The 282,675-nt window shown below is 41.4% G+C and overlaps 10 protein-coding genes across 13 annotated transcripts; 5 read left to right on the top strand and 5 right to left on the bottom strand.

Annotated features, from left to right (window-relative positions):
* The first annotated feature begins 8,802 nt into the window (after positions 1-8,802).
* Positions 8,803-23,088, top strand: LOC138610563 (LHFPL tetraspan subfamily member 2a protein-like). Its single transcript, XM_069683337.1, has 3 exons — positions 8,803-8,972; positions 19,466-20,208; positions 21,582-23,088. Exons 2-3 carry the CDS (start codon positions 19,797-19,799, stop codon positions 21,836-21,838), a joined length of 669 nt encoding a protein of 222 aa, XP_069539438.1. The 5' UTR covers positions 8,803-8,972; positions 19,466-19,796; the 3' UTR covers positions 21,839-23,088.
* A 951-nt stretch (positions 23,089-24,039) lies between these two features.
* Positions 24,040-31,056, bottom strand: LOC138610752 (secretory carrier-associated membrane protein 1-like). Its single transcript, XM_069683563.1, has 9 exons — positions 30,896-31,056; positions 29,640-29,720; positions 29,319-29,429; positions 28,716-28,827; positions 28,093-28,221; positions 27,820-27,979; positions 27,429-27,530; positions 27,225-27,342; positions 24,040-26,897 (listed from the first exon to the last, which is right to left on the bottom strand). Exons 1-9 carry the CDS (start codon positions 30,950-30,952, stop codon positions 26,736-26,738), a joined length of 1,032 nt encoding a protein of 343 aa, XP_069539664.1. The 5' UTR covers positions 30,953-31,056; the 3' UTR covers positions 24,040-26,735.
* A 55,307-nt stretch (positions 31,057-86,363) lies between these two features.
* Positions 86,364-90,892, top strand: LOC138610739 (homeobox protein orthopedia B-like). 2 transcript variants are annotated; one of them, XM_069683546.1, is made up of 3 exons: positions 86,364-86,400; positions 86,734-87,131; positions 89,634-90,892. In XM_069683546.1, the coding sequence occupies exons 1-3, from the start codon at positions 86,364-86,366 to the stop codon at positions 90,135-90,137; spliced, it is 939 nt and encodes a 312-aa protein (XP_069539647.1). In that variant the 3' UTR covers positions 90,138-90,892. The 2 variants fall into 2 exon arrangements, with proteins under 2 accessions (XP_069539647.1, XP_069539646.1); XM_069683545.1 differs by having other exon boundaries at positions 86,364-86,439.
* Positions 90,893-105,102: 14,210 nt separating this feature from the next.
* LOC138610382 (corticotropin-releasing factor-binding protein-like) lies at positions 105,103-118,126 on the top strand. Its single transcript, XM_069683121.1, has 7 exons — positions 105,103-105,208; positions 105,348-105,435; positions 106,318-106,475; positions 108,608-108,818; positions 109,740-109,894; positions 114,990-115,110; positions 117,592-118,126. The coding sequence occupies exons 1-7, from the start codon at positions 105,128-105,130 to the stop codon at positions 117,744-117,746; spliced, it is 969 nt and encodes a 322-aa protein (XP_069539222.1). The 5' UTR covers positions 105,103-105,127; the 3' UTR covers positions 117,747-118,126.
* Positions 118,127-126,962: 8,836 nt separating this feature from the next.
* On the bottom strand, positions 126,963-148,146 carry LOC138609718 (creatine kinase U-type, mitochondrial-like). The gene is made up of 9 exons (XM_069682362.1): positions 147,998-148,146; positions 147,371-147,569; positions 147,184-147,279; positions 129,365-129,586; positions 129,166-129,251; positions 128,304-128,427; positions 128,007-128,141; positions 127,793-127,918; positions 126,963-127,079 (listed from the first exon to the last, which is right to left on the bottom strand). Exons 1-9 carry the CDS (start codon positions 148,144-148,146, stop codon positions 126,963-126,965), a joined length of 1,254 nt encoding a protein of 417 aa, XP_069538463.1.
* A 5,407-nt stretch (positions 148,147-153,553) lies between these two features.
* rasgrf2b (Ras protein-specific guanine nucleotide-releasing factor 2b) lies at positions 153,554-203,177 on the bottom strand. Of its 3 annotated transcripts, XM_069682554.1 has the most exons (29): positions 202,585-203,177; positions 188,291-188,397; positions 186,667-186,814; positions 181,891-181,980; positions 181,616-181,752; positions 180,740-180,856; positions 180,516-180,595; positions 178,678-178,871; positions 178,466-178,575; positions 178,265-178,383; positions 176,374-176,534; positions 176,105-176,171; positions 175,482-175,618; positions 174,181-174,263; positions 173,642-173,890; positions 171,583-171,675; positions 168,646-169,139; positions 164,577-164,702; positions 163,559-163,648; positions 162,275-162,381; positions 160,473-160,585; positions 159,988-160,048; positions 159,289-159,392; positions 157,978-158,062; positions 157,689-157,886; positions 157,153-157,232; positions 156,920-157,037; positions 156,752-156,820; positions 153,554-155,699 (listed from the first exon to the last, which is right to left on the bottom strand). In XM_069682554.1, the coding sequence occupies exons 1-29, from the start codon at positions 202,858-202,860 to the stop codon at positions 155,607-155,609; spliced, it is 3,906 nt and encodes a 1,301-aa protein (XP_069538655.1). In that variant the 5' UTR covers positions 202,861-203,177; the 3' UTR covers positions 153,554-155,606. The 3 variants fall into 3 exon arrangements, with proteins under 3 accessions (XP_069538655.1, XP_069538653.1, XP_069538654.1); XM_069682552.1 differs by lacking the exon at positions 171,583-171,675 and having other exon boundaries at positions 202,585-203,175; XM_069682553.1 differs by lacking the exons at positions 164,577-164,702; positions 171,583-171,675 and having other exon boundaries at positions 202,585-203,175.
* An 830-nt stretch (positions 203,178-204,007) lies between these two features.
* Positions 204,008-252,755, bottom strand: msh3 (mutS homolog 3 (E. coli)). The gene is made up of 24 exons (XM_069683263.1): positions 252,627-252,755; positions 252,400-252,523; positions 251,848-252,131; positions 251,266-251,502; positions 250,978-251,094; positions 250,778-250,895; positions 250,554-250,693; positions 249,373-249,539; positions 243,651-243,760; positions 243,378-243,492; positions 242,884-242,968; positions 241,064-241,173; positions 238,258-238,390; positions 234,612-234,799; positions 233,078-233,246; positions 232,828-232,892; positions 228,805-228,921; positions 228,428-228,535; positions 226,947-227,061; positions 226,246-226,403; positions 216,969-217,155; positions 207,388-207,520; positions 207,085-207,253; positions 204,008-204,302 (listed from the first exon to the last, which is right to left on the bottom strand). Exons 1-24 carry the CDS (start codon positions 252,753-252,755, stop codon positions 204,221-204,223), a joined length of 3,360 nt encoding a protein of 1,119 aa, XP_069539364.1. The 3' UTR covers positions 204,008-204,220.
* A 1,891-nt stretch (positions 252,756-254,646) lies between these two features.
* Positions 254,647-256,889, top strand: LOC138610696 (lymphocyte antigen 6S-like). Its single transcript, XM_069683496.1, has 3 exons — positions 254,647-254,781; positions 255,372-255,479; positions 255,627-256,889. The coding sequence occupies exons 1-3, from the start codon at positions 254,736-254,738 to the stop codon at positions 255,779-255,781; spliced, it is 309 nt and encodes a 102-aa protein (XP_069539597.1). The 5' UTR covers positions 254,647-254,735; the 3' UTR covers positions 255,782-256,889.
* Positions 256,890-268,882: 11,993 nt separating this feature from the next.
* Positions 268,883-274,958, bottom strand: LOC138610368 (myogenesis-regulating glycosidase-like). Its single transcript, XM_069683107.1, has 5 exons — positions 274,684-274,958; positions 273,473-274,004; positions 271,545-272,349; positions 271,335-271,444; positions 268,883-270,730 (listed from the first exon to the last, which is right to left on the bottom strand). The coding sequence occupies exons 1-5, from the start codon at positions 274,956-274,958 to the stop codon at positions 270,383-270,385; spliced, it is 2,070 nt and encodes a 689-aa protein (XP_069539208.1). The 3' UTR covers positions 268,883-270,382.
* Positions 274,959-278,991: 4,033 nt separating this feature from the next.
* Positions 278,992-282,443, top strand: LOC138609703 (izumo sperm-egg fusion protein 1). The gene is made up of 9 exons (XM_069682345.1): positions 278,992-279,193; positions 279,416-279,490; positions 279,664-279,747; positions 279,865-279,885; positions 279,996-280,085; positions 280,364-280,491; positions 280,729-280,879; positions 281,834-282,012; positions 282,402-282,443. The coding sequence occupies exons 1-8, from the start codon at positions 278,992-278,994 to the stop codon at positions 282,004-282,006; spliced, it is 924 nt and encodes a 307-aa protein (XP_069538446.1). The 3' UTR covers positions 282,007-282,012; positions 282,402-282,443.
* The last annotated feature ends 232 nt before the right edge of the window (positions 282,444-282,675 follow it).

Here is a 282,675-nt window from a genome sequence, read left to right as displayed (position 1 = left end):
CCAAGGTTAACACTGCTCCATGTGCACACTGCCCACATTACATCAGATTGACTGACCCTAAAGGCTTATGCATCATGCCGTACAGTGATGTTTTTCTTCCAGGGATCACCTTCTTTTAGATACAAGATCACAGCAGCTACATCAAGAGTTATAACATGTTGGGCCTTATGAAGTTACACCACATTCAATTCTATGAAATCTATTTGCATGGTGTATTTCTTCCATATCCCATTTCTCCTGAGTTATTTCAGCTATTCCAGTTGGAGTATCAGACGTTGACCAACAGCTGTACATACTCGCTTTGCAGCTACAACTAGTTCTCGCAGGCTGAGGCTGGAACTGAGGCCGTCTGTGCAGTTGCAAAGGGACCAAAGGCTGAGGGTGAAAGGACGAGAGCGGGAACTGATGGTTGATTGGGGAGGGGGACTCTTTACTGTGGGCAGGAGCTGGAACAGTTGAACAGCAAAGGGTTGGAGCTGACGCTGGCTGGGAAAAAGGCCAGATTTGATGCATAAGAGTGGAGGAAGAGGGTGCGCGAAATTCCAAGCTGCAAGCCCCTGGTGTTTTTGTGGTGAAACACATTTTGATTGTGAATGACCTGGGCTGACACTGATAAAGTTGTGGTTAACTATTGACACCTCACACACTGATAATATGCTGGACCTGTTACATGCTCTGTTGGCCAGGTGGCAAATGACATAAAACCAAGGAAAATTGTTCTTTTTTTCACATGAGACAATGTTTTTGCTTTGTAATCAACATAATAGGTTAGTACAAATACTGGTTATTAACCTTACATGTGTCCATTTTCTGTGTTGCCTTACTCTACTTTGCTCTCTCGTTTAGAGGGACTCTCTGTGCCACTGAAGCCCCCTGTTTACCTCCACCCCTTACTCTGGTCCAATCACAGCTCAAGCTGAAGAAGACATTCTGCTGAAACTGTCCATTCTTTGTGGATTTGTATACCACAGAAAGATAAATAGGGTGAGAGACATTGAGTGAGTGAGAGAGGAGGGAGAGAGAGAGAGAGAGAGAGAGAGAGAGAGAGATAAAGTGCACTCAGTGACCCAATATACTGCCTATAGTCATTGTCGGCTTGTTTCTTATCTCTCTTATCTTGAATAAAGATGCTGGACGTAAGAATAAGCATCTGCCTGTCATAAACTATCATGATCCACTTCTTTGGTTTAAAAAAAGAAAGAAAAGAAAAGATTGCAGTCACAACCATACAATGTAGTACATATTTTAGACACAAGAGGGCATGATCGTACACTTTCTCTAGTAACTTCAGTGGCATTTCTCTCTGAGGAACACAGAATAAACCTGAATAAATAAGTGTACATACATAAACACAAATCTATGAAGGACTCACATACGGGGCACAAGAGGTCACTGAATGGTTTAATTACTATGGTTTAATTATTACTTGAAAGATGTTAATGGTAGGTAAAAGTCTTTGCAGAAACCAAAGCTGTTCTGCAGGCTCACATTGGCCCAACATCTTATTCTACAACACTTTGTTTTTTGTTTCAAAAGGTTTTGAAAATAATTGGGGGAGGCATTGGGGCGCTAGTTTGGCTCGGTTGGTGGGGAGGGCGCCCCATGTGCAAGGGCTGCGGTCCTCTAACCGCACTGATCGCAAGTTCAACCCCCCGTCTGCCGATCATTTGGTGCATTTCATCCCCCACTTGCTACTCCCCACATTTCCTGTCTCTCTTCTGATGTCCTATCAGTAAAAAAGCCCCCCCCCCAAAAATAAATAAATGGGGGAGCCATTCAACGCAGAGAGGTAAAGAAAAAATGAAACCAATGTGGAAGTGCCAAAAACGGCACTTCCTCAAATGACCACTTGAGGCTGGAACCAAAAACGAGCCACTCACCGTCGAGGCTCGTAATAAAATGCAGAACTTTACAACAGGCCTAATAATTACATTAATCTATTTGTGGCAACCAGTGCATGTGACTGTGATTGTTGTTGGCTTTTCCCTGCAGAGAGGATGGTGGTCTGTAGTGATGAGAGGAGCAATTATTTAAAGTAACCCGCTTTGTTTTGTTTATCTGTCATTGAGATTGAGATTTGCGCTACCAAGCTGCTACGGTCCACAAGCTCGCTCAGCTTTTTCGGTCTAACAAATAAACAACTCTGGCTAACATCAGAAATAGAATCTCATTTTGTGGGAAATGCAGCAGTAAACTATCTAATTAACCAGCTAATAATTTAGCCATGGGCTTAGACTGTTTAGCTATGAAAACGTTTTGCCAACCCCTCGCTACTCTCCACATCTTCCCTCTCAGCCACACATGGTCACTTATGGCTCCGTAAACCCACATGGCGTGGTCTCAAAGCCAAACGACAGTCTTCAAATTAGCAGTCCACAAACAAATGGATGACGTCACAGTGGCTACATCCACTATTCCATAGTGGTTTTGGTTTTTGTGTGTTTATGTCTTCCCTGTAACTCTTTACTGTCTGCTTTTGTGCAATAGTAAGAGCTGGATTTGTGCAACTCCACTTTCTTCAACTCAGGTAGACATAAATGTTCTGACACATTAAAGAAAAAAGATGTATGGTTTGAACCAACACACTTGCAGTTCACTGTAATAAAGCAGCTGCACGCCTTTTCATTACCTTCTTCTTTTCATTAGCTCTTGCCAAGAAGTCACGGTAAATATGTACACCTATATCTTTCAAGAGCTCCTTTTAATCTCACAGCAAAGTTTCACAGCTAGACTGTATGAAACTGAACAGCTACATCCTGCTAAAATTGGAATGTACATAAAAAGACAATCAGTGCAAGAGAGAACTATACAGATGTGTCCAATACAATCCTGGATTTGTATACATTACATGAAGATTAAGTTCATGTAATCAGAAGATCCCTGATGCGAAACAAAGCTGTCTGTATTTCCTTGAGTACATTTTTCATGTTTAAAATCACAAATTAAACAGAGGCATGCCTGAGGAATGAACCTCTTCAAATATCACACTGATTTAGCTGGTGTATGTTGTTTCTCTTTTATTTGTTAGCAACCACAGATGTGTTGTCCAAACATAATTCTTGAGTCACCTGCATCCAAGAGTTATGTTTGTTTTGGCGAAACAGAAAAGCAGTGAAACCCTGTTGATGCTAGTTCAGTGTTATTGCTTAATGTGATTTGATGCTGCAGCGTATTAAGTTCATTCCTCGCGCCTGAAGGTTGATTAATATGTTGAGATTAGTGGAAGGAGGTTGGTCAGATAAATAAAATTTGGATAAGCAAAAAGTCCAAATATTTATAAAGCTAATGCTGAGCCAAAGTACGCTTGCTTCAAAATCCCCATATAAGAAGATTTCTAGATCAGGTGTTTGTGTGAGTCAGAGTAGCCCTTGCTGTTTCTGTTATTTCAAAGGAAATTAGATACAACTTAATTATCCATCATGGCATAAATGCTTCTTTGGCCACAGCGGTGACATCAAAGCATTTCTTGTAATACAGACAGGACTGTACTCACGCTTGGCTTGTCCCAGCAGGGTCTGTGTGCTCTCTTTCAGTGACCTAACCCATCTGTTATGTTCTTCTTTGCTGTGTTTTTGTGGTCCAAAGAGTTGTGTCACCTCTATGTACTACCTTATTTCCATCACATGTGTGTGACCTCAGTTCCAACAGCAAATTGCATACTGCTGGAAATGATGGATTCTCCTTTTCTATCTGACCACACTGCTGCCAACTGTGTGTTTATGTTTACTTCACTGGACCGAAGCCTTTTAACCCTGATTTAACCAGGTTCTTTCATCAGTATGATTGTTAAGGATCATCACAAGCTCAAGGAAGATACACTTATATTTAAGGATGCAAAGAATAAAAATGAATCTGTTTGGTCATTACGGCTATTTGGTATAACTTTGTTAATATACAGTAAAAGCTTCACCCAATGTAAAGGCATTAAAGTGAGGGAAAGTCATAAGGGAACTAATGAAGGTGTGTTTCCTAAGTCTTACTTCTATAGGTAGCTGCAGGTCTGACATGTTGTGGCAAAAAGGGCAGGCTAGAATGTAAAACATTAGCATTCATATGGAGCCATTTGATAAGTCATATGCTGACTCCCCCTTAATCACTGTTTTGGTCAGGAAAATATCTAGCAGTTAAGGCCACTGTGTTCATAAGTCAAGAATGGTTGCTAGGGTTGGTCATCAACCACCGAGCCCTGCATTGTAACTTTAGCATTCCCAGAATGACGGTCAAACTTTCCAACTGATTGTTCACAATGTTTAAAGTATAATTGTGTTTTTACACATTTTTAAGATTGCGTATTTTAAAAAAAAAAAATAGTACTATCGTGCATTTCACTATTTATTTTTTTGCAAAAGCCTTAAATAGAGTGTTGCATGTAAGCATAATCAATTTTTTCAAAATAAATTGAACCAAATCAACATAAAATACCCTTTAAGCATTATTTATTGAAACACACTTGATAACAGCATTCCTAAATTCAGTCTAGGTGTTGCAAACTCAGCTAATTGCTTGTTAACATGGCCAGGTTTACGGTTCATTGTGCTAATGCAGCATCCTTGCTAGCTTACACACACTCACCCTCAAACTTAACAAAACTACAAAAGGAGGCTTGAAAGTCAGTCCATATTAATCTGAATTAGAAACGAAATATATACAAACCTTATCAGCCAGGTGCTTAACCAACAAAAAAGTACCAAAATAGTTATCGTTTTGGAAAACACATATGCCCTTCTCCCGTGTCCCTACTTTTCAACTACCGGCAATCACCCTTTCAAAGTAAAAGCATCGCTCTTAGTAATGTAACCAACGTGAAATACTGTATGCCCACAGCCTTAAGAACATAACCATTAAATTAATAAACAAACACAAACAATAGATTATTTAGGTCATCATTTCAAATGACATTGATTTCCATGCATGCCAAGTCATCCATGCATGCTGGCATGACAGGCCTGACCTGTGATAAACAACCTTTTGTTTTCTGATAATAACAGGTTCATTATCTTACTTAGTGACAAGAGAGATACTAGAGACATTAACAGCGTTTTTTTTTAAAAAGAAAGCACAGATATTCTCAGCTTTCCTAGCAGTTTTATGAGAGCTTCTTTGCTGAAAACATCTGCCTGCTGTGTCTGAAAACAAAGCTCATGAGAACAGTGAGACTGAACCACAACAACAAAGGTGTGGGGTACAAAACCAAGAAACACTATTTAACTGAGGGGAAGCTGCAGAATCAGAAGGAGACAAACCTTACTACTATCTCATCAATAAACCCTGAGATACCTTAAATAGATAGATTTGTCCTTGTTCCCAACCTTATTTAGATTATGACTCCTTAAAAAACAAAGCAGATTATACCTGGTGTCCTGGGTCATAGATCAAGATATCTATGACCCATAGTAGTTTCACAAATGAGCTTTCAAAACATTTGATTTGAATTTTTGGTGAAAGTTTAAAAAGGTAAAAGACCACTAACACTGACCAAATATCTTTGGCATTTTATATTTATCCATATATCCAAAACCCCACTGCAATTAACACAATTATGCCAACCGTTGTTTTCACACACATTTTGAACACACATGCCGCAGTAATGACAGCATGGCATCAGTTCTGCACAGTCTAACTTCCTCCCCGCAGCCACTAACCATTAAACCCAATCATCTCTCACAGTGTCTCTTAGCTTCTGCCTGCTTTTCCCATGGGGTTATCCAGCAGCTATAAGAACATCCTCCTGCCTCTGAGACTGGAGCGTTGTCTTGACCACACTTATCTATTTACAGACTTCTCTGCCTCCCACTGTGTTCTCACCAGGATGACACACGCAGTCTGAACTGGTGTGGAAAGAGGAAGTCCTGAAGGCAGGGCTCAACCAAATGACACAGTGGAGAAGCAAGGCGCCTTGTGAGCGAGGAGACAAACTGCAGAGTCTGAAGTCAGAGGCTGTGAAGAATGTCAGGAGGGCGGCGTGAAGGCCTGCACTTAACAAACTCCCACTGCAGCATCCCAGGGAGGAAATGAGAGCTGGTGTTAACAAGCTGGGAAGATAAAGTGATGTTTTTTTTAGTTACGTTTGGATAGAAAATAACAGAAACGGGATGCAGCGAGAATGCAGCAGTAAATAGTTGAGTTGCATAGTCACAAAAACCACCAAACATGCGGGGAAAGCCTATAAAATGGCGATGACGCATGTCAAACACAGAAAAAATTAATTGGATTAGTGGTCACCAAGTAGACCACCAATCCTGATGCTTTATGGGATCCATCAGAGTCTCAAGTATTTATGCAATTTTGTCTGTGCACATACATCACGTGTTTAATAAACAGATCCTAGTGAAGAAATCTGCTTAGAAAAGAGAGACATCCAATGAGCAGCTGAACTTTCGACAAGGAGACAACATTTAGACAGTAAGGAAATATGTTTGTCTGGCACTGAGAGGTTTTTGCTCACCGTACAGTTTGCTTTCTCAGCATCACACTTTCTCCATTGGCTGAGGCACTTTTATTGGATTTGGATGTTGGAAAATCTAAATAAAGACAGTGAAGATATGAGGCTGAACATTCGCAAGACCTAATAAAGATGAGGGTTGGGGATCGCTCCACCAGGCTACTTTCTTCTCTCATAAAAATTCCAACAGAGGCAACGTCATAAAGAGCTGAACTAAAAAATATGACTGAAAACAGCAAGTGAAACGATAATTAGTCTTCATAGGTCTTGTGTGTAACATTCAAGGTGTCACCATCATATCTGTAGCCTAGTTTGATATCAAGGCAAGGCAGGACAGTTCATAAAAACAGTTGGTTCACTGGGGTTTTCATGAGAAATAATAAATGACAAGTACAGCACAGGGAATTTAAAAGACAATTTTAAATTATGAAATTTTAAATCAGACTGATTGACAAACATGACACACAGGAAACCAGTGCAGGCCTTGGAAATAAAAAACAAATGATTGCCATCTTCCATGAATTAAAGCATGGACATGTTTTTCCCAACATGTCTGTAACCTCTGATACTTTCTCGACTCTAAACTAAGGTATGCAAGCCATACATTACTCTTTACGGACTTCCTCCAGCAATTTATCACCCTCACCATTTCACATTGCTTACAAACCACAAAATCCTTCAAAACATGCAGTCGGGCTCTGGTATCGCTCACTGTTCCCTGCTGCAGTGTATTTGCCCTCCCTAAAATGTTCATACAGTACCAGTGTGACAGTCCTCTCTGAGTTGTCACAGTGCCACAGACCACAGTGTAATAAGTGTGGTTTGTGTTTCTAGCTTTGCTCCCTGACTAAGAAGAAAGAAAAGCACAGTGTGGAAAGGAAAGCTTATGATCTGAAATCTTAGTTGGAGCCTTCAATGACAAAAACAACTGTATGACTCCACAACCAATAATCAGAGCTGTCAAATTAAAGTTAAGTCTCAGTTGTTATTAAAGTAGTTAACCCCATGTCTGTACAGTAAATATTGAATTAGCCTAACAGAAAGACTGGAAACAGAAACACTTAGCCTGGCTCTGTCCACAGCTAACTAAATCCATCCTCCAGCACTTCTCTACTCTCTGATCAACATGTTTTTTTTCTTTTTGTTTAATGTGCACAAAAGTCAAAGTGTAAAAGTGGCAGGTTGTTGTTTATTTTATGTGGAGTTATGTCCCAGAATGTTTCTGAGCAGATTCTGTTGGCTTTAAACCCAGCAGGCCTCTTACACCCTTGTTTCCAGGCTTTGTGCTAATCTAAGCTAAGTGGCTTCTTTCTGTAGCTTCACAGTTTTAGGTGGAGGATGTGATTCTTGGGTTGATATTGTGTACATTGTTGATATAATAATGGCTATAAAACACTTAGTAAACGTTTTACTGACATTGAACTTGATATAATGCTAGCATGAACAATGACACAGCATGTAATGTAACTGATGTTAGCTGGGTTGCGGGGTAGCAAAATGGCGCTACAGTTTTGGCTTCAAAGCTAACATTAAAAAAAGGATGAGGGTCCTTTGGACCTTCAGAGGGCCTATTTCAAGGAATCTGCCATAAACCTCCGTGTTTCTACTGTAGCCCAGAATGGACAAACAGATACTATCTTAGAGAGTACCTTTAGCATTTTTTACGAATTTTGTGGGGTCTGTAGGCTCCCCTACATGCTAAAAAGGGGAGTTAGCTTCAATCTCCAACCTTGATGCTAGATGCCCCCATATTGCACATGGCAATTTAAATATAGCTACACCACCAAGTCAATTCTTAATTTCTATACTTAATGCCAGTCAGTTTCAGGAAAATATTGACTATATTTAAAGAGAAAAAACTTCCACTTTGATGTAATTTTATTAATATTTTGTGTTGTAGCCTACAAGCTATTACTAACATCTTGGCAAGCAAAAATTCAAATCTCACAGTTGTTATTTAAAACATACATCTTTATATAAATGTTTGCTAATTTAAATAAATAGGTTATCTGTATTGTTGCCTACTTATCCTAAGGTATCACAAGGTATGTGAAAATGCATCAATATAAGTTGCGGTAACTCATTCAGAAGAAAACGGGAGAACATAAAATATCTCACTGACAAAAAAAAAGCTGAACAGAAAACGCGTGAATAAATATTTCACAATGCGTTTATTTAAGGAGTTTATGGGAAGAGAAGTGGCTGAATCCAGAAACTCGTCATCACGGTTCTCATCATCTCTGCAACTTTTCTTCTACTTCTTCCTCTTCTTCTTCTTCGACAAACGGAGTGGGGGAAGGGAAAGGAGGAGGGAGGGGAGAAAAGAGGAGAAAGCACGACGTCAGATGTTGGTGGGATGGCTTAAAGTGTGAGGGAGAGTGGAGGAGAATAACGTCCTGAAGAAAGGAGAGTTAGTGAATGAGTTTTTAGAAAGCAAAGCTCAGCTGCCCCGGGAAAAGAAGCAGCGTTTCAAACACAAAGGACAGCTTCTTCACAGTGCGCGTGCGAGACCTCGACACTTTGACTTCCCGTAAGTAGACACAATGCAACGAAGACACTTTATGTAGCTGTCTTTATGCACTGACTTTACACGTTACTGTTGCTGACACATAGCAATCCTGTTGTCAAACTCTTTTACCTGTTCACCTAGCTTAATGTTCATTTAGCTATCAGTTACAGCTCTTTTGGGCTCCTTTCTCATAGCTTTCAATTGAGATCAGTGGTTATTGGCGGCTGTTATGGATATAAAGTTTGCTTTCTTCATCCATAGAGATGATTTTGAGATAGCCACGTTAAAAGTATCTGAATTATAATATATATATATACATTTAACATATTTTGAGGGATATGAATTGGTTGAAGGAGCTGTATTTCTGCAAAGTATAGGCTAACTGAAATATCTAGTGGCAGATACTCTGACCTGTGTTCAGGTAAAACACCTGTATCAGAATCAGCTTTATTGCCTGGTATGTGTGTACATACAAGGAACTTGACTCCATTCTTTTGCACCTTTCAATGTAGCCTACATAAATAGACATACATAAAACTAGGACAACACACTTGACTTTGTCAACATAAATATAAAACTACTCCAGTAATGATTATAATATACATTTAAAGTATATTATTCAGTGTATATATAATGACATCATCTGGTAGCAGTTGGACATCACAGCTCAGCCTCACCTCCATGAGAGAACGACCTTCTTATTATACTTCACTTCTATATTGTTTTTATTTCTAAATCTGATGTTCACACATGTCCACACATCAGCCCTTGCTCTCCCCTCCTCTCTCCACCACAACCTCATGTCCTTGAAGTGCCGGGAGGAGGAGGAGGCGGAGGTCCATCTGTGTGTGAGAGCCACCCATGGAGCTCAGTGCCTGATACACTCTGCTCAGAGAGAGGGGGAAGTGGTACTACATCATAAACTAAACAAAACCAGGAAAACGTTCAGTGTTTATTCTTGCTGAGTTCAAGGACAAGCCGTAGTGCAGTGAAGAGAGGAGGGATCAACTTTATCTTTCAGAAAATGCCTCTGAAAAAGGCCTTTTACAGTTTTCCAAATCAGCAGTTTTAAATGTTCAACAGATTCCAGGACTTAATTTATGAAGCAGTCATGCTGTGATTGACTTTGATGTGATTGCCCTAACCTGCCTACTTTTCTAAGATTTGACAAGCTTCAGTTAACAAGTGCTAACTTGCTACGTGTCAGAGGATGGAGCAATGTGAAGGTGATACTACAGGCAGATTTTTGGGAGAGTAGTGTGCACAGCTTTCTGGCTGTCAAATGTATCCATTAAGTTTTATCCCAGATGGTAGAGAAATTTGTAACTCAGTGTCTTCTGTGAGTCATGAACATCTGCAGAAAGTGGTGAGTCTAGTGATTTATGTGTAGAAGTAGTAGAAAAAACACAAAAAAGGTAAATGTTATCCTGTAATGTATTCATAATTAGCTCTTTAACTACCAATACAATCTCGGATCTCATCGGCTATAGTCTGACAACGATATAGCCTCTGGGGACAACAGTGAACATGCAGGGGCGTGTAGCCAGCGGTTAACGATAAACGACTTCCAGTCAAGACTTTCTTTTTCGTGTGCTGCATCATTTACAGAAAAAGAAAAATGAAAAATAGAAATTTAAAAATGAAAGTAAAAATGAAGCCTTGTCAGGTCTGGGAAAGAAAACTACTTTTAAAATGCTCATTTGTTGAAAGGAAGTCGGATTGGTCATTTCTGATGCATTCATGGAAGTTGGGAAATCTGAATACTGAGCCGCTTTCCTGACAATGCGTCAGAGAATTCACCTCAAGTTGAATTTTAGATCTAGAGCGGATTGTTAGCTGTTAGCATGCAGATGTCTGTTTATAGAGATTAACAAGACGCTAAATCATCATCAGATGACCTTACGGTGGATTACGTTCCGCCTGCTTTTGCTCTCCACAAAGACTGTTTTTCCTGCATAGGCCGCAGCCTGCTGATACATGATTGGTCCATATTACTCGGACTACAAGCGTAGTACAAACAGAAACCACAACACTTGCTGTACTACATTTCTATGTAGAATCTTCCTTACAGGAGACCACAGAATTCACCGGGTTGAAATAATCTACTTGCAAATTGTAAAATATCCTTTATGAATACTCTAATATGTAAAAGCAGCACCCACACAGCTGGAACCTAACATTTTTTTGCTCATGTAGTGCTTTCCATGTAAACTAATCTTCTGATGTAATCAATTCCCTTTCATTGCAAGAAATGTCACATATTTCTTATTGTTTGTTTAACTTATGATTTTCCTTATAAAGTGCACACTGATAACTGACTCCCTTCCATTTATTAGTACATAGGATAACACTGTGATAACATAACGTTGACAGAATGTTTTGCGTGAGGGATTACCTATGTTACCAACATGTTTATGCAAGACTTCATGTTGAAGGAGAACTCATAAAAACCAGTAGCTGCCTGGAAGGTAGAAATCCTGACAAGGCAAAAAACTTAAGTAACATATCCAGTGAATTAAAGTACTGTGAGGTCCTTAAACCTCACTGTAGAGGAGGCAGTGTAGAGTTGTTTAGAAAAAAAGAAGGCAGGAAAAGTTTGTTTGTGCATCCATCATCTTTCTAGAAACAAACGAGACAGCTGAAGGAGTGAGGAGGGAGCAGAGCGGGGCCGTGTCATTCCTGTCTTTGTGCAAGTGAAATGTGAGGGTCACTGAGGGGCTTTGTGCGTCAGAAAATGAGGGGCCACCACAGAGTCAGCGTGGGGAGTGAGGGGCCGGGGTGCTGCACAGATTGAATAGGTTAGGGGCCACGGCGGCCTGTCTTGGAGAATAAGGCGGTGCATTCCGGGCCAACAGTGGCATGTCTTTGAGAGCTAAAGAGTGAGTGAAGGGGGCCGCTGTCAGCGCGTCTTTGTGGTGCCTTTGTTGAGTCGAGTCGCGTCAGATGAAGAAGGCCGATTTCTTTATTCAGGCTTTTTTGGCGCACGCACAAACACATACACAAGCTTGGCTGATACTTTTCTCTGGGGAAGTCATGCGTTTTGATGCAATTATACTGCGGACGAGTGAGCGCAGGCCGGCACCTTTCAAGGTTTATGGCTGTATTTATTGTTGTGTTTGTGCATCAGTAAAGTATTGTTTCTGCACACTGTTGGAGGGCGTCTGACTGTTGACTTCTTGTTTACATTTTTGGGGCCTCTTATTGTCAGCGAAACCTCAGCCCCCCCCGGTTGTATTTGAAAGCTAGACCTTGCTGGCATTTCTCCCCTTTTATTCTTAGCTGGGGAATAACATCTAATGCCTTTATACAGCTTGATTTGTTTTATAGTGTTTAATCTGGGTCTGTAAAGTAGATCCAAACTATCTCTGGAGCACTAAACCTGCATTTGATGGCCGCACTCTCTCTCCGCCTGGAGTTACGACACACAAGTTGTGGTAAATGCAGATCCATGGGAAACTTCTCCTCACTTTGCAACTCTTTCATTCGCCGTTTATGGAGGGCTACAAAAGCGGCGGCTCACATGGTTATGGTTAGTGAGAAAGCGTTCCTGAAGACAGAAGCTTGGGTTGTTTCATAATATCTGCGAGGGTTGAGAAAGCTGTGTAAACCAAAGCAACTGAACTCATCTTTGTGCTTGTTCTCTTTGGTGCTTTTGTGTGTTCTGCATGACTCACTCTTTTGCTATCTCGACAGTCAGAGGCATGAAGCGTGCTGTGAAGGCAGGTGGAAGTTTGCCTCTCTTTGGCTGCAGGTTTAGGTGTGACAGTGAAAAGGAGCCATTACGTACAGCTCATTAGCGTTCTGTCATACCTTTTCTGTTTGAAAAGCTTTGTTCTTTTCAACATCTGAGGGAAGACATTGTCTGGGTCGCCTTCCTCACTGCCTGGGGCGAACAGAGCTCGGTGCTGATCTGTAGCTGTTGTTCAGTTGATAGAAGATTTACGAGTCATTGCTGCAGGGCCATGGGTGTCTCTTTCTCTGAATAATGTTATGGCTTGCCCGCTGTTCTTGCATCACTCACTCTGCCATGCCACAGGCGTCTTAACAAAGCCTGGAGAATTTAGTATTTCATTGAAAACCTTTATATAAATGATTGGGAATTCAAGAGCTGGGGGTGTGATCGGTTCACAAAGTTTGGGTGGTGTATGTTCAGTATCCAAGCGACATTGCTTCATTCTCCCTCACTTCCCAAAGAGCTCTGCTGCTTGCATTCTTTTATGAATGAGGGATATGTTTGGTCCTGCCCAGCTCCCACTGCTATCACACTAGTTTCATATCTCTCGGGGGTTCTTATTTCCTGATTCTTGTAAATACAGAGGGAAGTCAGAGCGTCATCAGTGGCCTGTGATTGTCCACATGTTGTTTGGGTAGCTGTGCAGGCAGCCCTGAAGATGGTGCCTCTTTTGTGGTTTTTGGTTTGAGGGCTTTCTTCCCGGCTGGTCCGGATTCATGGCCAGACCAGGCCAGACCAGGCTTAGGGAACAGATTCCCTCGGTTTGAGGTTTCTAGTTCAGGATGTGTGAGCTAAGAAAAATGATCTAATGGAGTCCTCCCAGCCCAGATCAACTGGGGGATCATCTTAACCGGGTGGGTGATCCACCAGCTCAAATACGCTCTTCTAAACAGAAGAAACAGAAGCATTTCCTTCATCTTTCACAATATTTAAATGTCCATGAATGGATTTGTTTCTTGCAAACTCTACCGGCTGTGTCTAACCTCCCCTTTTGTAGAACAATCTGGGTCAACTGTGCTTTGGCTCTCTAAACCACCCACCTTCAGTCCTCTTTCACTTTGACCCTCCACAACAGACTACAGTGGTCAGGACTCATTACCTCAACACCTTGGCATGCTCCCAGAGCCCTTTGCTGATATCTCAGAGCGATTACTCCAGATTTACTACCCAGCCGCCTCCCCTAACTAACAGCCAGCTGACTGACCCACATTCGCCTCATATACACCGCTTTGTCTGAGGCAGTGAAAGGCCTCGGCTCACACTGATGTTCCGCTTTATTAGTAGAAATTTTATTGAGCTTAGAGTTCGCTTGGCCAACAGGTTTTCACAGCCAAACATGCAGTCCACATGGCTGGCTCTCGGCCATCGGGTTGTATTTTCTGTAAATTCCATTAGCGAAAGTTTGTCTCGTAGCAGCGAGGAGGCTGTTCATGTTGGCTCGCTGAATGAAGGGTTGGAAAAGCGTGCATACGTTGGCTTCAGGCCTTCACTGCATGCATATAATCCTGTGTGGCAGGCTTGGTTTCTATCAGGACAGAAGAGCAGTGTGGGAATGAGCAGGTCCACATCAGATGCAAGAATAACCGCTTTCATCTTGTAGCATATCTAATGTATCATCAGTCAAACTCAGCGTCATGGTGGACTCATGAAAGAAGCATCAGACCCCGTGATCTGTCAGTGTCGGTGATGATGCGTATCTCTGACAGTCACTCTACAGGGAGAGCTGCAGTAACAGAGATCTGACAGTTTGAAGAAGATGCATATCTATCAAAAGCAACAGGGGAGTCAGAGACCTCTCACCTCGATCGCTCCGGTTATGAATAAGTCATAATCCTGAGTGTCTCATGTGCCGTGAAGTGTAAAATACTCCTCCTGCAGCACTCACATAAACACACAGAAACAGTTGACCTTGCAGATGAAGTGCTGTTTAAGCACTTTCCCAGAAGTCTGTTCAAAAGCAGCAAACAAGCGGAAAGTATTCATCAGTTTCAGGATGTAGTGACCTTTGTGCACTGAAACACACTCTCACATGCATACACGCATAGACAGTATTTACTAGGGCTGCCCCCGAGCAAAGATTTGTACTAGTCAACTAGTAGTAGTTTGTTTAAATGAATAGTCTAAGTCTTAGTCTAAGTAGAATAGTCTAAAAAACACATTATTAACAAAAAGTATAGCACTGTCCCTCCCCAACTTTTGTCCTCTTGTTGTTGTTAATAGAGGTGTGTTCTAATCATGTATACATCTTTAAACCCTCTACATATCGTTGTCAAAAAATAAAGACAGAAAGAGTCCCACTGCACACTTCCTCTAAATACTCTGCTCTTTACCCCACTAGAAAAAGTCCCTTCAGATTTTCACCTCCTTCAGAGTGCAGTCCTTAGTGCGACTACAGAGGGCCCTGATGAGGTATGAGTGTAGTGATTTCCAGTAAGAACTGGGGGAGATCACACGAGGTGCCTGCCGACTGCCTCGACAAGGTATGTTTAGACTCCATCCCTGTAGTTTAAAGAGGCAGAGCTGCTAATTTGAGGGTATTGTAGTCTTAGCTGACAGCAGCGTGCCCGGCCTGGGTGGACTATAATCAGCTGCCAACAGAAGACTTCTAAATCACCAGACAAACCAGGGCTGTAGCCTGAGTGGCTGTAACAAAGATGCAGACACAAAGATACACGCTTAACAGATCTACATTTACACACATGTATTTATTCAGGATGCACACACATTTCTGTACAGTAATTGTTTGTATAAATAGTGATGTAACACTGCCTGTGTGGTGAGCCAGGCTATGTGAACCATTGTTAGTACTGCAGAATGGAAACTTTGATAACAATGAGGGAGTTGTGGTTATTAAGGAGGCCTGGAATAAACTCGAGGACTATAACGGAATAGGCTGCACCCCTCCTCAAACACATAAACACACACACACAAAATACCTGATTATATTCTTCTCTTACGCTTTCTCACAGTTTCTCCCTCGAAGTAGAATCACAAATATAAACATGTTGGTGCTTTTTGCAGAATCCTGTGTGAGGGACGACGGTTTAGATTGAGAGGAGATAGTTCATCCTCCATGCCTGGCTGTGCTTTAGAGGCGTCTTGACAGACACGGATGCTTCCTGTTTATTTCTGCCATTTCCTTTTTGGCTGATTATGAACAGCAACGTTTTGTAGCGTCTTTATCCTGTTGGTATATTTTCTCTCAGCTCAGCTATAACTGAAACGCTCCCACAGTTTATCTTGAAGCTGGGTAATTATATGTAGACAGTGTATTTTGGCCGAGGGTTCATGTAATCTGTAATTAGGATGCGAAATTGTAAAAAGAGATTATGACATATTTTGAGCAGAAAGTTGCTCCTGAAATTCTCCTTAAAGGGGAGGTATTATGCTAATTTCAAGCTTCATATTTCACTCTGTGATACTTGTGGTGTAGCTTAGCATAATTTACAGATAAAAAAAACATGTTTTTCACACACTGGTGCTCTGTGCAGGCCCTCATACAGCCTCTGCCTGAAACGACTCAGTCAGCTCTGTCCCTTTAAGAAAGCCGCCCCTAGAAGCCCACTTTCTTCTGATTGGCCGGCTCTCCGAAGCCTGCTGTAGAAAAAACTGTGTGAAACCTGGCGCTCACAGCAGCCTGCAGACTGAGCTGAGAAGCCTGGAGATTACTCCAACTTACTTTTACTTACAGATTTGAAACTTCACCCACGTTTAGTCTGAACATCCAACATTGTAACATTATATATATGTCTTAAAATGTGTAACAGCATAATACCTCCTCTTTAAGTAAAGTTGATGGAATGTGATGAACTTGACGGGGAATGTGACAGATAGGCATCACTGTCAAACTGAAGACAAAGCAAACTAAAGCACAATCCTCCTCCACAATGAGATGAAATACTTGAGACTGAAGCGTGAACTGCAAACACGACTGAACCGCGCTGAACTGAGTCACACCTGCATCTTAAGTGTTTCAAATCACATACCTGCTCCTCAGATGTTGTCATGCTTGTGACTTTGTTTTTTTGACCCAGTTCTACCCAGGCCTCATATGAATCACTCAGCCTTCTTAGCTGCATGCGATAATACTCCTATTCTGTAGCCCGGGAAATGTTGTGTGTTTTGCTTTGAACTGATTCAAATCATATCAGACAACATCCAAGATCAGTGCTCATTCCCTGCAGATGTGGTGGGATGATTTAGCATCCCAAACGGAGTCTGGTGGGGAGGTTATGACCTAATACCACATGTATTCCCCTCAGGACATCAGAGTGACTTACGGCTCTGTGTTAATGTTTGTGAGCTGAACTTTTCAGCACCAATGAAGTGACACATTCAGCAAGAATTAGAGCGATTACGTTATCAACAGCCTTCCTGTCCTTGTATGTGAATGTTCTGGATCTCTTAGACTGAGCTAAAGCCTGATTTATAGTTCATCTAATAACTTGTACAGTCTGGGGATACTTTTAAAAAGCAGCCTCACCCAGATTACCTCTTACTCAGCTCCAGTGGTATCGAGCCATGCTATGAAATGTCACCAGAGGTCTCTGAGGTCACTGCTGTCATTTGATGATGTTCACAGAATAAGAGAATAACGTTTAAAACATTCAATGATGATCCGGTTATTCTGTATAATCCATAAACCTGTCAACAGTTCAAAGGGACAGTTCAGTATAAAGTGATTATAAAGAATAAAAAAATACTGGAATAACATTACTTGTGTCCAAAATCCTTCACTACATCCTACTCACTATCTCGATGTTTTATATATTTAAATAAAATATCCTCCACGCTCCACCAGAAGGCCTCTGGAGAGTGCTACACAATGGCAAAAAATCACGATGTAGTGAACATTTTAGTGAGTAGGGACAGTCACAGGAAATATATTCTTACAAAATACATGACTAAGGGCTGTACGGTGGTGCAGTGGTTAGCGCTGTCACCTCACAGCTAGAAGAATCCCGGTTCGGATGTAGGGGGCCTTTCTGTGTGGAGTTTGCATGTTCTCCCTGCACATGCGTTGGTTCCCTCCGGGTACTCCAGCTTCGTCCCACAGTCCAAAGACATGCTCGTTAGGTTCATTGGTGACCCTTAAACTGGCCATATGTGTGAATGTGAGTGTGAAAGGTGGTCTGCCTCTATAGCTGTGTCCCGATCCTTCAAAGGAGGTGGTCTACAGAGGATGCTCCATTCATAGCCTGCGTAGACTATTAAAGCCGGACTGAAATGAGACGGCCTGGTCTACCCTTGCGTCACCAAACACAGCTCCTGACGCCTAGCAACAGGTAGCTAGCGGGCTAACTAGCTAGCATAACTAACGTCGATTAAGTTAACCTATTATTTTAAAAATAAGTTGTTTCAAGGGCCCTTTCGTTTTCTTAAACATGTATAAAGCTATTTTTTTGAAGTGTATTCCTCAGCCACGTAAAAGTCTGCCTTTTCGTTTGAATCGGCGCGCAATGCATCTCGAGATACGGTGGGCTGCGAAGCATGCACCCAATCTTTCGCGGCCCGGGAAACGGAGGACGCATTTGTCGGCGGCATCTGAAGGAGCCTATGAATTGGGACAGCCTTCGACGCGATGCAATCGGCCTTCAAATACGGCCTTCGAAGGCTGCAGCCCCTGGATTGGGACACAGCTTATGTGTTAGCCCTGTGATTGACTGGCGATCAGTCCGGGGTGTACCCTGCTTCTCGTCCAACGACAGCTGGCATAGGCTCCAACCCTGACCCCAAACAGGATAAGCAGTATAGATAATGGATGGATGGATATTTACTAAAAGAGAGCAGCTTAAAGGGTTAGCGAATCAGACTGACTCTCTAAATCTGGATACCGCTAGAAATGAGCTAAAATCTTTTTATGTTTTTATACACCTCAAAAACATTTTGGGCGGGACAGACATACTTAGAAAGCCAACCGTACAGTATTTAAACCAGATCCTGGATATTTTTCTGTATGTATCATAATTCTGGATGATGACATCAGAGGGCTTCTCAGAAACCTCAGTGTCCCATGAGACCACGGCTGTGTGGAGGCCAGTGTGGTAACAGCAACTAAATCATAACATAGCAACAGGATCACAATGGCTCTGATTTGGTCCCGAACACGCTCACTGAAACAGACACTTGAACAGTGACTCACATGCGCGAACACTCGTACGCAGTCACAAGAGATTTAGAGGAAAATGTCATCTGTTGCAGGTTAAAACTTCTTTGCTGCTGATTGCTGAATTCTGATTTTCCTTTGCTGCAGCATCAAACACAACATAATAAAAAGCTACAATAAAGCCAATAACTCGCTGTAACCTATAAAACGCATTTATTCGACTGTGATTTAAAGAGGGAGGTGAGTTGATGTCATGAGTGTGCTTGCCGCTGCAGTGAGGATCCGGCATGTTATTCTGTGTGTTACTGTCAGTGTTGCATGCAGGAACAGAGCTCCTCACTCATCTGTGTTGACAGCTGCGCAGCGGTGATACACACAAGGCTCCAGTCATTTTGCAGATAAAATCAAACACACAATGGTCTAGTAAAATGACGACAGTATAGTCGTGAGTGTGTGTGATTCATCCTGACTTATCCAGCAGACATCTGGAAGTGTTGCTCATGGTACACACACAGCTGGCTGATAGAGAATTTGAAGTAGCGCTCTGTGGGAGGCTTAGCTGTGGATGATTCATAGTGGATGGGAAATCAGTTTTTTCTTCCCTCTTCCACTAATACATGTCATTTACTCCCACTTCATACACATTCTGACCCTCTTGTGTCTCTGTGTCTGTAGGACTCTTCAGTCGCACCATGGCGGAGGGAAGCTGCTTCGGTGCGTTGTAGCTGTCAGTTTTGGATGACCAGAGTTGGACCTTTCCTCAAAGAAGAAGAAATACGAAGAAGAAGGAGTCGTGAGAGGAGGGGAAACATCTGCTAAGAGAGGATAAGATCAGCAGCACATCTGGATCCGCACAGGGAACCTACTGGACCTTTCTCTTTGTAAGGAAAGGAATTTGAACTCCCCAGCATCAGTGCTCTGTCTCTTGGAGGAGCTTTAAAGGGCTTCAAGCATTTTTATTCTGTTTGTATCGTAGCTTGTGGCTATCTCTGAAACATTTAACGCCATGTGCCATGTCATTGTAACATGCCGCTCTATGCTCTGGACGCTGCTCAGCATCCTGGTGGCCTTCGCTGAGCTCATCGCCTTCATGAGCCCTGATTGGTTGCTGGGATTCCCTCGCTCGGACCCCGGTGGGAGCGGAGCGGGAGTAGACTCCGAGGAGTACAGGCCGTCTCTGGGTCTCTACAGCCGCTGCCTTCGTATCGGGAGCCGGGGTGTAGGGGTGAGCTGCGGGCCATACGCCGGGACATTTGGAGAAGTGGCCAGTGGCTTCTGGCAGGCTGCCATGTTGTTTCTGGCAGCGGGGACGGTAGTGCTCGGAGTGGTGGCCTGTATATCCATCTTCAGCCTGTGCTTCCAGAGCATCCTGAAGAAGAGCTTGTTCAACATCTGTGGACTGCTGCAGGCTATCGCAGGTGAGACATCTGACTCTGTGTGTGTGTGTGTGTGTGGTTTTAGTGTCAGTTTAACCAACTGAAATGTTTTCTTTTTGCTTTTATTCACTAGTGTACATTTGACAGAGACACTGGAAGAAAGTCAACTTAACCATAAAGCTTACACATTTTCTTATTCTTCAGTTCCTATTTTCTGATCTAAACATGTAATAACTGCCTCCTTCTTAAGGGTGAAAACACTAAAAACAACAATGGCAACAAATTTAGGACTGCATTACTATAACATAATACTGCCACTATACTATAACATAATACTGCCACTTAAAGTCCCCCTCAAGTGTTTAACCTTGGTTGTGTTTAACCTCCATGTGGTGTTTCTCATGTGCTACAAGACATATCAGGGACAACATCTGCCTGTCTGCTTTCAAACTGCAGTGTACCAAGGACAGGCTGAACAACACGTTTTCAGATTGGCAGGTTTGAGACGTCACGAACCTAAGGAGCCAATCCCGTTAATGGACGGGGTGACACTATGCATATCATTATCTACAAAACTATGGCAACCACTTTGGCGATGCGCGAGCCAGCTGTAACCGTCACAGGAAATTTTAACATACTACTATCTTAAAACATGACTGGAGCTGGTCTTTAATCAAACTAAACAAAAGAACTTCCCTGCTTATTTCTATTAATTTCTCTTATAAAAATAGAGGTCTGAAGAAAACTGAACTTTTTTGTTCGTGAGTTTCTTAAGTACAAAGTACTCACAATAATTTTATCTTAAAAAACCTTAAACATTCTATCCTTGGTTTCACACATCAAAACACCCCAGTTAAAAAGGAAGGAAGTAGCAAGTTACCACAAAATTTGCATCCTTAAGTGTTTGTGAAAAACTTGCAAGTGAGCTCAGAAGCAGCAGGGCAGAGCTATTGGTATCACTCAAGAAGTTAAACAGCAACATCTCACCTGCTACTGAAGCGAATGCTGATCATCTTGGATCTGTGACAGAAAGTCAAAGTGGTAACACGTCTATGCAAGCGATTTACTGCATCTTATATAATCATGCCGAGAACTTGAGGGAATTTATTTTTTTCTTTCGAGTTAACAAGTTGAAACATCAGAGTTTACAAGTTGGCAACAACTACTTGCATTCACAATCAGAGGTTCAGGTCTTTATGCATGTGTCTTTCAACAATGGGCTGCCACAGGTGTGTTTGGCAGAACAGATCAGTCAAAGGGGGTCTAAAGACTTGTCAGCTGAAGAACAAATGCATTCTCTCCAGAGTTGAGTCACCACGTTCCCAGCTGCACTTGGATCTGTTTGTCCTCTCAGCCCTGATGTTTACATGTGAGTGACTCAGCCCTCCGTCACATCGTCTCCTCTCTCCCTCCAGGCCTGTTGCTGATGGTGGGTCTCATGCTGTACCCTGCCGGTTGGGGTTCGGATAAGGTGAAGAGCTACTGCGGCCCCGATGCCAAGCCCTTCAGACCGGCTGAGTGTTCCATCGGCTGGGCGTTCTACGCAGCGATTGGAGGGACGCTGGCATGCTTCCTGTGTGCTGTCCTGTCTGCACAGGCTGAGATCGCCACCTCGAGCGATAAGGTGCAGGAGGAGATCGAGGAGGGGAAGAGTCTGATCTGCCTTCTCTGAGCCTTCGGGAAATGCTCTTATATGGACACCTGAAAATCTCCGTTAAGGGAGACGAGAGACATTTCTCTGAGTGATTCTTTCATGAGAGCCTGGATAAATCAGCTGATTATTGAAAAGATAGAAGCCTTGGTAACAGCTTTTTAATCATTAGGATGGTGTTCTATTCTGAAACTTGCTCTTCCCTATAAAGGGAGATGGTAGAGCAGCAGGCTAAGTAAAGTAATCTAGTATTTTTGACCAAGATACTGTAATAATTATTGCCTTAAACAAACCACTGTATTATAATAGTAGGAGAAAAGTCACACAATGGTAGTGCAGGTAGTGCAACAGTCTGCAGGTTTGTAACATCATTATAATGTTCATTCACACGGTTCACCTGCAAACCTCAACAAACCTCTGAATACTAACAGATGTGTGCACTAAAACACCCAACGACAGCTAGTGCATGTTGCCTGTGTGTGTGAAAGACATTAACTGGTGGTTTCTTAATGTCCATCTGCTCTGAATCTGCAGCACCGCAGGACAGTAAGACTCTCTACCTACCTTTTTAAATGTGCCATTCAAGTGATTGTTCACTTTAAAGGGAGTTCCTCCTGTTAAACGGATTGATTGTGGGTCTGTTGCAGCTTATTAACCAGCAGAAAAGTGTGTGCAGGAAAAAAACAGAGACCGGCCAGATGTTTAAAGGAGGCGAGCTTTCATGTTGGGATGTTTGCTCACAGCGAGATAAAGCATGCTGTAGCTTATCACGAGTTACCTTCTGGCACACAGGAGGGATCTGGCTTTGTAAAGATGCTCGAGACTCAAATAGTGGGTAAATATTCAGAAAGCCTTTTTAAGCAGTCCTCTTGGTGCTTTGGTACTTTCATCAGTATAACCTGATTCTGTGTTTTGCACTTGGTCCTTCATTCATTTCACATTGCTTCATATTTTGTTCACGTTTTCAATTTTCCCTAACAATGCTACATTAGGGCCGCTGTACAGTAACATGTGATTGCTTCATTGTAGATGAGATGTGCAATAATTCAACTCTGGTGTGTTTGCAGTGAGAGTGAGTGGGCTGAGAGGATGAAGAGCGATGTCATAAAATGAAAACGCATTTCTAGACTGTCCGTGCTTTAAATTAATATGTTTACTGTCCGCTGTTTTTGTTACATTAACAAAAGAGTAACAGCATCTGTGGCACATTGTTTGATGCTGCATGAATGAGAGGTTGATGCGCGAGAGGAGATACAGCCTGTACTCAAATAAATTAGGCTTTCTTTAGTAAATCTGTGATTGTTTTTTTACTCAGATGTGTATGAACTCTTACTTTCATGCTTGTTTCCTGTTGAACTCAAACTCTCTGAGGAAACGCTGACACCTAGTGTTGGAAGTAGACAACACAGAAGGGTGGCTTTTACCACTGCTTCCTAAACTGGGTTGCAAGACAAAACGGTGGTCCTTTTTTGAATATATTCAGGAGTTTTGCATCGAAATCCTTTTAAAATGTTAAAATGTTGGGCGCTGGTTTAGCTCAGTTGGTGGAGCAGGCGCCCCACATACAGAGGCTGCAGTCCTCGATGCACTGATCGCAGGTTTGAGTCTCGGTCCACCGAGCATTTGGTGCATTTGGTCTAGCAGGGTTATTATAATTAACAAAAACTAAAACTAAGACTAAAACTAGCAGTGAAAAAATAATTTGGTTAACTTAAATAAAAATAAAACTGGCAGTTTTTTCCAAAAAACGAAAACTAAATAAAAACTACAATGAACAGTGCAACACGAACTAAACCTAAATGGAATTGCAGGTAAAATCAGCTTCGTTTTCGTTGCGAAACCACTTTGTCCTATTGTTTGACGAGAGACACAGTAACACAGACACATGCATTCTTTCATCCTACCTTTTTCAGCTTCTTTAAATCAAGGCTTCCCTCATACTACCTGAAAAACTAAAACTAAATAAAAAGTGAAGTAAAGCTAGTCAATTTCTCAAAATAAAATTACGTATGCACTCGTAAAACTAACTAAAACTAAACTGAAATCACAAACCAAACAGAAAGACTAAATAAAAACAAAAACTAATGGAAATTTCAAAACCATAATAACTCTGTCAAGCCCACTCTGTACTCCCCACACGTCCTGTCTCTCTTCAGTTGTCCTATATAAAAAGGCAAAAGCCAAAAAAATAATGTTAAATAAATTTAAGACATCTGTCCACAAATGTTTCTTTCAAATTTTATTTCATGTTAATACCATAAATATACAAAACTCAAACTATTTCACATGCAACAAAGGCCAGACAAGAGTGCATTACAGTTTCTTTTTACACGTGATTGATAATGGGGATCAAATTTTCAACTTTACAAAATATACAAGTGTCCCTTTTTGAATGAGTTTCTCATCTGATTCAGTGATTTAACATGATCACAGGTCGAAATAACACCGTATTGTGTCAGCAAACTTCAGACACATTTCTCTGTACTGTACAGACCAGCTCGCCAAATACATCAAGAAATGACCCACTGTGGCATGGCTTCAGATAGCGACTGTTTGAAACTATAGATACATGGGAATCGTGTGGGTGTTTGCAGCAAAGAAATGTAGTGTATTATCTTTCAGTTAAAGATGGCCAGGGAACACATCACAAACCGAGATTTAAAAACAAATCTATATGGACATTTGGTAGATTTCTCACAGCTTTTCAGGACATAGAATAACACTTGAGGGATATTTTTCTTTTCCTTTCATACCAATCATACACACGTCCTCGTCCACACACCCCTCGCAGGGTCAAGTCGCAAGAGTCATTTTACACTTAAATCTAGCTGATGCTATGATCATGTCATTACAAAACCACAAACATAATACATGACGTCAAATCAAACCAAACAAAAACTGAAATGCAAACAACTTAAATTAAACCATAAATAAAAACATGTTTGTCTTTTGCTCTAAGTTCAACGTAAAACAAGACATGTGCAATGAATTTCAAACAAAACAAAACAAATACTGCGAAGATTAACTATCGACCTTCAAATATGTAACACTCTCAGGAGTATTTTGTCCACTATAATGTTCAGACCATACATTTGTATTACAAGCAGTACCAGTCATCTTTCATGCACATCTTCAGACACTCACCACCACTATGAGAGGTGCTAAAGCACGACACAAATGTAACCCACGTCCATAACTCACTTCAGTGACAGTAGTCTGTACAACGTAGTGCTGAATAACACTGTTATTACTGTATATAAATTAATATATAAGTCCAACCCTCTGTTATTCTTTATGTTCATTTTGGCTGCCAAACTTCTGATTCCAGTAATGCATCACTGACAGAGGAGACTGGCGTTTCTGTCTTCATAAAAAAGCTGTTAGTCTTTGTAGTGAACAAATACACAGTATCAATGTTTTTACTAGAGCATGTATGCAGGTTTATCTCAAGAAAAAACGGAGCTTTATCACTGCTCAGGTCTTCATCTGTGTGAAAAGTCGAGTTACTCCTCTCCCCAGTTTGGTGCTGTATGTGTCCTTTTCAACAGGAAACATGACAGCAGGAGGTCACGACTAAGCAGCTCCAGAATCATAGCAGCGTTAGTTTTGAACCAAGTGTGAGGGGCAACAAAGACAACAGTAGTCTGTTAGTGTCACACGAACATAAAAGGATAACGTGAATAGTGTTTAAATTTGTCTCCCCTTTTAGTGCACCAAGCCACGAAAGCACCTGCCTGAACCTCCTTCAGAACCTCTAATCTGGGTGGTTTCAGTGCGTCTTCACAAATATCAATCAGCCACTGGGACATGCAGTATCTTTAACAGCTCACTCCTCACAGAAACCGCAGGAAAATAAGTTGGGAGATTTCCCCTTAAAATCAGCCACCGTCTGTAGCCAGAGAAAAGGCTAACACCGAACAGAACGACTTCGCCAAAGAAACAGCTACCTGGAGTGTGCTAAACATGCATGTTACTATCATGCTGTCAAATCTTAGGAAGCCATAGAGATGCTGACCCAGCCCACGTTGCCAATAAAAGTAGCACACAGATCGGGAGTAAATGTTAAACCGACAGGTGTACCAGGAGCACTGCTAGGGGCCGCAGACGGGTTCTTACATAAGAACGTATTCCTATTTATATGAATGACCAGGATGATAATTTGACTGACAATAGTAGCACAGATATAGGACAAGGTATAATTTACCTTTCAGTTCTCAGTGACCAAGCACTGGGTTATAAAAAAACAAGTCAGAGCCACAATGTTCTTAAAGTGAAGTCCACATTCACACACAGGCCCAGCCATTCAAACAAACATGGTACTTTAAGTGTGACCAAGAAAAAATATGTGCAAAAACACCATGGTCAGATTATCACTTGTCATGACTGTTTATATTATAACCAGACAGGAGGCTGTTCGGAGGTCATCCATGACAAAAATAAAGTATGATAGAAATGCGACCTCAGCTTGACCTAGGATCACCTCAAGGTGACAGAAGACAGAAGAACAGGGAAAGCGAGGAGCAGAGCAACACAGTTTGAGATGAAAAACCACTCATTCAGAGCAGACCACCAGGCCAAACATCCATTAAGTCACTTAGTGGATGTTTCAAGGGATGTGAGAGACAGTCATCTGACTGAAAAGCAGACAGGAAGGATGTAGGAGAGTTTTTACTGAAACTTGTTTTGTAGTGAAGGAGGACAACTCTGGTCACGTATCTGATTATATTTTTCTTACGTCTTGCCTCTGAGTTTTAGCACTTTTAAAGTGAGCAGAGCAATCTTAGTGTAACAACATTCATAATTGAATCAAATTTATCTGATTGCCTGCAGGGCCAGAGATGTGCACCTCCAACTTAGTGTGTGTATATGCTTGTATATGTTACAGAGCATGTGTGTGTGTGTGTGTGTGTGTGTCAGTTTATGGCTGAGGTTTGAAGGCTCCTCGAGCAGCGTTGGTTGCAGCGTTAGCAGCAGCGTTGGCGGCTGCAGTCTGAACGGTCTTGTTGGACATGACCCCAGTGGCAAACTCCTGCTGAGCCTTCTCAAAACTGGCTCCGGTGGTGCGATACAGTGCGTGCACCTGGAAAGAGCAGAGGAGGAAATGAGTTGGATGCAAGTTCAGTGATTGAAATCTACTAAAGGGCCTGTAGCGCAAGACGGCAAGTTTCCCGTCTTTGCTAACCACAACATTAATGCTTGGATGCTATTGGTGAAGAATGATGGCACACAGCTTCCTGTTTATTTTTTTAAAACATGCCTGCTCAGACTCTCAAGTTAATGTCAGTATGTAAGAATATATCTCTCTGCTATCCCATATTCAAACAATATCAACATATGTAAGATGGCTAGCTGCTGCCATTCGTTTAAACATCTCAAATAGAGTTGGACTAACCGGTGATTTACTTACCTTTTTAAACATGATGAGCGAGCCCACAGACAGTGCAGTGAACAGAGCTGCAATCAGTAACATGATGATGCCTACTGGGATACTGGTGTTCAGACCAGTCAAAGCTGCAATCCAACCACTGGTGAAACAAAATAAAGACAATCAGAGTGAACTTCAGGACACACCAACAGAGGTACGGATTTACCAAAAGCATAAAATACTCACCATGTTCCCCAGCCAGTGATGCCAATGCTTTGTAGGACATGAACTCCAAACTGACAGATATAGACGAAGAAGAAGACAAAGAAGCGGAATGAACTGTCACTCCTGTGGTGGAGAAAGAAAGGATGAAGGTAGTGAGAAAGCAATGTGGGTTATTGGAACAATAGCAAAAAAGACATTTCTTTAACTATGTCCTTTATTCCTTCTCAATAGCAGTGAAGGCTAAAGAAAAAGCTTCTTCAACCACAAGAAATCTTGTCATTTTTAAGGCCACCTGTTGTTTACTACTTTCATAAGCTTTTTGCTGTATTAGCACTTAATGGTTGTCCACAGAGACATATTACTTTTTCTACTGCTGCAGAAGGCGGTCAAATTTTTTCATCTATCTTCCTACCTGAAAGCCCCGTAAAGCGGTCTGTACCAGCAGACAAAAGAACAGGGGGTAAACAGCAGGAACCAGAGCATTGCCAGGCCGAAGTCTACACCACGAGATGCGTCCACACAGAACCAGGCCAGGCAGCCAAACATGTTCACAAAGAGCGTGCCTGCATGAACTGGTAAGAAATAACAAAATGTATGTTCAAAGAAGTGCTTTAAAGAATCAGAATGATAATATTTACCGGTATGGGAGGAAGTACAGCCTGTTTGTGTCAGATGATCTACTTACACATCCAAAGATTGTACATGATCTTGACGGTCTTTTGAAACTCTACAGGAATGTCCACTGCAATATCGTGGTAGAAACATGGGCCAACAGGGAACTTCTCTGGCAGTGGAGGCCAGTTGTTCTTACGCCCTGTGTGGACAAAAGACAGTTTGGATAAGTAGTTAGACATTATATAATAGTGTTTACTCTAAGTTAATAAACAGTGCTAAAAAGCATATTCACATAAAGTTTTTGAGTAAAAATCGAGACAAAAGGATGAAGCAGATTGTCAATAGCCTGTGTTCTTGCTTATTTGGTTAAACCTAAAAGAGTGTTTTCACTGCATATCACAAAATAAGTAAATTTTTGCAAGGGATGGGTGCCAAGCAAGCTTTGAAAACGGCCAAAACATTTGTAACCTTTTGGCAGAAAACTCTTCCCAGTTTCATAAAAGTCAAAAGAAACTTTCTCAAGGTACAACTTTTCTCAGAGTATTACTTGGCTTTTTCTCTGTTGAGGCCTTGCATTTGTCAAGCTCTAAGCCTCATCAAGACTGTCATGAACCCTTGATTAGCGATGACCATTAAGACTTCGGTTAATGAGTTAAGTAAGTGAGGTGTAAACAGAGTGGCTAACTGACTCACCTCCTGCACCTCCGTGGGACTGTAACTCTCTCTCCCGACGATCGAGCTCTGCTGCTTTCTTCTCCAACTCCTCCTGCCTTCTCAACAACTCAGCCTGGGCACGCGCTTGGTCCTAAGACAGACACAGAAAAGTTTTCAGAATTCACCACCCAGCATTAAACAGGAGTTATAATATTCAATCAGGTGAGAAATTAATGATGTTTTCCACTCTGGTGAGCTTGGGTGTGTTAGTTTAAGAGGGGGGAAAGGGATTAGGATGGAGAAGCAATAAGCTACTGTTATTGACTCAGTTGTCTTCTTGAGTTAGTATTTAACTAGCTCTAAAGTTCTACTGCAAGAGGAAAGCTTCAAGTGGGGGAAGCGCATTAAATGAATTCACACGAATCAAGAAATGAAGATGTTCATCAAACATCAGATTAAAGACAGTACCTCATTACGCCGCTGTGAGGCCATCAGAAAACAGATGATGTATAGGAAGGACAAGAGGAAATGTGAACCAGACAGAGAGTCTTTATAGTGTTTTAGAGTTGTGAATAAAGCTGATGAGAGTGTCTGGCTCATAAACTACATGTGATTCAACAAACATGTTTCTGTATGTAGTACCTGAGTCTGTTGCTGCGAGTAAGCCGGTGGCTCTTCTGTGGGCTTCATGATGGCCGGTTGTGTGTTCTGAGCAGGGGCAGGAGCAGATTTGGGGGCATTTCCAGGTGCTGCCTGTAAGCAGGCAAAGATGCTATGTTAATATTTGTGCAATCAAAAGACAGACCTGAAACTTTAATTAGGCCACAGTCACATTTTGAAATCCTCAGTGACTTGAGAGGTGGAGGAAGAGAGAATGAAAGAATTGGATAAAATGAGGTCAGAAGCAGACAAACAAACGCAGCCATCCACACACTAATCAAGAGCAATGCTAGTTAAGCTGACCGTTCTGGCGTCTGTGAAGGGGTTATACTCCTCCAGACCACCAGGAGGGGCAGACTGTGTCACCTGCGTCACCGAAGGATCCTATGGGACAGAGAGGACCAGAAAGGGTTTCAAGGGGTAAAAACTACAACCACAAAATCAGAAGCGTATAATTAATTTTAAAACCACAGCTGGCCACACATTCACTGCGTCTACTGAGCCCAATGGTATTACAGATAGAGTGGCAGCAGAAAGCAGGATGTACATGCAACACCAAAAATTTGCTAACTACACTCTATTTGAAATGGCCTTTCTTGATCTTGTGGACATTTGAAACAATATGTAAAGGTTCAGGTGCAGAGGGAACTGGACGAGGCCACCGATTACATACTTGTATGACAGGACAGTAGTAGTATAGATGGGCCACCAGGTGCCATGAAGAGCCAGGTTTTCATTCCAACTAAGCTCCACCCACTGTTTAACACACCTTCAAGGGGAGGGGACTCAACATTTAAATCTGCACCTGCGAAGGTGCTCAGTTTGGATGAAAACCACCGGAGTGGCAGACCTGCTCTGTGGTAAAAGGTAGGTTTGTTTACGTGGGCAAATAAGTTCGACTGCACACAACTGAAGCACAAAACAACAGCTGGTTGCTTGTATGTGAAACAATGAAAGTTGGAAAACCATCGAACATTATCTAAACTATGTTACATGTGAACGTTTAGTCAGGATAATCAGTCTTCTGTCGTGCGTGTTCTCAGCGACGTTGAGTCATATTACCGCAAACTTAAGTTGTTATGTTGGAGCACCGCTGATACAATACATGACTCAAATAAGACGTTTAAATCTCCTTAGCCTGCGTCCCAACATAATTTGTAAATTAATGTTGGCACACAATGTCCCCAACTTAATTGATGCTAACCAGCCGGTTAGCTGTTCATCAAGCTAGCAGGTGCCAGCCAATGTTTACTAACGGTAGTCAGAGCTAGCCCGCTAACATCATGTGTCTTTGTTCTTAGTTGGCTCAACCGTTACTGCAATGTTTAACACCAACAAACACAGTAACACCGTGCATGAAAATCCTTTATAGCTTGATATACAAAGTGTAAAGCCATCATCATAATGTGGCTGATGATGAGCTTGGTCTTCCTCGGTTCTACCTAACCTGGCTAAACCCTCCAGCTAGCTGTCAAGCTCCTAGCTAAGACAGTTAGCATGGATACAACAGAGAGACTGGCCTAGCGTACGTTAGCTAGCTAGCTAGCTAAGTAAGCTACCTGAAAGGGGTTGCTGAAGTCCGGGTCTGCAAACGGGTTGCTATCAAAGTCGGACATTGTTCAGCCTTTCTAATAACTGTTTCTTCTGAGGAAGAGCTCCCCGGTTCTCCAGGGAAGGTTCAGTCTCGTGATTTGACTCCCTCTCTCTGCTGCCTGCAGACTTCTCCGCCTCCTTCTGATGGAGACCCCTTGCTTAGCAAGTTAGCCTGTAGCACAAAAATGGTAGGAGAGGATGCGTGATGAACGGCACCGTCCTACGTCACTGATCAGCACCGCGGAGAGCATGACGTCTGGACAGGTACAAAACATTTCAACACACTTGTGTGCTGGCGTAAAGTACATCTGCCATTTGTGCCTCTGAAACGATTATTTTGTGTATCTCGCATGTAAAATCAAATTTTTCTATTTGACACTTCTGTAATATCACATTTAAATCATAGAAACAACCCTCACTTACTTACTCATCCTTTGTTGTTGTTGGAGACATGGCCAGGCTTTGACCCTTAGCTCCCATCGCCTACCTTCTTGTCAATCAAGTACAGCACTACAGCTCCAGCTGCCCAGTATGAGAAATTTGCCAGTACTCATATGCTGGAATATTCCTAAATGGCCTCACTACTAGTGTTGGTTAGTATAATTACCAGACCTTTATCCAAGGATATGTGCAATATTTGCACAACACATGACCCTTCTTTAGCACAGAGCAACAAGAATAGGTTATTACACATGATGCGGTTAATATTGTTTGATATTCCTTTTTTAGTGGTACAAGTCATCCAAAAAATATGCAGTTTCACAAATGGCCAAAAACAAACCCTGAAACTCAATCTCAGGGGCTTTTAGGATCCCTGGTAGTTTCCTAGTTTGCCTGGTTGGCTCCACCCTTGATATTAGGAACAATTTAGCATTCAGTGTCTTTGAAGACATGTAATTTCCTCAAATACACCCTTAACCCTATTGACAGAGTTGGGTACAGTTACTTATTTACTTGCCTATGTAAAACTTTTGTATTTGAATCATTCTCAAGTTTTTCTATTTTTATGCTACTGCTTGTACTCCAGCTACCTTTGTAGGTCATTTTAGGTGGAGAATTTTATATAATACACTTACAACATAGTTTTTTCTTAAATTGAAATGTAAAAAATACAAAGTAAAATTATTCTACGAGCTCCAACATTTCTTGCATTGCATTTCTTACACATTCATTTAACATTAATACATTTAAAAAATACAGTAAAAGTGGCTGATTTGTCGCCTCAGTACTTTCAGATATTTGACATTTACTTCAAAACATTTCCATACTACTTCTATAGAAGCTCACATTTTTAGAGTCTTTGCAATTAAGCTCTTGCTTCCTTCTCTATGGTGTGCCAGTTCTCAATGTACTGTACTCGACTGAACTCTGTATTTCAATTTCAATGTTATCCACATTATTAATTCTAAGAAATATTGTAAAGGAAAACATATCCCTGTGTTTATATACTGTATACACACTATAGAGTATTGGAATTTCTGTAGGTCAGACACCACAGTAATCTTCTCCACTTGATTATGAGGATGTATGGTAATGTACGCTGCTCAGTTGGTCTCTGATGCCCTTTAAGAAAGAGCTGAACTCATACAGGCCATTTCATGATGTGTAGCTGCGACCTCTTCCTCTGCAGCAATCCCAGACAATTTACTGGAAATCACATTATTTCACTCTTCCTTATGAGCAGCATCAGACCCCATGAGAGCTCCTGTTGTCTCTGCTTTTCCACACAGTTGCCCAAAGCGGCCACTTGGGGGAGCTATGATCTAATATGTCCTCTCAACCGGGCTTTGCAGAATCCTTTCTCATTTGCCATCAATTTATTTTCATTCAAACAAAGGGTGACCATGTGAAGAACATCACATCAGTTGACAGCCTGTAAATGTGATTTAAACATTTAAGCACCATTTACTCAGATTAAGTTTCAATTGAAGAACAAATGCTATTAGGTGGAAATCTTACAGTATGCGGTGAGTGATGGAGGTTAAAATGTTCCCTTTTATTGTTGAATCCTACTGATGATTTTTAAACCACAGCAGCGTGTTACTTTAGCTTTATTGTAGCCTAACATTGATTAGCTTTAACTTATATTTAAGCACTTTTGTTAACCACTATTTAAACACCTTCATAGCCTTTAAATGTGCTCCTTCTCCCTTACAGTATATATACTTTACCTATGTGATGTTTTGCATTGATAGACTGCAGATAAACACAAACTGTGTATTCATTGCAATTCAGCTCCTGTCCACAAACACTCATACATGCACAAACAAACACACCCACATAAAATGAGCATCGGTTCCTTCCCTAATCTTGTATTAATGGACCCAATCACAGACTCTATGAATAATCAATGGCCAGTGGTCTGCAACCACAGAGCTGAGACCTTGAGTGAAACTGAATTTTCCTAATAAGATACACACACACACACGCACTCACACACACCTTGAGGCCCTAATAAGCACTAATGCACTGTGGGTTGAGAATACGTCGCATGGTTTGTTTGCTGCAGAATGTGAAAGATAAACATGCGGTGCGATGTGTGTATGTACTGTATACGTATGCGTGTGTGTGTGGAGAGGAAGAGTGTGAAAACCTGTCTGTCCTTGTCCTCTCTCTCTCTCTCTCCTGCCTCTCTTATTCTGCTTTCAGAACAGCAGATGACTCTGTGTGGAAACAACCGCTTTGTCTAATAGCTGCTACATTAGTCTCTTAACCAGCTGGTCATCGCCATTTAGAAATGTTCATTAGGTCGCGGACCGGAGTGGATAGGTGTAATAGTTCACTCCCCACTGTTGACTGCAGGAAGACGGGAACAGAGCGAGAGAGCGAGACGGACAGACAGACAGATGGAGAGGGAGAGAGAAGCAATTTACCGGCCAATATGACGACCAAGTGTTAAAAGCCGCAGATGCAATTATCCTCATATTGCCCTGAATAAGAACCTTGTGCATAATTAGATCTCATTAAGGTCTATGAGTGTTATTTTAGGGCGCTGAAAGGGTTGGATAAGCAGGACTTGATATTATGGGTTATTAATGCTGCAACATCTGGTGCCATTCTGGCAATAGTCTCATAGTCTTCAGAGTGGGCTGGAACATTCAGTATGAACAGATGTTGTGACCATATAGTAAAATACAGTGTGGTAAATATTATTCTTCTCCACTTTTATGGAAGGGCAAACTGTATAATATGCGGTAATATAGCTTTATATAAGGTGTGTGTATGCATGCGAGTTTGTTTGTGCCATTGACCAGTCAGAGCACATTACACACCGCGCAGGGAAACAGTGCTCTGTCGCCGGAAAAGCGATTGATTCTCCATTTCCATATTAATGAGCAGATTTGTTAAGAGCCTGCAGGAGAGGGAGAAAATAACAGGGTCTTCATAGGGCACGACATTTATAAATAAAGCTGATGCAGAGAAAAATGGAAATTAAACCTTTTAGTTTAATAAATTTGAGGCGTCCGCAGCAAAGCGAGCGATTTGCATTTCCATTTGTGGCCAAATAATGAGAGTGCGGGTCCATGATGAGGCTGCTGCCGCTGCTTTTGGGTCTCAAACAGTCAGACAATCACTCCAGCGTGCAGCCCTCCACGTCAATGTCATTAGCTCGGGCCTGTTAACTCTGCTACTTGGCTTTCTGAGATTATTTGGTGAACTAGAGAGATTCCTATTGTCACTTTACATGAGGAATAGCTCAAAGTAAAAATATATTCACTTCTGCATTTCCCAACCTGCATGTGTCTGCATCTTTACATTGCATATTCAACCTCCTGTACGCGTGCAGGTGTCACTTTAAAATGATCCTTTTGTTGCTCTAAAACAACTCTGTCAGAAAGAGTCTGTGTCTTTCTTTCTGCCTCGCTCATAAACACTCACACTTTAGACACACTCGACACACAACTCACACACGCACACAAAGCATCACTGATTGAATTTATTGGGGAATGGATGTTGACTAGACCACTCCAAGTAGGCTAGATTGTTGTTGTTCCCAGATTGACAGACAGACCCAGAGCGGCTGATTGAAAGTGCCTTTTAGCTTGCTCTCACTGTATATTTGATTTGGCAAAATGGAAGGGGAGTCCAGTCTTTTCCCAGGATGCAAACACAAGCCCCCGTGTTTGTGTGGGAGTTGTGCGTGTGCGTGTTTGTGTGTGCCATAGGTACATTGACGAGTGAATGCTTTAGCAAATTCTGCATAAAATGTGCCCCCTTTCAGGTATTAATTGAATAATGCAAGCACTCCTCTTGTCAGCCATCAAGTGGGCCACTTTCTCAGTGGCCTGCGCCGCTCTCCTTGCCTGTGAATTGACGAGATTTATCTGTGTTGTTCCAGCCAATGGATGCCATTTGTTCCAAATGTTTGACATAAACATGCAAAGAGCAGAGGCGTGCACTCATAAAATAAGCTTCCAGACTGTTGTTTTACAGCCCAAAGGGACCGATAGAAGGGAGGGGGGGCGGGGGCTTTCATCTTATCAAATCATGTGGAGCTCTTGCTGAGCCAACGGCGTGTTAAAGTTCCCTTTCAAGCAATGATGTGATGAAAAGGAACAATTGCTGCTATAAAGAAAGAGAGAGGAGAGAGGGAGAGAAAGAAAAGGAGCATGGAGGAGAGGCAGAGATGTGCAGCGTTCTGCTAAATATGCACACTTATTTTCCATGCCTTTAATGGGACACATCTCATTTGGCGCCTTATGTCTGCTTCCAAACTATAAAAGATATTTAGCTTTATACCTGCAGAAAGATTCCCCATAATAGAGACAATATTGGCGTATGGACTCTTTGCTGCATGCTCTCGAGTGCTGTCAGGACACCTATAGTATTAATGCAGCATGCAAAGAATAAAACATTAGTGTGGAGGTTATATTTGACTTTTACTTTTGCACTGAAGTTATAAGACTATAAGATTAATCAACATATCCTTTTAATAAATATGCTACAGTTTTTGTAGGGTAGAAATTCCACTCAGGTGTTGTCTGTATTGTGTGTATGGATTATAGTCAGGTATGTGTGCAGAGATGTGTGTGTGTGTGTGCACATTGAGGTTCGATTTGCTGATTTAGCACCCCTCTAATTTTCCACAGGGTAATATTTGCCTCACCTGCTGCCATCTGTTTATATTATCCGGGTGAATATGTTTGTCTAAGGATATCAATAATCATAAACAAAGCCATGACTCTTTCACCTCTCCCTCTGCACACCCCCGGCTGTCTCTCACACAACGCTGCTCTCAGCTCGCGCTCTGATTGCACACAGTCTACATATTTCAGTGTGTAATTGGTGAAAAGCAAACATTATCAACCCTAGTTTCAGTCAAACTAACACACAGTACATAACCGCACACACAGATAAATTCACACACTCTGCGCCGTGGCTCATGCCTTGACTGAGCGTGTGCTCTCCTATTACAGACAGTAATTACCGTCAGTCACCCTGTGTGTCCATAACAAGCCAGCATAATGCCCTAATCAGGCCTGGATTAATCTAACCCTCTCTCTAATCACTCTAAAAGTGATTTATATTGTTTTTCCTGTTCGGAACAAATGAAATCTGTAGCCTAAATTAATACTGGCTTTTCATCACTGGGAAGTTAAAAAGCCAGTAACCGTCACATTCTTGTCATTAAGGCTGCGTCTGAGGAGACGGGAGCGTGCACGCACGCACGCACAGGAACACACACCCACGCTCGCATATGTATTTAAGTTGTAAGGAGAAAATATGTAATATAATATTCCATTAACTTGGCAAACTAATAACATTAGTCTTCTGCTGAGAAAGGCTTTCAGAGGCAGCAAATGGGGTCATCAGAGGAACAACTAAAATTTTATTGCTCTTTTTTTTTTTATTACATCTCCTGCTTTGATTTAATAATTACAAACTGAAAGCGGTCGCTGATGAATTACTTTTACTTTTACAATTGTTGGAGCTTTTTTTCAAGAACTTTCTGAGCTGTAAATGAAGTGCGCTTTGACTTTATTGGCCAGCCTTACGTGTATGTCGGCTCAGGAATACTTTTGCTCTGTAATGGACATGAAATCTTTTTTTTTTTTATCCATCTACCAATTATTGTGATGAAAAATGCTCCGTATCATTCTCTACAAGTCATTTGTCAAATTGTATCAGGCACAATCTTGCAATTTCTTGGTCCCGAGCTTTCATTTAAGATAGCATGCCTCCTATTTTGGTCCATGCCTCCTACTTTGTTTCATTTCCATTGTTAAACAAATCAATTCCAACCCTGGCTCACTTCCCATTGTTTTTCATTATGAAGAACGGAGGCCGGACACGAATCATAACAGAACCCTGAAATTTCCTGCTCACTACTCAGTTTGTGCTCGGAATACAAACCGACTCACAAGACGCACATTTAACAAATGCAAATTGTGAGCCAATCTGGTGGAGCTATCTGGGCTCCCGGCTCCATATTCATTTCCTCCACCCCGCTGTTCACAAACTCCAAAAAACAATCCCGGGGTTAACCTCGGAGGGATCGGAAGCGGAGGCCTGACAGTGTCCACTATGTCGCTCTCTCCTCTCCTCCTTTATTTCTTTCCCTTCCACACGCTCTCTCACCTTTTGCTCCCCTCTCCTTCCTCCCCTTTCGCCCCCTCTTCTCCCCTCTTTGGTCCCCTCTCCCCTGTTCTCTTCATGCTGTGTAATTCTCATCTTACACACTCTGTTGCTCCGGACTATGAATAATGCATGGTGTGTGAGAAATCCTCAATCTCATGCTTGGCTCCCAGCGAGCATTACGGAGCTTGCATCTCTATTACTGAGATGAATAGGAGAGAGGGGGAATATCGCATAGGATACGCTCTAACTTCATTGTTTGTTTTCTGCATTAAAGCACCAATCTGGATTTTTTAAATCTAAGTGCATATGAATTATGTATATAAATATACAAGCAGAAGCCTGCTGATGAGAAATATGAAAACTTTTATAATCCACCGCATCGTCGGCGTAGCTCAATTTTGTGTCCCAATACAACAAGAGCAAACTATTGACAGCTTCAGAGTCCATTTAAAATGCATGCACTTTTACGCTGCAGGCCCTTGAAAAATAATTTATATTCAGTTAATCAATTTTTATAGAGACCTGCTTTAAATTCAATCAAATCACGCTTAAAAAAAAAGCAGCACTATAACATTTCTTTTTTGTCGCTGTGGTCTGTTTAAATTCTGCAGGCTGTTTTCTTCTTAACCTGCTCTGTTATTTGATTTTCAGGAAATGATAAGATGGAAACTGCAGGGTGGACGCGTTTATACACGCCAGCGCCTGTGCATGAATCTCAGACTGTGCGAGTGCCACTGTTGGAGATTGTTTACAGCTCAAATATTAAAAAATGCAGGTAACAAAGCAGAATCAGGAAGCTGCACAAAGCAAGAAAAACACTTTGAGAAAGGGCAGGTAAAAGTCTTATGTTCTCTCTCTTCACACAGGGAATAAATGCTGCTTTAATGTTTCTTTCTGAACTTTTCTGACAACCTTTCCAGTCTGTAGTCGACCTCTGAGGCCACATCAGGGAGGAAAGACTTTGCTTTCCTCTGACAGCCTTCCTCCTCCTGAGAGAACGTTATGTATGTATTATGTGTGTGTTACTGTACTCGTGCTACGACACAGAGCCATGTTTTATGGAGTGTGTACCCGCGATAAAAGCACTGAAGAGTTAAAGTGCTTTTCTACCACGCTCAAAGCCATGTGTCAGCACTAGACCACTAAATCCACACAATTCCCCTTCGAAACAGTTCCCCTTCCTCTGATAGTCTATCATGCCTCTGTTTCAGGTGGCTGGCCACTGTGGCTGACGGGGCCGAGTCCTTGAGGAGATCATGTGTCTGTGGAAAGTACAGGACGAGCGCCGATGTTTGAGGTTTCAACGCTGTGTTGTTGGCCCTTTCAGTCAGGGTTTTATTCCCAATGTCTCTATGTGAGAGGTCCATGGGTTTGCACATACGGCGATGTGTGATTGTTGGAGCGCTTTAAAATGTTGTGTAGGGGATTAAATACCATCACTGATATGTTCTCTGGAATATGCTCCGGATATTTCAGCAATCTTTTCATTTCCGGTCTTAATTTTAGCTTCCTGCGTCATGGTCAGGCCCACATTTGTTCCTTATTTTATATATAACGCATGCATAGAGGATATTATGTATAAAAAACCTCCCCATTAGTCCATGCTGCAGAAGTCTAACAGAAATAAGCCTCCCAGTTTGGTAGACATGGCTTACTCTTTCAGTCTCTTTCATGACGCCCAGATGAATCACACTAACGACCTGGGCCCTGTGCTGCAGCACTGCTCTGAAATTAATATCTAAGGAATGGAGATATAGGGCAAATAGATGAGAATAGGAACCCGATATTCACTCTTGGGTACGACGTGCTCAGGCACAGAAACACACACGCACACACACACATGCATGCACCCGCATATACTGCACACAGAGGCTGACAGGCAGGCTATTATCCCCCAGCCCGGGCTGCCGTAATTGGCTATCGCTTTTTACAAATGTGGCTCCGTCTGACTCGCATATCAGCTCCCGTCTCATCAACCGTGTAGGGGTCACCATGTCCGTGTGTGTGTGTGTGTGTGTGTCTGTGTGTGTGGTGCTGTATGTGTCTGTATACGTAGGGGTCACTGGTGTGCCCATCCCTCTCATGTCTCCATCTCACATGTTCATCTCTGTCCATGCTAAACGAGCCGGCGGATGCTAAGTGTGTCACCGGCTGGCTCCTCTTTAGCAGAGCCGGAGTATTTAGCCATTAGTCTGCTAATAGCATCAAGATCATTCCAACAGCAGCTAGCTGATGATGAAATATTAGCTTAGCTCAGGACGTCATTAGTTAGTCTGGGATTGCCTTGGAGGTCAGGTCCCTCTTATTTCTCACACACGGAGATCAAACCCAGTTATTAACTGAATGTGAGGAGTAGTTTCTTTCTTTCACTTTGTTAAAAAGCACATGTTTGCTTTCATTTGATAGTTGATGGAGATGTTGGAGGACAGGGCGACATGACATGCAATAAAGCCCTTCTGTAGTCAGAGGACCTAACATGTAGTATGTGCATCCCTTGGATATAAATCTCAAGCCTTAACAACCATAGTAACTTTAATACAGGCGTACTGGCTTATTATGTGAAGTTCTGTTCACCTTTTTCATATTTATATATTTCAGGGATGCAAACAAACATTGTATCATGTTGAAGTTTATTTATAGAGCACCATTCATACGTAAAGCATTTCAAAGTGCTTTACACAGTTAAAACAGAGCATTAAGAACATTAAAAGAAATGTGACACTAAGCAACAAAAAGATACAAAAAACAAAATACATACAAGATATACTTTAAGTTCAGGTAGAGTTAGAACACTACAACAGTATATGCTTACTTACTGAAGGACGCTTTCTAACACGTAAAGTAAGAAACGGCTTTTTAAGTTTTAACTGGCCAGTTAAACTTATTATTCGTGTTCGCCGGAACACTTTCTATCTGCAGGTTCCAAACCCTGAAAAGGTGTCCCATAACTACCTTTTCTAAGGGTTCCAAACCTTTGGTGTTGTTACAATCACACAAAATAGTCTGTTGTTTATTTGACCTTTTGTGTTAATTGTGGTTTTAATTCTACTTGTTTCTGGTTGTATTTTATGTATTTAAATTTTAAATCCTTGTAGAATAAGTACAATTTGAAACTTTGTCAAGATCGTCGTTGTCATGAAAAAAATGCAACTGACACCTAATTTCATACATTATTAAAAATAATGAACTAGTAATAGTATTTTTAATTTCCAGAGTCTAACTTGCTCCAAAAGTATGTATTGCTTTCTTGATTTAAATTTAGCCTCGTTTAAAACCTCACTTACGCAATTTTCAAATGTCACACTGCAAATAAATGATATCACTGACAGATCATCAGCGTAATGTGGACAAATAAAGAAATTACACACTGATGATCTGTATCAATTACAGTAAAATGAATCAATTTATATTTAAAGCTCCTGTGAGGAACTTTGGGTTTGTGTTGATTTTGGCGCCCCCTGTGGACAAAACCGTACCTCTTATCTCTTTGCTGATTGTGTCCTGTACATGCTGAAGTGGTGCAAAAAATCTCATCCTGCTTTCTTTAACAGTCATATGTCTCACTCACTTTAAATATTTGCCCTGGAAAATGTAGCAGCAGTTTCAGGCATTAAAAATAACTATACAGAAATAATCAATCTTGTCGCTGATGGTCTGGTTTGCTTTTGCAGGTCATATAGAGTCATCAGAATTAATTTCAGTCTGTTTCATAACCATTGAAAAAATCCTCACAGGAGCTTTAAGTTAACAAAGAACTAATTCTCTTAATATCAGACCGAGAGCTGAAAAAACACAACACTGCAGTTTAAAGGACACTAATTATACATTGCAATAATCATGTTATAACCTGTAGATATCCTGTGTGTCATCATGGATATTCAACACCCAACTGTACCTGTCGAATTTTTATGTATAGAGCGGTTTAGTGGAAACTAGCAATATCTTCATAATGCAAATTACAGACGTGTGTGTGTGTGTGTGTGTGTGTGTGTGTGTGTGTGTGTGTGTGTGTGTGTGTGTGTGTGTGTGTGTGTGTGTGTGTGTGTGTGTGTGTGTGTGTGTGTGTGTGTGTGTGTGTGTGTGTGTGTGTGTGTGTGGCCTTCACAGTACGATTAGTGTGTTTTCTCCCTTGTTGCTCTTTAATCTGACAACTTAAAAAGGTTAAACATTTTTCACACTGATTAAATTGCTCAATGTAAGATGTCGTGTGACTTATGAAGGGAGAGATTGTCTTAAAGGAGGAGACTGAGTGACAAATGTACCGCCTCTCATTTGTGTTTTTGCGCATTAGGTTTGTAGGTTTACTTTAAGAGTCCCTGAAGTCGTGGCATAATTACTTTCCCTCCAGGCGGGGCTCTGAGCCGAAATTACATCATCCATAATGGGGTTGATTTAAACTTATATTCAAGAAGGCAACTGCTTGCCTATCATACTCTTGCACCTTGTTAATCTTTAACCAGTGAATTAACCTTCATTACCTGTGTTGGAATAAAGATGAGTGCTCTGAATCCTCTCCCCTCTGCCCTGGTCTTACCCTCCATCTCGCTCTGTGTGATAGGGGACGCCTGGGGTCAGTGATTCTGTCCTGTATCGGCCCTCATAGTTCCTCCTGCATTCAGATTATCCTGACCTAAGATCAGCCCTATCAGCTGACCAACTAAAGCACATTAAACCCACAACCTATCCGCCCGCCAGCTGCTCCCCTGCAGGGTAAAGATTGCCTCATATCTCTCAGCTTGTTTGTCTATCCGTCTCTGTCTCGCTTTGAGCAGAGGGAACAGTGCGACTAAAAAGGAAAGCACGAGCAAATGCTTCAATTTCAAATGACAAAGTAGAGACAGAGAGCTGAGCACTGGTGTGAGATGAGCTTTATCCTCAGGTGTCATTTAAACCCGGCCTGCTCTGCTCTGTAAATAACATGCCTTTGCTCCCACTTTGCACACGAGAGTCAAGTGCTCTCAGACGAGATTGGAGCACAGGAGTGTGTGTGTGTGATTGTTTTTGTTTTACCCAATGAGACACCAGTGCATCCAGTATTCTGGCTTTTTTTTTTATAAATCATATGAATCAGTCCGGCTCCAAGAGTTTGCTGCTGCCTTCAGTGCATGTTTGATTCCTTTGACTCAAAATCCAGATATGTTTTAAAACAGAATCTATTGGACCTATTGCCCTCGGTTGTGTTTGATTGACACCTGGCTCTCAGTTATTCTTCCGCTGAAGCTAAACACTAAAAAGAAAGGATGTGGAGATCATTTCTTTCACACATTTAGAGATAAAAACTAAAATTTAAACCCTGAATTTTAGTTTCTACGCAGAATTGTACTGCACTTTTTGCCGGCGCATCCCTCGCTCATGCATCCAGATGAACGTCCGGCCTTATTGTGTGTGACCTCCGTCTCTCTGGCTGTTTGCTGTCTCAGATAACATTTTGACATTCCAGTCTCCTCTCTCAGACGCCGCCATACCTCGGGCCGAGGGTGGATGGGGGGCCCAATGATAAGGCTTCACTCACAATTAGCAGGCGGGGAGCAGGGAGGCGAGAGGGGGAAATTGAACTGTCAGAGAGAGAAGAGAAGAGGGGAGGAGTGGAGGAGAGAGAGAGAGAGGAGGGAGGGTGGGAGGGATGGAGGATGGAGGAGGGGGGAGTGACCCCATCCTGCAAAATGGAGCCCGTCATAATTTGTTCATTTGGTGCCCATCAGGCCCTACCTTCCCTCTCTAACGCCGCTCTGCTGACCTTCCTCCCTCTCTCTCACCCTCTCCCATCCCTCCTCTCTCCTCCATCTCTCATCCTCCATTTCACCTTCCTGCTTACCTCCACTCATCACAGCATCCCCCCTTTTTTTTTATACTCCATTTTCCCCTCACATGTAATATGATTTTGCTCTTTCCTTTGCCACACTTGCACTGTGGCTATTAGCAACATAATTCTTATTAAATGCATCAATTGGTGTTTTAAGAAAAATTGACCCGGAGGCTTCAGGAGCTGGGAGCGAGAGGAAAAGGAGCTAACAGGACCGAGGCCCGGGCCTGGCCTGCCTCTCTGGAGGATGTGATGGATGGTAATGTTAATATTAAGTAAGCAGAGAGGCTTTTAGCAGCTCTGTATTTAAATGTCACATGCTGATGGGCCCTAATGAGATAATACAGCTGAGAGCAATTAGCCTGCTACACACGGAGAGGAGCACAGAAGTAGAATCAGACGCATACAGTAGGTGCTAACATTTGTACACTCATCTGAACTGTATATTAGCTGAAAACAACCGTCTTTAAGGGACTATAAAGAACATAAATATATTAAAATAATTAATTAGATATCAATTTAATTAATTAATGGCTTATTTTTTTACAGTTTTTCCTGCATTAACAATATATTTAGCTCACTGACAGCTGATGTTAGAGTTTTCCAATGTTTTAAGCAGGACATGCAGGACACGTCACACTGACATATAAACCTGCGACATGCTGCTGCATGCTGCTGTTGGGATTCCTCCCTACACCACCACAGAAACTAGAACAAACCTGTTCCACTTTATTTATTGTACTTTTGCATATATAATAGAGAGTGTATGTGACCAACTTTGCGCTTTTCTTTTAAAAATGTCCCCTGATATTGGATCGTTTCTATCCAAGGAAGGCCCTAAATAACAAGTTAGATCCAAAGACATGACAGCTGATAGTTACATTTTAACATATTTGTATGCTTGTGTGTGTTTTAAACCGAAGAAGAATGAATAAAGATTTTAACATTCAGATTGATTGATCAGTACCAAAAGAACAGATAAGCTTAATGGACAAAAGGTGCTCCTGTCGATATTTAACGTTAACATTCTGTCTTTTTTAAAGAGGGGGTATTATGCTGTTTCACATTTTAACACATATATATAATGTTACAATGTTGGATGTCCAGACTAAACGTGGGTGAAGTTTCAAATCTGTAGGTAAAAGTATGTTGGAGCAGGCTTCTCAGCTCAGTCCGCAGGCTGCTGTGAACGCCAGGTTTCACACAATTTTTTCTACATGCTGCACTTCGGAGAGCTGGCCAATCAGAAGAAAGCAGGCTTGTAGGGGCGGGGTTTCTTAAAGGGACAGAGCTGACTGAGTCATTTCCGGCAGAGGCTGAATGAGGGCCTGCACAGAGCAATAGTGTGAGAAATATGAGTTTTTTTTAAACTGTAAATTATGCTAAGCTACTCCACAGTTATCACAGAGTGAAATATGAAGCTTGAAATTAGCATAATGCCCCCCCTTTAATGTCATTATCATTCATTTGTTTCATTCTAATGTAGCTGGCATCCGTCCCCTAGTGATGACGAAGCTGCCGCAGGAAGTGACGTTGCTTTGCTGTGGTCTCGTGCTGGAGAAAGTCTTGTCGGTTTATATGGTGGACAGAACAAAGCGTTCAATAGTTATTTAACTCTGGTGCATCTTCGTGCAATTTAAGTAAAAATGTAGCTGCATCTAAAGAGGGAAACACCAGCATCCTCATGAAACACAAGTTCAACATTCTGAATCTGAAGCCATGCAGTGTGTTCGACTGCTTTAGCAAAGCGGCTAACGCTATTGGTAAGCAGTATCGGTATCAAAACCGGTATCGATAAAATCTTTACGGTACCCATCCGTACTTTTCAGTTTATTCTGAAATTGTAAACTACGCTAATAATTGTTTAATCCTGATAAATGTATTGAGGCATTAAGTGCCTTTGTTGGCAGGTGCAGAGTCTTCAGGGCATCTGTAAGTCACTTACGTGTGAAGCTAGCATTGGATATGTCATCTCAGTGTCCATATTTGGCCATGTCTGTGAAATATGATATGGTTTAGTAGCAGAGAGATTCCCTAAAGCTCTTAAATATTATTTTTGTTATCTTGTTTATGTTGTTAAATGTAATAATTAAGAGCATCTGTTTAGCTCAGTTAAATCAGTGGCCCATGGTCAGAGGCTACAGTCCTCGATGCGGCAGCCCTGGGTACGACTCCCACGCTTGGCCCCTTGCCACGTTTCATCCTCCATTCCCTCTTCCCTTGTTTCGGCTGTCTTCTCTATAAATAAAGGCATAAAAGGCCCCCCAAAAATACTTAAAATGTAATCGTAAAAGTATTCTTCTGTTGTGTCTCTGAAATGGGAATCAGGCTTTGACTAGAAGACGTTCTGCTCCTTTGTTTTCCAAGCGTAGCTCCACCAGTTAGAAGTTTTGTCTACAGGTTGAACTGAGAAGTCACTGCTGATAAGACGGTATAGATTTTCATCTTTTAAATCCCTCTCTATCGCTCTACACAATACAGTATGTGTGAATTGTTATATGTCAGCAATAGTGTGTGTGTGTGTGTGTGACAGAGAGGATACAGGTGTTGTTAGCAAGCTCTGAAGGTGACTGCTGGTCTCATCCATCAAACAGGCTTTCCTCAGGCTGATCCCTAATGGATCCCCTCAATCAGAGCCGCTCACTGTCAGTCGCACTGCAACAAAATGAGAAATCAGGCAACTGGTCGCGCAGCCAAGGTTGGGAGTCATATAAAGGGGACAAAGTGATAAAGACCAGCTCGTGTCCAGCCTGTTGATTAGTATTGAGTGATCCCAGCCTTCCAGCCGCTCATGACGGAAACAGGACATCAATCTGGACAAAGCTACTTCTTCAACAACTCTAATTCAGCCGCCCATGCATTGTTATATCCAAACCTGCGTACAGTCCATACCTTTTAAATATGCACTCTCAAACGAGCTAGTTTTAATAAATCAGTGTAATTTGATAAGAGGGTGCAAACTGAGTGTGCAGGAGCTTTTGATATCTCTCTGTGCAATTCACAGCAGTAATGCAAATAGTTAATGAGATGGTAAATGTGCCTTCTCTAAAATAGTCCCAGGCTAATGTAGTTATCAAGTGTTAACGCACTTCACTTTACCATAGGCCATTAAAACCTATGAAGGGAGGACAGATTCAAACAGCATTCACTTTATCCGTCCGTGTCCGGGCCTCCTTGCACGTTAAAGGCTGTTCTGTCCTCTCTATGCGCTGATTTGATTTGAGAGGCTAATATACTGAAAGCCTCTTCCTCCTGTTTGTCTCCAGCTCCTTATTCTCTCCGCTTTAAAAGCCCAAAGCCTTCATTATTGAAAAGACCTCTATTTGGTTTTAGGGTCTAACAAAATTGTGCTCCACGTTTTTGTCGGTGAACGCAGAATGAAAAGGGTTTGAGTGCCGCCGGCGCCTAGAGTATGTTCATTATACAGCGAGTCTGTGTTCGGCTCCGAAATAGAAAGTGAAGACGGGAGGTGAATCATAGAAATGTGAAGTAATCACACTAAGAGCTCTCTGTCGTGCTGCAGGATGTGTTTCGCTGTCATACCCATCATTTCCTGTCTCAGTTTTCTTCACGTCTGTGCGGATGTGTCTGCGAACGTGGCGATAGTTCAAGGCTAGAGTTCACTGTGCATCACTTGTCTCAGTGGTAGAGATTTATCACACGGTTAAGACTGAGTCATTGACTCATCCTGAAGCCCTGAGTCATACTCAAGTTTTTAACATCCTTCGTTATCCAATAAAAAGTATTTTAAAACTAAACTCAGCGACCTCAAGGTAGGTACTTGTTGGTGGTTGGTGGATCTCTGTGGCTAAAATACAATTTTGTGTTTGTCGTCTTCAATATGCACTCAACAGTGTGGGCTTCAGTAAAGACACAAGCTCTAATTTTCATTTAATCCTCAGAGAATCATGTTGTCCACAGTAACTGTGGGTGTCAAATGATGTCAGTGTCTTCAGACTTGAAAGACAAAGTCACTGCCCTTTAAAACAGTCCATGTGACTTTTTTTTCAGCTTACATCTCTGGTATGGTTTGGTCACATTTAGGCAACTAAAGACAATTTATTAAAGGGCCAGTTCGCCGATTTTTAACCTCAGTCCTATCATGCTATTGTGGGGAGCTAATGCCATTATGGTAGGAAAAAAAAGCTCTGTGCCTTTGGAGGATGCTATCTGCTTCTCCAGTGGACCCTGGAAAACCTCCACCAGACTATGTAAAACACGTCATCTGGCGGAGGCCAGGGAGCTTGCTAAACTACACTCCCTTAATCTAGGACGCCCGCCTCCGATGTCTGCCGTGTAACACATAATGTAAAATGTAATGATTTGTCCCATGAGGTGCCTTGAAATGCTTCCTGCTCTCCGGTTTTCCCTCCCAGACAATCCACATTAATAACTGAGTCATGTCTCGTTCAAAATTTCAAGTTTGAAATGTAGACTAAAGACATGAAGATTTTTTAGACAACCCATTGCCTGCAGTGAAACGGTAGTATTTCACTCCAGCGTCTCTCACTGGGACGTTCCTTTCAGAGGGAGGGGCGCAATGCATGCTGGGTGTTGTAGGAATGTAGGATGTGTGAAACCACGAGCTGTATGTACAACTTTCTCCACAGCTATGACGCCAGTTTCAGATATTATTGCTTCTATGGATTAGAGAGAACACCAGCTTTGACTGACAGCGGCTTTTTCCAGGGGAGAATTTCTCCTTTAAGTTTTGAAATACTTTGATTTTTGTTATTTTTATTTCATTTATTTGATATACTGTTAAATTTCACCTGTTAAGTTAATTTTATAACACAAGTCTAAATGTTCCAAACCTTCTTGAGGGACGACATTTCAGTTTCATTTCAAGTTTGAAATTGCTGAAATTCCTTTTTAATAAACATATAATACATATCATCTAAATTATAAATTGCATCATGAAGCTCACTCCGTTTAAAGTGTTTTAACCAATAGTTCGTGCTTTAATCTTTCTGGTGTTACTGTCTGTTGCCATTCCTTCTTTGTCCTTGTTGCAGGCTGATAGTCTCCTGTTGACGTATGTGGTCGTATTAATATTGGTGGCCATATTGATTTGGGGGCCTGCACACAGTCGTACATACAGCTGTCTGTTGGTGGGCTTAACAATCACCATGCGTCAGTGTCTGTATAGGAACACCAGGGTCGGTGAGTACTCCCATCAGCAGAGACTTAATGCAGCCTTTGTTTCCAACATTAAAGAGTCGGTGCTGTTCTTAAATTGTTCATACAGGCATCAGAGTATTTGGTTGCAGCGTGACTGTAGAGAAAAGTAATAAATGAAAGCGTTATGGGGCCCAGATTTGGTCCAAAGCGTCTCTAGGTAGTCTTGACTACATAATTTTTGAGACCATTTCATGACCAAGCCCGGCATATTGAGGCCGATACAAGAGCGATAGAGTTCGAGGCATTGAAATCAACCAAGACTGTGTGTGTCCAGCACACTTATAATAATATTCGGAACATGTGACCCATGGGCACGACACAAACTGATCTGAAATAAGCAGTTTTTTTTACAGTGGCAATGTATAGATGAACTCTAAGAAATGTCTTTATATTATAATGAAGTGGTATTGCACGCGTGAATTCTATGCAGAGCAAATATGTCTCTAAGGAACAACCATTTTTGCCCTGTCCCCTCAACATCACCTCAATTTGCCTTAGCTGCATCCCTCAATATTAGCTAAATTAGGTAGCTTACTGTGGACATCAATTAATGGTAACAAAACTGTACTGATGTTAAAGAGATGTTATAGAGAGGGAGTTTAGTGACATCGCTGCAGTCGTGGTCCTGATCGGTTCGATTTAAAAGGCTCGATTCCAAGATGAGACCAACCTTAAAAACGACACTAACGCTTTATAAATGTCATGTACAATGAATGCAGCATTGACTGTAAAGCTAAGACCGGGCTGTCATCCTGATTTCTCCAACACAGACCAGACTCATGAAGAGGACAGCTGCCTTTACATCTGGCTGAAGTCGGGCCCGTCTCTTTGTCTCACCCTCCACGTTCCTCTCTCTCTCTGAGGCTAATGAAGGCTCCTTGGTTACAGTCCATGATTATCATACAGATAGGATCATATCCCATTGATTTTATGCAGATGATCACCTTTCTGTGTACGCAGGCCTGATGGTGGTAGTAATTTACAGAAGAAAATCAATTACCCTCCTCGTCTGCAGGAGTAATTGTTTATTATTTTCCTATTAGACAAACTGTGTTGATCAATGTTATGGAAAGATTGCCCATGAATACTATCAACATAAATAGATTTGCCTTCGACATTAGTGCTAGTTTTCCTTTAATGACCTGGACAATGTCAAAGCAATGGCACAGGCTGAGATTTAAGCACTAACGGTGTGTGAGGGGCATTGTGTGTGCACTTCTGTGTGTGTTTTGTAAGGGCTGTATAACATGGATGTAGTGCTTTATCTCTCTGTTCAAACTTGGGGAGGAAAAATCTTTAAATTCTTTCTGTAATGCAAACATAAAAACACCTTTAGGCCTTGAATCTCCTGAAAATCCAGATGTTAACTCTGTAAAGGTTTGATGGCCCGATTAAACAATCAAATATAAGATACAATAAGCGCACAGATCTTAAACGACACTGTTGTTGCTTCACAAATGTGCCGTTGATGTGAATAGTCAGTGGTTCCCTCGGCCCCGTCCGCAGCCTCTCTGCCTGTATCAGCGTCGATTGATCTAGACACAAACTAATCACTATTACTCACTGAAGTAATTGGCCCGGCCCAGATCACAGAGAAGCAACCGATCGACTGGTTCAGGGATCGATACTCTGATCAGAAGAGGTGGGAGCGGGAAGAAGGGGTGCAGAGGAAGGAGGGAGGGATGTTTTGTAATGTGGCAGATCAATCTGGCTGAGCGGCCCCGTCTCTGGGTGTGTTCGAGTCCACACATCACTCTCGCTGTGCCGGCCGGGTTCGCTCTCTCAGGTGCCTTTCTTCTCTGCAGGCCGCAGATGCAGCAACATGGTCATTAGAGATTCTCACACGCTTCTTCTCGTCCTTCAGTCGCACAAGAGACGAACACGTACCAGAAGGCACAGTGAAACCCTCCACAAGTTAACAATCTACTAAAGGTTGAACTCATAAACTGACACAAACTTTATGGCTTGGAAAAAATGAAATCTGCCCTGAGCCGGCTTTGGACAGCTCAGACAATATCTAGAAACCAGGAGGCCCCCTGATATTTAGTAGTTGCTGCATGTGAGTAGTTATATTTGAAATTTGGTACATAATTGAATAATTTTTCAAAGCAGTCCTTATTTACTTGATACTGTCATTATATTCCTCCATATTGTAAGTAATGTTGCAACCATCTAAACCATCCCCTCCTCTGAGATTGGTCCTCAGGCTGTAAGGGTTCAGTGTGTTTTGTTGCTTTAGTTTAGTTTATCAGTTTATTTGACACAACAGTTGGGCCAGAGTTAGCTATAATGCTAATTTACATCTGTGGTCCCTGGGTGGGAACATCTAAAAAACACATTACAATACGAACAATTAGAAACAATACAAATGAACACATTTCACAAGCAGTATATTACATAAAAGCAACATATGCTGCAAATATACCTTTCCTTCTCTCCATGTTGGAGGACGGTTCTATACAAAGGTTAAAACCAGTTTTTTAAGTGTTTAACCTTGTAAACGTCTCCATGTGGTGTTCTTCATGTGCTACAAGACATATCAGGGACAACATCAGCAGTCATCTCCATGGCTGGGCCTGTCTGCTTTTAAACTGCAGTGTACCAAGGACAGGCTGAACAACACGTTTTCAGATTGGCAGGTTTGTGACGTCACAAACCTAAGAAGCCAATCCCGTTAATGAACAGGATGGGCCTATCATTATGTGTAACCTATGGCAACCACTCCGGTGATGTGCGAGCCAGCTGTAACCGTCATTGTAATTTTTGCAAACTCACGACTGACTACTAACGTTAACGTTACTACTACTGATTACTACATTTCAAGCTAGCTAAGTTTCAACAAGTTGCCGCTAAACAATGACAGAGGCGTGTTTTGTTTTCACGACGGAGGGGGCGGCTGGAAATGTGCATAGTGTGCGGGGCCTATGCAGATGAGGGAGAAGGAGGAGATGCTTTGGGAGGATTTTTACAAGGTCATTAAACATATTTTGCAGAAAAAAACATATCAGAAACAATTCATTATTTCAAGTAGAGCATTTTATGTGTCTTGATGGCTGGACATGACTGGAGCTGCTCTTTCAGACATGTCTTCAGCTTGTGCAGTCTCTAATATGGGAGGGAATTGAGTTCCACCTTTCTTATTGAAAATGCTGATTGTCCCAAAGCAGTTCTTAAATTTAGCCGAGCGTTCCTCTCTCTGCTGATGCTCTGGTCTCCCCAGTATTATTCCTGCAGAGTGACACACATTGTTTGATGTATAAATTAAGTCATGATCATACACCCCCATCACTTAGACACAAAACTATCAAAGGTCAATAAATGATACTTTTGAGTGATGTTACAGTGGTGGCAGCTCCTTGGTTTTCTATCAGTGGTACAAACGGTTAAAGATTATATACGGTAAGAAACACTTTATTTTGGCCTATAGAAATAAAGATGACCTCAGTATTTATTTGTCATGCATAAACGACAATTTTCCGCCTCCTGCTTCTCAGATGTGATCTCACAAATATGCTTTGATTTTGAACTGTTGGTTGAAGTACACAGCCTGGGTGAAGCCGGTTTGATCACTTTACAGTTTGTACAGCACCCTGTAGCAGCTCCTGGTTTAGTCTCTCTGTGACAGTACTGTTTAGCTTGTTTGCTAACAGAGAGAGTTGTAATATTCAATAATTAAAGCTGAGCACTATAACACTGATTGTAACTGAATTGTCAAAAGAAACCAGAGCACCTGGAGCCAAAGAAATGAATATGTAAAGATGCACATGCAAGAAAGGTGCACAAGGGTGACGACTGAGCCTCTGCTCCCGATCCCTCCGATTACACAAAACACCTCCTAACATTCAGCCGCTGTGTTCTCCTGCTCAGCCTGTTTCATGGAAAGAGCAGGTGGTCCTAATATTTCATGCGTTCAATGTGTTTGCAACCCTTAGCCCCCCGCCCCTGCCCTCGCCTATGCCTCATCCCACTAGAGCCCATTTCTCTTTCATCCATGCTGCTCGTCGTCGTCCGGCTCTTAGGAGGTTCCTGCTCGGCCAGACAGAACGCTGAGCGCAGTTTCAGAGCGCCGGCCCTCATCTCGGCATCTCCCCCGACGCTGCTCCTCCTGTCTCGCTTTCTCCTCTCCTCCATCTCCCTCTGCTCCCCCTCCGTCTCACCCCATTTTTTTCCTCTTTCTTCCCCTTCTCCCTTTTCCCGTTTCCCTCTCTCTCTCTCTCCTCTGTGGTTGTTGATTGGGTGTCTGAGTGCTTGTGGCAGCTGTGTGTTGTGTGTAATAGAGCAGAGAGGCTAGTCTGAATACAGCGATGGGAGAATTTGTTTATGTGAGAGATGCATAGATGGAGACAGGTCTCCAGACGCTGCGGGCCCTCTCTCGCTGTCATCCCGCATTCAGGCCCTGACAGGAGATCTGAGATGGCCAAATATGCCAGACGCTCGGCCCAAATCCCCAAGCTGCACCCCGCAATCCAACCTGTGTGTGTTTGTGTTTATTCAGATTTGACAGACTGATTCTGTGTGTGTGTGTGTCTGCAGGATGCTTGATCAGATTCCCCTGCTGAGGCTCGGTCCAGGGTCCATTACCACTGAGCGATAGAGGGGAGAAACTCCACCAGCCATTCTTTTTATCCCATCCCAGTGATCTCTCTCTTTCTCTCTGATATGTTAAGTCTGTTCAGTGGGGCAGGGATGCATCTTCCATCGCTTTCTCTGAGTGGATGTGTGTCCGGCTCAAACAGCTCATTTAGCGTTTTCATTCCACCTCTCCTCGGTGCAATGGTCGCCGCATTTTGTGTCTGAATGTTTGCGGCGGTTTGTCCGAGTTAGCCTTGTCACTTCAACCTCGCGTCTTCTGGGACTTTTTTGCTTTGTCTTTGTGTCACCGTGATGCGCGGCGATGTTTTATTTAAATCAAGTGTTGCAATTGAATAAGCTCTGACTTTCCTCGCCTCTTCCGAGTGCCGAGTCTTGTTTTTTGCGTGGCACTCTTTTCCCCTAAATGAAAACAAACTAATGTATCGGAATAACACGCTTAGAGGAGAGACACTAAAGCAAAATTAATGAAGACTGGATCCAGAGCGGGCGCGTCTACACCTCCATCGATGCAGCTTTGCTTAAAACGCGGAGCCTGCATTCTGCGAGCGACCACAGTCGGCATGTTGTGGCCTTTTAACCGCCGTCGGCAATCGCATTTGATGCATCCTTAATTACCCGACACGTTCCCCCTCCTCCTGCCCTGCTTGCTGCCTTCTTTCCCGCTCAGCCTGCAGAGACGGTGCGTTTGCTTACCGCTCTGCCTTTTGCCTAAGTGTTCGCCTGCATGTAAATTAATCTTGATTCACTTCCCCCTGCCCTGCTGAGTGCTACAAATTACCCTATAGCAACGAAACAGCGCCGGTGAAAAAAGCCAAATTGCTGCACTTGATAGGCTGTTGCTCCCCGTGCTTTATGCCATTACATTAGGGCCACATAATGAACGCTCTCTTGTGAAAAGTAGTGTGTTGTGGCTTTTTAATTCATCCTGAATAGGGAATGTTTGTGTCTGCCTGTACGTGTTTCTCTAGAAGGCGCTTTAATGAAGGAGGCCTTGCTGAGTAACCACGCAGCGTACATCCACTCACAGTAACCCCCCCTCCCTCCTCCTCTTTCCCAAACGTCAGCATCCATCATTCCATTTACAGGAGCTTGACAAAATTAGCTGCCTTTTGTGCCGGAGTCCCTCTAATTGGCCGGGGAAGAAAAACCAGGCTTTTGACACAAACACAGGCAACACATTCACTTACCGCAGCACTTGTCTCTGTGTGGATGTTTATGCCAGAGAGGTTTAGGTTTTAATTCAGCAGAGCAGGACTTGGCTCTGGCTTGAGTGCTGCGTTTTCTCCCCTGACTGCTCCTCACAGACGTCCCCCGCCGTCTTTTATTGCTTTTAAACCACAGTTTTATGCTCTTTCTTCGCTGATGGTTGTTCACTCTGTACTCACTCGCCCGCCTGTTGAGATTACAACCCCCGAGAAGTCGCTGACCAAAAGTTTTTTTATTTTAGTCGCTTTAGTCAAATATTCCACTGCATATAAAATAACCTTGACTATTGACAAAGGAAGGACACTCACTGTGGGTATGTTCTCCAGTGAGTGTGTGTGTTTGTGTGTAAATCAATGACAGTGAATGGGAGGAACCCCTCTACAAACCCTCATCTTTCATCTTGAATAACCGATATCATAAACAGACGCTGCTCATCAATCTCACCTGTGTTCCCGATACAAAGATGGGGGGCAGGCCTATTTCCCTCTCTTTCTGCAGACCTGATGACATTTACTAAATTGCCCTATGCGCGTGTGTGTGTGTGTGTGTGTGTATATAGAATATTTGTGAGTGTGTGTCTCTGCGTGTTTGTTCTTGGCAACATTTGTGCAAACTTGACGCTGTCTGTTTGTATCCAAGTAATATTGTAGATCAATTTGACTTGAGTGGACTGTTTGGTGGCCTTGGCATTTTATTTCTTTATTTATTATTATTCTTCTTTTGCACTTATCTGTGTTTGCAAACCTGCAGCTCCACTAGTGTCCACAGAGGGGCAGTGCAGCAGTTTGCAGCCGCCGCGGATGTGGACAGAAAATGAAATAAAAGTGGGGATAAATCAGGAAAAGCGGCACACATGAAGAAGAGGTAAAGATTGAATTATGTTTAATGATGTCATTTGGAGAGGAGTGTGCTATATTATAACAAATGATAAAAGTGCGTTTTAATGAGAAGTCATAAAGATTGTAGACAATCTTATTCAAGAGGCCTCGGGATCCGGCTCGCTAAGGTTGAAAGAGAACAAAGTGACTTTGGGACAATTATTGCACGCCTGTTTATTATCACTCACCAATTCACTGCCAAATTGAGTGTTCTGTTAGAGTGTGTGTGTGTGTGTGTGTGTGTGTGTGCCTGTGTGTGTCCCAAGGTCATGGTAAACATTGTACATCACTACCTTCAGGCTACAGTGATAATCCTTGGATAAATAATAGATGGAGTATATAAATCTATTAGCCCAAACAAGCCTGATAAAGACATTTATCCCTCTGAAAGGGGGGATTACCACACTAAGCTCGCCCCCTGTGTGTGTGTGTGTGTGTGTGTGCGTGTGTGTTTGTTTTACCCAATAAAGGGGACAGCAGAGATATCAGACGCTCTAAATCCAACAAATAAAAGGACACATTTCCTTCGACTTACCTTCCAACCGTCCGTCTTTAATATCTCTCCTGAAACGTTACGCGCTGTTTATTCACAAGAGAAGAAGAACGCACGATTGTGATTAAAAGCTCCTTTTTTTTTTTTTTTACGTTTCAAGCAACTTGTGCTCAATGGGCTGTTTTCCAGCCAACTGTTCCTCTCTGAACTAAAACTAAAGAAAGTTCCCGCCGACAGAGAGTGCCACAACAATTAGACGCTAACAATTAAATATCATTATGTTGTAATTAATCTGCACACTATTCATTAAATACTAATTCCATATGAAAATAAGGCAGAGGAGAAAGGCATCAATACTGCAGCTAGCTTTAATTAGCATGTGATTGACAGCAGCACTTTTTGTATAGGATGACTCGGCCTGTGTGCGTGTGTGTGTGTGTGTGTGTGTGCAAAGTGGATCATCTTAAGTGTGTAAAGATAAACTCCCCTCTGTCTGTTGATGGTAATTACGTTGGCTCCCTGTGGGGCTGCTGGTATGGCCGGGTGGTGGGGGGGCATGATCTGTGCTAATTGTTGTACATGAGAGCCTGTTCTGGCTCCTGCGGGGGCCCCTGCGAGTGTGTGTGTGTGCGTGTGTTCAAGAGGTGTGACACTGAATGGAGCCATATGACTACAGGTCACACCCAGAGTGCCGTTGCTAGGATACAGCATCTGAAGCATCATGGAGGGGTGGTGCCGGGGTACTCCATCTTCAGCCCCCTCAACAACCCTGCTCCTGCTTCCTCCCCTCTGTCCTCCCCCCCTCTTCCTCCCCCCTGGGGTTAGTCTGAATGGGCCGGGCTGACAGGGGCTGAATGGTTCGGGGGTGACAGGGGGGTGGTGTCCTATTTATCCCTAAATGCTTCTCTATAGACCCCTGATAATAGACTGGCTGCCTGTTCCCCTTCCCCACCAGCTCCACCGAGCCTCCGCCGCCACCTTCACCCACTCTGTCTCTGTCTCCTTGTCTCATTGTCTCCCTCCTCACCCCCTCTGTCTCGCTTTCCTCCCTATCATGTCTCCTTCTCTTCCTATCTCTTTCTCTGTCTCTCTCTTTCTTATTTCTTCTTCCTGCAGCTATGGCCTCTGAAGTATACGCGTTCCTTGCTGCTTGTTATATCATCCGCGTGCCGCGTTCAAGTGTCCATAGCGTGCATGTAAAAGCAGAAGGTCACTGCTTATTACTCACCTCTCCAGCTCCTCAGTATTGTCCAGCAGCTCCGGCTCTGCAGTGTTAATAGGAAGCTGTGTTTGATGTTTTTCTTTTATGCTTTTGTCTGCAGACATAGCTGAGGATACCTTTGAAGGCTGCAGGCCTGTGTGATAAATGAGAGGAAGTAAAGAAGAAGTCTTTTTTTAATGACAGATCTGTGATCAAATACAAAATAATAAAGCCATGAAGCCAATACCGGCTTTGATGCAGCCTCTCTGTATTCACTCGAAGAGAAGGCGCACAGAGAGGTCACCAACCTGCATCTGGATCTCCATCTGCTTAGTGGATTCACTGCACACACAAAAAACTGTTTACCAACTTGAATGTGCATGAGTGCATGCGTTATTGTGTGTGTTCTGTGTGTGAGCATGCACGGCTGTGTGTGTTAGGGGTCAGGAGTGAAGATGTTACCCTCTGGTCATTCATCACACGCGTGACACGCTCTCCCCGGCGCTCCGGTACGCAGAGGCAATGTTTTATAAAAGAATAACACGTCAGCGGGCACCCGCCGGCCATCCATTACCCCCCTGTGCAACCTGCGAACATCTCCTATACACTCACAGGTTTCACTGCGCAGCACACTTACCGTCTGCATAAACAGAAGCACTTATTCTCCTTCATATTTTTTGTTTTGGAGGACTTTCTGTTTGACCTTTCTGAAAAATTCTACATAGTGTGTTTGTGTTTTCCTGCAGAGGTTGAATGAGGCAGATATTGGGTAAACTGAAGACACAGGAGGGCCAGGATCCCGGAGCAGAGTTGGCTTATGGGAGCTGAGAAGAGCTTGAGTGTTGGGTGCTGGAGGGAAAATGTCTTCATCCCCTCTCTCCCTTACTACACACAGACACACACTCGCATACTCACACATACACACAGTTAAGGCTGCCCTCACCTGCCCCATCACTCTTCCAGCTGACAGCAGATACTACTACTACTACCACTGCGACTACACACACACATTCACACACATTTTTCAACAGGAAAAATACAAAAAACTTATAATGCATGACTGTAGATATGCAATATGCCTTCCTATAATAGAGTAGTATAATAGAATATAGTGACACAGTCCAGCAGCTTATTAAAGGACTAATCTTTGCAGTGTGTGAATTTAAAATCAAATACTTGTTTGACAAAAATAAATAGTTTTAAGAAATAAACTTGTTCACCCTCCGGTAGAAAGTTCCAAACAAATGAAGCTACAAGCACGAGACGCTTAGCTTAGCTTAGCACAAAGACTGAGTTACAACATGTATCTGCAAATGTATCTATAATTATCACGTTATGTCTATTCTATTTAATTTGTTAAAAAAACAAAGACTTAAAAACGATAATTTGGTGTTTTATGGGGCGGTATATTGTAGCATTGCAGGGTAGTTGGACGGATGGAGGAAGAACGAGGAAGAGGCGATGTGCGTTGGCTCAAAAGAGCCCACATTTATTTCCTTGCAGCAACGGCTAACCCGAGGTTGACGTGTCCACAGAAAACAACAAACAAGTTGGCTTACTGCTTTTCTCCCTAAGCTCTCGCTCACTTAACATGCGAACTCCCGCCCACTCAAAAGTAGCTTTTATCAATAACTCCCTCTTCCCTCCCCCGAAACAACTCCTCAGCCAATCACCCACTACGGTGGACGCCTCCCTCAGTATACAACCTCAAAACAACAGCAGACATAAACCAGTGTTACAATATATAAAATAGTGCAGCATACATTGCATACAGAAAGCTGGTTAGTTAGCGGTTTTACACTAATGATTTAAAGTGATCATCTCAAAGATCTCAGTTTCGTTGTCTTTGGCGGCACCTATGGTGATAAACGGTAATTGCCGGAGCACACTTCCCAGATATCCAGACAGTGTTGCATGTGTGACGTCCACGGTTGGCTTAGGTTGTAACTCTTGATTTTCCTCGCTGACGGTCGCTTTCCTTTTTAGACTGTTTGCCTTCATCTGAGCGTCGAATTTGTTTCTTTTTACTTTGGATTTTCACCTATTTTTGAAGTTGTATCTGTAGTCATCGATCTTTTCTTTGTTTGTTCAGCCATAGTAGATTACTGTTTACTCGCAACACTTGCAGAGACCAGAAAAGCAGCCACTTAGCTCCGTCTACCCTCTCTGGCAGACCAACCACTGCTGGCTGATGGAAAAATAATTTAATTTAATAATAAATAATTTCCGTGAAAGTCGCCAGACATCCAATCTGTAATAATACTTTATACTCCAAATGCAAAGGCTTTCATCAGTGGGCCATAGGCTCAATCACCATTGTGTTACCTCATTCGGCGACAGATAGTGACTTAAAAGACATTTATTTACATGAAAATCTTCAAGCTTATTACTTTAAACAAACAATAGTGTCATGGTTGGTTAGCTTTAGAGATGCTAGCATTCTTATTTTGTTTCTTTAGACAATTGGACAAGTTGTTGTCTCCATGCTTCACAGGTCATTACTTCTTATCTAAATCTCAGACGTGGATTTTAAGGTTTGAGTTCTAAGTAGGTTTTGTTTGTGTTTCTCGAACAATTTTACCTCTCCTGTAAAAAAACAATCAGCAGCGTCAAACCATTTTTTATATTAAGTTATTACCTTGTATTTTTGTGCTTTAAATACCATTTAGATTTGGGGCTAATAGCAGGTCCCATCTTTGTTTTCTCCGATGCTTCTCCCTTTGTTTGCGTTCTCATTGCCGCTTGTGCCTGCGGGCCATCAGTATTTTGGATGCGACAGCCTGTGCTGTGTAAGACAGAACAAGTTGAGGACGCCGTGAGTTATAGAGCTCTTAGACCAGTTTACGAGGACTATTATCTCTCAGTTAGTCTCAGTTTTATGTGCATTTTCTCTGGGCTGGTCTGGAACCATCAATTTAATGCTTTCATAAAGCAAGGTTAGATAGCACTGAATCAAAGCGGGCGCTCGCTGACACTCTCCTCTGCTTTAGAGCTAAAGTCACAAAGAGGAGACGGAAGGAGAAGACGAGGAGAGGCGGTGAAAGATGGACAGACGTTTTTATGATCTCTTTTTAAAGCCAATTTAGAGCAAAAGTTTTGTTTCCAGCTGCAATAACACTTGGAAATGTAGTCGCACAGTGAAACTCAAACAAATATATTTCCCGCTGAGTGTCTGTTGCACACTTTATTGTCTGACGTGACGGCGTGTTCATGTATCAAACAGACTTATGTGTTTTGCGAGCTGCTCGTTTTCATGCTGCTTATTGCTGGTTTTATAGCAAGTGATGATGTTGCTCCATCGCCTGCTGTTTCCTGTCAGCAGCCCGACACACAAAGACTCAAACATGTATGTTCTCTTCACTTTAAAACAAACAACCAGCACAGATCGATACAGTTGGAACAGAGCGCAGTGCTTACGGGCAAAAACCCACTTTTTCAAGCAGGCATTCAATAAGAGTCTGATTCCATTTCACCTCATTTATGACTCCTGTGTGTGTTTGTGTGTAATCCATCTGCTCTAGTGTGACACCTTCATTTTGAATGCTGGCGGAGGCACAGCAGGCAGGAGAGAACGAATGAACGAGAGCGAGCGAGCGAGGGAAGGAAGGAAAGGAGAAGAAACGCTGAAGTGACCCAAGTAGAGATTTAGTTTGGCTTTGTTTGTGCGAGTCGTCGCACTTCTCTGACGAGGAAGAGGAGATTTATCACCTCTCAGCGCTGCCTCGCGCCCTGACAGAGCGGCAGTGTGAGAATCCCCCTGACACACACACACACACACACACACGCACAGATGTACTCTGTTGTGTTGACTGTGTGTGTGTGTTGTGACAGGCATGCTGGAGCAGGCTGCAGGTTCTTGTGTCTGGCGGTGACGAGCATGTCATTAGCAGAGGAGAGGAGAGACAGAGGGCCTCATCAGTATTTAAATAGCCTGACATCTCGGCCGCCATTATTCTGCAGAGGCCACCTTCTCTCCTTTCCTACTTTAACCCCCTTCTTACCTTCTATGCATCCTTCTCCTTCTTCTCGTGCCGTGTCTCTTTTGTTGTTATGTCAATGTCTGTGTAATTTATTCCCTTTTTCTTTTCTTTTGTCCCAGTGTGTGTTGAGATTTGTCACAGAGCGTTACCTGCTGAGCCTGACTATCATGTGTAAAGTATTAGATTGTCTTTACTTTGGCTGCGCTGAGTGAGTTTTTGGCAGCTTGGAGACGGACCAAAACACTGAATGTGAGTTCAGAATGATTCTTAATCTGTCTGGCAATATCCCACGGACATTATTACAGCTCTGTCTTTGTAAAGATCTTGCTCATATCTAAAAAAAAACCCAGAAGGAAAAGATAATTGAGCAAAGTTGTCCCGCCAAAATAAAATAGCACCTAGTTGTCTTTGTTCAGTGACATCCAGCACTAACCATGCAGAGAACATCCTCTAACTTCACAAAATCTAACTTTTACAGCACGCCAGGTGTGCCATCATAAAAATCTGTTCCTAATTTTATTGAGTAGCGGACTTTGAAGCAGCAGGAGCAGCTCTAGTTGCAGCAGCCGAACGCCCCCGGCAGCAGCCTCTCTCAGGCGGCAGCGACTCACTTTGTGCAAAAAGCATCAAATCAGGAGAACGGGGAAGAAGAAGAAAAAAACACAAGTCAGGACGGTCTTAATTGTGATTCTGATTTGAATGAGAAAGCAGCTTAATAAAAGGTCCATAAGAGGCAGAGAGGTAAAAGGTTTTACCTTTAACAAGCGCTGCGCTAAAACAACTCTGAGCCTGAAGAGCAGCGCTCTGAAAGGCATGTATAAAGCTCTTTGTAAATGTCTGCTTATGAGTGTGTGTATGTGTTAGCAGTTGTACACACACACACACACATATAGAGGGGTGATTTATTCCAAGCACAGGGCAGGTAAATTGAAGCAGGCCTTTCAGGTTGGTTTTCAGCTCCAGGTCTAATGAGAGCAGCGTTTCCCGTCTCTCCAAACAATGCGCTGCTGTCTCTTAAGAGCCCTTCCACCCGCCTGCAGCCGAGCCACTCTACATTAGATCTGTGGCCTGCAGCAGCCACTACACTGAAAGGCCTCAGGCTCCGAAATGGCTGTTTGATTCTCTCCCTGCTTTGCCTCTAAATGAATGATTTATTGGCTGTCAATGAGGAGGCCAAGCGTAATGGACAAAAGCAGCACTGCAGAGCCCCAGTCAAGAGGATGTTGTTGTGGATGTTCTCTTTGAGGATCTCCCTGCCTCTGCCTCAAACTGTAATGAAGAGTAAACAACCTGGCCGGTGCCAGACCAAGGCTAGCTGGGCTGCATTAGGAATGGTATGACTTCTGGTTGAATGTTGACATCTCGCCCCTTTTAGCTCCTAATAGAGACATTTTTTAAATCTAATCCACAGCTTTTGAGAAACTGTTGAGGAAATGATACGATATAGAGGAAGTGTGGCTTTTATATTGGCATCAATCATAAGGATTAAAAACTCATTGTTTGCTTTGACCACAATTTAAGTCAACACTTCACCCTTTACTCCTCATAAATGCTCCCTGAGCCACAGATGCAGGATGATGTAGGCTATCAGACACACTGATTCCTCCTGCTAGCATGCTACTTCAATCAATTAACACCGCTGCTCGTCCTACCACACACTCACTGCGAATGGAGTGGACGCAGGCGGCACTGGAGACGTGTTATTTAAAATCCCCTCTGCTTTTGTCCCTGTAAAAGGGGACATTAACGCCCGCTCGTCCTTTGGCCTCTGCTTGTCATCCAAACGGCTAATTTCTCCAGATCCCCTCTAATCCCCCAGGAGAGACAGCGGGGCCCCGGGGCCCGCGGGGACCGGGGGCCTCAGAGGCCGGCAGCCAGAATAGAGAGTCGATGGGTGCTTTTAGAAATTGACGTTCTAAAACGTGCCTTTGTTTGCATCGTGCTCCCCGGCGTCCCGCCTTTCAGCGGCTCTAATGATAAGTGACAGGCCATTAATTGAAGCTCTTTAGGAAGCCATCATCAGACACACGTTTGATGCTCCTCCTCTGAGAGCAGCAAGCAGGGCTGCAGGACGAGAAAACTGTTGGGTTAGGAGGCTTAATCGCTTTGATTTTATTGGTTCTTGGAAATCATGGTTTGAAAAATGACTAAAAAAACATTTTTAATTCTCTTTAGTCAAGAAACAAACTGCTTCTGGTGCTTATTCGAGTGGACAAATATGGCTCTATTTTTAAATGCTGCATGAGGATGTTCAGTTCTCTTTTTTACGCCTTTGTGAATGTCGACTTTCTCTGCTTTCTTTGTAAAACAAAGAATACACAATGCAGATAGTGTTAATTTAAAAGCCGATTATTGCTCCTATTTTACAAAACTAAATAACAAAGGGTATAATGAATGGATAGTCCATCTAAATAAACTCTTGTTTTATAGTCTTTACTCCAAACACAGTATATTGCATTTATAAAGCACAGTGTGGCGCCATCATCTGCTTTTACTTTGTTGTTAATGTGAGCTTCAGTGTGAGCTCCGCTCTGCACGACAAACACCAGGACTGCTTCACGCTGCAGAACATCTTTTGAAAATTGCTTTCACTGCAAATGTTGTGAGGATAAAAAAATCATCATGTGGGCTCACTGAGCTCCTGATAAGAAGATAAGTAGAAGAGTATTACAATGCAATTGTCCTGATGTTGGATAAAAACAGATTTCAGCGCACACCAGGCGCCACAAAGGAGAATTGTGCCAAGACTGGGAAGAACACAAGTGATTCATGTCAACTGCCTGTTTGAACATTTAGAAATACAATTGAATATTTGTTTGTTTTTATTTATTTATATTGTGCATCAATGAACATAATTTAAATAGGCGGAAAAGTTGTGGAAAGTGCTGAAATTACCAAACATGTCGTCATCAGTTGTTAACAGTAAAACTACAACAAACTACAAACAAACATAATAAAAATAGGAGATGTTTTACTTTTAGCATTTGACCTTTATAAACAACAACAGTCTTTTAAAGACACACAATCCCCTCCCCTGTGATCATGTCACAACCTGCAAGGTCAAAACCGTCACTGGCCCCCGACAAATAGTCCAGATAATCTCGACTCCAGAGCTGAAACCTGCACTGAATTTCCTCCACATCCGCAAGTCCAGTCATCCAGCTCCAGTTCATTCCCCTCCAACCAATTTACCATCTGTGCATCTCTCCATCTTCTGCCTGAAACAGGGAAGGAAACAGTTGTCGCTGTTTGGGTTTTAGGGGCTAAATGATGTCGCTAATCACCAGCTTTTAGTGGGGCTGATTTATGGAAGGGACATGAATTGTTATAGGCTGACTTATATGTGTGTGTGTGTGTGTGTTTGGGTAGGTGTCAGAGAGGCAGCCTGTGCGATAGGCTAAATAGTCCTATTATTTATCGTCTCAGAGCGGCCTCTCTGAACGGAAGAGCGGCTCTCCAAATTGAAATATAGCTGAGTTTACCCTTCTGATTACCGCAGTAGTTTACTCCCAGAGCCCAAGGAGATCATTAAACAATGGCCGCCACCAGCAACTCAGCACCCCATTATGGCCCAGGATAAATGCTCTGACTGAGACATAGCTAACCCCGCTGACGGACAATAAGTGTGCCTCACAGGCATCACACCCCCCACCCCCACACCCGCCACACACTAAAAACTACATCAGTTGTTTCCACAGCCCGGCCTGGCATCAAAACAGCAATTGTGTGTTGACTGATATGGATTTCCAGCAGAGAGATTCATTGTTTTCCAGATGAGGAAAGGCACTCAGAATCCCAGCTAATGGCTGAAGCTGTTTTCAGAGCAAACTGGCCAGCTAATGTTGTGACAGTTGTTGTAATTAGATACACGATGATTAAAATATGGTAATGAGTTATGAACAAACCTGGGAAACGCATGAGGGCCTTACTATCCTTATTATTGATCAGCTGAATACACTTAATCATTGATGTTGCACCAAAAGCCACGAGACAAAATGCTAAAAGTTGAGATTAAATTAGGTTTTTTTTTCATTTTATTTTCCCTTTTCTGCCTTTATTTATAGAAGGAGTGCACGGTTGATCGTGTGGGAAACAAGGGAATAGAGAGTGGGGACGACACGCGGCAAAGGGCCGAGGTTGGGAGTCAAACCCAGAGCCTACATGGGATGCAAGATTTAACCGCTGAGCTAAACCGGGGACCCAAAAAAGCCCTTTCAACCCTTTTACATCACATCCACAGTCCTACTGAGTACAACTGAAACATTATTGTCCCCCAAACTTACAGATGTCCATTACTTTGTATTTTTTATATCTAAATGCCATCATGTTTTCTTCCTGCAAGACAAAATATGTGTTTATGTAAGCTCAAAGTAATAATCTGGAAGATTTTCATTTAAATGTTAAGTCACTGTCTATCACTGAATGAGGTAACACAATGGTGACTGAGCCTGTGGCCCACTGATGAAAGCCTTTGCATTTGCAGTATATAGTAGTATTATGGACTGGGTGTCTGGTGCGACTTTCACGGACAGTCTAAAAAGGAAAGCGACCGTTAGCGAGGAAAATCAAGAGTTACAACCGGAGCCAACCGTGGACGTCACACATGCAGCACTGTCTGGATATCTGGGAAGTGTGCTCCTGTAATTGCTGTTTATCACCATAGGTGCCGCCATAGAGAACGAACGAGATTAGCACTTTAAACTAATTTCAACCAATTAAACATCAGCCTTTCAATCAAGCTAGGATTCTCGTTACCAACAGCATGGTAAATTGGTGATCTTTGGGCTGATCTCAAACCTTTTTCTATTTGCCTAAAATGTAGTGGTTACAGCATGCTGGATAGAATTTGTTCACTATGAGAAATGTGGTGTTTGTTACAGCTCCAGATTAGATATTTTTTTCGTGCACTACCTAAGCAACAATAGCATATGATAGGTTTTGTTTCTTTCCCCCTGATAGATACTACTAACCTGTCATTGTACACCATCAGGGCCTTGACTACGTCTCAACAATCATATCAAGCTCGTCCAAACTTTCTGTCCAGCCTGTCGATCCTGCTTCACTTGGAGGTATGCCACGATACAGACAATGCATGCAACACAATAGATACACTGTAAATGTAATTTCATCTGGACTTTAATGTTGACGCAGCTTGTGAAGGTTTAGTTATTGTCAAGCCTTGTTGTGGTTTTATAGCTGTAGTAGAGTTAAGAGAGCCTGTTATGGCAGCAGTATGGATGTGAGAATGTTTTTTTTCCATCTCAGTGGAACCACGTCTCCTTACATCCCAGCCATCACCATCAGCCAGCTTTTCCACAGTGACCTTTGCAGGCGTGCTGCTGGTCCGGGCTGCAGGCTGAGTCCTTCACACGCTGCTGCTCTGATTACTGCAACATCTGTAACATAAACAGCAGAGCAGGACATCAGCACAGCAGACCTAACAGCCATGACAATGAAGTGACAGTGTCAGCTCAAGACAAGATGACAATGATGTTTCTGTCTCACTGTGTTGATTATGCAGCGGACACAGTGTCTCATGGAGCTAGACTCTGTTCTGGATAAATGTGGGATGATGCTGTGGCGTGCATCATCGCAGCTTTTTATGTCACAAGATTAAACTCTGACCTGTGATTACTTCTGTGATTAATGCCAACTGCACAAATACACTGATCGGAGCGAGGTACAGCCCGGCTTTGTGCTGCAACATGTCACCCCCTAGAGATGTCTGAGGCTTTATTAGGAATTAGTATGTATGTGGGTACACAAGTCAGGCAGGAGCGGCTGCAGAATCATCACCACTAATAATCAGCCTTATTCGATAATAGCAGGATAAGAGAAAAATAGGCATGCATACAGCTGAAACTGGAGCTAATATGATGAGCTGGCTCTGGAGAGGCATTTTATTGAACTGCTGAATGGAAGAGTGAAGCTTTGTAAAATTAGGAAAGCAGTCTTAAAGGTGCTGTAAAGACACTGCTCGTGAAGTTTATAGCCATCAAAGTTAGTCTGAAGGATTTATAATGAGATTCATGTTTTTGTTTAACATGCACAGTAAAGAAAAGGAGCCTGTTTCTGCTGCTGAGCGGCTCCACGTCTCTCCCATGTAGCAGGCTGTTTTTGTGGCTGTTGTTGCTGTCTGTCCTAACACATTTACCTTAAGCCATCAGCGCTCATTAAATGCCTGCTGGTGCAGGGAAACAAAAGGCTGCCTGGCGAGCCAATATGCGCCTCTGACACGTCAGCCAATCCCCAGACGGTCCGCAGAGCCTGGCTGCGCCGCCGAATTCTCAAACATATTTTTCTAATTTATGGATGGATAATAAATCAACATTAAGGCTTGGACAACGAGTTATACATCAGAGGGAGATGGCTGCAAACTGGGCCACAATGCAGCAGAGGAGACCAGGCGCACATCTGCACTAAAGTCACACTGTGTGTGCGTGTGTGTGTGTGTGTGTGTGTGTGTGTGTGTGTGTGTGTGTGTGTGTGAGACTGTGTGTAAATATGTGTAAATATGTATGTGTCTGCACTGCCAAACTCAGTTTAATTTCACCCTCTAAGTTGGTGGAGATGCAAACATTTTTAATGTCACTGCTTAGAGGTGGCGAGTGTGAGTATTATGAATAGGAAATAAGATCATTAGGATTTACTACTGGAGGGACGGTGCTTTAAATGCTTCATAAAATTTAACACTTTGAAATATGCGCGCGTTTGCATTTTAATGCCCATGATTTGGCCTTTCACTGAGGCAGGAGGTCACTGGTTCTACACTGAGCCTTTGTGCTGTAGACCACGTGTAGTAGCCAGAGCTACACATCACAGTGCTGCTTGATTTACTGTCTTGCTTTTGTTATTGTTCTGAGTGACACAGGTACACATTTCAGCAAACTGATTTATTTATTACTTATTGGTCCGTAAACACGTTATTCCGTGTCTTGTATGGTAGAGATTTTAAAGATAATTTTTTGGGCCTTCTATGCCAGAGAGGACAGTGGATAGTGTCGGAAACAAGGGACGAGAGAGTAGGAGCAAGGGGCCGAGGGTGGGAGTCGAACCCGGGGCCGCAGCATCGAGGACTGAGCCTCTGTACATGGGATGCATGATTTAACCACTGAGCTAACGGCACCTCGCATCAGTGTATGTTTTAGTGTCAGATGTGTTTTTTTATAATGTCAGACATGATTCACATTTCTAACAACAATACAGCAGTTAGAATACAATAATCCACCTGGATTATTATGAAGAGATTCTTTAATTTAGTTAAATTACTTTTATTCATCTTGTTTTGTAACGTTATCAGACTTTTTACATTTATTTTTCACAATTGGATTCTGATTTTTTTTAAAGTCAAACCCTCATGTTGTCATTCGGAGTAATAAGTGACAGAAAATTTAACTTAGATTAAAAAGTATTTTATTTTACCCCAAAAGAGAGAAGTTAAAAATGTGTAGGATTAACCCTTTAAATGCATAATAACATATAAGCTCTCTCCAGCTAACATATGGGTTTATTTATTTAATTATTTTTATTTATAGAGCGAAAAACAGTTTGAAAATGTAATAAATATTCTCATTTAATTAGTTTTACAAGCAGAATGTTTTCTTTTTCTTTCAATTTTGAGTATAAACGTTTCAGCACCATGGACAGCACATGCAGTTAAGGACCTATAGTAAACCCCTTCTTAAATGAGATGTTTAACCTGCACATTTACACATTATCTCCTCTCCTTCATGTCACCATCACAGCTATGATGAGTCTGTTTCTCTCTCTGTGTGTTGTTGCTCTCACTCTGTTAAGCGTTTGATGCATCGTGTGGCTAAGCTAGAGCTCCACTCTAAAATTATTAGACCTAATCATTCATTAACCTCCATTAGACTGATAGGAGGGTAAACCTAACGCCTGATTACATCCTCAGTGTGTGCGGGTTCCGCTTTGTGTGTCTGCCTGCATGGTAAACGTATGTGGGAGTGAAAGATGCTCCTTATATACGCATTTCTCCACACGCTGCACATGTCTTTATTGTATTGATACACACCTAAACAGTGTGTGTGTGTGTGCATGCATGTGCAGTGGAGAAGGTTTGTCATTCATTAGCGTGGAGCACAATCAGAGCTAAACTAGCCATGGCGGCCTGACTCATTATAAGCTGAAGGTTTATTTAAAACCTCACACTGCCTCATTCCCAATCCACTCACCGCCATATGCATACAGTAATTACACAAGTGAGGAGGAGGAGAAGGTTAGCGAGCTGCTGCTGTGTGTGTGTGTGTGTGTGTGTGTGTGTGTGTGTGTGTGTGTGTGTGTGTGTGTGTGTGTGTGTGTGTGTGTGTGTGTGTGTGTGTGTGTGTGTGTGTGTGTGTGTGTGTGTGTGTGTGTGTGTGTGTGTGTGTGAGTTAGAGAGAGAGAGAGAGAGAGAGAGTGAGCATGCAGGCCTGTGTGTATGATTATTTTTCATTCCGTGTTTCGCCTGAGTTCTGCCCCTATAACTGAGGATCTAATCAATCTGCCGGCTATTAAGTTTGTTAATTGATAATGCATACTAATTAGGCCTGGCTCCGTTACCACAGCGACGACGAGAAGGTGATTGTAGGCAGGAGTCCAAATGGACTTTTAAAGCAGGGAGCGTGAGGTGGAGAGGCCATCAAGCCTCCACACGCACACGCGCGGGCTCACAGCGCACACGCACACACACACACAAATACACACATGAAAGCAAAAACACAATCATAATTTAAAGTGTTGTCGCTCTGACCTCACCAGGATGTGCTGACCTGTTTTTTGGGCTTTTTATATGTAAACAAGAAGATTAAAAATGTAAGTCAAATCTTACAATGAAAAATACTTATTAATAGATCTTCAATAAATCACTGCAATGTAGTTCCACACAGATATTATGATGTATTTATTATTGTATAGTATTTATCAACACTTACAGCTGCTCTTATGAAGGCACATTTGACATTATGACAGCGATGTTTTACTATATTGTTATTTCTAATGAGCCAGTTTAGCTCGGGTTATTGTTACTAACTGCTTTATCAATGTTAAGCCATATTTGCTAATCTAACATGTTATAGATCAATAATAAGAACAACTTTAGGTTCAGGATTGCCAATTTGGGAAAACAATTTAGCAGCTTATTAATTTGTAAAATGAGTCAGTATGATGGCTTTTTGTAAAAGCCCTCTGTGTTGTAAATTACTACATGTACTTATGCTTACGAGTTCCTCGTTCTTTGATTTATTTAAAACTAAAAGTATAAAGAGGCATGAAAATGAGATCAAGTAGATATAAATATGTAGTTGTTACTCCACTAAGCTTATATGACATCTTACAGTTACTTTAAATATTTACAATTTTACTAAGTTTAACTGACGAGTTCAAACTTAAAAGGCGTTTCTAACTCTTAACGTGTTAGACAGCGTCCTTAGGGGAGAATACTGTTGTAGTGTTCTAACCGACCTGAACTTATATTTTAATATATTTAGTTTTTTGTATCTGTTTGTTGCTTTGTGTCACATTTCTTTTATTGTTCTTAATAATGTTTTTAACTGTGTAAAACACTTTGAAATGCTTTATGTATGAATGGTGCTCTATAAGTAAACTTGCCTTACAAAACATAATAAGCTTATTTTTCATAATGAGCTTATGGAATATTATTATGATGTGATATGTGATGTTGGGGCGTCTTTCAATTGGAGGGTTGATGGTTCGATCCCCAGCTCCCTCAGTCTACATGTTGAAGTGTCCTTGGGCAAGACACTGAACCCCCACATTGCTCCTGGTAGCATAGCTATCAGTGTGTGAATGTGATGACTGACTGACTGACAGTTGGGCACTTTACAAGGCAGCCTCTGCATCAGTGTATGACTGTGTGTGTGAATGGGTGAATGTGACATGTAGTGTAAAAGCAGCATTGAGAAAAGCTCTATGTAAGTGCAGTCCATTTCAAGTAAAGACAACTCTTGTCGTCATTCATCCACAAACACTTTACAGCTGAACTAAATGTGGTTTCTCACAGACAAGGTGCTCAAAATAGTGCAAATAAGACAACAGACTAAACGACATACTTCAGACAAACAAGACTGTGAGGGCTGGTGCGTTGTGTATGTCGATTTTAGTTATGGAAAAATATATAACTACAGAATGTAATACATGAATTGTCCTTGCAAGTATGTCTGTATGTAGTTTATGTAAAAGATTAAACAGCATATAAAGAAGCTCAAACACCAGCAACAGTAAAATGTAAATTATAATTAAAAACAGATATTTTTCAACCTTGCATCACACAGTTGTTATCATGGCTTGTGACTGATCTCTTAAGCATTTGTACCTTATTACCTGACCATTAGACTCTAGTTACTTCTTATTTACCCTTTATAAAAGGTGGCTTTATAAGAAAGTGGTATCTATTTAACTAAGTAAGCCACCATTGTAAGCTGCACAGCTGCACCAACAGTCGGATCACAATATTGTAAAAGTTGAACACAACATGAACGAACGCTGAATGAGGCCACAGACCAAAAACAGATTCTATTATTCTGCAGCCGAGTGGAACAAAGTTGATCTTAATTGAAAAACAGCAATTTCTGTAACAATCTAGTGAATTACACAACACGGATTAGTGCGAGCAGGCGTGTGTGTGTGTGTGTGTGTGTGTTATTATGTGTGCGTGCATGCTTTCCTCTGTTTGTCTAGCTCACTGCCTCTCCATTTGTTTCTCCTCTGTGAATTAGATATATATGGACACACACACAGACACATGCACGTGCACACATGCACACAAACCATTCATCACCTGCCTGAGACCCTGAATTATTATCTGTGTGAGTCAAGGTCAAGGAGATGCAGCAGGTAAATTGAAGTCTGTGAGGTCAGCGCGCTTTGATCGCTCTGTTTCTGCCTTTGGAGAAAAAATACTCATGTTTTTTTTTCTCTTATGACAGTGAGGACAGAGACATCTCTCCTCCACCTCAATCCCTCTGACCCGTGTCACTTCCTGCCGTCCGACAGGAAGTAGTCCTCTTGGCTCACCTCAGAATAAGCCTGTCACAGCTACTCAAACATCACCCTCTCTGTGTTTCCAGTGTGTGGATACATACAGCAGAGACAGTACAGGTAGCCCGGGCTCGTCTGTTTGTCTATTTGCTTGGATGTTAGTGTGCAGAGGAGGATATTACCCTCATTACCTCATGATGAAGAGCTCAGTGGATGGTCATATCACTGATTTATCCTGCCCGCTTTGGCTGTGTGACTGATGGCGTCGTACACACGAGCCAATCGCTCATCAAAGTCTTTGACAGCTCGGAATTTATAAATGAACCAAACACTTTCAGGAAGATTGAATCGCCTCGGAAAACACTTTTTAATTGAGTCATCTGTGTGTGTGTTTCCTTACATGTTTTTGGATGTAGATTTTCAGCTGATCCAAAAGGCTTTGTTACACCAAAAACACCTTCTTACTTTCTTTGCCTCCTCTCATCACCTTCCCTTCCTTTGTGTATCTCCAAATGTGCATGTGTTGCATGTTTTTATGTGCATGTATCCCCTGAGCACGTGGCTGCGTGCATGTTTGTTCCTCTGCGAGTCATGCATGTGCGCGTGCTTGTGTGTGTGTGTAGGTTGGGGAGAGAGAGGGGGAGGAGGGGAGGGAGGGGGGGTTCAGAGCAGCCAGCTGGGTTGGAGGGGTAATAAAGAAGGAGAATCAATAGGCCATGCAGTAGAGCCAAGGTGCTGCCATTTATCACACCGCCTCCCTGACTTCCATCATTCATCATGCCCAATGAGGCAGCAAATAGGAAAATGACTATTTGTATCAAACACATCTGCACTCATCCACTGAGGTATTTTATTCCCATTAACTCAAAGAGTAGAATACGCCGGTTTCAGCTGCTGCTGCTGCTGCTGCTGTGTTTGTGTGTGTGTGTGTGTGATTCTATTTGTTCAGGCTTGTAGTTGTAGATTCATTGGGAACACATTCATGGCTGCTGTTGTTTTTTCCCTGGAAAAAAAAAAGAAAAGCCGAATGTGTGCTGTGAGGCCTCCAATCCCTGAGTTGATGTGTTTAGTCTCCACACTCCCCTCCCTCCCTCCCTCTCTCCCTCTCTTTCTTTTTTCATCTTGACCTGCTCTCTTCTTCCTCCTTGTTTCCAAATCTTCCTCTTTCCGAGCCCATGGAGTGATGGTGCGAATAATATCTCCTGGCTGTAAGGAGCTATTACATTAAGCTTGCCTTTCATTTTCACCTATAAATTAGCCCCGACACCGCTCTGCCCAGGGGTTGAGGTGTATATCTGTCTGTGTGTGTAGCCTGTGGAGGGGTGGACTGTGGTCATTATGCTCTAATATCCCATGAAATGGTGAAATTATTATGCAGCCTATTTTACGAGCTGCCTGTGAATATTAAAGAAGGATATTTTGTGTGATATCCCTGCCATAAATCAGTGATTGTGTTTGTTTTTGGCTTGCTTTCTTCCCTCTTAATAAAACGGCGGTCGCAGTAATTCAGCGTCTCTACTGACGGACTCAAATCCAAACGTTCCTCTCAGAGCAAAATGTTCTGCGATTGTTTGTTAACAACCTAATATAGCTTAAATCAACCTCTTATTTTGAAAGTGTTTTTCTTGTTATGCTGCATTTAAGGTTAAGATCAAGTTAATGCAAACAGATGCAACAAATCATTTTGGTTGAACTATTTTGGTTATCAATTTAATTGTTTGAGGCATTTATGGAGCCACATTTTCAATCACACAATTTAACAACGCTGTTTTTTTTCTTTCATATCAGATTGAATATATTTGGATTTTGGGGAAAGCACATTTTGAAGATGCCACCTTTGACTCTGAGAAGTTTCCATCCATCCATCCATCCATCCATCCATCCATCCGGGGCCGGGTCACGGTGGCAGCAGGCTCAGCAAGGTGACCCAGACGTCCCTCTCCATAGCAACGTGTTCCAGCTCCCCCTGGGGGATTCCAAGGCATTCCCAGGCGGGTCAGGATATACAGTCCCTCCAGTGAGCTCCAAGAAGTAGTTGTGAGTCATTTTTTTTCTTTGAAATGTTCTTAATTAGGAACTAATCAACCAACTAATTCAGACAAAAATATCATCAGAAAAAAAGATAATAAGGCTTATCTTATTGACTCATGACAAGGCAGTCATGTGCTCACCTTTAATGTTCTTATATCTTATCGATAAATATAAAATTGTTACTAATTTATACACATTTTCATCATTTACATGCATATAAAAGAAGACAAATATAATATGCTGAAAGGCAAAAAGGACTCTTGACACATTTGTGATACAATTCCTGTAAAAAAAAAATCCAGACATTGGAAAAGTGGTCAAAACACAGCCAGACTACACACACACACACACACACACACACACACACACGCACACACGCACACACGCACACACGCACACACACACACACGCACACACACGTGCAGCATGGCGACACAAGACTGTACTAATCTTCATTGCTCTCTTTGAAGGAGAGTGTAATGTACCAAGGTCACTTAACACATCTATCTCTCAGACATTCATCAGTGCTCTTAGCGCCTCTTTTACTGCTCTCTGATATACGGCTCTCTGCGGGCTGGAGCCCTCACATGAGGGCGACACACACTCCACACACACACTCCACACACACACTCCACCTGCAGCATTAGCAGGTGGAGCCATCATGTAATATTGTATCTGAGAAACACCTCAAAGGTGACATTTCTTGCTACATCAGGTGTGGCCTTTTTGAACTTATTCTGTAAGTTGACAAGAAATTTTTCTACTAATGTGAATGTGACTGAATATTTCCCCTTTTTCTGTCTTCTTATATTAAATGTTTCATATGCTAAAGGTGGACTGTGTAAGAGGAACGTAGGGTTAACATCATTACCTACTCCCAGCCTCATAATCATTACTGATTGGACAAATTTCTAAAATTACCTTCTTTATTACCAATTACATAGAACACTTAGCTTTCTCAATATCAATCAGCACACTGTGATAATGCATAATTAAGTCTCACAGAGCAATCTGGATGAATTATCTAATATAAACCTAATGACAAAATCAAAGACTTCTTAATAAAAGCCATACAGCCATATTGTTTGTTAACTGACGGAGAGTGAAAAGGATAACCAGGCCCTCTCGTGCTTAATAAATCAGTGAGCACAGGTAAAAAGCAAATTCCAGTACAGGCTTCATCACTAATGTGTTCATTCTTATACATCCCGCCGCATTTATATTCTGCTTTTATGGGATTGACTGGATATAAATGAACTAATAATATTTATTCTAACATTTCTGCAACATTTCCTGCACAGAGTCCTCTAAAGCCTCTCGCGTTCACCCTGAGTGCGTCTGAAGCGCACGTGGAGACGTGACCGTGCAGCCCCGCGCGAGCCCCCCCATCCCTGTTTCCTGTGGGAGCTGAGGCAAAGTCACCGAGCGCGCGAGGGGCCGGCTTTCAGATTCATAAAATTCATAGAATTTTTCACAAATGGATGAACACAATTTCCTCCCAATTTCCTCATTATGCAAATATGCAAAATATCAAATCTAGACCAATTAGGGGCAGCCACAGCCTCAAATTTACCGCTTTAAGCCGTAATTGCAGAAACCCTCAAATAATTACGCAGCTAATTGAGAATATTTGTGACAGATACAACAAATTCTCCTCACAAATTACATTTCATCCGAGGGAGCACCGCGCCCCACTGAAACCCTACCGAGCTCTAATTCCTCTTACATAATGAAAGGAACTGAAAACTTGTTATCACATTTGAGCACTACGCAGCTTTGTAATGCGGAATGATCAAATAAATTAAGCAGAAATTCATACATATTTCTCTAATCTCTTTCAAAGGCACTTTATTTGTGTAGGAAATAACTGCGGGTCGTTCCAATATGAGCTATAATAAGCTGTTAGAGCGCGAGGGGGGGGAGCCCAGCAGCGAGAGCACACAGGACGCTGGTGTTTCCAGAGGCATTATGGGAAAATCAAACAGTCACCTTCAAAACTTCTGCGGCTTCTTCGCTGGTTTGTCTTCTTTCGCTCCGGATATATCACCCCCCCCTCCTCTTCCTCCTCCTCCTCACAGGTGACCCTCCCCAAGGTCACCAGGCCATCTGTGAACCTCACACACACACACACACACACACACACACACACACATAGGCTCACGCACGCCAATATACACACGCACATACACGGTCCATAAACGCCTCGCGCTGGAATGAAACTGCTCTATGTAAACAGGCAGTGCGCCGGCGGAGCGTAACTGCGCCTATTTGTCAGAAAGCCTCATAAATACGATCGCTCCTGATATCTCCATTTCTCCCTGCAGACGGCATTTTACAAATGGGGAGCTGAGATACAGAAAGGAAAAAATACCTCTGTTTGTTTTTCCAATTTATTTCGTCAAAATAGTGAAATATAATTAGCAGGAAAACAGGCTACAACGTATTTAAAGTATGCGTAATTAATTTCAAATATATCTGGAATAATTCATAATAATAAAAAATAAATACTGGCTATTTTAAAGGTAATTAAAGAGTTGTTTTAATTTATAAATTGTCGGCTTATTTTTACGCAGATTAAATACACAGAGTGTATTTTGACATTTAGCCCCAGATGAGTTTCCAACGTCTAATTTCAAATTTCCCAGCAGCCCCTTCAAACGATTGCAGTTAAATAAGACGACTGAGGAGTTTCCAAACACAGTATCATTTATAACAACAACGGCAGCCAAGGTTCATCAGTCATATCGCTTAAATTTACAACATCCACTTTGCGCAGGTGTAATCATTTTGTCATCCAGTGATTCCAGGCGCCTCCTAACCTTTAAAAAGTGCCATGATTTCTCTCCAGTTTGTGCTATCAATCACTTTGTTAGAGAAGTTGTCACTCTGGAGGACTGATGGATATCTCATTTTGTTTGGGGGGGAAATCCCTGCTAATAAAAGTCCCTGAAATAAAGGCAGTTTGTTTACATATCAACAGCTGTATTTTTACAAAAAGATAACATATAAACTCATGCAGGTGTGATTGATGGTAGGACAAAGTGTCAGCACCGGGACCGGAAGTGGACCCGGCCTGGGAAGACTGAGGTGTGCTCTGTGTCTGTCACATGGAAACCCAATCCATCCCTCCATCCCTCCCCTCCCCACATTCCCACAGCAGCGCGGTCTATTTTAGTCTGTTTGTATGAGGAATCATTTGACCCCCCCCCCCCTCTCTCTCTACCTTTCACACTCTCTCCCTCTCTCTCTCTCACTCCTCAGTCAGGCCCGTTTATGCTGTGATTTTCTGGACACGACCGTCACTGACACCGGATAGATGAGGCTAATCTCAGCGGCAGGCAGACTGTCAGACAGCTTTGCTCTGAGGCTGTGCGTAAAATGGCGCTCGGCTGCCCTGCACTCCTTTTACTCTCTCTCTTTTCTATCTATCTCTCCCTCCCTCTCGCTCTCTAGAAAAATAGAAACACCTGATGGCATCTAAAGGAAACCTAACTATTTTATTGTTTAAAATACTGTCGTTTGTTATCAGTTATTTTTCTTTTTAAAATATTTCATTTTTGACGTTGGGGAAATGTCAAAGATTGCGGTTGTTTTCTGACTGCATTGTGCTGCATCTTCTACTGCCCTATTTGGGGAGCAAACCAATTACAAACATACACAAAACACTTCAAATAACCAGCTGAATCAACAACTCGAGCACAGCAAGTGTCAGTAATAAATCAGATAATTTACAAGTGTTGTAAATTCGTTGTAAATAACATGACCGTTTACAGGGTTTTCCTTGTTACATAGTATGTTAGCAATGTATGTGTAGCCTACATGCAACTATAACTCTGTGTGTGTATAGCTAGGATGTGTCATGTGTGTGTGAGTGAGTGTGTGCTTCATCTCTAATGCCCTGTTAATTGCCTGACAGTGTTCCCACACACACCTCTACTAATGTTCCGCTTGCTATTCAGTCTGCGGCCTGCCTTCCTCCTGCCTCCCCTCCTCCTCCTCCTCCTCTCCCCTCGGTACGGATTGTTCCGTTACAATAGCAGCCTCTTTCACTAATTAGCTTACCTCACCTGAATTGTGATAAGGATTTTGTAAGCTGTTGGCACGATAATTGCGAGAATCATTATTTGAAGACGTACATTTTCACATGTGGCAGCTACAGTAGCCTATAAGGTCCCCGTTTCTGTTACCTGCCTCAGCTTCTACATCGTCAGCACCGTGGACAGCGCCCACTCCTTCTCTCTCTTCCTCTAAACCAGCCCTAAAGTCTTCTAGTTTTCTTTAATCACGACAATTAGACCCAATATTTTCCCCCGGACCCTGACAGACGTTGCTTGTAAGTCTCTTTTCTCTGCGCGCGTGCCGCCACTCTCATTACACGCGCTGATTAAAGCATAGATTAGCCAGCAGTGGCCCCGCGCGCTCCTCACCAGCAGCTCGCTCAATATCAATTAGAGGCTGCGCCAAAAGCAGCGTGTCCACCGGCGGCCTCCGTCTCCTGCTTCCAGCTTTCTCACAGCGCTGCCAGCCTGCTGCTTTAAAAAAAAAATACAACCCGTATAATACTAAAAAAAAATGAAGGGAGTGAAAAATAGAGCAGAGTGGAGGGTTGGGATTTGGGGTTACAATCATCAACCGTGAGGGAGAAATGAGAAAGGACAGTTAAGGCAATGTTCATCAGATGCTGCCTCAGCTCCTCCAAATAACACGCAGGCCAGTTTTCTGCAGCCACATCTGGCTGATATTTTTTATGCTCGTGCACCTTCAAATTAAGAGCCGATATAAAGGAAAAGTCACTTAGGCGTATTAGTCAAGCCTACCTCTGCGGAGTTCATTTTGGTAATAATGAATAGTACGTGGACACGGAATGAAAAGCCTTTCAACCCAGCGTCAGTGGGTCGTTCCGGCTTAGAGAGAATTAATTCACATTTCTCCTCTTCCCTGACCTGCTAGCCTCGGTAGAAATTAGGCTAATAGCAGCTGGTTTTATTCAGTGAAGATATTTCTGTCTATTCTCACTGAGTCGATAACTTTAAACGAAATATACTTTTATTTTGGAGGAGTGAAAATGAGTTGTGTTGGGATATAAATGATGCGCTCAGTTCCATTAGGCTTCAATTACACTTGCGTACATAAGTAGTTAGTTTGTAGCTCTGGAAATAAATATGTAGTTTAGTTAAATTATCTGATAGAAGAGTTAATATAATGTCCAATTTTCTTTTAAAATAAACAGTCTGTTAAAAAAAAAATCATTATTGCATTTAGATTGGTGACGAAACTATAGCATGTCATGTCTGTCACGTGCAGCGTTTATGGCTTCTATTGTTAAATACCTGAGGGTCACCGTGTGAAATATTCCAATCTACTTGACTGTCATGCTACAGCAGAAGGCCTGATTGGCTTTTTAGATAGAAAACCTCCAGCTTATTCCTCCACAGTGCGCATGTGCAAAATCCATTGCTGCTCTCGCCTGTCCACTAACAGACAGCCTGTCCAATTAAAAGTGGCCATCGATTATAGATAGCTGCCTGCTGGCATATGAGGGAGACAATGTTGGATGCTATGCCACTGCCAATACAGGCCGCAGCTAGCCATGAGCTAACCAGAGCTGACACCAGCATATTAGATGTGGACCGGGTTAATTCACCTGCACTTGGCCCCTGTGTTAGCTCTGCAGCGCGGAGGTTTACCTGCCCGGTCTAAACGCTGATCATTAAGTTGCTTCCAGCCGCCATGATTGGTGCAGAGGGGCTCATATCATTGATTAAAAAGGAAAGGCTGATATCGCAGTTATTTCAGCTCCTTCCTTTTCTCCCATGTGGTCAGGCCGAGAGGGCAGATGTAAGACACATTTCAGATCAAATCACTGAGGGACTATTTTTCATGCCGCCGTTTTCACGGTTTATATTTAATAGCATTTTAGATTCCAGAACGAGAAAATAAATATGATTTAAAAAATATCGTGAATCAAAATAGGGTTGTGATTAAAAATGATAGCACTCATTTGTATGTGCGTTTACGGAAAAATAGTCCCTCCGCTCATAGTTATCCCCTGTTATTGCGTGTGAAAGCCTCTGAACCTAATTCCAATTTTTCCCTCTCCTATTTTCCACCAAGCTGCTTTTCCATTAACTTTGGGAAAACACGGTGGCAGGTCCATTTAAAAAAAAAAAAAAAGCTCGAGCTCCACCCTTCCTATAAACGCGTCAGCTGAGGAAAATAAGAAATTAAGAGCCTGCAGGGCCCCGTGTCATCACCAGCCTGTCTGTCTGTCTGTCTGTCTCCCCAAAACAGAGGCGGCTTCTTCTAATGGGCGGGACAGGGGAGCTTTGCCTTAGCATATGCTAACTATTACAACATGTCTTGATGGAAACACAACGCAATGACTGGTAATTGACATAAAATATGACAAAGTGTTTGAGTCTGTGTGAGGAAAGCGTCGCGTATTACGGCGGATCAGCTCCGTAATGTGACTGATTAATGAAAGATCGGCCTCGCGCGCACTCAGCTGATTCTGTGAAAAATGAGTTTTGTGTTGTCATTCCGACAAGCCGGCAGCCACGGCCGGAAAAGACTATTAGCCGGAATCATTATCAATAGCCATATTTTCAAACTCTATTATGGCAATCAGGCTGGAATTTATTCAATAGATTTAGTTCATTTGGTTGTAATTGATAAATAATCAAAATTTATCAATGTACTTGCACACATTTCACTAACAATCAGGGAAAACTGCCCCATTTACCAGCTGACTTGGTCCAAATTAGAGCTAAATTGATGATCAATTAATCTTGGGAGGGGTAGAGCGCCGTGTTTAGCAGAGGAGCAGCAGAAATGTGGCGGAGAGAAGGAAGAGAGGGAGAGGGAGGAGACGAGGAGAGGAGGAGAAAGAGAGAGGATGGATGGGGAAGTGAGGGAGTTGTGAAGTGAGAGACGAGCTGGACTGGGTGAGTAACGCACTGAGGACGCGAGGATGCTGCAGGTGTCGGCCGACAAAAACAGACGTGTGTAGTTAGCGCTTTTATTTTGAAGGTTCTCCTGCGTTGCTTCACATATTTCCTCTTTATACGATCAGCTAAAACTCATTTTTAGTATATGTTTATGTGCACGTGTATATTCATAATTTTGGCCTTCCTACCTGTGTGCGTGCGCGCGCGTCTCAGAGTGAGGCAGTCACACACTTGAAGTATCAGGTAGATCAAGTTCGGCAGAGTCAGAGTGAGCAAGGTCAAAGAGACTGATCCCATTTATTCTTTAATTTGCTGAGGCATTAAATTGCATGATGTGACTTTGCTGCAGTTTGATAATTACCAGCACATGTTTCTAATTTCAAGCCACTCAGAGACACTAGTGACCCAAGTCCTCCCCTTTAGCTGCTGTTTTAGGAGCGCCGGTGTGTGCAGGAGGTGTATAGATGTGTGTGTGAGAGGAAATAGAAATGTCTGAATATTATAGGATGCTTTAAAGTAATAAATCACAAATAATCCTCCTTCCTCATTCTTACAGAGTATCTATAAAATCTTACTAAAACATAAAATAAGATCACTGGTAAGCCGTCGTCATGGAAAAATCCCCTCACTTTGACAATTTTGTGCTTAAAACAAATAAAAACCTGGAGTTATTTCCAGGCTGCATAGTCTGGCTCAGTGTGTCTTCAGCTCTCTGGCACCTGTAATGTAAGGCACTCATTACCTTCAATGATGCATTACAGCTTCCTAATGATGGAGCCACAGTAATGGACCTGACTAATGACCGGACTTAAGAAAGAACATATTCTAATAGCTGGAGCAGAACTGGAGGGAAAGTCAAGGTGTCAGGGAGGAGAAGGAATTAGATCTGCAGGCGGCTGGAGGAGCACAAATGACTGAGGTCAGGCTGCCAATGCAAGAGATTAAAAGCTATATGCATAATACTGTAATATTTAGCTTCTGTTGAATTAAGGATTAATTAAATAATTGAGATTATATATGCATGAAAATTAAATTACAGAAAAAGCACATTGAAGTACACCACCTTTACACTGCTGCCATGCAGTGAGGAATAATGAAAACACGCAGGGCTCATGATCCTGAGGAATCAGGCTTTTATCAGAAGTGTACTGCAGCCTTCTCAGACAATAAGCTGTCAGAACACATCTCACAGAAGATTTGTTTTGCTGTTGGCCTTAAAGCCCTCCATTTCCAAAATGTCCACTTTCAGACGGAGAGGAAAACAGCTCTGATTCCAAAGTGATCGCCTTGCTTTTATGGACTGTCAGCGTTTTATTCATTTCAGTGCAAACATGTACAAATGTGTCGATCTGTAAATCCTGTAAATTAACAGGGAAACTGCAAAAAAATGTTTGTTGCACAATCCAGTGGCAGGTCCAGCTCCTTTGATTTCCTCCTGACAATATTACATCTGACTACATGCATGTATGATTTGGATGCATGTCGTGTTTGCACATGCATATTGTGATTCTCAGCCACCAGCACATGCACGCCCACAAAGCTACTGTTGTCAGTGTGTGTGTGTGTGTGTGTGTGTGTGTGTGTGTGTGTGATGTTTAGGGCCGCCACCTTTTAGTCAATTAGGTGACTAATCAGACGTTCAAATCACTTGGATGACTAAGAGTAAATTTGGCCAAACAGTCAATATTTATGGCCTCTTTGTGGAGGGGAGAAGCTTTTATTGGGCCGTTAAATCATCGCCACATCACAAATATGCTCCACGTTTATTTTAGGTTTAAAGAGCCTCCTCTGCATTCACCTGCAGGGGAACACTGAAGACACAGTTTGATGGTTTTTGAAAGTTAAATTGACTAATTGAACATTTGAAGAAATAATAAGAACCAGGAAAGCAAGCCTTTTGTCTCCAGAGTCCATGATATAAAGTTTAAAAAGTTATAAGCCCATAAAAATGATGCATTCACATGCACTTCTCCTTAAATCCATAAACAATGTTTTGCACAATTTTGACTGTCACTGTGACTTTGAGGTACAGATATATGCCTTTACCTTTAAGCAGAGCTCGTTCCCACGTGCTGCTTCTCTTGATCACACCTGAAACGAGCATCCTAAACACAGAGCACCTGAGCATGGGGTCAATATTATCAGCACAACTAATGAGACAGTTTTAAAGCTGCTGAGACTCTGAGCACCCCTCTGTTAATGACACCTAGTGTGACTTTCATTGCTATTTTAATAACCTCCCAACCACCACCGAGCACACACACACCCTCACCACACACACCCTCCGTGACACACGCCTCTTCCTCCTCATTAAGGAAATCGCTCTTCTTCGCTGATTATTTTATTTGAAAGCCGTGATTACCGCTCCGTGCAGCAGATCACGCGGTAACGGAGAGCAGGCGGAGAGCAGGCGGAGGGCAGCGGGTGTAATTGGGGCATGAGATGCGGCGGGTGGTGCAGCAGGGCCGGATGGCCGGAGAGGGGAGCCTGTAATGGGTTTGCCTGCCTGTGGCTCTCCTCCCTGCATCCCTCCTGCTCGGATACAGCGCGCTTATAGGTCTGCTCCTTATTCCTGCGACTGTCATCAAATCAGCTGCGTAAAATACTGTGTGATTCTGTTAGAGAGACGCTGGTGCACATGGGGAAATCGATTTTCCTTTTAGATTTCTATAACTGACTGAATGCAGATGCTACCAGGCCTGACACATCAGAAACACTTCTCCTATGGTCCCTGTTAGCGTGCGTTTGTGCTGTAAAGGATCTTCTCCCTGCACGTGCCTGTTGTCTCTTGTGTTATTTTAACCTGCTCTGCAAAGGCCCCCGTATATGAGCAATGGATTTAACGCACTTTGATTGCTAAAAAAGCGCGGAGAGGGCGGACACGGGATTCTTGATCTTTGAAATTGCTCTACAAAATTGCATTTGTTTTTGGTGCGCTTCCATTAAAAGTGTCTCCTCGCGTGTAAACAGCCGTTCCGCACTCAGATGCGCCGCATTAACCCGCGAGGATTGTGTGCGAGTGTGTTTTCACTGCGGGAAGATTGATGCGGTCCAGTTAGGGAGGCTGAGTGAGACATAGACCCATTTCATGTGGGTTCCTCTTATTACAGCGATAAGTTAGAGCAGGAGGAGCGGACAGCTGAAGGAGATCTGCTATCAGACTGTTTTTACTGCAGCACAGCGCAATATCAATATTTATCATGGAGGGCTGTGGAGGAGCAGGCTGTCAGGAACAACTGATTTCCACACGTGCCTTTTCTGATGTAAACAGGAAGTCCATATGTGTTCATTTAAATTAGACTTTGGCTAATTTCCTTTTAAAGATGTGGCTACATGAAATAATAATCCACATAAAGCCATAAACAGAACAGATTGTTGTTGTTGTTGTTGAATCAACATCTGTATGATAAATATCTTAAGTATTTTTTGTTATCTTAAGTATATTTTATTTTCCTATAGAACAAATATGTATTTTGGATTTTATAGAAAAAGAAATAGCAATAGAAAATAACATAAATAAAAATATATATTTTTAAAAACTTTTACGATTTATATTATAAAGAACAATTCATAAACAATTTTGATAATTATTAAAAATATAAATAGTAATAAAATTGTACGGTATTATGCACATTTATTTTTTATTTTGAAAAGGAAAAAATATAAATTCATCAAATAATAATCAGACAATAAAATGAATAATTAGCTTTAAATAAAACTGGATTGAAATGTTATTAAAAACATTAACTTATTTGTAGTTTTAGTACAATTTCTTATAATATAATAAATAATCGTGTTTATTATTAGCCTCATATTTTAGCAAAAACTTAAATAATCTCAACAATCTAGTTTTCTGTGTTTCCTTTATTTCACATCACATCTTGTTGTCATTCTTACACAAACATCTTCTGCAGCATACAGACCGTGATGTCTCTGCAGGCTCACACCTTCACAAACGCATGCCTGGCCTTACACCTCCCAACACTCCCTCCTCCTCTCTGCTGGTTTCACTTCAGAATCACACAAGTCCAGACTCTGCTGCTGCTGCTGCTGCTGCTGATTCCTCCCTCTGAACCTCCGGGATCTGCTCCCAGCTTCCCTCCTCTCAGTGGACAACATGCACCGGTCCATTTCCTTAACTTTTCACGCTGTGCCACATGTAGGCTAGACTTCCCCGCGTCCCGGCAGATTGCGGCTGAGGCGCATAAAAGATGAGCTGCAGGAGGAGGAGGAGGAGGAGGAGAGAGAGGAGTCCTCGCTCGGACGCCTCCTTTGTGCGGCTGCAGAGAAACCCATTTAGTCCCAGGCGGTGGTCTATTCAGCGGACTCACCCTGACATCTGCCAAAAGCCCCCTCTAACCAGCACTGTCTGGAGGAGTAGATCAATGGCTGTCCTGTTAATTGTATAATAGACCTACTTATGGACCTCTGCTAGAGGGGCACAATCGTTTAGGGTCCACACGTCTGATTCTGTGTGAGCCAAACAGGCCTAAATACCTTTAATTGCGCGCGCCTTGATGAAAAGTCGATGGGAGTTAAAGCGGCCGATCACTAACAGAGCTTAAATCCATCTGTACTCGTTTATTTATTTATTTCCTCCATTTGTCTCCACAAATCACCTGCCAGGGGGGAATGGGAGCGATATTCGTTTTGTTTGTGATCCAAGGACGGGAGGGAAGAGGGGCTCTGGGGTGCTGGATGGAGGCCTGCTGTTTTAAGGCTCCTCATGTCCTACATTTTATTTCTTTTAGGACTTAAACTCACACTCTGATCTGTGCAAAATACACTCAATCTGCTACTTGTCTCAATACCAAAAAGTCACGATTTATTTCAGTATTTATTTTAGGTATCAGCTTGAAAATCCTTTACTTTTTTGTTGATTTGTGAGATGAATCCTCCCTCTCTGGTTCATCTCTGTAAACATGCTCATTGATACAGTCCACTGATTTGAAAATGAAGATTTTCATATGGCTAATTACTTTAATGGCAAAACATTTTCAGGCTCAGATAGCTGTAAGCTCCTATATCTCCTCCAGCAAAATAAAACAAGCCTGCGCGCGAGCTCACCGACAGTATTTTACACATATATCCATCTACAAACACGAGTCCTGTCATGGCGCCGAATATATGAGATTAAACAAACACATTAAGATGTTTAACGTGGAATAATTTAAGCATGAAAAGCTAATAAATCAGAGGACGGAATGGCAGAGGATTGAATTGAATTGTTGTGTTTTCGTGCGCGTTTTGGGTCTGTGTGCGCGCGCTTAGGTGCGTGCGTAAAAGTCTAGAGAAAAAAAAGAGGGGGGAGTCACGTCGCTGACATTTCCAGGCTCCCGCTCTGATTGGCTCTTATTTGAGGAAGCTCACGGGTTCTTTCAACTAATAAGCGCCTCCCCGTCGCTCTAAAGGACATTATAATGCAAGGGACCTCCTTTTTTAACCACAAACCGAATTTTCGTTCATTTAGACGATATATACTTTTTAAATTGCCCCAAAGTTGTGGGATTTTTGGGAGCGCGGTTCGCCCTGGAGCGGTACGCCATGCTCTCTCACGCCGACCTCCTGGATGCTCGGCTCGGTGAGTTATCATCACTAAACTCCGGCCCTAAACTCCAGTGTAAGACTTCAACTTCTTATTTCAACTTGTGAAGTGATAGATAGACTGTGTAGTTAATTGTGTTAACGGCTAAATGTTTTATGGTTTCTGGAAGCTATTCTTTAATAATCTGTATTTATGTGTGCTGATCTGAAAGTAAACATTACGGTACAAAAGCTACATTGATCTTATTTGCTGTATTCTTTAAATGAATCTGTTTGATATTAAGAAGCAAAGCTATTTCATGTAACTGTCATTTAAGGATGCTGTGCGTTGAGATTCTCCATGTATTCACTTCGCTCCTCATCCTCTCAGGGATGAAGGATGCTGCAGAGTTACTCGGACACCGAGAGGCTCTGAAGTGCCGGCTGGGTGGTGGGGTGCAGGACCAGGGGCATCCGGGAGACATGGCCCCTGGTTCAGACTCCGTAGAGGGAACCACTCTGCTGCCGGGAGAAGACATCTCCTCTGTGGGATCGAACTCTGGCGGCATGCCGGTGAATGGGAAGGAGCCGGAGAAGCAGCAGCAGCAGCAGCCGCAGCAGAGCTCCAGTCAGACCTCCAACCAGCAGAAACAGAAGCGGCACAGGACGCGCTTCACTCCGGCGCAGCTCAACGAGCTTGAGCGCAGTTTCGCCAAAACGCACTACCCCGATATCTTCATGAGGGAGGAACTGGCGCTGAGGATCGGCCTCACCGAGTCCAGAGTTCAGGTAAACACTGTGCAGTGTGGATGGTTATACAGGAGGAAAACACCGGCATGATGTGGCAGGGTGTGGCTCTGGGTCCAGATTTGATCTTCTCGGGGTTTTCTGTGTGATAGAAATGTCATCATTCGTTAAATCCACTTTCCAACTTGTAGAGATAATTCAGGAGCATGTCCCCTCTGTGCGTTAAGATCGTTTGGTCTCCTAACTTCTCAAAATATTTACAAAATTTTATTATCAGTTATTTGTCACTGATCCTCTTGTCCTCAGAAATATTTGTCCATTTGGTGTTCACCTTTGGGTGCAAAGGCTTGGAATGTAAATTGGACGTGACTGTAGTTCAAGTTACAAGAAACCATAACTTTTCTTCTTTGTAAATTCAGTAACAGAAACTTTTCATCATATTTCTTATATTTATTGTAGGCGTGTATACTGAACGAAATCCTTCACTGTAATAAAATAAAATAAAAATCCGTCTCGGAATTCTGATAGCATTTTTACATAACAGTTGTGTTGGAAAATATAATAACTCGAGAGCATTAAAATACAATTGTATGATTAAAATATCCCATAATCTGTTTTCGATAAGTCCAGCCCGGTTTTAAGCAGGATTTAGTTTTAAGGAGCAGTGCAAAGGGATCTGTCCAAGGTGCTGAAACACTTTTCACCTGCGCATAACGAGCAGGAAACAAGTGCTGATGAAGTCCAACACATTCAGGTGGCTTTTAAAATGTTATAAAATATTATGCCACCTGTAGGGACTGTCCCCGGAAATACTGCTCTAATTTCTGTACATGTTTATTTTCATTTGTTACTGGAAAAATTGAAGACTTGCAATTGCAATAAATTACAGGTGGTGTTAAGCCTTTCATAATTATTTGTCAATATATTTTTAATCCACAAATATTGAGGGAATTACCCTGACAGAATATAATGCCCAAGAAGTTACAGAGTGCATTTTAAAGAGTTTTCCCATCATTCTTAGGATGGGAATATGTGAAACATGTTTTTTTAAAGGGTGACATTTAAAAATAAAAATAATTTAAGATTCAAACCACATTTACCACATTTAATTCAAACTAGCTAAAACCTGCCGTGCTAATTTTGGAACACGCATTCAGGAACATGCCAGGCTCCAATAAACCAAACACATTATCAACCAATTTCAGTCTTATTTATAACAGTGAACGGGTTATTAAGCAGTGATGTGAGATTCATGCAAATGATCCCAGTGAAAGCAATAAAAGCAGTATCATCATTAGTCACCGTAATAATCAATCCTTTATTCTATCTGCTGCAGGAAGCTAACCGCTCAGCGCAGCTCGGCTTGCGCTCCTGTTTGTAAACATTAGTGCAGGCCGTGCAGGTGCAGCCTTCAGTGGGCGTGTTGGCCCGCGTGCGTGCCTCCACAGCCTCTCTGTTTTTAAAATGCTCCATCAGCGACGTCTTAATAGGACTCAAGAATATATTGTACTTTTTTAATGGAATGAGAAATTGCATTTTCTTTCCCCCCGAGTGTAATGGGTTTGGGCGACGTTTCACGGATGGCTGAGCGGAATGAGAGCGAGATTTCACTTTTAATACGGAGGCATCGACTCACGGCCTCGCGCGCGCATTAATCACGCCCGGAGACGATGAAATCTTTATAAAGCCCAACAGGGACAGACGCGCGTGCGTTTTCTATTGTGGACGTGCAGCAAGTTTGTTTGTGGTTCTCGCGCGTGCGTGTTTTATTTTTACGTAGATTTGGAACAATAAGGTGTATTATATTTGTATTAAGCCCACATAATAATATGTCAATTTTCGGTTAATCTTTCGTTTTACAAAGATAAATTGTTGGACTCAATGCTGCAAGAAATAACCCCCGTGATGGTTTCTATTCTTTCCAAAGTGCCCTTACTATTTAGTATTTTATTTATAACGAAATTCCTTATCCTTGCAATGAATGCTTCCTGTGTTAAAAAAAAAACAGTTGAATATTTGGACGCATATTTACAAAGTCTTCCTTTAAGGAGATTAGAGAGGCTACAGTGAATTTACACCTTTTAGACAGTTCCCCCTCAAAGCTCCTCATTATCAGGCTAGTGCTCGTGAGTAGGCTGTGTTTCATGAGGTCCTCGTGCCAATAGCAAAAGGTCTACAATTATGTCTTGTTAATTTATTTTTGCCCTATTCAAACAGTGGTCACAGTGGAAAGGGTCAGGTTCAACCCAGAGCTGTTAGAGAAACTGCAGCAGTATGGAGCACAGTGCAGTGTGTGTTTCTGTCCATCCTGGACACCTACATTTGTACGTGTGTGCGTTTGGGCTTTGTTGTAATATTTTTCTATGGACTTGAATGCCCCACAGCTTGTCTGAGTGTGACGGGATTGTGTTGGAATTATCGTGCGTATTAGTATTTTTTGTCATGGTTGCCAACCGAGGGGATTTGTGTCCAACACAACCTTTCTGCCCTCATCACAGTGCCGTGTAAACACAAACGCTCACGGTCTCCTCTCTCTGCTCGCAGGTTTGGTTCCAGAATAGACGCGCTAAGTGGAAGAAGAGGAAGAAGACCACCAATGTTTTCCGCGCCCCGGGGACGCTGCTCCCCACCCCGGGCTTGCCTCAGTTCTCTGCCGCGGCTGCCATGGAGAACAGCCTGTGCTCCTTCCACGCCAACGACTCTCGCTGGGCCACGGGGATGCCGGGCGTGTCCCAGCTGCAGCTACCGCCCTCCCTGGGCCGCCAGCCGGGCATGCCACAGTCACTGTCACAGTGCAGCCTGGGTCCGGGCCCCTCGCCAAACTCCATGGGTCTCTCCAACGGCCTGTCGTCCAACGGCTCCGGGCTACAGTCCCACCTCTACCAGTCGCATTTCCCCGGAATGTCGGCCTCTCTCTCCGGCCCCACGAACGTATCGGGCTCCCCGCAGCTGTGTAGCTCCCCGGACAGTGACATGTGGAGAGGGACAAGCATCGCGTCACTGCGGCGCAAAGCGCTGGAGCACACAGTGTCCATGAGTTTCACTTAGTGACTTTTTTCTGTTTTTATTCCTGATATTTAGATCCAAACGAGCGCGCCAATCAGGCCTGAAATGTGAGAAAATGGAGACTGTGTGTGACTTCATCTAGACATAAAAAAGGACAGCACTGATGGACAAATGGGGGGAAAACTTGGGTTTGGGGTTATTTATCTTGTTAATTCAAAAGGATTTTATCAAGTATTGATTATGAATACTATTGTAATGATCTCTAGACTATAGGCCCTAATTACTGAGAGCCAAACAATCGTCGTATTTACGTTTCCACTCAGTGCGTCTTTACGCACACGTGTTATTGTGTTCAGGTGAAGTTGTGTTACGTCAAACGGTTATTTATAAGATGGGGTATAAACTTTGGTACAAACACATGCGCATAATACTGTAGTGGGCCTATTGAAGCGGGTCTCAGGCATGCACTGTGCACGTGGATTCAAACGCTTGGATGATTGAAGGAGGAAATGGTGCCCGCTCAGATTGAAGAGGTCCTCTCGTCTGCATGAGACGGGAGCGTCGATCTAAAGAGGAGTAAAAAAACACAATGACCTCTCAGTAGGCCTACTCTGTTTTAGGATGTTTTGTGTAGATCAAACATTCTTGCTATGTACCCACTGGTCTTTTTTGTGACATGTTTTAACTTATTGTATGTGCTATTACTTGACACATTTCTTAAATGTTTGATCTTACATCGAAATGCACCACATTGACGGGTTTGTACCGATTTAAAATGAACAAACAAATAAAAGTAATTTTCAAGAATGTCAAAACAATAGTGACTCATGTCTCCATTAAACTTAATGATGACTTTTCTGTACAATGTACTTAAAAAAAAAATACAAGAGGATCAGGGCAACACCTAAAAAAACTCAAAACTCATGTGTGGCCCTAATCCTCATCCATAGACCTACCCTTGTTGTAGGCTGTTGTATTTTATCATTTATTTAGTAGGGATTCCTATATCTGCGTTCTATTCATTACATACAAGAATTATTATTCCATCTTTTTATCGAGCTTACAGGGTATGAAAGGCTGCTAAGGAAGTCTAAGATGTATTGTTTCCCCCTAAACTGATACAGTAGATTGGTTGCTTGTGTTTCTCAGTGACCTTTATATAGATATGTATTTATCTCCACAGTGTGTGAGGTGTCGGGGTTAAAGGGCCTCTGCATGGTGACTGGTCCCTCAGTGGCAGACAGCAGCGGTAAAGATGTCAGAGCTGTGATGTGACGGTCATTGCCCCTTAAACCATGACGGTCATCATCCCGCTGAGAGACGGGATGGACTGTAACTAAACAGGAGGCATCACCGGCCTTTGTGAGTCCATGTCTGCAGAATATAGCAGCTGTTATTTTAGGGCGAAAGACGGCTGATATTAAGGCAAAAATGACATAATCGATTAGTCGACTTGGGAGAAGAAAACACAAGGCGGAGCAGATCTCATAGGAAAGTTTAGCCTATAATATCAATAGACTGCACCAACCTGCATCTAGGCCATGTGTGAGTCAGATTAGCCTATCAGGTTACTCCTGTATACATTGCATCAGGAGCAACATTTGCTGTTAGCTAGTTGCCAAATGGCTTAGCTATATCTGCAGTATCAGTAAGTGTTTTAATAAGGCTGTCTTTATTGATGCTTTTGTGTCCCATCTATAGACTCAAGTCCTGATTTTGTCATGTACCACTCTTACATGGACTCGCACACAGACTGACTTATAAGTAAATGTAGCTGCAGCACCAAACGTCAGCCAAATCTATAACAGAGAGATGACCCAGAGTCTTCTTTTACAGCTGTTCAAAAATCAACAAGCAATTAGCAAAATTAGTTGAATTAATAAATGATGAGACATGTTGACCTGGGTGTGTCCTCCACTATGTCTGGAGGATGCAAGTATTTGTATTTCTGTATTGGAAACCAGGTTGGCTACAGCGTCTATAACGTTAAAGCATTAATATCAATCCCAAAGGGTTCTCTGGGACAATAATGAATCCAAACAGACACATTATCATCCTGAAGTTGGCAGAATTACTTGTGTACTGTTTACACGTTACATGCATGTCATAATAAAGGTAAAAACAACAATCAGCTCTAAGCAGTTTATACTTCTTCACCTTTTGATCGTCTGACATTCATTTAAACCTCCTCATTACTCCTCCGTCAGCCCCTTAATAAGAAAAACCTTGTTTGCGTTACTTTAATTTGAAACGATGCTGATGTGAGAATTATGAAAAGCGAGCGGACCTCGCTGTGTGTGTGTGTCAAAGATTATAAGTATCAACTGTAGCCTGAAATCACAGCAGCTCGGATTAATCAGAGAGTTAACCTCGTCTCGTTGTCAGCGCGGAGGCCAATTTACGGTCACGGGATGCTAATTGATGAGATATGGCATTACCATAAGCAGTCCCACTGCCTGTAAACTTCTAATTGGACTTTCTGTAACAATGCAGGGGGGTTAAACAAAGGATTAATCATAATTAACAAAAGTATATTACTTTCCCATATTAAACAGTTGGTTCCCACCTTTTCTATTAACATGGATTTGTTTGCAGTAATTTAGTGAATTATTGAAAATACCAACCCAAGTCAAGACCCCGAAAAAATCATTTATTCCTCACAGTGTGTGTGAGTGTGTGTGTGCGACCCTATGTTTCCCTTATACACAATTAGCTCCAAAGGAAATAAAGGCATAACGTTTTCTAACACACACTAAGACACAAATGTTACAATATTTCCTATTAACAAGTTTAACCTGCACAAGCAGAACACAGGGTCACACTCTGATACAATGTGTTATTCTACAGACTGGAGACGCCTGATTACAGCAACCAAGGAAGGAAACCCTTAAGACAATTAAGAAACAACCTTTTTATTGATTCACTTTATAGTCGAGTCACCGTGAATGTACGGTGCCTCTCACACACATGTTCCACTGTTTAAACTGGTTGCACCTGGTCTTAGTTTGGTGGAGTTTTACAGCAAAGATCTCAAAGCTTTGCATGTTTTTTTTTTTGTGTAAAATACATTTTAAATCATGCAGCCCCTCCTCAACACGACTATTTTGTGTTGTTCCATACAACCTCAATTACATCCTTTTTAATTAACAGTTGTAATATGACAGCATATGGGAAAGTTCATGGGGTGTGAATGCACATAGGGTAAAAACAAGGTTATCAGATTGTTTTCAATTATTTTTACTTCATTGGTACAGTCAGTGTGAGCCATTATCAGTGTAAATGTCGGGTGTGAATGATGTTTAACCCATTTAATTGTGGAAATGAGTATCAATCTGACAGAAGATTTCAAAATAAGAGCATCTTTTGTTCATTTAAAGCTCCTGTGAGGAACGTTTGGTTTGTGTTGATTTTGGCGCCCCCTGTGGACAAAGACGTACCTCTTATCTCTTTGCTGATTTTGTCCTGTTCTTGCTTAAGTGGTGTTTTAACAAAAATCTCATCCTGCTTTCTTTAACAGTCATACGTTTTTATATGTACTTTAACCTTTGCCCTGGAAAATGTAAACAAAGGCAGCGTGCAGTTAATCGCTCCGTCTGACATCTACCCCCCGCCAGTAGTTTCAGGCATTAAAAATAACTACATATAAATAATAGCCTGTGTCGCTGATGGTCTGGTTTGCATTTGTAGGTCATAAAGAGTCATCAGAATTAATTTCAGTCTGTTTTGTAACAAGCGAAAAACTCCTCACAGGAGCTTTAATGACTATTTGCTACATGATGGTCACTAATTTGTCTTATAGTGTGCATTTACAACTACATGACCCACCCCAGCTCTGACCTATAGCCCATCATTTTGCACAATGAATGCATGCTGCCCGCCTCTCTGCAGAGGCATGTCATCACACGGTATTGCACGACAACAGCTGATCAAATGTGATAACCACCTCCGACCTGACTGCAGCTCCACCCATCCAGGCTGGAGCTGCAGCGGTGGCTTCCCCTGAGTGTGTGTGTGTGTGTGTGTGTGTGTGTGTGTGTATGTGTGTGTGTTGTTCCAGTAAATCTTAGCTCTACGTGAGGCTCAGCCCAGCACATTCGGGCCCTGTGCTGACTATACTGTGTCCTGGGCTGCAGTAACAGATGTGAAATCACATTACCCAAACGCTGCAATTAGTCTCACTCGCTCGCGGGTTAATGAGTTTGTGGAAATGTGCGACCCATTCCTCATTAGGTAATTTCTCATGCACTGATGAGAGAGGGAGAGAGATGTGGGGACGGCAACTTAGTGGAGATGGCACATAGTCTGCTGCTACACGTACTGTACAGCAGGATGCAGCTGGACACTTAGAGGGGGGATTTATCACCTCATCATGAATCATGATATTAGACTTAATGCTCCTTTTATGTCTGAGAATGAATTAAGTGAATGGAACAAATACTTGTGTATTTACCTGCAAATATATACGGCCCACCATTTACTACAAGGTTAAAGTTCAAGAACAGAACAAGTGGTTAGTGCTGTCGCCTCACAGCTAGAAGGTTCCTAGTTTGAACCCCGCCTCTCGCCCAATGACAGCTGGGATAGGCTCCAGCCCGCGACCCTGAACAGGATAAGCGGTATAGATAATGGACATTTTTGTTTATCACCTTAATTTTATTTATTTTAATACAGAAAATGAACAACACATTCCTAATTCTTTGTCACAGCTACTCCACAAGTTTACCGTTTTTGCCATTATTTTAAAACACATGTTCCTGATCAATGTATTAAATGTGGCCTAGAAGAAGCCACATCATCCCACTGTCTTTGGAGCTGCCTGAAAATGAAACACTTAATTAGACACTGAAATTAGACTTTCAGGTGCAAATAAAATGATGGTTGCTTCATGCTCACTTCAGGCTGAACACTGTATTGCACCAGCCTGGAAAAGCACTGACATACCGACAGTTGGACACTGGTTTAAAAGTCTTTCCAGATGTTTAGCCATGGAAAAACTGACTTATGACACGAAAGGGAAAATACAGAAAATACAGAATATAGGGAAATTGTATTAAATGTCCTGAAAGTCACTGACCAAGATGTTTGAATACTTGAGAACATTAAGATGATTATTATATAACATGTTTTATTCCTTACTTTGTTTTGGTTTTAAGAAGAAGACGACATACTTTATTTATTTAATGTTTTCACTCCGTTATTACAAACATGCTACACACATAGGCCCAAAATACACACATGCACAAACAGGGCTCTCTGGACATGCATTAATGGATTAATGTCAGAGTGAGGGGGCTGCACGTGGACATGCGCCCCGAGCAGTAGGGTATTTGGTGCCTTGCTCAAGGAAACCTCGACAGTGCCGAGGAAAGGAACCGGCACCTCTCAAGCTACCAGCCCCAATACCACACTTGGGACTTAAACCAGCCACCCTCTGGGGGAGGTACTCAACATGTGCTTCTTTACTTATCTTATTACTGTAGTCTGTACATATTTTGTACTTATCTTGTTAGTTCTTTACATATTTTTTTACGATACACTTATTTACATATTTCTATATGAACTTTATTGTAATGCTGCACTATCCACTGCTGTTGTAACACTGTCAATGTCCCCGTTGTGGGATGAATCTGTTGTGTTGTCATTCCTGAAAAAAGCACAATAAATCTAATTTTGAAAACAAAAAAAACCCCTGCATATTGTCCACAGTTTATAGTGGTGCTCTTTAATTTCAAACAGCCTCTGAATACTGTTAGAACATGGTGCTCTGAACATCATCTGTGCACGTTTAAGATCAACTGGATCTCAGAGTTTTACATGTAAATGAATAAAAGCAGCTTGTTTTTTTTGCCTGCTGAGGTTACTTGAGTCTGTCTCAATATGGACATGCTTTGCTTATTTCTTCAGTGCAAGGCCTCCAATTGTGTGTGTGTGTGTGTGTGTGAATAGACAGCCTGGGGCAAAGCTCTGTCAGGACACAATGGACGACAACAAAAGAACTAATTAGCAATCAATTACCGACGTGTTTCTGTCCTGCACCTTTTATCTGGTTAGAGTGGAGAGCAGGTTACCACTCAGCATGCAGCATTCACACACACACACACACACACACACACACACACACACACACACACACACCACCACCACCACCACCACCTGCTGCCTCTGAGTTTGGATGATTGCAGGGATGTATGTGGTCGCCCAGTGATACGTGGTTAAATGCATGGAAATGCAGCCTCTCCTGTGACAGTTAAAGGTGAGAGATCTTCAAATTACCTTAAACCTTTCGAGGGAAGCTGCTTTTCACCGTGTCTGCATCTAAGAGTTTAAAAGATGCTCGTTCATTAGCTTCATCTGTGCCAATCAGTCTCCTAACCCTCCTTTTTTTTGTGCGTCTTACTGCTTCTTCTCATTGCTGTGATGTCTTCCAGTGCATCTATGTTTACATTAAGGAGGCCACATTTCTTGCATTAAAGAATTTTCACTCTACAACTTCATAAAAAAGCAACAGAGACTAAGTAGATTTAGCTCATTTGGGCATGTGGCTCGCTCATTTAAGCATCTCCCTCTGTACTGCTGTGTAACACACACGCACACACACACGCACACAGTGACATCTGGGGGGAAAGTGTGCTGTGAGGAGGCTGCGAGTGCCTCTCATGATAACAACTCTGCATCTCAACAACCTGCATCCATCATCATCAACACTAACATCTGCTCTGAGCCTCAGCCTTAAATCTCTTTCTACCTCCCCCCCTTACTCTTTGCCTCTCTCTACCTTCCCCCCTTTCTCTCCTTCTTTTTCTTTCTCTTCCTCTCTTCTGTTCTGTCCATCTTTCTCTCCGGAGGAAGCCACCTCATCTGCCGGCTTTCACTCCGCTCATCCTGCTTTGACTCTCATCCAAATCCCCTCATCTGCAGGCCGTGTGTGGATGTGTTTCTGTGTTCCAACCATCCTTAAAATCAATATTTAATGATGATGTTATCAGTGCTTTTATGTTTAATTTAGCCCGAGTGTCAGTATGAATGAGACACTGTCAGCTTTATGGCGTCAGGCATTTATTTTCTGTTAATGGCTGCTCCTGGTGGTACACAAACCAAAACCCAGAGGATTTTCTGATGGATTTGTCTGTTTCACTTCTGTTCATGCATGCTTTCACAGCCATGCCTGCATACATACATTACATGTCTACCTATAGACACACACACACACACAAAGTAGATTCTTATATAGACATCTGAAAATGTATAAGAATGTTGCAAATAAATGCCATAAATCCCAGATGTATTTTGACATTTCTCGACCAGATGAGAGGCCTGTGAATGTGCCTGCATGTTCTCACATGAGTTTGATCATAAAACACAATCAATCAAAGCTCCTGCCTGCTACAAAAACAAACCACATCGCCTCATTTTGACATTCTCCAGAACCTCCTCAGCTCCGGGAGCCAACATTGTTGAGAGGCAATAATCATGCTAGTTTTCTCAGTCATTTTTCTCCCAATAACAAGCCATTTTTAATCCAATTAGGAGTGCTAACGTGAGAGGCATAATACGGCGGCCCCTGGGACACATGAGAGAATATGCAGGACATTTATCCCGACAGTCAATATTGGATTTCTCACTAAGCAGCTGTGCCTGCTCTCGCTGACATTCTCCACCTCTGCACAGTGATCCGTCCTGATTAAACGCGCTTTTCTACTTTATCAACATTCATTACATGACCCGGTCATGCATGGCCGCAGAAACAAGGAGCAGCAAAGTTACACGCTTCACGTTGGGGTTTTCCTCCTGCACGGTTTTACTGAGTTTAACTGTTTAGTGAAAGATGATACATCACGAGGCTGTGCTCTTGGATCTAAGGTGGAGTTTAATGGGCAGATAGGTGTGTGACGGTATTCCCCAAAAACTTTCCTCACCCCGGCGGACAGGTTAGGTGTCTTTTTAAGTGTTCAACCTGAAGGCAGGTGGCTGATCTTGTTTTGTATTGTTCTGTGGTTACATTTCCTGATTCGGATCCCCTAATTTGAATTTAATTTTAAGCAAGGCAAAGTTTGTTTTGTGCTCATATTTCTTATTGACTTCTCTCGCCTCTGCTCAGATGCAGAAAATAGAATTTCTTTTGCACTTCACTTCAGGATTAGAAAGCAGCACAGAGCTGCCAGCAGCAGCTAAACACTGCCACCTGCTGGTCACTGTCTAAAAGAGCACAACGCTGTGCAAAATGTTTCTATTCATTCCTACAATCATTTATTTATTTAAAAAAAAATAGACAGATGGTCAATAGATTTTTCTCTCATCTCGCGATCACTTAATGAAATATGTTAACTCTGCAGAGAGTCGCACAATTATTGTTCCATCACAACGCGGCTAATAAAAGGCAGAAAATGCATGAAAAACAGGGCTGCTGTTTATAGCTGATTGCAGTCGATACATTTATGCAGCGCACTGAATCATTGTCATTGAGTGCATTGATTATGTGGACTAATCAATGTTTATTATGCTGGATGAGAGCGGCCAGACCACAGTGGAGGCTGAATGATGAAGGAACACATCTACAGAGTGTCACAGGCCCACCCACCGACCTGAGCACACATGCGGGAGAGTTTAGGAAACTTCAAGCAGGGAACTTCAAACTGTGTGTTCAGGGGACAAGATGCAGTTTATATATATATAATCAAATTGGGGTTGTGAGATCAGTCTGAACAGAGTTATAGGAAGCTGAATTAGCTGGACATACAGTTTGTCGCTCCTCTACAAGAGTGCAGAGACGATTTAGGCATTAGGCAATTTGAGTATCTGCAACAGGCCGAGAGTGAGACTATTAGCCAAATGGATTAAAAAAGACCAATCAATCCTTTCAAAAGCTTCTTCTTTCTTTTGGCACAGGTGACCCATTGTTCCTTATGATAACAGCTCCAGAGGCCTCCTGGCTCCTCCTGCGCCTGGCCTGAGGTCGTCATGCAAACCTGGGCGCAACGTGTGGAGGAATCTCTATAACAACAGATACTGTATGTGGCAACAAGACGTCTTTATGGTGAGTTTTATTCAAGCATGTACAAATGCACCATGCACAGAGCAAGACTGACATGGTGAGAGCCCTGAACACACAGAACAGACATCCTTTAGATAAATGATGTTAGACAGTCACATTCTGTCCGGCCCTTACTTTGAGTCACACCATGTGGTAGGAGTGATTATATAATGTGAGTTAAATGAGGACAGCTACAAAAGTGATCACACAATTAGCCTACATTGCGCAAGCAAGTTGTACATATTCCATTAAACACTGTGTAGCATCGTCCACGCTGGCAAATAGATGCTTCAGGAAGCCACGGACACAATTGTATGCAAAGAGGCTGTTTATGCAGGTATATGAGGACGGTCACTGCCTACACCTGAAAGAATGATGTCAAACACACCACCTGAGAGGCTGCTGATGGATACAGGAGCATGTGAGCCTGCAGAAAAACCAAAGTGCTCCTCAAAGTTCTAAACATTCAACCCCAGCAGCAGGCACATTATCGTCCTGAAGCTCTCATTAAAATCATCTCTTTTCTTTTTCTTCTGACCTGCTAACCTGTGTATGCACCAGATCGTAGGTGAATCACTGATGAAATGTTTGTTTAAAGGAATCTTTTGTCTCCTATTTTGTTGCAAGGTTGCAGGCTTCAGTGAGTCAGTGATGAGTGAGCTATGACAACAAAACGTCTGTCATGATAGGCGCTATAGTTGGATCTCAGCTGTTAGATTTCGGGCGGCTGCATTCTGATTGTGTCACTCTCTCTGACTGTGCTTCCTTGAGGTAAAGGCGTCCCCTGCTGCTCCAGGACTATTATTCCACAGTGCGATCTGTAATTATACAATTATGTTGAATTATACTCATCATCTGCAAGCTCCGTCAGTCATCTCTGCACACTTTGTCCATGGGTTTTTGCTTATTTGGACAGGAATAAAAGAGTTCAGTGGCTCTGTCTGGTATGTAAAATACCTTAGCGTAATCAACTTACATGTTTTAAGCACATAATTGTGTTCTTAATTATTCAGAGAAACCAAGTTATGTCTAATAACCTTGTGAGCCATTTGTTGACACTCAAAAGTGTGTCATAGACATCAAACCATAATAACACTCTGGATGTTTAGTGAATCAAAGCCAAACCAAGAGAATTTTAAAGTTTTTTTGCACATTTTGTTATTTGCTACTTTAATATACAGTATCTTTATGTCTGACCCACAAAAGCGTCATTATTATTCATCCTGACAGCCAAATGTTTAAGATAAAAGACTTTAGCCGTTGAAAGCAAACCAAACAAACAGTCCGCCATCAGATGGGAGTCACCAGGCCTCCCCTGAAGAACTCCACTGGAAGGTAATTAAAAGAAGAGTGTGTTATCCATCGCTCCTCATTAATGCTCTCTGAATTAACCACTTTCAGGGGAGAGGAATGGGGAGGAGGGGACGAGGGAGAAAATCTATGCAGGCTTTAAAGTCATCTCTCTCTGTCAGGTCGGTCCAAACGGGGAGGGTCGGCTCATTACGGCCCCCGCAGGAGATGAATGGGTCAGTCAGGCAGTGAGGAGAGCCGGGCTGGACCGCTGCGTTGACGGACAGATCCACACAAGAAGTGTGTGTGTGTGTGTGTGTGTGTGTGTGTGTGTGTGTGTGTGTGTGAGGGAGAAAACACACAATGAACAACAAAGCAGAAACACTTAGCCGTTTGTGCTGTCTGTGCCGGGGAGCAGGTGTGCAGAGGGAGGTTGCATGCTGGGATACAAGGCAGGGTTAAGACGGTGGCGCCTGGACTAAACGATTATTGTGATTAAACTTTGACCACGTGGAGGTGAGGCTGCAACATTTGGCCTGCTGAGGCCAGCAGCACACACAGCTCACACCCAGAGGGCACACACACAGTTTAGCTGAACTACGTCTATTTTAAAGAAAGTTCTGATGAGCAGAATAGATTTTGTCTTTAAAAGATTCAACTCATTTTAATTCATACATATCTCTCATTGTAATAAGACTAAGAGACCCAACATAACTGTTCCCACCTGTTCCTAGATCTGCCACTAGATGGTGCTGTAGTCTTTGTCTTGTTGAGACACAGAGAGAGCAAGCGTTTAAACTTGGATTGATTTACATCATGCTTTACCAACTCACTACATTACATTTCTACCATCATGAATGCACCATCCTTTTCCAGCTGTTTTACACCAATCAAAACCCTCTGATTCTAACAGCTGATTTAATAGCTTTGTTTGTGTTGTTACATCAAACATACTGTTTACATAAAGTGATAATCTGGAGTTTTTAATGTAAATAAATGTCTGTTAAGTCATAATCTGTCGCTGAATGAGGTAACACAATGGTGATTGAGCCTATGGCCCACTAATGAAAGTCTTTACATTTGCAGTATTACAGTCTGGGTGTCTGTGACAACATTCGTGGAAAACATCACAAGCGGCGCCCAGTTAGTGACGCGTTTTCCATCACCCAGCAGTGGTTGGTCTGCCAGAGAGGGTAGGCGGAGCTAAGCGGCTGCTTTTCCGGTCTCTGCAAGTGTTGTGAGTAAACAGTAATCTACTATGGCTGAACAAACAAAGAAAAGATCGATGACTACAGATACAACTTCAACAATAAGTGAAAGTCCAAAGAAAAAGAAACAAACTCGATGCTCAGATGAAGGCAAACAGTCTGAAAAGGAAAGCGACCGTTAGCGAGGAAAATCAAGAGTTACACCCGGAGCCAACCGTGGACGTCACACATGCAACACTGTCTGGATATCAATCTCCCGCAATTACCGTTTATCGCCATGGGTGGCGCCAAAGAGAACGGAACAGAGATCTTCGAGATTACCACTTTAAAGTATATCATATCGTATCGTACCCCGCTGCCTCTTCCTGCCTGTATTTCCTCGATCACCAGCTTGCTTCTCTTTAAAGAACTTGGCCTCGTGACCCAGTTCTTTCCCTTTTTCGTGTTACCCCTGCCCAACCATTTCTTTTTGCCTGAGTGCCAGTCTACCTGTTGAACTGCTTTGATTTGGAAAAAGGGCAGCTTTGCACTTCAGCTACATCTTCCGTCACTTAGTGTACTCCCGCAATTACAGTTTATCGCCACAGGTGCCGCCAAAGACAACAAAACACATCTTTGAGATTATCACTTTAATGTAGTTTTTACTGATTAATTCTGGCCTCTGCTGCATTTTTAATCCAAAGTGTGCAGAAAGTTAATTTCTGTGCAGCTGCAGGATCTTAACTCATTCAGGATTTTCAGTGAAAGGATGGGGGGGATTCTGGAGAGGTAATATGGGGTTAAATATGATTATAATAGATCAGATTAGATGACTAACTCTGTGAAGAGGCCAGCATAATGTGAATTGATATATCTGCTCATCATTCAGAGCTGTGTAACAAGGCCGCGGGGCTACTTGTTCATTAAAAGCTGTCGATTCATTTAATAAATTGGATTTAAACGATTACAGTATGAATCACAGCTCCGCGTCACACACATGGCAGCATCTGTGTGGAAACCAGGGACAAGCACTTGTAGCACTTGAACACACAAACACACACACACACACACACACACACACACACACACATTTTCCAAACATTTCCCTTCTCCTCCTGCTGTTACTCACATTAGCAAAACACTCATGCTAATATGTTGAGGCATCTTCTCAACACAAGCACTTTGTAGGACGGCTGATTACGGCGCTGACCGCTCGCTTTAAATGAAAGTAACACACCTTGAATAGGTCATCAGCATGAGAGGCTGTTAATCCAAATGTTATTCATTATGTTCATTATGTTTGCTGTTTTTGGGATTGTAGTTCCATGAGTGGCGTCACAGACCTTCATCAGTGAAAGAAGAAAATGTCAGCTATTATTAGTTGATGATAATTGCAGGGCAGATTTTCAGAATAAAGGCTGACAGGATGATCATCTTCTCTTACACTCGGCTCATCTCCGTTTGACCTTTTAACAGTGGCAGCAGGAAACTCACATTTAATTTTCTGTCACTATAAACCAGATTACATCACAGCCTCAGAGTCTTTTCTTCTCTCACTTTCTCATTTCCTGTTTTATAATGTGCGTCTGTTTCCTCTTTATGTTCTCTCAGAGTTTATCTCTGTTTATCAGCATTAATGCTGTGCCTTTGAATACAGCCAGACAGTTCAATGCTTTGGTTATCATGTGGTTGGTAGCAAAGAATCCCAACACTATTGCCTTATTGCGAGCAGTCATACAGCCCTCTGGTAATGAGACACGTGCCCGCCAAAGTAAAGGAAACACCAGTATGTCATCATTTCATCAGTTTAAGAATAATGATCCTGTGATTTTCTTTGTGTGCTAAAGTTTAACATAAGTGTTTTACCAACTCACAGATCACACTCTGTTTTTTCCACCTTGAGTTCAAAGATTTGCATCAGAATTATTGTATGAAGTTGTTGATCAAAGTTGTTTATTGGCTTTTGCAGCCACAGAAGCCCATTCTCTCTCAACTGTTAAAGTTGAAAAACAAATCACAAAAACCTTTCATTGATTTTTCTAATAATGTCAGGGAGATGGAGAAGGTCCTTTTAAATTAAGTAAGGTCTTGTTTCAGCACAGAGAATTGGTGAAGTTGAGTCACTGAGCCCAGAGCCGAGTGAAGGGAGAGAGAGGAGATCATTGGCAAACCAAGGTCCAGCCTGCATCTCAGAGGAGATGGATGATGGTCCAGACCCCATCAGGCCATCTCTGTCACAAGAAGTCCTGTTGATACAAGAGAAAGGAGAGAAAACAAAGAATATATGACGCACTATTATTAATGGTATTTGCTTTGAGGACCTACAGACATCAGACCTGTACCTCACAGTGGATTGATGCAGTAACCTTTAAAGCTCCTGCGAGGAACTTTGGGTTTGTGTTGATTTTGGCGCCCCCTGTGGACAAAGCCGTACCTCTTATCTCTTTGCTGATTTTGTCCTTTACATGCTTAAGTGGTGGTTTTTAACAAAAAATCTCATCCTGCTTTCTCTAACAGTCATATGTATCACTCACTTTCACAACTCACAATTTCTGCCCTGTAAAATGTAAACAAAGGCAGCATGCAGTTAATCGCTTTGTCTGACACCTACCCCCCGCCAGCAGGTTCAGGCATTAAAAATAACAATATAGAAATAATCTTGTCACTGATGGTCTGGTTTGCTTTTGTAGCTCATATAGCGTCATCAGAATTAATTTCAGTCTGTTTCATAACCAGTGAAAAACTCCTCACAGGAGCTTTAAATATTGGGCCACCATCTTTCCTTTCCTTCTTTCCATAAGTATTTTACCCATTACAAAGTAAACACAAAGTAAACACAATCAGTGTTTTAATTTTTCAGAAACTGATTCCTTTATGAAATCTCCACAAAACACTTTATGTGTGTCTTGTATGCAAATGTATATTTCATCAAATTTGGGTTCAATTTGGGTGAAACGTGACATTCTCTCCGTACCATCCACAGAGAAAATGTCAAGTTTCCTGCAAAGCTTCATTTGCAACTGGAAATATGTTCAAAAGCACCCTAACGCTATAAATATAAGATGACATGATGGCGTAAATACGTAAAATTCATTGGATTTCAAATATGATGCACATATGATAAATATACACGCGTTTACTTTAGGGATACATGATTGGTTTGTTTCAACCTTTTCCATATTAAGTGCCAAAAAAAGAACCGCTGCATAATGTTTTAGCCTAAAATGCAATATTATGTTACAATTTAATGCAATATGCCACGTTTTTATAATGACTTTGAAGATGTTTTTAACTAGGCTACTTATACGCTGTGATTAGTTGTCACACAGCCAGGCATATTTAAGCGTCTGAATGACACACATGATTAAAATGAGTGTAAGTCCGCACGGCTCAGTGTTCTTGCAGTGACCCTCTGCTGTAGGCCTGCCTGTGTGTCTGTGCTGCTATAAAAGCTGGCAGCTCTCAGGCAGCGGCAGTTCTTCTCCTCTCTATCAGGAAACATTCACTCAGAGACGCTCCTCAGCATGTCTGTGTCTCCGCGCGCGCACATCCTCCTCTTCCTCATTTCCCTCTCAGCACGGATCGGGCTCAGCCGCTACATAGAGGTCAGAGTTATCATTGTTAATCAATAATTCTACGCTGTTTCACTTTTAAGCAGGCAGGTTAAACTGATGTCTGAAAAGTTGAAGGTAGCACGACCGGAAGCTAAAATGTGACGTTTATTTCTCTCCTGTTTTCATTCAGGACATCGAGGCTTCAGATGGATTATTTTCTCTGCTCAGTTTGGACCAGAAGAGAGAATCAGAGGATTTTATTTTCCGCCGACCTCTCAGTAAGTGCAGCTCTAAACAATGGCTTTATTCAGCAGCTGATTAAGCAGAACAACGTTACAGACTCAACAAACAAGCAAACACTTGATGAGAGTGATTCAGTTTTAACAGTAGGTGCAGAGTTTTAATTACAGCTTAACTGACCATCATGAATATATTGATTGATCAATTAATTACTGAATCACCCATACCTACATGTCTACTTTACACATCACTGTGTCATATAGAGTTTGTTCCACCTGTATCAGAATGGACACTCAGCTCTGCTGAGCAGCAAAAACAACTCTCCAGTCAACACATGTCAACACTTTTGACTTAGAAACACTGGAAATGTTTTGTTGTGTCTGACCAACAAGCTGATTACCATCACACTTTTAACCCTAGAGTTTATTATAAACTCTTAAAATTGAAGCTTGATTGAATTTAGTACCAATTAAGTATTTTGTATGAAGAAAAAAATCAGTAATGTATTACAAACGTTGTGAATATCTGCCGTCTTCACTGTGCAGAAACACTGAATTCATCAGTATAAACCCCTCGCTTTTATCACAACACACCTGTTATAATTGTGTGTTTTTTTGTGGTGTAAATTTGATGATATAACTGCAGAGTTAAAAAGACCCTAAGGTAATCTTTCTACCCTGATGGTGTCGGACTTTGGAGGAAATATGAACAAACTTCCTCTAATGTTAATGCTACATTAACACAAAGTGTTTGAAATGTGAATAAAGATCATTTTCTTTGCTGTTATTTAGAAAAAGATTTATTTTGACCCTTCACATAACACAAGGACTAAGGTCAAACTAACTTCTTGATGTTTACTTGTGCTCAAAAGAGTGAAAGCTTTCTGTAAATCCCTCTCACATGTTTGTGTTGTTTTGTAGGATGTTTGGACATGCTGGCCACTGACGGCTACTTCACCTTTGTGGCGTCTCAGCCTCAGCTGGCCTGCGCTGCTTTCATCATCGCCGAGCCCAGTGAGGTCATCAGCCTGGAGCTGTCTGACGTCAACATCGACTGCAGCGCCGGAGACTTTATCAAGGTTGGCTCCTCTCCTCTAAAAAAAACAACACCCACACATCCCCCAACCGCTCCGCAAGTGGGAGACAGGAAGTTGAACCCTGAATTCCATTTCATCTTCTTGTGTTTGATTAAAATGGTGCCAAGCAGGGTTAAGGCAGCGTTTAAGGGCCAAACACCACACTGGATCCTCTCTGCATTGGTCACATTTCCCAGAGCAAGTGTGGGAAGAGGAGGCTTTGGTTCTGAAGCCAAGCCTCCCAGTTACTTCTACGTCTCAGTCCGTGTGGGCCAAAGTGGTAAAAGGCATGTTAGAGACAAAGAAAGACAGGTTGTTCGGGGTACATGCAACCTGCACAGATCAGTCCCTTCTAAAGATGCTCAACACAACCCTCAGCAAACCCCCATGTTGTTCAAACACGCTATTTGTATAAATGAGATTTACAGAATATTTATAGAAATTCATATTGGATTATGGTTTTAATTAAAAATGATTCACAACACAGCAGTGTACATGGTGCTATAAATCATATTGAACTAACAGCCTGAGAGAAGACACTTAAAGTCCCCAGTAAATCAAAATAGATTTTCATGAACATCTTGCACCGAATGTCACCTATACACCGGTATCTGGCACAACAATAACCAAAAAGTTGCTCTGTAAGTATTCCTAATGCTATTTCAAAGTCTGTTGTTGATGACTCATCCTCCACTAGGGGGCGTCTGCTAATTTTGTGTCCACTGAAACCCTTTTATGACCCTCCCTCATCACACACAAGACCTACAAGCTAGCTAGCGGTTCGGGGTTCTAACTAATGACTCCTCCATCTACTCTCATTTTATAAAAGTGAAGCCAAAATACCCCAGAAGCAGGCGCTGCCATCTTGCGATGGTGATGTCTTTTGGAGCCAGAGTAGACATCGGCTCTCGCCGTTCCTCCTCTGCTCTGCTAATCCGCAACAGATCGGCTGCAGGAGCTGTATTTGTCATCAGAGCTGTCAATCCTCCTTTTTACAGCATCAAATAACTAATCAAAACTAAACTTGTCAGAAAAATGAACACTTGGACGTAAATCAGCATGATAAGAACTAACTATAATGACAAACGTGTATTTTGATTTTCTAGTTTGACTCATGTCCCATCTGTTAACATGGAGGAGGCGGGCTTTATGACCTATACTGCAGCCAGTCAGCAGGGGGCGATAGAGAGGTTTTGGCTTCACTTTTAGGGAGTTGTCATTTCGTCCATCTTTTTTTACAGTCTATGGTTATGCCTGTGTTTAAATGTTCACAAATTCAGTGCTATAAGCTACTGTAAATCATTTTCAACATTAAAGCTCCTGTGAGGAGTTTTTCACTGGTTATGAAACAGACTGAAATTAATTCTGATGACTCTATATGACTTACAAAAGCAAACCAGACCATCAGCGACAAGATTGATTATTTCTATATAGTTATTTTTAATGCCTGAAACCGCTGGCAAGGGGTTGGTGTCAGACAAAGCAATTAAGTGCACTCTGCCTTTGTTTACATTTTCCAGGGCAGAAATTTAAAGTGAGTGATACATATGACTGTTAGAGAAAGCAGGATGAGATTTTTGATTACAAACCACCACTTAAGCAAGAACAGGACAAAATCATCAAAGAGATAAAAGGTACGGCTTTGTCCACAGGGGGCGCCAAAATCAACACAAACACAAAGTTCCTCACAGGAGCTTTAAGCATGGTAACAGAAGGATCTCTGCTAGCAGTTTCATGGGAACTATAATGTAAAGTAATGTTGGGCTATGTTGACTTTATCTCAACAAGCTAATGTTTTTATGTTGTTTTTGTTGTTGTTTTATTTGTCTCCTTTCAGGTCTTTTTTACATAAAACTAAGAAAGAGCCCTAATAAGTTAGCGACCATTTAGCTTATCAAAGTTCATATTCTAACGTTTGAGTGATTCTTATCTACTATATTTTTCTGGCTCTTTTTTGTGCTCAACACTGTCCTGATGCTTCCTCTCCTTTCAAGAGAAATATTTTGCTTAGTAGTAAATATTATGCGAGGGAAATCATGAATTAAAACATGAGGACACTCTGACTTTGTTTTTATTGAATATTTTATGGTAAAAACCTGGAATACTTTACACGGTCTCATGTTTTCGTTCTCCAGATGTTTGATGGCTGGGTTCTGAAGGGGGAGAAGTTCCCCAGCAGGCAGGACCACCCGCTCCCTCTGCACCAGCGCTACACAGACTACTGTTCGTCCTCAGGACCCGGAGCCTCCAGCCGCTCCTCGCAGAACGTCGCCATGATCTTCTTCCGCATACACAGCCCCGAGAGCGGCTTCACCCTCTCTGTCAAAAAGTTACACAACCCTTTCCGTAAGTCTTTCTGCACGTCCTTCATGTCGCTCGAGCTCTAAAAAGCCTTAAAGCAAAGTAAACATCCACACGAATAAAAAAAGAATGAAAACAAGCACCAGAGGCTGGTTGCATCTGAATCAGATTAGTGTGTGAGTGCTACCTTAGTGTACCTGCTCATGTGCATGCATGTGTGTTCTTCCTGGTCCTCTTGCGCCTGGTCGAGCATTAATCAAGGCCGAGAGCGACAGGTTGAGATTGAAAAAGAGGGATGCACCTGTTTTCCAGCTGCTTGACAAACACGGTGTTAACACTGTGTCAAGCAACATAACAATCACAGTGTGCCTGTAAGACAAAGACGGACAAAGAAAGGGCACCGACACACAGAAAAGGGGGAGTTTGAAGGGATTATCTGCAGGGAAACGGCATAAATCTCAGGCCTGTGTGTGAGGTGGTATTCAAATATTGACTGTTAGCTGCAGCTGCTTGACATTTATTCAAAACTGGAAAAACAACAGAATATATGGTCTTCAGATCTTACGCTCACAAAACAAATAAGACTCCATAACATTTATTCTCTCCCCATCTTTGTTCGGCACGCTCCTTCACCATGAAAAATGTCTCTAAATGAACAACATGCCCTCAGGAGTAAACTGTTCCGGCTCCTGTTGGTGCCTGTCTACTCTACCACACTGTTATCAATTCAAATTTCATTATTTTCTGATCTCTGTCATCAGAGCTGGGATTGGATTTCCATGCTCAGCCCTAATTGTGTCCCCTCCCCGCAGTCAGCCTTGATTATGTCCAATTTGTGACATGAGGTGTCAGTAATGAGTTTCTCTGCTGATGGGGAACTGTTAATTCCAAAGCTCTCTTCCTCTGTCTGTGTGTGTGTTGTGTTTGTGTGTGTGTGTGTGTGTGCGTGTGTGTGTGTGTGTAAAGCCTGTAACATCATGTCCCAGAGTCCAGAGGGCAGCTTCACCATGGTGATGCCACACCAGCGCAGGAACTGCAGCTTCTCCATCATCTACCCCGTGGAGATCAGACTGATGGAGCTGAGCCTCGGGCAGGCCAAGAGCAATGAGCTTAGCCCACAGGTGAGACACATTAACCCCCAACCTCGTACCCTCACTTAAATTTAATTCATCTTAAATTAACAAATGTATTTTTACCTGAGAGAGAATCGAGCTATTTAAAGAGGCAGTAGCCCCCAGTTTGACCGTGGAAGTACCAGATGTAATGTGTCTTCGACAGACTAAGCCACATACGTGAGAGGAGATATTAGTCATACTAATTATATAAAGCTTTATGTTATTACAGCTTTACATAATCTTATTTACAGTCAGTAAATCTTCAATTCACCATTAAGATTTATCAGCCTTCTTTCAAAACGATTACATTTCCGTGAGCATGAACCCTTATTAGAGCGAAACTGTTCCAGACCTCTGAACGGCAGCCAACATCCAAGAGTGTTTCAACTCTTCACAAAGAGCTGGTTCTGTGTTCACTTACTGCTGCTTCCCCCTGTTAGAGAAATAAATGGCCAAATACAGGTTGAAGGGAATGATTAGAAGTTGTGTTGTTTTTCTTTGTACATATAAGGCAGCTTAACCAAAGTCATGAAAATAGCTACAGAAAGACAAACATGTAAGATCGCTGCAGCTGTGCAGGTTGTTGTAGGTCAACTGAACAAAATTGCATTATCAGGTTCCTCTATCATCTGGATCATCATCATCATATCATCACAGGCTTTTGGAGAGTTGTGATTTTTATATATTTATATTTTATCTATTTACAAATAAAAAGTACTTTTATAACTGGCTCAGTTTGTGTGCTGTGAGAAATATGCAGGAGGAAACAACACTGACCATGATTTCAGTTCATAAAAATAACTGTTTCTGCAAAACTGTGTTCACTTTATTAAAGGGGCCATATCTTAACAGTATTACTGTTCACAGTGAAAAAGTGAAAGCTGCATATTTCTGTGTTTTTAGCCTCTGAAATGGGCCGTTCAGAACAGTTGTAGGTTTCTACGTAGAACCTTGCTTTCACTGAAATTGGCCAATCGTCATTCACTGTCATTCACCTCAGGCTGCCTTCTCGCACGAGCTTGTTGTCAAGTTGTTGTCAAGATTTCAACTTACTATTCCGTCACCTCCTGGCGATTCTTGCTCGTACATATAAGGCCGAATAACCATTCCTAGAGCAGCCATGTTTTCTTCAACTTTGGAGTGACAGTGCAGTGCGGCTGCACACGTGGGGGAGGGGCCACGCGGTCACTCCAAATACTGTCAGCCAATCGTGGCTAAGGTCTGACCTTTGAATGGCAAAACAGTTTGTTCATTTCAGGAGGAAGGAGAGGCTCCAGATAATAATAATAATAATAATAGTAAAATTAAAATATGTATAAAATTTTTAAAATGAAACAAACTTTACCAACGTGATTCAAAAATAGAAAATTACATAGCTAAAATATGTCCGTTAAATATGATGTTACAGCTGTTAGACAGTTAGCAGAGCAGCCTCTGTCGGACATAACTAAATCTGCTTTCCAGCACCTTTAAAGATGAAAGATGTACATCTAGTAAAAGAAATAGAGGTTGACATACTGAGTGAAGATTTGCACAAATGAAATACATTAATCATGCAGCGTCAGACAAAGCGACTCTATGGACCTCAGATTTGAACAGGCAGAGGGAGAGGATACAGAGGAGTCAGGAGATTGAGGCAGACTCCCATAGTCGTCTTGTTTAGCATCAGCCTGTAGTTTACTGAAGTGTAAAAAAGATGATCTGTACGTGAGCCAGGCAAGCTGTTTTGTATCATTGTACGGACATCTTAATCCTCATAACTCTTGGCAAGAGAGTGAATAGATACATTTTCCAAAATACAAAACTTTGGCTGATAAAATAATCCAGTATTTTTACTTCCCTTATTATATTTCCCATTGCTTGGATACTGGAGAAATAGTTTATTTTAAAACTCTTGCAATGAATTCCTGAAAATATTGTCATGGAACATAATCCAGGGTTGTGGAGAGTTCAAAATCAATGTTCGGTTTGGCAAACAGGTTGCAGACCCTCGCTGGTGTTTGAGTGATTCTGCTCCGCGGTGCCGAGCTCTGACAGGTGCAACACAGTCTGGTTAGACTTACTGGAAAAGGTCTCATTAGGCAAAGTGAAAACACCTGTGCGGCTGAACAGAGGCTATGTCGGGCCTATAATTAGCAGCAACACTGAGCAGTAGACGCTACAGTTTACAAGCAATATAACACAAGAGGGAATGCTGTTGTACTGAATATCGGCACTGCGCCCTCTTGCCGATGGCTGTGCTGATATTTAGTACAATGGCACGACCTTGAGTGTGTTATTGCTTTTATCATACATTTCTAGTTACAAGAAATAAGCAACAACAAATTAGGTATGTTTTTATTTGATCATTTATTAAGCTTTATCAACACAGCTAGTTCTGCAACTTGACTGGAACTGGACTGTTCAAAGCAAGACACACTACTCTCTATAATGTACATGCTTGTTTCCATTTATCATGCAACGAGTAAGAGTGTGTTGACAGTTAGTTTAGTGTGTGACCCTGAGGTGGCAGTTTGATCCATCTCGACTAATAAAGTTTGCTTTAATGTTAATTAAAGTTATTCAGAAAACCCTTTGTTGAGTAATGTATATAGTTCAAAGTTCCAGTGCTGTTATACTCTATATCAGCACCCATAGATTGCCGCTTGTCCAATCAAATTACTTGGCTTGTACTTGCTGTTTTATGTTCGATAAAGTGATGTGTCTCTGATTTTATAAATATGTCTAAATTGTAGAGAAGAAAAATACTCGGGTCAGAAGATTTTAAAGGAGGATAAAACCAATGTTTTATAACAACCATGTCAAATGGAGACTTGAAATTAGTAGAGGTAAAGGGGTCATTCGTAGTGATGAACATACAGAATTATCACGTGAATGAGCTTCATAATGAGTTTCAGCTCATTGTTGAGCTGTCTGACCTGAAGCTTTACTGTTGCGCTTCACTGTCATCGCTTCCATGGTACCATTTCATCTTGCCGCTGCATTTCTGAGAACCCACAGTACCCTGCCTGCTGCGAACCAAACAGAAAACAGACACAGTTAGCGAGCATGTGGTGAACATAGTGGAGCATTTAGCGGCTAAAGAGCCAGATATTTTCTTCAGGAGTTGGAATTACATCCATCGCGTTGACACAGCTTCAGATCAAAGATCTTGTGCTGTGTAACTGTTGGATGCGTAAAAAAGCAACAAATTGGCAACTCAAACAGTGATGTTGTGTTTGTGCTGTCCTAGAGTGGCCCAGAAATATATTACAGGTTTAAGTAAAGTTACCAATCTCATCACAATCTCAAATAATGCATATTGTATAAAGTTAATTGTCTACAACCATCAGCAACTAAAAGTTGAACTCATAGCAGAGAACAATTTAAACCTGATTTATCATGTGTCATTGCTCAGCGTGTGACGAAGATAAAATAGATTAAAAACCAAACAGAACACAATTATTTCAAATATGGAAATGCAATCAAAATATTCTTAACAGCTCAAAGGCAGTTATTAACTTTAAATGAAAAACATCACATGAAACCCAAGTCTCTGCTAGTTAGAGAAAAACAAAAACAGTGGAGATCACGCTGATAAAAGACAGAACAAAACAAAGTGACTCCTGAAGGTGTTGGCAGCGGCTCTGACGCCGGCTGCCAGACGCTGACACTATGTAAATCTGCAAGGGGGCCAAATATAACAACCTGACATTTTCGACTCAAATGTTGTGGAAACTTGAAAGTCTTCCAAAGTCAATTGATAGAATTTCAAAGACGATTTGAACATTTTTCAAACCCAAATACAGCTGCGTATAATCTTATTTTATGTATGCGATAAAAGAGAGAATGGAAAACAGGATGGACAGAGAATCGAATGTTGACGTACCCTTTGGCCTATTTGCTGTACAGTGTTTTTCTGAAAACAAAATATCAAATTAAAGGATTGTAATGGTGGATTGACCTCTATTATTATTATTGATGAATACATTATAACAGAAAACTATACAGTAGCTAATGATGAGTCACTAGAGAACAGACTTGGAGATCCTATATTATGAATCATAGCATAGTGATTACTTCCTGAATAAATTTGATCATACTGACCACTTTCTTTATGTTCCTCTTTGTGTCAGATCTGATTTGTTACTCACCACTTATATATATAGGGGACACAAAAGGAGTAAGTAATGGTAAGATAATTAAACAATAACGAGGTATTAGTTAGTATTCACTACTTGAAGTGCACAAAAATATTAACTCATGTTTGAGTAGTTAGTATAGAAACAGTTGTTACTATTTTTGTACAGTTCATTGGCTAATCAGGAAGAAGAATTCATGAAGGAAGTGGTCAGTAAGATAAAAAAAACTTTCATTTTTCATTCATGAACTCATCACTACCCTATGAAATACAATGATCTCCTGATCTGTTGTCTTTCTCACCAACACAGCGAGAGCTGACAAATGTGTTCAAAGCATTATCTAAGTCGATTTTTTTTGAAGGGGCAATTTCATTTAAATGGATATTCTCATATTTTCATGGGTTTCACATGTTTGGTTGTTTATTGTTCACAGTTCAGACTGTGTTTTTCCAGAATTACATTTTTAAAAAGGTTGCCTCTGAAATGGGCCGTTCAGAACAGCTGCAGATTTCTACGTCAAACCTTGCTTTCGCTGAAATCGACCAATCGTCTTTCACCTCAGGCTGCCTTCTTGCACGAGCTTGTAGTCAAGTGGTTGTCAAGATTTCAACTTACCATTCCGATACCTCCTGGTGATTCTGGCTCGTGCATATAAGGCTGAATAACCGATCCTCGAGCAGCCATGTTTTCTACAACTTTGGAGTGACGGTGCAGTGCAGCTGCTCCCCCACGTGTGATCACACACTTCCTTGTTTTATTGCTTGCATACTCTACACACAGACGTTACAAACTTCTCCAGCAAGCAGGATTATGCATCAGTTCACATTTGTGCCCCAGTGCATGTCCAAGATTCAAACAAAACAGGAACCTGCTCATCAACATATTTCTTCATAGCATAGTGTTTAAACCTCTACATGCTACCTTCATATTATCTAGCTTAAGCTGCACCTCAGCATCATGTTATTGTTCATCTTTCACAGAGGCAGGCGTGGTCGGGCTGCTCTGGATCAGGTGACTATGTGGAGCTGCTGGGGGGGAATGGGGTGGACACCTCTAAGATGTTTCCCGTCGCCGACCTCTGTTTCTCCCTCAATGGGCTCGGTGAGTCTCAACCCTTCTTTTGTTTACCTACATTGTAAATCTGTAAACAGGGAACTATTTTGGAAATTACTTAATTTGGACTTATTTTACTGAACACCACCTAAACTGTACTTTACTGTGCAATACGGCACGAGAGGGAGTGCTGTTAAACTGAATATTAGCACGGCCTTATTTCAACGATAAAGACAGCCGTGCTGATATTCAGTTCAGCACGGCTTTTATACAACATTTATATAAACATATATTAGTAAGAAGTAATGTACAAAAATAGGTCATTATTTCCTGTTTAATTAGCCATTTGGCTCCTTCAACACGACTAGTTCTGTTACAGTTCATAGTTTAATTCAAATGTTATTTTGAGACAGTTACTTGTTACAATCTAGATAACGTTAAGGTTAATTACGTGACGTTTGTTAGCTACATTCAGAACACCTGAGGCGTAGTGATACGTATAGTTAAAATTCCCAGTGCTGTTGTACTCTATATCAGTGCTCATGGTGTGCCTCTTGTCCAATCAATTTGCTCGGTTGAAACTAACTGTTACACTGCTACACTGTGCTATCACTAAGCCTACAATAATATGCCTGTGTCCGCCATTCACCATCTGCGACTGATTCTTCCTGAAAGTTATGCTGACACAGTTTCACACTTTTTGTTGTGTGTTGACAAAAACATTTAAGCTAAATCCCTGCTGGCTATTATGATCCAAACACTGTTTATAACTGTGTGAAAGCAGCAGGCCTCCCATCCCATCCCAGGTCAGAATATGCTTCCAATAAAAGAAATTCCGATTGCAGATGTATCCTGGGATCCAGAAGATTCTGTGCGGTCATGTTTTATTTGCTCTGGCAGAGTCTTCCCCCCCCCCCCCCCCGTTCAGACGGATTTCCATGTAGGTCAAGTCAATTATAACTGTTTACTTAACAAGATAACTGCAGCACTTATGTGGCCTTTTAAAATACAATCCAAGATGGCCGCCGCTGATGTGGAATGTTGTGAATCCACTGTCAAGTCAGTTTTACAGAAATTAAAGTGTAGTTTAAGTTATATATAAAATGGTAACTCTAAATCATGTTATGTTAGGCTTCTGTGTATTATGTTGAACTGAAAGCCATACTAATTAGATATAAGAACTAGCTATCTAGCCTAGCATCTTTTTGCTACATCAAACTACATTGCTCTGATTGGCTGAGGTGTCGGGGGAGCAGTTTGGTCGTTTTTTTAGCTACCCATGAAAATCAATAATGAACCTTTGCGAATAGACCTGGTAACTCCAGAATACTGCAGAGGAGTCCTTCAAAATAAAACAACATCCCACATGTGGATATTTTAAAATGCAAAATGTATTTTATAATGAAATATTTACCTGATTCTAATAGTAAAAAGAATGAACACAAATAGATTTCCATATTTTCAGTAAAAAACAATCCACAAAAACCAATATAAGGGTATCATGAAGGATCTTTCGCGTACATTGAAGTGAGCAATTACTACGAGAAATGCATGATATTGGATTTTTTGCCCCTGATATTTTCTAACACTTTTTGCCGACTGCCGATTTCGATACTGATATATTAGGCACATGTTTTTTTCCACCTTATTGTAGAGAACATCAAGTGTCCCCTGTAGTGGAATTGATATCATGCCTACTCTTATTCTAGTGGCCCAGCGGCACATGCAATAACATAATACAGTGCTTTTTAAAATGTACACATTCACTGGGCAATATAAGAAAACTACTTAAACATTTTGGTGATGTACAAAATGCCGTATTTATTTGTATGTAACATTTTCTTTCATATAAAACTGTAATATTCATACAACTTAGACAGACTTGGATGATGCTCTCTCTGAGACAGTCCTGACAATAGCCACAGCTGGGGCAACTTTTACCGATTGCACGGAACAAATACATAAAATGAAATCAACCTTGTGTCCGTTTCAGAAACTTTGAAAAACTGCCATACCGCAGACATCTTGCACCCTTCTTCACGCTTGATGGAAGAGGTGTGGTGCAGTCAATGCATGCACACTTGCACTGAGTTAATGTTGTAGCATTACGTCAAGCTGTTTTACGGCATAATCGAGCATTTAGGCAAAATTAAAGCGTGGTTTTATCGGCGGAAAGTATCTTCCGATGCCGTCATTTTCAAGCCATAAACTGCAGATAATGTGCCGATAATATCGTGCATCCCTAATTACTGCATACTAAATTGAAACATGCTGCACCATATATGTGTCTTATATTATATTATCCTGTCTTTATTGATTTAGCACTATCTGGGTTGACTTGTTTAATACAAAACAGACACAGAACAAAGACATGTATACTTATCATAGCCAGGCTGCTTGCGTAGGCTCCGCATAGATTCAGCGCAGAGGTCTAAATCAGGCTAAAGAGGAGCTGGCCCGAGAACAGTAATGCTGTTTATGTGCTCCACTATAAGCATCTGGTTTTTTTTTCTCTCTTTGGCCCTGCAGCTCAGATGAAGATTGGTTGTGATAACTCAGTGGTCAGGCTGGTGTCCAGTGGGAACTATATCAACCGTGTGTCCTTCCAGTATCGACTACTGGAGAACCACGAGCTGCCCAAGACCCGAGAGAACAGTGTGAATAACTTCTGCACTGTGGAATAAGATCACACACACACACACACACACACACACACACATGATTCATCACTCTGTAAATAAACCAGTTTGACGAATACCATCATTAAATATTTTGTATTGTTTTTGCCAAATATTTTAGTTTTAGTGTTCTGATGATGTTGGCTTTGATCATAGCTTATTTATGTGACCTCGTCTTAAATGTAACGATGAGGACAGATTTAAATGTTTTCTTTTTATTATGTTGTCAAGACAATCTATGATACATTATTTTTCTCAGCACAAGCATTAATTTCAAGCCTTCCTTCTGCTGCTCTTGGTTAATATCAAAAGGTTTGACATGTCTGCTGTTTCTTCTGTTTATATGGCCCTGACAGTTTAAAAATAAATATACCTTGCATGATAAACGACCTGTTTAATAGTCTCTGTTTTTATGAGCTTCTTTCCCTTTCATTATGTTCACTCTGTGTTTGTATTCTCCTGCAGGGCCCATCCATTTCCCCCTAACAATTACATCTCTTCAATCTTCAGATCTGGAAAAGTGGGAGTGTTTTTTTGTCCAGTCCAGTGCTTAATACAAAACATGATGTCCTTGGGCTTTTTGGTAAAACTGCATCACATTAACATACGTATCAGATGCCTTGAGCAAAAACTGTCGATTTTAAAGGATGCAGGAGCAGAGATATATAAGTTAAGATTCACATCTAGCTTTTTAAGCCCAGGCTAGTGAAAGCACTTTGGACGTGACAAAACGGTAATTGCGGGAGCACACTTCCCAGATATCCGGACAGTGTTGCATGTGTGACGTTCACGGTTGGCTCCGGTTGTAACTCTTGATTTTCCTCGCTGTTGGTCTCTTTCCTTTTTAGACTGTTTGCTTCATCTGAGCGTCAAATTTGTTTCTTTTTCTTTGGATTTTCACTTATTTTTGAAGTTGTATCTGTAGTCATCGATCTTTTCTTTGTTTGTTCAGCCATAGTAGATTACTGTTTACTCGCAACACTTGCAGAGACCTGAAAAGCATCCGCTTAGCTCCGCCTACCCTCTCTGGCAGACCAACCACTGCTGGCTGATGGAAAACGCTTCACTAACTGGGCGCTGCTTGTGAATTTTTCTGTGAAAGTCGCCACAGACACCCAGTCTGTAATACTGCAAATGCAAAGGCTTTCATCAGTGGGCCATAGGCTCAATCACCATTGTGTTACCTCATTCGGCGATGGATAGTGACTTAAGAGACATTTATTTAAATGACAGTCTTTGAGATTATTACTTTAAATATCTCAGCAACTATTGGATGGAAAAGCAGGAAATATTGCACAGACGTTCATGGTTTCCAGATGATGAATCTAAACGTCTTCTCTGGTCTCTCTATTTTTTCTCTAGTGTCACAATGAAGTTGTATTTATGACAATAAGAGAAGTATCTGTACCACTGTGAGGGGGTTTGTCATTAAACTTGGTACACATTTTCTTGTCCCCCTGAGGATGAATTTTTATAACTTTGGTGATTACTTTATCTTTCTATGATCATCAGGTCCAAATTTGCATCGATCTAATACATTGGTTTATACCTGCAAGACCAGTGAGGTTCCCATCAGCATCAACTGTGCTAGCATGCTAATATGCTAAACTAAGATGATGGACACTTTGAAATGATACCAGCTAAACATCAGCATTAGCAAGACCTCATAGCATGTAGCTCAGATACTAAAGTGCCTGAGAACAATCTCACAGAGTCACATGACTGTAAACTTTCAGTGGTGAACTTGAGCTGCCCTTCATCAGTGGTGCATTGTAGAAATACTCTGTTGCCCTGTTTCTGCAGCAGATGCTAAAGTATATGTTTAACTTTACACTCCAGAACAATAAAGCCTAATTTCAGAACTAATGCATGTTTCGTAATGAGAGGAGACGTCACTGATAAACCCTGCAATGATACATGTTTGCACATGTACAATGTAAATGTGTATGTTTAATCCAGTGTGTTTAAATACGTCCTTGGCAATCAGTATTAAATGACTCATGCATTTCTTATATTTGTAATCCAATCAGTTCCAGAGACAAACTCTGAAACGGCTTTCATCGTGGCTGATCATTGCTCAAAATCAGAATTAAAGGATTAATACTGCGAGCACAGAAAAATACAGCACAGTGTTCTAAACCAGGTCTGCTTGTGACCTCTCTCCTTCACTGGCTGTTTCGCCCTAATCCTCTGCATACTGTACATTTGTGGATCCTCAGAGTGAATAAATGTGCAGCTCTTTAATGGGATTATCCCACAAGCCTCAGTGCTCTTATCCCCCTCGACATCCTTCTAACCGGCTCGCTTTTGATCTTCTCCTTACGTGGAATTAATCTCAAACCTGCTCAAGCGTGATGATTCAATTAACCAGCGGATGTCTTTTTCTGCTCGACGTGTTGCAATTTTCAGTCTTCATTAGCGGATGAAACGCACTTTGGATGCCATCGAAAGGAATAAAGTCTGCTTATTTGTTTCTAAAAGTGGGCACAGCGGTCCCGAGCGCTCTCTAATGTATTTATAGCGGCCTGTGATGGTTACGGAGTGGAAATGAGGTTGTCACTTGTCGGGTTGAAGGGGTCACAAGTCCCTGTGGATGAGATGTGACCCCGCACAGAAAGAGACAAGCTTGCTTCAATAATAGCACTGACTAACAGAAGGAGGGAATGATGTTTATTTAACGTGTTATTCACACTTGACTTGTCAGCGAACGCACCACAGAGAGGAAATCAAACAGTGCTGTTTTAGCTCACTGTTATTTCTCTTCCTTTGTTTTCCCCCCGTCCTAAAAGCTGTTCTCCATCAGCTTATTTGGACGTCTTTTTGGACAAGTGGGAGAGTTTCCACGATCAAAAAGGGAGAGATGTTCTGCTTCCAGTACTGAGAGTATAACCTCCTTGTTTTATTCACAGTATAACTTAATATATGCCTCATATCAAAGAGGACATAACTCATAGTATCTGCTGCACAGAGTTTCCCAACATTTGCATTATAATCACAAACTGAATAGTCTAATTAGGCTCTTGTTGTGAAAAGGTTTTCAGTGGCCTGTAAAACTCCAGATGTTATTGTTAAGATCATTTGTCGTAGCTTTGGCTGCAGTTTTTATTTTGCTCTTGATAACATTTAACAGACAAGCTTGATTTATGAGTGAGTTAATGAAAACTGCTAGTCCATCTGAAGGAATGCTAATTCTTATCAGGGATACTGATACCCCAACAAAGCTGTTGTCTGCTCCCATTAGAGTGGATCTTTTCCTCAACCTCAATCATTTGTAACCATTTCTGGTCGTAATTGGAGGCATTGTTTTAGTGAGATCCACTTCAGTCCAGAGCTCTTCACAACTGTTTTTAAACTGTTTACCATTTGCTGTGTGGTTGTAAATCATCAAATGGTGGTTCATTTGGAGATCTGTATTATCTTGGGTTTGCAAAAAGATACAATTTTATTTATTATGTCCATGACAGTAAAAATGACCTGACAAAAATGCTTTAAGATGTAAGAGCAACCAAAAGAATCGAGCATCTTGATCCCTTGACCTGGTAGAAGCTGACCTGCAGCAAATAACCCACAGATCAAATAAATGAACACATTTAACGTGCCAAAAGGAAGGAACATAAATGAACATTACTTTATAACGGGACGATTAACATAGTTAGCATTTACTTCCAAAAACAAACCCACATTTATTGACAAATCACACACACGTCCATTGCTCAAAGTCTAAGCTAACAGTTTGAACTCTGTGGCTCTCTCTGCCTCTTTAAAGAGCATTACATCAATCGAACATCATCAGCAAGTGACCCCAGAGCAAACACATCACAAGAAATTACACACAGGCCATTGTTCACCAACTGCATGTAATGAATTTGCAGCATTTAAAAATATCCATGTGATACATCTTGATTTAGAGACCACATTGTATTAATATAAATGTAGCTTTATCAGTCATATTGAGATCCAGATGTGCACTAGCTCTCTTTGCACTGACATGATACAAAGGACATATATATATATATATATATATATATATTTGTAACGATAATGTTTTTGCCCATTTTGCCTTCATTGATTGGAATATTGACAGGATTTATGTGGAGAGAGAGAGAGAGGGGAATGACATGCAGCAAGGGGCCGAGGGTGGGAGTCGAACCTGCGGCTGCTGCGTCGAGGACCGTAGCCTCTGTATATGGGGCTCTTGCTCTACACACTGGGCTAAACCTGTGCCCCAGGAACTATTTTTTATGCATGTTTTATTGCGACTATGTTTAAAAGATTCTGAAGCTGTTGGAGGACAAACTGTTGAAGTTAAATTACAGGTTTTAATCATATTAAAAGTTGAGAATTAAATTCTTAATCTTGAGTTCAGATCATTAAGAGATTTGTGATGGTTGCTTCAAGACATGTTGTAAATTCAGTTTTTTATTTGTTGATGTATTTATAATGATAATAATTCTATTAAGTGCCTATTATAAATGAAATAAAACAATATTAACCTTGAACATCAGAGAAAGACTTTCTGGAGTGCTCTGAACTGTGAAAACAGTTTACACACAGCTGTGATTAGACGCACAGCGCTGTGCTCTGAAGCTGGAGTGATTGCATTATGGTTCAGCCCCAGCTGATTTGTTTCCCCTTTATTTCACAGACCACATTAAACCTTAACAGTGACTGCACAAAGGAACATACCGGTACGTTTGTTTACATGCAGTCACTGTGTAACACACCTGTTTGTATAGAGATCAGAGCTGATAAGCAGCTGGGTGCACAGCAGGTCAGATGATTTCCTGGCAATGACTTCATTTCATTAATTATAATATACAATATGATGTAATTAACCCAGTAAATCAAGCTTTGTATCTGGCTGCTATGAGTTTGTATGCTTAAACAAATGGTTCTTTAGCGTTTAATTTATGTTTGGTTATTTTACATGGACATGACTGTTATCTTATACTCAACTTAATAATGTTAACAATACATTAACCTGATTTTACATGCAGAATATGACAAATATATAAAGTTTGAGGAACCTGACCAACACATGGACCACAATCATTATAACACCACTTACATAATAACTTACTGGTATTCAACTATTTTGAGTGGATGAATAGAAAAGTCTGAACTTTTACTTTTTCCATAACATATTCTATGTGATAAATTGCCAAAATAAGCTGTTAAAGTCAATTATTATAGCATTACAATGTAAATGTATTCACTTGGTTCAGATCTAGATCCTCTGGTTTTATAATAAACACAATATCTGAGGAGTGATGTACAAACCCACATAGATCTGGATTCATATTTTACACCCTGATAATAATTTAATTTCTCCTGTACTGCCCTCTACTGCCTGCTTTATGAACTACACACAGCAGGACGCATGTAGCCTAACAATTGAAGCATTTTTATAACAAGTGGTTCCCTCCTCTAAAAAATAAGCTTTCACATATGATTGTTGGTTTATCAATTTTTTTCATAGAGACAAAAGGACTGGCCTGCATGCTTCTTACTGTTACTCTTTTGGCATGTGTGAAATATAAGTCATCAGTATTTTCAACAAATGTAATATTTATTACATAACACAAGATTATTGTTGGTGCCTTACTCTATATTTCAAAACATACATGATCTGTTAAATCTGATAACAAATATGATCCATTATATTGTACAGTTAACTGTCAGAATGATCAAAGATAAATAATGCAGTAAGTAAAATATATAAAATATAAAATAAAGTGTTTTAGTTGATTTATATACACTGGTTATATACAAGGGCTCAACTGGTCTAGCCTCAGGACCCACCAGCACCTCCTTAAAGGGTAACTACACGTCAGAGTTTCGTCTGAAATGCGTCAACCCTGGAATAAAAAAAAATGCCTCTAGAACGTCATCAACGAATGGGGAGGGGGGGTAAGACACACCCACTTGTGCGCCACACACACACATACAAACATCATAGACAGCACATATACTTATTAGCAAGTTTAGCTAAGTTATTTAGCCATGAGCGACGACTTAAGAAGCAGCACAGACACTTTTGCGACAGAAATGTCGTTTGAAGTGGAGGATTTCTCACATCACGACCCAAATTTCTAAAATTTCTCAACCACTCAAATGCCTTTTAAGAAACTACACTTCTACCTCACGCACGTGAGAGGAAACCCATGTCCTTCAAAATAAAAGCGCAGCATAGACTGTTTTCCCACAACCTTTAGTTTTTTAAGCACACCTCCGTGACCCCCTTTTGGGTCACATTTAAATGAAGCCACTGCTGTTACAGACATGTGGCAGTAAGTTCATGATATATAATGTTAAAGCTGCAGGTGTTGATCAATTGTACTTACCAATAGAGGTGGAGCAGCGGTCCTGATCATTGGGTGGGGACAGTTCTGTATCTTAGTGCAGGTGCCAGGGTTTGCACTCCAGGTAGTTTTTGTTTTTTGTGAAATAATTTTGTTTCTGTGTGCAAAGTAAAATAATGTTAGCATCCAAAATAAAACTAGGATGTTTGAAAAAGCTGTATTAAAAAAATCATTGATCTGTTTAATAGCACTTTGGACATTTTTGAAAAAAACTTAAAATTTCATAGGGGGGCTAATAATTTTGGCTTCAACTGTAACTGCTCTTACCTGCTGAAAGTGTCATACAGATGAATGCCAAAGATATGCACAGCCTCAGTCTTTAAGCCAATGTCAAATGAACATTATTCACTTTCTTGAGCATTTTATAGCCTCAAATCGCCTCACCACATCGGCTTAGTACCAACAACTAATAATGTTAGGGCTGTTAACTTTGTATACCAACCAATTCATTATAAATCAAATTCTAGAATCATTAAATGTTTGCTTAACTGAAGTGGAAACTACATATTTGTCTTGCATTTGTTTAAAGCATTTACGCAAATACCCTGCAGCCATCTGAGGTGAAGCTGAAACTGAACACCTGCAGGTGTTAATGTGTAACTAATCAATGTTTATACAGCCGTAAAAAAGGCCTTGCAAGACCTCATAGGCTTCCTATAAGTACTCTACATACGCTGATGATACACTTCAATTAGTAGAAAATTTTAGTTGAACTCTAGTACTGGCTTTGTGTGAAATATGATCTGCCCCTTCACTCACACTGCTCAAAAATCAAATTTTAGCATCCATCAGACAAATCCCAGCCTCATTCAGACTATAATAATTGCAGCATGAATTCTCTCCTAACACACACACTCATACACACCCATAGTTTCTGAGCTCTTTACTGTAGATCTCTAATAGCATTAATAGATGTACGTCATTAATCTGCTGCTAGAAGAGGCAGAGCAACTGAGAACGACTCTCAGAGCAGCAGGATTTAGGATTCAGGAGGAACATTCATCAAAATAATTAGCACTGATTTCTCATGGCAGGGCGCCTTTATTCATAAAGTATAATCCCCACTTCCTCTTGCCTAAGCATGTAAAATAACATATGTTTTAGAATTAACCAGCCACTACTGTTTGGCCTGTCTGGTGTCTTTAAGTAATGAGCTTGGCCCTTTACCCCAGGATTAAAGGCCTTGTGTAGGTGGCAGGTGAACGCCAGGTGAACCACCAGCTGCTGACGAGTAATGCATCTTATGACGTTTTATTTATTCCTGATGATATTTTGAATCTATGGTATTGGATTGCAGTTACATTGGCTAAAGTCTTCTTTGTGAGTCGTGCAGGGCACAGCACTTACTTACAGTGTCGGAAAGGTCCTGACATTGTTGTCCAATATAGCTCCATCTTATTAAGCCTGGCTGTGTGCCATGACCTGATAGCAACATCTCTCTCTGCGGAGGAGAAGGGACCAGCAGAGCAGTGCCAGGTCAGCTCTGACTTCTAGCTGTGCTATCTTTTCTGTTTGACATAGATGTAGCTCCATTGTATTGTCTTGTTTGGATTTATGATAGCTTATTGCTAAACTTTTGTTTGCCTCACTTCCCTGTGCTTTGAGCTCAATAAATATGACTATAATGGTTGTGTTTGATTAAAAATGGTAAACCACCAACACAAGAATACATATAAAAGTATTCAATTTCAAGTAAAAGTTCTGGAGTTAAAACCTTACCCGAGAAGTACAGAAGACACATCAGGTGAAAACAGAAAAGTTGCCCCTGTGACTGAGAATATACTGACACACCGAGCTGGAATCAGGCAGGTTGAGGTGGACATAGTCGCTTTACAAACAGTTTGGGAGTTAAGTCCTTAAGTCTAGTGGTTCTCAGAATAGGGTTGGACTAAAGAGGATTAATGGGGTATGATAGAAATAAAAGTATATTCATCATTTTAACTACAATCTAATCTCCAATTTTGTACAAAAAATATTGAATAATTTTGGCCTCAAACTGACATTTTAATTGAATTATTTGAGAGGTTTAAAGTGGATGTTTTTTCAATGTAACTGCTTACACCTTACAAACATCTTAAACACGACAAGGGACAGAAGCCAAAAAGGTTTAGTATTGAACAATTTTAAGATTCTTGAAAATGCATAACCCATTATCTGTGTTAACCCAAAATAAATACCCAATAGCTGTACACAAAGCAGTCACTAAAATATTTCGCTCTGATATGGGACGACGCCTGCGAGCTAGTTCAGGCAGACAACTCGAGCTGCACTGATTTAATAATTCAAATAATTAAATAATAACAAACATTTTCTCCCAATTGGTGGTCTATTTAAGCTGCAAGATTTCCTGTCCCTCCCTCTGCTTGGTCATTGCCACTGCTGCCCTGCACCAGTACTGCGCTTACTTTCAGCCCCACCACCACCCTAGCATCCACCTGCAGGCTCCGAATATTGGGTTTAAGATGTTATCTCATCAGTCCTCAATTTCTGCATGTAAAATAAATCAGCGAGGAGTGATGAGGTCGGAGCCGAGACGCCAATCACGAGCTATGTTCTGCTGCTGCAATAAACATTTCAAACTATAACAACGTGAGTTGTTACTCTCCAGATTACCAGATTCGTTTTTGCATTTTTGCTTTCCACCACAGAGACTATGACGTAACTAAACTTGTAAAACACCTGCCAATACTCTGACTCAGTTCATCATGAGACTTTATTGCGTTTAGAATTCCTGTACATTTGATTTATAGAGCTTGTCAGTACAGTGCATACATGCTATAAATATCTTATAAGAGTAATAGTTTAGCAACCAGCGGTTGCAGTTTTTGCTTTAATTGAGGATTCCCAGAATGGGTGATGTTCACTTCCTGAACTGAGGGATCGGGGAGGGGATCTTGATGTCCTGCCCCCTCTCCAGCCTCTTCTCACATTCGATTAGGTAATTTATACCATCGATCACCAGCTGGACCAGCTCCACCTGAGGATAGAGGGAAACTGATGTCAAAAATCACAAGATCATTATGTACACAGTTACTGTATATTATTTGCAATAATATCTTCTTACAAAAGTGTAACTGCTTTCATTTGCACCTGTTAAATAACTGTAGTTAAACCCCAAGTACCTTTAAACTAGCCCTCTTGTCATTGCGTTCAGGTATTTGGAAAACAGTGACCTTTGCAAGCAACATCTGCCTTTTAGAACATTTTTAAGTTTAGGTTCTCTGCAGTGTTTTTTTCTTACTACACTACACCATGTCCACCCCATCCCTTCCCTCCCTTCATCACCTGCTGGCAAACGGTAACCTTGGCCAAGTTAACACTAACACTGTTGCTCCCTGATTTAGGCCTTCCAGACTCTCTCTACTTGTGTGTTATTGGCAGACTCAAACCAAAACAACAACCCTGTCCTTAACCAACTTTCACCTTTAACAGCCTTTGATTGGTGGTGCTAGTGGGAGGCCATCGCAGGCTGTGAGGATGTGCAGCATGTAATGCTCAGTTCAGGGGAGAGAAGTCTTACAACCTTAACTGGCACATCCCTCCCTGCCTGGATTACAGATTAAAGAGCAGCAGGGGGTGCGGGTATTCACAGCGTACACCTGTTGAGATATCTGCTCTTCTCTGGCTCTCTTTTCCTGCTGCTCATTTCTACTTTGACTTCACCTGCAGCCTTCCTCTTTGAGTGTTTACCTCTGACTTGCCCAGACGGTCAAGGTTGGAAATGTCGACGGTGTCTCCAGTAGCAGCCGTGTCGACGCCTCCTGTGCCTCTCTTCTGTAGCCTCAGGTTATCCAGGATCTTCTTGAAGCGAGGGTCCTTGATCAAATACATGACACACATTAAATCATTTTTCAGACATAAGAACTGTAGTGATAACATGTCCACTGTGTTTTTCTTATTTTACCCTGCTGAGGAAGGGCAGGCGAATATGCACACCAGCCCTGAGCCCGGTGCCGAGGTTAGAGGGGCAGGTGAGGATGTAGCCCAAACGCTCGTTCCACATGAACTCCCAACCTCTCTCCTGGATTAGATGCTCCACCTAAAAGTTACAAGAAAACACTGTTTTTATTTAAACTTTATGGAACACATATAAAAGACAGTTTGCAACAAACTGCAAGAACATTTTGGCGGATACTGTGTCTTGATTCTTTTATCTTTTCATCCAGCATCGTGGCACCAGAAGACACAGAGACATGCGCACCTGTTTGAGACCTCTGCAGAACCTTTCAAACACTCTCTTCATGTTCCCTCCTTTCTCCATGGATATAATCCTGGTGTGATCCTCCTCATTGATCCAGATTAAGAAGTTCTTCTCGTTGTTGTGCCTGAGGCAATAAAAAAGGGCAGAAGGGCAGAATCAAACTTGAATGCAAGGACGTTTTATTGCCAAGTTAGAACATCTAATTACATTCAGCAGGGTAAATGACTCCACTGCTAGGCAAAGCATGGGCTATGACAGCACAGGTGGGGAGGTGTGGGAGGGATTAACACTACTAGCTGCAAGTGCTTGTTTCGACATAAGCACTAATTGTATGTGAAAAAGAGCATTGAAATGTGTTATAAAATGAATGAAAACACACATGTTGACTTCAAGCTGTGAGTGAGTCTATTTTGTCAGCAAAGGGGGCACCGCTTATTTTCACATAATCTGCTTTTGCATAATGTTACAGGAAAACAGCGTCAGCTAATTCTACTGTATAATCCACTTTTCTTCAGTCATATTGGTTCAACTGAAAGTAGGTGGCGCAAAATAACCGTTTATATCTAACAAATTGCGAAATGTCTTCCAACAGCACACAACGTCAGTGCTAAATAAAGTAGCTGTGGAAAGACGACGGTCACAAGTGAGAAGCTGTCTTCTATTACGCTCTTCAAACTGTCAATCCACTGCAATATCTTGTGATTGCTGTGAAGGAAAGATTACACACTTTTCTGCAGCATATCTCTTTAAAAACGGCCCCTTCTCCTCTCAGTTCCGCTACTTACTAGGCACTCCAGTATAACTACACAGTAACCACAGCTTTTACAAGCCCTCTAAACTACAAACTCTCTCCTAGTCTTACCAAATCCCACGGGCATCAGGCCAATCTCTGGCCATCCCAGCTGACATGAGCAGAGGTGACACTGGTTTATCAAACAGGAAGTGCTCCTGATTGGCCAGTGAAGGGACAGAGGAATCGAGTGTGGACATTAGAGGGCAAGAAGGTCAACAGAGAAAGTTCAGAAATACCCTTGTTTGGGTGTGTGTGATTATGTACTTACATCAATAAGCTGCTGCTGCTCTCTATCAGACATCTCTCCCAGGCTGTAGTAGCGACCAGCCAGGTCTCCCTTCAGGCCGGACAGAGCCATCACAGCCACACGCTCCACCTCGCGACGCTCAGAGCGCGTGCACGCAGGGGGAAGACTCAGTCCACGGATGCTGCGACCGGTACGGACGCGGGAGGACAACACGTAGCGCTCATCGAACATACCTGAAGTGACCTAAAGAGGAGAGTTTGTTGGGTCAGTGTATTCACCATGTTCACACTGAAGCCATTTTGCTCTGATGTCACACTCAGAGTGGGAAGCTCAAATGCTGTTATGGAAGGATATCGCTGTATGCTGTGTTCCAGGTTGCAAATTGTATAACCAATAAAAATGACGTCGTTATTTCAGTTTTTTCTAAGCGGCAACCTCCAGTGTTGAAAAATAAAGCCAATGTGGAAGTGCAAAAAACTGCATTTCCTCGAGTGGCCACGTGAGGCTGGCTCCAGAAAACAAGAAATAACATTACAGCAGGTGGGAAAATGCCAATTTTTACAGCTGAAATAAACATGCTTACAGCCTGGTACAAAAAACGGTTTTGTTTTATAAATAGCTAATTTTATTGTTCAGGATAACTGTACGGGGGGTGAACTTTTTTATAACACACTCGTTTAATAATATTTAGCCTTAAATCATAGGGGCCAGATCACTTGATTGACAGGTGGATCCTGCTGGCTGTCTGCTAGACGTCAACACAGACACTGAGTTTAACTTCACCTGTTTGTGCAGTTGAAGACTTTTGGGGATCTTTTCATTCAAAGTTTGGACAAATAATCTGTCTCTCTGTGGGATTTATGGAACTTTATGGCCATGCAAGAAGTCTGAGCTCCAACTTTTCGGTGAGTTAAATGAGTTAAATGTTACTGTATTTAAATATTTGTAGCACTAGGTAGCAGGTATACTGTGCTCGCTTTAGCTGCTTGTTAGCCTGTGCAGTGTTTCTCAAACATTTATTTAATCGTCGGCCAGTAAATAGGAGTCAGGAGTTTAAGTGATTACAGCAGACTGAAGTGATGAGAAGATCGGTTATTTTAAGTTTCCTGTTACGTGTCGGTTCGCCGCTCTCTCACCGGGCGAGCGAGCAGCGAGTCCGCTACTTCTTTAGTCTGATAACTACACACCTGCAGTCAGTCACCGACAGAATCTCCTCCTGGCAAAGTCAAACTAGCTAATTAATTATTTATAAAGTCTATGGCTAATAACCGCTACGTACGCTGAGGAGCATAAAGCCTAGCTTCATAGCTGTAGCTGGCTGATTCATGCGGCCCGCCCATAGAGCTCAGCCATAGGCTTTAGTTCGGTCGCGCTCCGCCTCGTTGCCTGCCTCTGGATTAGCGGGCTCTGGCATTTCCTGGTCGTCTGCTGGACGTCCGCTGGCGACCCCTAGCGGCGGCGCAATTCCGGATTCTGATTGGCTGAATGGACAAGTACTCCGATTGGCTCAATGAACAAGTACCCTGATTGGCTCAATAAACAAGTACTCTGATTGGCTGAATTAACAAGTACTCTGATTGGCTCAATGAACAAGTACTCTGATTGGCTCAATTAACAAGTAACCTGATTGGCTCAATGAACAAGTGCTCTGATTGGCTGAATGAACAAGTGCTCTGATTGGCTCAAAGAACAAGTAACCTGATTGGCTGAATTAATAAGTACTCTGATTGGCTCAAAGAACAAGTAACCTGATTGGCTCAATGAACAAGTACTCTGATTGGCTTAAAGAACAAGTACCTGATTGGCTGAATGAACAAGTACCCTGATTGGCTGAATGAACAAGTGCTCTGATTGGCTCAATGAACAAGTGCTCTGATTGGCTCAATGAACAAGTGCTCTGATTGGCTCAAAGAACAAGTAACCTGATTGGCTGAATTAATAAGTACTCTGATTGGCTCAAAGAACAAGTAACCTGATTGGCTCAATGAACAAGTACTCTGATTGGCTTAAAGAACAAGTAACCTGATTGGCTCAATGAATAAGTACTCTGATTGGCTGAATGAACAAGTATTCTGATTGGCTCAATGAACAAGCACTCTGATTGGCTCAATAAACAAGTACTCTGATTGGCTGAATTAACAAGTACTCTGATTGGCTCAAAGAACAAGTAACCTGATTGGCTCAATAAACAAGTACTCTGATTGGCTCAATGAACAAGTGCTCTGATTGGCTGAATTAAGAAGTACTCTGATTGGCTCAAAGAACAAGCACTCTGATTGGCTGAAGGAACAAGTGCTCTGATTGGCTCAATGAACAAGTACTCTGATTGGCTGAATTAACAAGTACTCTGATTGGCTGAATTAACAAGTGCTCTGATTGGCTCAATGAACAAGTACTCTGATTGGCTGAATTAACAAGTTCTCTGATTGGCTCATAGAACAAGTAATCTGATTGGCTCAAAGAACAAGTAACCTGATTGGCTGAATGAACAAGTTCTCTGATTGGCTCAAAGAAAAAGTAACCTGATTGGCTCAATAAACAAGTACTCTGATTGGCTCAATGAACAAGTACTCTGATTGGCTCAATAAACATGTACCCTGATTGGCTGAATGAACAAGTACTCTGATTGGCTTAAAGAACAAGTAACCTGATTGGCTCAAAGAACAAGTAACCTGATTGGCTGAATGAACAAGTGCTCTGATTGGCTCAATTAACAAGTACTCTGATTGGCTCAATAAACAAGTACCCTGATTGGCTGAATGAACAAGTGCTCTGATTGGCTCAATGAAAAAGTACTCTGATTGGCTGAATGAACAAGTGCTCTGATTGGCTCAATGAACAAGTACTCTGATTGGCTGAATTAATAAGTACTCTGATTGGCTCAAAGAACAAGTACTCTGATTGGCTCAATGAACAAGTACTCTGATTGGCTGAATGAACAAGTATTCTGATTGGCTCAAAGAACAAGTACTCTGATTGGCTGAATTAACAAGTACTCTGATTGGCTGATTGGCTCAAAGAACAAGTAACCTGATTGGCTGAATTAATAAGTACTCTGATTGGCTCAAAGAACAAGTAACCTGATTGGCTCAAAGAACAAGTAACCTGATTGGCTGAATGAACAAGTGCTCTGATTGGCTCAATGAACAAGTACTCTGATTGGCTCAATGAACAAGTGCTCTGATTGGCTCAATGAACAAGTTACCTGATTGGCTGAATTAATAAGTACTCTGATTGGCTCAATGAACAAGTAACCTGATTGGCTCAATGAACAAGTACTCTGATTGGCTGAATGAACAAGTATTCTGATTGGCTCAATGAACAAGTCCTCTGATTGGCTGAATTAACAAGTACTCTGATTGGCTGATTGGCTCAAAGAACAAGTAACCTGATTGGCTGAATTAATAAGTACTCTGATTGGCTCAAAGAACCAGTAACCTGATTGGCTCAATAAACAAGTTCTCTGATTGGCTGAATGAACAAGTAACCTGATTGGCTGACTGAACAAGTACTCTGATTGGCTGAATGAACAAGTACTCTGATTGGCTCAAAGAACAAGTAACCTGATTGGCTGAATTAATAAGTACTCTGATTGGCTCAAAGAACAAGTAACCTGATTGGCTCAATGAACAAGTACTCTGATTGGCTGAATGAACAAGTACTCTGATTGGCTCAAAGAACAAGTACTCTGATTGGCTCAAAGAACAAGTAAACTGATTGGCTCAATAAACAAGCACTCTGATTGGCTCAATGAACAAGTAACCTGATTGGCTGAATTAATAAGTACTCTGATTGGCTCAAAGAACAAGTAACCTGATTGGCTCAAAGAACAAGTAACCTGATTGGCTCAATGAACAAGTACTCTGATTGGCTGAATTAACAAGTACTCTGATTGGCTCAAAGAACAAGTACTCTGATTGGCTCAAAGAACAAGTAAACTGATTGGCTCAATAAACAAGCACTCTGATTGGCTCAATGAACAAGTAACCTGATTGGCTGAATTAATAAGTACTCTGATTGGCTCAAAGAACAAGTAACCTGATTGGCTCAAAGAACAAGTAACCTGATTGGCTGAATGAACAAGTGCTCTGATTGGCTCAATTAACAAGTTCTCTGATTGGCTCAATGAACAAGTACCCTGATTGGCTCAATAAACAAGTACCCTGATTGGCTGAATGAACAAGTGCTCTGATTGGCTCAATGAACAAATACTCTGATTGGCTCAATGAACAAGTGCTCTGATTGGCTCAATGAACAAGTTACCTGATTGGCTGAATTAATAAGTACTCTGATTGGCTCAAAGAACAAGTAACCTGATTGGCTCAATGAACAAGTACTCTGATTGGCTGAATTAACAAGTGATCTGATTGGCTCAATTTAGAAGTACTCTGATTGGCTGAATGAACAATTGCTCTGATTGGCTCAAAGAACAAGTAGTCTGATTGGCTCAAAGAACAAGTAACCTGATTTGCTCAATTAACAAGTACTCTGATTGGCTGAATGAACAAGTACTCTGATTGGCTCAATGAACAAGTACTCTGATTGGCTCAATTAACAAGTAACCTGATTGGCTCAATGAACAAGTGCTCTGATTGGCTGAATGAACAAGTGCTCTGATTGGCTCAAAGAACAAGTAACCTGATTGGCTGAATTAATAAGTACTCTGATTGGCTCAAAGAACAAGTAACCTGATTGGCTCAATGAACAAGTACTCTGATTGGCTTAAAGAACAAGTACCTGATTGGCTGAATGAACAAGTACCCTGATTGGCTGAATGAACAAGTGCTCTGATTGGCTCAATGAACAAGTGCTCTGATTGGCTCAAAGAACAAGTAACCTGATTGGCTGAATTAATAAGTACTCTGATTGGCTCAAAGAACAAGTAACCTGATTGGCTCAATGAACAAGTACTCTGATTGGCTTAAAGAACAAGTAACCTGATTGGCTCAATGAATAAGTACTCTGATTGGCTGAATGAACAAGTATTCTGATTGGCTCAATGAACAAGCACTCTGATTGGCTCAATAAACAAGTACTCTGATTGGCTGAATTAACAAGTACTCTGATTGGCTCAAAGAACAAGTAACCTGATTGGCTCAATAAACAAGTACTCTGATTGGCTCAATGAACAAGTGCTCTGATTGGCTGAATTAAGAAGTACTCTGATTGGCTCAAAGAACAAGCACTCTGATTGGCTGAAGGAACAAGTGCTCTGATTGGCTCAATGAACAAGTACTCTGATTGGCTGAATTAACAAGTACTCTGATTGGCTGAATTAACAAGTGCTCTGATTGGCTCAATGAACAAGTACTCTGATTGGCTGAATTAACAAGTTCTCTGATTGGCTCATAGAACAAGTAATCTGATTGGCTCAAAGAACAAGTAACCTGATTGGCTGAATGAACAAGTTCTCTGATTGGCTCAAAGAAAAAGTAACCTGATTGGCTCAATAAACAAGTACTCTGATTGGCTCAATGAACAAGTACTCTGATTGGCTCAATAAACATGTACCCTGATTGGCTGAATGAACAAGTACTCTGATTGGCTTAAAGAACAAGTAACCTGATTGGCTCAAAGAACAAGTAACCTGATTGGCTGAATGAACAAGTGCTCTGATTGGCTCAATTAACAAGTACTCTGATTGGCTCAATAAACAAGTACCCTGATTGGCTGAATGAACAAGTGCTCTGATTGGCTCAATGAAAAAGTACTCTGATTGGCTGAATGAACAAGTGCTCTGATTGGCTCAATGAACAAGTACTCTGATTGGCTGAATTAATAAGTACTCTGATTGGCTCAAAGAACAAGTACTCTGATTGGCTCAATGAACAAGTACTCTGATTGGCTGAATGAACAAGTATTCTGATTGGCTCAAAGAACAAGTACTCTGATTGGCTGAATTAACAAGTACTCTGATTGGCTGATTGGCTCAAAGAACAAGTAACCTGATTGGCTGAATTAATAAGTACTCTGATTGGCTCAAAGAACAAGTAACCTGATTGGCTCAAAGAACAAGTAACCTGATTGGCTGAATGAACAAGTGCTCTGATTGGCTCAATGAACAAGTACTCTGATTGGCTCAATGAACAAGTGCTCTGATTGGCTCAATGAACAAGTTACCTGATTGGCTGAATTAATAAGTACTCTGATTGGCTCAATGAACAAGTAGTCTGATTGGCTCAATGAACAAGTACTCTGATTGGCTGAATGAACAAGTATTCTGATTGGCTCAATGAACAAGTCCTCTGATTGGCTGAATTAACAAGTACTCTGATTGGCTGATTGGCTCAAAGAACAAGTAACCTGATTGGCTGAATTAATAAGTACTCTGATTGGCTCAAAGAACCAGTAACCTGATTGGCTCAATAAACAAGTTCTCTGATTGGCTGAATGAACAAGTAACCTGATTGGCTGACTGAACAAGTACTCTGATTGGCTGAATGAACAAGTACTCTGATTGGCTCAAAGAACAAGTAACCTGATTGGCTGAATTAATAAGTACTCTGATTGGCTCAAAGAACAAGTAACCTGATTGGCTCAATGAACAAGTACTCTGATTGGCTGAATGAACAAGTACTCTGATTGGCTCAAAGAACAAGTACTCTGATTGGCTCAAAGAACAAGTAAACTGATTGGCTCAATAAACAAGCACTCTGATTGGCTCAATGAACAAGTAACCTGATTGGCTGAATTAATAAGTACTCTGATTGGCTCAAAGAACAAGTAACCTGATTGGCTCAAAGAACAAGTAACCTGATTGGCTCAATGAACAAGTACTCTGATTGGCTGAATTAACAAGTACTCTGATTGGCTCAAAGAACAAGTACTCTGATTGGCTCAAAGAACAAGTAAACTGATTGGCTCAATAAACAAGCACTCTGATTGGCTCAATGAACAAGTAACCTGATTGGCTGAATTAATAAGTACTCTGATTGGCTCAAAGAACAAGTAACCTGATTGGCTCAAAGAACAAGTAACCTGATTGGCTGAATGAACAAGTGCTCTGATTGGCTCAATTAACAAGTTCTCTGATTGGCTCAATGAACAAGTACCCTGATTGGCTCAATAAACAAGTACCCTGATTGGCTGAATGAACAAGTGCTCTGATTGGCTCAATGAACAAATACTCTGATTGGCTCAATGAACAAGTGCTCTGATTGGCTCAATGAACAAGTTACCTGATTGGCTGAATTAATAAGTACTCTGATTGGCTCAAAGAACAAGTAACCTGATTGGCTCAATGAACAAGTACTCTGATTGGCTGAATTAACAAGTGATCTGATTGGCTCAATTTAGAAGTACTCTGATTGGCTGAATGAACAATTGCTCTGATTGGCTCAAAGAACAAGTAGTCTGATTGGCTCAAAGAACAAGTAACCTGATTGGCTCAATTAACAAGTACTCTGATTGGCTGAATGAACAAGTGCTCTGATTGGCTCAATGAACAAGTAACCTGATTGGCTCAAAGAACAAGTACTCTGATTGGCTCAATGAACAAGTACTCTGATTGGCTCAAAGAACAAGTGCTCTGATTGGCTCAAAGAACAAGTAACCTGATTGGCTCAAAGAACAAGTCCTCTGATTGGCTGAATTAACAAGTGCTCTGATTGGCTGAATGAACAAGTATTCTGATTGGCTCAATGAACAAGTACTCTGATTGGCTGAATTAACAAGTACTCTGATTGGCTGATTGGCTCAAAGAACAAGTAACCTGATTGGCTGAATTAATAAGTACTCTGATTGGCTCAAAGAACAAGAAACCTGATTGGCTCAAAGAACAAGTAACCTGATTGGCTCAATGAACAAGTACTCTGATTGGCTGAATTAACAAGTGCTCTGATTGGCTGAATTAACAAGTGCTCTGATTGGCTCAAAGAACAAGTGCTCTGATTGGCTCAATAAACAAGTACTCTGATTGGCTGAATTAACAAGTACTCTGATTGGCTCAAAGAACAAGTAACCTGATTGGCTCAATGAACAAGTGCTCTGATTGGCTGAATTAACAAGTGCTCTGATTGGCTGTATTAACAAGTTCTCTGATTGGCTGAATTAACAAGTGCTCTGATTGGCTCAAAGAAGAAGTACTCTGATTGGCTCAGTGAACAATTACTTTGATTGGCTGAATGAACAAGTGCTCTGATTGGCTCAAAGAACAAGTGCTCTGATTGGCTCAATGAACAAGTACTCTGATTGGGTCAATGAACAAGTGCTCTGATTGGCTCAATTAACAAGTACTCTGATTGGCTCAATGAACAAGTACTCTGATAGGCTGAATGAACAAGTGTTCTGATTGGCTCAATAAACAAGTTCTCTGATTGGCTGAATGAACAAGTGCTCTGATTGGCTGAATGAACAAGTGCTCTGATTGGCTCAATTAACAAGTACTCTGATTGGCTCAAAGAACAAGGGCTCTGATTGGCTGAATGAACAAGTACTCTGATTGGTTCAATGAACAAGTACTCTGATTGGCTGAATTAACAAGTGCTCTGATTGGCTCAATTTACAAGTACTCTGATTGGCTGAATGAACAAGTGCTCTGATTGGCTGAATTAAGAAGTACTCTGATTGGCTCAAAGAACAAGCACTCTGATTGGCTGAAGGAACAAGTGCTCTGATTGGCTCAATGAACAAGTACTCTGATTGGCTGAATTAACAAGTACTCTGATTGGCTGAATTAACAAGTGCTCTGATTGGCTCAATGAACAAGTACTCTGATTGGCTGAATTAACAAGTTCTCTGATTGGCTCATAGAACAAGTAATCTGATTGGCTCAAAGAACAAGTAACCTGATTGGCTGAATGAACAAGTTCTCTGATTGGCTCAAAGAAAAAGTAACCTGATTGGCTCAATAAACAAGTACTCTGATTGGCTCAATGAACAAGTACTCTGATTGGCTCAATAAACATGTACCCTGATTGGCTGAATGAACAAGTACTCTGATTGGCTTAAAGAACAAGTAACCTGATTGGCTCAAAGAACAAGTAACCTGATTGGCTGAATGAACAAGTGCTCTGATTGGCTCAATTAACAAGTACTCTGATTGGCTCAATAAACAAGTACCCTGATTGGCTGAATGAACAAGTGCTCTGATTGGCTCAATGAAAAAGTACTCTGATTGGCTGAATGAACAAGTGCTCTGATTGGCTCAATGAACAAGTACTCTGATTGGCTGAATTAATAAGTACTCTGATTGGCTCAAAGAACAAGTACTCTGATTGGCTCAATGAACAAGTACTCTGATTGGCTGAATGAACAAGTATTCTGATTGGCTCAAAGAACAAGTACTCTGATTGGCTGAATTAACAAGTACTCTGATTGGCTGATTGGCTCAAAGAACAAGTAACCTGATTGGCTGAATTAATAAGTACTCTGATTGGCTCAAAGAACAAGTAACCTGATTGGCTCAAAGAACAAGTAACCTGATTGGCTGAATGAACAAGTGCTCTGATTGGCTCAATGAACAAGTACTCTGATTGGCTCAATGAACAAGTGCTCTGATTGGCTCAATGAACAAGTTACCTGATTGGCTGAATTAATAAGTACTCTGATTGGCTCAATGAACAAGTAACCTGATTGGCTCAATGAACAAGTACTCTGATTGGCTGAATGAACAAGTATTCTGATTGGCTCAATGAACAAGTCCTCTGATTGGCTGAATTAACAAGTACTCTGATTGGCTGATTGGCTCAAAGAACAAGTAACCTGATTGGCTGAATTAATAAGTACTCTGATTGGCTCAAAGAACCAGTAACCTGATTGGCTCAATAAACAAGTTCTCTGATTGGCTGAATGAACAAGTAACCTGATTGGCTGACTGAACAAGTACTCTGATTGGCTGAATGAACAAGTACTCTGATTGGCTCAAAGAACAAGTAACCTGATTGGCTGAATTAATAAGTACTCTGATTGGCTCAAAGAACAAGTAACCTGATTGGCTCAATGAACAAGTACTCTGATTGGCTGAATTAACAAGTACTCTGATTGGCTCAAAGAACAAGTACTCTGATTGGCTCAAAGAACAAGTAAACTGATTGGCTCAATAAACAAGCACTCTGATTGGCTCAATGAACAAGTAACCTGATTGGCTGAATTAATAAGTACTCTGATTGGCTCAAAGAACAAGTAACCTGATTGGCTCAAAGAACAAGTAACCTGATTGGCTCAATGAACAAGTACTCTGATTGGCTGAATTAACAAGTACTCTGATTGGCTCAAAGAACAAGTACTCTGATTGGCTCAAAGAACAAGTAAACTGATTGGTTCAATAAACAAGCACTCTGATTGGCTCAATGAACAAGTAACCTGATTGGCTGAATTAATAAGTACTCTGATTGGCTCAAAGAACAAGTAACCTGATTGGCTCAAAGAACAAGTAACCTGATTGGCTGAATGAACAAGTGCTCTGATTGGCTCAATTAACAAGTTCTCTGATTGGCTCAATGAACAAGTACCCTGATTGGCTCAATAAACAAGTACCCTGATTGGCTGAATGAACAAGTGCTCTGATTGGCTCAATGAACAAATACTCTGATTGGCTCAATGAACAAGTGCTCTGATTGGCTCAATGAACAAGTTACCTGATTGGCTGAATTAATAAGTACTCTGATTGGCTCAAAGAACAAGTAACCTGATTGGCTCAATGAACAAGTACTCTGATTGGCTGAATTAATAAGTACTCTGATTGGCTCAAAGAACAAGTACTCTGATTGGCTCAATGAACAAGTACTCTGATTGGCTGAATGAACAAGTATTCTGATTGGCTCAAAGAACAAGTACTCTGATTGGCTGAATTAACAAGTACTCTGATTGGCTGATTGGCTCAAAGAACAAGTAACCTGATTGGCTGAATTAATAAGTACTCTGATTGGCTCAAAGAACAAGTAACCTGATTGGCTCAAAGAACAAGTAACCTGATTGGCTGAATGAACAAGTGCTCTGATTGGCTCAATGAACAAGTACTCTGATTGGCTCAATGAACAAGTGCTCTGATTGGCTCAATGAACAAGTTACCTGATTGGCTGAATTAATAAGTACTCTGATTGGCTCAATGAACAAGTAACCTGATTGGCTCAATGAACAAGTACTCTGATTGGCTGAATGAACAAGTATTCTGATTGGCTCAATGAACAAGTCCTCTGATTGGCTGAATTAACAAGTACTCTGATTGGCTGATTGGCTCAAAGAACAAGTAACCTGATTGGCTGAATTAATAAGTACTCTGATTGGCTCAAAGAACCAGTAACCTGATTGGCTCAATAAACAAGTTCTCTGATTGGCTGAATGAACAAGTAACCTGATTGGCTGACTGAACAAGTACTCTGATTGGCTGAATGAACAAGTACTCTGATTGGCTCAAAGAACAAGTAACCTGATTGGCTGAATTAATAAGTACTCTGATTGGCTCAAAGAACAAGTAACCTGATTGGCTCAATGAACAAGTACTCTGATTGGCTGAATTAACAAGTACTCTGATTGGCTCAAAGAACAAGTACTCTGATTGGCTCAAAGAACAAGTAAACTGATTGGCTCAATAAACAAGCACTCTGATTGGCTCAATGAACAAGTAACCTGATTGGCTGAATTAATAAGTACTCTGATTGGCTCAAAGAACAAGTAACCTGATTGGCTCAAAGAACAAGTAACCTGATTGGCTCAATGAACAAGTACTCTGATTGGCTGAATTAACAAGTACTCTGATTGGCTCAAAGAACAAGTACTCTGATTGGCTCAAAGAACAAGTAAACTGATTGGTTCAATAAACAAGCACTCTGATTGGCTCAATGAACAAGTAACCTGATTGGCTGAATTAATAAGTACTCTGATTGGCTCAAAGAACAAGTAACCTGATTGGCTCAAAGAACAAGTAACCTGATTGGCTGAATGAACAAGTGCTCTGATTGGCTCAATTAACAAGTTCTCTGATTGGCTCAATGAACAAGTACCCTGATTGGCTCAATAAACAAGTACCCTGATTGGCTGAATGAACAAGTGCTCTGATTGGCTCAATGAACAAATACTCTGATTGGCTCAATGAACAAGTGCTCTGATTGGCTCAATGAACAAGTTACCTGATTGGCTGAATTAATAAGTACTCTGATTGGCTCAAAGAACAAGTAACCTGATTGGCTCAATGAACAAGTACTCTGATTGGCTGAATTAACAAGTGATCTGATTGGCTCAATTTAGAAGTACTCTGATTGGCTGAATGAACAATTGCTCTGATTGGCTCAAAGAACAAGTAGTCTGATTGGCTCAAAGAACAAGTAACCTGATTTGCTCAATTAACAAGTACTCTGATTGGCTGAATGAACAAGTGCTCTGATTGGCTCAATGAACAAGTAACCTGATTGGCTCAAAGAACAAGTACTCTGATTGGCTCAATGAACAAGTACTCTGATTGGCTCAAAGAACAAGTGCTCTGATTGGCTCAAAGAACAAGTAACCTGATTGGCTCAAAGAACAAGTCCTCTGATTGGCTGAATTAACAAGTGCTCTGATTGGCTGAATGAACAAGTATTCTGATTGGCTCAATGAACAAGTACTCTGATTGGCTGAATTAACAAGTACTCTGATTGGCTGATTGGCTCAAAGAACAAGTAACCTGATTGGCTGAATTAATAAGTACTCTGATTGGCTCAAAGAACAAGAAACCTGATTGGCTCAAAGAACAAGTAACCTGATTGGCTCAATGAACAAGTACTCTGATTGGCTGAATTAACAAGTGCTCTGATTGGCTGAATTAACAAGTGCTCTGATTGGCTCAAAGAACAAGTGCTCTGATTGGCTCAATAAACAAGTACTCTGATTGGCTGAATTAACAAGTACTCTGATTGGCTCAAAGAACAAGTAACCTGATTGGCTCAATGAACAAGTGCTCTGATTGGCTGAATTAACAAGTGCTCTGATTGGCTGTATTAACAAGTTCTCTGATTGGCTGAATTAACAAGTGCTCTGATTGGCTCAAAGAAGAAGTACTCTGATTGGCTCAGTGAACAATTACTTTGATTGGCTGAATGAACAAGTGCTCTGATTGGCTCAAAGAACAAGTGCTCTGATTGGCTCAATGAACAAGTACTCTGATTGGGTCAATGAACAAGTGCTCTGATTGGCTCAATTAACAAGTACTCTGATTGGCTCAATGAACAAGTACTCTGATAGGCTGAATGAACAAGTGTTCTGATTGGCTCAATAAACAAGTTCTCTGATTGGCTGAATGAACAAGTGCTCTGATTGGCTGAATGAACAAGTGCTCTGATTGGCTCAATTAACAAGTACTCTGATTGGCTCAAAGAACAAGGGCTCTGATTGGCTGAATGAACAAGTACTCTGATTGGTTCAATGAACAAGTACTCTGATTGGCTGAATTAACAAGTGCTCTGATTGGCTCAATTTACAAGTACTCTGATTGGCTGAATGAACAATTGCTCTGATTGGCTCAAAGAACAAGTAGTCTGATTGGCTCAAAGAACAAGTAACCTGATTTGCTCAATTAACAAGTCCTCTGATTGGCTGAATGAACAAGTGCTCTGATTGGCTCAAAGAACAAGTAACCTGATTGGCTCAAAGAACAAGTACTCTGATTGGCTCAATGAACAAGTACTCTGATTGGCTGAATGAACAAGTGCTCTGATTGGCTCAAAGAACAAGTAACCTGATTGGCTCAAAGAACAAGTCCTCTGATTGGCTCAATGAACAAGTACTCTGATTGGCTGAATGAACAAGTATTCTGATTGGCTCAATGAACAAGTACTCTGATTGGCTGAATTAACAAGTACTCTGATTGGCTGATTGGCTCAAAGAACAAGTAACCTGATTGGCTGAATTAATAAGTACTCTGATTGGCTCAAAGAACAAGTAACCTGATTGGCTCAATGAACAAGTGCTCTGATTGGCTGAATTAACAAGTGCTCTGATTGGCTGTATTAACAAGTTCTCTGATTGGCTGAATTAACAAGTGCTCTGATTGGCTCAAAGAAGAAGTACTCTGATTGGCTCAGTGAACAATTACTTTGATTGGCTGAATGAACAAGTGCTCTGATTGGCTCAAAGAACAAGTGCTCTGATTGGCTGAATGATAAAGTACTCTGATTGGGTCAATGAACAAGTGCTCTGATTGGCTCAATTAACAAGTACTCTGATTGGCTGAATGAACAAGTACTCTGATTGGCTGAATTAACAAGTGCTCTGATTGGCTCAATTTACAAGTACTCTGATTGGCTGAATGAACAATTGCTCTGATTGGCTCAAAGAACAATTACTTTGATTGGCTGAATGAACAAGTGCTCTGATTGGCTCAAAGAACAAGTGCTCTGATTGGCTGAATGATAAAGTACTCTGATTGGGTCAATGAACAAGTGCTCTGATTGGCTCAATTAACAAGTACTCTGATTGGCTGAATGAACAAGTACTCTGATTGGCTGAATTAACAAGTGCTCTGATTGGCTCAATTTACAAGTACTCTGATTGGCTGAATGAACAATTGCTCTGATTGGCTCAAAGAACAAGTAGTCTGATTGGCTCAAAGAACAAGTAACCTGATTGGCTCAATTAACAAGTACTCTGATTGGCTGAATGAACAAGTGCTCTGATTGGCTCAAAGAACAAGTAACCTGATTTGCTCAATTAACAAGTACTCTGATTGGCTGAATGAACAAGTGCTCTGATTGGCTCAAAGAACAAGTAACCTGATTGGCTCAAAGAACAAGTCCTCTGATTGGCTCAATGAACAAGTACTCTGATTGGCTGAATGAACAAGTATTCTGATTGGCTCAATGAACAAGTACTCTGATTGGCTGAATTAACAAGTACTCTGATTGGCTGTTTGGCTCAAAGAACAAGTAACCTGATTGGCTGAATTAATAAGTACTCTGATTGGCTCAAAGAACAAGTAACCTGATTGGCTCAAAGAACAAGTAACCTGATTGGCTCAATGAACAAGTACTCTGATTGGCTCAATGAACAAGTACTCTGATTGGCTGAATTAACAAGTGCTCTGATTGGCTGAATTAACAAGTGCTCTGATTGGCTCAAAGAACAAGTGCTCTGATTGGCTCAATAAACAAGTACTCTGATTGGCTGAATTAACAAGTACTCTGATTGGCTCAAAGAACAAGTAACCTGATTGGCTCAATGAACAAGTGCTCTGATTGGCTGAATTAACAAGTTCTCTGATTGGCTGAATTAAAAAGTGCTCTGATTGGCTCAAAGAAGAAGTACTCTGATTGGCTCAGTGAACAATTACTTTGATTGGCTGAATGAACAAGTGCTCTGATTGGCTCAAAGAACAAGTGCTCTGATTGGCTGAATGAACAAGTACTCTGATTGGGTCAATGAACAAGTGCTCTGATTGGCTCAATTAACAAGTACTCTGATTGGCTCAATGAACAAGTACTCTGATAGGCTGAATTAACAAGTGCTCTGATTGGCTCAATTTACAAGTACTCTGATTGGCTGAATGAACAAGTGCTCTGATTGGCTCAAAGAACAAGTGCTCTGATTGGCTGAATGAACAAGTACTCTGATTGGGTCAATGAACAAGTGCTCTGATTGGCTCAATTAACAAGTACTCTGATTGGCTCAATGAACAAGTACTCTGATAGGCTGAATTAACAAGTGCTCTGATTGGCTCAATTTACAAGTACTCTGATTGGCTGAATGAACAATTGCTCTGATTGGCTCAAATCACAAGTAGTCTGATTGGCTCAAAGAACAAGTAACCTGATTGGCTGAATGAACAAGTTCTCTGATTGGCTCAAAGAAAAAGTAACCTGATTGGCTCAATAAACAAGTACTCTGATTGGCTCAATGAACAAGTAACCTGATTGGCTGAATGAACAAGTTCTCTGATTGGCTCAAAGAAAAAGTAACCTGATTGGCTCAATAAACAAGTACTCTGATTGGCTCAATGAACAAGTACTCTGATTGGCTCAATAAACATGTACCCTGATTGGCTGAATGAACAAGTACTCTGATTGGCTTAAAGAACAAGTAACCTGATTGGCTAAAAGAACAAGTAACCTGATTGGCTGAATGAACAAGTACTCTGATTGGCTCAATTAAAAAGTACTCTGATTGGCTCAATAAACAAGTACTCTGATTGGCTGATTGGCTCAAAGAACAAGTAACCTGATTGGCTGAATTAATAAGTACTCTGATTGGCTCAAAGAACAAGTAACCTGATTGGCTCAATGAACAAGTACTCTGATTGGCTGAATTAACAAGTACTCTGATTGGCTCAAAGAACAAGTACTCTGATTGGCTCAAAGAACAAGTAAACTGATTGGCTCAATAAACAAGCACTCTGATTGGCTCAATGAACAAGTAACCTGATTGGCTGAATTAATAAGTACTCTGATTGGCTCAAAGAACAAGTAACCTGATTGGCTCAAAGAACAAGTAACCTGATTGGCTGAATGAACAAGTGCTCTGATTGGCTCAATTAACAAGTTCTCTGATTGGCTCAATGAACAAGTACCCTGATTGGCTCAATAAACAAGTACCCTGATTGGCTGAATGAACAAGTGCTCTGATTGGCTGAATGAACAAGTACTCTGATTGGCTCAATGAACAAGTGCTCTGATTGGCTCAATGAACAAGTTACCTGATTGGCTGAATTAATAAGTACTCTGATTGGCTCAAAGAACAAGTAACCTGATTGGCTCAATGAACAAGTACTCTGATTGGCTGAATGAACAAGTATTCTGATTGGCTCAATGAACAAGTCCTCTGATTGGCTGAATGAACAAGTACTCTGATTGGCTCAAAGAACAAGTAACCTGATTGGCTGAATTAATAAGTACTCTGATTGGCTCAAAGAACCAGTAACCTGATTGGCTCAATAAACAAGTACTCTGATTGGCTGAATTAACAAGTACTCTGATTGGCTCAAAGAACAAGTACTCTGATTGGCTCAAAGAACAAGTAAACTGATTGGCTCAAAGAACAAGTAACCTGATTTGCTCAATTAACAAGTACTCTGATTGGCTGAATGAACAAGTGCTCTGATTGGCTCAAAGAACAAGTAACCTGATTGGCTCAAAGAACAAGTAACCTGATTGGCTGAATGAACAAGTGCTCTGATTGGCTCAATGAACAAGTTCTCTGATTGGCTCAATGAACAAGTACCCTGATTGGCTCAATAAACAAGTACCCTGATTGGCTGAATGAACAAGTGCCCTGATTGGCTCAATGAACAAGTACTCTGATTGGCAAAATGAACAATTACTCTGATTGGCTCAATGAACAAGTACCCTGATTGGCTCAATGAACAATTACTCTGATTGGCTCAAAGATCAAGTTACCTGATTGGCTCAATGAACAAGTACTCTGATTGGCTGAATTAACAAGTATCCTGATTGGCTCAATGAACAAGTACTCTGATTGTGTCAATGAACAAGTGCTCTGATTGGCTCAATGAACAAGTACTCTGATTGGCTCATTGAACATACAGCTTCCTCCTAGCTAACATTACAATTTGATAGTGTGCAATGATATGAAAGGAAAGGCGTTAATTCCTAGCTTACTTTGCGGTTAGTAATAAAATTGCCTGAATGCTAATATTAGCTGTGGTTAGCTGTTGTCTAAAGTTAGCTAAAGGGTTATCAAATATGTCCTGATGTCAGTCCAGATTTTTACTATCCATTGCCTTTTTATTTGCTTATCAATTGGGTAGCAATTACAAGTAGTTATTTTTTTTCAAATTAGCTCTAATTTCACATAGTTGCAACCTGGAACAGCAGTTTCACAGTAATAACAGCATTTAGCTTCCCATCTTGAGTGTGACGTAAGAGGAAATTAGGAGTAGATACAGGAACTTCTGGATGGAGACATGTGAGCTCTACCTTGGAAGCATCCAGGTCAGTAGGGTGCTTCATGGTGCGAGGGTCATAGCCATTGTGTCTATCCTTGATCACAGGGTCAAAGATCTCCGCAAACACCTGATGGGAAAAATCCAACACTCCTGATTTTCCTGATTTAAGATCTGAAGAAACAACAACTCACTGTTACTTTGAATACAATGGCTCCCACCTCGTAGCTCTCCTCATCTCCAGCTACCATGCCCACAGTCTTGATGAAGGGGTGTCCAGGGTTGTCCACCCCGGTCTGGATGCATTGGTCCAGGGTCCAGTCGTTGGGGGTGGCCTTGTCCCTCAGGCGAGCATAAATTGTTGGGGTCAGGGCTGATGCCATGCAGTTGTTGTGCTTCCTCACGTCAGGGAAGTCAGCACTGTAATAGTTATCAAGAACAAACTTAATGCTCAGACAAGTTTTGCTACTAGCACAGCTGTTGTCATACATAGTCTAGTCTGACAAAACAGGTTTAAAGGAAAACTTCGCTGCCATTTTCCTCTGTCAAGCTAATGGTGGAAAGCTCAGTTGCTGTTATAATATTCTAGTGCTTAATTTCAGGTTTGTAATCGTATCAAAAATAGGGAATTTGGCAAATTGCTATCATTTCACTGCTTCTTGATTGATCTGTAAGTTAAAAGACAATAAATAGTGCAAATCTGGTGGTACATCAGGGCTGATTCCAAGGTAAAACAACATATTTTAATGACTGGCAGCATAAGCGTTCAATGGATTCCTGGGTAATATTACTGTATGCGAGCTAACTTATCTGTTTGCTGAAGGAATTGCACACATACACACACATACCTGGGTGGATAGAGCTTCTTCCTATCAGCAGCTGCAGCAGCAGTGTTGTCACTGAGGAGGAATCCAGATGTCAGAGTGCCGGCTCCAATGCTGGCCAAAACCACCGCAGTGTTACGGCCAGAAATCATACGGGTGAAAGAGTTAGCCATGGTAAGGTGGTCTGAGTTATCCCCTGGGGAAAGGTCAGAGGGCAAGGTTGATTTTCTATCAGCTTCAACTGTCTTATTTATTGACCAAGAAAAGTAAAATGACCATTTCAAATCAGGCTCGACTTACAGTTTTGTTAAACAGTTATTAATGTTATGTGTTTATGTTTATTTGTACTATTTTTCTAGCACCCTGAGCTTCTGATCCAAGCACCCTGAGCCTTACCACAGTGTTCTGCCTGAGCGTACAGATCGTTGAATCCAGAGGTTAAACCAGACTGCACAAAAATGACAGCTTTAAATGTCCTTTTATACTCTGCTGTGTTAACACAGACACTCAGACAGAACCCTAAGAGCATTAGACTATCAAACGTCTAAGTATCAGATACTCCTGCACTCTGTGATGAGATTAATCCAGAGGCAGACAGAAACCTTGTGTTTGGTCAAAGTGAGAGAGCCAACAGCTCAGGTGATCAGAAAGTGAGGGAGATACACCTGTCCGTCTGATAATGTCAGTCAAATATCAGAACTGACAATCACCTCAAGCAAAGAGGGACACTTTATTTCTTTTTCACAGTTATTTCAGGGTAAAACAAACTAAATGGAAAAGTATTATAAACCACAATTATAATTATTATTACAGCAATCCTATATGATGCTGCTGTTTTTGAACATTACCCATAACTACAATGCAAGGTACATAAATGTCTTGATATATCTCTCCCAAACACGCAGTTAATGAGGTCAAGCTAAAATGCCGATTTAGAGTTGGCGACAACAGATACAAGATCAGGTGAGCTTACACAACACACGCAAGAAGCAAAATGAGAGAGAGAGAGTGGGCGCATGGTGAGGAGGAGTCAAAGAATACTGAAAGAGAGAGAAATATATATTAAGATTGAGAGGAGCTGTGGAAAAGGCACACAAACTGGATATTGCAAAGGGAGAAAAAGAGAGATTTTCCATAAAAAATAAATACACCAGAAAGACTTGGACAGGAGAAAGAGCAAAGGAAGGGATGAAAGTGACTGAGTGAGTAGGGGATGTGTTCAGGCACATAATGTCTGGAGGGAAAAAGGGACAAGCGGAGGAAAAGTAATCTCTAAAGGATTCCCATCAGAGATTAGAAGACAGGATGAAGAGGGAAATGGCTGTACCTTTTGACCTGTCCTGCGGTGATGGAAGACACACTAAACAGTATGTTATGACATTTTGAACTGCTTTAAGTCATGTTGAATGTAAGGTGAACAGTTATTCTAAGGCGTAAGGAGACACTGCCAGAACCTAAAAAAGGGATAATCAGGTGGCCGGTCCCTGATAATATTAGGCAGATTAAGAGGCCCTAATGCAAGAGGCTGCTGTGTAGGCTATACTGTGTGCTGTAGGTGTTCACCCAGCGAGCAGGTAAAAGAAACTAAAGGCTGACAGGGCAGCTAAACTAAATATATATATATATAGTCTTGTTGCAGAATATGTCACCTTTTTCATTGGAAAGCTGTTGCATCAATCACACAAGTGAACCAAGTCTAAACCACTGCTGTGATAGCTAGGAGGCAGGAAGAGCAGCAAGAATAAGAGCTGAGGAGGTAAGGAGGGAGAGTCCATCACTCACCTGAGGTTTGTCTGAAGAGGAGGCAGCGATGGGCCTGTGAGTTCCTGAAGCTCTGTCCAGAGAGTGAGAGAAGACTGAGGAGGGGAGATGGGATCAAAGAGAGAGAGAGAGAGAAAGAGAGAGAGGGACAGGCTCAGGATTAGCTTTGCGCTGGGCAACAGACAGAAAATCCTCTTTCTACTGTCAGTCAGCATGTCTGCCTGCCTCTTCACACATGCACTCAAGCACCTGCATGCTCACACAAACACACACACACACACACACACACACACAGCATTGAACTTGTGTGCTCTACTTTACCTCCTCCAAGACCCATCATATATAAAGGGAGCAGATAAAGGTTGATGTGTTCAGGTGCTCTGTGACACTTGACCCTAATGTCCTGTATGAGATTCTGGGCCCTCTTTAACAACTCACCAAAATGATCACCTACTTGACTTAAACATCTAATAAACATGATTCCAGCTTAAGAACAACAAGCTTCACACACTTTATGTATCTGTTGAATTGATGTCATAACACATTACTACTTATCCCAAAACCTTGAACAGACATCCAAGTAGACTGTAGTTAGTAAGAAATTAAACAGGGAGTGAGTACTTTTCTACATATTGTGTTTTATTATAATCAGAAGAAAGGGAAAAGAAATTTAAGGGAAACAATGATTGGTTATGCCTCTATTATTATTACTATCTGTACACATACAATGGGCTCTGTGAGACCGTAAACTATAGAGAGTAAAGCCTACAAAATTGAAGGGTTCATCTGCTGCATAAGTTATATGTTTAACTTTTGTTGTATAAATCCCATTTAAAACTCTCTCTTTCAGTATTTTGGTCTAAAAGAAACACACCCACATGTATAACTCTGCTTAGTTGCAGGGGCGGATCCAGACTTTTTTGACTGGGGTGGCCCAGCTGGGTCACTGACTTATGCAGGTGTGGTATGAAGTATGTGTTCACACACGCATTTAATCAACCCTTCCTTCTAAGCTGAATTCTTTAAGGACTCAAACAGAAGATAGAAATGTGCCACATTGAAATGGGAAGAAAGCTACTAGCAGCCTGTTGCAACGCAGCCCAAATAGTTGATTTGAACACAAGTCCCGCCTCTGATAAGGCAAATAGCCAATCCTAGTTTAGGATTTTGGGGTGGCACCCCTCTGGATTCGCCCCTGCTTAGCTGTCCCTTTCTCTAGTTGTATAAATAGCATGAGTTTGTTCTAATTGGCCCATGTAGATTAAACAAAATTAGGGTAAATGTCACCTTATCTGTCTACAGGAATAAAACCCCTGCTAAGAATATAACAATTTCCTCACAGTGGTGCTGTAAGTGTTGTTGTAGTTTTGTCAGTATAAAATCAATAATGACCTGGAGGCTGTGGAGAAGAGTAAAGGGAGTATAGCTCAGTGCTTAAAATGCAAAGGCACATTTTAGCAGACATTCATTAGAACCTTGTGTCACTTACATCCATTTTTTTTTTTTCAATTTTATAAAAACCGTAAGTCTAATATCGCTTGCCTTTGTTGTTGTAGTTGCTGTATCTGACTGTAAAAAGCCAAGCTGTCACACTCACAGTGTTGTGAGACCTCAGCTAACCGTCATCCATCTGCCCCTTGTGTTGGTTGATCGGCAACAAGATTCCCACTGAGAGACGAATGCTAACAACCTACAACTGCCAACCTCCAGCCTGTTTGTCAGCGCTATAAACTGTCAGCAGATCCCACTCTACTGTAACAACTTGGCACATTCTCTCTTCAACATTTGGAAACCGTGACTTGATTGCTGTGCAGAACACTTGCTCATCTTGTCAGGGATTCACACTGTACCACTTTTCTCTGTCACTCCTGCTGTCCCTCGCTGCTCTGCCTTTCCCTCACTATTACATAGTGTCCTGTTTCCCTCTTCTTTTCATAAACTAGCTGGTCGGTGATGTATCTAAGATGATAACCAGTGTTTAAATTATTAAAATTATTACGTCAGTATTTCTTAATTTTTTAATATTAAAACATTTTGCCTGCTTGTTACTGTCTTTTAAAGATTTTTTTTTCCTTTATTTGATTGGACAGCTTAAGAGAGACAGGAAACATAGGTGGTAGATAGTAGGGATGACATGCACCAAATGATCGGCAGACCGGGAGTCAAACGGTGCGTCGAGGACGGTGGCCTCTGAACATGGGGCGCCTGCTCCACCATCTGAGCTAAACCAGCGCCCCTGTTTACTGTCTTTCCTTCTGTGCCCTTTAGTTTGAATTAATTCATTTCTATTTAAGTCAAATACGCCAGAATAGAATAACTACCCGTGAAATTGCAGAAATCTAGTTCAGTATTATTAATTTAATATTCAAATCATCAATAAGCTGAGGAGTAGTGTTGAATTTTCTTTACACTGACTGCAAATTTTAGCTTTAAAAGAAGATGCCATTCATGACCACAGGGTGGCAGGGTGGCTACAGTGAGTGCAGGGTCACATTACATGCTAATAAGTGAGGACGCCTTTGTGTCTCTAAACTTGAATACAGAGGTTGTCAAACTGTTCAGCAGCGCTCTGTGATTCCTGTCAATTCATTATTCATGTCTGTGTAGGACAGTGATAAAGAGTGATAAAGAGATAAAAAGAGTGAACGTTTTTAATATCTGACACCTGATTTGATCACCTGTGCTCTTATATTTCCCAGGTACACTCGAATGTGACATCATCTCTGGTTTCGGAACTTTTCCATGAAGGAGAGAGTAACAGGTTATTATAGGTCAAAGATCGCCGACTGTCTTCTATAGTCTTATGAAACACTTTCATAACAGCAGCGATGTATCCTGAAGAATACCTTTAAAGCTCCTGTGAGGAGTCTGATCACTCTATATGACCTACAAAAGCAAACCGGGCCATCAGTAACAAGATTGATTATTTGATTATTTTTATGAAACTGCTGGCGGGGGGTAGGTGTCAGACGAAGCGATTAACTGCACGCTGCCTTTGTTTACATCTTACAGGGCAAAAATGTAAAGTGAGTGATACATATGACTGTTAAAGAAAGTAGGATGAGATTTTTTATTAAAAAACACCACTTAAGCATGTACAGGACAAAATCAGCGAAGAGATAAGAGGCACGGCTTTATTTACAGGGGGCGCCAAAATCAACACAAACCGGAAGTTCCTCACAGGAGCTTTTATACAAGTTAAAATAGAAGCTCATATTTCAGTCGCGTTGCGTAATTTTAACTGTATGCAAATGTATGTTTGCTTCCAAACCATTGAAACAGGAATTGGCTTTGAGTTTGTAAATACACAGGTTATAAGGGGAGCAATTGAAGTCATTCTCATAATAGTAAGACTAGATCCAAATTTGGATTTCTCTTAAAATATGTCTGGGGATGCCACTTTATCTGGTCATAATCTTGGTTAGGAACTGGACAGGCGGAGACAATTGGAAAAATTAATTTCCTCCATTTTCAGGATGGTTTCTTGGCTAAATTAAATTTCGCTCTTCTAATACAAAAGTGCTCCTTCCCTTGTAAACATATGCACAATGTTGCATTTTACTATCCTAATGTTGGAGGTTTCTTCTGGCTAAATGACCGAATAATACAAAGGTAATTCTTCTTTTGTCCTCCAGAGTCTTGCTGAGCTTTGTTTCATCATCTAGTTAAAATTTGTTGAACCACCGGGGATCGCCGGAGCCCGACAGTATGTTGTAAAATAACATAGGGGTTAAAATTAAGGGCCAGTGGGAGCTGCAGCAGAAGCAACTTAATATCATCAAAATTACAGAGCACAGTCCAAAGAAAAACTCAAACACGTAAGGCATGTTGAATTTATTTCCCCTGCACCTACAAGTGAAAAATGCAAACAAATACACAAAAATAATATTACATTACAAACATGGCATCCTGTATTCCCAAACCTGTATGTGACACAGACACTCAGAATTACAGACGCAGTGCAAAGGACAAGTTTTTCCAAAAGCAAAGCCTGAAAACATTTCCTCTGATCAATACGGAACACGGTTATTGTTTGATGTTTTCTCTGAGGCCTGCATAAACTCCAACACTGCTACTGCATAACAACAGGCAGATGACATAGCCTAAAGATTATGCTCGATTGTGTGAGGTACACTAAGAGACAAACCTGCCAGACTTGACGGACAAAATATTGTTTGTATGCCATTGAGCAGAGACAATATTCATCTAGAGAAGCAGAGGGAGAACGTACAGGGGGGGGGGGGGTTCCAGTCAGACATGCACAACATGCAGCTGTTGTGTGTGTGCATGCAGGACAACTATGTTCATCATATCAGCAATACAGAAAACAAACTCGGATAATTCAAATGCTACATTTTTTCACCTTCAACAGACTTTTTTTAAGAATAAAGTTAAACAGATTTCTTGCAATACAAGAGCCTGGGATGCAAAACTAAAAAAGAGAGACAGATAAACAATCAAATCAATATTCACAGCATAACAATTCAAAGTCATCAATCATGTGATATGTGTGGTGTCACTATATACAAAAGTAACATAAATACAGTATCTGATGAAATAAATAGCAGAACGATCATACTGTCACTCAAGCAAAGCTACATCTCAGAGAGTGCAAAAACTGTCCCAGCCTACATCCAAGAGTTACACACTGGGACCCGACTACACACGTCAGAATCTGACAAGTTTGGAGAAGCCAAAAGAATTCAAACTGCACACGAACGCTGCGAAAGCTTTGGGTCAGTAGAGGTTATAACAATGCTTAAACACTAGAGGGAGATATTTGCTGACGATTAGATGCTGCAAAAACTTTACTGTGTTTACACTAACATGCTACTATTCAGTCTACATGACCTGTTTTTCTGGAATAAAGAAGTTTAACGAGTGAGACTAGAGTCCAGTTTTTAAAGGACATCCTTCCTAGCAGGATTTATGTATAAAACGCATGTGAATTGGCAGTTTTGGGGAAATTGACCTACACTAGTGGAAGGCACTGATAAAGTTTAAATTTTGTATCATTCATGTGGACATTTTTTGTAAAACAGCTTGTCTATCTCATGGATCGTCTTCCGGTAAAGACAAATATATAATCAATTGTTTCATCAATGGAAAAATAAGCCTCTTAATATGTCAAATTATTCATTTAAATGCTCCAAATGTTTCTTTTTTGTGTTTTTCTACGTTATATTTGAAGGCTTACGGTACATTTTGCCGTTTCCAGCCCACTGAGGATGCATAGAGGCTTAGAGAGTCACCCTGGTCAGAGTGAACGTGCTAAGCTGAGGGGTCAGGGGAGTCAGGTTGAAGGCCATTTAGACAATTTACATCCAAAGCTGAAATCATGCAAATTCTATGCAGTGACCATCATATGACAGAAAGCGTTTTACGGGGCTCTCGCTCCGGGACATGGCACGGATACGCACAGACAACAGATCACAGACAACAGCACAGAGCTCAGACATCTCTCTGTCACACTATCTGTATATGCTACATCTCTGTTATGCCCACTGTATTTAATCCATTCAGCCTTTCCTGCGCTCTCAGGCTGTCTGAGGACGTGTGCACCACACTTTTCCACTGAGGAGCGATTAGCACACACAGCCGCATGCCATTTCCTCAAAACCCTCACGCAACGCAATCAAAACCTTTTTCTCTCGTTCTCCTTAAAGACAATCAGTCCGACACTTAAGAAAATCTTAACCTGTCTCGTGCTCCCACAGTCTGTCGTAAAAACTCACTTCAACCCCTCTTATTTCCATTTCAATGTCGCTCTCAAAACTCCCACATTTCCTCTTGATTGATGAGATTACGTGAGCGTGTTGCCCTTATGCGGTAAAGGTTCAGCAGGCTCCCACTGGCCACAAAGAGCTGTAACTCAGGCAGGAAGCCTGGGCTCGATCTTCAGAGAGAGGTCATAGAGCGTGTCTTCATCCATGATCAGAGTCTTATCCAGGAGGTACTGGGTCACCTGGACAGGAAACATAACAGGGAGGACAGTACGTTAGTTTCAGACCAGACATCTGTATTTACAGACACAGCTTGATGCTCTTATTTTCTATTAATGGTTAAGATGTTTAATAATTGCATGAGATGAATAGAGGGTTAAATACTGAATGTTACCAGGATGGAAATCTTCTGAAGGGCCATGATTTTACCTAATAATAGATATGACATTTATACAGTCTTCCCTACATCAAAGGGATTTTCAGTATTCCAGCAACCAAGACCAGCACTTCCATAAAGACTCTCTGTTGTTAAACCAAGATCTTTTTAATGTTTTTTTGTTGTTGTTCTAGCTTCATCTGTTTTGCATTACAGTTAGGAAAGAATCAAATGTGTGAACCACAGACTGTATAAAAAGATGGATGACATGACAGCTCCCTAAAAGTGAAGCCAAAACATTTCTATCGCCCCCTGCTGACTGACTGCAGTATAGGTCATAAAGCCCGCCTCCTCCATGTTAACAGATGGGACATAAGTCAAACAATAAAATCAAAATACACATCAAATACATTTTTCTGTCATTATATTTTGTTCTTATGCTGATTTACGTCCAAGTGTTGATTTTCTGACAAGTACATTTTTAATTAGTTATTTGATGCTGTAAAAAGGATGATTGACAGCTCTGTTGACAAATACGGCTCCTGCAGCCGATCTGTTCCAGATTAGAAGAGTAGAGGAGGAACGGTGAGAGGAGACGTAACTAAAACAATCACTACAGTCATTGAAGTTTACATATCTGTGAATGTCTGCTTCAACACAAGGAACTGTTCTGCTGTTAGATACGCTGACGTGCGGGATCTTTGCTGTTTTTTAACTGTGTGTTTTGGTTAGCGGAAGTGGCTACAACAGCTCCACCCGCCTTTCTCTGCTGCACACTCTGGCTCTAAATGACGTCACCATCGCAACATGTCAGCGCCCGTCACAGGGGCTAATTTGGCTTCAATTTCGCACAATGAGAGCAGGTGGAGACGCGTCGATCATCTATATATACAGTCATTGGTGTGTACAGAAAAGTACCTTGGCTTGATGCTCTATTCTGTACGGAGTCTGCTGGAACTGTCGGATCTCTCTGATGATGTGGGATATCTAAAGAAGAAATTTACAATTACAGTTAAACAAATAAAGTACAGTCAAGAGATGATTTGCAGCCCTTTTGTGCATTTCTTCATGCATGAATGTGCCTACCATCCTCATTTTGGAGAAGTTAACGAGGCCTTCCTCAGTGAAATTGGGCGTCCCCTCCTCAATAAAGGCCAGGTCTGTAAGATACATTCCCAGGTATGGCACGCATGGAGGGTTGCAACTGGAGGAAGAAAATGTAAAAATATGCACAAGTCATCAAAAGCTTAATATTAAGAGCATTTTTACTGTCTCATTTGTGATATGTATTATTTTAAAGTTATGGAAGCATGTCTCACTTTTTCAGAGTCTCCCTCAGATTTTTAAACCTCCCCTCAGAGGACACGGTCTTCTGCAGTTTGTCCATCAGGGCTTTAGTCTAGACAAGATCAGCAATACACCTTTAAAACAACTCTAAAAGGTTTTTATTTACCACATAAGATAACAAAGGCAGATGCATTAACCCCAGATCCCATTATTCGTTATAAAAGATGATTGTAGAAAAACGACAAAATCAAATTTGCTTGGGTTCTGCAGTAGGTAGCATGCCTTTATGGAGAGACAGACTGTCTGGTGATTGGATGATAATGGCTTTAATCGATTTAGTCTGCATCAGAATTAAGCTAAGAGCAGATACTTAACATTAAAGGTAAATGCTTCTCTGTATCTTCTTTCTCTGAACTCGTTAATGACATTCGTGCTACCTCGAGGATACAAGGTAAACAAGAACCTTCATCTAATCCTCGCTGCGCTGATAAACATAAAACACTTTTTCTGATGAAAGATGTATATACAGAGATTATTACTTATAATTATTAATAATGAATTACTGAACCTGTTTGCTGACTTTAGCCCAAGTCTTCTTCAGCCTGTAGATGGCGCTGCGATTGAGTGCAGATGTGATCTCCAGCACTCCGTTGTAGTTGTTGAGACAGCGGCAGATGTCAGCCACAGCGACCCACTTCTCGATGGAGCTGGCCCTCGAGCCCACGTCGGTGTGGGTCATTATCTGTGACGCCACCAGGTTACTCATCTTCAAAAGGAATAAAAGAGAATGTAAAAGGAAACACGCTGGATATTTAGAGAACATTTGAAAAAAGCTTGAAGACATTAAAAGAACTCACATCATTGAAGTGTTGGCTAGTTTTCATGATGTACGGCGTCCTCTCTGTCTTATCAACCTTCATCCAGCCCTGGCCCAGGAACTCTCTAAGACAGGGAGGACAGAGACATGTGAGATCACACACACTCGAAGGTAACACAATCATCTCAAGATTTAAGTGACATCAGCTAAAGCCTGCGACTTAAGGATATGATCGCATCCCCAACTGGAGAAGTTGTAATCTTGAAGATCTCAGTTTCGTTCTCCTTGGCGGCACCTATGGTGATAAACGGTATCTGTAGTCATCGATCTTTTCTTTGTTTGTTCAGCCATAGTAGATTACTGTTTATTCGCAACACTTGCAGAGAGCAGAAAAGCAGCCCCTTAGCTCCGCCTACCCTCTCTGGCAAACCAATCACTGCTGGGTGATGGAAAACCCGTCACTAACTGGGCGCCGCTTGTGATTTTTTCTGTGACAGTCGCAACAGACACCCAGTCTGTAATACTAAAGGCTTTCATCAGTGGGCCATAGGCTCAATCGCCATTGTGTTACCTCATTCGGTGATAGATAGTGACTTAACAGACATTTATTTAAATAAAAATCTTCAAGACTTCACACTTAAGTAGAGAACCAGGTCTCTCATGAAGACTTTTTACAATTGTTTTCTAGCCATAACCGAGGTTTAAGAAATATTAACGGTTTTGCTTGTAGTTTTAAATATTTAAAAGGTAACTGTATTTCCTTGTTTTAATTACTGTCACACATGAAATATATTATTTCTCCTGTCAGATTTTTAGATACCAAAATTGCTAAACTACAATGTGGCATCTAATTGTATTACTTTGTTATGGCATGGATCATTAAGCATGGTGATATAAAAGAAATTAAAATATGCTTAGACCAAAAAACCATGTTGACTTTATTTAATCTTTATATCATCCATTGTACCTAATCAACAGTTGAAGAAATTGTAGTAAATAATTGCTAATGAATGGGAAATCCCAAAACATTAATCAACCGAATAGATGGGGCAAATCTGTAATTGCAGGTGTTACACAAAGTTTCATAAAGCTCATCTGAGGAAGAAACCGTATCTTATCAGCAGTTGACCACATGGTTATGTCTGTGTTTTATGTGTGGATGTAATTTCAACAAGACGTTTTAGGGTTAAATGTCATCAGTGTTCCTCTAAAAGTTTTCTCTTCTGTGGTGCTGCTGAGGGAAAATGTGGTGTTTCAACATGTCTCATAACAGGCAGTGTCCATAAAGGTGATTTAGTTATGTTTGTCCTGATGCAGATCTCAGTGTGCGGGTTATTATTAGAGGACTGACTCATAAGGAATGCTCCTGAACACGATGTGATCCAGCAGGGTGATCTGCTCAGCCAGCTCCATCGCAGAGAGAGACTCAAAACACTCGGCCTTCGGACAGTCGGCCTGAAAACAAACAGACACAGAGACAAAGGAACACATATTCATACTGTAGCACGAACAGATGTAACAATGATATATAAATATCTAATAAAGAGACTGGCTCTGAAGAAAATGATTTATGACAGTTGATGCTCCCCTGTAGACCGTCACAGTCAGGAGAGGGTGTATTTTCCCTTCAAGCCTGTAGCACAGAACAGTGTGTTCAGACAGAGGCTTTCGACATTCACAAAGGCAATGGTCATCTGTTTGTGATTCCCAGTCATAATTATACTCAAGTTAACCAGGAGAATTAATAAGTATTAGTGGGAGGCGTTTATTAATGTGTAACGACTTCAGAGCCCTGGCTTCGTAAAACCAGGTCAGCCCGTAGAGAACCACATAAATATCCCAGTTCGAATTAAGAGCTGTACCACTCCTCCAGTCTGCAATAACAAGGGGGTTACACTATGCACCAAAGGAAGAAGTTCTCTTCTCTACTGTTCCTTTAAATTATCTAACAGAATAATAACTAGTTTATCACGAAAATGTAAGATTATGTTTGAAAGAAAGATGTCTTAAAGAAGATAGCAGAGGATTTCATGTGCTGCAGTTTTCTCACCATCTGTAAGATGTCCTCTATCCTCAGCTGGGCATCGTCCTGCTCGTCCTGAGAAAGGGCACTAAAGTAGAGAATAGAATAAAATAGAACATTTAATAATCAAAAAGAATCAAAAACAAAAGAGATTACAATAAAACAGAGTAGAATCAAATAGAGGAGAATTCAATTAAAGAGGTTAAAAGAAAATTGGAGGGAAAAGAATAGAAGAGAAAAGAAAACAAATAAAAACCAGAATAAAACTAAGAAGAACAGAATAGTGGAGAAAACAATCAAATAGATGAGACCTGATTATAATAGAAAATAACATGACAGAATAGAATACAGTAAAACACAACATAACAGAACAGAATAAGGCCGTACTTAAACAATAATTCATCTTTAAAAGCAGGACAATTTGATGCAGAAACAATAAAGTAACATATTAAGTGTTTCATACAAGTACTTCCTGTTTGTGTGTGTGCTTATTATTTGTGTGTGTTTTGCACCTTAGTATGTTGGCAGTAGCTTTTCTCTCCTGAGGCAGGAGGTCAGGATCTCTGAGCACCTCCTCCAGGAGACAGATCACCGACATCTTCAGCTCGCCGTTCATCTCAAAGTCCTGAACACAAACAAACAACAGTGAACTTGTATACTTTACTTTACTTATGTACTTTACTTTACTTTAGGTTATGAAACAGACTGAAATTAATAATGATGCATCTATACGACCAACAAAATTAAGCGAGACCAATAATGACAGGACTGATTATTTCTTTGTGGATATTTCAATGCCTGCATGTGCTGCCGCGGGGAAGGTGTCAGACGAGGAGATTGACAGCACGTGGGCGAAACAGCCTATGTTGACATTTTTCACCACAAAGATTCTCGATTAGTGACATGTTTAAATCATAAAAGAAAGCAGGGGAAGATTTTTCACCAGAAAACACAACTGACACATGTACAGGACGAGATCAGCAAAGAGATAATAGGTAATTATTTGTCCACCGGGGGGCGCCAAAATCAACACAGACTGAAAGTTCCTCACAGGAGCTTTAATATAACTATCATTGTTTTACACAGTGAGCATTTGTTACATGTAAAATTTAATTTATGGAAAACTTTGTTTTTTCTAATGTTTAGTGAGATATTCAACAATTAATTATTATTTGATGATTTATATATTTTGTAGTTTAAGTCAAGTTTATTTATACAGCAGGTTTAAAAAACAACCAAAGTGCTGTACAAGTTTAAAATAAAAGGCACAACAAAACAAAAACAACAATAAATGACAATGGAAAATACAAGGCAATATCATAATATGTGCACAAAAAATTAATAAATAAATAAAACATTATAAAATACTAAAACATAAAAACCACAAAGAGCATCCAAAGGCCGTAGAGTTAATGGAGGGGGAACATCTGACTGATTAACAGAAGGCTATTCCTTAGCTGCCACCGCAAAGACGTGGTCTCCGTTAAACCATCTTCTGCGTGTAGATGAGCAACTGCATAACGCTGTGAACATGACTATAGTTTGAATAATTGTTAAGGTAAGGATTGTATTGACACATGTATTGCCTTTACTGTCAAATTCTGTTTTCAAACTGTTGTGAGACTTAACTAGAGACTTAACCCTCCCCACATCCCAAATAAAAGTCATGACCTGATAAATTAAGGCGCAGAAATATTATAAAAGTGCAATATTTTCTTGTTTGCAATATTTCTCCTTTTGTTTGATCCTCAAAATTGTTGTAATTCCTCCTCTTTCCATATTCACTCTCACCCCAATTCACCTCTTGATCAAAGGTCACTTTTAACAAGCTCTCTGTTCTTTGGCCGTACAAAGAAACTGTGAGTGGGTGTACATATATGTATGTGTGCGTGTGTTTGCCTCTGTGTTAATATGCAGGCTAAAGCTGGTCCGTCACTGCAGCATTATGGAGAAACATACGTAAAACAGATCGATGCAGTTAGACCTCTGAGCAGGGAGTCAAGCAATTACTGTGATAGTCAATTCATTAGAGGCAAGGCTGGCTGTTTAGCACAAGAGGAGGTAGGTGGACTGAAGCAGGCTGAGCTGGTAGTCCAATTGACACGGCAACCATATTCTCAGTGTGTTTGTGTGTGTGTGTGTGTGCGTGTGTGTGTGTGGCTGTTTACATTCAAGTAAGAGCAGCAGAGCAGAGAGAGAACACTTCAGACACCTGCTTTAATGAGACCACAGACTTGAACACCTCAGCAAAAACAAGAGACCACACACACACACACACACACAGACAGACAAACAGTGGTGGGTGCAGACAGACCTGTGAGTGTTTGGAGACCCAGTGGCGCAGCACGTTGAGAACTCTGTTAGTTGCAGCTCGGCGGATGATGAAATCTTTATCACAAGTTCTTTCAGAGTTAGTAAACACTGCAGGACAGAAATGAAAGGAAAAATAGTTGGAGGAAATATGTAACGAGTGTGTGATGATTTTAAACCTTCTTTAGCTTCACTGTATTTACCAAAAGAAGCAAGATTCTTTAGTAGCTGAAAGTAAAGTAACAATATTACAATGGAGAAGTGCTTCATTAAAAATCTTTGTATGCCAAAAATAGTAATGCTTTTAGTGTTTAAAGACCAGCTCCAGTCATGTTTTAAGACACATAAAATGCTCTGCTTGAAACAATAAATTCTGTCTATGTTTAATTACCTTGTAAGAATCTACATAGTCCCGCCCACTATGTGCTACGTTTCTCCTTTCGTAAAATTACAGCCGAAAACAAACACGTCTCTGCCATCGTTTAGTGGTAACTTGCTGAAACTTAGCTAGCTCGAAATGTAGAAATGAGTAGTAGTAACGTTAATGTTAGTAGTCAGATGACCTTTACAGCTGGTTCACGCATCACCAAAGTGGTTGCCATAGGTTACACATAATGATATGCACAGCGTCACCCCGTCCATTAACGGGATTGGCTCCTTAGGTTTGTGACGTCTCAAACCTGCCAATCTGAAAACGTGTTGTTCAGCCTGTCCTTGGTACACTACAGTTTAAAAGCAGACAGGCCCAGCCATGGAGATGACTGCTGATGTTGTCCCTGATATGTCTTGTAGCACATGAACAACACCACATGGATTTTCACTGGAGGGGGTCTTATGAATGCAGTACTACACAGGTTCATTTCACCCAAATGGAGGTCCTAATAAGACCTTACAATCAGACACTATTTTAAAAGGACTCCTTTTACAGAACATAATTACAGAAGAACTGTTCAGAATGTATTTAGAGTAAGCGGGACGCTGTTTCTGCAAAGAGTTCCTGCTGGGAAATGTTCTGACCACCACTGCGTTAGAAACACTGTTTTTCCTTTTGATACATTTGTAACTTTCAAGCTTCATGTCCATAAATATTACTGCTTTAGCTAAAGGATGTTAGAACAAAATGTAACAGCTGTTGCAACACATCCACATTTATACAATATCATTGTTAATGCTCTATTGACAAATGAATAGCTACTGAATAGATTCATATTCACTTTGATGAACACAACTGGTTTGTTTTTTATTTCAACAATATGTTTAATCATAATAAGTGGCTGTATGTGTGTACCTGGTGGTGAACCATGTCCTGCTGCTGCTGTGGCGATAGCAAAGGCTGAAGCAGGAGAGACCGAGCAGCGCGAGTTCTCCCCCGACTGGACTGAAGGCACACAAACAAATGATTATCATCAGTGACGACAATAACGTTATGATTTTCATCGTCAAGGGAAGGAGCCACGAGTGAATAAAATGTACTTTCATTTCGTCTGAACACAATAAAAACATGATTACACCGGTCATTATAATAACTAGCTGTGATGATTAAAAAGAGAAACTTAAATATAAGTTGTCGGCTATATACATTCAAATAACATAATAGTTATTTACTTGGTAACCTTTTGATGAAATATTAACTAAAGTATGTACATGGCAAAAAATTCTAAGTTAACATCACTATTCATGTGTTATTCAGCCTGTAAATAACAAGCTATGTGATAGTAAGCACTATGCCCAATGTGAGGGCTATGATTATAACCAAACATACAAAAATAGTGTTTTAGATAAAGAGCGAATGTTGTGTTTAATGACCAAGGTTATTTAGCACTTCTACTTATTACATCAGGGATAAATGTAAAAAAAAAAGTACCATATTTAATGACATATTTCACCGATTTCCCTCCTGATTTTCACTATCCATTGCCGTTTCAGGTGTTTAGCATTGAAATAAGATTTTTTCTGATTTCCCCACATCTTTGCAAACCTTGAACACATCATCATCAGCATTTGTGCCACTGAAATATGACCACTATGTGATTATGATAAATGGAATCCAGGCAGTCTATGTAGCTGGACCCGCGATACTTACAGTCACACACACAGAGACGCTCTTGCCAGAGTGTGACTGTATCTGAGCCTTGCATTATGCTGGTGATCTTAAGAATTCAGCCTCCAGTGTCAGAGACCTTTGACTGGCTCTGGTGAGTGGACCGTCAGTGGGCACAGCACTGCCCACTGCGAGGACCTCAGGCTATGGCTTTGTGGCCATTTTCTGAGTCATAAAACACACACGCACACACACACACTGGTACCTCCAGGCTGTCTGTAGCGCAGGTGCCGAGGTGTAGAAGGAGAGCGACATGGAGACATGTCTCCTGCTTCACTGCTCTGAGGAGACTCAGGGATGATTTTCTCCAGTGACACTGACTCCAGCACAGCTAGACAGGAGGAGTGGAGAAGAACGAGGATAACAGCGATGATGATGATGATAATGTTCATGGTCATAGCGGTGGCCATTACAGTTTCTGCTCCACTGGAGAGGGGAACGTTACTTAAGTTCACAGCTACGCAGAGATCCCTCAGTTTAACCAGTGAAACATCAAGAGCTGTACTTGTTCCCTGTGTATGTTTGAGCATGTGAGAAAGTACATGTTCAAGAAAGGTTTACATACTGTGTGTGTGACTGCACTGATGTAGGAAAAGCCTTGATTTCTTCAAATGGAAACATTTTTGTAACCTTTAGATGTGCACCATAACACAAGCACAGAGGCCATGAATGAGTCAATAACTCAGCTCTTTGTTGTTAGATTAGCCGGTATAAAAACAATAAACTCCAGAACAGCCTCAGTAGTCCTTGTGAAAAGATTGTCTAAGTTTCTAGAACATTACTGAAGAGATAAAAAACGTTTTTCTTTAACAATAATCATTTTGTGTTTAGATGAGAGTTGTAGAGAGCAATGTAAAACTCTCCGATAGTATACAACTGTCTGAGATCTATTGACAGTGAAGACATGATTAGTATGTTTCAGAACCACTTTCATCCTCATAAAGCCAACTCATTGAGGCCTTACTCCCTGTTTGGAAGTATCTGCAATCATTATGCTTATATATTCACCTTTAATTTATCACCTTTAATTTATCACCTGTTTGATTTTACTCTGAGCAGTGAAAACACCACACGCCACCTGATTATATGGAGATTCATCTCGGATCCCATGGGCTATAGTCTGAAGATGATATAGCCTCTGGGACCACAGTAAACATGTAGCCAACAGTTTGTTTACAGAAAAAGAACCTGTTATTGTTGTGATTGACTTTAATTAACCGATCTTACCTTTGCCAAAATGTCAACATTATGATGCAGATTAGTAAAAAGTAAAAGTGAAGCCTTGTCAGGTGAGAAGAAAACTACTTTTAAAATGCTAGTTTGTTGAGGTCGGATGATCATTTCTGATGCATTCGAGGAAGTCGGGAAATCTAAACGCTGAACGGCTTTCGTGACACAGAGTCAAGGGAATTTGTCTCAGGTTGAATTTTTGATCGAGATTGTTAGCTGAACTTACATGCAGATGTCTGTTTATAGAGATTAATAAGAAGCTGAATCATCGTCAGATTGCCGCCGATGGGAGCCGGGATGTCATTACAGTGGATTACGTTCCGCCTGCTTTTGCAGCCTGCTAATACGTGATTGGTCAATATTACTCGGACTACAAGCGTCCTACGAACGGAAACCAGAACACTTGCCATCTCTAAAATCCACGTACCTGCCTACAGATTCTACATTACCATTACAGATCTACATTTCTATGTAGAATCTGTAAATAGAGATTACATGGAGACCAGCTGGAGAGGCCCTGTATGGGCTTATTTCACAGCGGACATTTTTACATCCAACAGGAGGAAAAGCACAGGTGTTTTAGTAACTTTAACAATGGTTCTGTTCTATTCAGGTGTCTGAGAAAGCCATGACAGGTAGACAGCTTGCACACAACCAGGACCATGAAATTGAAGCAGCTAAATGTAGCTCAACGTAAGTTCAAGAAGGAAGACTGTTTATACTCATTCATTCATCCATTAGCCATCATTCATCATGTAACGTTCTCTCTCTCTCTCCCTCTCTGTCCTTAGTGTCTGGTGATCAGCTGATTATGGGCGTATACTATTTAAGTACTAAACCATCCAGTTAGCCTCGACGTCTGTCGACCAATCATCCTCTGCTGTCAAATTTTAAAGCTGTTCTACTCTCTTCAGCAGACAGTTTCAGCTCGATCACTGGACCCTCCACCCCGTTCACCTCCGATCCATCTCATCAGTGTCCAAATCCAGCTCCTCAGCTCATCTTGCAGGGGGGGTATCCTATCCTGCTCTCGGCCTCTCAACCCCTTCAAGTACACGAAGCCATCACGATGGAGTCTAATCGCCTTTGCACATTTCATTCTTTTTAAACTTGTAAATAAATAATTGTTCAATCTTGATGAAGTCTCTCCTGACTGAAATGGAATACAGCCATCATTAATGCTACTACAAACACCTGTGCTTTTCCTCCTGTTGGATGTAAAAATGTCCACTGTGAAAAAAAGGCCTACACCCTGCTGTTCTGCTTTGGAAACCAATGTTGTTTTATTAAAATGAATTTAATGTGGATATCGACATTCTCAGCCTGTCAAAGGTTTCACCTAATGACTTCTTAACATGCTCAGAATGTTAAACTGGCATTTTGTAAGTCACAGAGAGAGGCTGAGAAAAAATAAAGGGCAAGAAAAACAGACAGACAGGAAGATATGCAAATATCAGTATTTACATATATACATAGCAACACATAACTACACGGTCTGATTAAGAGCTACAGAAACTAAAAGACTGTTTGCAGAGGAGGTGAGGGTGGCTGTATTAAGTGCTAATGGCTCTTTATTTCCTTGTGAGCGGTTAGCAGCTGCCAAACATGCACACGCTCTAACACACACGCACGCACACACATATTGGATGTGTGTGCATGCTAATTAAGGTCTATCTGACACTTGTCGTTGCGGTGCTGCTTTATATGCCCCGACTCTCTCTCCCTCTAGTCTGAGAGGTCTTTTTAACACCACTATTAGGAGATCCAAGCCTGTGCGGTGGGAAGTCATCTTAGCCGACACAAGCAGTCAAATGCAAGGAGATAATGATGTCCCACCAGGCGCCTGTTCTGCTCTTACAGGGAACGCTTCACACTGTGTCATTTGATGAGCGACCTCCAGCTCTTCATAAGCACTACAGTTCAGCAATTAGGCTCTATATGTCGATGTTAAGTCGTAGAAAAGATTGTCATACCTACAGATGAGACTGCACACATTATCAAGGTAGATGTCAAAAAACTTAACACATGGTAAAAGCACATTATGGGATTGAAATTGTCTGCTCATGCTTCTCAAATGGCCTTTATAGCTGCACAATCAATCACAATTAATGTTTGTTTAATTTGAAGCCTTCATTATTTCTGTGTGATTTATAAGCTATACAGCCAGTTAGCCTGTTAGCTACCTGTTGCTAGGCGACAGGAGCGGCATTGGTGACGCAACAGTAAGGGTGGGAACAGCTGGTGACGCAAAAAGGAAATCATCCGTAGACCAGACCGTCTCATTTCAGTTTGGCTTTAGCGGTCTACACAGGCTAGGAATGACTCATCCTCCGTAGACTGCCTCCCTTGAAGGCTGCAGCCCCTGGATTGGGACACAGCTTATGTCTAGTTGGAACATAGACAGGAAATATAAGGAGTAGAGCAGACCGACACACCAGAACCTGCGATCAGTGCGCCGAGGACTGTAGCCTCTATGTGGCGCCTGCTCTACCAATTGAGCTAAACCAACGCCCCGAAACAAAGAGTTGTTCGACACCCATGGAAAATGTTTTTTTCTGAACCCCAGTGGTTTAACTTCTAACCTTGAAAGAATACTGTAGAAGTGTACTCCAGTGAGTGTTGGTACACTATGACATGGTACTGAGTGCAGCCAAAAGCCCTTTTTACATTGCTATTCTGCAACAGCGCAGAAGCTCCGCCGTTACTCTGCCTTTTCCATGTCACATTAAACTAAGTAAGGCCTGCGTAAAGCTACCCCAGTGTGTGATCTTACATTAAGGACAAGGCGTAACAGTATTACCTGAACTATGTAAATGGAACTAAAAGGTGAAACAGACGACAAACTTTCAACCAGAGAAGGCAATGAAACACTGCTACGAGACATTTCAATTAGAGAACCTTTTGCCATGTCGAAAATTACGGTATTAACAATGTTAATATTTGTCAAGGTGAGGAATAAAAAAGTACTGAAGCTCGGGTATTTCCGTGATGTTACATACAATATACATTTTGTGCACTGTATTTGTGTAGAAACTATTACACACCTCTGCGGATGCTCCGTCTCAGTTTGCCACCGAAGGGGTCGATCTTGGGAACCTCCTCCCCCTCTGTAGTCGAGCAGGGACTCTGGTCCGGGGACGTTGGAATGGGAGGGGCTTGTTCTTGCGATGGCTTGGAGTTGTTGGGTGGGGGAGATGTTGAAGAGGGAGGAGGAGGAGGAGAGGAAGTGGTCGGTGTTGGGGTCTGAGGCGTCGGGGTTTGGGGCGTGTGGGCAGATGTGGGGCTACTGGCAGCAGACTGGGAGGTGTTATGGTTGGTGCTGGAGTTTGACAGAGGACTGGTGAGGTCGAGGCCTCCCACCCTGGCAGTGATGGGGGAGTGGAGGGAGAGCTTTCGTGTTCGGACGGGGGAGGAGGTGCGGGACGGGATGGACAGAGGAGGAGGAGAGGAGAACTTGCGGCAGAGACGAGGAGATTTGTCGTTTACGTGCTCACCCCCTCTGTTGTTCTGATTGGTGGCAAAGAACAGCTCCAAGGACCTGAAGGGGGAAAAAGCAATATGTTAAGAAGATGAGAGGATGATATAAAAAGCAAGAGAGACTTAAGGGAAAACGGGAAAAAGATGAAGAGAAAATGTGAAAGTTATTTTTCTGTCTTTAAGGGTAAAAGTTTCAAAAATAATTTATTTTGTGGGAACGTTTTCCTGAATCAGTTTTAGGTTGACATTAAACGGCACACTGTGTAAGCAGAATTCATAAGAAAGAGAATGAGAGTAGAAAACAGTGTCACATGGAAGAACTTCAGATTTCACCGAACATACAACCGAAAGGCATTCAGAGTTACATTTGGGGCATTTAGCTAATGTAGTTATCCAGAGTGACTAATAATGAGTGGGCACATAGAGTGCAGTCAGAAAGCATTACAACACTGACACAGTTTTACAGTGCTGTGTTTGTACTCCAGCAAACTGGGTTGGAAGGAAAACAAAGTCTTTGATGCTGACATTCGGATATAATTTTAGGGTGTTTATATCCACATCAGAGAAACATGTAGGAAGTTTAGATATCTGAAGACATGGCTACCCAGTTGAAATGAACTGAAAGTTAACACTAAAAGTAATAATCTCGAAGATTTTCCTTTAAATAAATGTCTGTTCAGTCACTATCTATCGCCGAATGAGGTAACACAATGGTGATTAAGCCTATGGCCCACTGATGAAAGCCTTTGCATTTGCAGAATTCCACACTGATTGAAGGTGGCGCCCAGTTAGTGACGTGTTTTCCATCACCCAGCAGTGATTGGTCTGCCAGAGAGGGTAGGCGGAGCTAAGCGGCTGCTTTTCTGGTCTCTGTAAGTGTTGCGAGTAAACAGTAATTTACTATGGCTGAACAAACAAAGAAAAGATCGATGACTACAGATACAACTTCAAAAATAAGTGAAAATCCAAAGAAAAAGAAATATTGGATTGGACTGATTGGACGCTCAGATGAAGGCAAACAGTCTAAAAAGGAAAGCGAACATCAGCGAGGAAAATCAAGAGTTACAACCGGAGCCAACCGTGGACATCACACATGCAGCACTGTCTGGATTTGTGTGTTCTCCCGCAATTACCTTTTATCGCCATAGATGCCGCCAAAGAGAATGAAGTTGAGATCTTCGAGATTACCACTTTAAAGCTGCAGTGCTCATTATCTTTATTGATTCAAAGGAAATTAGCACATATAATATGAAGGGGGTTGCTACCTTCTAAAAATCCATGCACGGCTGCAGTTGCCCTTTAGCATCGATTAGCTTATTGTTTAAGCTTTATAGCCTTTCCTTTTTTTTCCACTTCAGCCACCTCATTGTGTCAGTTTCATGCAGCTTTTTTCAATAAAAAAAGCTCTGCTGATTCCTCGGTATGCTACCTAGTCTGGCCCAAAGCGCACACAGGCAATGTACGCAACTATCTGGTAGACCTAGAGGAAATGTAGCAGCTAAAAAGTGCCAACAATAGAGACAATTTTTGACTTGCATTTATCTAGTGAATGGAATATTATTCCAGTAATACTCATGTTACTCATGTTGCTGTCAGAACTATTTGCAGCCAAGTCTGTCTTATCAACTAAGAGGTGTTTGAGGTGCTTTTTGCCTCCAGTCTGGTCTTCAGGAAGCTAAAAAACCCACCCAATTCGAAAAAGTCAGGTGATGTTTTACTGAGAGGAGAAAATGTTGCTGTTTGGCTCTAAAAAAATCCTTGACTGTCTTGACTAATTGTCATTTTCCTGCCCTAAAGAATCTGTCATAGAAAATTATAAAGTATCCGGTCCATAGATAAACGAGAAAAAAATCATAAATCTTTTATTGCATTCGCTACATTTAAACGCCTTATTTAAAAGGGAATGAAAAGGCAAGAGCTTTAATCAAGAAGCTACTTGGTTGTCATTTTTATGATGACATTGACACTGCTCAGACAGTCGTGTAAAGAGCTACATCTAGGGAGCAGTAATCATGCATAGATGAACACAAAACATCTATTCACACAAGCCTGTAATTCAGCAGGAAATAGAAGAACAAATTGCATCACAGATTTAAGGAGGGGGAGAAATGAAAGGAGGAAAGAGGAAGGAAATATACTTGAAAAGGAGAGAGGAGGAACGCTGAGAGGAAGAGAAGCAAGCAGCAGAAGATGTTTTAGAGAGGTATGAAAAAAACTCAGAATGACAAAAATGGACCAAAATGGATAGAGAGAGAAAAAACAGGATTTGATGCGTCAGTCAGAGAACATGCTACAGACCGGCTGCAGAAGGCTGCAGAAGACTCCCATTCCTGTACATATCAACCTTAAAAACTGTGAGTTCATTCGTTCAAAGTGATAGATAGCAGGCAGATTACAAAGTCGTGCAGCAGTGAAGTGTCAGACCAAGACCAGAGAAGAGGAAGAGCAGGCAGGAGAAGTTCAGAGACAGTAAGAAGGAGGACAAAGACAGAAGAGTTGGTTACTTGGACTGGTCCATGGCTATCTTCTTGATCTTCAGACTGTAGTCAGGACAGATGGATGAGATGGACAGACGGTCATATGAGTGATACTGCGCCCTGTTGGAGGGGACATGAAGAGACAGGGGGATGGATGACACAGAGAAATGATTAAATTAAGGAACGTGAAGGTTGGATTGAGAGGTGAGAATGTAAGATGTGACGGAGACAGAAGATGGTTAGAGGGAAGAAGATGGAGGGATGATACATGAATGTCTTGAAAGAGGAAAGGTGAGGGGAGGCAGCATGTGAGTGAGAGAACAGGAGCATATGATCAGTCCAGATATTGACACATGACCAAGCTGGACAAAAAAAAGTGCAAAATGGAGGCTTGGTAGCATCGACTAACTGGGACCGAACAAAAATATCAAAGTATTGAACAAATTAACATTTTGACCTGATGAGGTACAAGATGGAAAGTTAGTACATCATCTGGGAACAATCAAGGTCAGTACAAAGGTTAGATACTGAGATATCCATCCATCCATTATCTATATCACTTATCCTGCTTAGGGTCCCGGAGGGGCTGGACCCTATCCCAGCTGTCATTGGGCGAGAGGCGGGGTTACACCTGGACTGATCACCAGTCAATCACAGGGCTGACACATAGAGACAGACAACCATTCACACTCACATTCACACCTACGGGCAATTTAGAGTCACCAGTTCACTTAACGAGCATGTCTTTGGATTGTGGGAGGAAGCCGGCGTACCTGGAGGAAACCCATGCATGCATGGGGAGAACATGCAAACTCCACACAGGAAACGTCTGAAATGGGATCCAAACCAGGAACCTCCTAGCTGTGAGGTAACGCTAGTGGCGCTAACCACTGCACAGCCCATGCTGAGATATGTCTACATATATTTACAGCTCCTGCTCGTGTCATTCACATGTGAAGAAGTATAGTTTATAGTAACTGTGCGCGGAAATACGGACAGATCGGAACCTGATTGAGCCAGGTACAGAGCGTGAGAAACACACAGATCTGTGTCATATCTGCTCCTCTCCAAACATCTGTGGTTCAAAAGGATTTTATTAAATTACTTGTGTTAAAGGAGCTATTTTTCACCCCTCCTCTTGACAGTTTCGAGGGGCATAGTTTGCAGCCCGCCCTCCTTTTATCATCATCGTTTATTTTGAAATATCTCCAAACTGCCGACATGCTCCTACTCTGCCGCCTACCTGCTCATTACAGGAGGCTAACGTCGAGCCGTAAAGTGGTATCAGGTGCAGTTGTATCGGCGTGGTTTTACGAGTATGAGTATAAGTACGAGTACTTAAGCACAGTATCCGCCTGATACCGGTATCTGTGATGGATGATGGAGAGACAGAAAACAGAACATCTGACTAGAAGGACACTTAAGCTGCTCCACCTGGAGTGAGATAAAGGGCTACATGAAGCATGTCCTGTTAAAGTTATGGTTTTAGAAAGTGGACTTCACCAAAACACACACTACCTTCACTGCACACCTCAGGTCCCTGCACGCATCCTCCCTGTTCTCTTGCAATGAAACAGCCACAGGCCATGGTGAGTTGGCCTTTACATACAGACCTGCCCTTAGGTAGAAGAGAGCTTTTCTACCTGAGAGGATAAGTCAAGTAAAACTGGAAGAAATATAAGTTTAGAATTCTGTTTCAGCCGGAGAGAGAGCAGAAATGATGATGAGAGTAGAAATAAAAACTCCTCATCAGACGAACATTATTTTCCCGTGGCTGTGCCAGAAACTTTGTTGAAGCATCTGTTCTTCCGGCCCCAACACGCGGCTGTTATGTGCTTCAGCCAGAATGAATTCAACCTTGTGGACAGAGGTGGGAGCTGCATGCTGAGTCCAAGCACTGACCCGTATCAGACTGCATCATTCACAGAATGAGGGGGAGGATTATAAAACGCTCTCAGTACACTCATTTAACAGTTATACACATCCTTACACATTTCACACACTCACACAAACACAAATATAGTCAGATACACAAAAACAAGTTCTGTGTTTGTGAATGCATATTTGTTTGTCTGTCGTGTATGACCTGATGGGTATAGAGGAGAACGGCTTCTTGTAGATGTCGGCCAGTTTGTCCATGACGACCGACGCCGTGGTGAAAATCCTGTACGTGTGCAGGAAGGTGTTGAGGAAGTCAATGGAGAGGAAGCGCAGGTCGGTCAGCCTCTCCAGCAGCCGCTCCACGCTGGCGTAGCGGATCTGGGGGACCTTGCAGGAGTTGAGCGTCTTGCTGAAGCAAATGTCAACATCATCTTTATGGAGACGCACATCGGATCTGATGGATACACACGTACACGGATACACACACACATAACCAAGCATGGGTGACTGTTGGGCTGCTAAGCAAGGGAAACATCATGAAAATAAAAGAAGAAAGCTAAAAATAAGAGTGAATACCAAAAAATACTTTAGAACAGCATAAATCAACTCAAAAAAAGCAACAGTTTACTGTACATCAACACAACTGTTACATTTTCACCCAAATATGCTACATCATACACTTATGTTTAGCAACACTGGCATGAAGAGATGGGTATTCCTCTTCACAAACACAAACATACTTACTTGATCATGTGAGGAACAGTGACTTTGGAGTTCTCCTCAAATACACTGGTCATCAGGCCATTACAGCGGATATTATCTATACACTACAATAAAGAGAAAGGATGAGGAGTGAGAGAGTTAAGGGAAAGAGTGACAGTTTGAGAGGGGAAATGTTAGAATAAATTGTTGTCATGTTTGTTGGAACTACAGAATTCGAAGCAGAGTGAGGCTTGTGCAACAGCATGAAACAAAACACTGCTCAGTTATTTCTGTGTGGGCTCCCTTTAACATTAAAACAACTGCTGAGGATTTCAAAAGTCTGGTTTAAAAGGAATTAAGACAAAAAAAATAAGTCATTTAAAACAGTCAGGGGGGAATTCACTAAAGGATTGGGCGGCTTTTGCGCCTGTTAAACCTGTGCAGATGACACAAAAAGACTCCGCCTCATTCTCCAAGCACACACAGAGGGTTGAATGCACCCCAAAGTGCGCTGCAGAGCAAGCAGCATCTCTGTGCTCCGGTGCTGTTTGCACGTATTTAAATGAGTCATTATGCAGACATTTGGGGCAAATTTGGCTCCTTTCTATGCAAATGAGCCTCGTGGCAAAAAGCACTGAATTCACAAACGGCAGCGCTAACAGCACCACGCAGTTAGAGTGAAGATATTACCGCCTGCAGAGAGCTGGTGGTAACTGCGGCGCAGTATTATAAGGGCTGTCATGCTCTGATTTTATACTGATCATGAAGACAATTCCACCTTTTGTGTTATCAACAAAATGTCTGTAGAAACAATAATATATTGTCATTAGTACTATAATCGAGAGAGCAATCAGTCGGGGGCTGTGCGAGGCTCAACTTCCCGGCACACGCGCACAGACACGGAGAACAAGAACAAATCAAAACAAGAGCAAACTGCACGGATCTGTGAAACTTTATGGGCGTTTTTGCACTTGAAGATCATCAGTGCAATTTACTTTGTGAATCAGACGTTAAGACGGAGCAGATAGCGGGGGCAAATTATGGGCAATTTATGAAGCTATCAGCGTCCGCAATTCATTCTTAGTGAATTTCCCCCTCAGTGTATTTTTTATTTGTCTAATAAGAATGAATCCAGTGTGACATGCTTGTGTTGTGCGTCTGTGTTTGTGCAGCACTGAGGCAGCGAGCTGCACACACCTCCGGGGAACTGCACCCGTGTCTGTGTTTACTTATCACTAAGCCTTCTCAATGCCCGAAGGAGACACGCTCCCTCTATTTGGAGGTTCTTGTTATTCTGTGTTTGTCTAGGCGTGTGTGTGTGTTTGTGTGACTCTGTGTACTACCTGGCTAATATCACTGGTCCACGCTGCCTTCTCCTGCCGCGACGGTGCCAGTAACACCACCGTGAATGAAGGCGAGTCTGACGGCTCCACTACGAGTTTAAAGTCCAGCTGGCCAAATACCTGACCGCCCGCTTTAGCTGTGAGATACAGACGTAGCTTATTACAGAGCAGCATCGTTCTTAGTGAAGATAGTAAAGAAAAAAGCTTGTGCATACACACACAAAATACACACACAGAGGGTTTATTAGGAGGCCCTGCTATCTCCATATCTCGCACCCCTGAGGCTAAAGTTTAAAGGTGTGTGATGAAGACAGGTGTGCACATGTGTGTGATTCTCTCACTGCTTGTGTGTGTTTGTGTGTGTGTGTGTGTTTCTTCAATCTCCCTATTCGCCAAATGAATCCTTGAGGAAAAAAAAATAATGGACCTGTAATGTGAAAAGATCAAAACCTGACATTTAAAGGGGGCGAGCATCTGATATTTAAAGGGAAGTCATTTCTGGACACTTATCGTCTGACACCTAATTAACCTCCATGATTGCTGAAGGGCTTAAATGAGCCAATAATAGCTGTCTGAGTGACGGCCAACGTGGAAACCCTGATTCATAGATGTAGTAGACTTACACTCCTCATCACTGGCATCTGGCTCCTCTATGAGTGTGCAGTCAATCAGGGACAGAACTCCACCTTGCTGCAAGAGTTTACCAAGAATTATTTACATAAGTGTTTGAGTTGCAAAGTTGCAATCAATTAAAACATTAATTTCATCATTTTATTAATTTCTTTTTATGGGTGTTTCGTCAAAAACTATGTTGGATTGTATTTTAAAACGTGTCTTAAAAGTTTGTTCCTGAATTTTGCACGTTAAAGAGAAAAAAAGCTGGTGGTCCCACCTTGAGAAGGTGCAGTTTTCCCCCAGAGCTGCGCGTGCAGACGAGGAAGTGTTTGGTGAAGAGGAAGCACTGCCTCTCCCCTTCCTTCTTCAGAGAGAGAGAGCCCAGGCGGACCTTACTCAGCTTCCCTCGCTCCACCGACGGTAGCTGGATGAGAGAGCCTGAGGAGCAGAACGGGGTCAGGATTACATTTCTTTAAGCTGACACTAAGATGAGGGCTATGTGTACTCAGTGTCAGCTTAGCTCCTGAACAAACATACATGTGTAAAAACCAATATTTTTGAACTACTCATGTATGTGTGTTTACCTGTCAGACCAGATCATTTAAATGTGCAGACTCTGAGGCGAAAAGTGTAGTGAGGACATGAACAATCAGATCTGGTGTCAGCACTTTGTCTCCTGACCTGTGACTCAACAGCAAGAGGAACATCATAATCTGCTCTCCTCTGCTGTCGTTAGGCAGTTAGTTAGGAGACATGCACCCTCAGTAAGTTTATTCCACCTTAAATGGAAAAGTGGTCTTTGACTTGTAAGTGAACTCGACAAATGAGGAGAACAGATCGCTCATTTAGGTTTGCATGCTGAAGCAATTTATTTAACACTGGTGCAAATATGGGTCCAGTGGCTTGCTTCAAAGCAAAGCAACAGCAATAAAGATTTTGCATGTCTTGGACCAGTGCCTTGAAGGGAATGTCTCTCCAACCACATGTTGTTTTAAGTAATTGCTGATCAAATAAAGAACAATTCATGCGGTAGATTTAAAGGGCCAGTTTGCCGATTTTCAACCTCAGTCCTATCATGCTATTATGGGGAGCTAAGGCCATTATGGTAGGAAAAAAATGCAATTTGGTTCTGTGCCTTTGGAGTTTTCTGCTTCTCCAATGGGCCCTGGAAGACCAGGGAGCTCACTAAACTACACTTCCTCAATCTAGGACACGCTCCTCTGGTGTCATGTCTCGTTCAAAATTGTCAAGTTTGAAATGTAGACTGCAGACCTGAAGATTTTTTTGAAAATCCACCCGTATATTCTCGTCGTATTTCAGATTCTGTACCACTCTGAGCCATCGCCTGCAGTGAAAAACAGTAGTATTTCACTCCAGCGTCTCACTGGATCATTCTTTTCATAAGGAGGGGCGCAATGCATGCTGGGTGTTGTAGGAATGCAGAATGGGCGAACTTTCTCCACAGCTATGGCGCCAATTTCAGATAAAATTGCTTCTATTGATTACAGAGAACACCAGCTTTGACTGACAGCGGCTTTTTCCAGGGGCGAATTGCTCCTTCAAGATAAAGGTAATCAAGAATTTCTTTGTTTTCTTGGATTGGGCAGACTGTTGGTTCTGTTACTACGACTTCGCTCTTAGTCTTTGGCTTATACCAGTGATCACAGGCTATGCATTTATCTCCACTGCAAGATAATGCAAACCTATAGTGGATTTAAATTTGACATTGCATTACATCCATTTGGCAAACAACCTGGAGGTGTATAGGAACAAAAGCTGTTATAATTAAAACAGGGAGCTGAATCCTTCTTGAAGAAACCACAGAGTGTTCAGTGCTTCAGTACAAGAGCTTAAATGTTTTTCATGTACTAAAGAGAAATTGATTTAATCTGCTTGGGTGTGAATTATTGTGAACAGATCAGTCTTCTTGACTTTTACCCATTTGTAGAAGCACATTTTCACTGGGCAACCTGACATGGAGCCAAAATCTCCCCCTGTAGAAAGTATTAAAGTAGCTAATGTCATGACTCAGTGACTGAGCCCCACTAAGGTACCCTGTCTGCGCTCTCAGATCATAAAGTTGACAGGCAGGAAGGTCTTACTGTCAGGAGAAAACAACCAGAGCTTAGCTGCCTGGTGAGCAGTGCTGTCAGCAGACAAAGACTCACCCTGTCTGACGAAGGTCTGGCTGGTGTCCAGCAGGATGTCACAGCCCTCCACTATCATCCTCTCTATGGCCAGGTTCTTCCTGATGTTCTCCGTGTCACTCACTTCGTCATGCATTACTCTGACCACACACATACACACCAGTTAGATCCTTATTAAATATGAACATGTATCAGGAAAGTTAATGATTTAGATATGTATACCTGGACAGTTCCTCTAATTTGGACTTGGCGAACTCAAGACTCTTGCGCTCCACATGCTCATGAGGTGTGTGTGCCAGTAACTCATGCAGGGTGATGATGTAGCGAGGAATCTTGACGGAGAGAAGAGCAATCCAATTCATAAAAGACACATTAACATCACATCACAAAAGTTGGGGTCAATAACCGAACAAGCGGGTTCTGGTGTAAATTACCTGGAACATGGGGTACGTGAGGAAGGTCTCGAGCATCCTGCCCTCACAGGCGGCGTTAGACTCGTACTGCTTCAGCAGCTTGTCAAAGTCTCTGTTCTGCTTACAGTTGGCCAAAACCTGCAGGCTGTATTGATGGTTACGCACAAACTCCTGATAGATGTTCAGCATGGGCAGCAGGATGTCAAAGAGGTCAGCTAGGAACACAAACACATAAAACACATTCTACAGTGACTCAGTCATGTAAAGTATGGAGCTCACATTTATCTGCTACCAGGGCATTCTGTTTCAAAAGCAACAACAAAGCAGTTTAACTTGTGTTAAAACCACATTCAAAGTAACTTTTATATTACTACTAAGGTAACTAACACATTTCACCGTTTCATCTTTTAATTATTTTTTGACTAGAATAAGTAATGTCTGGTACTTACTATGGGGACTTGTATTTAATTGTATTAAAATGTTTATGTTTTTTGTTGATCTTACAGTGGTGATTCTGGCTTCCTTGCATATGGAGGGAGTAGGCCAATCTAATTAGCAATAACTTTTTGCTCTGCAATATTTGTTGTAATTTTTTTAAAAATACAGGAAATTATGCCATTTAAATACAGTGTGTTAGTGTTTATATATACAATTAACAATCATACTGTTTTTATTTGGGACTATTTTCTTCTAAAAAAAACAGTACTCCACTCCAACCTTTAACACACTTGGTTCAGAGACTCTGACACCCGCATGAAAAAGTAGAGCAGTTCAGGTGGAGCGACACGTTTCTTTATAAAATAAATACCAATAGACTTGGGGGCTGCAGCTGTGTTATTCATGCGGTATGTCATCATACCATGTCATATCATTTTTAACAGTGTTTAAATGTAATGTTTTTCATTGTCTAGTCCAAGAGTTTTCTTCAACCTTTATGAGATGTGTGCTTAGTTCGCTGTATAACAATGCTTCCTTATAGTGAAGCAAAAGGTGAAGCTAAGACATTGATGGTCAAATTAAATATGTTTAGTATATTCTTCATGTCTGTTGCTGCCTTTATTGAACGAACTGCCACCTTGGACATAAAACTGTTGGTTAAAAAAGCATCATCATGGTGTCATAAAAATGATCTTAGAAAGTGGATATGACCTAACGTAACAGGACACTTAATAACTGGATGATGTAGATAACATTTCCTAATTTGCTGCTCGGACAAAAGACTCAATGATCAGACTCTTTAATGGATGTGCTCTGCAACAGGTAAACTGATCAAAACCGTGCAAGAAAAGCAGAAACAGATTTAAGAATCCTTCATATGTCACAAATGATGCCTTTACTCATGTGAGTAGAAACATCGTCGTAGTTTGTGTGGGTTTAAACGCCTGTTGCTTCAGAAATTGATTTGCTGTAAAACATATTGTTGGTAGAAAATCTACATTCAGCGTCAGCCTGAGGCAAACACTCAGATAAGGATGACGCTTATCAGTCAATCCTTTTCTTTTCTGGATTTGTCACAAGTAATTTGCTGTCGTGTCTTTCAGCAGGCTGTTTCCTAGGTGATGCTTATCTGACGAGGAGGCTTCTGTTTTAGGAGGAGAATTTGTGGGAGGCCTTCTGGTCCGGTCGGTCATTGTCTGTCAAGACAATGTGCTCAGTGCAGACTGAGATAGGGTAATGAGCGTGTGTGTGTTTGTATGTGTGTGAATGGGGCAGTAAGACGTAAAGACTGACGTTTGAATGAGGAGAGAGTGGATGTGGAGGATGACTGAAAACTAGACCTTGATTTCACTGAGTGGCTGCAGAGCGTACGCACACACTGTGTGTTTGTGTGATGTGTGTGAGAATAGGTAACAGTTTACCAAGCACCAAAGTTGGCCAGTTGGCTATCCTCGCCTTCAAGCCTTGATGGAAGATCTCGTGCAGGAACATGATGGTCTCGCTGAGAGCACACGGGGTTAAAACAGACAAAAGAGGGTGAATTTTTATCATAAAATCCTCAGTATGTGGCTGTTCTTGAGTTATTCAGTTTGCTGCAAAGATAGAAACTGTTGGTATTCACACAAATTCACACAGACGTACGCACCTGTTGAGGAAGATGCTGCTGACGTCGTCGTGGCAGATGGGGGGTTTCTTGGAGCTGGCAGCCATCCTCAGAGGTCGGAGGAAACAGTTGACCAGGATGTAGAGCTGGTGGACGTACCTGTCATCACACACAGGGGCAAACAGGAAACATGCGGATGATAATGCTTCAGATTTACCTTCAGAACACAGACAGTATGTGAGCAAATATGTTTGTTGTAGACATTGTCAGTTGTTAATATTTTACTATCGAGTTATACTGTAACATATACCTTTAATTTTGTTTAGATGAGACAATTTGCTATATGTTTGTATTTGTTCTACCTAAGGGTAATGAATAATAAATGGGCCAACCTCTTTGCACATAATTGTACATAAACATTACCAGTGATTATCTCTCAACATTTGTTGGTGTTTATCTTTTAAAGGCGTCTCAGAATTGAGTTAACAATAACTCTTCCATTATTAATATACGGCTATTTATTCAAATACAGCCAGCCAATAAGGAAGACTGACATATCTGTTATCTCAATGTATGTACAGTATATTTTGATTTATCACTTTCTATGCCAGTGAAATGAAAGACCTCACAAACCGAGGTACTTTATCTCAGTAATCTCTATGTCTAAATTGTCCTGTGTCCTGAGTTTAAAGCTATAATATTATGCACTACTGTACACATTGTATTACATAAATGAATCTCAGTCTTCTCACAGTATTTATCATCATATTTCCCAGCCCTACTATATATTTTTAACTGTAAAACTCATCATTAAGAGCATCCTTTCTGAGCCCTAGTCCACAGTAAGACAGATTAAAATCCTGCCCTGCAAAGTTTGACAAATGTTTCTGTTACTGGAGGCACGATGTGTTTACATACTCCGTCTCCGCCTCCACCATGTTAAAGACGATCTGGTTCCTCTTCCTCATGCTCTCAGCGTGAGGGGAGCAGATGTAGTCCTGAACGATGATCTTCCACTTCCTCCGACAGAGCCAGCCCCGCATGAAGCTCTGAACCTGAGGAGATGCAAACAAGGTAACAGTCACACACATGGAGTGCACTCACTGTACGATGGTTACAAAGAGGAAATAAAAACACATGAAATCTTAATTTTAGCAGAATAATAATATTTTATAATATAAATGTCAATGTACCTTTTTGATCTTTTTGATATCCGGGTCTTCATTTTCATGGTTGACATGGTAAGGCCGCATTCGCTCCTTAGTTTTGTTCAGAGCTACAATCTTTAAAGACAAATGCAGTCACACAATCAGAGCAGGATTAGGGTGAAGAAAGTCTGCACAGAAGACACATTCAATGAGATTAAAAGCTCATGAAATGTAAACGATGGTCTTCTGAGCTGAAGTAGAAGGTGATAAAAATTGAAATAATGAGTATGTAAAAAATTCCTAAAGGGGCTTAAAGTCATTTGGTTGTATATTATTTTTGTGATAGTCCTGCAGCGTGTGCTCAGTGAACCGTGCAGCAGATAGACATCAGACTTCCTCATCTTTGACAATCTGATGCCTTCATTCAGAAAGGGAGAATGGGGAGGGGCTGCTATCAGCAGGTGACATAAGCAAATGAAGGCTTATATGAACCAATAAAATCCACTGCAGTGGAGCATTTTCTATTTCCAATCAATGAAAACCTAAAAGATGACCTGATAAATGTCAGCTCTTGTATGATTTTTACAGCCATGAAATACTCTCTTCCCTCAGCACAGTCAGGTTAGCCTTTAGACATGTGACATTTACTCACTGCAGGCAAGAAAAGCTACCTGCACACCACAAAGGTAATGTCATCTTCCAGGTTTGAAGACTGAGGCGCACATGAGACATCGTGATTGTAGAAAGCCAGACAGATGCCAAACTCTAAATGTTATTACGCTGTGGAAAGAAATCTCCTTTCACATTGCAAACCTAATAATAGACAGCAACACTTCTTCTAAAACAACAGTGATGAGCGATGTCATACAAAGGCAGCTGGTAAAAGGTTTTTCTTGGCAACAGTAACATCTGTGAGGAAATAAAGCCAGCTCTCGTACTATATTAACTTCAGGCCTCTCGACAACAACAGTTTATCACAGATGGAGAAAAGCATGAAAGATGAAACCCAAGCCATTTCCAGCCACACACTCTCATCTTCATTTTCTTACTCACTCGCACTATCATGCAAATGGCAGGAGGAGAAGAGCCAGTCTGCCAACTGCTGACAGTTACAGTGGCTAGTTGGTTTAATTATTCATAAACAGAGAGCAACACACACAAACAAACAAACAAGAGTATGGTCTAATGAGATGGATCACCAACTGCACGCTGGCTCTTAAAGTCTAATCCCTTTTTCATGAGCAGCCTCATTACACAGGCAGATGTTTCCTAATATAAAATGCCTTTGGTTTGCATTTTCATGATCATCAGGGCTCTCTATGTCCTGCCAATGAGATACAATCACAGTGTGTGGAGGGGGGAAGCAGCCCCCACACTTGTTGCTCAAAGGGAGAATTAAAAGCAGCATAAGATGCTAATCCACTGAACAAAGTGTGATTTATTCCTGAAGAAAGAACCAGCCAATAAAAGCAAAATATTGATACAAGTGGTTGTTGACACAGTTGAGCTGAGACAGGGAAGATAACAGAGAAGTTGTGATTCATGGATTCATCAGCAGCTGGACAAACAAGCCAGGAGCTTCTCCTGGAGATAACTGCTGCTTTGACCAGAGTTCAGTTACATTCCATTATCAACTTTGTCAACAACAATGGTAAAATGTCCAGGTGCAGAACTGCTGCTGATGCCAGGACACGATTCCTTCACATATTTTTATGTTTTCTTTGTGAAATGTCCTTGAAAAAATGCAAACATTAAGCATACAGAGCAATTTAAAACAGACTTAACGGTCACTACAAAGGGAAGTGGAACAACTTTCGTAACCGAGCAACATTAAGCGCCGGTGAGAAACACTCTGAAATTGAGGTCGTGGGTGCTGCTGTTAGTGGACATAGGCCCTAATTTGGCTCAGTTGGTGTCCTTTCTTGTAACCTAGACCAGTGGTTCTCAACTTGGGGTCCAGGCCCCCCTTAGGGGGGCGCCAAAGATCGCTGGGGGTGCGTGAGGCTTTGTCTGCACTGAGATTGTCATGGTTAGATTTGCACATGTTAAATAAAACCATTAAAAAAGCTCTTTCTTGATGATCAAAAGTCTGTCCAACTATTTTTTGGTCCTCATTCAAAATAAAGGAGCTAGTTTGTGGGCCACACCTCTGCGAACTCTGATTGATCGAAGCCTGATTGGTGTTCATTTCTGCCAATAATGATTTGGAATTAATCACTTTATTGTTTTGGTGTACGCGTGTGTGGGCTCCTGAGGCTCAGCCTTGCTTAGATAAAAGCAGGGGGAACTACAAGGCAAAAAGGTTGGGAACCACTGACCTAGACAGTGTTTTTATTGGTACAATATGATTCAAACTACAGTATATATCAAGTATAATGAATGGATGCGTTGCACTGTTTCCATATAACAAACCGTGTAAAACAAAAATATCTAACAACCTTTTCTGTTTGTTTCTGTCTACAATTTATGGAAATCCTTTATTTTGACGAGAAGATTTTGATACGCAATAACACAATACGGTTATATCACACTACGATTCCTTTATCTAAGTGATGTACAAGCTTTTTCCCAGCTGTCTGACATCTGGATCCAAACAAAGCTCACTTATGGTTTAATTCTGAGCTATTGATGTAATTACCATAAACCAATAATTACCTGCTGTTGTGTGAGTGTGTGTGTAAGAGAGAATTGTAATTAGTTGTGATTAACAACACTGAAGAGATCAGCTGTGGCTTGTGTGTAAGCTTGCGGGTCTGATTTATCATGCCGTGACACCAGAACAGAAACGTGTTGCGTTCGATAAGCGTAATGGTTTGGCAGCTGATTGTAAGGACACTGATGGGCTGTCGTTGTTGAGCAGTGGGCTTCTCCTCCCACGCTCAGGGGTGAGTGAGTATCGTTCACACCCACTCCTCCACTGCATAAACACAGCTATGAGGAGACACACACACTCAGTGCATACCCATAGGGATACATGTATATATACTGTGCATTCAGGTATCTATACATGTGTTTCTCCTTGGATTACTCTTCAAATGATTCGTGGCAGGAGAGTAATCACAGAGCTGTGTGGGCGGGCATGAGTAAGTGAGTGATGCCTATGTTATATTTATTTATGTCATGTATTTGTAAGGGGACCATGTACAATAAATATACATAGATGTTACCATTTGATGTGCTGTACTAGAGTTAGCTTAAAGCTAATGTTTGTATGCAGACTAAATAGGCTGCACACGTGGTCTTGAGGACCCTGTAGAGATTTTGACCACTCGTAGCACTATGTAGCAATGTTTTGCATGTACACTATGCACTTGGCTCCTGCCACTGCTTCATGATATTATGCTAATCAAAAATTGGCAGCAGTAATTTCTTTTTTGGCTTTTGCCTTTAACTGATAGGACAGCTGAAGATAGACAGGAAATGTTGGGAGTAGAGGGTGGAGGATGACATGCACCAAATGACCGGCAGAATGGGAGCCGAGCCTGCGATCAGTGCATCGAGGGCTTTGGCCTCTGTACATGGAGCGCCTGCTCTACCAACTGAGCTAAACCAGCCCCCCACCCAAAAAACTGGCAGCAGTACTGCCACAAGAAACATCGACAAAGGTGCCAAAGAAGAAGACTGCCAAAAAAGATGGACATAAACAATGCACGATTGAGAATTTAGCTATCTAGCAAATGTTTAATGAGGAAGGATAATGTGTCTTACACAATGTGTTAGACAAAATATTATTTTGTTTTAGATTACAAGAAAGCTCTTGAAGACACTTAACTTTAAAGCAACAATCTCAAATATTTCAGCTTCGTGCTCTTGAGCGCCACCCATTGGCGATAATCAGTAACTAAGGGGGCACACTTCCCAATTTAACCAGATGTCTACAGCTGGCTCCCTTTGTCACTGTTCTAACTCTTGATTTTCCTCCTTGACGCTCACTTTCCTTTTTAGTCTGTTTGCCTTCATCTAAGCGCTGAATTTGTTTCTTCTTCTTTGGATTTTCACTTATTGTTGAAGTTGTATCTGTAGTCATCGACCTTTTCTTTGTTTGTTCAGCCATAGTAGATTACTGTTTACTCATGCAATGCTTACATAAACCGGAAGTGCCACTTAGCTCCGCCTACCCTCTCTGGCAGACCAACCACTGCTGGGGGAAAACACGTCACTAACTGGGCGCCGCTGGTGATTTTTTCCGCCAATGTTGCCATAGACACCCAGTCCATAAAAATTGTATCTACTACAAATGCAAAGGCTTTCATAGATTTAGATAGTGACTTAACAGACATTTATTTAAATGAAAAAGTTTGAGATTGTTACTTTAAATCAAATCGTTGTTTGAATGGTGGGGAATAGGGTGAAGATCATAATCTGCGATAATAATTGTAAACATGATTTCATATTTCAATGTTTAATGTTAATGGATTAAAAGGATACACATGCCATGTAAAGTTGTGTTGGTTATTAATTAAGTTGTTGCTTTTATACAACATTTGTCCCAGAGTTCCATTCAAACTGAGTTTTGTAAGACCTTAAGGGGGGTAAAGACATCAACAACTCTCCGTCCTCCTTCTGTGTGATGTGTAATGCACTAGCTTTTGTCTTATACATCCTCTTTTTTCACACATGCATTGTTTCCTGCAGGGATGCTATTTAAATCCCACACAAAAAAAAGCAATTACTGAACGCAGAAACATTAAGTGGCTATTGCTGAATATAAGTAGCCATAAATTGTATGAAAATGTGGTTTAATATCATGGAAATCTTGAAGATTATACCCTTCTAGTGAGTCTAGGTTTGGGTTTGTGTATCTACTCCTGTTCTCTGTACCTCTGCTTTGAGCCTCTCGATTTCGGTGTCCTGATCTTCTAGCTGTGTGCGCAGTTGATTGGCGGCCACCTTCTCTGTTTCCACGATCTGCACGAGGTGGATGTATTTCTGCATCAGCACCTCTCGTTCGATGATGATGTCAGAGTAACTGAAAATAGAGAGCACAAATACATACAGAGATATCTGTTAAATGAGAGGAACACATTGTACGATAAAAGATTATTTCTGTATTTTGTCCTATTTTTTACTGGTTTGTATTATGCAAGGCTTAATTGGAAAGTGTCACATCATTTGGGTGATTTCAGAAGACCCTTTTGTGTTTTTTGGTAATGTCATATGCCCTTTTGACAGCAGACATTTTGACCTGTCACAGAAAGAGAAGCAGAGGTGTTGCTATTAACATTAATGTTGGCTCAGTTCTATTCAAATGTCACAGTGAGCCCTGACAGTGAGACATTGAGCCAGCACGCACAATACCAGGACTAAAACTACAATTCTAAACCAGAAGCAGCGAACCAGAACTCAGCCATTATTAATTCCGTTCCAATCACGACCGAGCTTTTCCCACTGTGACAAAATGTCAAAATGTCTTGTAGAAAAAATACTCTTTACTCTAATGGTCCTGCACACTTGTGTTTTCCCTTATTCCCGCTGAGTAGAGCTCTGCTCAGGCTGAAGCTGGACGGAGCTATGCTGTGAAAAACATGTAACCATAATTATGGTTTAGATTTTTCTGCGCGAATTGGTAGAGCAAAGCTAACAGAGTAGGGATGCACGATATTGTATTTTATGCCGATATATATTTTCCAACCCTTTTTGCCAGTTTCACATTTTTCACCTAATTGCAGAGAACATCAAGTCTCCCCTGTAGTGGTTTTTCTTTAATAACATTCACTGGGCAATATAAGAAAACTACTTAAGTAAGCGTTGTTTTATCAGCGAAAAATGTCCGCAAAAAAATGACATAACTCTCGTCATTTTCAAGCCATAATCTGCAGATACAGATGATGTGCTGATAATATCGTGCATCCCTAAAACAGAGTTAAGTCAGAAAGAGTCTCTACACAGTCCAAATCAGGCAACAACATGTGATAACACATGTGGAGCCCATCAACCATGTTTTGTCTGTCTATGTAGTTTGGTTTTTTTTGCTCTACAGATTAATATCCATCCATCCATTATCTTCCGCTTATCCGGGGGCTTATCCTCTGTTGATTTTCCAACAGAATGCAGAAGGTTTTAGGTGCCAACTGAAACCTCTGATCTTACATCTCTGAGTTTCTTTGAATACACACGAAAGCAAGACAGTCCAACCGTTGCTGCAGTAACTAAAAGTCAGATTTACATAAGTTTGAAAAAAATAATAAACGGGTTACTAATGACATAATTTACATTTTACAACGTTTGCAAGTTTTCTTTAAAACAGCACTTAAATAAACTGAAGTGAATGGATCGTGGTGAGGCGAATGTTATTTGGAACCTAATTACCTCTGCTATAAACCACATTTATATTCAGTGGGCTATAGCATGAAAAACACACACACACATAACATATTCGCTCTAATCTATACGTTGTCTCAAAACACATCAAACTGTTTGGTGTATTTCTATGCCGTGTGTGTACCTCGCCTGCTGGATGGCTTCCACCCATTCATCGCACTCACTCTCCTCCTCCGTCCGCAGCTCCAGAGGCTTCTGTCCATCGTGGCCAAACACGATGAGGAAGTAGTGCTGAAATGATAAATATATAGAGAAAGAAGAGCTGTTTATATTTGTGACCCTGAGACCGAACACATTAGCACCACTCTGCAGCACAAGATGTTCTGGTTGCTTCTTTTGAGATGGCACACACAGCTAATCAGACATATGGCGCAGACATATGGAAACATTGCTCTCAACTACGGATGCTTTTCACGCCCTTTTTCTGGCCCAGATTCATCCTATACAAAGTTCCTTACATGAAGCAGGCAGAGCACACAGGCTGAGAGGGAGACAAAACAGGAGAGGGTGAGTGGCTCGACACACATGACAGAGTTATTTGCTCGCTGCAATAAAACATCAAGTCTGGTCTGTGCCTCTCTGCTCCACCAGCCTATTATCATCACCATCAATTAGCCCGCTCCCTCTCGCTCCAACTTCCTGTCTGCCTCTCTTATTATTCTGATAAACTTCCCTGAGTATCTGCCTTCCAAATACTTCACCACACATGCTAACACAAGCAAGCGCAGAGACACACACCTACACACACACACACACACGCACAGACCAGGCTTTATGTGAAGTGATAGAGGCTTTTATTCAAATGGTCATGTCCTGGGGCACTGGGTTACCAGAAGAGCTGCTATTCTTAGTCGGGGAAAACAGAGGAGACTGAGCTCTGCATGGACTTTCTCTCTACTCTACTCTTCTCATCATCCAACCACCTCTCTTCTCCTCCTCCTCCTCTCTTTTTACACTTCACCTACCATCCCACTCCGCCTCCTCTGCCTCGCTCAACCAGCATCCTCACTTCTCTTGTTGTCCAAACCCACTCCTCCTCCTCCTCCTCAATCCACACATCCCTTCATACTCCTCATCTCTTTGTGTCTCTCTCAGTAAGGAACCAGTGAACCAAACTGAGTCCAGAGGGGAGGCGTTTACCCCCGCAGCAGGGTGGACGGGCCGTGGCCCCTGCAGTGGGGATGGGTTGGTTGCAGAGTCACCAAGGTTATTGGGACACATAGACACACACTGAGAGAGCCTCCTCCATCTCCATCCTCCGATCCTGCATTTTATGTATCTGTCATTACGATTCACTGGCTGGCTGGATTTTATTACATCAACAGTAATCTGCACTCTAACAGCCTCTGACAGGGAGAAAGAGAGACACAGGGAAAGGATGGAGAGAGGGAGCGGTTACATAATATTTCTTAACTGGGTACATGTTTCTAAATTGTGTCACCATCTAACAAGATAACATTTCCATGGCAACGCAACATCTTACACTTCCAGCTTGTTTTGCTTCCCTCCATTTTCTCCTTTCCAACACTGCCTCTTTTGATTTAATGCTTCTATTGATCCGTCCTGCAATTTCACACACGAATGAAGCGTTATGAAGAAAATGGAATAATTCTGCTCAGGCAGAGATTTGAGATCTTGGTGGATAATCTGAACTGATCTTTCCTGCACATTTAAGAAATCATGGTGTATTGATGGGGTTAGAAGTTATAGATTTGATGCACAATACAAAGTATGTCAGCGTTTACAGTACTGTATATGAGCTTTTCTTGCCTTTAAGTGAATACACACACACATTTTTACACCACGCTGGTATTGATTCGCGTGTTTTTTTGATGACACAGATGTCACAGAGAGGCGTTTGTATTCATTCCCTCTCTTATAAAACATCTTTACAACTGTCTGCTAGGCCTCAAGGATACACTGTGTTACGGTGAAGAAGGCAGAATTGAATAATAACTTTGTTTTTTTAATAAGAAAACTCCAGTACAGTGAAGAACTGGGGTACATTTACTTAGTTAACATCCATTATTGATAGATAATGAATACGATATTTATTCATTGGTTTGATTTATATCAATTTTCCTTTCCAGGATGCCTTGACTACCTCTCAGACCGTAAACTCCAGGCTTCCCATTAATACCTTCTAGGGATGTAAGATATTGGATTTTTTTGCTGATATCCGATTTCAAAATGGATACATTAGGCACATGTTTTTTTCCACCTACTAGTCTCCCCTGTAGTGGAATTGATATCATGCCTGCTCTTATTGTATTGTTGTAGATGCAGACATAACATAATACATAGTTTTTTCCAATGTACAATAAATGTTCACTGGGCAATGTAAGAAAGCTAATTAAACTTGCCATATTTATTTGTATGTAACATTTTATTTTTTTTATTTTTTTAGGGAATCATCGAGCATTTAGGCAGAATTAAAGCGTTGTTTTATTGGCTGAAAATATGACAGAAAAATCTGCCGATGCCGATATGTCATTTTCAGGCCATAATCTGCAGATGCCGATAACATCGTGCATCCCTGTTACCTTCTGTTTATGCTTTCTGCTTAACTTGTGTTAAAGTTCAAGTCAGTTTGTAAGTTTAAATAACTTAAACCCGACACATATTTTAATCCTGCTTCTATATTCATACTCCGTATCACCCCTGCTGTATACTATTACTATTTGATGCAGCGGTGACCCAATTGCCCTCAGGCAATCATTAAAGTTTAATAGCATGGCATCCTTAACAGAGGATTTGCATCACGCTGGACCTCATGGCATTAAAAACATTCACAATGCGTTGCCATGAATTGCACTGTAACACTGTACTGTGTCCTCATTAGTCTAAGAGGAAGCTTCCCAACTCTGCAGCACCATTCAGGACTAGCGGCTCGCTCTCCCTTCAAATCGGCTCAAATGTTCCCTCCATGCCTCAGGGCCTTCACTGTACTGTAAGAAATTTCATTTAAACAAATAAAGACAGAGAGGATCAGCAAACGAAACAAAGAGACAAAGAGACGGAGACTCTTTTCCACTCGTTCACTCTTTCTGTCACTAACGACCAATTTAATGCTCACCTGGAACTTTTTTTTCCACCTACTCCGAGGAACAGCTATTATAGAAAATGAAGCTGTGAGACTGACAGCGTGACACAAAGGACTGTGTTTTACCACCACTGAGCGAGACACGGGCACAATGAAGGGCAGCAAATTTTATTATTCCGAACCAATTTCGAGTCAGTCATTTGAAACTGCTCGCTGTGAGAACAGAGCCCTGACTACTTTTCACTGCCTAACAGAGACTGAAAGTCCAGAAATGGAAACCCACCACACAAAGCACACACAGCCTCTGGTTCAGGGTGTCTCTGCGATCAAATACTTTTTTTATCTTTATGAATGATTAAAGCAGCAAAGATGAAATTGGACTTGGTGGTAATAGATTCATTAAGCAAACGATTGCTGGGGGTTCCAAAAATACTTGTGTTATAAATATTTAAAAACAGAGATGACAGAGTGGCTGTTTTGATCCACTGATGATTAGGGACTGGAATAGCCACTAATGATGTAACACTGCTGTCTGCTATGGTATCTGCACTGATGAGAGGCCAAATTGTGTTGTGCCGCTCTACAGATGGACCTCTTTTTTTTTCAGCCCTGCGAAGCATCCAGCATTTAACTGCTCTGATGGTGTTTACTTCAGTGAGTAAAAAGAGGCGCGTATGTTGAAAGTGTCATGGTTTGATACCCTAATTATAGAGCTGAAAGGTTGATTAAATAACAATGAAGAAACTGCAAAGTCAGATACAACACTTAACATAAAAGCACTATTAGGAAGTATTGCTGCTTTGTCATTCATACACAACACATCATGTGTACTTTACATTTTTTGCTGACCTATTCTGTTTACATGCTACATAGTTATGGTTTGTTAAATGTAATTTTTTCCCTGTTATAGATAGCCATTTGTTTCCTTTAATTTTTAACAGCATACAAAACCAGTGACTAACCTTTTAAAGACCTTGCCTGCCTGCAAAGATGTCAGTTACTCTGGCTGATTAGACCTCAAGTCAGGTGGACTGTGGGAGGAGCAATGCTGGGAAACGCCTGATTCCATTTACCTGATGAGGAATACCGGTATGTCAATCAAGCACAATTTGTACACGCCCACAAGGTCCTGAGAGGAGGTTTTTCATCAGCCATCATCATGGGACTTTGAATTTTGCTTTAGTTGGTAGTATATCTCAGTAAACATATATTTAGCAGACTTACGGGGCATTTTGTGTTTTTATTGTGTGTTAATGTAGTTGACGGGCAGGTTCATTTGAAAAGTCACATATCATTAGCTCATAATGATAACTTTGACATGAAATACAAATGTGTCAATATTCAACTTCGAATAAAATCAGATTTCTAGAGCATTAAAGTGTGGTTTGCAAATGGTTTACTTTAATGTATTCTGCGCATGTTGTGTAGTACGGACAACACTGGCTAATATTACTAGCCACGCTAGCTTAACTGAACTAAACTCACCAAGACACTGCCAAAAGCTGTAGGTCCTACAGTCACCTCTCACACTTCCCTAAAGTGTTGTCTCTTTGTGTGCTTTGCATTTATGAAAACTTGTTAAAACGCACTTTCTAACTCCAGCGGTTCTTGTGAACTCTGCCGAACGCCGTGTGGGCAGTACAGTCTGTATTGTACGGTAGGGGGTGGGACTTATTCCCTTAACCAATCGGGTGTCCGCAGTCTGTGATATGGCCAATAAGAGCAGAGTCTAGGTAAAGCTACTCTGACTGACAGATTGTTTAGCGGATGGATGGCTGGATGGATGGATGGAGTCAGGTAAATAAAGCTTGATCTGACGCTGAGACCGACACAGATCAATATAAACTTGTTGAATGTTTACTGTTGACAACTAGAAATATTTTGTATTTTATTTTATCTTGTTCCTTCGGTTCATATGTGCTGATTAGGAGGAAGAAAGAAAAAACAAGCCCTTTTATCACAATGGGCTCAACTTGAAGCTGCTGTATGATGTGTCTCTACCTTTGCACTGCTGTGGTGAAGCAGAGACTGCTCACAGATCCAGAGTCCCACGGGGTGATAATTACCATCATAAAGAAATACAACAGAGAGCAGACCTGATTCATGTGTGTGAGAGAGACTTTAAAGGAAACCATAGATTTAAAAAAAAAATCCATAATATGGATTCCTGTGGGTGTATAAGGGAGTGTATACACCATGTGTGTTTCTCTTAGAAGAACAGGAGAAAACAGAAAGTTACATAATACAAAAGAACCGCATGTAGTAAACGAGAATGATTATCAAAACAAAGCACAAACCACACCACCTGTTGTTGGCCGTTCTCATGGGAAACACAATGCCTAAATCAGCAACAGATTATCGGCTTCATAGTCACAACAAATATTCCTTATTTAGATTTGATAAGACCATAAACGTTTGAAATATTGAAAAGCTACGATGCCTAAGAGGACACTACAGCAGTATGCTAACAATATTATACCATTCTTGGTGTCAAAATAGCTGATATCTTGCAGACAGAACCCATTTAGGCTTTTGTGACAAACTGAAATTTTATTGTTCACAGGTCCACAATTTCCACATACAACTTTAAAGTATAACATTCCCTAAATAGGACAAATAGGAACCATGGGATTCACTTTTTCTGGCCACCAGTGTTCTGGATCAGATTCACAATCTGCCTCGCTTTTCTTTTATTTCTCTCATTTCTCAGCTCCTGTCGTGCTCCTACGGAGGCAATAATGTCTTTTCTGTGCAAAATGTAGCTTCATTAAATGCTCCAAGGACAAGAACAAAGAAACAAAGTACTATTGTTGTGAAAACCTTGTGTACTCAATAATGAAAAGTTTACCTCATGACATTGCACAGACAGCTCCAGCACATCTATCATCTATATATGAAAACCACAGGCTATAAATCATTTTTTAATAACGCTTCATATTTGTATCTGACAAAATCTTCTGCTTTAAAGGAATAGTTTTGTAACAATTTGTGAAACATGCTTATGCACTTTCTGGACTAGACTAAAATGAGATCTATGCACATACATGCATGATAAATATAAGACTACAGACAGTTAGCGTAGCTTAGCATACATCAGGAAAGAGGGTAAAATCCTAGCATGGCTCTGTCCAGAGGTAAAAAAAAATTCACCTCCAAACACCTTTGAATCTCACAAGTTAAAGGAGAAGTTGGTATTTTTTAAACCAGGTCCTATTTTTTACAAATTTGGGTGTCGAAATGACTCATAGGAACAAACATTTTTGGAATTGGTCCAGTAGATGTCCTCCGCCGTAGCCGTGATACGGCCGCAATGGCTGCAACATAATCCCCTGGGGCAAATGTGCCCAATCAAAGTACGTCCACTTAAAGTGCTTGTTTTTGCCACTGACGGGCTAAGATTGTTACTCCAGATGTCCGACAACATTAGGTAAATGATCCCTATAAAGATTGTGCTTTTTTTTAAGAGTAGGACCCTTTTTGTGTAACCAGAAACAGAAGTCTCGCTCAAGGAGAAGTCTCGCTCTGATATCCCGCGGCTGGTGAGATGTTACAGGACGGTGGAAACGTGAGTTAGAGTTGGAGTCACTGCTCCCAGCCAAGATTCACATTTAGGGAGAAAAAACAGGTATTCACGTTTATGATAGGAATTAGATTGATACTGTATACTATATATATATACTATATTGGAGCAATCAGCAGGTTAGCTTAGTTTAGCATAAAAAATGATTGCCTTGCAACCTCGCAGGGACAACTGACTGTAGGAAGTTCAGCACATAATCCCTGTAAAACTACCAATTGGCAAGGTTAAACAAAAATGATACATTGTGTTAATTATGTATAATTAGATTTACAAGGGCTCAGAGGCGGATTTGGTTAGCAAGGCTAGCTGTTTCCCTGAGTTTCCAGCCTTTATGCTAAGCTTAGCTAACCAGTTCCTGGCTCGAAGGTGATATCAATCTTCTTATCTAAGGCTTGGCAAGAAAACAGCTAAACATATTACTGAAAATGCTTTCTTCATGCTTCCTTTTTTAGCACAGCTTGCACAAATACAGATTATATTACCAAACATGAGATGTAAAAATAAATGTTCTTCACTTGGGTTTAAATCGCTGTCTGTGTTAGTTTCTCTCTCGGTACGACCCGTTCTGTAATTTCAGAAATCCAAAAGGCTTGACTAAGCTTTAAGACACCAAAACATATTTTTAATATCCTGTAAGACTTGTCTTTGTGAAAAGATACAAAACATTAATCCGACTGCAGTGGCGGCGGTACTTTATGTAACCACCGAATTCAACTAATGATGTCGCAGCTAATGTGACAATCACCGAATCAACATCACAAATCCTGCTGTTTCTTCATTGCCCTCCATGCTGTTCACTTCCTCCAAAGAAGTTCTGATAACAAAGCATGGGGCCTTCTCACTCTCTCTCACCCACACAAACACACACGTCGGAAACACAATATACTAATAACTGTTGTACCTAGACCTCAGATCACTCTGAATAGGGATTACCTGTCTGTTTATAAGGAGATTAAACAGATTGCTGTTCTCACTCCTGTCCTCCTACTCTGCTGTACACCAGTCAAAAACGCACTTAAACCCAAATAATATATCTATCATCAAGCTTTTTCTTCCACATTTGTCGCTCTGTCTCTCCATCGCCAGAAGGGATCGTTTGGAAACATCCTGCCGCCTAAATGCAATCGTTTCTGGATTGGAGCGTTTGCTCTCACGACTCCCTGAGTGCAGCAGCAGCACAGAGGCGTCTAAATGCACCATAAATCTGTTTTACTGTATTCTTGAGGATTGTTGTTGTTGCACTAACTGATCCTGTAAGAACACTGCTCATAAACTCTGAAGAGACAACAACACACATGAAACCACTCGACAATCCAATTACCTGACGCTAAAATGTATTTGATATGCTCCTCATCGGATGTGGTTTTATGTGTCCTTTTCTTTCAGTCTCTCCTTTTTTCTACTTCACATCAGCACCTGTATCCCCTCCTGAAGGAAAACGCATAAGCTGTTAACACATCATTTACATGTCCCCTTAAATGGTCGATATGGCAGCAAACATCTGCTCATTTACACCTTACTAGCAATTTTAGCTTTCATCTTGAGTCATGTTTGTGTCTACCTGACAAATTTAAGTCCGTTTTAGGTTCTGTCAGTTTAGGATACAGCCCTAAAGAGAGCAGGGAGTGAAACTAAATAGTCGCTCTGTAAGCAGAGAAACCAAAATAAAACATTGAGGTGAAAGACACTAAAATAGATGATACACTTCTTTGGGTTATTTTTGAGAAAGCTCTTTCACACTGACAAAATATAATTGATCAGAAATGTACGGAAGCCCAACAAAATTTGACCGCTTCTCTTGTAGTGCTGGTTTATCTGCTCCTGCAGGAAGAAAGTGACTTCCAGCACCTCAGACTGGTAATCCCAACAACATGAGATTCCTGCGCAGTGTTGACATACTAATATTAATGCCATCCTAACTTTTAAAGCTCCTGTGACTGAGTTTTTATCTGGTTATGGAACCAACTGAAATTAACACTGATGCCTCTTTATGACCTACAAAAGCAAACCAGACCATCAGCGTCAAGGTTGATTGTTTCTATATAGTTATTTGTATGCCAGTAACCACAGCTGGGGGGAAGGGGTCCGACTAGGCGACTAACTTAGTGCTGCCAAATCATCCTTTTTTCTGTGTTTTACACTGCAAAGATTCACAGCAAGCGATACGTCCGAAAGAAAAGAAAGTTAGAATTCTTACACATGTACATGCCAAGATCAGCAAAGAGAAAAGAAGTAGCACTTTGTCCACAGGGGGCACCAAACTCAACACAAACTGAGAGTTCCTCATAGGAGCTTTAAGCTCCTGTAATGTTTCCCAGTGTCTCATGCTGAGAAGAAAATAAAGGCAGATTAACTCAAATAGCGCCATCATTGCTCTCCCATGCGCGGCCACGTTACTAAAGACTGAGATATGAGATCCTAATCTCTTAATTATGAGAAAAGATAAGGGGTCAATTTTTTAAATACAATGCGCTTTCATAGATAAGAACTAAAACAATGGTTAAATATCATGGGGAATATACTTTCTTGCTTTCTTAAGGGTTAATGAAGAAGGCTGAAACCGTGCCTGATTGTTTAGTGTGGAGTCACTGCCAGGAGGTGATTAGCATAGCTTAGCGTAAAGACTGGAAGCAGAGGGAAACCGCTAGCTTGGTTTTCTTTAAAGTTCAGTGAACGTCTTTTTTTTTTCAGGCTCAACAGTTATCTGTCATCTTCCAGCTCTTCTGTGAAGCTGTTTGCCTGGCAACTGCATGCTGACAGCACTCAGGGAAGCTCCCAGCTGTCACTAAGAGATAGTTACAGCACATAACTTCCTATTGATTGATGAACTTTAAACACGGTCAGCTTAGCTTTTCTCTCTACTTCTTTTTCATGCTAAGCTAAGCTACTCCTCTATCAGCTCTAACTCAATACTTGATACACTGACATGAGAGAGAAACCAATCTTTGCATCGAACTGTCTCAAAGATGGCAAATAAGTATGTTTCTCTAAATGTCGTACTGCCTCTTTAAGAAGATGCTGTTTTTCTTAGTTCATGAACATTTGAAAGGTTGGAGACCACATTATTTACATTTTAGGTTGTATAAGGAAAGAATTAGACACTGTACATGAACACTGATGTTTTCTTTAAAATAAATCCCTCCCTAGTCATCCCTACGTCAATTAATGCCCCATTTCAAACACAGGAGACAGATGTACAGAGAGATGCCAGCTTTAAATTCTTGTCTGGCGCTAATTATGTCCATTGTGACATACAAGACGGAAAATAAAAAGCAGCCTGCGGAGGAGAGCAGATCAGACTCTGGGTCTGATTGGTTCGATGATGCAGAAGATAGCAGCAAGAGAGAGAGAAAGGAACCAGAGGCTCTGAGGGGGGCGTTTAGAGTTAAAGGAGCTTCCTAATGAGAAATAATTACACTCGCTCATGCATGCAACAGGAAGTCAGCACTGACACTTCAGCTGTACAGTGTCACCTCTCTTGCACCAACTCAAGTGAGGAAAGAGACAGAACATGCATGTGCATATAGCTCACCAAAACCACACTATACAGTATATTAGCCCATTCTGTCAGATCTGACAGTAATGGAAAATGTTATGTCCCATGTTTTAGCTGTCTTTTCTACGGTGGCCCTTAGTTGCAAAACAAAACAAAAAAAAACAGAGAGGTCAACAAAAATGTAAACATTTTAGGAAACAATTAAATCTCAGAGTTTAAATTTAGAGAATAATTAAAGCAGCTGGTTTTGGTTATTTTACACATGTGTTGCCTTCCTGCATGAATCAAAACTCCGGCAGTGAATCAAACATGTTGCTGTAGTATACACAGCCATCTGGCTGCACAACAAAAATACAGAGACTTCCAAAATGGATTAATTGTTGTCTCTTTTAACACTTTCTTTTGAACAAAAATACTAGAAGTGTGAGTGTGTCCTCACTACTTCAAAAGAAACACACACAAGTAGCAGTGAAAAATGTAAAAGGCGAGGCAATGGTTCAGCTCAGTTGGTCGAGCAGGCGCCCCAGAGGCCACAGTCCTCGACGCAGCGGCCGCAGGTCGACTATTGCCCTTGGCCCCTTGCTGCATATCATCTCCTACTCTCCTCTTCCAATATTTCCTGCCTCTCTTCAGCTGTCCTATAAATAAAGTTTCTGCAATTCAATTCTGCAGAATTGCCCGAAAAAATGATGATAAAAAAATGGATGGAACCCTTTGATGGACTGTGGCAAGAACACCTGAGCTAAGTCTACACAACAAATTACTGAGAGTGATGTCACTGGCATCCAATCACAATGAGAGATTGAAAGTGGCAGATACATTACTGTAAAAAACACATGCATTTGTTTTGGGTTTTTTTCATAAATGATACATTTTGCACTTAAGAGCCACCATACAGAACCAGAATCAGAAATATTTTATGAATCCCCGGGGGGATTACAGTTGCTCTGACACAGAGAAAGCATCAAGAAATATATGGCATAAGATAGAGAAAAATGTCAAATATGTGCATTCTATATATAATAAAAATAAGAGATAAAGATAAAGATGAAATGCTGAGAAGTGGATCTATGGTGATTAAGATATAAATGCCAGAATTAAATATACTTGCCAGGAGAAAGTTAAATGCAAAAATAAAGTTAAAAACAAAATAAGAGTACGATGCAAAAAACAGTTATATACATAAGCGGTTTTCTCTCTCACACACACACACACTGATGGAAGCGAGCTATATGCAATAGTTATGAGGGTCCAAAGAAGATGACACTCCAGCATGTGCTGGGGAAGGAGATTGAACCACTAAGCGCCACCCATGAAGATTCTCAAACCCATGCAGTTGTCCAGCCAAGGCCTTTCAGCTTTTAACACTCAATCTAAGAAATTAAGGGAAAAGAACAGGACTGGCCCGCTCCTTGCCAGAGTGGCATGCTAAATCCTGATTTTAAAAACTGATAAAAAAATTTGTGGGAATCATCCGCAAGAAAAACTTTCCTTTGAAGAAACCTCGGAGTGCCGGGAGGTTTCTAATTTTCAGCTGTAATTTGAAACAGCCTCTGCAGCTGCATTGATTTCATCCTTGATTTGTTTGGATTCTGGCACAATTAGGCAACTGCAGATGATGTTCTTAACACATAGACCTCGAAAGTCCTTCAGCTGCAATGACGTTTTGCTTCTACAACATTAAAAAAAAGCATCACCAGGCTTTTGAATAGCTCAGCAAAAATGTTGCCATATGGGAGGTGATCAGGAAACAGACTTCACTTTATGTAACGCTCATCTCCCCTGGTTCATGGCCTCTGATGAACTGCTCTTCTCTCTGAGATCAATAACCAACCAGACGCTTCAGGACAGGGGGAGGGACAGTTTAACAATTATACACCGCTAAAACTAAAGGCCTTTTACATACAAACACACACACCTGTTCACATCAGTCAGTCAATGCACATCCGCAGTCGCTGTGGAAACCATTCAAACCAGTGTGAACGCTCTCCAAATGATGTGAAGGGTTTGTGTCTCTCTGAGAGTACGGCAGAAAGAGAAAGAGAGGCAGTGTGTGTGCGGTGTGTTATTTGTGTGCTTGCATTGTGGCTCACTGTGGGGGTGTGATACTGCAGGTTGCTGGCAGACTCACTCCACTGCACAGAACAACCGTGAAGAGCAAGATGGAAGCATGGAGGTGCCTTCTCTCACTTTATCCCACCATAGCGTCGCACAAAGAAAAGAAACCGAGGAGCAAACTGAACTTTAACTGATTGAAAATTGATTTAACGTGATCGAGCCAAGCGTCCACACATGAGCAAAAACACTATCATCAATATTTGGTTTATTCCTCCTGTGTGCGTTGGATATGTAGATATAAGGTCACATGGCAGCACATGGGGTCTTAGCTGAGGGCAGATTGAAAATAACCCTAATTAAAGATCACAGCTGTGGCGTGAGAGTGAGACAGATGTGGAGACAGAGAGACAAGAAATAAGACATTATAATTCCCAAGTTCAGTAGCATCAGAAGAGACAGGCTTTAGGCTCACATCAGGGCCAATATTAGCAATTGAAACCACGTGTAATTTAGCCTCAACCTCTTGCCATCATGATTAATAACCACCAGAAATGCAGACAGCTCCTTTTACTTTATGTATGACTTCCTTTACCGGCTCCTGGCGCTCCTGAAGCCTTTTTCCTCCACTTGCACACATCTGGAATGAATTGTCTTTACACGTGCTGTACCGTTAAAGAGACAGGCATGTGCTGTAGGAGAAGGTGGGAGTGTGCACAGAGGGATACTTTCTGCGTGATGATGATGATTTGTGGCTATTTTTTACTTCTCATAGATTAATTGTGCATCTGCTCACCATCCCTTTAATACTTGAACAAACTGTAGAAAGTCAATGCTCTCTGGGTGTACCCCTCCCTCCCCCCGCCCCTCCCTTTAAATGGGAATGACGCCTGTGCACTTACATGCAAACAGACCCTGAGGCCAGCTAAAAAAATATATATATATAACTATGATTGATTCTTTCATTGATAGAACTCTATTAATGACGATTTACTTGTGACCAGTGCATGCATGTTCCATTTTTTCTCAATGAAATGCATGTGCAAATGCTAATTCAAATGTTTCCTAGCAACAAGATCAATGTTACTGTTTGAGCCAAAATGCTGCGACATCTCGAGCCACAGCCACCAACACATTTGGTCCAAATATTTCAACTGCATATCAATGAGGCTGGTATTAAATCCAAGTTGCACAAACATGCACAGCTTTATTTTATAGTTCAGATGACATCACAAGGTTTGTAAAGACGCTGAATATTTCACGCTGCAGCGTGTGTATAACTAAAAGAGGATATCTGGATAATGTAACAGCTATAAAATAAAGATGGCGGCCTGGGAATTAATATTGCATTAAATGTAAAGATGATAAAGATTTATTGAAGTGCCGGTTCAGCAACATATAAAATATAAATGCTGTGTTAAGTATGTGTTATCTAACTTTATGGCACTCAAGGGGTTAAAGAAGAACCTGTTGCTGCAGTGCACTCTCTGCCTCTCACTATAAATCAGACTTTGATTCGACTTGACTTTTAGCTACATAGAAATGTGTATTGATCCTCCAAAATGGCGAAAAGCGTAACCTCCTCATGTTTACGATGAAAATATGACAGGACTGTTGGGTTTAAACTTCCGTCCTATGTTTAAAGTTTACAAATCAAGCTAATTTGGGGGTTGCTGCAACAAAGCGTTACAAAAAAAAAAGCGAGAGTATGGCTGCTGAAAAGTAAGAAATTGTTTTGAATCTGAAAAAGACATGCTGAGGAAAACCTCTCTCTCCTGCCTGCCAGCTCCCATTTGCACATCTGAGTCCTGTGGGGATGTGTCACCTGTTCGGGGAGGATGCACTTGGAGCTCTTGACACTGCAGAGCTTGTTGAAACAGTGGAGAGCAGAGATGCTGATGCTGCATGAGCCACTTGTTTTTTTTTTTTTTACATGGGCGTCTGTATGAGGGTGATGTAACACTTTGTTCTTGTAGTTTTCATTATATTAAAAGAAGTCGAATAAACCAGCAACAATCAGTATGAATCTGTGGAAACCATAATGTATCTGAAAAACTAGCTCTGGTTTGCATGTCTGTTAATTCTTTCGTACCACCATACAACCAGTGGCTGCACCAGTTCAGTGTGGCCCCATTATTACGTCACCTGGCTATGAACAGATCTTGGGAAGTTGAGGCATTAGAAAAGAAACATTATTGGAACTTTTACTCAGTGTTTTGTGGATTCAAAACCTAAACATCTCACCTGTTTCTCCAGCGCTTCCTTCCCAGTGGTGGACATCTTGGGCGCCGGGGTGCGCTCGCAGGTGCATCCTTCCAACAGGTAAATCCCGGCTGGTCGCGCGCTCTGCTCGTTCTCGAAGTAGAACAGTATATTCTGGTAGAGGGCGAAGAACTTCTCGTGCCATCGGCTGTTCTCCGCCGTCTTCTTGCACAGGTAGCCGCGCTTAGTCCCCTCTTTACGCGCGACCAACGACAGAAACAGCGCGTGCCCTTCGTTGTAGCGGACGCTCTTCTGCATTTTGTCGTGCGGTTCGGAAGAGAGAAAAAAAGTTGGATAATGGTGCTTTCACCGCGAGCCCATCATCGCATGCATGAGGGGCTTTGCGTGTAAACTTTGGCACCGAGAGACGCGCGGATCAGGGGCGCCGTGGCGCACGGAAAAGTTGCTCCGCTGACGGGAGCGCTTCTGCAGAGGAACTCATAGTAAAGCTGTCCGAGTCCCACAAGCACTAGAATAAATCCATGCTGCTTGCCGACAAAAGCACGCTCCTATAAATAAACAACCACTAACAAGCAGGAGAAAGAGAGAGGCGTGTCGTTAACAAAGGGGAGAACCCTCAAGTGCACAGACAGTGACAGAATCACATACCCGATAAACTGTAATCGGCTTTGACAGTGGTTAACTCTCTCTCTCTCACACACACACAAGCGCTCTCCCCCTCTAGGTCTCTCTATCTTTCTCTCTCTCCGGTGATGCGCGCTGATCCTGGAGTTGGCGGAATTAAAGGCGGAGCGTGAGTGTGTGTGTGTGTGTGTGTGTGTGTATGAGTGAGAGAGAGAGAGAGTAAAAGTGAGTGAGAGAGCTAGAGATGTAATGCAGATTCTCTCAGTGGCAAACGTAGCGATTTTTCCTGCATTATTGATGGAGTTGTATCAGAGAATGAATTCATGGATAAAAAAAAAAGATAAACAAATTCAACCTCGTCAAAACTCGGTCTGAGTAAACGTTTAACGGCCTCCTCATGTCAAAACCCGTTTCCTTCAGGGTTACTACCCGAAGAAGAGAAAAGTTGTTCTTATTGAAAGATTTTACTGATGAAAGTTTGTTTACAGATCTTGGGGAGTAACACTGTATAGTTAGAAAGATCTCCAGCTAGATCCTAGTCTCTGCTCGAAACTGGGGACCCAAGGCTACAGGAGCCTCTCCTTTTGCATAACACTGCCAAATCCCCAATAGAACTGTCAGTGGTTGAGTGGCATTGTGGGTAATGTAGCAAGAAACAAGTTAGCAAGAAGAATATGTGGAATAAAAAAAATCACAATAGTCTCCCTTTCTGCTGCAGCAGGATTGAGACAGTGCTGTAGTCGTGTAAAGCTAAATCAGTGCAGTGCTCTATTTAAGCCCAAAGAGCAGAGAGTGTTGTAATTTTGTTTTAATCATCAAACACAATGATGTCACATTATTAATAGTACAAATTGATGATATGACAGTTAGGCTACAGTACAGATGATGGCGACCAGAACCTGAGATGTTAAAATCTTTTTCAGAAGCAAAGAAAGCAGAAAACTTTTCTCCATCAGTCCTTCTGAAGCTGTCTCATCCACTGATTCTCTCTTCTTCATGTGTTCTGATGGCGCCGACTCCTGTAGCAGGGATGTCAAGAGTTTGACTGCTGCCACTCCATGAGGGACGATCCGTCCGAGATGCTCCAAACATCTGAGAGAAGTTTCTTATGCTTCCTGGAGAGATGGAGGCATAAAAAAGGTTTATAAAACTGTTATATGTCCTCACATTGCTGTGTCTGTGTTGAGCCTAAACACATTGTAGTCTCACACACAGCCGAGAGAGAGTACAATAAAATCCCTGTTCTTAACCTCCAAGCAGCAGCTCAACTCCTCTGTGTGCGATGCTTGTGTACTCAGCAGGGCTTCTCTCCAACAAAGGACAAACATTTCATATAGGGAGGATTACATTGAAAGAGAGGTATGGCTGTGTAAGTGTGTGTGTGTGTGTGTGTGTGTGTGTGTGCGCGCTGACAGATATTTCATATGGTGAGGATTACTTAGGAAGAGGCTAAGCACCACTCAACTCCCAGCAAGCTGTCTGTTACAGAGCGAGGAGATGCTGTGAACAAATTGACAGAGAAAGAAGAGAAAGTGTTGTATGCCAACATTTTGACAGACTCAGAAAAATACTGAGAATTCACCACATTTTCTCTTCCTAACTCAGTTTTAAGTGGAATATCTCTGCCTGGCAGTGTGTGGTTAATCCTAATAGAAAGACTCAGCATTAATACATGTGAATTTATTTATAAAATACATTTTCTCTTCCTTTCCCAATTTGTGCAAACTCTCTTCATAGTTGGAAAATTAAATTAGCCGAGGGAAAATAAGATTTGGACCCCCCAGGAGAAAATCAGCAGTGAATTAAGTTTGACAAATTCTGTCAAAGCATGTCAGACGATATCAAATGAATCCTGTTTCTGCTAAAAACATTGAAAATTAAGTTGACACGTTTGTTTGCATAAAACTAAAATCATCAACTCTTTTTGCATTTCTCAGAGCAGATTTGGGCCGAGCAGTCGATCCCAAACCGCCATCAAAGAGCTTCACAAAGTCTGAGCAGCACCAGTTATTTGTCCCCAGTCTGATTTTCCATAAGTATTGGCACAAGAATGAAATCAACTTCATTTGAGTGTGACAGCTCAAATAAACACTCAATTTAGAGTTGGTTGAGCTGCTCCGAGTTTTGTTTCTTCATGACGCACGTTTGACTCTTAGTTTACAGCTGTCAAGCTCCATTAGCTCTTAAGATTGTTTGAAAATCTCTGCAAAAGCACAAACACAGGATATTTTGTGATCTCGTGAGCGTTTAAAGGGATTAAAGGGGTAAAGGGACTCCTCCACTTGTGAAAGACCAATGGCACCAGGGGCACTGGCTTAGCTCAGTTGGGAGAGCAGGCGCCCCAGATACAGAGGCTACAGTCCTCGGCGCACTGATCGCAGGCTCGACTCCCAGTCTGCTGATCATTTGGTGCATGACATCTCCTCCTCAGCTGTCCTATTCAATACAGGCAAAGCCCCCCCAAAAAACAAGAAAAAATCAAAAGCGCAGAAGCTGAGATATTCTGACTTTAGTCTTTAATAAACTCTGGATCTTGTGTTTCCCATGATGCAATCTTGTAGTGGTCATCTGTTCAGGGGGCTGGGTAGTTCAAGCTCGGCTAAAGTCGGTCTTATGCAGCCTAATTAATTTGAATAAGGCCAGTTCACACACAGAGTATGTTGTATTGCTGTGCAGTGTTTTGCTGCTTGATAAGCCTTCCTACGTTTCACTCACTGATACCTAAAAAAACATGCCCAAACCTATGCAGCCCTGTGCGTTATTTTAATGCAGAGCTGTTTGCAGTCCAAACGCCCACATAGACCCTCCCTGCCAGGCAAACACAAATCTCTGAAACTTCACACCTCTAGTTTGTAACACAGGTTTCCTTTTATAACCCGTTTAGTTCAAACCGGGACTCCCTAAAAACAGGATAACAGTGAACGCGTCAGTGAGCTCCGTGACCGTCAGTCGTCTCAGCACTAACTGTTAGCTAACTTTACGGTAATAGTTTTCCATTGAAACAAGCCTCACGCGCGGAGCGCTTGGTAACGTTTGCCCAACGGGGCAAATGGGGCTATAAAGAATGAAGTTACCCTAGTCTATTGATAACGTAGGTTAAATCCTACAACCCCAACGTCAGCAGTTTGTCAACAAAGTGATCGCATCTCATGCATGTACATGGAAGCTTACTGCCCTGTAAGCTCATTTGGGCTGGGCATCTATTGATGCAAGATACTACACTGACATCAGAGAACAGACCCCCATCTGACTATATGTTTGTTGTTGGACATAATTTAGTCTAAATCTAAATGTCAATATATTTTAGCACTATTTAGTTGTTCATACTTTCCAGTATAACTTTCTGATGGTCAATTTAAGAATATATCAACAGTCAGGTAGAGTTCATTTGAAAATCTGCAGGGTCTAGTCACGGTTGTAGCCGTGCCAGCAGTACAATGAGCTGGAATCTAAGTGTATCTTTGTAAATCAGTGATCACAGAAAATAAAAAATCATCTGTTTGAAGTTACAATCAGGCGTGAGCTCTCCTGTAGGTTTAATCTTGGAGTTAAAGCAAAAGTTAGGATAATAAACAATTTTGAAGGTTACGGTTTTGCTAACTTATCTGAAAACTGACAAGACGATGAATGCGAGCTGACGAGAACACGCGTCAGACACACAACACTCTGTGTGACGCAGGCACCGCCCCCGGGTGAAATACCGTGTTTTAAAGGAGTCCCAGTTCAAACAAGTCTAAATCCAGATAACCCTGATGAAGTCGTCTGAAATATTCTCACAGAGCCACAACATTTCTCTATTTAACAATGTTTCCCTTGCACAGTTGGACTTTAAAACTGATCTATGTGTGTTAAATTATTGGAGTCTCCAGTCAGGGTGCATATGTGTGTTAACTTTACCTCCTGGCGTTGACCATGCTCTCCAGCTCTCGGGCTTTGCGTGCAGCAGTGTGCAGTATAGGGTCGGGGATGTCAGCCAATTTGGCGACATTGAGGCCATAGCTCCGCCCCGCAGCTCCTTCAGTTAACTGGTAGAGAAAGGTGATGAACTCTGGCTGAATCTCTCCATCTGTCAGCATACACACATAAATATACAAATTTAAATACAAAGTGTGAAGTGGTCATGATTGACTGTCAATTTTACAGTTTCCACCAAAAGACATTCAAAGCTTCTTCAGGTGCACAAGATGCCTTCACACACACCGTCAGTGTCAGTCGCGATGTCGGGTTCATTGAGAAGGAAAGCCATGTGGTAGTTAGACACATGTTCAGGATACACTCGCTCCAGCTCACACAGAGGAGGGTAATGGGTCACAAACAGGGTAAGGGCTTTCACCTAAGAGAAGGAAGAAGAGAAAAAACTTCCAGATAAATAGTGCACAGCGTCTAAAGCGCAGCTCTTCAGCCTTTTTACACCTGGTTCAAAATGGATCAGTAAAACAGCACAAACAGGGTCAGCCAGGTGTAAATGCATCTCTATATTGTGTTCAACTTTGTGCATTAATATTGAGCTGAGAGGAAGAAAACTGCACCAGCCTGAAAGAGAGGCTTGTTACCTCTGTTACTTTGAAAAAGTAATAAAAGTTGGTTGTGCAGTTATGTCACTTTTGGGGACCTGCAATAACACTTCCACCTTCCCACCTACTCACCAGCTTTACATGGTGACTCTAAAATGTGAGATCTGATCACAGAGTGCGAAGAATGCAGACAAGAATATCATTTAAAACTCAAGTAAATGTGAAAAAATCACTGCTGTTGTATTTGTCATTATCTGTTTAACACATCCAAATGCAGAACTCATTCTTATAATATGTTCATGTAATAAAAACTTTTTCTAATTAAACACAAGAAGAGAAAATGTGAAGCCATAACTGCAAAATGCTTCATCTGTATGTCCACATGCGGATATTTCGCAGGTGTAACATTTAGCACCAGTTTAGCACGTTAACATGCTAACATTGCTAACTACCACTAAACTCAAAGTGCAGCTGAGTATGATGGGAATATCATTCGTTTTACAGGTGTTTTTACCTGATGACAGCTCTACATGAGAATTTATAGTAAAAGTAGTTATTTGCCAAAACAAAGGCAAGGTTTAGGAAATTGAAAGCCTCTCTCCCAGCTGCTAAAGCTAGCTCCTGTTAGCCGTTCTTGCTCCTGGCACCTCAAAAACCTGACCAATACAAATTTTAAGTCTCATTTGACTGATTTATGGTTTCATCCAGGAGCTATTGGGGACTACAATTTCAATTTCAAGGTAATTATTCTAATAGCTGTTGCAGCACAATCAATTAAACAACCCCTAAAATATATTTTAAAAGTTTGTAACCCCACAAACATGATATGAATCATTGCTCTTACTACACTCTCTTGCACTTAAAGTTTATTTCTGTCCTGTGACCTTAGTAAACATGAATAAAATATTTTGTACTATTTTGAAGCGTTATACAAAAGAGGAAAGTTGGAGGAAAAAATGAACAGGCGTCAAAAGAGAAGAAGAAGACAAAGAAGAGAGATAAAGTCACACGTATACCAAATGGTAGGTATCATAACAAATGTTGGATTATGCAACATCTTCTGTGTTTCCACAACTAAGTGGAAGTTGTAGCTGAAGAACAAAGAGCTGTTTTTACTTCACTTTGACTCAGTGTTACTTAACAGCCTCAGTCCCCTGCAGTGTGCTGAGCTAATGCATGACGCCACGCTGAATATTACCACTGATACAAACAAATACTATTGTGTCACTCTTTCCCCCCATCTTTGTTTTTTTCCTCTTAAAAATCTCTGCAGTCAATCACTCCGTTATTCTGCCTCTCTCAGGCTCTGGAGAGAGATTGAGCAAAGAGAAGACACTTCACCTCATCCCTCTATTCTTTAATCTGTGCCAGGCCTGGCAGGCACCCAAAGGCTACATGATTGAACTCTGGCATTAAGGTTAAGACATGAAAATCACAAAAAGCTGGTGGCACACGCTCTCGCTCGCTCAGCTTCTCGAACAAACACATGCACAAAGCTCTCAGCGCTGCACTCTAAGGACAGCTGCTGAGAGCTCTTCACTAAAACAAATGCATTTCCTTCCTCTGCTTACTTTAACAACATAATCACATGTAAATGGGAGCAAGGAGGACACATCAGTACTACAAAGTATTCTGAAAATCCCCCCCCCATATCCTAAAAAGCAAGCTTGACAATGTGACAAACTTGAAACACACTTTCTAATGTTAAATTAAATATCCAAAAATGAAAGTATTGATAATAATTAGGTCTGGTGATGACACTAATGATTACAAATTGTGTTTAAGCAGGTCAGCAGCAGAGTGTTACATCACTGCAGCAGACTCGGCTGGCTCCGGGATGGGACGCTAACTACTCGGTCTAAAAAAGGTCACACGTCAGTATTTATACCTGCCTCTGACAGAGACGTGCAGGGTGACTCCCACACGCCTCAAACAAAGACACACAGACCTGTACCCAGACAAAGACACACAGACCTGCTCCCAAACAAAGACACACAGACCTGCACCACAATCTCTCCTGTCCACCTACACTCCAAGGTAAACACAAGCGGAGCTTGGCAGAGGAAGGCTTCAGCCTGGATAATGGTCTGATTAGGTGCTAATGGCAGCTCATTACCAGACCACCCCGGGGTGCATTGACAGCCGTGAGCTGGACAATCTAATAAAATAAGTGATGAAACAATTAGTCAATTAATCAATTAGTTGAATTTGAGAAAATTAATCTTGGGCTATTCAAGGATGCAATAATCTGTTAAATCCATACCAAGTGGCCTGAACTTTAAATTCTCTCTTTTTTTTATTGGACACTTGTGGCTGGAAGCTGAAAACACAACACTGACAGATTATCACCTTGTGAGCATACAGTGGCTAATTTACACATTCAGAAGGTATGGAGAACAATTAGCAGTCAGTTGTAGACATGTTTCTGGCACAAATAATCTTTTTATAGCTGTATATCTGGCTCATTAGCAACAGTGTCTGTATTCTGCAGTGGAGTGTGCAGTTGTTTTGTCAAAGCTTTTTACTGAAAAACAGCTGCTGGCTGCATCATGAAACAATGGTTGACAGGCAAGTGCAGTGAGACTGAACAAAAACAATAAAGTAGCAGTCCAGAAAACTTAAACAGTAAGCTGAAAATCACTAAAGCACTCCATAGACTGTTTAATGTGAGTAATACATCTAGGTTAGCTCATGTTAATGTGAGTAATAACAGCTAGGTTAGCTCATTTTAATGTGAGTAAAAACAGCTAGGTTAGTTCATGTTAATGTGAGTAAAAACAGCTAGGTTAGCTCATTTTAATGTGAGTATTAACAGCTAAGTTACCTCATGTTAATGTGAGTAATAACAGCTAGGTTAGCTCATTATAATGTGAGTAAAAACAGCTGGGTTAGCTCATTTTAATGTGAGTAAAAACAGCTAGGTTAGCTCATTTTAATGTGAGTAAAAACAGCTAGGTTAGCTCATGTTAATGTGAGTAAAAACAGCTAGGTTAGCTCATTATAATGTGAGTAAAAACAGCTAGGTTAGCTCATTTTAATGTGAGTATTAACAGCTAAGTTACCTCATGTTAATGTGAGTAATAACAGCTAGGTTAGCTCATTATAATGTGAGTAAAAACAGCTGGGTTAGCTCATTTTAATGTGAGTAAAAACAGCTAGGTTAGCTCATTTTAATGTGAGTAAAAACAGCTAGGTTAGCTCATTTTAATGTGAGTAATAACAGCTCGGTTAGCTCATTTTAATGTGAGTAATAACAGCTAGGTTAACTCATTTTAATGTGAGTAATAACAGCTAGGTTAGCTCATGTTAATGTGAGTAATAACAGCTAGGTTAGCTCATGTTAATGTGAGTAATAACAGCTAGGTTAGCTCATGTTAATGTGAGTAATAACAGTTCAGTTTGCTCATTTTAATGTGAGTAATATTAGCCTAGCTTGGTTAGCTAATTTTAATGTGAGTAAAAACAGCTAGATGACATCCCAGTCATCCAAGACGCATATGACAAAGAAAACAATGTATAACTGGAGGAAAAAAGAGATTAAGAGAAGTATAGGTCTTACAGAATGAGGTTTATCTATAATCATCAACCTTTAATGGGACTTAAATCTGCTGCTTATGAACAAACAGACATTAAGGAAACAGGGTCTATATGGGACAGGCTGTGTTCATCCCTCTTTACATGATGGTTCAAATAAAACAGCATCTCTGATCTCTCACATGACACAGAAAAGACTCTCTTTGATTCATGTCACCCTGTCCACCTCTTCATGTCCTGTAATAAGTCTCTGATAGATTTTTGAGCTCCAAATTGGTGTCTGTTTCACTGAGCATCCGTCGAGCTCTTCTCAGCTGTTTTATAATGATATGTTGTCAGAGAGTGTGTGTGCTTCCACTTGGTAATCTGATCCTGAGGAAAAGGCTAGAGGTGTCAACACCGGTGCTGCTGTCTCTCATTCTTGTTACTCCTCTCTATCCAATTACACAAACCTACCTCTAACTCAAGTCAACACCCTTCGTTTTCTCCCCTCAAAACTAACAAGACTCTCACTGATGTGATGTGTGTGTGTGTGTGTCAGAGATTTGTGGTAAATGAAGCATGCGTGTGTGTCACTGACCTCTGACTTTGGCTCAGAGTCAATCTCATTTTGTCATTGGACTGAATTCAACAGGGTCAGTGACAGGTGTGTAGGTGATGACCTTTCCTTTAGGCCATGTATAGTCATATGTTTAATGGAGATAAATTAATGTACGTGGCTGTCTTGTAATAATAACTGCAACAGTGTGGACTGATGATTTAAATTGTCCCTCCCTGATAAAGTATAGAATTTCTGCATTTATAGACCACTAAGGCCAATTGAGAAACATACATTTTGCATCCCCATTTTAAAATACTTTAAAGTTTGTACAGTCTGGTGTCTCTAAAAGCAGATATCCAATCAAAGTCCGTTACATGTCCTAGAGAGTCCTTTCACATATGTTAAAAAAAGTTTTACAAGGCCATTTGAGGCCCCAGAAAGAGCTGTCTTAAGTTTGATGTAAAGTGTTGGGTTTGAAAAATGCAAGTTTAAAGATGAAAATAAATCTGTTGGTGTGGACTGAGATAAGTATTAGGACTCTGTAGCCTGCTCCTTATCTCTGCCTGAGGCTAACAGCACAAGGCGATACTGTACTAGCCTCTATTAGCGTCTAACACAGCAATGCTAGTAGCATCTATTGTGCCAAACACATTTCTGACTGACCTGTCTGCATTGTGGGTAATGTAGGCACCAGGTTTTAACAGATATGGTGAAAAAGATTTATGAATCATTCTAATTAAGTCTATTGGCTTGAAATAAGATTATTAATTTAACTGTTTAATAGATGACCAATTAAAACGTGTTATACAACAATTAGCTCTGACTAAGTAATCTGATTGGAGTGTTCATATAGAACACAACATCACTCCCTCTCATGTGATATTACTTAATTAGGGCATGTGTAACTTCTGGCAGGACTGTACAAGACGTAAGGATAGTGAACATGAATTAATGCAACCTTCTACTTGTTGACACTACATATATGATAAATTATAATTCATACTGTTGTATGGTCAGTTGCTGCAGCAGAGAAGTTAAAGATACACAAAGATTGAAAGGTAAGTGGCAGCAAAAGATGGAGAACTGAATGGATTTATATTTTTTTATTAACCAGAAATCTGAACAATAACTTGTGTGCCCCTCCTAAATCTGATATGCTTATTCTGAGAAACTGGTAGGAGTGGATATGATGAAAAATAAAATACTTTTCATTGCAGTGCCAACTATTGTTGATCAGTCAATATTTCTGTTTCAGCTAGAGTTGTGAAGTATTTTTGGGCACATATGGCCAATTTATGTCATCCAGGTGAAAGGTAACAGGATGCTCTTCAGTGTTTGTTATTCTGCAACACCTGCCACACAACAGTCAGCATAAGAAAGTGTGAATTTTGAAGTAAGTTCTTAAAAGAGAGCTAGCAAGCTGTGCCCAACACCCTGCCAGAAGCAAAAGTACTCATGTTAAAAGTAGATCAGAAGCCTAACTAACTAGTGAACCCTATTAACAAAGAGTAAAAGAGTATTTGGACAACATTGTAGTGGGGTTTAGTTAGCTTAATGCTGTATTAAATGCAATGTAGATTCTAGCAGATTTCCTACCATAAAACTTGCAACAGCTAGAGATATCCACAAATGCAAAAAAGGGATTAGAGAGAAAAGCAGACTGGCATCGTGTCCATACGCTGTATGGTGCAGGCTCAGAGCAGTGCAGAGAGCAGCGAGGCACATGTGAGTCTTTGTCAGAGCTTTGTGCACCAGCGTGAGCAAATCCGACCATTTACACCCACATGGAGCGATACATTCGATTGAAATTTCACTCATTAATTTGCAACCAAAAGTGAGCTTTAGTCCTTTCTGAGAGTCCAAGTGTAAAGCTGGTTCTGCTTCTGCTGCTATTACAGTGCAGAATTATGATGTTTGTGCAGTCACATGCATCTCTGAGTCATGGTTCGAGTAGTGCAAAGTAAGTGTGAAGCTAATGGCAGGACCTGCTGTTAGCGTGAGTAAAAGTGAGTCTGAGGGTGAGTAATGGCCAAAGAAAAGGACAGTATGAGGTGCACAGCTACAGAGGGATTCAATCAGACAAACATGAACTGAAACAACCATGTGCTGATCAGGGTTTCAGTAGCATCTTCTCTCAGAATCGACTCCTCTCTCCTCTTTTTCTGTTTCTCTCTCTGCGTCAAGGCTGTCTCTTTTATTTATCCCTGTTATGAAACCCATCTACATTCTTAACTACCTCTCAGGTGAGTGCAGGGGACACATAAAGGTGTGTTACTATAACAACCGAGTAAAAGGAGGAGCGGTCTGACTTTTGATGGGAACAGTTGAGTCTGGTGAGGTAGGAGGAAGAGGAGGACGGGGCTGAGGAGGAGGAGGACGAGTAGGAGGAAGAGGAGTGAGCATGAAAGACTCTGCAGGTCTGCCTGTACTGAGGAGGCCTCTCGCTGTAAAGCATAACTTCTTTTGTGCCCTTTTGTTTGTCTTTCCTTTAATAGCAAGGCTTCTCTTACAAATCAATGCTGTTATACAACAGGTAGTTGGAGAGCTCCCTCCTCCTGCCAGCAGCAGCTCTGTCCTGCATTAGCTGTTACTTACACATTTTCACTCTACGTTATCCAGCAGGGTTACATAACCACAGAGATTCTGTCCAAAGATTAATGTGGAACTGGTGAAACATGAAATCTGGACGGGGAAGACAAATGTTTATTCATCTATATTTGAACAGGGGTAGCTCGGAAAAATTTGGAGCTTTTTGACTAAGCCTTGGAAAACATAAAATAAACAAATACTAAAATACCAGCTCTCATAGATTGGATACAGATTGTATGCCTTAATTATTGAGAATGCTCTAGCAACCCATCAATGGCTGCAGTCACTGCGGACTGAAGTCAGAGCTGCACCCTGGGGCTCACCCTCTCACCACCAGGAGGCCCAACTTCCAAATTAGTAATCTTTGTAGTTCACTGACTGTCAGTGAAACAGCTGGAGGTGTTCTTATCCACGAGGGCCAGGAGCATAACAAAATTCCTCAAGTGAAAGAATAAATACGCACTCCTACACACACACACACACACACACACACACACACACACTAATATGAATAACAAGCAAGTAAATATTTTTCTCACATCCGGCAATTACGGCAAGATTAGGATTCATTTGGAGTACAGCTGACAAATCCAATATTTGGTGGCCTTTCATAGCGCTGTTTTTGTCTTCACAAGGAACATTTAGTTCCTTTCTGCGACTGAAAGTGCTTCATTATGTTCACCAGGTTGTTGCTAATTTTATCTTGGTGCCATTTGGAGCTTGAAAGACATGCAGACTCTGCTTATCAACGCTTTGTGGCTGGAAACAGCAGCTTGCTGAGGCTAGAAATCGGGTTGATAAGCAGAATTTTTGGGCTGAAAAAAACAAAACTAGGAAACCAAAATCCAAAAGGGACTGCAGTGTCCAGTGATAATTCCCTGCAGGTATGTCCTACTATTCACATTGTAGATATAATTTGATCCATTTGACAAAAACATTTCAACTTAAAAGGTGCTTTGTGAATTTTTTTCGAAAATAGACTCCAGACGGCATCCTGTCGCTTGTGCTCACACTACGAAGGCGGAAACAAGCATAGGTCAAAAATAGCGCAGTGACATAGCCTATATGAATATGAATGTGGTTGACCAGGTAACAATAGTTCACCTGTGTGTTGTGCTGTGATAACTTTTATTGTTGGTTACTATCGACACTATTTGTTATAATACTTACTTTTGCACCATTGCTGACCAGCTAGCATAGTCACTCAGTGTTTTACAAGCTCTATCCTTGTCAAGCTAGCAAGCTAAGGTTAGCCACCTAGCTCTAACTTAAATATGCTGCATGAAACTGGTGTTTCAAAACATTAGCTGATAAAGTAGCATAGCAAGCCAGCCGACTAGCATAGCCACTCATATAGTATTTTGCAAGCACTAGTTTTACTAGCTTCACTATTAAGCTAAGGTTAGCCAGCTAGCTGTGACTTAACTAAGCTGCATGAATCTGGTGTTGGTTGTTAAATAAAAGTCCGCAATTAATTAACGTACATAAAAACTTTAGCAGAATAATGTCTAATGTTCAACTTTAAATCCAAATGGTTTATGCCAGGCTGAAACAGCTGATAAAATTAACAGCTGTGTATCCCAAACTGATACTTCAACCTTGAACAGGCAGCCCATGCCAAAAGCCATTGTAAAAACGCGTTTTCTGAGCTAACAGTATTGATCGGACTCGGTTAATCGGTTCAACACTAATTGGTAAATGCAATTACTCTAAGTTCAGCACCAGGAAACAATGATGTCAATCTCCTGTGTGTGTTGTCTCTCAGGGTACCGCTCATCTGTCCTGTCAAAATGGAGATATGCAACATTGTGCAACACCCAAATGGCTCCTGACTGTGCCATCTCTCATAATCCCAGCAGAAAACACCCACACACACACACACACACACACACACTCATGCTCACTCTGTCACTCCCATTGGAATAGTTATTCCACATATTTCAACCAGTGCTCTCTACCTGCAGCAGATCCTCTCTTTCCTTTGGCCTCCATTGCCCCTAATATTGGACTTTTATGCTTTCCATACACATTACATTACCAACAGCTGACAATAAAAAGCAGGAAACGTATAATTTCAAATGTTGAATTGAAGGGATAAACAAATAGGATCCTTTTTAAGCTTTGATAATGTGTATGTGTTTCACAACTATAAAATGGGGCCTGCTGCAGTAAAAACACACATCACTTGAACAATAAGGTATCAAGGGGTCAGTCTGCCTCCCTTCTTTTCCATTGCAGCTTGCTCTATTACAGCATATTAACATTGTAGATCAAGCTTGTCCACCATTCTGCTCAGTCTTGAAGAGCTGCTCTGCTGCCGAGGCCTCTCTGGAGCCTCGTCTCTCTCTCTGCAAAACAAACAACCACTGCAGTCTGCAGAGCCCACAAGGACGTACAATCACACACATACACTCACCTCTTCACTTAGGGGTATTTTCTTAATGGTTAATTGGGCAGGCCTTCACCTTGTTAGGCAATTCAGCCAACACACAAAACGATTACCTGCCCAAAACGTCCCATCATTCTCTTCCCTTACATGTCTTCTCTCTTTTTCTTTCTTTTTTTTTTTTACACATTTTTAAATCTATCAGACACACACTTACATCTCGGATGAAGTACTCTAGGGTGGCATAAGCGATGGCGATCCCATCATGGGTGCTAGTGCCACGTCCCAGTTCATCGAGGATGACCAACGAACGTGCGGTTGCGTGGGAAATGATCTCTGAGGCTTCAGTCAGCTCCTCCATGAACGTACTGCGACCTTTGTAGATGTTGTCAGAAGCGCCCATCCTGATAACCAATAAGAGAAGGGAAAAATAGAAGTCAGATGTCAGTGGTAGCTTGTGAGAGGGAGTTTTGCTGAGATCAAATTGCACAATATTTTCACGCTTCTTGAGGGTGCAGCTGTGGGACTTTGCAGCATTAAGTGGCAGACTACAGTGTTTGCTGTACATAGAGGCCATTAAAGTGTCAGGGACCGACTTCACTGGTGTAACAGTATGTAATAATGGGTTTTTGAATGAAAGTCAACATAATAGACAACATAACTGATTTTGAAATTTAATCCAAAGTTTGGATGATTGCACTTTTAAAAACCAACTTTTCTCAAAGTTGAAGCCCTGCTGTTGTTCTTCCACAAACTCCAGAAACCACCCACAGACAGATAAACCGAGAAACTGCTATTTTTTCTCTATCTGTGAACCTGCTCCTCTTCTTCTTCTTCCAGGAGAAGAACTTACAAAGAAAAGACAGAAAGAGTGAGATGGAAAAGGAGGGGTCCGAAGAAAGTGAGACAGACGGTAACTCAAACACCTCGAGGCTCTTTTTCCCGAACTGAAAAGAGGATAGAGGCGGAGGTAAAGCTGCAGCTGCAGAGTGAAGGTGAAGCTATGGAGGGGTTCAAATGGATTTAGACTCATTTCAGCTCATCACGATGTGTCTTACATGTCACAGTCTGAACTCTCTGCTTTAATAGGACTCTTACGGGAGGCAGAATTTAACTCTTAACATGATGAAAATTGAGTCAAATATTCTATATGACAAGCAGCATTAATCTTTCCAGGAAGGCTGTCCACAACATTTTGGCCTCTGGCTGCAGGGGTTTGCACACATTCAGCCACAAGAGCATTACTGAGGCAGGGTACGGATGTTTGGTGCTGCTGTCCAGCTTGGATGGGGTTCAGTTCAGGGCTTTCACAGCCAGTGTTAGAAAATCGTCTCTACCAACAGCTGCCTCAGGGTGCTTATGAAGGTCGCTGTCCAGTATCAACTTTTCCATCATCGACAGCGTAATAACTACTGTAGGCTATAATATCATCCCATCCAATATCTCTGCGACTGCAACACCCACTTTGACCACCTGGAATCACTTGGATTTATAAAGAAATAATTAAGCATCTCACCTCATCTTAAATCACTCACTGTTTATAATATGTTCAATAAAGCTCTGCTCTGATGACGAGTAGTCGACAGCTTTTCTACTAATCTGATTCTTTAATACTTATATACTAAGAGTGCAACAACAGGACTTGAAGCATCCCTGTGTGAAATTGGAAACATGTTTGTGAATTAAACTTCCCCACTAACCAAGGGGGAAAGCCGCATTATATAACAATGTTAAGGGCATTAGCTATGACTGAATATGCTGACTTAAAAAAGGGGGTTTTATGCTGTTTCGCACTTCAACTTATATATATATATAATGTTACAATGTTGGCTGTTCCTACTAAACGTGCTAAAAGTATGTTGGAGTAATCCCCAGGCATCTCAGGTCAGTCTGCAGGCTGCTGTGAACGCCAGGTTTCTACACGCTGCACTTTGTGATGCCAGGCTTCAGAGAGCTGGCCAATCACATGAAAGCGGATCTGTAGGGGCGGGGTTCCTTAAAGGGACAGAGCTGACTGAGGCGTTTCAGGCAGAGGGCCTGCACAGAGCATCAGTGTGAGAAAAATGATGAGTTGTCTTTAACTGTAAATTATGCTAAGCTGCTCCACAGGTATCACAGAGTGAAATACGTAGCTTGTAATTAGCATAATACCCCACCTTTAACTAAATCCAATGTACCTCTCTCGTGACACGGTGCCATTCATGTGGCTGAAACAAGTAATTTACAACAAGTTTGTCCCCTGAAGAGAGTTTAGTGAATCCTAACTGAACACTAGTACGAGTCATCCTCACATAAGAAAGTTAGACTTTCAGATGTTGTTCCTATTAACCAATGAAAAACAGCAGGGGTGCCCTTTCAGCTTTTTCATCCATAAGGTTCTTAGGAGGTTGTGCAACCGTAGCGTTTGCCATTTCTAAGCAACAAAACATCTTCCGCTCTCCCATCTTCAGTTCAGCTAACCCTTCAACCAGGTACTGTGGCGTCCTTAGACAGGGTGAAGTAAGTCCTGTGCACTTGATAGATTAATTGCTATCATGTGACCTGAGGTGTGCTTGCTTTGTTTGAAAGTTACGATTTTTTGGCATCCCAAAAATGCACAAACATCTAGTATAATTATAGAAGGATGTACTTGTATGAGGCACAATTACAATGTCTAATGAGGAACATTTACTCAACAGTTTGTATGAATGCAATGTAAGACTGTATTGACACACATTTTATGTCTAATTAAGCTTGATTACGTTGCGTCTGTGCCACAATCGCTACCTCTACCTGTGCATGAGGCCTACACTACACTCACCTGCTAATAGTATGTGTAATTTATATTTAACTTATATTTAGTTTGGACAGAAATTTTAAACAAACGCATGGAGTCTTGAGTTGAATCTTGTTTCCATGTCCGTGACACATCTTACAGAAATGAACACTGAGCCTGTAGTGGAGGGTGTAACATCGCTGGTATGATATAAAGGACTTTCACACATCATTTTCACTGTGTATTTTTGCTGAGAACAGCTCGACACATTGATAAAAATAGGCGAGACACTGAATTTCTTAAGATGATGTGTTGCTGCGCATGAACTTGAGCCATGCTGACCTGTTAACAAAGGTGCTAAGATTATAAACAAGAGGTTAGGTGACACGGCGCTGTTCTGACAGAAGTGTGGCCTTGGTGGGAAAACATCGCCCAAGACGGCAACATTTCAGCACAAAAATGGAACAAGACTACTCCCAGTACTCATGTTGCCATCTGTCAAGTCAATGTCAATCGATATTTGCCGATTACAGAGATACAAAGACAACATGTTGATTTATTCTCAGTCCTCAAAGCCAGTTTTAGAGCTCCTGACAGACAAAGCGGTGAGTCACAGAATCAACATCTCTGCCAGTCTGTTTCTCACCTCTAAATCTGTCTTTTCCTGTCCTGAGTGACATTCAACATACTACCTATCAATGAACCACCACCAAGGGCCTCCAGCTCTTCAGTAACCATGGTTATGCCACACGCCATATAGCAGAGGGGTGTGGCAGACATGCTGCTGCATTTCATTAGCCAATTTATAGTGCGTGTGTGCATGCATGGCTTTAACTCAGGGGAAATTATGACGATCCGATCTATACTGCGCAGCGGAGAGGACGACAGGATGAGATGAGACAGAAGAGGGTTGTTCACACACTCTGTCCATCCGCTGATGAGAAGATGTACGGCTAAAACATAGCAACACTCCACCAGCTGGGTGTCCTGCTGCTCTCATCCGAGTCCGGCCAAACACACCCATTCTGAAAATAGAGTCCATTTATCACTTCACATCACTCCAGGAAACATGTTATGACACATCTCAAGTGCTTTTCTGACACTCTTGGTTTCCTAATTAGTTTGATTGTCCAGCTATTTCCTCTTCTTAAAGCCCACCTCTGGTGAAAATCAATTTAACCTTGTAAACATGTCCGTGTGGTGTTTTTCATGAGCTACAAGACATATCAGGGACAACATGAGCATGGCTGGGCCTGTCTGCTTTTAACCTGCAGTGTATCAAGGACAGGCTGAACAACATGTTTTCAGATTGGCAGGTTTGAGACGTCACAAACCGAAGGAGCAAATCCTGTTACGGGGTGACGCTATGCATATCATTATGTGTAACCTATGGCAACCACTTCAGCGATGCGCGAGCCAGCTGTAACCGTCATCGTCATTTTTGCAAACTCACTACTTCTAATGAAGATATGCACATTAATAAAATCAAGGACCGCTCATAACACAAGGCCTTTGTCAAGTGTTTTACACATTTTGTCTTATAACTTTTTTTATAGAGAGTTTTCTCCTCTCCTGGTCCTATAGAACAACAAAGGCCCAACCTGCCCTCTGTGCTGCCTACAAGATGGCACAGCGATCTTACAGTTCAGCACTCTAAAAACTCAGAGGAACGAATGAGTCGATTTAGGATACAACGTTTTCCCACATACTCAACATGTTTCACATCCGTATACAACACCCACCTGGGTGAGGATGTTACGCAGAGACCGGTTGGCACCAAAACACTCAGCGCTGTTAGTGAGGTCTTTCTGGATTTCAGCCACATTTCTGCCCCCCCACGAAAAAAGAAAAATCTCACTGCATTTTCATACGAGCGTGGAGCTTGTAAAAGACTTCAGTAAAACACTTTATAATCACTGCTAGGAGTCCATGGTCGATTAAAGGTCCCTTTCAAAACACAGTTTTACATCCTGCTTCCTTTTGCTGTTTCCATAACAACCATGAAGGGATGGAAGAATGTGCTCTATAACCTTCAGGACTCAATACCGACAAACGCACACACACACACGCACGCAGCTGCATACACACACAGAATTATGCTCAATCCGCTGTATGGCATATTTGTAAAGGTGCTGTAGCACAAAATAAAAGCAGGACTCTGTGAGGCGGCTGAGCTACACTCCTGATTATTCACTTTCTCCTCATCGATAATCAATCATCTGGATCCTTTCAGACAGGATATCCCATTAGACACCCACGCACCAACTCATTACCCCCACCCACAAAGTCTGCTCGCTGCTCGCTAGTAAAGATCTCACTCCCCCTCGCTCATAAACACACAGCATCCTTCACACACACACACACACACAGGAGGAAGCTTCCCCACCGCTGCGTCTGCACAGCAGTGGGAATTGATCGAGCGTTTATTATCAAAACAGACTCACTTCAGGATCTTACACTCAGCGGTAAGAAGAGGGAGAGCGGGCCAATTAGAGTCAGAGAGGGCGACGGAGGTACCATAGAAGGTGAGGGGAGGACAGCAGATACTGTGTGTGTGTGTGTGTGTGTGTGTGTGTGTGTGTGTGTGTGTGTGTGTGAGTGTGTGTGAGTTTTCTCTGTGGACTTTAATTATCTCTAAGTTGCATTTTTCTGAGAGAAAACTTCCAACCCCTATCACAGTCCTGACTCAACGAAGAGGGAAACACACATGCAAACACATGCGTGAATTTGAGCTGCGTCACTGACTTACATGCAGCACAGTTGTCTAATCTGACCTCTCATACCCTGACCAAAGGTCAACACTACTTACTCTCTTATTCAAAGTCTCATATCTAAACAAGCTTTTATTATAACCCAAACCTAAGGCTTATTTTTTGTTTTGTTTTGTATCAGTTATTCGTGGCTGTGAGGCACACTGCCTGTTGCAACATCCTCTGTTCGATAACAACTGGAAACCCGCTTGCATGTCAATCAACAGCTCTCTCTCCTCATGTACAGTAACCTTAATACCATTAACTTGCTAATATAAAACATACAAAAATCATACAGCTTTTCACTCAGATTTTATATCCTCCTGCTCCTTGAAGTTGTCATTTCCTGTTGGAAGAGGGCATCGATTACCTTAGTTTACAATGAGAATAAGAATCCTTTTTGTGATGAGAACAACTCAGAAAATGTTTAAAGGTAATAGAAAGCAGAAAAAAGGGGGAGGGCGTAGGGGGGGGTAAATGATAGTCATTTTAAATTTTTTCCAAAGGTGTTAATCTGATTGTTTTTGCTGATAGTATTTTTTTAAATCTAAAAATAATGTTAAATTAAATTTACACCATTTTATAAAGAGCAAATATTAATCAATTCTAAGTTGTTTTTTTAAATAATCACTTTGTGGCTCACTTTCTAATCATAAATTCAGTTTTTACACATTTATATGGCTCAGTGGCAGAGTCAGTCATCTCTCAATCGGAAGGCTGGGGGTTCGATCCCTGACTGCTACAGTCACATGTCCAAGTGTCCTTGGGCAAGACACTGAACCCCACATTGCTCTATGAATGCATAGATCTCCTGATTGGAGAACGACACTCAGGCATTTGCCATCAGAATGTGTGAATGTGTGTGTGAATGGGTGAATGTGACATCAATAAGTATCATTTACCTCTTACTAATCTCTTTTTACAGATTCTACATAGAAATGTAGAATCTGAAGCCAGGGAGATGGATTTTAGAGACGGCAAGGGTCCTGGTTTCCGCTCGTAGTACAATTGTAGTCCGAGTAATATTGACCAATCACGTATCAGCAGGCTGCGGCGTATGCAGGAAAAACAGTCCGTGTGGAGAGCAAAAGCAGGTGGAACGTGATGCACCCTTATGACATCCCGGCTCCCATCAGCGTCATCTGATGATGCTTAGGTTCCTATTCATCTCAATAAACAGACATCTGCATGCTAACAGCTAACAATCTGCTGTAAATCTAAAATTCAGCTTGAGATAAATTCCCTGACGCCGTATCATGAAAGCCACTCAGCGTTCAGATTTCCCGACTTCCTTGAATGCATCAGAAATGATCGATCCGACCTCTGTCCAACAAATGAGCAGATGGGATCGGAGATTGACCTGTATACTTGGCGAGTGACATGTTTTTGATGATTTCTTCTTTTGGTCGAGTAAAGATGTTGATTCTGTTAAGTTTATAAGGATGACAAAATAGATGTTCTTTACTACAGATTTTAAAGTTGTACGTTTTCTGATCATTTCTTTACACCTAGTGTCCACAAAAGCCAACCTATCATCCTAATAACCCTTTTTAAATCCATACACTAAGACAGACCCTTACAATGTGAAAACCAGCCAAAATCACATCATTACACTCATATGAAGGCTGTAACTGCCAACTGTTCCTCTATAGGACAGAAGAAATAACATAAACATGTGGTGTGCTGACAGGTCTCTGGCTCCTACCGGGTTAATACATAGGAACATGCTTAAACACACAAAAAAAGACAATTACACACATCTGCAAGCCATTAGGTCTAATCACATACTGCAGCACAGGCAGAATAACAGAGAGCACACACCGGTCTGTGTTCTTCTAATATGTAGTCAGGGCTGGAAACTACATGCAGAGCGCTCAGCTCCGCTCATCATAATGAGAATAATCAGCAGCAGGGACAAGAAAAGACATTCTCCCACAAAGCCTTATTGTCTGAGGATCCCTGCTATACAAAGAGCTGCATCGTACCACACTATGACAAAACAACAGAGCCACAACCACTCGTGTTCTTCTTCTCACACACCACGTCCTGTGTGGCGAGAGAGACAATGGGATTAGGACGGATTAGTCTGAGTGTCAGGCCTAGAAATAATCTTGGCCATGTCACCGGCAGAGAAGGTAACACAAGGTGAAAGAGGTTTTCAGGGAGAAAAGAGAGATCATTTCTGTCCTGAGGTAGCCTCCACAGAACATTTGCCAGCGACAGAACACTTAATTGCACTAAAAAGAGGTGAAAGTGTGTTGTGCTGCGTCAGTGTTGTCATGGTCACTGTCATCGATGTCTTCCTGTCAACACAGACAAAGCTAGAAAACGTCTCGTAAATATCCCTTCTTGAGTGTGTTGGTCTGTCCATCAGTAAAAATACATGGCGTTGTTATGCACAATGGACTACATGTTTGTATACGTCATAAGTATGTTTATCTATGGGCTTCTTTTAAGTGTGAATGTTCTTTACGGTTATTACATGGCTGTGTTAAATACTTGATTCTGATTGGTTAATTTTGTCATTCTGATGTCTGCTATTCCACAAGACCGTTGCTATGAAGACCAGACTGTTGCTAGGGATGCGGCTCTAACCACAGAACCTGGAGGACTAACTGTAATCATATCAATCCACCGAAACAAGACTGAAAAATTTGACATCGAAAAGAGGAAAAGAGACAAAAACAGCGGCCTATAGGCTACGACAGAGAGATCTACAAAATTGACATTAAACGGAACACGGTACGGGATACAGCGGTGTTTTAAGATGGTAAATGAAGAAGAAAATGTCAACAGACTCTGACAGTGACGAGACAGAAAACCTCAATCAGGTGCTGCGCTGATTCCTGCAGTCCTGTTCACCATGTCTTACATCACCATCGGTGGAAATGTTCCATTTTCATGTGAGAATAAACAGCTAGCTTAGCTCATTTTAAGAAGGCTACAGAGTTAACTGTTGCTATGGACACAGCTCTAACTCTTTGTGTTTTTTTAAAAGCAAAAATGCTCCCTAAGGGCCCGATCAGACAGAACGCGTTTTAGCAGCTGGGGGCGGCTTTTTTGTAGTTGTTTTCAATGAGAGGGACGCTTTTTGCATTGCAGAGCACCTCGCATTTTTTGAGGAAACGCTCTGAGCGCCTTGAGTTGAAAAAAACTTCAACTCAAAGCAGAAAAGCTCCCGACGTCATTGTCGTTTTTTATCATTGTCCAATCGGATGAATGGTGAGGTGGGCCTTCTGTCAGTTTACAAAATAATGGTTAGGTTAATGTCAGCTAATGTTCGGTGGTTGCCCTAACAAGAGGAAAAAAAAAAGGCGCAGCAAGCTGCTCTTTTATTTTTACCGTAGGCAAAACGCAGTGTGATGCACCTCGCGTTTTACAGCCTGCAAAATACACTCTGTCTGATTGGGACTTAAGGTGGCTGCACACTGCCCAGAGAAACGCCAACCAACATGTAAAATAAAGCAAAAACTTAGATAAGAAACAGTAGTCAACAAAAGTCTGTCCTGTCAGCTAGTGTCTGGGCAGTGTGGAGCTGGCAGTTGGTTTCCGGAACATTCTAAAGACTGGAACCAGAAACTGCCGACTTTAGCATGTTGAGGTGAGTTGGGCATCGTCTGGGCCGTGTGCAGTCACCTCAATAGACAGTTAATAAAGGACATTTCAATATTTTGTTTGCATTAGATATTAGTCCACAAGTTAAAAGGTCCATATACAGAATATACACAGTAGACTTCAACTTATTCAACCCAGGAGGGAATCTCAATTAATTAGCTCAATATGTACACGTCAAACAATTTACAATATTTACAACACAAAAGTTGACAAATACATTTGAGATTAATCATCATTTTTTTGGGGGAGCATCTGCTTAGTTTTGCTCCTGAAATTTCTTTTTTGCGTTTGCCTAAATTTAGTGTCTAAATTTTCATACAGCTGTAAGAGTGTAAATATTCCACAGGTGGATCTCAACGTGCTTGTGTACATACCGGGTGTAAATGCCGTCCAGCACTCCCAGACGGGCCTCAGAGGCCGGGACGTAGGAGCCCATCTGAGCCATGACACAGATCAGGGCCACCTGACGGATGTAGGAGCTTTTACCCCCCATATTAGGGCCTGTGATTATCATGGTTCTCCTGCCATCACCCTGCAGCAGGAGAGGAGAGGAGAAGAGAGGTGAGGTGAGGTGAGGAGAGGAGAGGAGACGAGAGGAGACGAGAGGAGAGGAGAGGAGAGGAGAGGAGAGGAGAGGAGAGGAGAAAAGAGGTGAGGAGAGTAGAGGGAGAGGAGGAGAGTAGAGGGGGAGAGTAGCAGTGACATAGACAGAAGGCGACCGAGGAGAGAGACAGAATAAGATATTTTCATGCTGTCCTGCACAGCTGAGGCGGTGGGTGGATTGAAAGCTTGGCTCCTCTTCCCATTGGCTTGTGCTTGTGTTGCAAGATTAACCTACACCCACTCCAGCACCCAGCGAGGAAGCGTGTGTGTGCTGTCATGCATCATGTGTGTATTTACTCATATGTGTGAGTATTGGTACAAATTTGTTTCAGAACTGTCTCAATGACCAAGCAAACGTCTTTTGGCACAGCTTTGTTTACAGCACTCTGAATGAGCCTGTGTGTGTGTGTATGTGTGTGCGTGAGAGAGAGTGAGAGAGTGTGTGTGTGTGTGTGTGTGTGTGTGTGTGTACCTGTAGGTCAGTGAGGTTGGGCACATACTGGTTCTGCTCTCCCATCAGTAAGTCGATGGCAGGATGTCTGCCGTCCCTGATCATGATCTGACGCTGGCTTTCACACACCTCTGGCCTGAACACAGATAACACACTCAGTTGGTCAGACACACAAAACAAACACAATTAAACATCAACATGTTCAAACACACATACATGTCTAGATATGTATCTAGACACAATGTGCACTGAGATTGCATACCACCATAAACTTTTGTAATGTGTCTCACTTTAAATGTATCCTTTTTGATGTTATCTATTGTTGAATTTGAATTTTTGAAGCTGATACTAATATTTGAAAATAAAAACACTGGTGCTCTGTGCAGGCCCTCATACAGCCTGTAACGACTCAGTCAGATCTGTCCCTTTAAGAAACCCTGCCCCTACAAGCCCACTTTCTCCTTATTGGCCAGATCTCCAAAGCCTGCTGAGGCTGCACTGTGTGATGTCACAAAGTGCAGCAGGCAGAAAAACTGTGTGAAACCTGGCGTTCACAGCAGCCTGCAGACAATTTTCTTTTTTCCAAAACAATTTAACAGTGATAACACAGTATTGGCCAATAACATTGGCCTAATGATCAATTGGCCAGGCCCCGGGAAAATAAACTAAACACACACAAAATGTAGACGCCTGCTTCCCGAAAAGGAGAAGTTTGATAGTCTTGAAAACTTCCTCGAATCTTGTTGTCACTGTGTGGTAGCCAGGCAACCAGCGGAGACTCCAGGGGGTTTCTGTATAAAAAGCAGTCAGGTCATACTATGACCCTTCATTAGATTTTATACTTAACAGCTTTACATGAAACTAGGCTGTTCCTCCAGGTTTAACTTTATGCTAAGCTAACAGACTGCTAGCTATAGCCTCATATTTAATGTACAGGCATGAGAGGTATCAATCTTCTCATCTAAATTGTGGCAAAAAAGTAAATAAGTGTATTTCTTTAAATGTCAAATTAAGTATTTTAAAAGTCTCACATTTACCTGCAAAAAGTGAATGAATTAAAGAAAGCGATAACAAAGCAGAAAAGCAGCAGGTGGGAACAATTAAACATCTAAATAGAGCAAAAAAAAAAAGGATGGAAGTTAAACTAAAACACAAAAACAAAACAATATAAAGGTGAATGTGACTTTTTGTGTGTGCGTGTGTGTGTGTGTGTGTGTGTGTGTGTGTGTGTGTGTGTGTGTGTGTGTGTGTGTGCGTGCGTGCGTGTGCGTGTGTGTGTGTGAGTGAGTGAGTGAGTGGGAGAGATGTTGGCGTTCTGGCTGAGCACGCTGCCGAGCCCAGTGTGCACTCCCACACACAGCCTGTCTGAGACTACAGGACACGACACAGGACAGGCACCCGCGCACACACACGCACACACACACGCACACACACAATATCCCACTCACACAAACGCAGGCACACACACCACAACATTTAGGGTCATCATGAGAGGACATCACCTGCAATAGTCCCCTTGTTTAGCCACCTCGGCCAATGAAAAGAGACAGTCCATGGTTGCTAGGTGACTAATAGCCCTTTTCATGGTGTGATAGTGCTCCCCAAACTGACTGGAGAGAGAGAGAGCGAGAGAGAGAGAGAGAGAGAGAGAGAGAGAGAGAGAGAGAGAGAGAGAGAGAGAGATTTTCAAGTGTAAATTAAGGTGAGTGCAAACAGTGTTCAGAGCAGACTGATGGTGAACTTCACTGCAACGGAACAAATCTGGCAGGTAGAGACTGACATGTTTTTAGCAGGTCTTTCATTTGACAGTACTATCAGCTGTGTGTTTAAGTGTGTGCGTGCGTGTGTGTGTGCGTGTGTGTGTGTGTATGTGCCATACTCCAGGAAATTGGTCCACTCCCTCTGGCAGTCGAGCAGCAGCTGCTCTCGGAGCTGCAGCAGCTTCTTGTAGCACTCGACCAGGAAAGGAGAGTGATACCTGCTGACAGCCTTGGTGCTGCAGTGGAGAGGTGAAGGAGGTGAGGAGGAGGAGGAGGAGGAGGAAGAGAACAAAACAGATTAAAGTCGGGACTTAAACTGCTTTTTTTGCTTTATATATGCTTAAAGGGTGTGAATCATCATTAAATAGCAGACAGCAATTATAAAGCATCAACAAGTGCTGTGACTGCCAGACACCAACTTTTTGATATCTTTCAGCCCCCTTAAAAAAAACAAGGTCTACTTGTTAACAATCATCACTAGTTGCATATGTCTGTGGGTTATAACCATTTCTGACCATTTTAGAGGCCTGAAGAAGTAAAATTAGGGAAGAAAGAAGTTAATATTGGAGGAAAGTTTGAAAAATAAACCAGAGTTGCTTTAATTTAGTATTTATCCTGTATTCTTGAATGTTATCAGCCAATTAAATGGTTGTTATCCATTGTCAATATTGGCAATCTCTTATGGTGTTTCTGGCCACCCTGTGGAGGTTTTCCGTGCACGTCCAATTGGGACGAGACCCCAGGGCAGACCAAGAGGAGGAGGGAGGGATTATATATCCCACCTGACCTGGGAAAGCCGCAGGATCCCGCAGGAGGAGCTGGAAAATGTTGCTAGGGAGAGGACGTCTGGGTCACCGTGCTTAGCCTGCTGCCACCGCGACTCGACCCCAGATAACGGGAGGAAAAGGTATGGATGGATGGATGGATGGCCACTTGACAAATCTAAGTCCAATATTCACTTTCCTTTTAGTGCTGGCTTGTTCACCAGGAAGCGTATGAGACAGTGGGGCCCTAAAGTCTACTGAGTCAGGTGAAAAGGTCGTTATCATCTACTGGTCAAGCAGAAATGCTGCCTTAGTTATTGTGACTTGAGAGAAGCACAGGAGGCAGTAAGGTGACGTAGTAAAGAGCCAGAAAGTCTGCATCAGGAGGTGGTTAGGGTCGAGGGACTGGTCAAACAAACAGAGGACTTAAACACAGGACAACTTGAGAGACTAAATGTCAAAGTTGATTTATTCTAACTGACATAAGTTAAGATGAGTTAGATGACACAGGAAGTAAATATGACCAGTAGTTTTGATGCTTTTTTCCTGATGAGTCCAGTGTTATCTGTTAGAAACGCACATAAAGAGGTGAGGCTCTCTCTATATGCTGTAATGTCTGTTGCAGGAGCTGCTTCTGACTGGACTGACATTAAACTAATTTAATTTATTCACAATGACTCTTGACAGAAGCCGAATTGTTTACCGGACTACCTGCCTGCCTCTTGCTGCAGGTTATCGTATTATTGGGCTTCATGAGGGATTTGTTCAAGTTGTTGTCGAGAACTTGCATCAAACAGTTGTTAATTTACACATCCAGCCGACATGCAGTAATATAATCAATCCTTTGGAGTCTTGTTTCTGGTCACCTGACAAATCTAAGACTAATATTCACTTTCCCTTTAGTGCTGTTCTGTTCACCAACAACTGTCAGGGGAAATATCTGCCTCTTTATCTGCTCAGTGGTTAACAGCTCAGTGTTCATCAGCTAGTTGCTGCTTTTGTCTTACTTTCCATTTGCTGCTTGACAGGTAGTGTATAGTTACTTTATTCAGTTTCATGAATAAATACTGCTTCATGCGTCTTATGTATAATAAAGACCAGTATGCAGCACTGCCACTCAGACCTGCTTTCATTATTGCCCAGTGGCCAAATGGCATTTTCCCCCCTGGACTGCCATCACAAAAAGACATGTAAAAACAGTTAAAAGGACACATCCCTTTGCAAACAAGGTGAAATAAGACTCTTCTTTATTTCTGCTTAACAGAAGATTTTGAAAGCTTTTAAATCATGAGATGAGACTATGGGCTGAACTTGAAGTAACACTCTTGCACCAGAACTGATTACCCCAGAACGTATGCGCCAGAGGAGCAATTCACATTGGACTGAAAATGCGGCAGTATCCAGCATTACGTCATCAATGGTCAGGAAACAAGGAAAGGAGAACAGTGAGAGGGAACAAAAAGAGGAAAGTTTGGAGCTGTCACCAAAACAACAACCTTAAAGAGATGAGACGCTTTAGTAACATAAAAACTATTGTTAATTGTAGTTTTAAGCAATATATGAGTTTAAATTTTCCTTAAAAAAATAACCTGGTAGTGTAGTTTAAAGTAACATTTAAAGAATTCACTCTCTCACAAACAATAAAACATCTCCGATCTCGCTCTTTTTCTCTTCTCCCTTTCCTCTTCCATTTCTTGCCTCTGTCATGATGTCTTCGCTGACAATACAGAGCTGAGACTGTGTCTGGAGAGGCTTGCTTTTCAAGGCTTTCTGCCCTAAAGCATTACCCACTTCCCGCAGTATCTGCTCCACAGGAGTTTCAAAGTGCAACAACAGGATAATTTTCACGCAGTTATTTTAAATTTAAAAAATGTTTTATATTTTGGCTTTTGCATTTGCATGCTTTTGTCACAGAAATATCCCGTACGTATTTCAGTTAAAAGCTGATCACAAAATGTGGAAACGAATCTACATTTTTAACACTGTTATGACTCTCGGTCATAATTGTTAAATGTTGTTTCCGTAACCCTGTAATGTGCAACTCTGTGTCTCCTCCTCATGCAGTGTGTGTGTATGGCATGTGTATGTGAGGGTGTGGCCTTTGGTGGACATGTGTAGGTGGGATGCTGAGGCAGGTGCTGACTTTCATTGGTCAAGAGACTGCTGCTGATGGATTGGCTGCTGCTGCTGGATTGGACAACCAGTGGAGTCCCACTTTTTAAATTCCAGCTGACTGCAGCCTGCTCAGCCCTCTTCTACTTTCCACTCTCAACTGCCAGCATTAGTTCCCGCGTACTCGGTTGTGTGGTTTTTGATGGATTAAGATTTGCTGAAGCCTGTGAAATTTGGCAGCTGGTCACTGAGTTTTTTTAAGCAGTTAATGTAAGAGTGAGAAGCCCTTTTTGTTTGTTCCTTTTATCTCATGTTTTTAGTTTAGGAGTTCAGGTAAGCAACTTGTCTTTTGTTTGTGTCTGTGTTTTCTGTTAGGTAAGGTTAGGGCTAATTGAGCTGCCTTTGTTTGTTGTGTTGGGCATTGCTCACTCTGAAGACAATTAAACTGCTGTTTGAATTTGACTTTACTGTGCTGCTGGTATTTCTTGGGAATGGGAAGAGTGGGGGTCGCTCATCATGTTGTGTCTAGGTTTCCCCTAGACCGGTGACGTAACATGACTTGGGGGCTCGTCCGTTCTTTCTTTTGTCCATCGCCGTCGTGTTGAGAAGGTTTGGTGATTTGTTTTTTGTCTTTGTATCTCTACTTGTCTGGCTGGCAGTTTTTTCTTTGGTGGGGGGTGGCGAAATGGAGCGAAAGCTCAAACTCGACTTCACCACTGATCCTATCAGAAAAAAACTAGACAGATGTAGGAAAACTGACCTTGTATTAATTGGAAATTTCTTTGATGTACATGTCCCATTAAATGCCAAGAAAAGTGAGATCAAAGAGCTTTTATGTGAAAAACTGATGTGTTTAGTGAGCAAACTCTTGGAGTTGAGGTTGGTGACCTAGCAGGTATTACTGCCCCACTCCATGACCTCCCCTCCCAAGCCAGCATGTCTACAGAGGGGCTGAAGTTAACTCTGCGCATAAAGGAGGCGAACCAGTCAGAAACATGTATTTCTCATGGCTGTTGGGGTACATATATTGATATATTATCAACAATTTCCATCCTTTATTAATTCTTATGTTTTCTAAAGACATAGCCAAAAATATCTTGCCTCCTTTTTTATGCTTTTATTCAGTTTAATCTTCGATAAAAAAAATAACTCAAACTTAATCCAGACAGCATGGTTGGTTTAGAGGTTATATTCAACTCCATGCGTTTGTGTTCCTCTTGGATATGTGTGTGTGTGTGTGTGTTTGTACGTGTATTCTGAGCTCACCTGCTGATTTTGACCCAGTCACGTGGAACAGTGGACGACAGCGAGTTCTTCACCTCGATCAGAAACTGAGGGCGGAGGAGGAGGAAGATAAATCAGACAGGAGCACACGGACAAAAGACACTTTAAAACTGACACACACACACACACACACACACACACACAGATCATCTTCATCAGACCACTGTGACTCAGTCTTCCACCCAAATCTGGACATCCATCTCTTCCCACATGTCTCTCACACAGGCTGCACCTCCTGTCCGGAGACGTTGGTGTAGTTGAGAGCCGGGGCCTTCAGAGTCAGACGGACTTCCTTGCGGTGGTCTTGAATCTCTCTCAGGACGGTCTGGATCTGCTCCCTCCTTTCCTGAAGCACCGGGAAGCCGGACAGATCCGAGAAGAGCTCTGTCTTGTTCCCCGACCTTTACAGAAACACAAACACACAAAGTACAATATGGCAGCAGTTTCTGAGACAGAAGCATGTAGGTCACTCGACAGTACCTGGTGAGTGATAAAAACAGAGGGGAAAATGACCCTGTGTTTTTCCAGTGTCCTTTTCAGTAGAGCTCTATGCTCTGACTGTTGAGTGTCTATTATGTTTTAGTGATAGTTTTACCAGCTACAATACTTTATATCTTACACTTAAGGCCTAGTTTTGTGCTACTGTGTTGTGCATTTTCATTTTTGATATTCACATAAACATAGGCATGACACTAACATCTGATGTCCACTTGTTAGAATTACTCCAGATTTGGCATCAAACACCAGTGTTCAGCAAAACTTAATCCATCCATCCATTATATATATATATATCGCTTATCCTGTTCAGGGTCGCAGGGGGGCTGAGGCCTACTCCAGTGTGATTGGACAAAAGACAGTGGTACACCCTGGACTGAACGCCAGTTCAGCCAGTCACACTCACACCTACAGGCAATTAAGAGACACCAATGAACCTAACCTGGGAGGAAGCTGGAATACCGGGAAGGAACCCATGCAGCCACAGGGAGAACATGCAAACTTCACACAGAGACTCTACGTCCGAACCGGGATTCGAATTAGGAACCTCGTAGCTGTGAGGCAACCACTGTACCACCTTCCAGCCCTGAAAAATTGGTGGACCTGTAGCTCTTAAACTTCTGATACTGATAACGCTTGTACAGATTACAATGTAACAAACAGGATAATTAGTTATTAAATATCTGTAAGCCCTCCTGCTGTCAATAAATTAATCAACCTTACTTTACAGTTCTGATAAATATTTAAGTCACTTATCAGCTTTGGGCTCTGAGACTATTTATTTCGTAAACCACTCATGAGGTTATTTAAAGAGACATCAATAAACTATACAATAAACATGCTGCTGGATACTCACTAGGCCCGCACGATATGAGAAAACTCTGCGGTGTGCGCTCACCTTGTTCAATATTGCGATAACATTATGATGTGCGTGATAAACAAATATGAAAGAGTGCATATCAGCTATAACTTTTAGTTTGTCTGCTGTTCTGCATGTTCTTGCACAATACCTGCTTTTGCAACATGTCCCTCCTGAATCCAAAATAAATCCACCACTCACCACTAAATTGACACGAATTAATCTGAGGGTAGCTGATAACTAGCTCGGGCTCCATCTGATGGCATCAGAATGGTGTGAAAGCATGGCCAATATACCCAGGGCTCCATCCAATTGGTTACACTTTTGCATGCTAATTAATTGATGTCCATTGCGAATGCTCATATTACGATAATGATGAAATTGCGATTCATTGCACAGCCCTGATACTCACTTTGCAGCGTTTTCATTGAGCACCTTGAGGAAGCTGTGTGCTGGAGCCAGCAGGTCAGGAGTATCCAACAGGAGGCCTCGTAGCAGCGCTGAGCTGATCTGGGACTGGATGGCTGGGATCAGGGCCTGCAGTTCCAGCCCCAGGCGAGAGAGACTGCCACTGATGAGGTAAAACTCCTGCGTGGACGACTGGAACACACACACACAAACACATGCATAACACTTAATAATGCATCAAAGGTTAAGCTTGTTCTGACATAAAGTAAGGGCTGCTGCAATTTAATCAGAATGTACTGTTCATGTATAAACCAGAAATAATACATATCGTTGTTATTCTGCAACAAAATGAGAATCATGTTCTCTCTATTCCTTTGTGTGTATGTGTGTGTGTGTGCGCATGTGTGTGTGTGTTGTCGTGTTACTGTGGGATGCTGTAAGCAAGCAGGATTAGATTCCTAAATCTAATCTGCACTGCTAACAACAGCCAAGCTTAAAGATAGACACACTATAACAGCCAGCGCTCTGAGACACGCTGCTCATTAGCAGCAGCCCTGCCTTCACACTGTGGCAGCAACAGCGTGAAACATCGCCCTCCTAAAATGTTTATTAACATAAAAGTAGAGTTGCGATAATGGCCAAATATTCTGATAATCTAATAATTGTTTCAGTTATTTTTCATGCAGAAATGTCAGACGTGCAGGTTCCAGCTTTTTAAATGTCAGGATTTGCTGCTTTTCTTTGTGTTTTGGACTTTCTGTCAGACCAGAGCCGGCTCAAGGCACAGGTGATACAGGTCGCTCTCTCTCTTACTTTCTCTACCACTCACTCAGTGGCACTTCCTGACACAAGTTACAAGAGAGGAGAGGAGAGATGCGTTCAGGTCTAGTTGGAAAAACTCAATCTTTTAATAGAGGGGGGGTAAGAGGTGTTCTTTTGTCGTACATATAATGTACGTTCTGTTGTTTAATTAGCTCGCCCTACATCGTCTAATCACACATACAGACGGACAGAAAGAACGATAGACAGCTGATAATAGAGGGGAAGAGAGACAGCAGCATGTGATGGAAAGAGAGAGAGAGGAAAGAGACAAAGAAAAAGTTTATTGTGAGTGTTTATGAGTGAAGAAAAACCCTTTTAATATCACAGTAAACTAATGGGAACTCGTAAATTTCACATTTTTGGCTGACCGCCAGGGTCAGCCCTACACATGGATCTGTATGTGACTGACTGACTGAATGAGTGAGTGAGTGACGGTTCTTTCAGAGCCAAATAAAGTTAAACAAAATTCAAAATAAAAGCATTGTGTACAAACAAGGGGAGTCAGAATTCCAGATCGGGCTTTTACTTTGAAAAAACAAAACAGAAGTGTTGCTACTTTACTCTCCATGCCTGTGACTTTTACTACAGGAGGAGATGTTAATATTGCTGTCAGAGATCAATAGGACTGATCACAATTCATTTTCAACGTGTATTTTGACAGAGAGCCACGCACGGCTTGCGGTAAAAATAGGCGAGCCTCCTATTCTCTACATTTTCAGCACGCGAGTCGCATGAAGACTCATTGTGCAGACTCTCGTCTGTTTTCATGCATATCAAATAAAAATGAACACATGTCCCGCAGCCGTCACGCCACGCTTCGGCCCCTAGTCTTGTTCTAAGTCTAGTCAATAAATGTTAAATGATCGCAGTTGAGGTACACGTTTTTAAATTTTCAATGATTACTTTGAATGTAAATAAAGAGTGCATAAAATTGCATCAAAATAGACCTTTAATTAAAAAACCTACTGGGATCTAAGGCCCCACTATGTCCTCATATCCCAACACATTGTAGCAAGCTTGATTGATCTTTTCTGCAATATCAACCCTAATAATCAGGTCTCTTCTGGATAACTGTGTTGCACACTGGAATGCAAAAAAATATGATACTGTAAGGCAGAAAAAAATACATTTTACCATTTCCAAATTCTAAACTCGCCTAGGGCGCCAAAATGGCCAGAGCCAGCCCTGTGTCAAACAATAGAAGCTCTAGGAAACGTGATGAGCACAACTGTTTGTCATTTATAAATCAAAGGATTCAATCGATTTCTAGTGAGAATAATCGGCAGATCAATCAATAATTAAAATAATTGCTCATGCAGCCTCACATCACAGCTTCTTTACTGCACTGCACATGTCACAAAGTGTATTTATTCAGACTTTCAGTCACTGAAATCTTCCTTCATGTATGCCATATACCAACAAAAGAAAAGTGTTATTTATCATCATATTTAAAAGCTGCCTCTGACTTTATAATGAGCGCTGGCCGCCATTAATCTATCAATTATCTCTTTTGTGTACATTCCTGCACTTTTATTTTTCATTATTTTTGTGGCTTTTTGCCTTTTTTTATAGGACAGCTGAAGATGGACAGGAAATGCTGGGAGCAGAGAGTGGGGGATGACATGCACCAAATGATCTGCAGACCGAGAGTCGAACCTGCGATCAGTGCGACGAGGACTATAGCCTCTGTGTATGGGGCGCCCGCTCTACCAACTGAACCAAACCAGCGCCCCACATTCCTGCACTTTTGTAATTGCATACATTCCACAGTGTAAAAAACACAATAATCTATAATTCAATACACAGCAGCGACTGTTTTATGTTCCTACGATCAATGCTTTAAAACAGAACCATTGATCCTCTGAGACGAAATCAAATGAATGATTAATCAATAGAAATACCTCGGAACAGAGGCGATATTTTACATTTTATTGACTTCATATTGCCATCAGTGATGTCACTGATAGCACGGAGACATTAAAGGTTAATGAGAGTCACTGACAATGCTTTATTGTCTCAATCACACGCTGCACTTTTAATGGTCCCCCGTGTCAGCAGCCTCGGAGACGATCCTTTATGAACCCAAACAGACAGAGACCATAAGCATGTCCTCCCTCCCATTATGTCAATGGAGCCATAGAGGCACAGGCCATTACACACGGACCCATTTAAACACAGACGGGTGAAATGACAATTAAGGTCCTTGTGTGTGAGTGTGTGTTCACTGACATTTGATTGTTTTCTTTTGACAATATATGAAGGAGTCAGGAAGTTAACCAGGAAACAAGACATCAAGGTGCCTCTCTCATATCTGCAACACACACACACACACATATATATATATATAAAAAACACACACACACACACACACACACACACACACACACACAGAGGATGAAGCCTTCTGACATTTCAAAAATGGGTCCGATGGGAAATGAGATTGTGTCAGACAATCAGGTAAGTGCCACTGAGGCGACGGCTCCCTGTTGTTAATCAAGCACAGGCCATAAAAGAGAGAGAGAGAGAGAAAGGGGGCGAGAGAAACAGAGAGAGAGAGAAATTATATTGGTTTTCATTTTTATCTGCAAAAGTAAGAAAAAGGAGGTCTGCTTGTTTTACCACCTGTGGCAGATATCTGTGGTTTTGACCTTTTTCGTGCTGTTTTGACTGCCATTGTGCTCACCGAGCTCAACCTAACATGGCAAGTAAAACAGATAATAAGTGAGAGGAATGGTTAACAACTCTGGGAAAAGAAGAACAAGTTTGTGGAAGAATATGTTATCCTTACGTGTGTGCGTGTATGTTCGTTTTTAGTACTTTTTAATCACCTTTTTGTGGTATATGCTGCAGATGCCTCTCTCCAGGTCGGGCAAATGGGACAGCAGAGATCTGACAGAGGTTAAAGATTGGGAGTGCGACTCCAGGATCTCCTGCACGGCATCCTGCCTCTCTGAGATGGACCTGTGGGTTCAGGGGAGAAAAGGAAAAACAGAAGGAGGGAAAAGAAGGAGAGGAATTCAACAAAGGAAGACAGAAGTCACACAAATCTAAACGTTCAATCGCAGCCATCAGTAGGAGAAATCTCTCACTCAGACAGCTAAATTGTCGTTGATTAGAAGGAACTGATTTTCCGAACATATAACTGACAAATTGACGGTCATTAGCTTCTGAAGAATTGCTGTGCTGAGGTTAGCCAGTAGCTTTAACAACTTAAAGTCAATCATATATATCGTGGTATCAATATAAAGTTGAATTTTTACTTAGTTTATGCTGCTTTTGTGCAGTTAAACGCTTCGTCTGACACCTATCCCCCTGCAAGCAGTTTCAGACATTAAAAGTATAGAAATAAAAGATCTTGTTGCTGATGGTCTGGTTTGCTTTTGTAGGTCATAGAGAGTAAACAGAATTAATTTCAGTCTGTTTCATAACCTGCGAAAAACTTCTCACAGGAGCTTTAATTTTAGAATTTCAGTGCTTTATTTTGAAAGTCTTTGCACATTTATCATAACTACCTTGACATATCCAAACGGATGCTGTTGTGTTACCTACATCATCACATTTTGAAGCTTCGTGCCCCAGAACAATACACACACAAAGAGTACAAAAACAAATCATTCTGTGAACATCACATCTGGAAAGAATGGCTTAAAAAAATCTGATAACATCATGTAGAGTTATGTAATTGAATGGACGTATTTGTGTGTGTGCATCTGCATCGAGTGTTTGTGTCGTGTGCTGCTGCGCGGTGTGTTGGAATTAATGTGCCCGTGTGTAATCTGGGTTTTATTGATGTCAAAATTCTGCAGGGGAGCTATCTGTATAATCTGAGAGCAGAGCCCAGTGCACAGCGATAATCCCTGCTCTGTGGGAGGGAGAGAGCTACACACACGCACGCACAGAGGGAGAAAATACTCACGCAATCAATATATGGATGATAATATTCAGCTTCGGGTAAGAGGACTGGAATAGTGGTGCAGTATTATAGCTGAGAGGTTGTTTGTAGAGAGCTGTGAGTCAGTTTCAGCAGTTTTATTTAAAGAGGTCGCTTCCAGAACAGTTTGTTTTTTCACCCTGCAGAGGAACAACTGCTCTGCTGGGTGCTGAAAACTAGCAACTAGCTAACAACTATGACACAAGTGAATTCTTTTCAAAATAAAAATTACAACCAAAGAAAAAGACATCGGTCGAAGATTATTTCATAATAAAAGTCACGTTACTTCTGAAGCTTCTTTATGCAAGGCACAAAGCTGACACTAACCGGAGTGAATAAAGTCATTAAATGCCATTTAATTAGGAGCATACTAAAATGATAATGCCTCCTGCTTGTTGTTTTGATCATTTCTCATCCTGACGTGGAATCTAATAATTCATATTAAATAATGTACTTGTGCAGCTCTGCTTTCCGCCCCCCTGAGATATTACAGTTAATGCAAAGCTTCATGGTCTTTCATGTGTTACACCTCTGAGGTAGTTCAATGAAGATCTTCACTGTCCTACAAGAGAGCTTCAAGGCAGCTTGAGAAATAATACAAACACATGGCCCTAATTAACATCTCTTGGATATTTGAAGCTCAAATGATGATGGATAAAGTTCAGTTGCCTTTACACCATCCGCATCACCCAAAAGGCATCTATTTTTACTGGGTGGTTTGAGCATCACCTCATTCATGTAATATAACAAGACTAGGTGAAAACGTAGTGTGTGGCTGACTGCATCAGGTCAATGTGCGCTTTTGGGGGCAACACTGGAAGCGTGGTGTGCGTGACGGCTGCGGGACATTTGAAATGCATGAAAACAGATGAGTCTTCACAAAGCTGGCGTGACACGCGCGTATCACGCGCGACTCACGCGCCGGAAATGTAGAGAATAGGAGGCTCGCCTATTTTTACCGCGAGCTGCGCACGGTTCTCGGTCAAAATACACGGTGAAAATGAATTGTGATGAGTCCTGTTGATCTCTGACAGCAGTAATAACATATCTTCCTGACAGGAAGTAAAAGTCACAGTAAAGGTCACAGGCATGGAGTGTAAAGTAGCAACACTTCCGGTAAGCTTTTTCTTTTTCAAAGTAAAAGCCTGATCTGGAATTCTGACTCCCCTCGTTTGTACACAATGCTTTTATTTTGAAGTGTTTCCCGGGCCGTTGTTGTAATTTTTTTTTTTTTACTTTATTTGGCTCTGAAATTATCGTCACTCACTCACTCACTCAGTCAGTCAGTCACATACCCACGTGTAGGGCTGACCCCGGCAATTCTAAATTCTTAATAACCAAGTCGGTATAATTAATGGGAAACTTGTATCTCTCTAAAAATGAAGATATCTGATTTGGAAGTTAACAATAATAACTGGAACACAGGAAAAAAACATAAAAATATTGATGCCACCAAAGTCTGGTGTTCAAAACCCAATTTTTTGTATTATTATTGGACGTTATCTTGTCAATGCAGAGTATTTTACTAAAATCTTACACAACCATCTTGCAATTCTTGGATGACGTGAAAGCTTACTAATCATAAGCACTGGAATCCTTCCCATCTCTACCAGTCATCCCATATGTGGCAGGAGCAGGGACAGAAGCAGAATCAGTAGAGATCAGCACTGACAGCCCTGCTCCATCAGAGGTCCTGTACTCACTGCGGGTCTGTGAGGGGCTGGCTCACCCACTTCCTCATCTGCCTCTTCCCAAACGGAGTTCGAGTGTGGTCCAACACCCACAACAGACTGCCCTTCACACTGCCATCTGTCTGTGAAAGAACATACAGCAAAAAAACTGCTTACATTTAAATGTTCTAAATTTTTGGGAAAAAAACATTATGCTTTAAAAACATAAGAGGAGAGGAGGTGATGGAGCCACAGGCAGCAGGGCGAGGAGGCTTGAACTGTGCTTGAACTCCATGTTTGACACGCATGTCACGGCAGCGGAGTCGTGCTGAACTTTTGAGCCGTCACCCACGCAAGTCTGAGTAGTCACTGAACATTTACTTGTTATCGCAGAAATGACAATTTAACTCACCAATGTAATTTTTTGTAACCATGACTTTAGACTGAGTTCTACAAGCTGTACAGAAATTATCTTGCTATTTTGACATGTATAAAAATGTTTGCACTGGAAGGTGTCTGTCTAGTCTGTAAGCTGCAGGACATTTCTTGCTGGCGGGCTGGCGACACAGTTAGGTGCTGAAAGCCTGTCAACATGTTTGTTCTCCTCAGGACTTTTTTTCCTCAGGCGAACATAGCAAACATCATGTTCAGCTTCTTAACCACCACACCTGTACACGAAATTACCACGGACATACAATCGTGTTCAGCAGTGTCCCTCGAGCTTGCTGTAGCCAGAGATGTAGACTCGGAAGTTAGTCAAGTCAGCTGCCACTTGCTCTGTAAGCAACAATAATTAATATATTTAAAACAACAGGTATGTAAAGTAATGTCAAAATAACGTGACATTGTGAAAAGGCTGTATTGTAGATATGAATCCACAGGCACTTATCAGCTGAATCTGCAGCTCACCTCTGAATTACGGTGCCTTAGCGACTTTCTTTCCTCATCTACGTCAAATTAACCGACCAATCCACTGACAGATCCACTGCCATGCTTTGAGCCGTGACGCAAGCTAAAAATAAAGATGTGTGACTTCACTGGTCAGCATTATGAAGCTTTAAAGACATAAAAATGACCGGCAGGTTGCTTATAAAGACTTGTAACTTATTTCTCATTGTACAGAATTGATGCCAAAATAGCCCCTGTGATAGGCGCTGCCATCTTGCGATGGTGACGTCATTTGGAGCCAGAGTCTGCGCAGTACAGACCGGCGGTGGAGCCGCTATAGCCACTATCGCTAACCAAAACACACATTTAACTGAAAAAACACAGCAAAGATCCCGCACGCCGGCATATTTAACAGCAGAACAGCTTCTTGTGTTGGTCTGAGATTAATGTTCACAGGTATGGAAACTTCAATGACTGTAGTGATTGTTTTAGTTACGTCTCCTCTCACCTCCTCTACTCTGCTAATCCAGAACAGATCGGCTGCAGGAGCCATATTTGTCAACAGAGCTGTCAATCATCCTTTTCACAGCATCAAATAACTAATTCAAACTAAACATGCCAGAAAAATGAACACTTGGAAGTAAATCAGCATGATAAGAACTAACTATAATGACAGAAACCATGTTTGGGAAACATTTATTTGATGTGTATTTTGATTTTATAGTTTGACTCATGTCCCATCTGTTAACATGGAGGAGGCGGGCTTTGTGAGCTATACTGCAGCCAGTCAGCAGGGGGCGATAGAGAGGGTTTGGTTTCACTTTTAGGGAGCTGTCATGACGTCCATCTTTTAATGCAGTCTATGGTATACACTAGACTAGTTAATCACAGGACATCCAGACACACCTCTTCCCTGCATTATGCCTGGCCAGTGGCCATAAAGATCAGCTGAAGTGTTCTTTTACCTGATTGTTGAGGATTTCCAGGTTCCTGAGGGTGGCGGCACTGAGGGTCAGACCCTCTGACGCACAGGAGAGATGTCGGAATGAGCTGCATGGAGCACAAAATGTCATTATAATTCAGATGCACCATCAAATCTTCAAAGTATCTATTGGAAAGAGGTTAAAAAAATGTGAGATGAACTGATAAATACACTATGATCTACCCGTACTCCTGTAAAGCATAAAAATCAAAGTTATCCCAGGACTAGGGTGGCAGTAGAATTTTTGGCTTTTTTTTTTTTGCTTGAAAAATTACTGAAACAACATATTTAATATCCAAATAATAAAAGTATACTACTAGAAATACTTTAAATGTCCATCTGTTGACTCATTTTTCATGTTTTAGCCCCACTCTGGATTCCAAACACCAGTCGGATTACTTGATATTACTCTTGCAGTCAGTGTGTGTGTGTGTGTGTGTGTGTGTGTGTGTGTGTGTATGTTTGTTTTCTTAGTACCTTTCACTCCTAAGAACTCTTTCCAAGTTGAATTCTTGGAGGTAGTGGATGAGCGGCCCGAGGCAGCAGATCACTGGGCTCTCCAAGGACGCTACGCTTGACAGAGAGCGAGAGCCTGGAGGACAAAGACACACAAATATGCCACATGTTTACAGAGAAAACACAGGTCCCCTTCTCAGAGTTATCCAGTGCTTTATACTTTAATGTTTGTCCTTGTCTCATTGATAGTGAGTTAAAGATTGAGAAGAGTCAAACAGGGGAACAAACACACACCTTTCTCCTGGCTGTGGCAGTAGAACTCTGTGACTGTGTTCATCGCCGACGGGAACTCAAACTGAGCGCTGTCCATCATCTCAACTCTCACTCTGTCATCAGCCTGAGCGCTGGAAGAGAACAACATGGCAGCATCGAAACAAGAAGTCAGAGGTGCTTGTGACTGTATAGACATAAGGACACACAACATCCGATACCTGAGTTTCATCCTGTCTGTGAGAAAAATGAGACACAGCTGAAATGCGCCTTTCAGCCGTCCTTTTGTCCAACTAGACTCTACGGATATAAATGCAAACCATAATCACACAGCTTCCCTGCATCTCCCTATTGCTCCATTCACTTTCTCTGCATTGCTGCTTTCAAGGACTCGCCTGCTTTGTCCGCTCTCTTGTTGCCAGGGCAACCAAGGTAAACACGTGGCTCTGGACGCAGTGCTAGAGAATTTTCTTTCTTCTGTTTCCTGATGCTTATACACACACGTAAAATAATCATCATCTTTCACCTCAGCCACTGGTCAGACTGGGACGTTGTATAAGAGTGATGAATAGACGGCATAATGCGGCAGCAGTGAACCTACAACCGACCAATCGATGCATCCACATTATGAGACTTACAAGACCAGCGACAATTGCTGGTATTGATCGAGGACAGAGCGGTGCAGGGTAGCGTATCTGCAGAACAATGACGACGATGGAGCAGTGTGAACCTGAGTTTAGTCAGTCTTCTTTCAGGGTCACATGGAGGCACGAAGATGGAAACAAAAGATGTTTGAGTTCTGCTCATAACTCTGGTAAAAATGAAAGGGTTAGACGGCCTGAATTATCACGATTCAATACGTGGCCCACCATAACAATAATATCACGATACAGTGATTCTGCGATATTGATATATTGCAAAAAAATCCTATAATAATAAATCAAGACATCTGATATACTTATTTTTCGGCTCACTACTTTATGTCAAGTTATCCTCATTCATGTCATAAGCGCCACAGCGTGGACTCATGAAGTAGTGACGCAGTGAGTCAAATTCGCAGGTAAATCTGTTTAAAGTGCTAAATATTTCTAATTAAAATATTGGTATTTGGCACCAGCCTATCAGATTAGATTAGATTCTTTATTGTCCTTTTCAGGAAATGTGCTGCCACAGTCTGTACAGTGCATCTCGGCCACATAGATTATATAAATAATACATACAAAAGGGACCAAACATAACGACATGACACATATACACAACAGCATTTTCCCTCCAATAACAATCCAGACGGGTTTGTGCCGTTTGATCATCACAGTGTCATACAACTAACACAGTGAACACAGAGAGAACCGAGAGCTGTCGTCGCAGCAGAGCATGCATCTGTAATTTTATTGCACGGGTCAGGACGACGATATATATTTTGCCCCACCCCTAGTCAAGCGTACAAATAGAATAAATTAAATTAGTTTCAAACCCAAAATAATAAAGGTGAATGTAATTCATGGAAGGTGCCTCTGAAGAGAGACAGGAAATGTGGGGAGTAGAGAGTGGGGGACGACATGCACCAAATGACCATCAGGCCGAGAGTCGAGCCTGCTCCACCAACTGAGCTAAACCAGCACCCAAGCATTTAACATTTTCAACAGAGTCGACAACAAGGTGCTTATGAGCCACAGTGTTTTGAACATCAGCATACTAACATAGCAAACAACAACAATGCTAACATGCTAAATTTTAGCAGGTTTTTTATTTACTTTTTTATCCTCTTAGTTTAGTATGATAGCGTGCTAGCATTTGCCCTCTTGCTATAAACACAGCGACAAGCGAACGTCAAGAGTTTTGCAGGTGTTTGGTCACAAATTAAAGTAATGGAAAATGTAAAGGTTTGACCTGATGATGGTTCAAGTTGAAAAGTGAGGATGATCAAAAAAAACATTACAATTCATGCTCTGGGGGCCACAAATGTCTGCACAGAATTTCATGGCAATAGTGGCTGATATATTTTACACAGAACCAGCAACCTCATAGTGACGCTCGATGGAAAGCAATAGAAACCACAGAAGTCTTTCAGATTTATCCTCTGGGGATAACAACATGCCTGTAAAAGTCTTAATGCAAATCCATCTCATAGAACTAGTGAAAAAAACTGACCGGTGGTGGAGCTAGATGAAATGCCAGGGTGTCCCTTAAGTCCGATTCCTCCTCAGAAGATCATGAATGGGTGCACAACATTTCATGGCAATCTACTGTACGTGATCGTTGTTGGGATATTTCAAATGCTGACATTGCTATCCATGCACCAGGAATTCAGTAGCAGTGAGTCTTTCCAAAAACAGGTCAGAATCCCCATCATTGGACAATCATCCTCTCTACTGTTTTAGAGTTATCAATGTTTATGCTGTGTCTGGACAGAGATGTTGCTGTTAATACTTTCATACACCATTTTTCAACACTGTGAACACTAGAAATAAATCACAATTAACTGCAGTATTGGAGGAGGAAGCATAAAACAGAGAGACACGTCATAAAGAGCCAAACTATCTCCGCAGCTTTAGCTTTACTGCAGATGTGAAGGGTTGGTAGCTTCACCTTAAGTGATGCATAACCTCTTTGGCAATGATTATTCTGAAAGGCTCAGAGCACCGTGATGATGATACTCAATCAAAAGCAGTAATAGCTAAAGGTTACGTCAGAGATGTTGCGACCTGCAGATCAGAGGTTAATGTGCACAACAGATTAAGGTGCTCGATGAGTATCTATTGCTGCAGGGTGAAAACAAAGCTCTAAGGGAGGCCACTGAAATCTACACGAGCTCACTCTCACATAAGCAAACAGTCTTCTGCTGCGTGTGTGTGCTTGTGTGGATCAATCCTGAGGCATGACTCCTGTCTTATGTACCCAAGATGTCATATTGACTTTAAAGAGCGTCATTCTTCGCTTTCTAATCTTTGGAAACGCGAGAAAGTGAGAACATTTGTGTTGACAGCATCAGCCGGTGAGTTTTTTTAAGTCACTCTGATCCCCTTCACTGCTCTGATCCTGACTCGTGACTCCAGGCTGTGGACGAGTTAAGCAACCAATACTGCACCTAGCTACTCCCAACCTCCCAGGGACTCATTACCTGCTGCTCCATGGACACACATAAATCTTGTTGCCAGGGGGCCCATCTCCTCAGCCCACCCAGGAGACTGTGAGGCTGTCAGCAGATAAATGTTCACATGGTATTCTTTAATGGGTTGGAGTGACATTACTGTGATGTTAACAAGTTTCAAAGCTGTTTAAAAATTAATTTAGTGATTGAGGATAAAAACAATCACATAGTAAAACATCAGATAGGCCTGATCTGGAATGGGCCTGGCAGAGAGGAGTCTTGTGTGTGCATATAAACGTGATAAATGTTCTGTCGGAGCCGAACAGAAGCTGAATCTGTATTTGTATTATACAGGCTGCAAATTGAAGAGTCTTGTCTCCGAAGAGCACAACGCTAGAGAGCAGTGCTGTTCAAACACAATAATTGGACTGGCCTTTACAGGCCCATCTCAGCTATAATCACTCAACACGGGCGGCTGAAGAAAAGGAGAAGAGGGAGAGAGAAACGAATGAATACGGATTAACCCCATTTTCCAGTTTGTAATTTAAACAGAGAAGGAATAAAAAAAAGATGAAAATGAGAAATCTGGACCATCAAGGACTCAATGACAAAGAGGAAGAAAGTAGCAGACATCCCTCGGTTTATCCGACCCCTTCTGATCAAATCCCTCCGCTCCCCTCCCACTCCCCTCGTTTCATTTTCACACATAATGCAATCACACGCAGACCCAGAGGAACACCTCCCCACCGCGAGGAACATGCTGGGTGCAAACTGTCGGCAAAGACGAGCACAATGGCAGCGCAGTGGAGGCAACAGGTTTCAGTCCGACGTCACAGCCGCTGGCCGGGGCTCGCTGTTTGTCAGCAGACGAACAAAGAGCTGTATGGCTCTTTTTGATCCTGCAGTTCATACAGCAGCCTGCACACATATAATGAGAGTCTGGTGAAGCTTGTTAGTCCAACATTAAAGTTGACGACTCCCTGTTGCACCTCGTGTGCTCATGTTGAGCTAATGATGATTTTACTGCAGCTTAATGCCTATGATAATTTTAATGGTGGTGTAAGCTTGACTGTTAATACTCAGCTATGTGTTACAGGACAGGTTTACATTGTTTCACTTTAAAACAACATTCAAAGAGATTACTTCCTGTACTGGCCTTTGATCCTTTGTTAATGTGCTGTCAGTGTGACGGAGGATAAAACTCCATTCTCTGTTTAAACACATTTTATCTGACGCTAATGTAAGTCTTCAGCTGCCGGAGTTTGACAAATCAAGTGGGTATCAAGTGGGTATGTCTGGACAGTGTTTCCCTATTGAGCTGCAGTGGAAGAGCAGTAACATAAAGGAGTATTACCTATCTATCGGCATCAAAATAACTTCTGACAATTGTTTTAAGAGGACAGACAGACATGTTAGACCTTTACTTGCAGACGTGTTGCACAAATTCCTGGGCCCCATACACACCATGCTCTCTTGTCCCCTCCCCTGATCTACAGCAATTCATTATTTTATCTAGTGGGCTCTTTTCATATTAAGGCCCAGTGTACACAGTCCCCTGTATCCCCCCAGTCAGACGCCCCCTAAGTCACATCCACAACACCTGTTGTGGAACTATCATACAGTACATGTTGTTCATTGTAAAACTATGTAAAAGAGTCTCTAGTGGAAGTGTGTGAGGAAACACCTCAGTATCATGGACAACACCGCTCACCCCCTGCACGCAACACTGGAGTCCTACCGAGCAGCGCCACAGAGCGCCACAGGAAGTCTTTTCTACCTGTGGCTATAAGACTGTACAACTCCTCCCTGTTCAGCAGGAGTCAGCAGACTTTTTATCAGCATGTGCACCTTCTGATGTCATGTGCAATAACACTTTCAATATCAGGTTATATTAAGTTCACTTTGTGCAATATTAATTTTCTATATCTGGCTATATTATGTTCATTATGCGCAATAATACTTTTCTGGTTAACCCATACACTTTACATTTTCACTTATATTTGAGTTGGTTTTTTTCGCATTTCTCTAATTTTGTACTGTATTTTAGGAGCTATCTGGCACTATAATTTCCTTCAGGATTAATAAAGTTCTACTTTGTCTTATCTTATCTTATCTTATCTTATCTTAAAAACTACATTTTATATCCTTTTCACATACATAGTCTGCTCAAGTGTTTGGAAAAATAGCAATGGTTCACAAACACATTTATCAACACAAGAGCAAGAGCCACCAGACAACGTCTTCTTTTTAACCATTTGCAACTTATTAGGTAAAATAAACTAATAAATATTCTTAAAGATGCTAAATTAAGTATAATAACAAAAGGAAGAAAGTCGTTATATGAACTTTAAAAAAAATAAGCCCTGTTGGACCCTGTTTAGCCCTGTGTTGGAACACAGAGAGCTCAGGGCTTTTATCAAATAAACTCAATGAGCCGCTTTGATTTCCTCGTCCAGACTGAGCCCACGGAGCTCCAGACAAACAACTGTCCACCAGCCACAGAAAATTGAGCACAATCCCTCAGAATGAAAAACTCACACAATCACATTTCTGTCAACAAACAACACACCGGCGCAGTTCAATACTTCAAAATGAATATACTGTCATGCAGTAAATTGAGCAGGTCTGCCCCCTAGTGTCCAGACAGCAGATTACCTTGCATTGGCGATGCTCTGCAGGAGTCTGTGGGTTTCTTCCGAGAGGTCAGAGGGCACCAGGATCTCCACAGGGTTGATCTTTAGGACACGAGTCTCCAGCTCAGAGCGAGACTGACCATCAGGGAAACAGTCCAGTAGCACGTCTCCTGTGCTGGGCTGAACGGCCTACAAGCACAAACAAATGCACACATGGAAGACGTCTAAATCAGATTGTGTAAAAGAAGTACAACTTGTGCTCAAAGTTCAGCTGGCTTTGCTGCACCATAAAAAGATGTAGTATGTCAGTATGAAGAAAATAACATGTTATATAGTATATATAATAATTTTGTTGTCTAAGTAAAATCAGAAACTGTGATAATTCAGAGTAATTTCTTTAACAGTCCAGTCTGTAACCAAGATTAGCGTGTATTTAATTTCTCTATTAATGCATCACTATACTGTATTCTCTGTATCAGGGCTGGGTAATTAGGATGCTATCATATACTATGAGACAAATGTAATATTGTGATATTTTTATACATGCATTTACTACATTTTCTTAGATCTGGTATTTGCCAATTCATTAAATTAAATTCCTGACAAATCGAGTAAAGGGGGAGAGCTTCATCTCATTAGTTTGAAAGACGACAGATGTCTCACAGTATGCACTGTAAAGTGTATATATTGTGACCAACAGTATATTTGGTTTAGATATTGGTACTAATGTGCATATGTCTTCTTTGAGGTGCCAGAGGAGATGACTGACTTGTCCTCCCAGATCTGCAGCACCCGGGCCCATCGCTCCACAGGATATAGAAGCTCAGCTTCCTGTACATCTCTCTCTCTACCTGACCAGTGTCTGCACCCGTTTAGTTTGACTTAGTTTTTTGTGTTAGTGCACTCCTCAACGCCCTTCACTGCATTATACTCACACACCCACATGCACACCACTGATGATACTGACTTCACACATCTCACAATCAGTGTAATTGTTCAGTTTATCTACTTTAAGATTGTGAAAAATGACTTATTTCTTTTGGCAGCCCGTGTCCCGCCTTTGTCCTGGCCTCTGGGCAGCGTTATGACAATATTTTCAGCGGTGGGATTATGTCCCCTCATCAACTACAGAGTAAGACCGAACAACCTAATCAGCAGTTTCATTTAATGCATCTATAGCTTTTAGGTTCTCATCAGACTCACCACCAGCCCCACAGTGAGCTGCTTCTTCAGTTTGTCCCAGGTCTCACTGATACACAGCAGGAAGCTGTCAGGAGGGTCCGACACCACGTCGCCACAGGCCCCCTCCTCCACATTCCCCAGCCTGCACACCGGGTTTACATCTCAGAAACTGTCAAGGACAACATATCAGACGTGCGGAGAGATAGATAAAGACTCAGACAGACATTCACATTCTATAAGGATACCCTCTCCCACCAGAGTGGACTTGGTGTACAGAGCGCTGAGCTGACGACTGAACAGAGCGTTCTTATTGGCCCCTGAGGCCTTAATGGCCGACGTCTCTGTCTGTTTCACCACACCAACCTAGAAATTAAAGACAACAATGAAGACATAAGAAACAACACGAGCTCACAAGAACTAATAACATAGAAGTGTTTAATCATACCTTGTGTCCGTGTGACACCAGCCGTCTGACGTGGACAAACAGACGGTGTGTGGGGATGCTGCACGTCATGAAGTTATGATCCAGATGACAGTAGATGTTCAGCTCCTTTGCTGCAATCTGTTCAAACAAAGATGACATCTGTGCTGCCTCACAGGGAATTTAAGGCCAATTTTCTCAACCTCATCCATCCACCTCGAAACTTCTCTAAATTAGATTTTGGTTCTAAAAGTAGTGCATATGAAATTGCACTTTAGACAATGGCATGGGAAAGCAAGTTTCAGTTCTCACCTCAGCATCCTCTCCAAAGAACCTGTACTTGTACCCACACTCCACAGCCAACAACGCATCTTTATGCTGCTCTTTCAGCTGGATGACCTGCTGCTCCAGAGGAGTGTACACACTCTTTGAGCGTCTGGAGGGGGCATCAGAGTTCGATGGAGGACTTGGATCTACACTCCTTCCTCCTCCTCTTCCACCTTCTCCTCCACCTTTTCCTGGCTTGGCAAACTGAGACAAGTGGAACGCCTGCAGAAGTAAAAAAACAAAACAATCAGAGACTATTTTTGTTTTAGGAACAATAGTTTAACTATAAAAGCTTTCTGTTCCCTATTTCTCATACATGCGTAAAAACACCTGGTTTATTTCTACATAGAGATATCTCATTTCAACTAAACTGTTGTTCGAATCTTTCACCATAAAATTGACTTTATGCTTGCCCTCCTCTTACAATGTCAGAGTCAGAATCGTCTCCTATGGTGCTGCTTTCTCATGGGTCTTTTACCAGGGTAGATGTTTGCCATCATTAGGGCTTAAACCTTAATCCTTAGACCGACCATCTGACTGACATCTGTTAACATTTATATTAAATACCTGTTTCGTAGCAGCTGGCCCCGAACTCTCCTCATCTTCGACCTCCTCCTCTTCAGCCTCATGCTCCTCCTCTGTGTGCTGAGGTCTCTTTTTATTGCTCTGTAGATCTGTATCCTCCCGAGGAGGCAAAACAATGCTACCTTGGTGACAGATTTTACTGCTAGCACCATCCGTCCTTTTTTCCTCCCTTTGAGTGTCACCCTGCCCGACACTGAAACCTTTCAGCTTCTCCAAGGTGGAGGAGCAGAGGCCGCTTGTTCCTCGGGTCGATGTCAGAGTTGTCTCTGAAGAGAAAATGAAGTTTGGTATGATCATATGGTACATTCATCTTACTCTTTATTGTACAATATCTTCAATGCACTCAGGAAGATTTAAATGCTAGCGTGTGAGATTATCATTGTGTCATGTCAGTCAAAAGTTGAAAATGCTATTCAACACTATTCAACAACATGCAGGAGGATTTAACATAACTTCACACGCTGTTTAGAGAAATGAGATGCCTTTGAACGAGAGTAGGGAGGTGGGAGTTCTGTTTAGGGTGCACACACTCACCTTTAGTGCTCTGACAGGAAGCAAGCTCACAGTCCAAATCCACCTCCACTTGCTGGTGTTGTACAGAAAGCTTGGCTCGTTTTGTTGGCAAACCCAAATCTTCTTCATCCGGGGGAAGTTTCTGCTGCAGGACAAAAGCAGCTGAGACTCAAGAATTCGCATTAAGTTAAGCATGTCTGATCTGAACGTGTTTGTGTGGAAGTCGCATTCATTGGTGCACACCTCACCTTGCCTCTTGAAAGCTGGTGTTTAGCAGGATTTGGGTTAATCTCGCAGGCGCTGCTGCTGTTTAGTCCTGCGAAGTACCTGCTAATGGAGGTCTGAGAGGTGCAGGACTTCTTCTGAGACTTTGGCATGTTTTAATTTGCCCTTATATTTAACACATGATGATAAAATGTAAGGAAATCTATGCACAGACAAAGCTAGGGGCAGTGACAGGCTTTAGCTGCCCGGCTTTTCAAAACATAGCGGCGCATGTGCTGAGATCACACTCAGGCGCGTAAATGACGCAGCTAGCGTCAAGCCAATCAGAAAATAAGAGTGTTTCCGGTTACATTTTTCAAAATTAAATATTTGATCCTAACAAAGAGGTCAACATTGTAGCTTTCTGTGTGCACCAGTTCGGATTTCAGGTGTTTTCAACGTGAGGTACATTTGAAAATCGTTTTCTTTTTTTATCTAGACAAACTACTGCAGTGGAAAACTATTCCTTTAAAATAAACGTGACTTCATGAAATCCATACACTCTCATACTTAAACTACCACATATTATGAAAGCTATATATATGATAGACAGCCACGTTAAGCACAGGGTTTAACACTTTCTTTTAATTGTGTCATATTATGCAGTGCTTTTATTGTGAAACTTACTTAATTACTTCTGGTTTCATAATGTGGGCAAGTGAGCGGAACCGGGGAGAGTTAAAAATACCAAGGGTATCTGTATCATGGATCTATAATAAGATATATAATATATATATATAAGTTATATAATACATCCATGATCTGTATGCGGCTTCCCTAAAACGTAACGCAGACTTAAATCAGCTCAGCTGCAGCTGCTGAATGCAAGGAGGACAACTGGCAAACAATCACTGACTTTGTAAAAGTGTAAATTAAGTCTATAATATCAATGCTCCATCATCAAAGGACAATATATTGTCTTTAATGATACTCGTGTATTACATGAAATTGATACGTTGCACAGATGTATTTTTGTAGCGTTTATAAGATTTTGACTTATGTAGGTAATAATGTGCTATCTTATACCTTATAGGTAGGCTACAACAAATGCAAGGCTTCAGTGCTTTTATCAGCCTCTGTTGTAGCCTAGATGTAGGCCTATATCAGTAAAGCACAATGAATATCTTTGGTATTTTCATATCAAAGCGGAAGTGTTTTATCGGTCTTGATCTCCTCAGGTCAGGTGTTCAGCATGAGTTACCGTGGCTCAAGCTACCGCGATAATTGCAAATCTTGCTTCGCAGTTTTATAACACTTTAAGGTTTATAATAATGCTGTAAAAAAGGCTTATTATTATTGCTCCATACTCCAGCAGGGAATAATCGAGAGCTGATTATGATATAATTAGAGTATTTCACATTATAACAGGAGCACGTGCCTGGTTGGGTTGAGATCAATACTTTTCTCCACCATAATAGAGGTGAGTGGGATTGCAACTTAGAAAGAGTGTAGCCTTTTTATTCACATACTCAATGAATCCATATGGGGCTCAGCTTTTATTGAACTATTGACTGCCATCCAGGAATTATCATATCCTATTTTTGTTGTTTGTTTGTTTCGTGCCTTGCCAAACTAATGACCACGTACACTGTAGGTCAACATGTAAACTAATGGATCAGCAAGTAAGGTCACTTTTATGTGAAAGTTTTCCACGTTGCTTAAACTTCTCTCTTTCGTGTCCTCTCTATGTTTTGCGGAACTTTATTTGTTCCATTTTGTTGAGGTCATGAGCCGACCAGGAAAGAGAGTTTTTTGAGAGCCACAAAAAAGGAATTGAAAGGGCTTTCGTTGTCAAGACAACAAAAATTGCAGAAGTGAAAAAATGTTTTTAACATATATGTGTACATTTATTCCACATGTTTCCACATCATTCCAAAAGTGTTTTTCTTATTTCCAAAAAAAAGTTCATGCCTGCCTCTGGGATAATGAGGTCACTTTAGGGCCGACGCTATTCAGGTCAGGTTGGAGGAAGCTTTGTGAGGAAATGCAAATGTTCAAGTTCTGAAAGAAGACTGCGGAGAGGTTGGGCTTCTCTCTCCACATCTCCTCTCCTCTCTGGGCTGAGCAACAATCTGTTTTTCTCTCTGTTCAACATGAAGCTTTCTGGAGCTCTGATCCTGCTTATGACTCTGTCTACAGGTAAGAACAGCTTTTTGAGTTATCAGATTGTGCGCTGATTGAATTGAAGAAATGTGTTTAAAGGTGGTGCCAGAAAGTCTAAGAACTAGTTCCCTCCTTTCAAAACGAAAGTGCTTTTGTTGTTCACTTTGGGTCTATAAACTTTAATTTAATGTGTTATTTGTAAACAGTTTCTTGTTCTGGTTAACTGCATGCTGATAAAAAAACAGCATAACTCAGTTTGGTCAGTAGGTCAGAGTTCTCTTGTTTTTTTTAGCCGTCTTCCTCTCATCACATTCTGTCACTTAACTATTTGACAAAAGTGCCCCAAAAATATTCAAAACACATGTCAAATGTGAAACTTCATTTAAACTCAGTTTTGTGATAGGGCTGAGGCAATATAACTTTTTATTGAGTTAAAAAACAAACCCACCATTTGCAAGCACTTACTCTGAAGTTTCACTCACTTGTCGGAAACCTTTCTGAGGATGTGAAAATCAAGTACTTTGCAAAACAACCACAACTTTCCATGAACTCGTTGTCAGAAAAGGTGAAAGCTAAAAGCAGTGTGTGGTGTGTGCTGAGCGGATGTGTTTTGTGTCTCTGTACAGCATGTGGATTAAGATGCTTCACGTGCACTGCCGCTGACCCTAAATCCTGCACGGACACCAAATCATGTCCTGTAATCTTCAACCGCTGTTTCTCCCTCAAAGTCGACGGTGAGTTCTTCTTTCAGCTTCCTGTTTGTGTAGCTTATGATGAGCTATTTCCAATGTGATCCAGTATGTTGCTCTATTAAATGCCTGTTGGGCAGCATAACATGTTTTGTAAAATTAAAATGACAGTTTTCCCTTTGTGTTTTGTAGGTTTTGACATGGTCACCAAGGGCTGCCAAGCCAGCTTAGCATGTGTAGGTGCCATGTCGTGCTGTGAAGGGGACTTGTGTAACAGCGCCATATCAGCTGGTCCCAGTGTCCTCCTCCTGCTGGTATCCTCGGCCATCATCGCACTCTTTCTCTGAGGCTCTGGGACTTTGTCGTTCTATGCTGCACTTTTTGTTTGACACACTTTGTACAACTGCAGATGAATAAATGACTTCTCAATGTTACGCTGCACTGCAATAACTCCATTTCAAGTCATGAGGTCAACTCACATTCAGACTTAAGCTCCATCTCTATTGAACTATCTAGGATTATCTAGTGCTGACTAATGTAACTCAAATCTGTCATGTTTTGAAAATACATTTTCAAAAGAGTCCACCTCAACCTAACCCGTTCATTAAAGGAAAAGCCAACCTAAAGCCTGTCTCAAGTGTAGCCTACTTCCCATCCCAAAATCTTGTGTTCAGGCACAAACATCTGGCTCCGTGCTGTTTTAGAGCACTGGTGCCCTGCTTAACTCGGGTTTACACTTCTGAACCGCTCCAACGTCTTAAAACATGGTGTCAAGGGCGTAGGGACTGGGAGGGAATCCCTACAGGTATCCAGATACTAATGAATATTATAGCTGGATACTTGCAGCAGCTCCAGTATATAAGTGCTTTACCGATGCATATTTAAACCTGTGGAGGACTCAGTTATACAGTGACTCTGTGTGTCACTGTTAAGACTCCCTAATACACTGATTAGCCTGAAAGTTATACTGATTTACAGAACACCTCAGCCTTTGTGTGTGATAGAAAAGCACTGTCCTGTGGCAATACACTTTACTGTGCAGGAAGTATAATAGATTCATTATTATTGATATCAACTGAAAAATTCTTGACTGCAACAACACCTGCCTCAATGAGAGGCAGCCAACCAGGTACGAGTTCAGTTTACAGTCGGGATTCTATTTCTAATAGCTGGACATCAGGTCTATTTTAAGAAATCATCTCAAAATCATTTGGTGCACTTACAGCCAAATTTGCTTAAGGAAATTGAAATAGGAACTCTCCTAAAGTACAATTTGCATGCAATGATGCAAATAGTGAAGATAAAAGCAGCATGTGTGTCGTCCCAGTGAGCCATGAGAGTGTGTCTATGAGATAGAATACACAACCAAGTAGAATTCAGCCATCTTCAATTGAATTATTTACGGTCGTGCCTTCGTAACTGTGCGTGTCTTCTGTGTAACGTCGCAAAAGTAGTTTTGGGATGAAACTGTTTATGGAATAAAAACAGTAACATGCATATGAAGGAATAAACATTGCTTAATTATGAACAAATACACGCACACATATATATATATATATATATATATATAGAAAAGAGAGAACTAGTGTTACAGCTCTGATATTTAGCTGTAACACTTTAGGATGTAGGTGTTGCATTGAGTGTTAGCACCCACCCATTGTGTTGAGATGTGTGAACTGTCCCTAGTCGAGCGAAAGTTCATTGCGGATGAGATGTCCCTAGTTAACCCAAAGTTCATTACAGGCATCAACCCCTCGAATGAAGAAGACATATTTGGAAAGACCTAAAACTGAAGGTTGAGAGAAGCATGGAGAGCTGTTAGCAAGACACACGAGTTCTTCTGATCCTATTTCAGGTTACACGCTTTTTTAACATTTCTAATATCTGGACATCAGGCCTACTTTAAGAAATCATCTGAAAATCACTTTTTGCTTAACGCCAAATTTGCTTAAGGAAATTGAAATAGGCACTTCCTAAAGACAATGCCAGAGTACAATTTGCATGCAATGATGCAAAAAGTGAAGGCAAAAGCAGCATGTGTGTCGTCCCAGTGAGCCATGAGAGTGTGTCTATGAGATAGAATACACAATAAACCTAATTTTCTCCGTTATTACTGGGCAGCAAATATTTCCAAGCTGTCACATTGGGTGACAGCTTTCACTGATAAAGAGGGCCCAGTCTGGGTAACAATGGAGCGCACCTCACATGCATCAATTTCCCCCATTTCTCTATTATCAGCATGTACCAATGTCAAGATTTTTTCTGATCCTGTTGTGTTCAATTCCATTGAAATCACTGGATCACTGTGTCAAAATCTGGACACAATTTGGCAAACATTTCAGTTTGAACTTGATGAATGGCTTCTCTCCCTTGGCTCTTACTCATATTTTTATACCCTCACAAATCTATATAAATTTTGCAGGTTGGCATCAACACAGATTAGTTTTCTTTCAAGACCTATTTGACGAAAAGTCATTTATTGTCATGAACCGGGGACCAAGAATGAAGGACTCAATAGCAAACTCAGACCAGAGGACAGATTACAGAATGATTTAATTCCAGGCAAAGGTTCGGTACACAAAGGGCAGTCAGAATCAGGCGAAGGTATCCAAAAAACGTGAGGCAAAATGGCAAGGTAAAAGGCAAACAGGGTCCAAAACAGAGGTCAAAAACTAGAGCTAGGAACAAAATGCTGGAACGCGACACAAGGGTACAAATGAACTGGCAACGAGACAGGGGAAGACAGGGGGTAAAATACATGAGGTAATGAGGGTGATGAGACACAGCTGGGGAGAGCACAATCAGGAGCAGGTGAGCACACGACGGGGGAAGGGCAGGACACAGACCTGAAACAGAGACGGGGTGAGTGATTTCAAAATAAAACAGGAAGTACCAGACAAGACACATGAGGAAAAAATAAAAGAAAACTTAACCTAACGGGCAGGCATGACATTTATGTCTTTTGAATATAATAATTATACCTACAGGCTCGCAGCTTTGCTTCCAAGCACTTCCCTACCTACCTCCAAACCTCCAAATAAAGGTTCTTCATATAATATCATCCAAAATATTGATCCACCAGCTAGGACTAAAATGCAGGAGGCCTGGGAACGGGATCGAGAAATGGTTATTCCCTGAGGATGTCTGGGTGAATTGCATCTCCACTACTTCTTCTATTTGTATAAGACATAGGTTAATTCACTTCAAGGTGTTTCACACAATTCATTACTCCAATGATTAAATATATCCCTCTGTTAACCCTAACTGTCCTAGATGCGATGACCCAGTCTTGTTAGGCCACATGTTTTGGTCTTGTCCCTCCATGGTCAATTTCTGGTCTTGCGTATTTGACTGCCTTTCTGTTCTATGTAATATATCCCTTGAGCCCAACCCTCTGTATTTGGAATATTTTCTGTGGAAATTCATACCACAAATGCACAAAAGAAAGCAATAGAATTAAGCAGCCTCATAGCACGCAGACTTATTAGAGCCCCACCTTTCAGGAGATGGATACAGGAGTTATCGTCTTTGCTCCAACTTGAGAAAATTATTATTATTATATTTTTTTTCCATAATAAATAAAAAAAGAAAAAGTTCATTACAGATGTTGGTGCAGGTAGTAAGCCCTCTTTGTGAGGCCTCTCAGCTCTGCGGCCTTGAGATGTGCTGAGACAATCAGTTTAGTAATCCTCTCTTTACCTCCCCTGTGTCGTCAGAGTTTGTCTGTAGGAGTCAGTGATATACGGGTTGAGAGACTCTGATGCTCGCGTCAATAGAAAGTTCCCAGACTTCCAACAGTTACTTGGAAACACTTAAAAACACCAGAGTATCTAAGGTCAGCTGTAATACCGAATGTTGCCACAAGGTGGTGACTTTCTCTAAGATTGAGATGGAGGGCTCAGAGCCAGCTGCAGAGTTGCTGCTGTACTGATCAGACCAATATGACCACGGTAGGAAAATAATAGAGTTTGGGAGAGATGAGAAACATTGCAACATATTTTTTAACAAAATGTTTGTTGATTTGTGCAACAATACATCTGTTTTATTCAGTGACTCAAAGCCTTCAGAGACTGATCAGAGCAACATTAGCAACACACTTTAACACCATCAATTCATTTTAACACATTTAAAGTATCAGTGGTGGTCTGAAAGCACAGCTGGTTAATTCACTCTCTGTTATACTGGCACCATACTGTGTGTGAATCTAGATTTATACATATATTTTAAAATAATGTCTCAAACAATTAAAGATAATCATAAATTATAAAAAGGCCGACATGAGGATACTCACAAATATGTCATGAAGGTGAACATAGGAAATCTAAATATTTAACATTTAAACACAAAACTGTGTGCACTAGTCTCTAATCAGTAAGCACTACTGTAGGTGGACTATTTAGCTAACCTTTTGGTTAGGTACACTGCAACAAAAAAACTAGTTGTCTAAGTTAGTGTCAGGGCTGCCTTCAAATTTTAAGACATTTTGAATCTGAAAATCTGAATTGATAAGATGAGACAAATTTGTATCACTTCAAAACAAATAAACTTCACCTTCTTCACCTTATTTAGTTTTAATTCACAAACTACTTTAATCTGATGACTTGCTTTGCTTCAGTCCCCCCAACACACCTGCGCCTCTGCTCTCTGCATAGCTTCTGGCCCCGCCCCCCTCTTTCTGTCTGCTGTGTTGACTGTCTTCCTCAGCAGTCTGTTTAAGTCACAAAAGTTAAATATTTTCTCTCGCAATTCAGTTCTCACAGCACGTGAGCCGCGTGTGCACGGGGGGCACTATTAATGACATAGCGATCAAAACGATCGATCGATCGTTACCAAATGACATCTGCACCTTTTTGTAAGCTTTATAAACAGAGACAATCAATTAACTTACAGCAGGGACATATGGAGATACACAATATGATTGTTTACATTGCGTAACAGAACTGCATATGATTGTGTGCGGACAGAGAGCGTCCGATGTGGGACCCTCGTTTACCGTTAGAACACTGTGAGGAGTAAACTGGTCCCGCTGTTTTTTGTTTGGTTGCCTCGACTTCACGTGTGATTGATGTCCTGTGACTCCTGTCACTGTTTCAGTGCTCTTCTTCAACGTGGAGTGTGGGCAAACGACCGTCCATTTGGAGCGGAAGTCTCCATCGTTTAACTGGGTAGTATGGGAAGTTTAGGAGAATAATTGGAAAGGCACACGTTTTTGGTAATAAGGTGGAGGTAGACTTGATCTGAGGTTAGAAACTTGTCTCGTTATTGTTTTCTGTGGTCATTTAATTAGTTTAAATGCTTGTGGCCTTCGAATTGAATCCCTGTACATAGAGGTCTGTGTAGAAACAGTTTGGTTTAGTTATTTTTCAGAATGAGACTCCCCCAACTCACTCTCCCAACCACGTTGTACAGGATGTGGTAAACAAACCAAAAGAAACCTTTACTGCGACAGAAAAGACACACAGTTTACTTTCTGTCTTAAGTCAGAAAGAAACGGTACCTTCTGAGTATTAACTGTATATTCTGATGCCAATATTGATCGTAATACTTTTTATGTGACTTAAACAGTATCCAAGACTTTTTAAATGGTTAATGGACTGTACTTATAAAGTGCTTTTCCAGTCTTCCAACCACTCAAAGCTGCATTTACACCACGTCACATTCACACACACACACACACACACACATCCACACACATCAGTTTTCATCAGTAACCCTAACTTGTGTGGACAATAATTACAGTAAAGAACATGTTGGCAATTTAATGCTGAAGTCTCCACTAAAAAATGCTCTTTAAAAAGTAAATCAGGCAAGTACACAAAGGAGATTTGAGACATAAAATAGTGCAGATCATTGAGTCAGTTAACACAATAGCGAGTGAGCTAACTGATTAAAGCCCTTGCATTAGCTTTATTACAAACGGTTATAGTGGCAACATTAAAAAAGCGCAAGCAGTGCAGAGTAAGTTACATGCTTTCCATTACCCAGCAGTGGTTGGTGAAACAAAAACAACAGAGTTATTCATCAAACAATCTCAGAACTAGAATCAGCTCCCATCAGCTAAAGTCTGATGATATAACCTCTGGGCTGACAGCGAACTTTTCAGGCCCTCCAGTGTAGCCAGCAGTTAGCGCTGAGGACTTCCAGCTAAGACTTTTAAAATACTTGTTTGTTGAATGGAGGTCAGAGGTCATTTCTGATGCATTCGGGGGAAAGTAAATGCTGAACGGCTTTTGCGACACAGCCTCAAGTGAATTTGTCCTGAAGATGATGAAAATATTTTTAAGATTATATTTTTTGGCCTCTGCCTTTATTTGATAGGACAGTGGATAGAGTCGGGACCATGTGAAGACAGAGTGGGGACGACGTGCGGCTCAAACCCCGGGCTACGTGCGTCGAGGCCGGAGCCTGTTCAGAAACTGCCAGTGTGGTTATTCATTTCCTGTCTACAGCAGTTGTAGGACAGCCAAATGGTTTAAACAGGAAAAGCAAAATGTGTAATAAAGGTCGAAGCAGCTGTGGTGAACAGTTCAGAGATAGAGTTCATATGTCGCTGATATGAAGAGAATGAAATGATTAAATGAAGCAACAATTCCCTATTTGGCCATACTCATGAAAAATCAGTGAATACACCCCAAAGTGGCTGAAGTAAACGCGTGATGAGTTGATAAATGAGTGATGAATGAATTAATAATATTTCACATCAACAATGACATTATTTTATCAGACAGGTCTCACCCAGAACCTCGACAGCGTATGACCTATGATTCTGCCCTTAAGGCCAACAGGGGCCCAGTGAGGAAAAACTCTCAAGTGGACACTAGGAGTGCTGAAGGAGCTATGGTCAGAGGTCACAGGTCACACACACCGACTGACAAGAGGCTGAAAAACCTAGGCTGCTTCTCATGTCTCTTAAATTGCATCCACGCTTCCTTCACTTGCGTCTTAGTCCCTCCCACCAGAGATGCATGGAGAGACGCGAGGAAACCAAGAGAGGAGAGAGGAAACGAGGGAATGTTTTTTAAGAGACATGAGACGTCCTTTCCGATGAAGCGTCACGTGCTGCGACGTCGGTTTGTGATGATCGCGTCAGCCGATCACCGCTGGATCAGCTGTCAGTCTGCTTTAACAGCTGTTTGTGTCTGTATTAATTCTAATGAAACACACAGTAACAGTGTTTCCTCTCTGTAACCTGTTACCTGTGTAACAAACACCTGCACATGAAGAACAGGCTGCAGTCTGTGTTCCTGCTGCAGAGCCAGACGGACATTTCTTACAGCACTATGTCTTTATATTATTTGTTCATTATTTACATTTTTGATCACTGATCATCTGATCTGAATTAATTATTTAATAAGCCCAAATACTGTCTGTTCATGAACTATGAAAATGATTTATTAGGCTAAAAGTGTCAGGATAAATAGAAATCACATCATGCTGATCAAACCCGACCTCACTGATGATCACTCTCACACGTAGTGTTACCTGCTGACAGAGAGACTCTCCTGCTCCCTATGAATTAATTAATTCATCCGTAATAAAGCAGGGGATAACTGATCATGACAAGAGGTATTTTTTTAGATAAAATTTAATAGAAATGAATCTGTTTTTGCTGCTTTTGAATTTTAGACTTACTTATTTTCACTCAGATGTTGACTCAGAAAACAAACCAAATCTGCAGTTATTCACTGCATTTTATATATTTTACGACAAGCTATGATCAATATTTCATTCTAAACGATCATAGCTTGTCAAATACCAACTCATTATACTGACGTTGTTTATAGTCGGTTTCAAGGCGCCCTGTAAAGTCTGTTTTAAGGTCCGCTTCTTCCTCTCTGCGGTATATCAAATAAGAGACTTGGGAAGCATCCCTTGTCTGTATCTATGCGTCAGTCCTGTAATTGATTGCCAATCAGTGCTGGGAGTAACCCCGCCTCTCGCCCAATAACAGTCGGGATCAGCTCCAGCCCCCCAGCGACCCTGAACAGTCATGCCCTCAGGGTGTTTGAATCTTTAGCCCATAGTCGCTAAACTTCGACTTGTTTCTTTCTGTTGTGTGCCTGCGAGAGCTTGGGGTTGACCCCAGAGCAGAAGTAGCCATGCTCGTAGTGGGTTTATCTGTGGCGACGTAGTTGGCAGTGGATCGTCTGGAGCAGAAGCACTGAGGTTGTCGAGGCGTTGCATCAGGACCTGCTTTGAGACACTGAGACACCCCATTAGAAATTCCTTTCCCTGCCTGACTTCTTCTGTCCCTTTTCCGTCCCTGTTCCAACAAACATGCTTAAAAGGTTCAGATTCCTACTACTATGTTTCTCTTTTACATTTTACATCTTACTTCTCTAACTGTCCTTTTAATTTGTTCCAATTAATACAACCCCAACACCTTAAACAGCGGGAACTGTCCCAGAATAAACTCTTGCATTACCTACGGCCCTGACAATATGTTTGTCCTGGCTTCTCTCTGCCATAGTGATACTTCTATTATACACTCTTCCTCATGAAGGAGAACTTTTTCATAATAAGACCCAGAAAACAGTCGTTGGCCTTGAGGCAACCTCGTCTCTACCCTATTTTGCAGGGGAGGCTTTGGTGTCAGAGACTTTCACTCTGGCTGAGCGTAGACTTCCTTCAGGCCTTGGGCCGGAGCAAAGTCACTCATGGTATCCCTGATGGAAGGGATTTGGACTCCAACTTTTGCTCAGAATTTTCTTTTCTTTAATCTGACTTATTCCCATTTCTTCCGGTTATATTGTTCCCGGTATTAAGGACAGTTGGTCCGACTGCATTAGGCCAGATGCACAAACTGTCTCTTAGTAAAAAGTTGGAATTACAGAGTGCATATATTTAAACTGAAAGGACAGAGTGTGCTCTCAACACATGATAGCAGAGTCGGATGGATTACAAGGTATCATTTATAGCATACAACAGAAAAAAAATAGTTTAACTTTCTAGAAAGTGTCAATGTGGTTTTTATTTACACACAGTGCAGCGGTAGCTTGTTGCACAGAGTTCTAACGTATATGGTGTAAACAGGATAAGCAAAATGTGTCACAAAGAGTCAGAGACACATACAGCACAGTAGTTCATAGAAAACTATAGAAAAAGAACTCCAAGTTACCTCGTGATGCCAAAGAACGCTTTCAGATCAAAACCCATTGATGGTTTTTATGTAGACTAGCAGTTAGCACCCTGACATGTTAGCAATATTAACCCTCCTATAGCCACGGTTACAAGTGGCATTCAGATTTAAGCAGTATCACACGAGAGGGAGTGATGTTGTACTGAATCACATCACGGCTGTGATTAGGTCGTAGGAACGAGGCCGCAGGAACCACCAACTAGTTCCACAGCTTAACTGAAACTGGACTTTTGTTGTCCGGCAACCCAAACATTCTCCTGCACTCAGCTGATCAGCTGTTTTTTTTATCTTGTACATTTATCTGTTTGTCTTAATTTATCAACCTGTGAAATTCGGCTGTGTGATTCAGAGGTATCAGCTTCGGCCTGCTGTAATGTAAATTAACAGCATTCAGAACGCCTGAGGCGTAGTGATACACAGAGTGAAAAGTCCCAGTGCTGTTGTACTCGATATCAGCACTCATGGCATGCCTCTTATCCAATCAGATCACTTGGTTGGAACTAATTGTTTAAAATAATTAATCTAATAATGTTTAGAGTTATCAGTTTTAGCTTTTATAATATAACACATTTAAAATTTGATATTTTATTAAGTTCAACATTAACACTACATAAGTTATATGTAAGATCAATAAACCCAGTTGGTTTTGGTTTGTTTTTCATGTGCATGTGTACAATGATAAACATCTTCTGGGCTTTAATTTTGCCTTCGGTGTTCATCCCTTCAAGCCTTTAGAGCGCTGTTTTTCAAGGCCAATAAGAGAAACCGGTTTGGGCTGAGGCTGCAGGAGTGTCAACCTTTGTCAATCAAATAAAGACTGGGACAGAGTTCACGGAGTGTCAAAGTTTCAGTCCTGAAAATGTAACCTATGACCCCACCAAATAATATTGCCCCTGGCTGTTAAAACTAGGTCATAGAAAATATGGATTAGAACCACTCATTTGTCTTTCCGGCAGACAATACAGATAATGTGTAAAAACGCATTTTATCATCACGCGCTGGAGAATCAATGTGAATTGTGAGATGGTGATGTAGAAATCAGGGGAGATATTTAATCTGCTCCTAAAGATGCTTTTCACCATGTCATGTTTAGTTCCTATGTATTATTGACTGACTTTCCCTCCTTTGGGAGGGGACTATCCGAGGAAATGTATAGGTTATGTTTGTGAAGAACACAGAGAGGTCTGAGTATATAAGACTTAGGAGGGGTTGACCTCCTCAGTTTTGGTTCCCCTCTTACAGGGTTGATAAAAAGTCTAGTTTAGTCTCGGTTCATGATGCAGCTATACAGAGCTCTGGTCCTGTTTGTGACTCTGTCCGCAGGTAAGAACTACTTCTTTTATTTTTTTTTATTTGCATTTTTAGGAATTATTTAACAAAAAAGAGAAAATACATAAAAACCTATACAAAACATAAAGAAACAAGGATAGTTAATAAATAATGATAATACATTAAGAAACTTAACAAATAACAAGCAAACAAACAAACAAACAAACAAACAAAAACCGTATACATTATTTCATAGGATATTATTAAATAAACCCATAGATATAGATTTAGGTAAGAACTACTTTAAGATAATCCTTTATTGATCCCCAGGGGGGAAATTACTATGAAGAATACTTATGCTTCATGTACTCTGACTTGACACTGCAACACAAAAAAATTAAGTAGTGTGATAGAGCTCATTGGAGTTTTTTGTTTCTTGTTCTCACTTTTAAATCTTCTGTGGTTGCATGTAACATTTCCTAAAAAAAGTTGAGTTTTTGGGACAAATTATAAAACATTTAACAATTACACCGGAGTACCTTCAACCAGGTGTGATAGTTTTCTGTATTTCTGTATAGCATGCGGACTGAAGTGCTACACCTGTGGACCGGGCCAACCCTGCGCTATTGCCTTAGACTGTCCTCCCGGACTTGACCGTTGTTTCTCCAACAACATATTTGGTACATTTTTCTTCCACCCCAGCAGTACTATCAGTTAACTTGTAACACTTTGGATCATTTATATTCTGCACTAAAGGCCTGGTGGCTTTTGCTGTTGTTGAAACTGAGGGTTTCCATCCTGTCTTGCAGGTGTGGTCACCAAGGGCTGCATGGCCGAAGTTGGATGTATAACCCCCATACAATGCTGCAAGGAGGACTCGTGTAACAGTGAAACATCCTCTGGGTCCGGCCTCATACCACCTGGCCTCTCTATCTTCCCCTTTGGTTCCAGCGTTAGACCCACTGTTTCCATTGGACTCCTCCTGCTGGTTTCTTTTCTCTGTTTTCTTTTTTTCTGATTCAATAAGTACAAAGAAGAAAAATAAAAAAAATGTCAGAGTTTCTATCAGTGATTGGTCAGTTTTATTCTTATATGTTCTACAATTCACATATTTTAATAGCATATAATAGCTTTTTTATGAGGCCCGAAGTAGAAATAAAGTGGAAAAAACTTGATGTAAAATATAGTATAAACAATCGTAAGCCAGTAAGGAAGTTTGTGAAGGATTCACAAAGCCGACCAGCACACGTGGCGATCTCAAGTTTCTTGGTTTTCTTGGTGTGCAGTACTCACTCTCACAAAAAGGTTTTTGGTAATCCACTTCCAGAGGACCCTTATAACACTTATCAACCTAAACTGACATATCTTTAAGCACACGCGATGAAAAAATATAAAGTGTAATGTATTTGAACATCCCATTTATCATTAATTAATTAAACACTTCCTCTTTAGCAATGCAAAATAACTTCAACCTGATGTTCACTCGGTGGTGCCACAGTGGGATTTTCACATCCTAGGTGTAGTGATTTCATAAATCAGACCAGGAAACACCACTCATATGACTCCTGAAACAAAATGTACTATGAGAAGTAATAAACTCTTCCAAAATGTTTTACATTGCATAACTTTGAGATTAAGCTCAAGAAATCTGTCAGATAACTTATTTCTTTATACACTTGGACCTGCCAAAATATTAATTTAGCTTTTGTTAAAGAAAGAATTTGGCTGTACCTTTTTTTTTGAGGTGAAAAAAAGAGGAAATATCAGGCAGTGTGACATTTTTGGGGCACTGAGAAAAAAAACAACTTTATTATAAAAACAAGTGAGAAAAATCTACAGCTAATGCAAAAGGCTCGTGCTCGAGAGAAGTGTTTCTTTCTTAAATAGTATTCGTCTTGTTATATAGGCTACAGTTTATATATGCTCCTGTATTCTATCTATTTACATTTTTTATCCTTTTATTGCCCCCTATTTTTTTTATCCACTTTTTTCTTTACCACTTATTTATTTGGCCTCTATTGTAAGCTGCTGTAACAACTAAACTTCCCCTGTGGGAGATCAAGCTTGTCTGAAATGCTGACACTAACTGTTATCTGACAGCATCTAATGAGTAATCGAAATATGTTGTATATTACTTAAAATATGGCCCAGTGTCCATCCCCCTTATCACTATACAGTATATTGTTTGTTTAATTTCCTGATTAACCAGGAAGTGGTGAAATGATAAAGATGTGTAGGATTTCTGACCTTTAAGTGATTTGCAACCTGGAAAAAAACTGTACAACTATGGCCACCATGTTAATATAGTGAATGCTGTAGCAAACCACACATAAACAACTTGGTTGTTGTTTCAGATGCATGCTCATTACACAAATCAAGTATGTGATGTGTAATGTCCACAAGGAGACAGAAGATTAGAATAGATAGATAGAAAATTCTTCACCGTAGTGAAAATGTTTTGTGACTTATCTATGGATGAAAGGGCAATCATGGGAAAAAAGTATCCAAATACTTGTCTCTTGCTGTGTTCAAAATGCCATACTATACTAGCAGTACGTACTGATTTGGCCAAAATGCAGTTTGTAGTATGCAGTATGCAAACAAACGCTGAATGTGCAGTAGGCCAAAGACACCCGCATGTCGTACTGATTGGGAAAAAATCTCCCGTAGGTATCGGACCAGTCTACCTCGCTTACTGTAACACAATGCAAAGCGCTGGAACGTCACAGCGTCAGTTCAAATGCCTGACAGCAGCAGTATTCCACCAGAAGGGGGCGCTATATCTAAAGAAGCGGCGGTTATTTTTTACTTCCACCTGGCGTAGCATAGTGCAAAATGAATTCGAAAAACTCCTCCATACTACATACTACCGCCGAACGCAGTAAGCGGTATATAGTACGAAGTATGTGGTATATATTACGGCATTTCGAACACAGCCTATGTGAGGGCTAACTGGTCAGTCACAGCCACTGAAGTGGGATTTGAGGGTGACTTTGGCGCCATCTGGTGGTACTATCAAGAATGAAAGGAAGCAACACAATTTTACGGCAAGATTATTTCTTTGTTTCAATAAACAAAAAACATTAGAATAATGTTACAGATGCTTGAACAACTCTGTATGTAGTAAATTATGCATTTCAAAAACAGGACTGATTCTAGCTTATACAGTAGGATTATTTTCAAGCAAGGCATTTAGACGACTCAACCAGTGGTGTGCTTTACTCTCATGCCAGCAATCACTTTGTCACAGCAGACAGACATATTTAAATGGCAGATGTCTCATTTTAGAATAAAACTGTTCACGTACTTCTAAACAGTAGTACTTACAATGTAAAGGTGCAAAGCATCGGGCATATCACTGTGAGTATATATATCACTGTGTGCAGAGGAGAGGGTTTATCACCCCAGTTCTCTGTGCTAGTTCAGCTGATAAGGCAAATAAAGTCACAAGGCAGAAATGGATGGCACTTTAAACATGTCATCTTTGAGAACGATACCTCTTCTACGAGGCAAACCAGAAGCATTAGTGTAATAATTCTATATATTTTGACGTGGATTAAACTTCCAGCAGAACAAACGTATTCTTTTAAATCTACCCTGAGCTGTGAATTGAAGTTGTGCAGATGAATAAAAGCATACAGCAGTAGATAGATTTGGCACTAAAACGACAGAATGGCACTACAGGTTAAGGAATATTCAAATAAAAATATCTGCAGGCTGTTGATCATGAAAAGCAGCCCACATTTAAAACCAGTGTTAAGAATTTTCTGTACATTCACTAGAATATTACCCACAAATCTAAAAAAGGTAATAAATATAAACAGCAAGCAAACAACACATTACCTGCATGTCATTGTCAGTGCAAAGCAAATCAATGCATGTTAGCTTGAATATAGTTATTTTGAACTTCGGTATTATCCAGAAAACGGCAATCGCCATGGTGAGATAAGGTTAGGCATGCCCTCTGAGCAAGGGTGCATCTGTCCAGCTCAGAGTGCATATTTATTGCCGGTTCAGTGCCCAACCCTGTCAAACAACAATTAAGACACGTACCAGTTGCCTTATCACACAGTTATTTCATCTAACCTGCAATAAAACTCACACAGAACATAATAAAGCTGACTCTCGCTCTAAAACAAACGTTTTTCCTGCGTTGGGAAGAAAAGTTTGCAATCTAGACGCCTATTCATCGGAAGACTGTGGGGATGATACAATCAGATCGGTTTTACTATTGGCTGTGGAAGGCACATGAGGATGAGGATCTTTTGAAGGATGGAACAAGAGAATCGGAAGTCCAAATTTCTTTCCAATTCTCTGGATGGACGGGTAAAATGTGCAGGCACAAGTCCACTTACAGGTCAGCAGGACAAATGAGGTTAATGTTTAAAATCACACTCTGCTGCGGCAGCAGATCCCTAGTGGTCATTTCCCTTTAAAAAGCAAACATCTCCTTTTTCTTGGCATGTGTGCTCACATAAATGTACATGTAGATACAGTATGAGTGTGCATGTGTGAGTTTATGTGTAATTCTTCAGTGTCTTCAGTGAACCCATGTAAAGAAAGCTATCTCGTCCAGGTCCACGGGGTAGTCAGTGAGGTACATGGGGCCTTTATCAAAATGTTCCCCCTTGTAGCTCCTCCATCGTCCTGCAGGCAGGTAGATGTCCCTCTCCTGCTTTCCTGGCTCCAACACCGGAGCCACCATCAGGTCGTCCCCGATCAGGAACTGGGAGTCAATCTTGTAGGCTGCCTCGTCTGCATTGGCGATCCACCACAGGGGCCTTATGATTGGGTCTCCTGTATCAAGAACCTCGCCCGCCAGTTCCAGCACCCTTGGGGCCACCAGAGTCTCATGGAGCTCTGTGAACTTCTGCGCAATCTCCACCACCTGCAGACACAGACACAGTGTTAGCATTGACATTGGGAGTAAATTAATTATCATGCTTTCAGAAACAGCAAGAGACATTGCTGTATTTTTAATGACTAGCCCAATAATCATATAGTCGCATGAAAGCGGCCATTTCCACTGTCAGCAGTTATCCCATTAAAATGTTTTATTTCCTCTCTACCACGAAGATCACCGGCTTTTATTTAATATATTTCATTTATGATCAGCAGCATATTTTCAGTGTAAATAATAAACTCATTACTTTTTACTCAAAACAGATAAGAGTATGGAGACCTGAGGTTATTTACTGTTATTACTTACAGCAAAATCTAAGTCAAGCTGAGAACTGGTAATTTAGTTATTGCCTAGCAACAACTGAAAAAGCCAACTGCTAGGGGAGTCTTTAACAGACTTGCTATTGCTGTAAATGCTTAAATTAACCCTCAGTAATAACTGGAGGCGACTTATATAAGTAGAAACATGTTGGTTAACCCAGAGCTTCTGGATTTCAGCAGATAGACCATCAGACGATATAGTTTAAAGGTCTTCAGCAAATAAAGGTGAAAGAGTAAAATTGAGGGAGACAACACAGGATATTGCTCACCTCCTTGTCATAGGCCCAGGGTGGAATAGAAAACTGCATGGCAGGCATGAAAGCAGACAGCTCCAACCATCGGATGTACAGCTCTCTGTCTGGAAGACCATTTTTGCCGTCTGAAACACCAAAACATTACAGATGTCACACTTCAGACAAAAAACATATCAAACATTAACATGTGTCTTTAGCAGAGCTAACTTTAACTTCATGCCATACCTGTGGTGCGGTTGGGGTATGCATTTCCTCCGATCATGTCAGGTAAGACAAACTGGTAGCCCAGAATGCTGACAGTCAGAACAGTGGGGATGATGGACTTGAGGCCGAGCTCATATCCCCACACAGAGTCTCGATCGATGATCCTGCAGAAGCAGGAGATGTTCTGACTCTGGTAACCCACCCTCAGCTCTGCACGCTCACTGAACGGGATGGCCATCTCTGTGTAGCGGCGGGTGAAGGTGGAGGGGTCGGACAGTGGGACCAGGGTGCTAAACTCGCGAGGTAAGTAGCTTGTCTCCCCGGCATCAAACTTGAAGGACGTCACGTCATAGCGACTTTTGAGCATACGAAGATGTGAGGAATACCACTCACGGGCTTCTGGGTTGGTAAAATCCAAGATTCCTCCGATGCCGTTCCACCAGCGAACCAGAGCAGGCAGCTCACCGCTCGGCTCCCGCACAAACAGTCCTTTCTCCACGGCAACGCCAAAATTAATGGAGTCGTAGTTGATGAAGGGATGTGTCCAGAGCGACACTTGAAAGCCGTCCTCTCTGAGCTTGTCGAACATACCGCTGGCATTAGGAAACTTCTGCGGGTCAAAGTCAAACTCCCCGTAGTCGGCGGTGTAGCGATCGTCCAGCTCCAGATGGGAGCATGTGAAGCCATGCTTGGTGATGTCAGAGGCAAACTGCAGCAGCTTCTCCTGAGTTACAGCCGTCTTGTGGAGAGCCCAGGTCGACCACAAGGGTTGTTTGAACACTTCAGAGGACGGGACCTTGATGGGCTTTTCGAAATACCGACGCACCTGAACACAACACATATAGAGCAGAGACTTACTACAATTGTATTCACATCAAAAGTGTTTGTATTTGAGTTAGATGAGAGGATCAAAACCACACTCATGTTTGTCTGTTGAACAGTACATGAACAGTTTAGCTTAGCATAGCATAGTGCCTGGAAACAAGGGGGGGGACAGTTAGCCTGGCTCTGAAGGAAGTCACTGCTCCCAACAAGGAACAAGTCAAAAGCCAATAAAAGCAGAACTTGTAATTTTCAAACTTCAGTTATTCCTTTTAAAACTAGTCTGACAGCATACTTTGTTGGTGCTGGTGCGGGTGCTGTTGATTTTTGTTGGTGCTGTTGATTTTTTTAACATTTTAAAAGAGCCAAGCAAGTTGTTCCCCTTGCTTCCAGTCGTCATGCTAACCTAAGCAAACCACCAACTTAGTGCACAAATATTGAGCAATATAAGCCTTCTGATCGACATACTGGCAATACAACAATAACGTATTTGCCCCAAACCTATTACTTTAAAAATGACTGCATTTATTTATCTATATTTACATTTTTTTTAAATAAGTAATATATTAAAATGAAGAGTACACTTGTACCTCTTTAAACATCTTGCTTTGGTCTGATTTACTGTCCAAAACCCAAATATATTTACACTTAAACAATACTGAATTGAGAACGAAAGAAAAGGGGAGAACCAGAGGTTGTTTGATGGTTTCTTAGATTAACTGGTTAAACACTTAATCAATTAGCAGAATTGTTATTGTCCACTTTTCCCTCCTAACAGCAGTTAAGAACATTATAAATCAAATGAAATCTCTAGCCATGACTGCATCTTGGCTCTGGTATTCTGAGTAAACTTGGCTCCAAATTTGCTCTTAGTTAATTTTGTCAGGCCGTATAACACATTCAAGGCGCCTCAGAATCTGGTGTCACTCTTTAAGTGCACTACAACGTGCAGTCATCTGGTTTATGTGAATGTATCAGTTCCCTGCTGCCAAAAAAACATCTCATCTTAGATTAAACACGTGAAATTAGAACTTTCCCTCAGTGGACGGAAAGGAATAATAAAAGTAATAAAGGAGATATGACTTTGCTCTTACCATGAAAACAAAAAACAGTACCTCTGTACTCACCATGTATTTGTGAATAGAAGTAACGTCCGACCCAACACACACTCTATAGCTGAGCTCAGGAAAGGCCGGCTGACCCTCTGGAGGTCTGAAGGGAGAGTCCTGGTATCGGGCCTGGAACCTGAGCGTCCTGTCCTTCTCTGACCAGCCCAAATGAAACGGTACCGTGTCATTAATCTTGATGGCAGTGGCATTGGAAGACAGCCAATAGCGTTCCAAGATTCCCCCAAAAGCCTTCCGATTCGAGTAGACATCACTGGTGATGAAAGGCTGCGGTTCCTCCTCGCCCTGGATCCTGATAGGCCAGTACTGTGTCGCCGTCTCCGCGCCTCCATACCAGTGAGAGTCATTATAGGCCATGGCGTGCTCCACCGAGCGCTTGTTTTGCAGCTCCTCCCAGCGAACACGGTAACACATCACCGTGTCCTTTAGTCGAACCGTCTGGATGAAGAAGTTGAGTTTGCCAGAGTCTGACTGAGAGCAGCTCAGAATGTTTCCCTCCTTTGAGCAGGAGTCCAGATTCAGAGTGCCAGATCTGGATCAGAGAATTGACAGAACGGAAGAAAATTTAAATGAAGTCGTTACACACGACACTAACTGAGCTATTATTTTCAGAAAGACATCATATTTCTGTATGCTGAGAAGATATCAAGCTCAAGCAAGTGAGAGTGAGACTATACGAATGTTAAAACAGCCAAGAAATGCAATCATAATTCAGAAGGTGATGCATACTGTGTGCAACATATTATCTCAATGTAACATTATATTTCTATTTCTCCGCAAGTTCAGAGACAGTTCTATGGCTAACCCTGTCGATGTGAGCTCTGCTGATGTAGGACAGCAGTAAATTCCCTCAGGGTATAATCATGTGTCTGTCTCATCTGGCTTTCCATTATGCATCGACGTATGGCAGAAAGGCAGCTCTCTGCTGTGGCTTAGTACAAAAAGAGGAACAACTGTGCTGAGTTCAACAGAAGTTATGTACACAAGAGTTGTTGTCAGCAAAGATTACAGGAAGGCACTAGATTGCATAAAAAAAGATTTTCTGTAACTACCTGTTTTTCGGATGATATTCAGTGCTTTTATTGCAACATGAATGTCTTTGGATTTTAAAAATGTAGTTTTTATGATGAGTGTCATCAAGTCATACATTTCTTTTTTACCTTTTTATACAGAAATAAATTAAATCCGCAGACAATGTTTCATGAACCCACCTGAAGGCCATACTGAAGAGGACAGCCCCCGACTGGTTACGGATAATAAAACCGTCCTTGTTGAGGTCCAGCAGCTCGGTCTTCAGCAGCTGTGCTTTACGGAGGGAAGCTGAGTAGTAGCACCAGGCAACCACAGCAGCCAGCACCAACACACAGCCCAACATGCCCGCTATCACCAGAGGCCGGCCTTCGTTAGCCAGTTTCTTCTTCAGGGGAGAACCAGCTTCCCCAGACGACGGCTGCTCCCCAGGAGCCACGGGGACAATCTGATACATACTGAAGACTTTAGGCAGCGCGGTGCGTGGGGACACAGCTGTAGTTCACTTGCTTGAAACACTGTCAGTGTTGGTGAAAATCCCTGGAATATATCTTCTTGACACTGGCGGAAGGGGAGGAGAAACAAGCCTGATGTCTACATCCCTATCTTTAGCTTTGTCTTAAGGAGGGATGATTTGTCCAAACCTGCGGGCCACACAGAGATCAGCATTAAGTAGGAGGTTGGCACAATGTGTAAAACCACTGGTGCAAAGTGTCAACTAAAAAGATAAACCAAGCACAGATCTCATCATGTTGTACACTTATCAACCAAAGTCTAAAAATGGGAAGAAATACACTGTACATGTAAAGCAACAAAATAATGAACTGACAAACATACAAGTTAACGTCCAAATAATTTGTATGAGATATACATACACAGTGTTGGTCTATTGGAGCACTCAATACTTGGCATTTGCTTGATAATCCAGTTCTTAATATCAGCACTGACAGTCTCACGGAACTATAGTTATAAAAAGCTTTAGATCTCTGCACTGCATGCTCCAATGATTGAAGACATTTCGACTCACCCTCTGTTACCTGCTATTCCCTCAAAAAGAAAAAATATGTTGTACAAAGATTCTGTCAGAAGTGTTAATCGTGTAAAAAAATGCAAAACACGTCTGTCTAAAGTGCTACTGTATGTGCAACACCACAACACTATTACTACTGCTACTACTACTATGTATTCATCTCAACAATATATACGCGTTACTGTGCACAGTTCAGAAGCAGCACGGTGAAAGCACAAAAGCTTTAATCTGGTAAATGGCAGGAAGCCAGGCTCTATTGACACATATGCACTGATGGTAAAAGCATCAGTGACAACATAAAATAGCCTATGATCAGAGAAGATGCAGACACCATGTCAGCGTGGTTTAATTATATTTATCTCTCAGGTAAACGCACCTTAGACATGACTAAGTAATATTTAGAAGTAGCAGCACTCAAATAACTATAATGCAGCAAACCCACAGTTTTTAGATCAAGCGCACAGGCCAATCATCTAACACAGAACCCTGTTTAAACTCCCAACAGGTATCATTATGTCCCAACCTGACGTTCTTTTTTTATTCTGTTGAGGGTTAGTGGCAATGCAGCAAGGGAAGAAGGAAGCCTTGCAAATACTTGCCCTGCAAAAATTGGTTCCTCTACTTAAACCAGCCCTACACAGGAAGACTGCTGTGGGACTTTCCTCCCTCTGTCAGCTTATACAAGACCCTGTTTAAAAAAACAGCCTTTACTTCGCCTGTACTATGAACAGACAAAACTCCACCATCTTGTTAACATCAGGAATTTTTATTTTGATTATTGCTGTATTTAATAAATGTTTACTCTGTTTGGAAGTGCATCAATACTTGGTAAATAAAGCTGATGCTGACTCAGATTCTGATCATGGAGACTAGTTTAGGACATTAACCTGAATTCAGGGTGAAAGCTAATGTGGTATTCCTCCACACTGTAACCAGATATCATTGAAATTTTGCTGGTTATATGGACCAAATGTATGCAATGCAAAGTACACAAATAAACATTTTGATCAGCACAGTGCAATAGGCTGTAGGTTGTACATGTTTTGTTACCGAGTAAATAAACACAGACACATTTCCTTCATAGCGACTGCTAATTGCTTTGTGTTTACATGAGTTGTAGCTATTTCATGAAAGTGAACACTGAGAATCTTTGACTGGCACTGCTGAATGATTATAGTGGACACAAACATGGCCTCCAGATGCATCAGTACCAAGGTGACTTCTGACTTGACTGCTCAAACATTTCCAATGTGCCAGTGCCTGATCGATAACCAACAAGCAGTCGTCGACAATGCTATTGACGCGGTGTGGGGACATTTCAGTGACACTGTAACTTGCAAAACCAGTTGTCACGAATTGGGTGTCAACAAGGACATATTCACAGAAAAAGAAACTATGTCGTGAAGCTAAATACCACACATAAGTTAGAATATACATTTAAACTTTCACTTATACCGTTGTGAATATAATAAGTATGATCTTACCTCACCATCTACTCTCCGAGGGGGTCAGTGTGTACATTTGCTGTAAGCGCAGTTGTCCACTGCGCAGCTGCAGAGCAGTTTGAAGTTCCGTGGTCACGCCCTACAATCACCAGACTAGAAGCTGATTCGCCCATATATCTGTCACTCACACGCGACACTATCCGGTGGGCTTCTGGGAAGTGTAGTGTCAAAAAGAACTAGGTATTCAGAATTCGTTCCAAAGTGATTTTTCAAGACTGCTGTAACTGATTTAGTCAAACCCATAAGACAGAGACTAAATAGTTAAACTGATTTTAACTGTTATGACGATTATTATTTAAATTCTTGTTAACGTACGGTGCTTTAGTGTCGACTGCGCGACCGTTGCTCATGGAAACTGTACAAATGTCAAATACAGTTCGTGGTAGTAGGCCTGTAGCTTTTTAGGTTTCATATTAACCTACATAATACTGAGTATACAAGTGGTTTGGCTGCGTTTTAATCATTAACTCATTATATTTAAAAACTTTTAAGGGTTAACGCATATTTTTGTTGAAGTTCGTGTGCAATAGCAGTATCTGAACGGCCTGGATTGTGATCAGCCCGAGGTGAGATCCTCTTCAACAAATGATAATGTTGTTACTGGGACATGCTTTCAACCACTGGGTGACAGCAACGAGCTACAAACAGAATAACACGATGGTTAGAGCACGGTACAGCTGGGACCTTCTTACAGATGATTCTTGTTATTGATGCCCTACATACTGTCAGTTGGGTATTGGAGCCATTAGTGCCAGCAACAGTAGAACACATCACGTGGGCTAATTAAGCTAGCTGTTAGCATTCTTTTATACTGTATTTGTAGCATTAGTGGTGGTGGCACCAACTAGCTTTTAGCAATAGCAGCTGTAGCTTTAGCAGGTTCAAATGACAGACTGTTAGTTGCACGTGTAGCATGAGTAGAAGCAGTGAAATGACTTGTATACAAGTACCAGAAGTCAAGGAAGTAGCATGGTAACTATCATCCAACATTCATACTACAATTATACATATTCTCCTTTTTGATGGCTTTTTGTAGACTTAAAAGTGTGAATAGTCTATTGATTATTTTGTACTTTGCAGCTGGGCAGAGCAGGCAACTGTCCTGGTACCCCAGTCCATCAGATGCACAGTCTGTATAAAAAGATGCCATAAATGAGCCAGATTCATTGCATACTAGTTTGTTATGGTAATTTAATCATTGGTTTTGATGAGAAATGTAAACTCTCAACAGTAAATTGATATTGCATTATTGTCTAATCATTGGGCCTTGATGAGGGCCTATGTCAAATTTAGTTTTGGTGGCTGTATTATTCTTGTTTGCATTAGGCTAACATGGTTGGAACTGAAATAATTACTCTGTTAATTGTTTAGTTTAGTTTTAATCAGAAACTATTTCCAATTAATAGATGGATCTTTTTTTCTTAGCAAAAATGACAAGCATTCAGTACTTTCTCAGTTGTCTTATCTGATTTTAACCAAATGTCTTTGGGTTTTTTTTTTACTTTAATCAGAACAAGTAATCTGAAAATGTCTCCTCAGACTTTGATGGGCATCTTTGGATCTGTATTTCTTCTGGAAATGACTGATTAGTCATAAGAATAAAAGGCAAACCAGAATATGAAAATAATTGTTAGTTTCATCTTCAACCATATCTTTTAAATGAAACAACCAAATTGATAGAAAACTGTACACTTTATCACTAACTGCATCCTTGCCTCCTTGGACACAACAAAGATAGAAGTATTAACCGGAGTGATGGGAGTACCGCATGTATTCCTGGTAGAAGTAAAAAAGTACCAGTTACTGGTGTAGGAGTGGTGATAATAGTTGCAATTACCGTAATGGTGGTGCCTGTAGCGGTGACACTATTTTGGTGTGTTTACGTGCACTGAATGAAAATTCTCAGTGACTCATCCACATGTTCTTCCTCAGGGAGTTCAGGGTGCAGAGGGAAGATGCTGCTGATGTTTGTGTCCCTGCTCTGCTGCGTCCCTGCAGCCAAGGCCTGTCTGCAGTGTGACCGCAGGATCAGGCTCCTCCATGAGGACTTTGCCCTGTCTGCTCGCACTGTGGACGACCAGATTGAACTGAAAAAGATTTGCGACCATGCTTATGTGACCTACAGAGAGACCAGTCACGAACGAAAGCAAGTCATTGGTGAGAATAAAACCTGGTTTCGGCATGGCATTGCTGTGGAGTGTTGTGATAATTCACATAAATCAACATACATCTGACATTTTGCCTCTTATTATCATGACTTGTTTCTGTCTTTTAAGGGTTTTGTATGATCTGGTTTGTTCTTGATTTAAGTATGAGTGAGATGCCTAAACTGTAAAGTGTTCAATAGGTAAAAAGGTCCTCTCTGTTTGTTTTGCTCAGATCCCACCACTCTGTACCGAGCCAGAACAGAGTACCAGAGTGAATTTGATCGCTTCTTGAAAACCAAGCACACAGGTGAGAAACAAAAACAAACATTTATCATGAATTTTTCCAAATGCATACACATCATTGGAAACCTTGATAAAAAAAACTGCAGCAAAACATGTCATTATAATTTTTCCCCTTGTATCATCCTTGAATGTATTTTCAAATGACACTGTAATGAAATTCTTTTTTTTTTTTTAAAGGATCTGTGACATTTGAAGCCATCATGATCTTGGAGAAGGGCAGGAGGATCTTAGAGAATCACTTGGACACATTCATCCGTGATGGTAATAGACATGAATAACAGTGAGTGTTCTGCACAGTATGAGGCAGTGCACTTTGTGTAAGTCATTGCTCTGTACCAGATGCATGAGTTTCAGATCATTTGTTTGTCTCTCCCTCAGGATTGTGCCCCAACAAGTGTGGTAAGTTTCTGTCCGATCCCTCTGTATTAAATCCTTGTAGGACCACAGAATGTATTTATTAAGTACGTGTGTACAGAGCACGTGTGTGTGCATTTGTTTGTGCTTTTCAGGGCTTCTGAGACGGAGAGTAATCGATTGCTTCTCTTGCCGCTACAAGATATACATCTGTCCCTCTCCCTCTGGACAGCAGGATTGTGGTGGTATGTTTTTATCTGCTTGTTTGTGTGTGTGCATATTGTGCTAAGTGGGTGTATGAGGGCTAGCTTACCTACTCTGTTTTTAGTGGGAGTACATCACTACATGGACAGCACATGCTGTACATGGACGCATGCTGTCACGAGTTTGCAAATGTGTTCCCAAGCGAGGCACTGCTGCCGCCCGTCCATGTGCAAGGCTAATGAAAAAGATTATTCAAGTAATCCTGATGCGAATGAATGAAACATCTCTGTTTGTCTCTCCTCCTCCCCCCTCACTCCAGATTACCCCGTGCAGGCTGAGGAGGGAGGCCAGGCCGTGTTGAACTGTTTCCATCCATGGCATCGTCTTCTGTTGGGGAGCCCAGAGTACCATTACTCGTGGGCACCCGGTGTGCCAGGAACTGAAAAGGTCTCTCTGATGTCACAGGCTCTTTTCCCAAATGAAAACACAAACAGAAGCATAAGGAATAGCTCAGCATTTGATTAGAAAGTCGCCTCTTTTTAACCACTATGCGCACCATATTCCTGTGTATTTGTCCTTTATTTAGCTCCACAGTATTGTTGTGAATAATATATTCATATTTACTGCCTGACAGCCTTTACACCTTCTTAGTTACAACTATCACTTCCTATTTTGTGTGTGCAGCTGAATGAGAGTGACTTCAACACCTTGGTAGTGACGGACGACTCGTCTGTAGTCTTAAATCAGCTGCATGTGAATGAACAGGGAACATATCGCTGCTCTCTGCAAGGCCGCAGTGGATTCATCTTCTACAGAGTCACTTTCCTGCTCACTGGTACAGTATAGCCTTTTTGACACGTCATTACAATAAATGTCAGATCATTCAACTCTGAAAGGTCAGGAGGACATCAAATCCAAGTGAATGTAGCACTTTTGAACAGGTGCCAAGTAAGAAAAAAAACACTTCAACTGTTGATAAATGTCTCAGTCTTCATATTCTGGTAACAGCTGCTAAACTTGAGCTTTCAGGCCCAGCATGGATCTGAAAGGATTTCCAGAAGACCACCAAAGTATTAGAAACACAGCAGTTATTCATTTGAAGAAATTAATTCACTTCCTGTGTAAGGCCTGTAATTTTCTACTGTGTATGCAGGGTGTGTCCACAGTTGTGTAACACCTCAGGAAACACAGACGGGATTAAATCCAACAGCATGAATTCTGAGGCATTAGGGGTTAAGTCAAGTTTCAAAACCGGCCAGGTTAGGCGATCAGGCAGACAATGCCAAGAGTGGTAGGGAAAACACAGGTCGTCAGGCAAGCAGGGAAACCCTTGAAAGCTAGGAATGAGATGCTAAACGCCAGGAGAAAGGCAGAATAAGATCTAGGTGTGGAGAGGGGAAGATGGGAGAGATTGCAGGGCAGGAGGGAACAACAGGAGAATTAGTGATAAGGCGGGTTAACGCTGGACAAAACAACATGAAGGGAAGCTTATCAGGTGGATGTAGAGGCTTGGTACTTTATTTAAAGGGTTGATTGGCTTTTCTCTTTTCTTCTGGTTCTGTTTGGGCTTTCTTGTGTTTTATTTTGTGTGTTTCTCCACACATAGGTTATAAAGAATATAGGGTTAATCTTTATTAAAATATGCTGTATACAATTCCAACATTAGGCCGCTAAATTACCAAAAATAAATCTTGTCATAGTCAGTCTACGACAATTAAAGGTGTAAAGAGTACCTCTTTATTTCCCTCTACGCAAATGTTACTCTCTTTCCATCCTCCTTTTCCTACAGTTGCCCCCTCGCCTGACCAGACTCACCGCCCGGTCAACTCTCCGCCTCCTCTGCCTCATGGAGACAACTACTCACCTTTTCAACCTGCCGGGGGCCTGCTGGTGCCAGTCATCGCCATGGTTACTGCTCTGAGCCTGGCAGCGAGCGTAGGCCTCGCAGTCGTCCTGGGGTGAGAGACAGTAAGTGGGTGGAGGGGACAAACAGAGAGGACGAGGGGGGTTGCAGGAAAGGTGGAGGAGTAAGAGGTGATACGGAACAGTCAGAGGGCATGACAGACTAAATAAGACATGATGAAGGAGGTGGCTGTTTAGTCATAGTTGGGGGTTGAGTCATTATTTTTGAGGCTTAGGGTTATGTCATAGGAAGATGCAATAGATACATAAATAGATGCCTTGTTTACAATTGAACCCATTACGTCTGAAAGTATTGTCGCTTCTTACAGGTAGTGACGTCAGTTACTAAAGCGCAACAATCAGCAGATGTTTCGATTTGAAAACACTAAAAGGTCACACAATAGGCAGATTTTCTGTTTCTAAATTTAGGATTACTTTGTTTGTGATCTCTGTAGGCTGATGATAAATCAGAGGAAAGCCACAGAGGAGCCGAGAAGAAGGAGGAAGGAGTAAAAAAAAAAGCACGAAGATGCTGTGTACAGTAAAAACACGATGACATGACAGGGAGGTTTTGCTCACTTTAGATTGGAACATTTCTATCTCAATAAATTTCCCATCGCAAAGAGCAAAGTCTTCCAGAAATAACAAGGAAGTTAGGAAACATATATGTGGTTGAAATTAGCACTAAGGGTTTCTACTGTGTGTTTTTCATCTTAAATACTAGAATAA

Source organism: Semicossyphus pulcher, unplaced genomic scaffold (assembly GCF_022749685.1).
Source record: "Semicossyphus pulcher isolate SPU_LCO1_2020_fin unplaced genomic scaffold, fSemPul1.0.p SCAF_6, whole genome shotgun sequence".
Taxonomy (NCBI): domain Eukaryota; kingdom Metazoa; phylum Chordata; class Actinopteri; order Labriformes; family Labridae; genus Semicossyphus; species Semicossyphus pulcher.
This window is presented reverse-complemented; position numbering and strand designations above follow the sequence as displayed.

What these genes read in the sequence shown, in the direction of transcription:
- LOC138609703 (XM_069682345.1), top strand. Translation starts at nt 278,992, where the DNA reads ATGCTGCTGATGTTTGTGTCCCTGCTCTGCTGCGTCCCTGCAGCCAAG. An exon ending in ATTGTGCCCCAACAAGTGTG is followed by an intron (nt 279,886 to 279,995) that starts GTAAGTTTCTGT and finishes TGTGCTTTTCAG; the next exon opens with GGCTTCTGAGACGGAGAGTA. An exon ending in GTGTGCCAGGAACTGAAAAG is followed by an intron (nt 280,492 to 280,728) that starts GTCTCTCTGATG and finishes TTGTGTGTGCAG; the next exon opens with CTGAATGAGAGTGACTTCAA.
- msh3 (XM_069683263.1), bottom strand. Translation starts at nt 252,755, where the DNA reads ATGCCAAAGTCTCAGAAGAAGTCCTGCACCTCTCAGACCTCCATTAGC. An exon ending in CTGGACGGCATTTACACCCG is followed by an intron (nt 217,156 to 226,245) that starts GTATGTACACAA and finishes ATTGGTTATCAG; the next exon opens with GATGGGCGCTTCTGACAACA. An exon ending in TAGAGTACTTCATCCGAGAT is followed by an intron (nt 207,521 to 216,968) that starts GTAAGTGTGTGT and finishes TCCTTCTCTTAG; the next exon opens with GTGAAAGCCCTTACCCTGTT.
- LOC138610696 (XM_069683496.1), top strand. Translation starts at nt 254,736, where the DNA reads ATGAAGCTTTCTGGAGCTCTGATCCTGCTTATGACTCTGTCTACAG. An exon ending in GCTTATGACTCTGTCTACAG is followed by an intron (nt 254,782 to 255,371) that starts GTAAGAACAGCT and finishes GTCTCTGTACAG; the next exon opens with CATGTGGATTAAGATGCTTC. An exon ending in TTTCTCCCTCAAAGTCGACG is followed by an intron (nt 255,480 to 255,626) that starts GTGAGTTCTTCT and finishes TGTGTTTTGTAG; the next exon opens with GTTTTGACATGGTCACCAAG.
- LOC138610752 (XM_069683563.1), bottom strand. Translation starts at nt 30,952, where the DNA reads ATGTCCGACTTTGATAGCAACCCGTTTGCAGACCCGGACTTCAGCAAC. An exon ending in GTCCCACGGAGGTGCAGGAG is followed by an intron (nt 28,222 to 28,715) that starts GTGAGTCAGTTA and finishes TTGTCCACACAG; the next exon opens with GGCGTAAGAACAACTGGCCT. An exon ending in CGCTCATCATGTTTAAAAAG is followed by an intron (nt 26,898 to 27,224) that starts GTAAGTAAATCA and finishes TGCTCTTTCCAG; the next exon opens with GTGCACGCACTGTATCGCAC.
- LOC138610368 (XM_069683107.1), bottom strand. Translation starts at nt 274,958, where the DNA reads ATGTATCAGATTGTCCCCGTGGCTCCTGGGGAGCAGCCGTCGTCTGGG. An exon ending in CTCTTCAGTATGGCCTTCAG is followed by an intron (nt 274,005 to 274,683) that starts GTGGGTTCATGA and finishes TCTCTGATCCAG; the next exon opens with ATCTGGCACTCTGAATCTGG. An exon ending in ATACCCCAACCGCACCACAG is followed by an intron (nt 271,445 to 271,544) that starts GTATGGCATGAA and finishes TTGGTGTTTCAG; the next exon opens with ACGGCAAAAATGGTCTTCCA.
- LOC138610563 (XM_069683337.1), top strand. Translation starts at nt 19,797, where the DNA reads ATGTGCCATGTCATTGTAACATGCCGCTCTATGCTCTGGACGCTGCTC. An exon ending in ACTGCTGCAGGCTATCGCAG is followed by an intron (nt 20,209 to 21,581) that starts GTGAGACATCTG and finishes CTCTCCCTCCAG; the next exon opens with GCCTGTTGCTGATGGTGGGT.
- LOC138609718 (XM_069682362.1), bottom strand. Translation starts at nt 148,146, where the DNA reads ATGGCTAACTCTTTCACCCGTATGATTTCTGGCCGTAACACTGCGGTG. An exon ending in AAGAAGCTCTATCCACCCAG is followed by an intron (nt 147,570 to 147,997) that starts GTATGTGTGTGT and finishes TAACTATTACAG; the next exon opens with TGCTGACTTCCCTGACGTGA. An exon ending in TCTGCAGAGGTCTCAAACAG is followed by an intron (nt 128,142 to 128,303) that starts GTGCGCATGTCT and finishes TGTAACTTTTAG; the next exon opens with GTGGAGCATCTAATCCAGGA.
- LOC138610739 (XM_069683545.1), top strand. Translation starts at nt 86,364, where the DNA reads ATGCTCTCTCACGCCGACCTCCTGGATGCTCGGCTCGGTGAGTTATCA. An exon ending in CTCCGGCCCTAAACTCCAGT is followed by an intron (nt 86,440 to 86,733) that starts GTAAGACTTCAA and finishes TCATCCTCTCAG; the next exon opens with GGATGAAGGATGCTGCAGAG. An exon ending in TCACCGAGTCCAGAGTTCAG is followed by an intron (nt 87,132 to 89,633) that starts GTAAACACTGTG and finishes CTCTGCTCGCAG; the next exon opens with GTTTGGTTCCAGAATAGACG.
- rasgrf2b (XM_069682554.1), bottom strand. Translation starts at nt 202,860, where the DNA reads ATGCAGAAGAGCGTCCGCTACAACGAAGGGCACGCGCTGTTTCTGTCG. An exon ending in TTCTCCTCTATACCCATCAG is followed by an intron (nt 171,676 to 173,641) that starts GTCATACACGAC and finishes CCCCTCCAACAG; the next exon opens with GGCGCAGTATCACTCATATG. An exon ending in TTCAGGAGCATTCCTTATGA is followed by an intron (nt 158,063 to 159,288) that starts GTCAGTCCTCTA and finishes TCCCTGTCTTAG; the next exon opens with AGAGTTCCTGGGCCAGGGCT.
- LOC138610382 (XM_069683121.1), top strand. Translation starts at nt 105,128, where the DNA reads ATGTCTGTGTCTCCGCGCGCGCACATCCTCCTCTTCCTCATTTCCCTC. An exon ending in GCGCCGGAGACTTTATCAAG is followed by an intron (nt 106,476 to 108,607) that starts GTTGGCTCCTCT and finishes TTCGTTCTCCAG; the next exon opens with ATGTTTGATGGCTGGGTTCT. An exon ending in GCAATGAGCTTAGCCCACAG is followed by an intron (nt 109,895 to 114,989) that starts GTGAGACACATT and finishes CATCTTTCACAG; the next exon opens with AGGCAGGCGTGGTCGGGCTG.